Source organism: Strix uralensis, chromosome 5 (assembly GCF_047716275.1).
Source record: "Strix uralensis isolate ZFMK-TIS-50842 chromosome 5, bStrUra1, whole genome shotgun sequence".
NCBI lineage: Eukaryota > Metazoa > Chordata > Aves > Strigiformes > Strigidae > Strix > Strix uralensis.
This window is the reverse complement of record NC_133976.1, coordinates 34512977-34801334: the sequence shown is the minus strand read 5'-3', so window position 1 is coordinate 34801334 and position 288358 is coordinate 34512977. Positions and strand designations below refer to the sequence as shown.

The following is a 288358-nucleotide window of genomic DNA, read 5'->3' as shown; positions in this document are numbered from 1 at the left end:
TGTATAACTGAGCGTTCAGACTACACTGGGCAGTGCTATCAGTGGGATATATATTCTTAGAGTAAAAAACTTACCTTGTGACAAATACGCATGTGGGAGTTTATCGATGATAAGGCCAGATAGGGTTGTCTTGGCACAGTCAGACTAACTCGTGTAGGTTACACCCCCTTCCCTCATCGTCACTGTCTCCCATTACCGTGGTGGCTGATGCATCCCACACTGAAGCTAGTGTTCATTTTTACTGTACTTCCAGTGGAATAAGCAAGTGCTCCCTTTGCATGCTTTCAGAAAGGCTCTGTGAGGCTCTGTGTTTGTGGTAAGCAAAGTGCTTTCAGTGACTGCTGTTGTGCATCTCCTCTACCACTTGCAAGCACAGATTTTCCATTAAAAGTTGAAGAGAGAGGAAGAAAGAGGAATTCTGGAATCAACCGCACAATTAGAGAACTGAAGATTTAACGTCAAAATACTTCACAGCACTTTTAAGAATAATTTGGTTCTATCCTGTGGCCATGAAACAATCTTAAAATAACTTGTCAATAACTGTATCCTGCAGGGATAGAATAGGACTTTCCGGCTTTAATGAAAAACCTGGCAATCAAGCTTCATAAGCTTTACTTATAGCTGAAAGCATGAATATAAACGCACAAGAAAACACTTAGCAACAGTTTGATTCATGCTTGCAATTTTGATACTCAGATACAACCAACAGGTAGAGAGAAGCTTCAAACACCTTTGGCTCCTTCTCTTCCAGCAGAAAGGAAACAGCTTTCTGCTATTTCTGGATCAGACATTTTATATCCTATCTTTCCTGCTGGGGCTGGTCTTAATTTGCAACAGTCCCAGATCTAATCTTCAGTAACATCCCTGTTGCTGGCTTGTTCTGCCATTAGATGCTATGTCTGTATTTGCTTGTGGTCATGTAACTGGTGTACATCAGTAGATTCCGCAATTCATGGTGTGAGAGCGTTCTGTGACAGGCTTTAATGCTTGTGCAGCAGTTAGAGAAGAACATATTTCTGTATGTGTGTCTCAACTGCCCTTCCTCTCTGCTGCAAAATGAAAAGGTCTTGTCACCAGTCCTCCCTCTTTCTCCGCTCCATTGTGCCATGTTGCACCTCACCGTATTCCACCTGTACTCCAGGAGGGAATTATGCTGATAGGTGAATAAGGAGAGTCCTGGTCCTCCTGAAAGATGTGGAAGGAGGGGTTCTGCCATACGCTGGTTTGGAGCCCCAGGAGGAATACTGATGTGCTCTGTAAAGTCTCTTCATTGCACTTGAAAGAGAAATTGATCCTTTTTCACATATCTTCCATGCCTTGCAAAATGCAAGATAGAAAACCAATCTTAGTTACTACTATGAACCATTAAAAAATATGTATATCTAGAGTGTGAGAACTTCCTAACCTGAAGCTATGAGTTAGTTTTAAGCAGCTTCTTTTTTCTTCCCCTGTGTCATTTTTCTCTTTTATCTTCCACTGAAAGTAAGTTTATATGCGCCTTAAAATGTTAGTTGGATAAGACCAATATCATTCACCAGATAGAAACAGGAAAAGAAAAAGACAGATGTGTGAGGAAACTAGGACCACAGACCGAGTTACCCATCCTTTGCCATGTGTTTGACACCTACGGTGATTTTAAAGTGAGGAGATTGCTCTGTTTGTCTCTGTGACTTTGGCCTCCTCAGTGCAGGCTGCTGCATCGCCAGGAATGTGGATGCTTTCTGCTGCCCGGGATCCTGTTTTGTTACTGCTTCCTCCTTTGGCCACTTGCCAGAAAATCACCTTGGAAACCCAGGCACCAGTTTCCATGGTCACTTGGAGGAGCATATGTTTCCTTACATTGTATTGGCTATTAGGAAGAGGAAACCCACAAGCTTTTTTTGCGAGAGTAGGTTTGGTGGGATTGGACTCAAAGAGCTGCATCCCAACCTTATTTCCTCCATCAAACCCCCAGCAAAACCACCAGAGCTGCAGAGTGTAAACAAGGGCAGAATGTGGCTTTACGTGAATGTGCTCACAACTGAGCTGTGAAATGATGTCTTACAAACAACTTACCTCTGACTTATCACCAACCAAGAAAATCCTAATAGTGAGATAAACAGAAATAAAATGAAACCTTGTTCTCCCCCAAATGCAGGCACATAAAATTCCACGAGCAAGAAATAAAAGCCTTTGAAAGCACCCACATGATGGTTAAGGTGAAAATTAGCAGTAGCTGGTCAAACTAAAGGTATGACTGTGCCAGTATCCTATACCCAGAAATGAGCTGGGACTGGTTGTGAAAAAAAGTGCAAGAAATAGCACGAGCATTTTTCCTGACTCCCAGGTTCCTGAAATCAGCTAGTTGGGTTCAAGCACTGTAGGATCAAAGGCTAACCACGAAGATGAGGAACTTGTTAACTTCCTGTAAGGAAAACCAGAAATGTTCCTCAGGCTGGTGTGTGAAGACCTAAAGCTCCTCTCTGTTGTGAGCACATAGGCTGCAGCAGAAACATCCTCACATCAGGTATTGTAATCAGGCCAGGGGAAATACAGCAAATACAGAATGCTCTTCTGTGGCTTGAACTTTTCTAGGTAAAGGTTTTCACCATTCCCCTTCCATCTCAAAGCTAGTTTTCTTCTGAAAGGTGCTATACCCATCTAGTTCTTTATAGAAACAAGGTGCCTAATGACAGGGTCCAGGATGCTGACGAACTGGTAGATCACAAAGTGATCAAGGCCATACTGTGATCCTGCAGAGTACCAGAAGATCTATTTAACACTTTACAGCAGTTTTCCAGATCGCAATTTGAAGCCATGGTGATTGCTTTGTGAACAGTAACTCTGCTCGTTGCAATTGGAAATTAATGTTTCAAAGCAAGAAGTCTTCCTCCCTGTTTACAGATGTGACCATTCTCAAATGTGGGTCTGAGACACCGAATTGCTACAGCTTCTTCTTCTTCATTCTTACTTTTCTCAACCTTCCATTATGAAGGAAAACTATTAGGGAAACAGCAAATCCAAAGTCAAATACCACAAGAATAATTTCTGTTAAATTCAACATTTCAGTATGGGGATGTGAGTGGAGACACATCACTGCCAATGCACAGAAGGGTGTGAACAGATTTGAGCTTATTTTGCCCAAGCTATGAGCTGACTAGATGCCAGCCAGCCAGTCCAGAAGCTACATAAACATGGTAGCATGCCTGATGTGTTGCTATCTCTGTCTAAGCCAATATGCCCTTGCAACCCAAAATAGCCCTGCATATTATTTTCTACATTATATTGAAGTATGCAGAAACTAAATTATACGATTGCTGTGGCCCCTTCAAAAGCAGTTTAAATAGAATCAGTTCAGTAAATTCAGGTTGTTTGGGGCACATTTTGTCGACACTATATAGCCTGTTAAATCATGCTAACTCTTACAGCAACACATTTGTGGAAGCTACTGTTGAATGATCAGTTGGTTCCCCGTTATTTGATAACCCCTCAGAACACCTGGGATGCTTTTACTGTATTTGTATTGCCATCAGCAACTTTGATTCCCCTGAAAGCAGCTGATGGTTTTCAGTAGCCACAGCTCAAGTGAAGAGTTCACATCTTCACTGATCGATTTTGTGCGTACCCTGCAGAGTCATGGATAGAGTTACAGCCTTTTACTGCTAAAAAATGAGAAGAAAATCAACTCTGCCTATATCAACTTGCAAGTTCACTTCAGAAACATCTATCTGTACCTTCATTACCTACTTATTTGCAATTTCACCACCATGTTTTTGTACTGCATCAATTATGATGTTCAGTTTCTAAACAGGTACAGTAAATTTGCGGAAATACTGCAGCACAGCCTTCTTTTTATCATGGGTAGGCTGCAACGAGAATTGGACACTTCCCCACACCTCAAGACCCTCAGAGAGGTTGTGTTCACTTTTGTGATTTTTTGTTGGCCATACACTCCAATTGCCCTGTACATGAACTGTTCCAGCAAAGTCCAATATTAGGCGTGGCTCACTAAACTTTATTTGCTTATTTGCTAAGAGATTACCTTTTTTCTGATTATCCGTGCCTAAACTGCAAACATCAGCTTCTCTTAAGCTCCCTCCCTCATCTGGACAAGTCTAATATTAATTCTGTTAAAGTTAATTTCTGCTAAAATTGTTTTCAATAATCCATTATTTTCTGGTGCAGTTATTTAAGCAGGAGCAATTTAGCTTGTCTGTATGAATGTGGCATGGTAAACTACTTCATTTGTCACTCTTTCTAAAATAATGTTAAAAATAAACAACATGAAATAACTGCAATATTAATTGAGAAGAGTTTAGGAAATGGCAAAATTTCTGTCTACACATCCTTAGTGAGTTTATCCAGTGTATGTACTTTAGTTTACACTACATAAAGCAGCATCCTGGTACTTTTTTCCTGTAAGTCTTATGGGAAAAAAAGTAACAACAATAATAATAACAACATAATTACATATAATTATTATGTGAACAAAAAGGTCCATGTAATAACTATTGCTCTCAGGAATGGAGCCTAAGCTAGCTAAAATAAGATCATATTAGAGCCCTGCCATGGGAAGGCTTATGAATAAGTGCTTGTGACAGAGTCACTTCAGAGAAGGAATGTCAGCACAGAGCCCCTGGGAAAGTTAGTTGAACGCAGCCCTGCACACAGACCATGGTAAATGCAGGATAATGTGACTATAGCAAAACACCAAACAGTTTCTTTGAGCGCATCCCATATTCTGCCCAATGGGTGAAGCAAGGGTCCTGTGGTGAAAATAGTATTTTATAATGTAACTGCAGTTAGGGTCAAAATATAAATTGCAAAAGCCTTTTTGAACTTGGACATCCCTAACCTTACAACTTCCAAGTTTTTTCAACAGCAGCGTTTGTGCATGTGTAATACAAACCAGTTTATATTATCCATACAGTATTTACATCATTTACAACAGAGAAGGAGACTTCTATAAAATAATTTCCCTGATTGTTTCTGTGAGTGATGGATCTTTGCCAGTGAAATGCCACAGAATATATTGTATCCAGTTTTATTCTCAGCCACTAGATATAAATGTCTTGCTCCATGTTGGACTTGGTTGCATCTGCATGGTGATTTTTCTGCTTCCAAATGCGACTGGCAGCTCTTGCAAAGTCTCATTGAAAAATGCACCCATGCTGCAGCTCCCTGTGGATGCAGCGCTGTTAATTTCTCTTGCATTTCACAATGCATGTTTATGTTTTGATGGTTGATAAGACCTTTTTAACACAAGGTCACGCATTAGAGAAGGACATGGAATTTTAACCAGGCACACAGACCAGCAGTAGGCTGCCTTGGCAGTGACCTACCCTTTGCGTTTGCAGCAAGAAGTTCCTACCGAACACACACGCAGTCTCCAGACCATCTCAGCACAGATTAAATGGATTTTGATTTGTTTGTTGGGCTTGCTTTAAGACACAGGAGGTTGTACAAGCCAGAAAGCAAGCACGCCATTGCTCTAGTCTGGAGGGCTGTGAACAGCACTCCAATATTTCAGGTAGAAGATGAGGATTTTAAACCTTCCCACACAATTCCTGGGGAATGTGGGAATCCATCCATCTCTCTGTTAGCAGGGGTAGAGGAGTTGGGCAGCCCTTAGTGGGGCTCACCTCTACGCTGGTGTGAGGGAAATCTGATCCCTTTCCAGCCCTTCCATGCATGCCTCTCTGCTCAGGACCCTGGAGATCATCCTTCATAGGTTTGTGATGCTTCTTCCCTTGGAGATACACCTCTCCTTGTCCCACAAAGGGCCCTGAACATGCTTTTTCCCAGATGTTTCTGGGGATCATCCTCCTGGTGTGGCTTTCCAGGGATAATGAACAGTGATGCTCTGTGACATGCAAAAGACATCTGAGTGTGCAGGTGAGATGTAAGCGACATCAGACGGCACTGCTCTTTAAAATTACAGCCAGGCACACCTGGTTGTGAGCAGAGACTGATTCGCTGATGGGTTGGTTGATGGTGGAAGGAGTCCAGTGCAAGACAAGAGTCTTCTGTGGTCATGAGGGGAATAAACTTAGGTGCTGAGCTACCCCTAGCTATATGCCTGGAATTCCCACACTGGCTGCAATGTCTGCCTTGCAGTAACACAATACCGTATTTTGGTCTGGTTTTATATTTCTTTTTGTTGAAGAACATTTCTGACTCTATAGTCTGAACTTTCAACTTTGATATATCCAATTAGTGCAAGAAGTTTTCTCTAGGAATCTCAGACCTTTGTAAAGGTCAAATCTCAAAGTCAGAATTTCATTCTGAAAGATGGTTTCAGTGAGGGTTAGGGTGCATTAGGCTAGGGCTTGGACAAAATCTCCTTGTAGCTGTTGGTCATAACATCTGGTTTTCATTCAGAATAAAATGCAAGAAACAGTAAAGCTCCTTCATGGAATTAGATAGCTAAAACAAAAAGAGCTATTGCCAAGAACATAGCAGCATATATTGTAAGGATCCCAGATAAAAGAGAAGGTTTTCTTCGGGCTGAATACAAATGCAGAGGTGTGGGCACTGTTTGATGAAGCTAGATGTGAAGGCAAGCAGGAAAACTATCACAGGTTGACACAGAAACATGAGAAAAGCAAGGAGATAACCATAGCAAGTATTAGGCATGTGGTCTCATGAAAAATCTATAGCCAGAGACATCTTTCCATGAGAGCTCTGCAGAAAGGATTTTGAAATTGAGAATAAGGTGCTTGCCCTTTTTTGATAACTTCATTATTAGTCTTTGTATGTAAAAAGAACAAAAGTCAGAAAAAGATCTTACTTTAATATTAGTTCTTTTTCCTGAAGGAAACTTCCAGTAAGACTCCGAACACTGAATAGCAGTTCATATCCAAAAAGGAAAAGCATCTGTTAAGTGTTGGAAGCGTGAAAAAAGCAAAACAGTGAGAAATCTGTAACACACACATTTCCTTGACACAGGGTGCCCAGAGCAAGCACAAGATGGGATGGAGGTCCAGTGATTTGTGTTCGTCGTGGTGCCAAGGAGGAATGCGAAGTGAGGTGTAGCCCACACGGTCCCATTCTTTCACTTATCTCAAGGATTTTTGCAGCAGCCAGCCGGCCTTGCTTCTCATCCTCCCTCTTTTTCCCACAAAAAACAGCTGTACCCCTTGCACCAAGGAATGTACTGTGTCGTTACTCAAAAGATAATGGCTTGACTACAGTCCCACCCACTCACACATACGTACTAAGAAAAATACTACCCCAAGTTTGTGTCTAACTCGGAGGCATGATAATCCAACACCAAGTTGGAGGGACAGATCGATGGGTTTGTGCTCCTCACCCTCCCTCCAGAAGGGACGCCTTTTGGTAAGATTTGAGCCCTCGGCTGCACCAAGTGATTACCCGGGAACTAAGTGTGTGTGATTGCAATCCTTTTCCTTTTCTGTAGTGCTCTATAGCCAAACTGCAGTTTGTGCATTTATCGTAGGCAATCTCAAAGAATCTGTAGATGTTGCATGAAAATAAACCGTACTATTTGTGAACCTGACTGCTTCTCTTGAATGCAACCAGACCTACAGCATACAGGCTCTTCATGCATCCGGGTCAGACCTATAGTCACGGCAATAACTGTCATACCTACTAAGAGATAAGTCCAGGCACCCCTAGCCCCTCTAATCTCTGAGGACTGGCTAGAACACAAGGGGATTCATCTCTTGCCAAATTAATTCATCACCTTAATGCAATAACATCTCTCCTCAGAACTTTGCCACTGTTACAGCAGGCTCCGTCTGGGAGGGAGGTGTCCTGCCAGGCAGAGGGGAATTCAGATTGTAACCGTTTTAAAAAAAGTAAAAAAATTAAATTTTAACTGTTTAAAAAAATGTGAAACTCCTTCAATATACCATGCTATGAATAATTGATAGGACAGTAACAAGAGCAACAGATAAACATCATGATAGCCTCTGCTTGTTTTGTACCTCAAGTAGAAGGTCTCCATCCCTCCTCCCCTACTTTCACACCGAGCTAGGAAAGATCAAGCGGGAAGTGGTAGCACCTCTTCACAGAGATGTGCTGTGCCCAGCCAGCAGGAGTTGGGTGTCTCGCCCAGGTGTTCCTACATCGGTCAGCCTCAAGGAATCTCCATCTGTCCCTCACTGGGAAGAGTAATGCTGTTTCCAGACTAACTGGCTTCAAGTAGCACTTGGAGCCTTGAATGCCAGGAACAGAGTTTCTTTCTGGGCTCACAAGGAGCTATAGTGGGTCATGGAAGCAGTAGGGAAGGCCAGACACTAGGTTTGTGTTTGAGCATTAGATTCTCCTTCTTCGATGGGTGTCTTGCCTGTGCAGTAGCTTGGGCTTCCTTGAGGAAAGCCTCTTCCTACACAATCAGCAAAGCTTCCTCATAGCTTCCTCAGATGAGAAAAATCTTCCTTTTCTGTGAGGTCAAAGGGCCAGCACCCATGGACCATCATTTTGACTCAACCGGTCAAAGTTTAAAGAGACTCTATACACCACAATGTATAAAAAAAGGAAGGGGTGGTTGTAGCAGAAGGCCTTTGGGGGGTTGTGCAGACAAAATGAGTCACCAAGGGAAACTGTGTATTAAAGTGAAAGTAGGTAGGAAGCTCAAGCCTGGAAGCACAGACTGGCAGCAGCTCCTCTGAAGTTTGTTTGTGCATTCGTAGACTGAGCCTTGTGGGACTAGTTAGTTCTTTAGTGAATTTCCATTTCCTAGAGCTCATTGAAACTTTCTGTAGTTGCACTCATCCCTGAAAAGCCAAGCTAGGCTTAGTATTTAAAATGTATTTATCATTTTTGAAGTGTAAAACATGGGGAGAGGGTGCTGACACTAACAGCATACAGACAGAAAACAAAGAAAAATTATAATTTTCTAAACATATGCTTTCATTAAGAATGAATTACCAGATGGTCCTGGCTCCTTTAGTTATGGCCAGTGGTAGAACGGACTCACAAATTCAAGGGACAGCCACTATGTCTTGTGAATAGAACAGCTTAGTAGAGGAAATAAATCACAGAATCATCTAGGTTGGAAAAGACCTTGAAGATCATCCAGTCCAACCATTAACCTAACACTGACCGTTCCCAGCTACACCATATCCCTAAGCGCTATGTCAACCCGACTCTTAAACACCTCCAGGGATGGGGACTCCATCACCTCCCTGGGCAGCCCATTCCAATGCCTAAAAATCTGTTCTGTAAAGAAATGCTTCCTAATATCCAGTCTAAACCTTCCCTGGTGCAACTTGAGGCCATTCCCTCTTGTCCTATCACTTGTTACTTGGTTAAAGAGACTCATCCCCAGCTCTCTGCAACCTCCTTTCAGGTAGTTGTAGAGGGCGATGAGGTCTCCCCTCAGCCTCCTCCTCTCCAGACTAAACAACCCCAGTTCCCTCAGCCACTCCTCCTACGACATGTGCTCCAGACCCTTCACCAGCTTCATTGCCCTTCTCTGGACACGCTCGAGTAATTCAATGTCCTTTTTGTAGTGAGGGGCCCAAAACTGAACACAGTAATCGAGGCGCGGCCTCACCAGTGCCGAGTACAGGGGCAAGATCACTTCCCTGTCCCTGCTGGCCACGCTATTTCTGATACAAGCCAGGATGTCATTGGCCTTCTTGGCCACCTGGGCACACTGCTGGCTCCTGTTCAGCCGGCTGTCAATCAACACCCCCAGGTCCCTCTCTGACTGGCAGCTCTCCAGCCACTCCTCCCCAAGCCTGTAGCGCTGCTGGGGGTTGTTGTGGCCCAAGTGCAGCACCCGGCATTTGGCCTTATTGAAACTCATCCAGTTGGCCTTAGCCCATCGCTCCAGCCTGTCCAGGTCTCTCTGCAGAGCCTCCCTACCCTCGAGCAGATCAACACTCCCACCCAACTTAGTGTCGTCTGCAAATTTACTGAGGGTGCACTCGATCCCCTCGTCTAGATCATCAATAAAGATGTTAAACAGGAGTGGCCCAAAAACCGAGGACACCACTCGTGACCGGCCACCAACTGGATTTAACTCCGTTCACCACAACTCTTTGGGCCCGGCCATCCAGCCGGTTTTTTTATCCAGCAAAGCGTGTGCCCATCCAAGCCTCGAGCATCCAGTTTTGCCAGGAGAATGCTGTGGGAAACGGTGTCAGAGGCCTTACTGAAGTCAAGGTAGACAACATCCACAGCTTTTCCTTCATCCACTAAGCGGGTCGCCCTGTTGTAGAAGGAGATCAGGTTTGTCAAGCAGGACCTGCCTTTCATAAACCCATGCTGACTGGGCCTGATCATCTGGTTGTCCCGCATGTGTTGTATGATGGTACTCAGGATGAGCTGCTCCATCACCTTCCTGGGCACCGAAGTCAAGGTGACAGGCCTGTAATTTCCCGGATCATCCTTCTGACCCTTCTTATATATGGGCGTCACATTGGCCAATTTCCAATCTGTCGGGACCTCCCTGGTCAGCCAGGACTGCTGGTAAATGATGGAAAGCGGCTTGGCGAGCACCCCAGCCAGCTCCTTCAGCACCCTCGGGTGTATCCCATCTGGTCCCATAGACTTGTGTGTGTCTATGTGATGCAGTAGGTCACTGACTATCTCCTCCTGGATTGTGGGGGGGTCGTTCTCCCAGTCTCTGTCTTCTGGCTGAAGAGACTGGATTCCCTCAGTGCAACTAGGTTTGTTAGTAAAGACTGAGGCAAAGAAGGCATTAAGCACCTCAGCCTTTTCCTCATCACTCATTACCATGTTTTCTCCTGCATCTAGCAGGGGATGAAGGCTCTCCCTGGTCTTTCTTTTGCTGTTGACATACTTATAGAAATATTTCTTGTTATCTTTGTCTGCTGAAGCCAGATTAATTTCTAGCTGGGCTTTAGACCTCCTGATTTCCACCCTGCATAGCCTCACAGCATCTTTGTAATCATTGTGAGTGACTAGCCCCTTCTTCCAAAGGCTGTAAAGTCTCCTTTTCTAACTGAGTTGCAGCTAAAGCACAACTCATCACCAAAGCTGAGTTCAGCCAGGGTGGCCTTCTCTGCTGCTGGCTTCTCTTACAGCACCTGGGGACAGCCTGCTCCTGAGCCATTAACACTTCCTTCTTAAAGAGTGTCCAGCCTTCCTGGATGCCTATAACCTTCAGGACCATCTCCCAAGGGATTCTGTCAAGCAGGTGCCTAAACAAGTCAAAGTCAGCCCTTTAGAAGTCCAGGATGTCAGTTCTGCTGCCCCCTCTCCTGGCCTCTCTAAGAATAGAGAACTTTATTTCATGATCGCTGTACCCTAGTCGGCCTCCAATCGCCACATCATCCACCAGTCCTTCTCTGTTCACAAAGAGGAGATCCAGCAGGGCACCTTCTCTGGTCAGTTCTGTCACCAGCTACATCAGGAAGTTATCTCCCACACATTCCAGGAATCTCCGGGACTGGTCCCGCTCTGCTGTGTTGTATTTCCAGCAGATGTCTGGGAAGTTAAAGTCTCCCACAAGAACAAGGGCAAGTGATCATGAGATTTCTCCTAAGTGCCTATAGAAAATTTCATCCACCTCTCTGTCCTGGTTAGGTGGCCTATAATAGACTCCCACTACAACATCTGCCCTGTTGGCCTTCCCCCTGATTCTAACACAAAGACACTCCACCCTGTCTTCACTACACTTGTCCTCAAAGCAATCATAACAGTCCCTAACATACAGCGCCACCCCACCGCCTCTCCTTCCTTGTCTATCTCTTCTAAAGAGCTTGTAGCCATCACTTGGCGCACTCCAGTCATGGCAGACATCCCACCATGTTTCTGTGATAGCCACTACATCATAATTTTCCTGCTGCATCATGGCTTCAAGCTCCTCCTGTTTGTTACCCATGCTGTGTGCATTGGTATAGATGCACTTCAGCTGGGCTGATGTCCCCAGCACCTTTTTGCATTTAGAGGTCCTAAGTCCGGCCTGAGCTTTCACAGGTGTTACCGTGGTTACTGATCCATCAGTAGCCCTTGCATCTTTGTTGTGCTGCATGTCTCCATCCCTTGTCTCCACTGAGATGGCAGGGTGAGGGTCATCACTGGCACAATAGCCCATAAACTCTGGTAATCTACCCTGGGGCTTATGTCTGGGAGTTCCAGTTTTGTCCCCTTCCCCCTTCAAATCTAGTTTAAAGCTCTCTCAATGAGCCCAGCTACCTCCTGCTCCAAGATCCTTTTCTCCCTCTGGGACAGGTGCATCCCATCTGATGCCAAAAAAGTCTGGCGTCCTGTATACTAACCCATGATTGAAAAATCCAAAGTCCTGCCGGTAACACCAGTCTCGGAGCCACAAGTTCATCTGCTGAGTTCAACTGTAATCTTCTTCATCCATCCCTGCAACTGAAGGGATGGAGGAGAACACAGTTTGTGTCCCCGACCCTTTAATCACTTTCCCCAAGGCCCTGAAATCTCTCTTCATTGATTTTGGACTTCTCCTGGTAATATCATCGCTACCCACCTGAAAAAACAAGAGAGAGTAGTAGTCCTTGGGTCTCACTAGAATGGGGAGTTTTACTGTGAGGTCCTTTACCCGAGCCCCAGGGAGGCAGCAGACTTCCCTATGAAGTGGGTCCCATCTGCATATGGGGCCTTCGGTACCCCTCAGAATGGAGTCACCCACTACAATGACCTTTCTGGGGTTCTTTTTAGAATCGGTTCTAATACATCGTCTAGAGCAACCCAGCCTTGGTGGACCTTCACCTTCCTCCTTATTTGACTCATTCTCTTCATTCTTCTCTGCTTCATTCACAAGTTCCACGGCCCCATATCTTGTGAAGGGGCACCATGGAAGATGAGGGAGGTTGGGAGGGGATTTTCCTGCCTCCCTGAGCAGGGAATAAATGCTACCAGTACAAAAGAAAAAAAAGCTGCCCATTAGTTCCTAATAAAACTAGAAAATAGGTGATTGTTTTAAAGAAAATAGAGTGGTCCTTGAAATTTGGCTGCTCCTATTTACATTTTGAAATAGATAAGGCCATAAGGCAGAGTCAGTAAGCCAAACTGCTGGGATCTCTCTGGCTTTTGGGAAGGGTGTGGGAAGGCAGAACTATGGGCACAGGCAAACCAGGTCTTCTGGCTGCTTTTGGGAGGTCGGGGCCCTTCAGTCATGCCTGTCAGCACACAGGAACATTATGCAGCTGTCCCCATTTCCCGCTCACACATCATACACCTTCAGATGGTCTGTGTTCAGTGAAGGAGCCTACTGTCTACTTGATATTATGGATATTTGAATGTTTTAAGGGGCCTAGATGAATCGTATTGCTAATTAGAACTACAGTTGAGCCCTTTCTCCAGTCATACTGGGGCTGGCTTTTCATGGAAACATAGGTAATTTATTAACTAGTGTTCATTAGGATCTACAAAATGGTGTGTGCAATAATGGTACTGAGATGGGATGTGTGAAAATGGCATTTGTAAGCTGCTTCACCCCTGTAATGTCACTTACCACTGTCAGAAGCAAGCTGTGACTAGAAAGCCTCAGCAGATATTACTGCACTCTCTGGGGGATGCCATTAGGCATTTCAGCTGGAAGGAAAGGCCATTATGCTTCAGAACTCCTTTCCAGCTCCACAGAGGTTAATAATTCCCAATGGTTATTTAGTTGATCTTGATCTAAGGGTTACAAGACACCACTAGGCTAAAAACCTCTATCAAGATCACAGGACAAATCACTGATAGGCCAAGGAACAGCAATGGAAAGAATCCAGACTCACAGATGAGTAAAGACAAATATGTTTTATTTACAGAGTACTTGTGCCTGCCTGTAAAGAGGATCTTTATGGAAAAGGTTAGCTGAATAGTCCAGTACTGGAAGTTAGGTTCTCTAGAAAAAAGAAAACTTCTGATTAGCTTTGGATAAAATATATTTTTGATGTATAAATTTTTCCACAAATAACATTAAATAAATTATCAGAGACTGTGAGGGCAGTGTGTAGCTGTAGTACCAGCATTTTTCTATGGAGAAATTATTAGGGAAAGCTCTTCAACTGGTATGTACTGAGGTAGCTCCAGTGACTCCAATTGCATTAAGAGACTTACACCTGGCCGGTATGTATATCTCTGTAACCTAGAAATATACTTAAATTGCTACCAAAAGTAACTGGAAAAAAAAATCGTAATACAAATATAATGTTTTACTAATAAGATTAATAATACCAAATTGTTATGATCTTGTAAGAAAGAGGACATAGTTATTTCATCTGGGCACTTCTGAGTTTCCCAGTTTTGGTTTGAAAGAGTCACCACTAGCGTGGAGTGATTTCCAGTGCTGCATGTAGCAGTATGTGGCAGTCATGTTAGTGCAATTAAACACACATTCACTCATGCATGCCCAGTGTAGGCACTAATAGCCACTTAACTAAAGTCACTTTTAGCCATAATTTATATGCAGCCCGAGGGTAGCTCGTTAGCTCTCTCTCATTGCTATTTATATACCCACGAGCCTTGTCAAAGAGCTGGGGGTTGTTTATAGCTACCTTTGAAGCAGAAGGCAAGCCACTGGAGTGAAACCCAGAGCAAGCCAGTCGGCCTCCTGGTGGCAGCATGCTCTCATTTACCACCACAGCTAGAACCGTTCACTAGCCCTCCGCTGCGACGAGCAGAGAAGCGGCAGCAGTTATCGGGGGGGGGGGTGGGGGGGGGGGGGTGGGGGTGGGTGTTAGAGAGGAGAAGGAAAAGGAAAAAAAAAAAAAAAGAGAGAGAGAAAACAGTAAAAACAGAGAAAATCAGAAAAGAAAAAAAAAAAAAACCCAAAACCCCAAACCAAAACCCAAAAAAACCCAACAAAAAACAGGGAGAGAGAAGAACAAAGAGAAAACCAGAAAAAGAGGCTTGTTATACTAACAGGTTGGAGTTTGGAAGTGTTATTAAAGAGCAGGTTAGGTGACATTTCTCTAAGAAGATAAAACTGTATTTAATTATTGTTTTAAATCTTTGGCAGCCTTTAAACAATTAAAAAACATTAGCCATCTGTTGGCATTTTCATGTAAATTTGGCCACACACAATGTAAACAGGAAAATATTTTGTATGCTTTATGCAATATACGGATGTATTTCCCCTGTATGTAAGTTTCTTTAGTAAACAGGATTTGACTCATAACTTACACTGAATAAGAATGCTTTGGTATCTTTAACCATGCAGAGGATTAATACACATGAAAATACAAAAGTGCTGGTCAGATTTTGCCTCCCAGTTACTTATTTTGGTGCCTAGTAGATGATTTTTCAAAGGAAAGAAATGCCTTCACTTGCACAAATGAACTTGTAGTACTGAAAATTTAGGTTTGCCAACCCAGCATGGGGGGTAAAACATGGAACAGCAGTCCTGTTCACTACACAAGAATCTGAGAAACAGAGTTCTGGAAAACTGATCCCCACAATAGGTGGTGTTGGTGTCAGGGAGTCCTTTCTTGAAAGCAAACCCGCAACAAGGAGAAGCTGTCCTGGTGCAGTGTGCTCATAGAATTTCCATCCATTCCTCCTGCAGATCTTCATACAAAGAATTAAAACATAGTCAAAATTTAACAAAGAGAAAATAAAGAGTGAAATCCTGAACATTTTAGTCAACTTCGAATTTCTTTTTTTAGATTTACCTTCTTCCCTTTCCAACTTTAGCCCACCAAATCCACCCTGCCAAAGAGAAAAAGGTATTAACCCATGTTTTGCTTTTTGTTTTTTGGGGTTTTTTTAGTTACATTCTTTTTTTTTTTTTTTTTTTCAGCTGGGCCACTGTAAGTTTCGTTCAGTACAGCTGAGTAGGAGATGGAGGATATAGGAGAAGCTGTCAGGAATCCTATAGTAATTCCTTGAGTTTCATTCAATTAATGCCATTAGAAACCCATGTTCAGAGACAGGCATGTCCCATCTTGTCTTGCTAAAGCAAGGTCTGTCTGGACCTCTCGTCAGTGGAAAACCAGTAGTGAAGTTCTAGTTTGCCACATCTAGTTACTCTCAGTGCCTGGTAAGCTCCTTCCTCGACCCTGACATGCCCATTTCCCCTCTTCAGCAAAGAAATCCCAGGTGCAGACAGCAAAGCAGCAGGCTTCACCAGCTGGATCTCAATGCAGGTTGATTTCACAGAGAGGGAAGGAACCTCTAGCATGCAGAGCCACCAAGGTAAAGTAATAGTAAATGAACTCCTACAGGAACTTTCCTTTAGCAACAGATAAGGAAGCAGACTATGCAATAACTTAAGCAGAAGCAGTTGCCTTAATTCAGAGAAGAAATAGGGTCCCTACAGGACCTACTATGGGACCCCATTTCGCTGTGAAAGTAATTTCCCCAAGTTCTGTGTGCTGACGTAAAGTAACTGAAATCAAAGTGTTTGTATTTTACAGTCTTTTTCCTCTACTCTCAGCCACGTGAGGTGCGTTATCTCTGTTTTCACTGTGACAGACTGGTACTTCATCTGACTCACTAGACTGCAGATCCATTTGTAAATAAAAGGAATTCAGACAGGATGCAACCATTATGCAGGAGTGATTCAGATGTTTGATTTTGCCTACAAGGGAAATGATGTCTCACGGGCTATAAAAAAAAGGAAAGTTATTGGTGCTCACATGTCCTATGTTGTCTCTCAGAGTCCTGGCAAGACTTCCCCCTAACACAATACAAACCAGAGATGATATATTGATGTGATTCTGCTTCAAGTGTAGAAGTAAGAGACCCTTCTGTATTTAATTGGATGGGAAAATATTTGTTGTCACACATTTTGCACCTTCATGCTAGGAAGAGAAGATCCATTATTCCAATCATTCGAGTGTAAAGTTTCGAGGATTTGCCTCGGTTTGAGACTGGAGTATTTATTCTTCACTTTGTCATTGGTTTTAATTCTGTCTAAGCAAATAACTGTTAGTTTACAATTACTGGAGAGACAATCTAAGCCCAGGACACTGACTATTGAACAGGCAGGCTCTCCCCCCAGGTTACCTATACTCTTGGAAACATTTTGTGGGCAGAGCTCTTGCTACCATTGCTATACTGAAAAATGCCATTTCTTCATGATGAAAGAACAGACTCCAGATTTCCAGGAAAGGAATGATATTGCTGATTTCATTGTTAACATTAGAACTTTCAGCAGATGCAATTTTGGGGTCACACCTACTTGTACTCTTGACTGTTACGAGTTGAGTTTGAAGTAAGTTGAGTTAGCCTTAGCATACCTATTCTTCTCCACCTGGCAGATGCAGTCCAGGATTTTAGTGGCAGTTGGGTAAGAAACCTGGCCACAGCTCTGAATGGTTTTTTGACAGCTGACTTGTCTGTTGGCATTAGTGCAGCCAAAGCCTGTTACTGGAAATGCATTTACTGAGCTCTGTCGCTGCAAAGGAATGTAACAGGATAAGAGGTTATCACTGTATTTTTCTTCTGTCATCTTTGTCGGGAAGAAGATTGTATTATGTTTGCTGTCAGACTATTGCAAAATGGCATATGTTATTAATCTAAGTATATAAATATGGTAACATATACTAGACATGACATCATTCCTGAGTAAGGCTTCCTACAAAGGCAGAATTTTGTGGCAATGGCTTTTACATCCCATTTCGGTTCTCTCCATCACCAGAATTGAGATATATCACCTCTGATAAGATCTGTTCTGGACTCAGTGAACACTTTTAAGTGTAGCAGCACTTATAGTACATCTTTGACTGCCAAGAGTGAGAAAAAATTCAGGTAAAAGCTAAGTGATACATGAAATAATACATTATTGGAATGAATATTTACAATCTAAATACAAGAGACTTCAAGATCCAAGATATACAGCACTGCATGTTCCAGAGAGTTTGGTCCACTTGCTCAGAGTTTGCTAGATCGCTCTCATTTATTTGTAACAGTGTAAACCCAAGTAAACAATAGGGTTTTCTGATTTACAGTGAAGCAAGATGGAGCAACATCTGGATAAGTGACTATTTTATTAATAGTAGTAGTAGTATAAATGTTAAAATATAATTCAGAAGTTATACAGCTCCTGAGAGAGAAAAAGCATTATAAAAGCACATTCCTTACCTACAAATGGGACCTTCTGCTTCTGTTCTGCAAGAGACTCCAGGTGTGTTTATACTCATGCTCTTCAGAGCCCTGCATAATATAATAGATTTTCAAAATTACTAGTTCCTTTTCAAAACTTGCACAGACACATAGGTCAAGCCCTCATATCTAGGCAGAGATATAAACTAGAATAAAACTTACTATGTATAAACTTCAGATTCCTGTATTTTGCAAGGTTTATTATTTTTTTTGTTGTGTTTTTTTTAAATACACACTCACACATATATATACACATGTATATATGCACACGTTGTTCTTACTCCTTAGGAGGGATTTTTATTCCTCATAGAGAAGCTGGGAGACAGACAAAACAGTATCTGGAGTCACCTCTTCTGGAGTTCATGATTTTTATATTTTGAGTGCAAGTCTGCTGCATGCTAGACCGATGTCCAGTCGAGTCATGCCTCTGAGTATATATTGTACTTACTTATTGAGTTAGAAAACCTGGGACACATGGTTTTCTCTGGAAAACACCAATGTCTTCAGGCCAAATGCGAACAGTAAGAATCCATATACCATGCTAGCCTGAGGAGCCTCATGATTAAGTAAACTACATGGTATGAAATAGCAAACAAATGAAATTGGCTGGCCACAGTTCTAACTCACATGTTCCAAAGACTGTACAATCCGAAGATGTTATCTTTCTCCTTACCTAGTGCAACATCTACAGCACACTTCATGAGACATGTGGTCTGAGCCAGATTCTCAAAAATCAAAGCATAGCTCCCCATTCAATAACTGCATCTCAAACCTGTTACCTGAAATCACACCTGAAAAGTTATCTCGAAGACCTAAATGACGAGCAGCAAGCTTTCTAAGCTTAACCAGTGGAAAACACAAGATAGAAAAGCCTAACCCCCCTGCTTGCCTCTTTAGCTAAGGCACATTTAATATACTTGTATATACTCATATTTCAGTACTTCACATACCACTTGTTTGAGAACCGAGAGAGCAGCTTTCAAGTCTTCCTCTGAGTTTGTGTTACATAAATTCACGATTTAATGCACACAGTGTTTCCTTGGTGATTTCATCTACTGCTCAAAATAATTTGTAACTTCATAACATTTTATTTATACAATAATTACTTTGATTCTCATTAAGCTTGATTCATAACTGAATTGTATCATTGTAGTTAGTTTCCCTAAATTTAGAATAGTTTGGTTCAGATTTTAATTAACTTTGAATTGCTAGTTTCATAATTTTTCAATAAAAAGCTTAATCCTGCACAGTTGTTGTTTTCTTTCAAGGCTGAAACATATGTGTGAAGTAACCTCACATGATAAACTTGAAAGTTGCTTTGTTCTCCTGATCTGACAGTCTCTGGTCATTTTGCTCACATTGCGGCAGGGAAAAAGGCACCTACTGTCCTGGATCTCTGAGTATGGGCTCATTGACAGATGGAGGAAATTGGGTTTTTAAGTGCCTGCGTCAAATTCAAAATGGAATAGAGTCCTAAGTCATGGAAAATGTTTTGAAGATATTACTTTAATTTCACTAAGTGCTGATAAAATTTAAGCTCATAATTCACGCAAACATGCATACCCCTGCACTAGAGTTGATTTCCATCCAGCATGGTGGTCTAGCAAAGCCTCACCTTCTTGACTATGATTTTCGTGGCCTTGTTCTTGAGGTAACTTGGCAGAGGTGCTGCTACTGGAAAATGTCAGGTTCAGGCAGGTAGGGCTTCTTCATGCAAAACTTTGAGCTATACCAAAGTCTGGGACATTATATTAGAATACATGGGTTCAAAGAGCTTTCCTTCTCTACTCAACAGCACAGAGTTCAAAGTATTAAAACACAGAAAACCATTTTTTTCAAAATAATTTAAGAATAATGATTAATATTTAAAGGATTATGTTTTATGGTGTTTTAATGATTAAATGAAATGTTAAACCACTAACTTTCAAAAATGGAGGATAAGCACCAAATACTTCTGTGGGAGTAAAGTCAGTAATATTAACCCTCTTTGGGTGCCCCGACAATTACCTTGGTTGCCCATCTTTCTCTAGCAGCCACAAGAGAGAGGTCAGTGAAGCAATTTGTCTCTGCTTTTCATGGCCTTCTCTTCCATTGTATAGCGTGGCTTGCTCTGCAGGCCTGAGAGGTCTGGAAATGTGGGCAGGCTTATTAGAATAGAATAGAATAGAATAGAATAGAATAGAATAGAATAGAATAGAATAGAATAGAATAGAATAGAATAGAATAGAATAGAATAGAATAGAATAGAATAGAATATTTCAGTTGGAAGGGACCTACATGATCACCTAGTCCTACTGCCTGACCACTTCAGGGCTAACCAGAAGTTAAAGCATGTTATTAAGGGCATTGTCCAAAAGCCTCTTAAACACTGACAAGCTTGGGGCATTGACCACCTCTCTGGGAAGACTGTTCCAGTGTTTGACCACCCTCTCAGTAAAGAAATGCTTCCTCATGTCCAGTCTAAGCCGCCCCTGGTGCAGCTTTGAACCCCATTTCCTATCACTGGATACCAGGGGGAAGAGATCAGCACCTCCCTCTCCACTTCTTCTCCTCAGGAAGCTGTATAGAGAAAAGAAGTTGCCCTTCATCCTCCTTTTCTCCAAACTAGACAAGCTGCTCCTCATAGGACATGCCTTCCAGCCCTTTTACCAGCTTTGTTGCCCTCCTCTGGACACATTCAAGGACCTTCACATCCTTCTTAAATTGTGGGGCCCAGAATTGCACACAGCACCCAGGGTGAGGCAGCACCAATGCTGAATACAGTGGGATAATCACCAATTTTGCCCGGCTGGTTATGCTGTGTTTGATGCACCCCAGGATGCAGTTTGCCCTCTTGGCTGCCAGGGCACTCTGCTGGCTCATATGGAACCTCTGTCAACCAGCACCCCCAGATCCCTTTCTGCAGAGCTGCTCTCCAGCCACTCCTCTCCCATTAGTCATTGCCCAATGCTCCAATCTATCTAAATCCCTCTGCAAGGCCTCTTGTTCCACAAAAGAATCAACAGCACCTCCCAGTTTGGTATCATCAGCAAACTTGCTAATGGTACATTCAACTCCTGCATCCAGATCGTTGATAAAGATATTGAACAGAACTGGCCCTGAGAATTGAGCCCCGAGGAACACCACTCGTGACTGGTCACCAGTCAGAGATAGCCCCATTCACTATAACCATCTGAGCTCTGCCCTTCAGCCAGTTCTTCACCCAGTGCACTGTGAACCTGTTCATCCCACAGTTGGACAACCTGTCCAGAAGGATACTGTGAAGGGAAGTATCAAAAGCCTTACTAAAATCCAGAAAACCTACATCCACTGCCTTTCCTTCATCCACTAGGCAGGTGATCTTATCATAGAAGGATATCAAGTTAGTTGAACAAGACTTTCCCTTTGTGAACCCTTGTTGACTGCACCTCATGATGGCATTGTTCTTTAAATGCCTTTCAGTAGTACTCATTATAATCTTCTCTATAATTTTTCCAGGAACTGAGGTTAGACTAACAAGTAAAGTTGGCTTTAGAAACACGACTGCTGTGGGCTCAGTTTTAGTGCTGGACAGGGAGGTCTCCACTGGAGTCCCCCAGCGAGACAACCATGGCTTTGTGGTTTCTACTGCCACCTCCAGATGTTGGGCCTGCCCAGCTCAGCGTCTCCTGCCATCTCCCTGGACAACTCAGGGAAAGCTCAGCAGCGTGTGAGTTTCTACATAAAATCTCCCAGAAGAGGACCCATTCTCATTCAACCTATCAACCTTTAATTACTCTCAGAAGGAAAAAAAAATCTATGTTTTAGACAACCTGTTTGCAACTGTCTTATGGCAGAAAAAGAGATAATGCTGCTCCATTATTTTCATTTGCTCACCAAGAGAAGAGACCAGCCCTCCTGCCCTTCTGGAGTCCCCAGGCAGGTGGAGGCCATTCTTTGTTCCATCACCTGCAAGAACATACTGGTGAATGCCAGGTCAGAATGACATAAGGCATCTATATATGCGGAATTTTCTTTTTTTCAAAGCAAAAAAAATTTTTATTTTTGTCAAATTAAATATAATTACTAACTTTACCAATATTTGTTTTGCTTATTTTTCTGTTTTCCATTTCAAGCACCATATGTCTGTGTGGGGCCTTATTTCAAAGGGACAGTACACACTCCTCATAGAGTAGCTGCTGCTTGAAGTATATTTTTGGAAAGTATATGCTCTCAGTCAGTCATTAAAAGAGAAAGTAACCTCTGCCCAATGAAAAATCTTTTTTTAAAATGCCTTTTTGCCATTTTCAGAAAGCTCACCAAATCACTATTTATATCTACATTTTAATTCTTTCAACAGTACAAAGTGGAGACAATAAAAGCTCCTTATCTACAAATAAAGTTTAATATAGGGCTTTTTCAAATACAGTGTTAAGCAGTTGTGGGCTTACAAATGTATGTCTATGAAAAATAATTAATAATTATAAAAAATAATAATTATTAAGTAGACTGTTGAATTGCTGACCCCCGGTGTTCCTATAAATCTGCATTCTTTCTTTTGCTTTAATTAGCACATGCTACTTTATTGTTTTATATTAAAATAAATGTTAGAGTCACAAAGGCTCAGGCACTATATTGATTCATAACTTAGCATGAGTTATCATTTAGCTTCGTTAATCAGGTGAAACATTATTTGTACAAATAAACATTTCAGGGCTAAACTACAGCTGAGAAATCTCATTCACTTTCCAATAAAATTGTTGATCTGCCAGTACTGGAATCTCAGCCACTGAATGAACAAACTTCTTCTCATATGCAAATATTCTCTTACTATGATCTGATAGAGAGGTTTTCTTACATGTAGGTTTTTCAAGATCCAAGATTAACAAGCAGTTCTGATGAATACTATTGGCTAGATATGACATTTAACACACATTAATGTAATTAATCATTTAGGGCATGTAGGTATATTGTGGTGTTTATAATACAAGGATGCATTGCAAAGTTATTTCATACATGGGGGATTTTCAAAGTCCCGCATGATGACATTGATATAGTGCTACTACTCTGTTATAATCTTTGTATATTATTTAAGTGTAACAAATACTTCATTCATTGCCTGCCCTAAACTTTGCATTTGGTGACATTCTTGCTGCTGTGTTAATATCAGGTCTATTAAGCTGGACCTCATGGTCCATTACCCTTTCTTTAGGCCTGACCCCATGAAGTTTAAGGGTCTTGAGCACAGTGTGAAAAAGCAAAGGGTTTCACTCTCACCCAAGGAGCTCATTAGGACTTTATAGAAACACAAAAAATACTCACACAGTACCAACATTTGCACTGAGGGATACTCACCAGACAAACAGCCTGGTGTCAGGAGGTATTCATTGTTCTCTTTTTCCAGGCCTGCACACCAATTTAGCAGTCTAACTAAAGGGATCGTTCATTTGTAATCCCCCATTTCAGCCTTTGTAGCAGAGATTCATTTGCCAGCATCTTTTAACTTTGCTTCCTTGAAATTCCTGTTTCACTTAGGACAGTGTATTTGAAATGAACTGAAATACGCTGGGTAGGATTACACTTGCCAATTGCTATTGTGGGATTTGGAGGTTGTCTTTGTTTGCTGCCTCAAGGCAAGTAAACAGTCATTCACAGTACGTTTTTAAAAGACCTTTCAGCAAATCACTTATTGACCAAGGGCCAGGTTCTGCTCTGTTTACCTGCCTTGAATAATGCTCCTTTTCTCCTGGATTGCAGTTGGGTTTCTGAAGGAGTAAAGCACTAAAAAAGCTGCAGAAGGTTGTCAGAGTCTGACCCTAACCAAGATAAGACTAAAGAACTGCTCTTCTGCCATTAACAAAACAAGTTTGCTCTTCTTGGGCCGTAGTCCACCTGTCTACCTGTCTCTACAAAGTGTCAGCATCTTTGGTAAATATCCTGTGTGCCATTAGTGGACAATAACACAGTTCACTATGACTTTGGGTTCAGTATAAAATATCTCCCTATATAAAACACTGGATTGTTAAGGCTTTTGCAGCATTCAGCCTCTGAGCACAATGATGTAGGTAGTGTCTTGACCGTATTTTAAACTGTTTGGGGTTTTTTTATTTAAGACTCTGACATGAAAACCCGAAGTACTGATTTTTAAACCGTTTTTCTTTCTTTGAAAGCTGGTGCTCATTGCCTTGGGCAGTAACAGGCAGCTCACTGAGCAGCAGCCTCCAGTATCATTTTCAGAATTTCCACACTTTCTGTAGACAGTAACAACAGATTTGCAAAACAAAGGGACCCACTTTACATCAAACCCTAAGGGCTTTTAATTCTTCAGAGAACCAGGAAAATTGTATAGATAATTTTGTTTGGCAAAGATTCCTTTCAGTATTTCACAATAAGGTATCTTTCCATCAGGAGAAGCTATTTAGATTCCTGGCCATTTCCCACATTCACTGTGTGAGGTTTTGCTCCAAGAAAGGGTGACTGGCATTAAAATAACTACAGCTTTAGGTTTGGCCAGGTGTGGGAAGCTGAAGTAAAAAATTGTTGTCTGCACATAAATGGCATCTGGGTGGGGTATTCTTCTTATGCCCTTATGTTGATATACATTATGTTATGAAATCAGTGGAGAAACATATGGCAAGTATTTGTTATTCTGTTTTAATATATCAGCAACACAAAAGTAGCGCTGCATGACACCCGTATATCTTCACTATGAGTAAAACTAGTTTTGTTAGTCAATGTGGAAATTTTCCACTTTAAAAAGAGCTATGTGTAAGTCAATTTGGTGCTGTCAGTGGATGCAATGTAAAATAAATACAAAAAACCTCAGTCTGCTAAAGAAATATCATATCCCTTCTGACTCACCAGAATGGATTTGGGTCACTGGCGCAGTGCAGGAATGCTGTACATTTGCTGACAAACAAGTTCATAGTCAATTCTTGGTCAATGAACCCTGCCTGGCAAATCAGGTGTGATTTATTCACAACCACTGTCTAACATAAAAAAGCCTGTGCCCTGTGCCTGTTTGGGAGCCAAAACGAAGCAAAATCCTGGGATTTCTACAGCCAGTTTGGGTTTTTTTTAGCTTCTATGCTATCTCTGTATAGTTGCCTCAACTCATAGATTACAACTCTTGGGGTTCCTCATCTCCAGCCCTCAACTGTTTCATCTCAGCTTACCTTTAATTAAGCCAAAATAGTTAATATAGTTTTGAAAGGCATTACAAGGGAGAGGAAGAGGCCATTGGAAAATTCTGTGCCTCATTCAAGGGCAATTAAAAGAGTGAAGGGAGATGCTGAGAAGGGTGCAATTAGGTGAGGGGGTAGAAAAGCAAAAGAACCACTGGTCTTCTGGGTCACATGCAGTATAAATGGCGCATTTTGAAGATAACGCCACCTACAACTTCACAGTACCTTCAGCAAGTGGGAGAAGGCCAAAGAACAAAACATGAAACCAGTTAACATCAATTTCAACATAGTCTCAAACAGCAGCGTGTCCAAAACGACTCATCTGAGGAATCATACTGTCTTCATTGCAAAGTCACTGAGTTTATCTTAACAGCTTTTCACAGCTGATTAAATTTATCTGATACTGCTGATATTTGGGTTCAGGAAGATGCAGAGACACACATTCTATTTTGGCATCTCTACTTTGGGGATGCAGAGAAAGGGGGCATGGGGGGGCAGCGGCATTTAAACAAGCGCTGTCATTTCTGCAGTGAATGTCTGATTGTGGCCTATGATTTTGGCCTTTGGTCTCCAAATATATTTAATCTGAGACATGGTCAAGACACTGTAGACAAGAGAGGTCCTCAAGGTATCACATCAATAACCTGGGATTTTCACTTTGTTCTCTCAGAAGCAGAGCAAACAAACAAATGCAGAAACTGTTCTTTCAGCTGCTGTTGTTTTTAATTACAATGGAGAGGAAAAGTTAAGTCAGCAGTTAATTGAACTGAGTCCACTAAAAGTCATTGCTCTTTAACAGCAAAATTATATGGCTTGAAGGCTTGTTAGATAAATTGTAGCATAAAAATCACCAGTAGGTCATTGATGATTTTAATGTTTCCTGTATGGATTTATTGGCTTCTTAAACAGGCAGAGGCTGTGTGTAACATTATTCTTTCAACATTTTTCAGGATAATATTTTTGTATTTGATGAAATTGTTACTTGGAATAAGCTGCATCTTTACTCTGGGTTCTGTTGTGCTCACCAGAATTTCTCTCCCAGACACCTAGTGAAAAGTCCTTGGTGAGACTGGAGAAGCTAAAAACCAGAGTCTGCTGCACACCACCACAGGTGCAAGAAATAAAGCAATAATGTATTAGAGTCTTACCAATAGCATGGGACTCTCACTGCTGCATTTCAAAGGTCCGTGGTCTATCTGATAGTACTGCTCAACCTCAAAGTTTTCTTCAGTCTTACTTGAAATAGAAGCTGAGGTTTCTGAGTGCTATCAGTCAATGGTCATAATGTACCTACAGCTAAATAAAACTCATACCGATTTTTATATCTGCATAGACAGCTCTTTGCACAATGGAACATGAATAGCTGATCTCTAGACTTGCCAATTACATTACCACTAATAATGTAAAATAGTAAGTATATTAACAGTAATTAGGATAACTAACAGGACAACTAGAACAGGTGTAAAATAAATTGATGCTTTCCACTGTTACCTTTATAAAAAATAAACTGTATGTACAGCACCTATAAAGGATCATACATGAAATTCAGCAGAACCCCGTACAATGGTATGATCCCGTACAATGATATAAGAGTAGCAGGCCTTCTAAAGTGGTATCAAATGGCAAAAAAAATCATAAAGGCAGGTTTAACTAAGACCAAAGAAAAGGGTGATTGCATGAGATCTGAAAAGGAGAGATTTATTGTATGAGGTGCAAAGGTTGGGCAGAGGTCTAATAAGGGCAGATGACGCTAGAATACTACAAACGAGTCTTCAAGAAGAGTTATGAAAATAAAGTACAGTTATGGGTTTATTATCTAGGAAAAAACAGAGGTAACTGGACTTTGAATCAAAACAGAGTATCATTTTTGTAAGTTAGACACAACAGTATGAAAAAACTCAAGTTGTCAGCAGTTGATAAGGTATTGCATGTAAGTGTCAAAGAGAAGATCCTGTAGTGGTGATCAGCAATATTATATTTCAAGTAGCTTGAGAATAAAAAACGGTCCTCCCATCCCATTGAGGCTGGCATGAGGACAGTCAGAAAACCTCATAGCCATAAACCCTGCAAGTAATCTATTTCATGATCACTTCTGACCTTTTGAAATTGCATTCCCAACTAGAATAATAACTTGGGACATTATAATTTCCTACAAAGGGAAATTTCAGGTAAGTGTTGCCTCTGAAACATGTAGCTGATTTTACTGTTTCATTTTGATGAGTGATTACCAAGTGCTGATAGTAACAAAATACAAGTTTTCAGTTTTGTTAATGCGCTTCTAGACAAAAATGATTGTGGTATTTTCAAACAAGTGTTTTCCAACCAAAAACATTTTGTCAGCAAGTGTTTAACTAGCTGTAATGACTTTTAATAATGAAAAGTGAATGGTTCTTACATGGTACCATTGAGCTGTTATTCATTCTTTTGCAGAGTAAAAAAATGAGACATTTAAATTACTTGAGTGCATGGGGAAGAAAGAAGAGAAGTAATTATATACAAGGGAGTAGGTGCTATGCAAATACCTGGCTAGATTACAATCTACTTTGAGTAATTGATCACATCCTTTAAACTTCTACCCCAATGAGCTGAGAAAAGGGGTTAAATAGGGGTTACGGTGTGCAGTAATGTGCTTATAGATGGCTAATGCAGAATCAAAGTCTATGTACCTAGGACAGACAGGCTGACAAACAGTGACAGGTTAAATAACACATGGTAAACATGTCAGAGGGCCATTCCCTGGCAATTACATCTCTGCAACATTAGGATGTCTCCTAATGGGGGGATATCTCCCTGTTGACCCAGTGTCTCAGTTAACTGATCTTCTCCCAAACACATGCTACCTAGGTATGATTTGTATATTAAAAAAAAAAAGCCACAAAAAATTGTTTCAGCAATTATTTGGAAAGATAACTGGGAAACATATGAACAGATACGCACTAGTCAGAATGGATATATAAAGGGAAAATTGTGTTTAACTAACGTGATTAACTTTTTCATGGGAAAGTCAATGAAAACCGACAGGTGTGAAGCAGGAGACATCTGAAGTCGACTACAAAGAGGCTTTTTGATTTAGCATCACATAAAAGACTGATATGTAACATCATTAAATTCAGTATTGATGGTGACATTTTACACTGGGGAAAAATTGTTCCTTAAATGAAATAAGAGAGCTGTATTAAATGGATATAAATTGAGGGACGTCATAAGAATTGTAATTAGGTATAGCATTTTTTCCAGTAATATATAAACACTTCATAACAGATGTGTATTTGTGCAAAGCAGAAAAAAATTAAGGCTGAATTTTAGTGAAGAGAAAATGAATGGTTGAAAGTATTGAAAAAGGTAGATAATTTATAGTAATGAATCTTAGATCACATTTATTGTCAAAATTTATTCTTGCATTTCTGTGAAAATAATCAGAAAAAGGGTTTTAGAGTAATAACAGCAATTCAAATACATTGCTTGATACTTGTAAAAATTTGGGAAAGGAGATAGCTTCTTTGCTATTTGTTTGCTTGGAAAGCAACATGTAAATGAACATCTACAACTTGGTATGCTAATTTGGCCTCACATTAAAAGCAGACAAGTTAGAATGCAAAAGACACCAAGTGTAGGTAATGACAGAGTGTATCTCACATCTGAGGAGCTTCTAATCTACAGCAACAATAATTCTTTCCATGTTAGCCTGCAAGCAATGAAAAGAAGAAAAAGAGGATTTGTTATATGCAGTCCTGTATTTTTACCACAGCGCAGTTTTATGCATACAGCCTTGCACCCCATGATACTCTGAATCCCATCACTCTTAAAATATTTAAGGGATAACCTCAATCTTAAGTGAAAGCTTAACAGTATTAACACATGCTTGAAATAGTGTTCCATGTCAGGAAAAAGCCATCAGTACACCAAGACAATGAACCTTATTCTAATTTGAAAAGAAGAATTCCTAATATAGATAATGATCTTTTCACTAATTTTGACTTATGAGTTCTGTAAGTCAAATGCCCAAATTGGGTAAGACACAAAACAAAGGTGAGATAGAACTTTCATTTTTATATTTGACTTCATAAAACTTCTGTAACTCTATGGTTAGGACCAAAAATACTAATGTTGGTTCATACTGCTTATAAAATAGTTAATTTCCAAAGATGTGGGTACCTTCCTACTGATTATAATAATTCTAACTACAATTAGCTCCAACAGAAACCCTCAGAAATTTTAATCATATGGTTTCAGCCAGATCCTCCTCAGACATAACCTTCAAAGTAGAATTACAGGCCCCTGCATCTACGGCATTGACCCAACCAGACTTCTCACCAGCTTTTGGGCAACTACAAAACCTGTATTTTCAGCAGTTAAATGCTGCATGGCCTCTGAGTTCTCCCATGGCCCACGGGAGTCAGTCACCCCCCAAGGCAGAGGTCAGCACCCCAGTGTCCAGTCTATGCCTAAGCCTTCACTGAAGCTCACACATGGGTTTGGCTTTGCCAACATCTGTGGTTGGGCCCATTTTGTTCACAGAATCTGTGTGTGTATAATGGATGGAAAACCTTAAGATTAAATACAGCAGTTAGGGCCTCTTTTAGCCAAAATACATTCAGTGACAAAGATGATACCAATTTTTTATGCTTTAGCCAGGTGTACAGCTAGGCAGCCTTGGGTCAGCTGATGCAAAACCTAGAAGCAATCCTGCAGCAGAATGCAAGGACTCATCCCCAGGTCACAGAGTGGGTCTTTTCTTAATGCCCTCTCTCCTGCCCCACAGACGTCCTAGTCCTCACTGTGCTCAGCTTAGGTGCCATGGCCTGTGATACACAAAATAAAACCCCCAGTATATAGGTCTAAAAATGGGTATCTGCAAAAATAGGAGCTTATAATCTTTACCCAGAAGATGCCTAAATACAGAAGGACTTGAGGTTTTGTGGATACTAGTCTTACCCCAGTATAAGGGCCTGTAAGTAAGGGCTGTAGATGTTCCTCTGAAAGATCTAGGAATATTATTTCTTCATCACCTTCTCTCAACTCAGGCAACTCTCCCTCAAGATCCAATACACATTATAAAGCCTATTACATGGAAAATTCTCAGTCACAACATTATTAAAAATTGGTTTGATGTTGCAGAGTAGTTTACATGGAGCTGTTGTCAGGAACTTCGTTCCTGAATACCAGAATCAACTCATAGGATAATTCAGGCTGGAAAGATCTCAGGAGGTCTCTAGTCCAACCTCCTTCTCAAAGTAGGGTCACTTCTGAGCTCAGACAAGGTTGCTCAGGGCTTTATCCAGTTGGGTCTTGAAAACCTCCATGGACAGAGACTGCACAGCCTCTCTGGGCAGCCTCTCCCACTGACCGACTGTCCTCATGGGAAAACTTTTTTTTCCTTCTATCCAGTCTAAATCCCTTGTTTCAATTTACACCTATTGCCTCTTGTTCTATCTCCATGCTCTGCTGTGGAGAGCCTGACTCTGTCTTCTTGTTAATCTCCCCATAGGTAGTGGGAGGTTGTTGGTTGCCCCTGAAGCTGTGTCTGTTTCAGGATTAATAAATCCAGTTCCTCCAGTTTCTCCTCACTGGGCAAGTGCTCCAATCCCGGACCAGCTTGGAGGCCTCTGCTGAACTCACTCCAGTTTGTCAATCTCTTTCTTGCATTGGTGGGCTCAAAATTTGCTGCAGTATCTAGATGTGGACTAACAAGTGCTGAGAAATGGGGAACGATCCCTTCCCACAGTCCAAAGGCTGCACCCCTGTTCACACTGGAGGCAGGTGACTGTCCTTGCTGCCAGGGCACACAGCTGCCCACTGGCCCTCAGGGTGAGCCATTCCCGCAGACCTGCTCCCCAGCCTGGGCTGCTGCAGGGGTGCTGCCGTCCTGGGGACAGCAATTCGCATTTGTCCTTGCTGAATCTCACAAGGTCCCCTTAATTCTTGTAGTTCCCTAGCTTGTCCTTTTTGGGAAGGGGTGCAACATTTGCTTTTCTCCAGTTGTTAGGGACCTCTAAGTCTCTGGGACGTTTCAAAGATGACAGATAATACAGAATCATGTTTTATACATGAGGACATAGTTAAATACAATTTGCTCCTATTTGTTACAGGAAAAAAAAATGCTTTAGCAATGTTAGGGAAACATCATTTTTTTCAGAGACCTCAAATGCAGTGGGTGAAACCTCAAATGCAGTGGGTGAAATCTTAGCTCCCTGGAAGTCTCTGACAAAGTTTCTGTTGCATCCAGAGGGAAATGTAAAGGCATTTATAGTTCAGTCAGAACTTGGGTTTCCTTGCTCTGAAGCTGCTTTTGTCAAAGTAATGGAAAGTAACTTTTATTTTTTGAAATGTACCTGTGTTTGCTCTAAGCGTGACTCAAAGACCACTGTCAATGAAAAGACTATAATTTTTTAGTGTACATTAGATCAGATATTTAATATGAAAATTTCTGTAATTTCAGAATCAAACTAATCAAGGGAAAAATAAAAAATCTGCAGGGAGCTTCTAGCTGCTGTACAAAGTTAAGAGGATTAGCACTGCTGTACTGTGCTCTATAGATCTCTGCTATTTTGCATTATTTTAATTGCAAGAACAGAGGAAATTTTCAGAAGAGATTAAATTGATGCAACAGGTCATTTTTTCTAATTAATCTTAGGAAACTATACAGATTTCATTGCTGCAGGAACGCTTGGGCTAACCATATTTATTTTACTTTGTCCAAATCTAAAAGTTACTTTATTTGAAATTGTCTTTCTACCTGACAATCAAAGAAATCATGGGTTCCTGTAGGGATTAAGTCAGGAAGCAGTTTTTAACAACAACAAATTGAAACGTTTACACAAGGAAGTGCTGCTTTTATAAGTGATGGGAAACTTCAAATTTGATTACAAGCAACCTTTGGCTTCCTATCTGTTCAACAATAGGCCATGTTGTTAAGGGCAATTTCCATGCACAGCATGTGGGTCCCATTTTTCCATCCTTAGACATGGTTGTTTACTGTTCAGAACTGTTTATGCATTTTAATCAGGCTTATTCAGCGGCCCTTAATAAATCACCACTAAGTGAATGTACCAAAACAAGCACTATTATACAGGATTTGTTCCCCTTATGCAGTATTTGCCGCCCTCAGGTTCCACTGGATATAAAAATAAAGAGTAAATGGGTAACTGAGTCAAAAGAATAATTATAAGACATATGATTTTAATGCCTTTTGCTGAGCCGTTGCCTCCAGCAACTTCCGCTAGCTAGAGGAGCCTGCCTTTAAATTCAGCCTGGGCCAGAATGACTTAACAATTGGAACCTGCCTTCAGCTCATGGCACTGGGCAGGCTTTTTGATGGGGTGAAGCTGACAGCCCAGTTCCTGCCTGGCAGACGTTCACATGAGACAAGGCTGAAGTCATATAGATAACCACTTAAACATTCAGGTATCTTGGGCTCTGGAAACAACAGAGGAGAGCACTGTTGGTAAGAAATTGGTACACAGAAGTAAATACATCTTTCTGGTTATTCATATCGGGAATAACCAGAAAAACATTTTTTTTCTGTAGTCTGGTGAACAAAAAATTTCCAGAGAAATTTTAATAAATGCTAATGGTTGCTCTGATAACTCTAGTTCATAAATAGAAAAAATTTCCAGAAATGAAGTTATTTAATTTTCAGTAAAGGAGTATTTAATCTTGAAATATTTTTTCAATCCTGCTTTAATGGATTTTACTGGATTACTATCCCTTCCTGTGAAAAACAGGGGAATTTTATAGACCTATAGATCATGTGCAGGAAAGATGTGACACACATGGCATGGTGCCCCACACATGTCAAAGAGTTATGTCTGGGAAAAACAAAACACAACAACAAAAAAGGCTTGTACCATGTAGGGGAGAGTTCCCCAGAAACTACTACTGAAATGCAAAATAGCATTTTGGAGATTATTTAGCAGAATCCTTGCCTCAGTCTGTCAGTTTGCCTCACTAAAGCCACTAGGGGAAATTAGGGTGGGTAGATTTGAACCCTATTCTCTTTGCTTGCAGAAATCCTGCTTTCCTTTGGGCCAGTGTGCTCAGTCAGGCTGCCCAGTCCCCATGTTGCTCATAGCAATAAAAGCTTTGTCCGGCAGTCAGGAGCTGTGCAAGATTCCCCACCTACTCTCCTGCTGAACCATAATCCCTACTGCAGCTTCACAGACCTTTTCTTCTCACCCCCCACCCCTCAAATTGTTTGTGAAGCATTTATGTTTGTTTCCTAAGAAGCAGGATATTTGGAGGTTTTTCTTCAATCTGTTATTGTTTACCATGATAACGAAAGGTTCCTTTGTGAGCAGAAAAATTGCCACAACGTAGCAAAACTCTATAGTGAGATTTCCTTTGGGATATTATAAGGCCCAGTTCTCCAAAAGCCTAATATGAATAGTCATCTTGACTTTAGTGGTTGGTGCTCAGCTACCATGATCAGCATGGAATGTAACCTTTCAGCTAGCTGGATCAGGTAGGCTCGAACCTTTCAAGAATGCCACACTGAAATACTACTGTTTTCTTCAGTAACACCTTGGCTAGACCTACACAAAAGATGGTCCCTGAATTGTGCAAAGTGCTCAGTTACTAATATCAAACTGGCAATTGCACCATTCTTCCTTTGAAAATAGATTACAGTCATTCCACCTGCAGAAAGAGAAAGGATGTTGTCCTTGGATAAATGAATGGCTATATTCAACAACAATGTTTTATTTAATTGTTTGTTATTAAGCAAAACATGGCCAAAACTGTTTCTTGTGCACCAATTGCAAAGCATGTCCAGATTAGACCACATTGTCCTCATTGCTCTGAATTTAGATTTCTTTTTTGTTGTTGTGGTAACAGCCTTGCTTCTCTCAGTGAAAAAAATAAAATCTCCATGATGTTTTATGATGGTGTGCAGTGAAGAGAAACTGCCACAGGAAATCAGTCCAGTGCTTTCTATGCAGTGTTACCTGAGTGGGACTTTTGCTTGACTGACAGACCATGTAATTGTATTGTAAATGTTGCATTGAGACCTAGCTGTCAAGATTTTATTTCTTTCACAACTGCAGAAGCTATTTGTGTTTTTCTTTGCCTTGAAATTTCATTATACTACCTAACACTTCAGTTAGGAAGTGCCAGAGTCATCCAAGCCAGCCATTTGGGACCTAGACAAATTGTGAACCTTCACTCCTTGAGGGTAAAATACTTCTGAATGCAGTAAGCCACTTCATGTGCTCCCCTGCATTACGTTACAAAGTTTAAAATAAATTAATGATGTCAATATCTGGGCAAATAGTCTCTTTTTCATACACCCTCCCCATTTGATTTTCTGCTATTTTTTGGGAAACAATTACTTCTAATGTTTAAGGAACAATGTTTAAAAAAATAACTGAAGTTGTTCTTTTCAAAGGACGCATGAAGAGGGTATGCACCCTCTGATATGATGGTGACTGATACCTCTTTTAATAGCATTATCTGCATGTGTCTTATTGTAGGGCCCTTCTAGGTACAGTAAAGAAACTAGTACATTGATTGAAACATATGTAGGGCATAGAAAAAGACTATCCATCTGTCCCAGTTATTTTGAGACAGACTCACCCATGCTGGAGCAGTGCAGCAGCATGCTGTACCCTCTGACCTGAAGATGTTAAAGCTTTGGAAACTGTGGCAGCAGCCGTAAAATAGGAAATAGGGGGAAGATGGGCCATGGGAGAGAATGGACAGAGGAAGCCTCCTGGAAAGGGAGGTAAATAAAGAAAACTGTGAGCCTCTCACCTTCTTTAAACTACTTAAATCTATAAATTGTTAGAAGGACATTTAATAATTTAGTTTTTTGCTAAAAATACAGTCTGAAATTATGATCTGTGAGAGGATCACAGTGCTCTGACCATAGAAATAGCTGGTACTTTTGAGCACTACATGGATTTCAGCTGGTTAATCCACTATTGAAAAACATTCCTTAAAACAATTACACAAGTCTCTAACACCATCACTTTCCCAAGAGGACAAAGGTACACAACAGAAGTTGTGTGAAATACCCAAGACATTCAGAAAACACGTTGATCTGGTTTTTATATCACCAGATGCCTCAAGTATCAACACTGCTGTAAATCATACCAAGGTATAGAAGATGATGCTGGACAGACTATCGGATAAGATCTGTATTTCACATCAGCAAAGTTGTAAGTGTAATTTATTCTTAGGAATATAAGTCATCTTCTGAGAAATCACTGTATGTTTTATATACTGCCTTCTGAATCCTTTGTATCAGACCGGGAGCAGTAGATCTTGCTACTGTCTAATTAAATGTGAATTACAAGTTCCATTATATAAGCTCTCTTTCACATGCTCCACTTTATTCCCAATATGTCACAGAGGTGAAAAAAAATCCAAACTATGAAAATGAAATTTCCAAGTAAAATCCTGTAGGACCGAAGTTTTCCATGTGTGGTTTCTGCAGGGAGAAGCATAGTTTTAAAAGTCCATGTCACATCCATATAGATAGCTTTCAACATGTGTTGAAATCATGCACAAAAGTCAGGGTATATGCTGCAGTAAGATTTTGTTCACATCTGCAACATAACTTGACAGGGAATCAATTTCTTTTTACACTTCAACATTTCACTTCTGTGTATTTTTTTGCAACTTGCTGAGATCTAATGCCAAGCCAGATTTGACGGAAATGACTTCAGTCATTTGAAACTGAGCTCTTGAAGCTTTTTATGGAACTGGATTGAAAGAATGCTAATTCCATCTGTGTTTGTTCAGAATGATGGTGATTCCTAAGCATAGCAGAGTTTCCTGGTGAATGGTTAAGTTCAGTCGAGAGTGCTGTGAAATGCTTTAGCTAAATCTAGACTTCTCAAAAGCCTGACTAACCTGGCAAAGTTTATATTGCTTTCAAGGATGTCAGGACTGAAAAAAAAAAACCAGCAGGAGGTAGGAAGAGAAGTAAGTGTCAAGGCAAAGTGCCTCCTCAGAAATTAAAATGGCAACAACAGGGTGCCCCAAATCTTCTAATGTTGTGGGCTGGATGCCAGTTTTGCTCCTCCCTCATAAGGCAGCTGTGGCTTGCAAGGATTTGGGAGGCTTGCAAGTGGCTTGTGTGGGCAGCTACAGCGGAAGCCCATATCCAGTGCAAGCCCACCCAGGCTCTCCTTGAGGCTGTCCCTTGCTGCTGCAGGCAGAGCAAGACAGCAGAGTCGTTTCCTACTCTGTTTTCTGAATACTGCCTATGTCACCCAATGCACAGAAAGTATTTCCAAGCAAAATGGAGAACTGTGACAGGACCCCAGCCTGGCCAGAGTGCACAAATCTAATTTTCCTCTCCTTCCACACCCTGCTCTTTACTGGAAACAGATACCAAAGGCTTCCTCAAGCTGCCTGTGGGAGTCCCAGTCATAAAGAGGTGCAGATAACATCCTGAAAGTCTGCACAGTGCAATTCACTGCAATATGTTTTGGTGTAAGCCACACTTAAGAAGTCAGCTTATAACAGATTCATGCCTCACATCATGCAGGTGCCATACTTCTTATTTGAACTGTGTCCTAAGCTTCATGGTACACAAAGCAACAGGTGTAAGCCAGAATAGTCTGGGGATGGCACAAGAATATAGAAATAAAATTACAGTCAAAACTTAAATCTCTCCTGCAGAGCTGGAGCTTTGCTCCTAGTTTGCTGGGTACCTGTGCTACTTCTATCACTGCTGTTCTGTGGTTTCTCTGGGTTGGAGCTAACCAGGGTGGTTTGCACCCAGGTTAGCATAACCTGACAGTGAGTTGCTTTCTCTGGTCAGGACACCCAACCTCCCCATATATGATCATCACCAAAATGGCAAGGGAGCTATTTTTAAGTGGGGAGAGGAAATTTAGAGCAAAATCTGCCTAAAAGTCTACAGCAGCTCTGTAGTGATGACACTGCTCAGCCTGAGCTTGCCGAGCTTGGTATTATTTTGAAGAATGTACTTTTGCAGACTGTTGTCTACCATGCTTGGGTCAGACGAAACAGTGTGAGACACCTATGTCCAAGAGTGTGAAAAATGCATCTTACTTAGAAAATGGCAGATAATTATGTTACTAGAAGTTAATTTTTGATGCCTAAGTCCAGGGCATTTTTTGCCAGAGAACTTCAGGATCAGTCTCAAGAAGTGCATGTACACTCTGATATGATTCGTGTATTATTCCTTTGGCTAGAATATGTCACTCTGAAGCTTACAAGCAGAAAAGCAGAGAGCATGGCATTATTTTTGCTGGAAAAGCAAGGTTGGAAATAATTAATAACTGAGTTCAAATAGACATCTCTAAAGTGTCATACACAGAATCCAGTAAAATTATGACTGGGTAGAGCTGCCTTTATCACGCCTGAGCAAAGAGAGCATTAGAAAAGACCTGTATTCAATTACCTCATCTCTGTCTCCTGCAAGCATGCAACTGTTTCCATATCAAGATCCTCATTCTTGGCTATATGGAATAAAATGGCAGTAATACAGTTTGAGCATCTGAGGCTGCCAAAGAGGAACATTATTTGGAAGCATGGAGGCAGATGGGTCACATCACGTGAGGTCTTCAGACATGGCAAGTGTGCTGAAGTTTTTGCATATCTGATTTTAATAAAATGTAAAGAGTATTCAGACGACTAATTTCTCTTCTTAAATCACTTTTAGGCATTTTATCCATGCTGATTGGAGGTGCCTTTGGGAAAACCTGCAGTCAGGAACAGCACAGTGTGAATTTGTCCTGGGCTACGTAGGGCTTTCCCCCCTATTTACATGCTGCTTTTAAATTACAAGGCTTTTCATCTGCTACTGTCACAAGGTCTTGGAAAATACATCTTCTCCTGAGATACCTATGCTACTGGTTTCCAACACAGCCTATGCAGTAAAATAAAGGAGCCTCACCATTATCCTTTGGATACCTGGGAGTAATTTACTAGAGCGCAGAGCTAAACCTTAGCTGGTTAAACCTTAAGCAGCTGTCTTAGCCAGGTAGGTTCTCCTTGTCAAAAAGTGCTTGCAGAAAAATTACATCTGGCAAATAATGTAGATGCTGATTGAATCTGGGAGAGTGTAAAATAAGGAAATTAATAAAAGAATTGTTTCTGTTGCTTGGATTTTGTGGTTGACTGCTGCAGTTTGTGACTAGTCATGTATTTGGTGGCTTTAGAAGAAAGTAAGCAAAACGTCAAGAAGTTAGTGAGAAATTACTGTAAAGAAAGTTAAGAGGAACATCTGATGGCTAATATGCACACTTCCCCTTAAGCAATGGGTTTGTAAGAAAAGTTTGAACTAATGGCAGGATTCAGCATAATGTGAATTGCTAATGGAAGAAGCTGCAAGGGAGAGATCCCCCAGCTCAAGGATGGAAATACCATCTGAAAAAGGGCAGAGCTGATGCAGAGGAGGGATCATTAGGGAGACTTTGATTTAGTTGCACAGATCTTATGCTTGATATGTTAAATAAATTGTCTGTCTTGGCAGTAAGACTGTACCCAGGTTCTCCCAGTGGGAAAGGCATAACAGAGTGCTAAACATTTCATGTATGTTCCATTTTTTAAGCTCTGCAACCCAAGAAGTGTATCTTCATGTTTTCCAATCACCTGATGCAAGCCAAGATATCCAGTTAAGGCAAACTTTCTTCTTTAGTCTGGTTAATGTAAAAGTAAATTAATAAATTGGCAAAATACAAATACAGAGTAAGTATCTTCAAAGTTTTCAAAACCAAAGAAATGAGTTATTCACCATGTGAATACCATCTCTACTTATTGTATGTATCCAGGTAACACACATGCAGACTTTCCAGGTCCTTGGCTAAGGATCTGTTTGTCACACATTTCCAGGCTGCATTCACCAGAAAGGATTTGGGTTTAGGGATGCCACTTGTTTTTAGACTCAAATCAGTTCATACTCCAGATCTGAACGAGGAACTTACACTTTCTTGCACTGTTCTCTTCAGCTTTTGACAGGTAACATCTCTTTGGCCTGACTGCACCCAATTATCACATGCCCAGAGGATGAACAGAATTTGCTAGCTACTGCTCAGCAGGGCTATGGACATGTGTCCTACAGACGAAGTGCTCAGAGGCTGCCCTGGTTTAATGAGTTCATCCAGCTATTCTACTCTACCTCCCTTACTTAAGCTCACACAACCAGTTTTAGGTCTTCAGTGGGAAGCTCTTGAAAAATATTATTTTCTGTCTTATTTAAAACCTGGATGAGTTCTCTGATCTGGTGTACGGTGCTTTGTTGGTACAGCTATGAGCGCTGAGCCAGGGTATGAGTGAGAGGCCACTGATGGATGAAAATGGGAGAGAGTAAGGGAACTGCTTAAACACATATTACAATTAATGGGTTGAACCCTGAAACTACATATGAAACCTGACATGAATTGTTAACCCATCACGTGGCAACCGATCACTCTCTTCCATGGATCAGAGCAAACTGTCAAATGCTACGTGTCGTGCTTATATTTCACAGAAATGTGCAACTTCCTAATCATACTTTACTAATCTACACAGCTGAGATTTAACACAATAGTAGTCACGTTGGCATGAGAAATGGCTTTGGAGGAAAACAAACCCCAAGCCTGTCTTTGAAGGCTACTGTCATTGACAACCATCTTTTCCTTGGTGAATACCTTTTATTCATGCAGCACAGCTGGATGGACTAACTGCACTTTCCCAAGTGTTGAATTATGGTTTTCAGTGTCTCAGGTCCTTGGGAACTCTGTGAGAACTTGGTCAGTGAAAGGAAAGACAGAATAAATCCTTAAGTGTGAATAAATTTATGAGGGGTAATTGGAACGGCAGCTACTTGCAATGCTCAAAAGCAGGTGCCCTCCTGGCAAGACTTGCTTCTTTCCCTTAGAAACATGATAAATATATATTTCTGCATCATACTATTATAACAATGCATATTACCTTTAGATGTACTCTGGGATCCACCAGGCTAGATTCTGTCCTTTTCTATGGCAAGAGGCAACTCCAGTCTCAAAATGCTCACAGGTAAAATACTTGTATTAATATCTAGAGTTTACAAAGATGAAGGACTTCAGATCTGTAAATACAAGTGTGTGTTGGGCTTGTGTGTATGGCGGCGGTTTTTGGTAGTGGGGGAGGGGGCTATCATGATGGCCCCTGTGAGAAGCTTCTCAAAGCTCCCCTGGCTCCAAGTTGGACCCACCTCTGGCCAAGGCCGAGCCATTTAGCTATGGTGGCTGCACCTCTGTGATAACCTATTTAAGAAGGGGAACCTGGGAGGAGGAGTTGGAGTTGTGAGGAGGGGTTGAGGGAGACACCTGTGCAAACACCAAGGTCAGTGAAGAAAGGAGGAGGAGGGCAGGAGGTGCGCCAGGGCAGAGACTCCCCTGCAGTCTGTGGTGAGAGGGCAGGCTGTGTCCCTGCAGCTCACAGACGTCACTGGTGGAGTAGATGCCGACCTGCAGCCCATGGAGGACCCCACGCCAGAGCAGGTGGCTGTGTCTGAAGAAGGCTGGGACTCTGTGGGAAACCCTCATTGTTGTAGTTTGGCACTGGGAGGACTGTAACATGAGGGAGGGACCCACGCTAGAGCAGCACGGAAAGGCTGCTGCCCGTAAGAAGCACACTGGAAAAAGTTCGTGGAGGAGTCTCCTGTGAGAGGGACTCCATGCTGGAGCAGGGAAAGAATGCAAGGAGTCCTCTCCCTGAGGAGGAAGGAGCAGTGGGACTGACTGCCTCTGTCCGCCTCGCCCTGTGCTGCTGCTAGGTAGGAGGCAGAGAAATCTGGAGCAAAACTGAGTCTAGGAAGAAGGGAGGGGTGGGGGGAAAGTGTTTTTAAGATGTGGTAATGCTTCTCACTGTCCTACTCTGTTTAAGTGTTGGTGGTATTAGTGTTTGAATTAAATTGATGTTATTTTTCTTCCCCTAATGAGTCTGTCTTTTGCCCGTGACCATAATGGGTGGATAATCCCTCTCTGTCCTTATCACAATTCCCGAGCCTTTCGCTTTATTTGCTATTTCCCATACCTAAGGGGGAAGGGGAGAGTGAGCATCTGACTGGTGCTCAGTTGCCCTCTGGGCTCAAACCATGGACAAAGTGCTTAAGCTGTGGAAATCCTTTAAGCTGAGAACAGTTAGAGAATGGGAGCGTATCTGGGAAAAACTATCAGATACACTCGTCTTGGTCTTATTCTTCCTCATTCAGCCACTGCTGAAGACAGGTCAGACTACATGGGCCCCTGGTGTGAAACATTATCAACACTTAGGTTCCTGTTCACCACAGATAACATCATCTTGGTGCCAACCGAGCAAGTGACCAAACTCTGGCAGGACCGATCTACCCAAGGACGTGAAGGAAACCTTGGGACACCCAAGCACTTAATTCACATCTCCCAAGGTATTATTTAGTACCGCAGTAGTTAAACCATCCTTCCTGTTTGCTGTCCCGAGGACATGGATGATTCTACTTCTCCAGCTGGTGTTAGCTATGAACTACCCTGATGTCCAAGGGGTTATGTCCCTACTGCTGTACAAAAATAAGGGACACACTGGCTCCAGAGGATTTTGCAGGTATTATCCCTGAGATTAGACTGGTGAGCTGCTTTGAAATAAAAGTATTTCTCCGAAAAACAGAAAGATACTTTCAGGTCTTTGGGAACAGCATCCAATTTTAACTTTCTGCATGTGTATTTGAACTGGAAAAGGAGACATCTTTGCCACATTGCATGGTCTGTAAGAAAATAAATGAGAATACAGGCAAGGAAGTAGTAACGGACAGAGCTACCCCTGCCAAAGGATGTTTATGCTGACAGAAAGCATTGTCCCACATCTCACGGAAAACATGATTAACAGCGCTGTGCTGATCTTAATCAGATTTATTAAGACAAATGGTGAAAATCCAGCGAGTGTGTGTGTAGGGGTAACTAAGGGGGTAAAAAAAAAAAAGAAAAAGGCCAGATAAAAATGCCCAGAGGGAGTGAGCTAATGACTATCTTCCCATTACCTCATGGGATCATTAGGTCGACATGATCTCGCCGCGGCCAGCACCGGAGCCACCTCCCCGCCGGGACGGAGGCCAGAGGCCTTTCCCTTCCCCTCCACACAGGTGCAGCCCCGCGCCGGGAGGCGCGGGCCCGCCGCCATGTCGGGAGGCCGGGGGCGCCCGGGGCGCCCCCGGCCTCCCGACATGGCGGCGGGCGGGTAAAGCGGGACAGTCACCTCCGCGCCAGGACGCGGCCGGGGCCGCTCAGCTCCCCGCCCTACCCCCCTTCCCCCGGGGGTGGGGGCTGCTGGGCAAGGCGGCATTGTTGGCCGCGTCCATCACTCCCCGTCCCCGGCTGACATAATGAATGCGCTTGGACACACCTTCCAGCCCGGCGAAGAGGCGCGCCGCGTCTCCACGGACAGCCCCGCTGAGCTCTCCGCTCCGTTCCCCTCAGCCCTCGGGGAGGCGCCCCGCAAGCCCGCCCGGCCCCATAGCCCGGCGCCCCGTCCCAGCCCAGTGAGGGGCCGCGGCGGCCGGGCTGGGCTGGGTCGGGCCGGGCCGGGCGAGGGGGGGTAAACGCTATGCTGCCCAGCGCCCTGTACTGGGACCTGGTGGGCTCCTCGGCTCTCCTCAACCTGCCGGCGGCGCCGGGCTTCGGCAACCTGGGCAAAAGTTTCCTCATCGAGAACTTGCTGCGGGCCGGGGCGCCGCCGAGCCCTGCCCAGCTCCGTCCCCTCCCCGCCAGCCCCGTCCCCCTCAAGCTGTGCCCTGCGGCGGAACAAATCAGCCCCTCAGGGGGTCCCTACTCGACAAGATGGGCTTTTCAAGTGCTTAACCCCTCCGCGGCGGACGGCGGCCGCCTGCCAGCGCGGGCTCCGGCGGCAGAGAGAGGCGGCGTCTTCCCGCCGGCAGCCACAGGTGAGCGCCGGCCCCTTCCCGCGTCCCACCGCCGGCGAGGCGGCACAGAAGGGGCTTCGCGGGGGGACAGTGGCAGGGAGAGACGCGGCCGGTCCCCTCCCGGGGCCGCTCCGAGGAGCCCGGCGGCGGGACGCCGTGCCCCCTTCCCCGCGGCGGGGTGCTGCCGGTGAGGCTCCGGTGGAGGATCTCGCCCTGCCGCTGGCGATGGGAGCCCGAGGAGCGCGCGAGCGGCCGGCCGTGAGGGCAGCCGGGACGGCGGCTTTAAACTGCGCGGGCCGGCGCACCTGTGGGCGTCGTGAGTGCGGCAAAGCCCTGTGCTGGCAGGGACAAGTGCTTTTAACTGCCCTTAATCGCGGTGCTTTCAGCTCTGCTAGTTCTTCGCAGCCTGAAGGGACGGTAAAGGAGCTTCACCGCCAACAGGCGCTCGGGGAAGCTCAGAAATTCCTAGTTTTGGGAGAAAGACGAGCCGTCCCGTCGCCCTCGGTAGCGGTTGCAGCCCCTCCCCGAGTGCCTCGTCTTTGGGGGACAGCAAGGGGCAAAGGACCGGGCTCTTCCTACCAAAAGGAAACTTAATTCAAGCAAAGCAGGCAATTTCCTGGAAGTTTTGACAAAATCGGGGGGGGGGGGGGAGCTTTAAAGCTGTGTAAAAGGTCTGTAATTAGCCATTCGGTCCGGTGTTAAAGTAAAAGCCAGCGCTTTACTGGGTGGTGAGAGATGTGCACTTGTGCCGGTTTGACCAGTTCTCGGGCGACCCGGCCTGCCCACGGTGTTGCTGTCACGGGGGCTGGCTGCCACTTTCTGTCGAACAGGCCCGCAGGAAGCTGTATCGTCGGGTTGGAAACAAATAGTTCTACAAAACGGGTTTTGCATCTTGAATGTGCCGATTTTCATGTAAATATATTTTGCCTGGGCATTAACGTTTTAAAGGATTTTTGGGAATGTGCACTTCTGTCAGTCGTGGAACTGATTGAAGTTGAATTCAAGTTAATTCATAAAGTTCGGTATTAGAGTCACCATCTATACTGTATTTTATCTTTCTGTTATATCAATTTATTTCAGTCTTGTGTTTTCAGAATTTTTTTATACTAATTCAGTTTTAAATGTACTTAAAATGAAAATCAGACAGCAGAATCATATTTATTGAAATAAGGCTTTAAGGTGTGAAACCAAAAGGCTCATTTTAGAAACAGAATTAATAACAGTAGTTTTCAAGCATAATCTTGCCTCAGTTAAATCCTACAAACTGTTCTGCAAATTCCAAACCAGTTTTTGATCCTTTAACATGATGTACTTTAACGGTAGACAGGAGAGAGTCAAAGAAGTGTGCATTAACATTTCTGACTATTCCAGACCTCAGCTACTGTGTTATCTTAAGCATATCAGTTGTTTAAACATATTTATTTTAACCAACTATAGGCCAGGCCAGGAAACGGGACAAGTATCATCTTTCTGAAATTAGGTGCATATCCTTCCCCCCCTGAAAAAGTCCTAGAGAAAATGCTACATTATGTGTACAGAGCACATGTAAAAGGGGAGATAGCAGATGCCCCAGCACTCAACGCTATAGGTGAACTTTTTCTAAGTATTACGGAAGTTCCTGAATGCCGTGTTTTTCAAATGCTTGCTTCCAGGATTAGTTCTTTCTTTGTTTGGCCTACAGTGGTACTCGTGAATTTAGCAAAGTGTGGCCAGTCTGCCTAGTGATTTGGCGTCCGGTTCTATGTTTCTTCTGATCCCACAACTCCCAGGGATTTCAGAGGGAGCTTTGGGCAAAAGCACCAGGGTCTTATATTTGAGCACTGAGAAATACTAGGTTTTCTCATGCATTATGCACTCAGAAAAAAAAGTCTTCTGCGAATGTAACAACAAAGATGTATATATTCTGACAGGGATCTGTTGATTCTGATCAGATTTACATGTCTTAAAGTGATGAGGGTCCTTAGGTGTCTGAACTTTAATAAATGCAAATTAGATTGGGACTGTTCTGCTGAGCCAGATTTTGTGGTTTCTAAGGAGTCTCTTCTCTCTAGATGTACGCTGGGGGAACTGTTCAGACTGGACACTTGCATTTGTGAGTACAGCTGGGGTGGTCAAGCTGTGTGTTATGTTTCTTGTTTATGCAGTGATAGGGCAAAAGTGTTTTGTCAGAATAAGAATTTTAGCCTTCAGGGACTAGTGAAGGTATTTTAAAGAAGGAATTTGTACTAGGTAGGGTATTTTAATTTACTGATTTTTGTGAGTTTTCACTGATTTTGTAAGTTTTTTGAGGAATAAACTGTTTCCTATTTGGAGACCCCAAATCACATGACATTTTGGAAAATCTTGGTCTAAGTCTTTAATAAGACATGATAAAGCATGATAAAACATGATAAAGCAATAGTTTTTTTTAATCTTTCCGAACTAGCAAGTGGTTTATAGATCATGCAGGGATTAACAGTGCTTTAAAAAACTAGTTTGACATAATCCAGGGGTTTTAAAATTAAAAAAAAAAAAGCTATAGAAAAGAGAATTGAAAAAATATCAGAATTTTTGGAATCAGTAATCAGTATTGCTCATGTAGTCCCAAATTCTGGTGAGGTCACCAAAAGTTCTCAGAAAGGAAGGAATATAAAATCACACCAGGGACTGAACTGAGTAAGCTGACCCTTTTTACATTTCCAAAACCGACATGTATCCACAACACCTACCAAGGAAAGACATGAAGAAAGTACTCCATTTTAGGGTAACTTTTAACACATCATAAAAGTGCTAAAAAATTAAAATCCTGTATTCTTTCTGTAAACTGGGAAACTCTTATCCATGACGGCAAAGGAGACCGGGTGGGATGGCACTCTTGGTCTGTTCTGTCTGATCATGGTAGCTTTTCCCTTTGTAAGTCCTCAGCAGCAGAGTTTTACCAGCAAGTTTCCAGTCCCATAATTTATAGGTTTCAAAGGATTTAGTTAGACTATTTCAAGTGCTTATCTGCATGTGTATTTTGAGTTCTTCTCCAAAATTACCCTAAATGAAAAACTGAACAAGTACTTAGAGTCACATCCTAGATATATCAGCTAATGAGTGGGCTTGAAATAAATACCTTTATGTTGTCTGTAAAATATTAAAATAATCCCTTTTCATCATTACACCAGTTTTTAAAAGTTAAATGTAATCAAATTATACATTTTTAAAATTAATTTAGCTTATCTTGACTTAAGAGTACAACCGCATGAACAAGCAGTGTGTTACATAAAACTTAAGAAGGAAAAGCAGAAGGAGCATTATTGCTATATGATAAATACACTTCCCTTCTGCAATAGTATGCCAGTTTATACCAGCTTGAGATTCCCACAGGCTTTTTTGCACCTTACTCTGAAGCCCCAGTGCTGACGATGGAACACTGAACTGGGTGCACCACCTTCAGCAGGCGTGGTAAGCGCTGGGTTTCTGTTTCACTGAACTAACCTGTGCGTTATGGGCCTGATTCTTCTTTTTTAAGACCTTTTGCCTTGATAAAATAAATGCATAATGCTGTCTTCTGCTTTGTGAGAACTTTGCATACATTGTGTATTTGTAGCCCTGACTAGCTAAAGCAGTGCAGAATCTGGTTCTGCTTTTTAAACACTGGATGCCCAGACTGTGTTCTACCTGGCTAAAAACTTTAAAATGTGTTCTTGTAAAGCAGCATTTCCCAGTGAAACGTATTACAGCTATGCAGCTTATACTCGTGCTGCCACTTAAAGGATAAAGGAAACTACAGATAAAAGTTCTGAGCAAACTAATGGACTCTTAAGTGTGGAGGAAGCGCTCCATTTCTGCTCGCTAATCTGGGATTTGGTCCCTCCTTGTACTCCAGTCCTATCGTTATCTTTTGGATAAATTAGAAGACTTGTCAGTTTTCCTCAGTGTTTTCTGACATAGGAATATTATCTGGAGGATGCTGAGATTCAGTCTGTTGTAGCACAGGTGCTTTAAAGAAGTCCACATCTTTCCTCGTGACTTGATTTCCAAAAGTAATGACTGACACCAGGTCAGAGTGACCTGCTTGAGAAAAGTAAAGTTACTCTGCTACTGGAAATTGTTTTTTGAAAATCTCTGCTCTTCTCAGGTAATTTGCTCTGGAGAAGGATGACAGTAAGTGCTTTACAGTCTGAGTATGGTCATGAGTGGTATGACCATGAATATGGTCATATGTGGCAAGAATCTGGCTTTCTGCCTTAATCTTAGCATTTTGATAGATTAACAGAGAAGGGAAACTGAAAAGTGCAGTGAAACAGATAAACATAACAGTGAGATACTTCCACTGCAAAACTTGCTGAAAAATTGAGTTTAGGGGATTTTTGCCTAAAGCATCAGAATACAATAGAGCAGAGTAAAGTACAGTATGTATAATACAAAAGAAAGCAGTTAGAACAAGTATATCATAAACATAAATTGGACTTAAGAGTAATAACCATCCATTCTGTGATATAGATGTAGCTTTTCTTTCTGTAACATTTGAGTACTTTACATTTTAATGCGTTTATCATCACAATATGCCAGCGAGATAGGAGAGATTTCTACTGTGTGGAGGAGGAGCTGGAGCAAAAAGAAGTCAGGTGATTTGCCCAAGGTAATACAGAAAACCGGCAGCACTGCAGGGAAATAAAATCAAGCTTTCCTCTGCAGGCTAACTCTTTGGACCAGTGTCAGTTTTTCCCCCCTCAGGTGATCACAGCAATTCTATCCTGCAACACTCTTATTTGAATCGATATACCTTATTGCCCATTTTTAGTAAAACCTCTTGTGTTTCTTTATGACAACCAGGAGATACTTGAATTACTGAAATTAAGTGATTTTTTTCCTTCATTTTGGGCCCTCTCTTAGTGAATAAATGCTTATTAATTATTGATTTCGAACCCACTGGTAGCCAGTGTGTCCTCAAGCGACATGTAACACTAACTTTCAGTAAAATAAAAGGCAGGAAAGAGCCAAGTGTTTTATCTCAACTCCCTCTAGGCGTGCACTAGTCTATGGAAAGTGCTACCCTCACTGAGGCAACAAGCTGACTAACAAGTCTCAGGATTTTCCAGTTTTGCTGTGTTTTCTGGGGATAGAAAGTTTCTTTAGGGTGAGGAGATCTGTTTGGCATCTTTTCTTATGCTCTGATTGCCAGGAGCACTGAGACACTTTTGTTGTTTTAAAAGTTTGTCTTTGGAGGCAGAGAAGTTTCTGTAAGTATCAGAAATCACAGACTGTGTGCAGCATCTTTTCCTGCTTCCAGTTAACTTTGTGAGTCACTTAATAGAATCGGCTTGGGGTGCCCAGCATACCTTAAGAGTGGCTGCAAAATGGCTTTTAAAGGACAAATCTTTGTCCTCATTGTAAGGTTGCCAGAGCTAGACTAGTGCCAGCTACTCTCCAACCCAGCCACGAGTCTGGCAGTCTGGGCTCAGTGGGGAGTATGAGCATTGGCTGGACAGTGCTTTTGCCTCTGGCGACTCTTGCTGTGCCGTCTCTGAGAAAGGAAGAGGATCCTGAGTTTGGTCCTTAGTAAGATTTAAGCACTGGCAGAAGATCTCAGAGCGGCACTAGGAAGACCAGTGGTGGGGTTTGTAGAAAAGCAATTCACTGAGGGGAAACTATGGAATCAATCATGCTTACAGTTAGCAAGTTAACTTCTGTAAAATATATTTTGTACTGCAGAATGAGCTGGTCTTCTGAAATCTTGTAGTATATTCGTCATGTTTTTAGAAAATACATGAATGTGATAAAGATTAATCTCGTCAGGCAAGTCCTCTACTTGAGTGCAGATTTCAGGTTTCATTGTGCTGTGATTTTTTTTTTTTTTTTTTTGCATTAACAAATTCCCATGGATTTTGGAAGGCAAGTTCTCTGCCTCCATTGTCCATCAAAGGTGTTATGCATTCTTGTATAATGCAGCTCTGCAAAATAACTCCTACTCTGATTTTTCTAAATGGTACTTTTGTGGTCAGTCATGACCCGTAGCAGAATTGGGAAGGTAATTTTTTCAAAATGAAAACAAGTGTGGGTATATAAAGCAGTAGGAGACTGTTTCAGATGTCAGATATATAGACCCTGATCCTTATAAAGTTAGGAACCTAAATATTTTCAATAACCTGGGCTGTTTCTTTGAGGTGAGTATCATGTTGGAGAAGTGGCCTTTGCTTTTGCTGAAAAGCATATGAAAATTTCCCTTGCGAGGCTGCCTTTTTCTGAAGTTATAGCACATAATTCTCTTGAGGCATTTTGTATGTATGTTGAGAATTTTACCTCTTCCTGTTGGGCAATTAGATGTTGTTCATTAAGGTCCCCACCCCTGGAATCTTGTCACTATGTGAGTATCTTGAATTTTAACTTGAAAAAGTATTTCCTGGTACAAATGTAAAAAGACTTATGTGTTTAAAAAAAAAAAAATTCAAAAAATGTTATTTTTTCATTCTAACAATGTTGAGCTGATCTTGAGACTTTGTCTGGTTGGAGCTGGCAATAACACAACAAGACTGATCCAGGTAGGAAATCTTAGCTTATCAGTGCATACCACTGGAATATATGGTGCATTTTGGCCTATTGTAAGATTTTGAATTAGGTCTGCAACAATGAAAAACCAGTGAATTGTCCTCTTGCAGCATATGACCCTAACTTTGCCTTGCTTGAGGAAAAGATTTCTAAACTGGAATATGCTGAAAATCAAATAAAACAATTTTAGTGTATTTATGGCTGAATTTTAGAATTTAGCATTTCTTTATGGCTGTACAGATGATTGTATTGTTTTGACGTTACCTATGAAGGATAAGAGGAATGTCATAGTAATTCAGCTGTTTAATAAAAAATAGGTCTCTTGTATCATCTAGTTGTCTAAATACCTTGTCTAATCCATAGTCAGTACAGAGAGAAGCCTCCAGAGGATGACACAACTTATCTTCTTAGACGTCTATTTTAAGGTGATGAATCATTATATAGAGCTACTTATCTCTTCTCATTGACTGTGCAGGAGGCCCAGACAAGGAGCTTAGACAATGCACTGAACTTTTAGACAGAGAAGTGACAGTAATGCCCCTTTTGACAAGAACTGGTAAGCAGAAGGTGCTGAGGCACACTAGCATGTGGGCATCTTGAAGAACAAGGACAAAGCTGAAGACCAAGCTGGTAATCCACACCTTTCCAGATCCCCATCTTTCTTAATAGCAAGGCTGTGTACAAGGCATAGAGAGGGTGGAAGCCACTTTTACTGCTGGCACCAGGAGACTCATGGAGTCTTTGGCAAATGGTGTGGGATTTGGTTGTTGCTTTGGGTTGTCACAGAGGTGAAATCTGACCATATATTGTCACCAGCCTGAGGCACCCGTGTTTCCTCAGGCAGAGAAAAACAGGTACAGCAAATCATGCCCTAATAATAGAGTGTGTGAACAATGCCTCTGAAAATTGATGGTGATTCACATGATTTTAGCTAATCTGCAGCATGTCTCTGTCAGCCACTGCATCACTATAGATGTAAGGAAATGATGATCATCATGCTGTTAGCATATTTCAAGCCCATTTTGGTGTGACAACTATGCTAATTTTTGAACCCCACCGAGACCCACCATAAAAGTGCAAGCCCACTTCTCACATCCACCTTTTATGTAGGATTAAAAAATACATATTTAGAACTTCAAAACCCTTTCTGTGAATGCTTGCCAATATTTTAAAACTGATCTGTGTATGCTGCTTTGGTCTGCCCTTTTGGTTTGAGCATTCATGCGGTTGTGTTTTACCAGAATGAATGGGAAGTCAATAGACTGGGAGTGTAGGAAGGCCAGCTCTGAGAGATGCTGTACCACAGGCTCTTGCAGTAAGTTTTGCCAGGTCCATGTGGTGGTGACTGCCTTTGGTGGGATATAGCAGTGACTGTTGCTTCCTTCTCATGGCCAGGGGCTCCCCTTCAGCTGGCTGAAATGTTTTGGGGGTGCACAACTGCTGCTGGAACATTGCACTCTAAACACAGTAACTGCTGGGGACAGAGCCATGGTTTGTTGCGGGGCCCAGGGCCTGTGGTTCAGGAGCAGAAATGGTGCCATGTGGCTCAGCTGGACCACTAACCTGGCAGAGCTGCTGCTAGACTGTTTGCAGGGAGCTCTTCATGACATGCAACTTTTCTGCAGCTTTGCAAAAGCCTGCTTGAATCATTGCCAAGAATGGATGTAGCCAGGAAATTGCAGTTTACTTGTGGCAACTTCATGGTCACAAACTATCCAAGATTCTTGGATGAAATGGGATCATTTTACTGATAATACTTTTAATTTGCCTGCCAGGGCTGAAGCCTGGGCATCACTGTGGAAGGCAGTTCATGCGGATTTAGCAATACTTGGAGAATTAAAACGTTCATGCAGCTTGATGTCTGTCTGTTCCTTGTTAGATGGCTCTAGGCAGCGTTCTGAATCTTTCTTTGGAGGTGTTTCAGCTCTCTTCACAGATTTATACCACATTTTTATCAATTAGCTTTAAAAAAACCCCAACAAATTAACAGCATGTGCAGTGAAGGAGCCCTGTATGGCTAATACCAGAAGTTTAACATCAGTTCACTTTTCCTCAGTAGCCATTTTTCCTTCACCTCTTCCCCCTTTCCTGCTGGCTAATGGCCTACACTATTTCCTGAGTCATTTCACAGCACTAGCATTAGGAAAAGCAAACAGTGTCTTTAATAATAAGCCATTTTAAAATTACATATATGTTTTAACTGAATTGTACTTAGGAACCCTACCCTCAAAATGGTGGATAGTTAGAAGGAAAACTTCTGGTCTCACTGTTGACATGACTTTTTAGTATGGGAGGGCTTTTGAATTTAGAATATCTTCAGAGTTGGCAGTATATTTAAAAATATAGGTATCTGAACTAATCTCTGAGTTTTAGCACTAGATGAGCTTGAGGTCCATTTGCATGTTTAGTATCATTTTATTGTCTGTTTGTAAAATGCTTTTTATTCTCAAAGCTGAATGTAAATGAGCATTACTAAAATTTTGCATGCAGCGACAGTGTCAAAAGAATTTATCTTTTGTGAAAAAATAAAAATCATTTTTTTATTTAATTTTAGATATTTCATCCTTTTATATTTATGACCCAATACATTTTCTTTTAAAGCATATAGTACAATTTTTGGAGCGCCAGAAGGCACTTATACCATACTCTAATATTTCATTTTCATTTCATTTTCATGCATCTGTGAAGCTAAACCTGTAAAGTCTGACTTGTGTTCCACACAATCTCAGTTTTTATGAAATGGGAATGCAAAGCAGAAAAAGAATTAAGTATCCTGAATACAAATTATTAGGATTTGGCCCCTGGTTAATGTGTACTCCACGTGGCTGGAAGCAACAGCTAATTTTTGATTACTGTGTACTTCATTCTGGCTGATAAATACCGAACTAATATTCTGACATTTCAGCAATTTTCAGCCTTATGTGAACGGCAAACAATGTTTGCTTCAGATGGCTTGACCAACAAATATTGGTGGAGTGACCATGATATTTGTGAACAGAAAATAGAAGCATAGGCAATGCTTTCTGTATATTGTCCTCAGCACTGATAGGTATTGTGTCATTCCTACAGGTGCAATCACAATGTGAGTCTGAAATACAGTGTAAGTCTGAAATACATATACATTAAATATATCCTTTTTCTCTGAGCAATTTTCATTCTGTTAATGCAGTTTCATGCAGACAGTGGAAGCCATTTAATGCAGTGAACATTCTCTGTTGTTTCTGTCAAAGATAAAAAATATATTTGGATGTGTTAGGTTGAAGCATTAACATTTTTCTCTACATAGAGCTCCCAAGGTAGAGTTGACTATCCCTGTATTATGTCAGATTTTTTTACTGGTGTAACTCTGTGTAACTGGAACACATTGGTTTGAGTGCAACAGACATGACCTGGGGATGTGGTTTGGTATACTTAACGTAGAATTCGCTTGTGCATCAGTGTAGTTGGAGCACATTAAAGAAGTTTATAAATGACATACGCATTGGCTATAGGCGTAGGGAGACATAATGCCATCGTTCATTCCACAGGATCTAGAATAAATCAGTCTTGAGATGTGGTCTCAGGAACCACTTGGTTCAGAGCTATATGAGGATATCACCTGCATATTATTTCTTAAGCAAATGTTCTGCCTTAAAGGGATATGCACCATGCAGGCAGAAAAGACAGCAATTGGTCGAGAGAGTTAAATAAAATGCCAAAGAAAGCCAGAAGCATGATTTCCATCAACTTGAGCGGAATTAGTGCCAAGATCTCTACTGTTTGCATTATGGTGCTGTGCTAGAGCATTAAGTCATTGCCAGCAACATCCATGGAAATATGTGGCTTGTTTGGAGTTCCCTTAAGCAAAATGTCTCAAGTTTTGACCCTGATCCATCTCCTGACCTTTGTGCTGGCAGCTTGCTTGTTGAGAGATTTAGTGAATGGAGAAAACTTATCTTTTCCTATTCCTCTATCTTTATTTGCAGGAGCATGCTATCTGTCTGAAGCAATAGCTTATTCAATTCTGATTTACCCAAATATGTCCTGGCTGTATCACATATCATTATCAAAAAAGAGCAAGGAACTGTAGAGAGTTAGGAAACAATAACAGGGAATATCAAGGACAGGCCAACACGTCTGACAAAAATCACGTGGCATGAATAAGGTGCTGGAGCAATGATTAAAGGGAATAGGGCGTTATGCAGCCAAGGAATATTTAAAACACATGAAAAGGAAGGAAAAGAATTGAGTATGTCACTTTCTGTATACCAAGTTGTATTTTTAGCAGTGGAAAGTTTTACCTGATTGTGAGGGAAACTTGATAATGGCATGAGGAATATGGCTCCCAAGGAAGGGAGGAAAAGCTCTTCACCTGGGAGTTTGGAAACTGCAGCATATAAAACATTAGCAGCAAGTAAAAGATATTGTCAAGAACAAGTTCTCATGTTCAGGAGGATGGCTGAAATTATCTGGCATATCTTTACCTTCTTCATCTCCTGTGCTTCTTCAGTTAGTTAAATCCTTTCCAATTTATACACCCTACTAGTTGCATAGAAGCCCCTTGCGTATGTAAGAAAGGTAATACTTGGCTGCACATTCTTGACTGTTCTAAGCTCCTTAGGACACAGTTCCACATTTGATGGTCTTGTATGGAAGAGAAGCTTTAGAATACTACTGCCTGATGTAAATCATTCCTTTTTGTAAATGTTTTGCAAGCATACACCTCAAATGTAGGCAATTATTTCCTTTTGGAGTATATTTATATTTCATTAGAAACACCAGTGTCAATGAAAAGCTCTAGCAGTAAAATGCTTATCAACTTGTAATTACAGGTGAAATTTTCACTAAGGTTATATGAATTCAGATAAAAAATAGAGGTAAATATTTTAAAAATGTGTAGTTAGGCTTCTACAGCAGTAGGTTATTGCTTTGGAAGATCAGCAGATTTAACAGTCAGAAAACTTATTACGATGCCCTAATCGGAAACCTAATTTAGAGTGGTCTTTATTTTTAATTCCAGTTGAAAAACCTTTAAAAATTAACAACATGGCTTAGATACACTTATCTATTTATCTATCTTTCATCCTGTTCATTGATTTCTTTTTTTTTTAATCTAAGTATGCAGTTACTTTTTTTTTTTTTTTTTTTTAAATTAGGTTATTTCTAGAGATTTGGACAAACTACAGTACAGGGTCTAGAGCCATTAAACCAAAACAGCAAAGTGACATAAACATTTTGATGCTGATCGCATTTTACAAGCGTACATGCATGATGTATCTATTTTCAAAAGGAAAAAATATTCCAAGTTTCATAGCTGAGTGCAAGCAGAAATTAAGAGGTAATAAAGATTAATGGAAAAGCCCATGAGCTTTATAGAAAAAAATTAAGGGATTATTAGATGATGAAGACCTTTCTAAGATGTGGAAGCACTTTTTAGACATAACAGAGACTTTTGATTATTGATTCAAAGATTCTATAGAAATTTTATCAAATATCTAATTCTGTGGCTTAATTTTGCAATTTTTAATTGTATTAAGCAGACTCTTCTTCAGCAAGTGGTTTATTTAAATTTAGAGCACTTTCCCATCAAGAATGAGTTTACCGTCAGGATAGCAGAATCAGGCCCTGTAGTTAGTGCCTGTAGAGCTCAGCTGGATCATCTCATTGAATTTTATAGAATCCATTCATCAAAGTTTCTTATTTATTGAATACCTTATTGGTTCATACTAATGACAGCATTGGAGTACAAGTGGAAGAGATAGGATTCACTTTAAGATTCTGTTTTTCTATGATATCATGCTTACTAGAGTTATTTAAAATAACTTTTTCCAATGCATTATACTCATTATTTCAACAATATATTATTGAAACAACATGTTCAATCCCAATATTTAGGAGAAAACTCCCGTATTTATAGCAATTACAGAATTAAATTTCAAATCTGCAGAGTTTCATTCTTATGATAAATATATTGAGAGTTTTGCATATTATAGTTAAGCTACACATGTAAAATAACTTTGCTAAATTAAAGAGTAATTATCTGGTTTATCATTGTTTGCCTTAAAAATATCACCATCTTGAAAAAAGGAAAAAAACCTTTTGGGGCAGGACTTTACACACTGTCTTTTTGGAGGACTGTTGTTGTGAATATCACCTAAGCTCAATGGCTAATCAATTAGATCTATGCTTTCTTTGCAGCTCTTTCCAAACACTTTTTTCTCCGAGCCCCGCCATTCTACTCAGCATGCTGTGGTGGGTCCTGTCAGCACCCTGCATCCCCCACTGCTTTTCCAAGTAAGTTTTTATGCTTCATCAGTAATGCTTGAGTTATTCTGTAAACCAAAGCAGCAGGATTTAATGTGTTCTGGAAAACTAATTGGTGATGCAATGGCAGCAGCTAATTCCTTAGTAAAATCACAGCAATCCTATTCAGAGGGTTTCCAAAGATTTATCAAACTTAAGTACACTGAGCAATTGTGAGAGGTTTCTAATGGCATTGAGACACCCAGACAGAGCTAACCTAGGAAAGCTCCTTGTTTTCAGTTTGCTAGAAAAGATTCTTTAAAATCAGTAACTCTTTTAAAAATCTGTGTCAGTAAACACTTGCAAATCAGAAAAGAAAAGAGCTGAAAGATCTTAAAATGAATGCTGCATTTTAATGTCTGTTAGGGATAAATTATGATTCAGGAAGCCCTAGCATTATTTAAATAAAACAGTCATTCTTGTTGTAGCAGTCAAATGCATGCACATGTTTAATTTGTTTTTCTTTTTTGATTATAATGTGAAAACCTGAAGAAGTAAGTTGAAGAGAAGTTTGACGGGTATACACTATACGTTCAGGTTTAAGACCTGGAACACACTTCCATTTAATCCAAATCTGAATTTAACCTTGATTGGGAAGTTTGCGTGCCATAGTGTAAGAATGGACCTTCATGATTTTATGTGTTTATTGGCTCAGGAATACAAATGGAAGAAAGATTTCCTCGTCTTTCAAAACGGAGAAAAAGCACAAATTGTGTGTCAAGTCCAAATGAAAATTGGAGTTTATGCGTGCTCTAGCATATACTTTTTTATCAAAGTTGCATTCAAACCCTTCCTGACTACGTGCATGTGTTTTATGAATGTTTCAGAAGGGCAGTTGCTAAGTTGAATGATTCTTGACAAGTGAGGCAGCAAATGCTGGCAGTTTAATGAGCTGCAAGTTTCTGAGCACCTCTTTAGGGGGCTGACACTTTCCCACAGAGCGTTTTACATGGCCCCAGCTCTCCCACAATGGCTGACAGCACCATGACCAATCACCACTTTCACTTTACTCATCCACACGCGACCTCGCCACAATTTTTCACTGTGCAGATGAACTTTAGGAACCATTTCACGTTGAAAAGGCCTGGGCAAGGGTCACTTGCCCTTTTGTATGACCATAAAGCAATACTCTATGTGCCAGTCTTTTCTCCTGTCTCACATTCCAAGAGATTTTCTGGACACCATTTAAAGCACTTGACTGAAAAATAAAGCAGTGAATGAAACTGACTTTTATAGACTCGTTCTAGCTCATCTTCCCATATAACCCTGTCTACCTGAAAAGGGATTTAGTGGATGAGCTGAGTGTATACAGGGACTTGCTGAATACATAGGCCCATTATCAACTGTGGGGATTGTTTATTAACCAGGACTGATACACTACTATTTTGGAAGTGACCTATTAATTGTCCATTTAACTAGAATGTATTGAATTCAAATGAAAAAATGGAAACCATGACTAAAGCTTTTACTTGCTCCTTCAAGGTGGTCTCTGCCATGAAGGCAAATGGAGATTGTTCCACAGATTAAGAGGACATTTATCACTATATATTAGGATACAAAGGAAGGACTTAAAAAAACCTAAAGCAAAGCAAAAATCAAACCAGCAACATAGGAAATAGTTGGTAACAGATTCACATTTATGTCAGCAGAACACTAAACCTTTTGATGCGTGTTCAGAGCAAGAGGCTGCAAACTGACTTATTTCATTTTGATGGAATTGATGAAATGTATGAACAACTGTCTATCCGTCCATACTGAAAAATCCTTTAACCCAGAACCCAAAATTTAGTTTTTGTGTGAGCAGTTGGAATGCATTTTGGAATATGGGGTGTTAAAAACATTCTCTAGTCTAGTCAGCTGGGGGGTGAGTTTCAAATTTTTTGACCCAGTGGCTGTTTGTTAATGCTTGTGAGCATTCTGCTCATCATTAAATTTTTAGTTAATCTTCTAAAATGAGTCACATACTGTACCTTAGAGTGTGTAGATTGTTCACTATTAAGTCAGTCTAATACAGGTGTTAAGTTGTACCCTAACATACTGCCTGTACGGGAATTAATTGGCACCTCAGGGCTCCAGCAGGAGGTTGTTTCTTTGCTGATTGACTGTTAACAATCAGCCAGGCAAGACAAATTTTAAGGGGTCACATAATCTGACGTCCTCTGTCCTTGGCTGACAACTCCATTGTGGGATGCAGGCCAGGAGACAAGGACCAGCCCTGTTACGCCTCTTCGCTCGCTGGTGTCTCTTGTCCTGCAGTGGGGATGAGAGAAGGTACCAGCTCTTCTGCTGTCAGACTGTACCTTCCAGTAAACTTGAGAATGGCTGATGATTCATCAGAAACTCCTTGCAGACAACTTGGAAAAAGGTACCTAAATACACCAAATTTGAGCAAGAAGGAGAGAAAATATGCTTGAAGAAGGGCCAGTATTTGCCCACAGCTTCGTGGGCAGGATGGAAGCTTGGGGTGGAGTTTGTGAGGGGCCTATGCACTCCTCAGAGAAATAAGAACCTGGCTTGCCCTTTGCAGAAACCTCCATTGTGGCATTTTGACTTTTGTTCTGCCGATAATTTATTTTGGTTTGGATGGAGTCTGACTGTGTCTCACTATGTAATAAGTATTAGGACAGTAACCAGTAGGTTATGATTTTTGTATCCAATCTCAGATATAATTTTGAAAATTGAAATACATCCATATAAATTCAGACTTACTTATACTGTAACATTTTAAATCATCATAATTATGTCACAGGCTGTTATGAGGGACAAATAGAAAGATGGGTTCTTAAAAGTGTAGAAAAATTCAAGAAAGGCATGTCTAGCAGAATGCAGTGGTCCCTAAATTAGTTATGTTTCACAGGGACAGTGTATTTTAGGGAAGGATCATTGTACACTTGCTCAGTTTCTTCTGATATTCTTCCTCTACTGGTCACAGCTAGAGGCAGGATACAGTGGTAATGTATGTAATATCAAATCAGTCACACATGCACCACAAAAGTATTTAGTGAACTTTGCAAGACATGCACATATGCACTTCAGTTTCTCATCATTATACATACACAGTTCTACAATATCCTCTGTATATGTATGTTTGTTTCTCTGTGGGTGTTTAAAGATACACATGCCCATGTGTATATACGTATAATATACAGAAGTTCAAATGTGGTATAGCCCCAAGGAACAGTTTGTGGAAGCTGTATCTGGATTTAATTAGTACTTTCAAGAGCCTAATATCTATTGAACAAATGTATTTAATCCCCCCGGCCCCTGTTACAGCTGACTAGAATAGACACTTTTTAATGAAAAAATGTGCAATCTTCTAGAGAATCTTCTTTACATGGGGAGTTTGCCATTGGCTTCGATATGAAAATGAGCAGATCCTTAATAGAAATTGAACAGCAGCACACCTTTACAGCTGCTCAAACTATAAACTGGGATGGCAATCTTGGCCCATGTACATGGTAAGGTGGACAAGAGGAGGACAGCTTTAGAGTCTGAATTGTGCTTGATACAAACCAAAGCCACATTTGTGGCTGCCCTCCTACAGAAAGATCGTAGGTATCAGTGGCTATTGAGCCATGACACAGGTTTCTGAGTTCAAGTGCAGCTCTTTCCTGGCCTGCTTGCACCTGCCCCATGCAATTATCACATCCAGTGCTTGGTGACAGGCCCTATTCAACTGGCCTCTGGTATTGCTCCCTGGGTGAGCATTTGGGGAAGCTAGGAGTGCTGGAGGCATACCAAACCTCACCAGGGACTGCTCCCTGTACACCACCTCCTAGGGGAGAGTGATCATGGGAAAGCACTATGGCTTTAGGCTTTATTGGGTGTGAGGAAGGCAAGAGATTATCTGGATTTGGGGTTTCTGTGCTCTTTGTGAGGCCAATGAAGGGACAATGCGAACACTTCTACTTCTCCACTGCAGCTCTGTCCCCCAGCTTTGAGGCTGTTTTCCAGGGTTGGGTTCCCTCTAGGCATGATTCAAGGGGAATGTGATTGGACTCATTGAAAATTGCCCTCCCAAGACTTGCTACGAGATGTCAAAGGATTAGAAGCCAGGTTGAAAGGAGTAAGTCCAAGTACTCCTCAAATCCCCTAATAAAGAAATTGCTGTGGTTTCCAGAATAAGTAAGTGAATGGCCAGGGATTTTTCTGAGAAACAGTTCACTCTGAAAGCCTTTCATTAGTAAACAAAAGTAAAGAAAGCCTGTTTAGTTTCTTAGAATCAGTATTACAGACCACTTTTATCTGGTTCTACATTTCACACAAAGAGAAGATAACTCCTAGAAAACTTACTGCAGTTTACTCAGTGATGATGACAGTTAAAGGAAAGTGGAGAAGTTTCTCCCTGACTATATTTGAATTTTGTAGTAGCATGGGCCCTGTGTTAGTGTTCCTCTATGAACTCATCTGATTTACTTTTTACCATGTCAAGGAGAGACTCTTGATCACTGACAACACCTCTAGATCCAAGTGAGGATTTAGTCCTTAATGAACATGACTGAAGTATTACAACACACTTACAACACCAACAAATCAAAAGTGGCACAGTAGTCTGCTAGCATTATAATGAACAGCACTTAATATTTTTCTGGTATGTGTTAGATATTATGTGAAACTCTCATCCATTTCTACTAGGAGAGGAAAGTGTGCTGCCTCTTCTGACCCAGGAGTCTAACTCCAAAGCCCGGAGAGGTATATTAAGAAGAGCTGTCTTTTCCGAAGACCAGAGGAAAGCTTTGGAGAAAACATTTCAGAAGCAGAAGTATATTAGTAAAACAGACAGGAAGAAACTGGCCATTAACCTGGGTCTAAAGGAGTCGCAGGTAAGGAATGACAGAACATCTGTGACTTTCTGTCTTTTTGAGGAAAAAAATCTTTAAAATGGCTTTGAAGGAGGAAAATTGAACAGCACAGGGGCAGCCCTGAGCTTCTTCACTGAGCAAAGACCTCAGTATATCAATGGCAGTTTTAACCAACAAATGCTTGAAGAGCTTCCTGGTTTATTTCCTAAAGGTGTATATTCAAAAGTTGATTGCTCCATTTTCACACAAAGTGGGAGAAACACAACCTCTGCATTTCATTTCCAACTCCCATTTTGCTGTCTGACAGAGCTCCCTCGGGAGCTTTGGGGTAGGGAGCTATGCTCCATCTCACTGCCTGATAGGCAGTGATCCAGGCAGAAAACAGCAGAGCATAGAGCCCTCCTGCATTCCTCTGAGCACCATTTGCACTTGCAGATGAACAACTAGTGACAGTGCAATCAACAGCACCTGGTCTGAAACCGTTCTGCCCCAAGAGACAGGCAACCATCCCTACAGAAAGCTTAACTGCACAAGGAAAGAGATGCTCAGAGCTGAGAGAAACTGTAGAAGGAAAATTTTGCAGGGTGACCTTCTAAAATGCTCCCACTTTACTTAACAATTCACATTTCATGGCATTTTTCACCTGAGTCTGAGTTGGCCTACTGCAGGACTTCAGAGTTTAGCTGAGAGTCTAATAGCTCCAGTGAGCTGTTCTAACTGAACAAGCAGGTTAATGGTGGTGCTGAGTGGCAGTAGCCAGATCTCAGGGGCCTGACCTAGCTGCAGATAAAAACAAAGGAAAAATGCCTGGCTTGAAGAGCACAAAACCTGAAAGATACTGGAAAAAATGTTTGTGATGGCATGTAACAGCAGAAAATGAACATGGTAGCCACTGGCAGGTGGGATTCTGAAGGTGTCAGAGTAGATGCGGATCTCTGGAGTACAGCTGAAAGAGTGAGAGAGTGAAAGTACAATTTTATTTCTTTGCATGCAGCAAGAGTGAAAGTGCTTAAGATAGGTATGGCAGAAGCTGTCTCAGGGTCAGAAAAGCCTGGGTATGGTGATGGGAACTCTCATCAGCTTTATCTTTGGAGATTATCAGAACTTGATAAGGCCCTCAGCAATTTGGTCTAACTTTGCAATTGGCTCCACTTTGTGCAGGAGGTTAGATCTTGTGGTCTGTAGTGGTTCCTTGCAACCTGACTGACTCTGACTCCATCGCAAGCACGGCAACTATAAACAGAAAAAGAAGCAGAGTGTGGTTCTTTTCAGTGTGATGAACAGAGCTGTAATCTCTGCAGGATAAACTATTTCAATGAAAACGTGCAATTGCACTCACCAGTGTGCTGTGTAAAAATTTCCCAATATGCAGTCAAATTTCCAATACTACAGTTGTCTCCTTGAGTTTTTCTTCTGCGTTCTTGATATTCAAGAGAGTCTGGGGGGGTAGAAAATAATGGAATGACACATAGATATCAACTACCACTCCAGGAAAATAATTTCATTATAATGATAGACCAGATGATATCAATGTTTTGGGTTTTTTTTTCCTCACGAGAGGAAGAGCAGTTGCCATGAAGGTTACTTCAATTTTCTGACCAGTTGTGCTGGAGGAACAGCACCTGCCATCTAAGGCATTGATTCTCAAACCTTTGAAAGCATATCCCCTTTGTCTTCATGTTAAGTATCTGAATACTAGAATTAATGCAAATATTTAAGAGAAAATAGAACACAATCTGAATAATTTGATCCCCCCACCATTTCTTCTCTTTATGTAAAACCAGTTCCTAGATGTATATTTCCCCAAGCTTTTCCCAGCATTTCATAAATATCTTTGAACGCTCATGATCAAGCTTTGCAACTCGAAGTTTTTGAAAAATGGGGTTTGTCTCAAAAGCATATGGATTCTAGGCAATCCTGGAAAACTGTAGTCAGGCAGACAAAATGTCTTTAAATCCTCACTACTATGTCATATGTAATAACACATTTTTTGAAGTTGTGTGGCCAAGCTGTTTTTAGCTATGCTTGTGAATAGGACATAGTTCTTAGACCCTCTTTTAAATAGAAGGCTTCACATTGCCAGTAATACCTCACTTAGTTTTGTTAATGACAATGCTAATTTAGTCTGAGAATCCTTTTCTGTCTAGAAGGATGTTGCTATAGGAAATTGCTCTATCCCTAGCCACTGAGCTGTCCTTTTTTTCCATTCTAAGCCAAATAATCACCTGTTTGAGATGGTGAAAGTCAAGGAGAGTATTTGGCCCAGCTGTAGCAAATAGTGGTGGGAAAATCCTCAGATAATGTCAATTAGTCGGCTTTACTGGATCTACTACAACAATGAATAAGGAAGGAATATGAAACTAACGGGATGGAAAGAAAAAAAATCTTGTTAGGGCAAAGTTGTTTAAAGAAAAGAATGATAAACTTTCATTAACTTGCAAACAGGTGAAAATTTGGTTTCAGAATCGAAGGATGAAATGGCGAAACTCCAAAGAAAAAGAAGTGCTTTCGAACAGATGCCTCCAAGAAGAAGGTCTTCAGGAGAACTACCTCTCACGATCCACCATGAATTTTACCTCCCCATGCCCATCTGTGTGGGAAGTGTCTCAGGAGCAGGCAAGTCCAAGGTGGAGGGAGAATTCTCCAGGAAATTCTGAAAGACTGACTAGTACACAACCACCTCCAAGAGCAAATTCATCACAGAGTCCGCTGTATTTGTATCCTGACCAAGATACTGCAAATAAGGCAGTTACATCATCAGCCTAAGGAAATAGGGGCAGTTTGTAAATTGAGTGGAAAGCACAGGCTTCAAATGAGCAGTCTTCTAAGACTAACAGTATTTGGACGTTGTAAAGCTAACTAGTTTATGCCTCATAAATTTGCTAAAGTCTAACACCATTAAAATGACAAACAACTAATGATTTAAGAAGTATTCTTCAATACTCTCTTTTCTTGTGTCTTTTCCAGTCTTGTACTGACCTTAAAAGTGAAATAGGAACTGATGGTAAGTAAAATGGAGTGAAGAGCATGAAGCTGAAGTTGTGCTCTGATTTATACATCTGCACTGTGTGTGATATTCATTAAAAACACACTGATAGAGAATCACTTTTACCTCTCATTGCGGTCAGACCAATTAATTTCTTTTGTGCATGAGATAAGAATAACCGTGTTTCCCTCAAGACAGTAAGTTGCTTTGGGTTCTTTTTGAAATTCATTAAATGATGCAATATGTTCATATTAGACAAACATAAGCATTTTTAGTGTGTTTTCTCCGTCTGTCCTCACCTATGTCAGTATTCAGTTAGTTTTAAATAGTGTGGTCACAGGTCAGCTGATAACCTTGGTAAAGTATGCAATACTAAAAGACAACCAACCAACCCTATAAAATATTCTGTGTTTAAATCACTTTGATGTGAATGCGTACTGGGAAACGCAACTCACTAACTCCTGTATTTTCTCCTGTGGATGAGCCTTCCAGCATTCTTAACTCTGAATTTCAGTGGCTTTTGTCAGATTGTTAGTGCAATCTCATGTAATCTCTTCTGTATTTCAAAACTGTAACAGCAATATGCAGAATTGTAGCCCAAATGCACTAAGCAACAGAACTATAATTGGAAAAACTGCCACTACAGCCATCTCAGAGAAGTACTTAAGGAGATGGCGTACTGTGGTAGCCTTATTCCTGACTTATCCTATTTAAACTGGTGCCAATAAGTACACATTAGCATATGTCTGTATCAAAGACAGGACAGTATTCTGTGTAGTACAAGTAGCCTCAAATAATATTAAAACTGCTTTACTTAAAATTATTTGCTTGCTTCATCCACTTTAAGGAAATCTCTATGGATTTAAGTATCATTTTTTGTTTATTTGCAAGGCTTTGTATTCAAAATGGGATCAGAACTGTTTTTTCTTTATCATACATTTAAAAATGCATTTGCTGAGAAGAAAGACTAAAGGTATTTTGTTACAGGCAAAACCTTTTGGAGAACATTATGGTGTTATAGGGACTATTAAATTTCTGGCAGATTCATATATTTTATAGTCAAAAGAGACGATGATGATAACCTAGTCTGGCTTTGCTCATCATGCATGCCATGAATGTTTCTAATTATTCTTGCCTTGAGCTCCAAAGCTTTTTGAACTGCATTGTACATCTTTCCAAAAGCTGCACAATTGTTACTTAAAGTTTTACTTTTTGGTGGATGATCTACTATTCCCCTGGTTACATTGCATTACGCGGGACATGAAGTTTAGATACATTTGCAACTAAAAAACTCGAGATTGCAGTGATGAATCTCGTATCATAAACTTTGCTCATGATCAGGTGAGTTTTGTATCCCACCTTGTGCATATCCTGCCTCCTATGTCGTCAACTGTGCAGTCCTAGTCTTGCACTATATGTCATTCTTTGCATGTGATTTCCTATGCTTGTTTTAGAGAAAAAAGAAATTACAGAAAAATTAAGAAGTCATCTTTTCCTGTGGTTACAAACCCTCGTTAGCATGAGCTGCCTGGATACCTACCCTCAGAAGGCACTTGAACATATTTAGTATGCCATGTGTTATATGCTGTTCAGTAATGTGAGAAGTTTATTCCTATCCTTCAATTGATATCCCAGAACCAACTCATATTCTGCCTAAAACCTTTAGAGATGGACAGACAGATTGCATACACATGGGGATGAACTTACCATCCAATTGTCCTGTTGAAGTCATAGTCCTGCCCTGTTTGACTAACTTCTACTTGAAGGACCAGTAAGTGTTGGTGACCCAGATTCTTCTGAAATGGCATTTGCTAGTGTCTGCCTACAATGAAAGGCATGCAGGTATTTCCAGATTACCATCAAATGATCAAGTGGAGGTACATGTGCATGGGGGTATTCATAAGTGCTTCCTTTTTTGGAGGAAATTGGTGTATGGTGGGGGTGATTGGGGTTTTCCCATCTCACCTTTCAGGGAAGGAGAGTCTTCACAGCTGCTCATATTCTTTTACTGCAAGTCAATAGAGCATCCGTGTTAGAAGAAACACTTCTGGAGAGTAGATATGGGATTCAGAGTGCTCCCTGGGAAATTCTTGCAGTTGATGGTGTTGCAAGCACCGAATGTGAACTGCTGTCAAAACTCTGAGCTGATGTACTAAACAGAATACATCTGAAGGATGTCTCATTGAGGCAAAGATCAAGCAAGGCTCACAGCAGACTTGGTTTCACAGTTATAATGTTATATGTGTTTAAATTGAGCAAGTTCTGGTTTCACTGTAGCCTACTAAAACTTACACCATTTCACGGCCCTCCAAATCTCTTAACACCTCCTACCAGTACTCTTATTCCACAGCTTAGAATAAAGTTTCAGTGTGCCAGATAAAACATTATTTACTTGAAAATGCTGATCAAGCTTTCTTAAAAACCCTAAAAGTATACATGTGAATTTTGAATTATACCAAAACCAGTCTGATTCTATTAGTCAAAATGGATTTAGGCCCATGACACATACAACCTTCATTCCTCCCATTTTAAGCTATTTAAAGGAAAAGTTTCCCTTCCGTCTATACTGTGAAAACTCAGTAAATGAGGAACAGCACCCAGTATGAATACAAAAACATGATATATTTACAGTGCCAGTCTTTTCTGTGTGAAGGATCAAGTAGTAAGTATTCGTTTTCTTCAAATAATGTATGCACACTAGATATGAAAGAACAAAGAGAGCACAAATTATACGCAAAATCCCCAGCAGATGTTTGAAGTGCTTTGTGACAGGCACATTGCAGAGGTGTAATGCGTAGAATGCATCTGGTATTATGGAGTGACGTGAGAGATACTGATGGCACCTCAGAGTTAAAACCAGCAACATATTACTTTGACTTCAAAGATATGACCTAGTGGATGACCTTGCAGCATGGTTGTAGGGTATCTGAGGTATTTCCTATGTGTGGCATTTTGAGACTATAGTTCCAGGCTGTAGAGTATTATGAAGGACAGTCGTTAGGATCCTGGGGCTGGGGATTGTTCAGGTACCTCAAATTGTGAACTGCAGTTAAAAAACCGAATTCTTCAGAGGCCACAAACAAAGCAGATACTTATACTCGTTGGGCACCTCTCTGTTTAGTCTGGCAACTTATCAATGCTAGTGTAATACAGAATACAACAGGGAAAGGGAGAAAGGGCTGAGACTCAGTACTCGCTTTGTTACCTGAGCTGCAGACTCCCGTTCCCTCAGGCTGTGCTGCTTACACAGGGATCCTGCTCCCCAACCAAATAGCCTCGGGAACAGGGGAGGCTTTTCTCACCCCACCTATTGGAGATCCTCCAGATAGGTCTGAATGCAGACCTTGAAAGTCTATTCTTAAGGTCAGGCACTCAAATGAACTTCTCTGATACCTAACAAGAAGGTGCTGATTTCCTTTTCTAGGTCTGGCTCTTGGTCTTTTAAAAGGTATATCACACATGGTGCAGATTATGCCAGTCTACATCAGGCACAGCCACAGTCACGTTTTATTGCATGTAAACAACTGTGAGACTGTGAACATGAGAGGCCAGCCAGCTCCTTCATGGACCTCATATAACACTGCTAACAGCTGGATGTGCTGACCACACCTGTGTCAGCACTTGCACTTTGCTTGTACAGATTTATAGTATGAAACAATTTTCTAAAAGTTCTCTCATTTTTATTGCTTCTTTGCCAAACAGGAATTAGTAGTTATGATCTGCTGAGGAGAACAGGACTGCTTTAAGGCACAAAAACTAACTTCAGTGTCAGAACAATAGTACAATGGTCAAATGTCACTCCTCAGCTGCAGTAAAACATCAGATTTGTTTTATCCTTTGTGATTTACTAGTACTGGGTTTTAAATACCAGTTGCTATCACTGTAGCCACACAGCTCCTCTGACAATATATATTCTACAGTCAAAAGAGTGACATAAATTAAGAACATTAACATGCTTCGGCATCCTGTACCAACAAGACTGTTACTGATTTTCACAAACTAGAAGGAAAGACAAACCGATTTCAAGCAAGTTAGGTGTAAATTCTGTGTCTTAAGAAAGGACCTGAGAGCATTTAGGGTCCAATTAACTTGAGACTTGGCTTTGGACCACAGGGAGACCAGAAAGCCCCTTCAGAGAAAGGTTCACAGTGGACAGAATCGCCATTGACGTGGAAGTCTTTAATGACCATGCTTCTGAGTTATGTGCCTGATGACTGCTGCTGAGTCAGATAAACTGAGGTACGTAAACCTGGATCTGGGATCCTCTCCATGGGGGCTTGCACCTAAATTAATGCCCAGAAAATGGCAACTCCCACTCCTTGGTTTCCTCTAGGTACTGGCTGCAGTTCTAAACAGTGCAGCTGGGCATGGTGGACGGGGATGTCACAAGGCAACATCTCAACAGTGATCCTCCAGTACTCACCCAGACGCCCAGAAGTTTCACCTTTTATAAACATCCAACCCTTGAGGAATTCTTACGTTTTCCCAAGTAATTTTTTCTTTCCATGTCAACATTTGTTATACAAGGTAGCTGAATGTTAATGCATGTTGTTCAAAGAAGTGTTTCCGTTTGTTTCTGCTTTGCTATCATGGTTTTAGATAAGAGTTAAACTACAAGTGACATCTGTCACTTAATCTATCATGCAAACATCAGCACATGTCAGATTCAGTCTAAATTCAAGATACACTATCAAAACCATCTAGCACATTATGAAAGGAACAAAATGAATTTTCAGCCACTGAGAGCTTCTGTCATATCCTTCGTCATTCTGAAAAAATGGAAAAGTTATGATGAGGAAATCTCTGATGTACAAAAGCAACTTCTAATAACTGAAAAAATGAATTGTACTGTACAAATGTCTGGGGTTATCCTGCAAGTTTTCACAGAATAAGGTCTGAAGAACAGTAGAGATATTTTTAATTCTTAAATTTATTTGACTGACAAGGAAAGTTAACAGAAACAGGTTGTTCCACCAATGGAAATTACACCATGACTTACCTGTTTTCCTACACCATGTTTTCCACCTGACCCTTAGCTGCAACCCCTGGGGTGTCTTCCCAGCAGTGGAAGTTCCTAGTGGCCATTATGGTTGATTTCCGAGTCACCTTGCAACTCGCTCTGAGAGCCACCAAGCCCCCTGCCCACAGGGCCACAGCCACCACCCACCCGTGGGGCCGTGGCCACCTCCTGCCCACCAGGCCACGGCCACCATCTGTGGGGCCATGGCCACCTCCCGGCCAGGGGGACATGGAGAATCACACAGAATCACACAGAATCATCAAGGTTGGAAAAGACCTTGAAGATCATCCAGTCCAACCAGTAACCTAACATTGACAGTTCCCAACTACACCATATCCCTCAGCGCTATGTCAGCCCGACTCTTAAACACCTCCAGGGATGGGGACTCCACCACCTCCCTGGGCAGCCCATTCCAACACCTAACAACCTGTTCTGTAAAGAAATGCTTCCTAATATCCAGTCTAAACCTCCCCTGGCGCAATTTGAGGCCATTACCTCTTGTCCTATCACTTGTTACTTGGTTAAAGAGACTCATCCCCAGCTCTCTGCAACCTCCTTTCAGGCAGTTGTAGAGGGCGATGAGCAGTGGGAGATGACATGGCCATCTCCCGTACAGCCACGGCCGCCTCCCGCGGGGCCCCGCGGCGCCCCCCAGTGGCAGCGCGGAGCGCAGCGTGTCAGCCCCGGGGGGCGTGGCCGGGGGCGTGGCCGGGGGCGGTGCGGGACACTGCCGGTCTCGGAGGGCGGTTCCTGCCGTCAGCCGCGGCGGGGCCGGTAACGCGTCGGTGTGTGTCACTTCCCGGTGCCGATGCCGGGCAGTTGTTGCGGGTGTGCGATGCCGGGAGGTGGCGGAGTTACCCCCTCACTCCGTGACGGGCCCAGCGGCAGCAGCTCGGGGACAGCAGTAGTCCCTTGCTGGCGCAGGAGACACGCCGCGGCAGCGGGCTGCGGCCGCGCTGGGTGATGGGGAAATGCTGTCGCTGTTAACTGCTACATCAACTTCTGTGATTGCGGACAGGTGCCGGCAGGGAGGGCGGCCCTCTGTGGCTCTGCCTAGAGGAGACTGCCTTTATTCTCTTCGGAGCCGTGTTTTGTTTCCAGAATTTCTTCAAAATGTGCAGATGAATGCTGCTGTTTCGTTAAGTGTCCGTAGTGCCTTACTGCTTCAGGAATTGCAGCTAGTAACTTCTTCAGCGCAGGCACTATATAACCCGTCGCATTTCTACCGTACCTGGCACTACAGGGACCAGATGTGAATGGTGAGCACTCACAGCTTCTAGCTGAGAAAGCGCATCAGCTGGCTACTAGATAGTAGATATGTGAGGATATCAGCAGTTATGGAGATGTAACTGAAAAGTTTGTTCCTCTGTTCTGCATAAATGTTTTTTTGAAATGTCTTCCTGCTGAGTTTCTCTAGCCCCAATCCAATATCGTTATTAAATAATCATCAGCATTTTCCTCTCCATTCTTAGCAGCCCAAGCTCCAGCTACTGTCAACAACCATCAAAATCAGGGGAGGCCAAAAAAGAGCGTTCAGGGATGAAATAGTCAAGAATATTAAAAGTAAATCTATGTTGATTATAAATGCCTGTTCAAATGGCTCATTTAGGATCTGAATGCAAAGATGGTTTGTTTTATAAACGGCCATCAGCACTGCTAGAAATACGTGATTGCTACAAAATATCTGACAGCTTTCAGATTTTTATTTGCTATGGAGTTTGTCATCATTACTGTAAAACCCAAGCCCTGTGTCAGCATGTGTTATGGGAAAGAGATCTATTGTGACATCAGCCATGCTCAGCCCTCAGACTGAAATAGTATTTGGACCAGAATTCTGACTTATCTTTCATATAGAAACTTTTTCTTTAGGAGTTTCCCCTGAAATCACTAAAGCCATTACAGATACAAAAGAGCATTCAAAATGAATAAAAGTGCTAGGAACTAGATCTTATGGGCACATGTGAAGGCCCATAGAAATTAGTGAGAAGCATGATGTGAACATAAAAGTCTGCCATGGGCTCTGCCGTTACATGAACTGATCGACAGCAATACCACTCTTCAGTGTTAAGCAATATTCTGCAGGTATGTATGTATGTAGAAATGAGGGGAAACAATCTTTTTTATATAAAAATATACTTTATTGATAGTATATAGATGTATTTGTACCGAGGTTTAACAAACTGAATTTCACTTTCAACTATCTATATATCTAAACTGTGTGAATCAGCCATAATATCATCTGTCACGGTGTAACGTGCAAGGACATTCATTTGTCTACTGCTAACGTACTCCTTTTTATCTGGTGCGTTAACCCACATACCCACATGACGCTTTATTTAATATTTCATCTGCATAGGTCAACTGTGTCAAGTAGCTGCCAAAGAATTTTAAAACCACTTTCCTATTAAAATTACTGTAGATGCGATAATTTATAAGTTCTATTTTTTCATGTTTATAAACAATATGCTGAAGACTACTTGTCGAGAGATTACAACTCAACAACTATTTTCTGGCATAATCCTACATTTGAGAATTTTTAAGTAGCTTTGTACTTTATTGGAGTCTCTTCTGAAACAGTGAATAAAGTCAGAGTCACTCATCATGTTTGCTTCATTACTAATTGATAAGCCAGTGGCTTCAGATGATGCCATTCCATTTAATGAATTGCTGATGATCCCCATTGACTGCATCTGTATTGAAAACAGGAAAAGAAGTACAAATCCTAACTACATGTACAACAAATCTTTAAAATACTAGTGCAGAAGTTAATGGAGGCATCACTATGTTGGGCTGTTTGACTCCAGACCTTTCACATACTTATTGAACATATATGTAAAGCTCCTTACATAGAACAACATTGTTTTTTTATCATAACAGTATCGATACAACCACTAGACTAGCCTGAAATGATCTACTAGCAATGCAAGAATACTGGGGTATAACTCAGACTGAGTTTAAGTAGAGGAACCTCTGTTTGGTAATCGTTATTTCCTCTTGAAGTAATACAGCAAATCAGTCTTGAGATTTTTTAGCCATTTATTTTAATGAGTTTTGTGAAGGGAAGTTTCTAACATGAGCATTCACCAGTGCTGTTTAACCTGGTGAACTCTGCAGACTGTTATCACCTCTCCGAGTAGGAGCTTCACAACAGAGCCAAGCTTAGAATTAGCATCTTATGGCTGCAAAATATTTGAATGCATTTACATAGTTTGCTTATTTTTTAAAATTATATTTCTACCTTGTGGTATGCCCATAGTACATAGAGGTCAAAACTTCAAAGCTTTCCTTTTTAGTAATTCCTTCAAAGGTGTTTTAGAAAAATAAAATCAGGTGAATATACCAGAATTGTGTAGCTAGTTTAGAGTTTGATGGCTTGCTTCAGTCACAGAACAAAGCAAACACAGGTCAAGCTTTCAGGTTGAATACCTCTGAACTTTAAGGCCATTTTAGCCCAGAACCATGGCTGCACTTGGAAGATGGACTTTCCATTTGTAGCTCTGAGTCAACCTAATCAGGACTACATTTTAGAGCAGGGTACAATTCCTCCTGTTCTAGTAATGAGCTGCTTATAATTTTAAAACTTGTATTCCTCACCTGTGTTCATGAAGCTGAAAGGTGATCTACTAGTGTAAGATACTAGTTTATTAATAACTTTTTAGTGAAACTGACATCTTGGCAGTGTAGCCATTTCAGAGAAAGGACACACAGCCCTCATTTGTTTAGCCAAAACTCCAAATAAGTTTAGATACGAATGCACAAGAAATACAAAGATCAGGACTTCTAGCTAGCAATGAGAAGACAGAAATGGAAATAACAAAAAATTACATCCAATAATTTATATATCATCTGCCAGAATTTGGAATGGAGGTTTGAAATTGTTTTGTCACTGACATCTGACTTAAGCAATGCCACTGTTGTCTTGAAGAACTTATCCCAGCATAAAACTGTTGCCTTAGGAAGGAGCTCTTTGCAGCAGACAGCAGTGATACTTGAATTACTTAGACTGCAAATCCAAATAAAACTGAAACCAATAATTAAGTATTTGTCACGGTCTACCCACATCTCCTCTACTGCCCTAGAAAAGTCAAGTCATTCCTGGCTCATATATGAAGCTGTAAACGGCTCTAGTCTTTGTACTTGTGTCTTTCATATATTTCATATTAATAAAATACTGCTCTACACATATGGACATATCTAATGTCAATCTACTGTCATCTACATATCTGTCGATCCATAAATTAAGTCACATCCTCTGACTGAAAAATTCCTGTATCTGTAACGGAGTCCAGCATTGCTGGGTCAGAGCCTCAGTTGGCATTAAGGCTACAGCCCAAGTGAGAGCAGCCATTTCCGCCCCCCTCAAAGTCACTCATGCCACATGACTGGTATAAATAAAAGCTACACAGAAAATCTTGCCTTTTCTGTTACTTTCTCAACCCCAGTCTTCAGCTCATGTACCATATTGCTGATTTGCTTAGCTTTGCTAAGGCTGTCATCAGGTAGCTCTTGGTAGTGCTCAATATGCTGGTTAAAGTGGGAAAGTGGTTCTTTCCAGGCTTGCAACAGTTTCAGTATCAAGTGAGTTAGTTCTTCTCTCTTATAAATTAAAACAGTAAAGAATTTCTCTGTTAGTTTGCAGCAGGTCATATGAACACTGTTAGACAGTGTGACTGTGAAATCTCAGCGGGATTAAGATTTACATCTGCAATTCAGTAGTTTTCAAATATTCAGAATTTAAGGGCCATTCTGTCTCTGGTTATTTTCTTATATATAAGCACCACCCAAAAGTTGTATTTGTCTTGTTTTCTTAGACTCCTAAACTCTGCAATACCTAAAACTGCTAATACAGCATTAGCAAAATGGTGACGTTTCTGTCAAACTTACTTGCTACTGAAGAAGTTTTTAGGAACTCCTAGATGTCTCAAGAGCCCAAGAAGCCTCATCTAGACATCTCTGTTTGCTGGTATGGAAGTGCAGGTGTTTCCTCACACCGGCCATGGTCATAGCTGTGTCAGTTAGAGGTTTGCTGCAGGCACACTTCCCAGAAGGTGCCTGGTGGTCAGGGCCATTGCTTCTCTAACAGAAGCTCAGTGGCCATAAGACCTCTCTTGCAATATAAGTTCAGAAATAAGGTTGACTGGTTAAAGCTTTCTAAAGCAGGTAGGGTCTCATGTCTCATTGCCCTTCCAGGGGAGCTTCTAAATGTCTTGCGGGAAGCTCCTCACTCCATCACAACCATGTTAACATTCGTCTCTGTCTCCTAGAGGCAGAAGTTTCTCCCACTGCTGTATCCTCGACTTTACAGTCTGCTTTTTTTTTCTGTCTAAAGAAACTCTTCCTGCTCTTCTCTAAACTAATAACGATTTTTTTCTCCTTGCCATTACATCTGTCTAAAACAATTTGCTGTTCTTTTCCCCATGCCTACCTACCAATTCAGAGATAATGACTATTATTTCTTTCTCCCGATTGCTTTTTGTACTTTGCAGTGACACTGATTAATTTAACTTATCTGTCACATGCACAGTTTTCTAAGTTTCTGTTCTGCAGAGACTGCCACAACAAAATCAAAGGGATGTCTGCCTGTCAGTCATTTGGACAAAGTACTACTGCAATACCCTTATTATAACTATGATCTGAGTATATGTAACCATATACAGCTGTTAAAATACAACAAACTAGTGATTCATATGCAATACCTCTGTGATGTGTACCTGTTTGGGGTCAAAATTTATCAGCTTCTTCAATCCGAACTGCTGCTGAAGCACCGGAGGCATGAAAACCTCTCTGCCTATCTTCAGCCCGACCGGGGTGGGGGGCCACCGCAGGTTAGGGGGGAGAGAGTTGTGGGCATTTTTCCCCTTTCTTCAGAGGGGTAGAAAGGAGGCGCTGTGATCTGCGGAGACCCCTCCCAGCCCCCCAACCCCTCGGGGGCCCGCGGCAGCCCCCTCCCGCCCCGTCTCCGCCCGCCGCCGCCGTCCCCCCTTACCGGGATTTTTTGGGCGTATTCTTTGCCGTTGGGGGTCAGCATCCCCGACGTGTGGCACTTCCGAGCGGACTTCCCCAGCTCGTTGTCACGGGGCGGAAAGTGTTTTTCCTATGGGGGAGAAAAACCTAAAGAGGCACCGACAGCACCCCCCGCCCCGCGCCGCCGACAGCCGCTCCCAGGGCGGCGGAGCCAGCCCGGCGCTCACCAGCTCGGCGTAGAACGTCGTGGCGAGGCTGTGGATCCTGCCCGAGTGCCGGATCACCCGGTCGAAGAGATCAGCCACGGTCAGGAGGCGGCAGCCGGCGTCTCCCGGGGCGCAGACCAGCAGCCACAGCAGCGCCAGCGCCGCGGCGGCACCTGCGGAGAGCCCGGCGGCGTCGGGGGACGTCGAGGGGGCCGCCCGGCCCGGCCCGGCCCGGCCCGCTCCGCTCCCCGCCGCCCGCATCTGCTCGCCCCGCCGCCCGCACCTGCTCGCCCCGCCGCCCGGGCGAGGGCCATGGCCCCGCGGAGGCCGCTGCCCGGCAGGAACGGCTGCTATCGGCCGGCGCCGGCGTTGCCCCTGCGTCCCCTATATATGACGGGTGGGGACGTGCGTGGCGTGGGGGCATCTCCCGGTCATGCCGGGTCCCTCCCTGACGTGCGCAGCCCGCGGCCGCCGTGACCGAGCCGCCCGGAGCGGGGCTCCCGGCTCGGCGGGCGGGACCGAGCGTCCCTCGCACCGAGGGGACCAACTCCCCGCCCGGCAGCCCACAGGGCCCCGCAGAAATGGGTGTCCCGGGCTCTGTGGACGGAGCCCCCAGCGCCCGCCCGCCGTGGGGCCAGGGCCGTCCCGTGTCGGTGTCCCAGCCCCCCGCTCCGTGGGGGGGGGGGGGGGGGGCGGCTCCTGCGCCCCACAGAAGTGGCGTGGCCAGGTCTGTACCAGCAGGAGGGGGCAAGGGTGTGAGAGCGGCTCTTGTCAGTGATACCGGGGGGGCGGGTATACAAGGACGGCAATGGGCAACATGACAGGTAGGAGAGAAGCCCGGCCCCGGGACATTCGTCTCCTACCCATCTCTTCTAATCACACGGTTAAGATCAGATCTGCTTTCCCTGCTCCCTTGCAGGTGGTCAGAGGTAGGTAACACCACTGAAGGTGTGATAGCTGGTGACTGCACGCTTGGTGGTGCAAGTGTGCCTGAAGAAAGTTGCTGATGTCCCATATGGCTAAAAGGTTGAGGCAGTAACACAGCAAAGCACTCAGATCTGGATTCCCAAAGGTGTGCAAGTCTTACGGACTCGGTTGCTGCCCTCAGTTTCTGGGCGTGAGATCCTGAGCACCCCTGCAAGACATACAAGGAAAGTTGAGACGTTTGTCATGAGACTCATGACTGCTGACATGTCAAACTAGGAGCTGCTTCAAGCTGACCAACGAGGGAACCTGAGCACAGGGTCTTGTGGGAGACATTGGCCTGTCAGCCTTGCACAGCCTCTGGGTTCTCATTCTCTGGGTTAACAGCCTGGCCATGTTCATTATTTTGTCTTTTTATTATCTCAAAAAGAGTTCTCCATGTTGGTAAGAGTTCTGCCGCAACCTCATTCCCTCGGGTTGCACAGTCCCACAGTCTTACTCCTGCTTTATCCCATATCGGAACAGTGAATATAGTAACCGCAGCTGCTACCCAGTTTAAAATTCTCTTCAAGGCATGCAGATTAATATGCACCTTATATTTAGCTAACAGTCTTTCCATCAGTGCAAGCACTGACTTTTCTTCCGAGGGTATTGACCTACCCATCGCTTCCCCACAGCTCACCTTGCTCACACTGCAATGGTGATTGATGCCGGCTCCTGCTTCCTTTCAGCAGCTACTTAAGTTCTGTGGGGTTTGCCACCGGAGTGATCCAAGTTGATCACACTTATCGCCTCCTCACATGGGACACCATTTGTGGCAACTGGGGCACGGACTCTCGATGAAATCCAGAAAGAAAAAGAGAGTTTATCATTACAATGGTACATACTTATGCTCTCGGATGCTGTCGGTAAAGCTCTTACTTCGTAGTTAACAAATCAGTAATTAGACAGCTATCAACCTTTTCTCCTATCAGCATAAGACCACTCCAACACACGCTGTGCAGACCAATCACCTTCTTATTCACGCGCTATTCTCACGGCAGTAACTTCTCACAGTTCAGTACTTTTCCACAGTTCAGTGTTGCAGCTGTCCGTTGTTTTTCCCTGCCACCTTGGCACAATTCAGCAGTTTCTTATCTTTCTTCCAAGGCCTGTTTTTCATCAAAGACTAGCTATTTCTCAGAGGCTGTGCAAGGCTGACAGGCCAATGTCTCCCACAGGGTCTTACTGCTGTGTTTTCTGGGTTTTGGCACCCTACCCCTCTGAAATCCAATGGGAACAGCTCAGGGTCTGGTAGAGCTGGAATCAGACACCTTCTCTGCCTGTGGGTATTCAAGCAGAGGTTGGCCAAGGGACTGCTGTAATTGGTGGCTCTTGTGACATGGAGAATGAGTCAGCTCTGCTCTTCTTGCAGAATTTTTTCATTGCCAGGGGAGCAGCCTGCTTAGAAATGAGGATACAGCTGACATGAAATTGTCATCTTTCCTCTGTGATTACCCCAGCCACTATGTTAGAGTCATGTATTTGTTTTCTAGCCACTGAATCCCAATTTCCTTTATGGAAAATGGAAGGACTATACCTCCAACCAGAATGACGAAGAACATTCCTCTCCCCCACTTTTTAAAGACAGCTGGGTGACTAGGACCCCTTCTGGAGGTGGAAGACGTGAGTTTGACTAACTGTTGGCCAAGGAGGAATTGACCTTGGTCACCTATACTGTGTGTGAATGCTAAAAAATTGGTAGAAAACAAGTAAAGGCAGCTACTTCTCTAGCCAAATCTTAGAAGTAATTTTCATCTGCCAGTGCATTCTGCATGAAGTCAAGAGGAATTTCCAAAGGATTCACATTTTGAAAATAAGAACTCTCCAAGGAGTTAGGTGTCAGTTTCTAGGCTCTGAGTAGGTGTCTGCATGGCTATCCACTGAACTCCAAAGCCTGTCAAAGCTGACGCATTTTGGGACGTGCACAGATTCAAAATATTGAGAGGTGAAGACCTGTAGTGCTGAAAATGCCAGCAGAAGTCATTGCTAAGTAGGGCCTCCTGTTTGCATGCTTGTGCTCTCTGCCTGGGTTCCATTTTCCTTGTTCGCATGTTTAAGGATTTGGCTCTTTGTTAACAAGACAGATTTTTAAGTAGGAAAAAAGAGATTTTGATTTCCTTTTGCCCAAAGGAAGACTGAAAACATAGCACATGAGAAGGAATATTTAGATGTCTTTCTCACACAATCTACATTGCCTTCATTCATACAGATATCTCAAAGGAAGATTATTTCTCTCTGAGAGCTACCCACAAATCATATATCCTTCCAGGGAACTTGTCTTGCTATGTTGTGCACTGAGTTAGCTAGATTTGATTTAGTTAAGTGACTGCAATCTCCAAAAAAATTTACTTTTTTTCTTGACAGAGTTGGATCAATATAAGCAAATACTAGAGCTCTCACTACCGGAGTAGTCCACATGCTCCTCAGCCTCTACCAGCAATGCAGCTTAGCCAGCCCTTCAAACCAATACATGTCTGAACCCAATGGACCACACTCACTTTTCTAAAATTCCCCAAAGTCACTTCTAAAGGTCAATAGCGCAATGGGTCCATGAGACACTTTTTACCCATCATTTTTTTGAATTTCTAAAATTAGTTTTAAAAGCAATTCATTAACATGTGCTTAATGATCTGCACTATTCAGCAGAGGTTGTGCTCATTCTTTTACCTCTGCTTTATCTCTAATGAATAAAACAATGCAGGTAATTTCAGTGGTTAGAGCTGCTGAGCCAGTTCTTACTGAGGATCATACAGTAAGCCTTGGCAATAGCTCTGAGCTGTTTGGTAGCTGATAAAATACTTCTGGCTTGTGGTCCAACTGAAGACTTGTAATATTAGTATTATTTCTGATAACTATCAGAAAATGAGCAATCATGCATATGACAGGATCCGAAAAACATTGGTAGTGTGCATATGGGAAGCACGTGGATCAGTTACTCATTTTTATTGGCCAATAGCCATTTTCTTTTGGTTTTCATGTGTCTTGGAGAAATCCTGACATATGCAAATCTTATCCTAGAAAAGGTTCCTTAAAATGTTAAGACAATTTTTGAGTTTTGCAGGAGCTGTGAACTTGCACTGTGGAAAATGTAAATTACTTACACAGCAAAAAATGCAGTACAGCTTAGAGAAAAGAATCCACAGTAAATTATGAAGTTTTTTTTAAGGCTCCATTTTCTAAAATGAATTAAGTTTTCTTAATGAAAGATATATCAATATTTAAGAATTGTTTTTCCTGGCTCTTCACTGATATTTTAAGTTTGTAGATGACAACAAACTGGAAGAAGTCACTTCCACTTTAGAATTCAACATGATCTTGACAATAAGAGAAGTGGCCTGAAGAAAGCAGGGTACAGTTCAGTAAAGAAAATACGAAGTACTATGCTTAGACAGGAGCTTAGACTGTCCAAATCCAGAACAAGGCGGCAGTCAAACAGATGGGGATCATGGCTTGTATGAAATAACAAGCTGAACCTGAGTCAGTAGTATCTTACTGTTGTTTTGTGTTTATTTATTCATTTGTTTTGCAAGCTGGAGTATGTCTTTTGAAATGCTGTCTGTGTGACATGCAAAAGAGTTCTTCTGCCATACCTTGCATTTGTAAGACCTCCCCTAGAATACTGTGTTCAGTGTTGGACATCCCATTTCAAAAGAGGTAAGAGCCAGATGGAAAGAGCTCGGAGGATAAAAGCAGGAATGATCACAGGTGAAAAAAACCCCATGGCCTACGAGGAAAGACTGAAGGAAGCGGGTTTGTTTACTCTCTAGAAGGGAAAGACAAGGCAAGGATACAGTTTTCAGATGTGAAGAAGGTAGCAGCAAAGAGGAAGGGAATCAATTATTCACCACATTCATTATGGATACAAGATATAATGGGATTAAACTGCAGTAAGGGAGATTTAAATTAGACATTAGAAAGAACTTAATGGTTAGGAGAGTTAAGGACTGGAACAGATTGCTCAGGGACACCATGAAATCTCCATCATTATCTAACCTTTCTTATAAACTTTCAAACAGTTTTCAGACAGTCAGCAGTGGTGTTCATCCTGCTGTGGGCAGGAGGGTGAGTGGGCAACATCAGACCTCTTCCCCTTCTAGCCTGACAAAGTTTTATAGTGCAAGACCAACAGGAGTTCATTAGGTATTCAAAATCACTCCTAAATTTACATCATGAAGGAGGAAAAGCTGAAACAAAAGGTTTGTTTCAACCAAATACTGTCCATTATTGATTTGCCTTTTTCCTCTAACATAGCAACAGGCACATTTTACAGCTCAAGAAGGGACAAGTCACGCACTTTTGCTATGAAAGCTGATAATATGAGCTCTCAAATAAAACAATATGGACATGATGTAACCTGGATCTTAAAAGCGAAATGAAAAAAGAGCTGACTACCCACCTAAAGGAGTCAGCCATTTTCTGAAGGCTGGATCGCAGATCTATGGTTTTTCTTAGTTCTGAAAATAAAAAGGCATACTTCTTTTACCACTTCATGTAGAAGTGTTTGGCTTTTCTCTTGTCACTTCTAACTGCTTTTCTCTCTCTCCTCTCATGAAAAGAGCTGTGTCCAATTCAGTGTCTCCCACCGTGCATTCGTGTACTAATCACTGAACTTACTGGTTTTGTTTTGATTTGGAATGCTTTTGATTGTTGCAGCCTTGAAAATCCAAAGACATAGACAATACAAGGTAAGTAAGAACAGATAGTATTTTTCATTGGATCAATTGATATATCTGGAAAAAATAGAAACGAGTTTCCAGGCAAACATGAACTTTTTCAGAGTGAATCTGAGAAATTGTCTGTTTGCCCAACTATACATTTTTTAAAAATTGTTAGCAAACCTCATCTTGCTCTTGGCTGTGTATTTCTTGCCTTTATATCTTTCTTCTTCTCCTCCCTCTCACTCTCCACAGTATAAACATTCTTTAGTCCCCTCATCTTAAAACAACAGTCCTCGACTCCATTTGTCTCTCCTAGCAAAATCCTTCCCCACCCTCTATCTCTTTTAATAACTCTTTACTCACTGAGAAGTTGTTTACATTCATTAGATAGATTTCTCTCCCTTTTATACTCTTTTCAGTCATGCTCCTCTGTTTTGATCTTCACTGAATCTGCTTTTGTTTATATCTATAATAGCTTTTTATAATCAAAGCTCTCCATTGTTATCTCCTATAAAGCCTCCTGCTTTCCTTGTCTTCTCTTGGCTTCTACAACTATACCCTTTACTGTTTCTCCTGCTGCTTCTCTAATTTCTTACACAGAGAACCCTCCCTATATCTCCTCCAGTTTTATGTGAAGGCTTTAAAGGAGTCTGTCTCGCATTATATAATCTCATCAGCAAAAGCAAAAATTCAGCTACTGCTTCTTGCTGCCACTTGGAGGCCTGCCTTCCTGCTCCATATTGGTCTCCTTATGTCCAAACAGAAATTTCAGATTGCCTCTTCAACATGTGCTTTTGGGTGCTTGGCTTTCAGTTCAAACATAAAAGAGTTAAAGGAAACAACAACTCCTCTTTTTTTTTTTTTTTTCTTTCTTCTGTTGAAAACATTTTATTTTGATTCTCTGTGCACCTCAGAGAGCTTGAACTGGAGATGTGCGTGTGTTTGATATGTATGCTGGTGAGTTCTTGCCTCAGATCCATGGCATTTCAGACAAGGAGTTTGGCTGAAGATGGGCCTAGGCTGCTGCATCAGCTTTTTGCATTTGTCATGTTAATTTGGGGAAGATGGTTCAACGGAATAAAGTGTAGCACCCTCAGATCTCCTTCACAGTCCTGCCTTGTTCTCTTCTGCATTCTCTTGCTTATGCCCTTACTCTGTCCCAAGGAATAACGTCTTTAAAAAATCTGATTCTTTTGTCAGCACTCTGGAAAACCACGTATTGAAATAAGAACTTTTCCTGAGGAGAGCCAGGTCTTTATGGGACAAATTTATAAAGGGAAGGATCTTGTCATCCTTCATTTGCAAAGTACTAAAGAGAAATGGGTGTTCAGAGCATGCAATGCAATTCTCTTCCAGTCGTTCAGGATGGGATTTCTCTCATTCAATTTTAGTCATCTAGAGTTTAGAAACAGGCACCTTCTGAGGTTCATATGTAGATAGGTACCCATCACTAATCTCTGGTGGTGCCTGGATTTGTTTGTTGATTGTCAGGAGAGCTCAGGGTGATGAGTATAGACTAAGTTAGGGCAGAGCAATCTCATTTTCTGTCTGCAAATGTAGCCCAGGAGCTGGTGGAACATGTGCTTGACACATCAAGTGGAGCAGGAGTACTGCTTCTCCTGCTACTCCTCTTTTGGACAGCCTGTTACAGATGTTGCATGTTTGCCTCCTCTGGGACTACAAAGAATGTCTTTAGCAGCCAGGAAAACATCCTCCTTACTATTTGTGACAGTGATGGTAACACACAAGTAGAGAAACACATTTTTGAAATATCTGCTCTATTCCAACCCTCTGGAGAAGATTAGTTCCTTAGGTGATCTGCTGACTACTTGTCAGAATGAACTGCTGTGCTGTTTTAAGGAAGACATGTATGCACATAAAGATTAAGTAAAACTGAAGATAAAAACCCAGTTAGAAATCCAGGTACTTTAAGTTTTGGACCCCCTTTTACAAGAGGTAGAATCAATTGTGTAAGGATGGACTGGGGTCTATTTGGAGTGTCTGAGCAAAAAATTGCCATATTAAAGAGATATTACTGTAAATCAATGATTTCCACCATACTAAGCATCACACAAGTCAAATGGGAAAATCAATGTCTCCATGTTTTATTTATGAAATGATGTTTTATTTATGAAGTGATGTTTCTTTTGAATATTGTTTCAATTTATTTTTTAAGAGGAGAACTTTTCTATTCTCATCTCTGTTGACTTCAGTGGGATTGCTTATATGTGTGAATTTAGTTCCTCCTGATAGAAGATTTACTTAATATTATTGATTTGGAGGGACCGATCCAATCACAAGGAAAGGTAGGTTCTATAAAAACTTCAATCTTCACTGAAACTTAAAGGGTAATATGCCCTATAAGGTCTTGACTTCTAATTTTATATCCTTTTCTACACAAATTTTTGTTTGTGAAATTTAATTATTTCAAAGTTATGTATTTTATAATAGATTTTGTATATTTCAATTTTGCAACACTTGAATGTGGCCTGGAGAAACAAACTACTGAATTTGAACATGAAAGGTAGAATCTGTAATTAAAATATTGAATATGATTTAGACAATGAAACTAGGAGAAAATAAGCTCTGCACTCTGGGATGTACAATTCCATTGAAAAATGCACTTACTTGTAAAATATTTCTAAAATATAAAAATAAAATAATATAAAAATAGATTTTTAAAAAAAGGGATGATTGAATCCTACTATTTGAATATTTACGAATTATCTTATTGCCTAAAAAAGACAGAGAGAGATGAGGTATCATATTTTACCAGCTACAGATTTTGTGAAATGTTTCAATGGAACTTAATTTTCCTCTAAACTGCTATAAAAGAAGCTCGTCTTCTCAAAAGAAACTGCACTGTAACTATAAAGGTGCATCACTGTCCTTTCTACTCCTTATCCTGTCCATATAGGGTAGTCTGTATGGTACCTCTGATGTGCTATAACAATACTAAATATTTCAAGCTTAGCCATCTTTCTCCCTATGTCAGCAGGATCAGTAGTAGCATAATAAAGAGATGTGTTAAGTTTTAAAGGAGATGGACTTGGAGCAAACTTTTTTGAACATAAAGACGAAATTATACATTTAATGTTTGTAAGCATATCAAGCAAAAATGCATTCTTTAGCACATGATCAGAAATCATTTGGAGATACATTTCAGACAAACTCATTACCCCAGTTCTGAGAATTTTAAGGAAATAAAGATATCTCCATCACACACTGCAGGCAAACTCAAGATGATGCCCTAGTGCCCACTGAAATCTCTCATTGGCCTTGGCTGACTTTAATAAACACTGGGTTAGACCATCATGCTGATACAGCTCCACTAACTTTGATGAATTTGCTTTTGGTTCACACTGGTGTTACAGAGATGGGATTCAGGTCCTGAGTCTGTATTACTGATGAGCATGTACAGTTGAAAATGAACTGTAACTTCCAGGGTTAGTTCTGTAATACTCATCTGGAAAAAATACATGATATGTCCCCTGTTTAGGAAATCAAATTATTTAGAGCATTTAGTGACATAAGGAAGAGGACACTAGCATTACCCTATGCACATTTTTTTTCAGGACTGCTGATGCTTCATTTAAATTGTGACTTCCCATCTGCCACCATATTGAAATCATCATTGTAGAGAAGCATGTCAGAGGTACCAAAGGTCCAAGTTTTTTATGAGTGTAGTATGGACACAAGTTAACTGCAGTTCATTTAACATCTGGCTAATGTCAGGTGTTGCCAAGCTGTGTCTTCCCCACTGGCATAATAATATTTTACAGCATAGAGTAGCTGGCAAGATCTCATGCTTTGCTTTTTTATGGCAGAACTCATGGGCAAAATGACAGAAATACGAGTCCTCCATTTTGTCAAATACTTTGTAATTTCTGCTACATTCTTTCCATATTCTGAAATATTATTAAGAAATTTGTTATTATACAATGCTCCTTACTGCAGTTGAAAACACTAAGTATGCTATGGAATCTTCCTTTGCACTCCTCATGTATACAAGCATAACAGCCTTTAATGACATGACTGAAAGGTATTTTTTTCCCATAGTTTCTGCTTGGTTTAGTATACTGTATTCAGCTGAATAAGCAGCTACTGAATTTTGTTTTTCTCTTGTTCACTCTGTGTTCCCGTGCCTTATTTACTGCACACTGTTCAAACCCATTCTGAATACAGAATCATTTTCCTCCTGGATTCTCTTTATTGCTTTTGAATATCTGTCTGTTCACAAGCATTAACTGATTTATCATCCCAGCATATTCCTGAGGGGAGGGGATGCTATCATACCCCATTTTACAGATAAGCAAAGAGGCACAGTAAAATTATATACTCATTTGGAAAGTCAAATTGCAATGCAAAGGATATGAATAGTACTTGAGGAATAGCCTCACAGCAGATTATGAAAAACTTCATATATAAATACCGCTTTTACTGAATTCAGATATAAAAATCTTTTGTTTAGGGCCTAGCTCTGCTGTTCTCAAGATGCTTTTGTTCCCCCCTCCCATAGGGGAAAAAATATGTAGTTTCACCCAGCTCTGCTTGGTACCCTGAGGTCTGTTTTCAGACTTTTTTCTTTTAAGGTAAGAAATTGATAGCAGTGGTAAATTGTCATTAATTTGCGGGCAAAGGGTAAAGATATTTGCTGACACTAAGGTGATGCTAAGTAAGACCTGGGAACATTTTGTTCCATCTTAAGTTGTAAAGGGGCTGTGCTGTAGTCAGCTGCAGCTGATCTCCATTTCAGTCTTGTCTCTTTGGTGCTAAGATGTGGACACACTATAAGTATTCCCTTCACCAAATATGCCTAGTATCTGGGTATTTTCCCCAGGTCTCCCCTGCCTTCTTGTTGTGAGATAGATACCTGTTCAACCTTTTCCATCCTTTCTTCCTACCTCTTCTAGCAGTCTTTATCCTCAAATTTAGCTTCTAGTTATCCTGTCTGCCCCAGAACCCATGTTCATTAATCCCTAATCTTCATTTCCCTCCTTGCACCAGACTTTTTGCCCCATTCTATTTGCATTCTCACTAGTCAGGCCTGAAACTTGATAGGACATACCTGAAGCTTGGTAGGACAAATTCAGGTCCTGCTTTCCTCCCCCTCTGCTTCCCAGACTGCTCTACATGGGATTGGTCTATAGCCTCTCTATATTTGAATCAGGTAAATTCCTCTTCCAGGGTTTCAGGGCACAGCATGGAAGCAGAGGCAATGTAGGTGAGATGTTGCATACTTTGAATTCAAGTGTCATGGCCAAGATCTTTAATACTGTAGTTGTTTAGAGCTGCATCATCTCTGTGATGTAGGATGCTGAGTGGAGGTGGGATTACATGGGTTTGCAGCTAATACCAAGAAGGTTTTACTGCATGTAGGCATAGTATTTTCCTTTTCCAAAGGGTCACAATTTGACCGTATGAGGGTGGATTTTCGCAAGAATTAAAAATACCTATCCCAGATATGAACATGACTCCTGATACTATGTGTCCAATCTCTAATTTGAAAGAGGAGGGTGAAAGGAGAGTACTGGAATTTTAGAAAGCAAATGTTGCCTGATCTTTTTGGAACATAAACAAACCAACTTTTTTTTCCCCTTCCCTTTATTTGGAAACAGCCTCAATGATTCAGGCTGAAGTCTTTCAGAAAATCAATAAACCTTCAGCAGATCCTGAATTTTTGGTCATTTCAATCTAAAAAAGAAAGGCTTGGGTAATTATAAGGAATCAGGAACCAGGAAAGTACGCAACCTGCTTTGTGATAGGCACTGTTATCTGCCTGGATTACAATAAAAAATAACAGAAAAAGATGAGAAGTAATTTTTAATATGCAGTTCCCTAATCATCTTTGGAGGCTGTGTATCCAAGATGCTCTTCAGTCATGACACCTTCCCTGCTTTTCCTTTGTTTAAGGAATGGTGGTTGACGATTTTCTGCGCTGCTTCCATGAGTGGTGTTTTCTTATTTAGCTCCACTATGATGCCAGTATGTGGGCCAGTAAGCATGGGTGAAGTGGAAACAAGGGGCGGAAACTATTTCCTCTTTCCAGTTCTCCAGTTCTTTCATTCCAAGGAAGAATGCAAGCAAGCTAGCAGGCAACTGGCTCCATTATACCTGCAGAATGAAAATCAAGGTTAAAATTGACTTTTTTTCATTTTTCCTCAACACGAGAAGACTAGACAGGAGTTCATACCTCCTGTCACAGGAACAGTCTTTCTTATTTTCCCTGATAAATGTTTTTCCTGGATTTACACTACTGCTAAGATTCCCTGCCCTGAAGCTTACAGGACACCTGCGTACGACAGCTTATAGCTCATAGCTGTCCTGTACCTGACTTCTGCTGAACAAATTCCGTTCCCTTAACTCAAAGGCTTTTCTAGTCTCTGCTCACCACACCAGCAGTACTCAGGGGTTGGAGGAGGCAGAGAACCAGATCTCTTCCTCATAGGAAATACCAACAGTGTGCACTATCCCACTTAGAGGTTAGGAGATAGGTTTTGATTATTCACAGATGGAAGAAACACTGAGTGAAAAAGTGACTTATCCAAGGTGGTGCAAGGAGTTTTCCTGGTTAGGAACAAAACCCCTGCCTTTTGGTTCCTGTGCTGTATCTAACCTCAGGAATCCTTCCCTGAACAGACTGGGTGCTCCTTGCTGAGACAGGGCTGGTGCACATGCTTCTGACATTTATGTTCTGGGGTCTGTAGGAAGTTCCAAATTATACTCTTGTAACTTTTTAATAAACATTATATAAAGTGACAAATTATTCAGAATCAAAAAAGAAAAAATGTTCCCTCTTGTTCTCTTAATGTTGTTTTTCCAGAGGGTTTTTTTGTGTTTTCAAATCACTGACTTGTACTTCCATTTATATTCACATGCTTATGGGCTTTATTCTTCTGTCATTCCCTGACTGCAGCCACGTGACAGCATAATGATAGTGAGAAAGCCTGCAGGTTTTCTTACCAAACTGCTGCAAACCATTTAATAGATTAGAATAAGTGGCTAACCTTCCACTTTCTTATGTAAGATGATGAACATAGATTATTTATAGAGGCTGCTGTCTCTAAATTTATTTACTGTCACATGGAATGTGTGTCTGTCTTTCATATGTCTCTGTCAAAACTCCTTGGAAAAAAGTCAACCTACCTCCAAATGCTAAGAACTCACTGGTCCTGTTGTGTGTTGTAGTTGACAAGGATGAAAAATGACATACTTATAATAAAACAAATTGGAATGAGTAATTGTGTATATATATATATAATTATCATGCTCATATGTTTACAACTAACTCATGCCAAAGGAAATCATTAAATACCAAATTACTGTAATGTAAGTTAAAGCTTCATTTCAGTGTTTCTTAATAATCCTTTGTGTTCCCAGGACAGGAGTTATTTAAAATGGGTGGCCAGAATATCACCGAATCACACAGAATCGTCTAGGTTGGAAAAGACCTTGAAGATCATCCAGTCCAACCATTAACCTAACATTGACAGTTCCCAACTACACCATATCCCTCAGCGCTATGTCAACCCGACTCTTAAACACCTCCAGGGATGGGGACTCCACCACCTCCCTGGGCAGCCCATTCCAATGCCTAACAACCCGTTCTGTAAAGAAATGCTTCCTAATATCCAGTCTAAACCTTCCCTGGTGCAACTTGAGGCCATTCCCTCTTGTCCTATCGCTTGTTACTTGGTTAAAGAGACTCATCCCCAGCTCTCTGCAACCTCCTTTCAGGTAGCTGTAGAGGGTGATGAGGTCTCCCCTCAGCCTTCTCTTCTCCAAACTAAACAACCCCAGTTCCTTCAGCCACTCCTCATAAGACCTGTGCTCCAGACCCTTCACCAGCTTTGTTGCCCTTCTGTGGACATGCTCGAGTAATTCAATGTCCTTTTTGTAGTGAGGGGCCCAAAACTGAACACAGTAATTGAGGTGTGGCCTCACCAGTGCCGAGTACAGGGGCAAGATCACTTCCCTGTCCCTGCTGGCCACACTATTTCTGATACAAGCCAGGATGTCATTGGCCTTCTTGGCCACCTGGGCACACTGCTGGCTCATGTTCAGCTGGCTGTCAATCAACACCCCCAGGTCCCTCTCTGACTGGCAGCTCTCCAGCCACTCCTCCCCAAGCCTGTAGCACTGCTGGGGGTTGTTGTGGCCCAAGTGCAGCACCCGGCATTTGGACTTATTGAAACTCATGCACTTGGCCTTAGCCCATCGCTCCAGCCTGTCCAGATCTCTCTGCAGAGCCTCCCTACCCTTGAGCAGATCAACACTCCCACCCAGCTTGGTGTCATCTGCAAACTTACTGAGGGTGCACTCGATCCCCTCGTCTAGATCATCAATAAAGATGTTAAACAGGAGTGGCCCAAAAACCGAGGACACCACTCATGACCAGCCGCCAACTGGATTTAACTCTGTTCACCACAACTCTTTGGGCCCGGCCATCCAGCCAGTTTTTTATCCAGCGAAGCGTGTGCCCATCCAAGCCACAAGCAGCCAGTTTCACCAGGAGAATGCTGTGGGAAACGGTGTCAAAGGCCTTACTGAAGTCAAGGTAGACAACATCCACAGCCTTTCCCTCATCCAATAAGCAGGTTGCCCTGTCGTAGAAGGAGATCAGGTTTGTCAGGCAGGACCTGCCTTTCATAAACCCGTGTGAACTAGGCCTGATCCCCTGGTTGTCCATTATATGACTTTTAATGGCACTCGAGATGACCTGCTGCGTGACCTTCCCTGGCACCGAGGTCAGACTGACAGGTCTATAGTTTCCTGGATCCTCCTTTCTGCCTTTCTTGTAGATGGGTGTCACATTTGCCACCCTCCAGTCCATTGGGACTTCCAAAGGGGAGAAACAGTTATTGAAGGTAAAATATTATTTCCCCTGTGTATCTGCTGTAACTCACCTTTGTATGAAAGAAGTGCACAGAGGTGAAAATCCTCCTACCCTGGACCAAGCATAACCAGGCAAGAGTGCAAGATCCTTCCAGTCTGCTCTCCTCATCTTTGTGTATTTCTTAGAAAAGGAGTAATCATCTTTACTACACTCTGTGCTGGAACCATAGGATCTGTGCAACTGCAGGATTCTTCTGGACTGTGCTGTGGGGACCAATGTGTCACTTGCCAAGATCTCCACAGCTCTTGGGAGCAGCCCTTCCTGCTCCAGCCAAGCCCAGAACACAATGGGAGCAGGAGGCCAAGCATTGTTCTTACTTGTGCACTGGTCCTCATCTGGTGCTCATCATGCTCCATCAGCACTACAGCCCTGTGCATATTGGTGTGCCTGGTCCTGCTGGGAGCCAGTGTTATTTGAGTTTAAATCACAAGTAATGGGAAGAGGTCTTACCCAGAAAATGTTTCTGAAAATGCCTGGCGATATCCCTGATTTACATACCACAGCCCCTATTACCTCTTGGTCCATATCTACTGCCAGGGATGAGTTGTTCCAGCTGCCAGTAGGCACAGTAGAGACTGTCAGAAGAAAGAGGAATTGCAGCTTCAAGCAGTCTACAGCCAAGGACAACACTGACAAGTAGGAGACTTTTCCTTCTCCTGACTCCTCTCTGATATCCCTGACCACAAGACAGAATAGAAGGAAGAACCAACCATGTGAGCAGAGACAGTGTGACCAAGGAAAGGCCTCCTATGGAGTGTAATGATTTGTGTTTCTGATTAACTCCATGATGTTATAAGACTCCAGGCCTAACCAGTGTTGTGGTGTTGTGTGCTCTGTGGTCTGAAAACCCTGTTCAGTTGCATCTCTTTCTGAGGGGCTCATAAATCTGTCTAGGTGGATGGCTGTTCAGTAGCCTTAAGGCATATCTGTGTACACACAACTGTTTTTTTATGGGACGTCCAACATGGTAAAGCATATAGTGTTGAAAGAAGGAAAATGTTGGAAAAAATGTGATGGAATAAATTGGCTTGGGCTAAGAGAAAAATCTGGGAAGGAAGAAGTAAACAGTTAGTGTTACAAAAAACATAAGCCCAGCTGGAAGGAACTAATGAACTTGCCTGCATAAATGACTCTTAATAGCTTTTCCCTGCAATGACAAAGAAAAATGTGAAGCCTGGAAAAAATAGGACAAATAGGAAGGGAAGCAATTCTGAGGGCTAGTTACCCTGGTGAAGGAAGAAGATCCCAGGGAGGCCAAAACATTCAGCATTTCAAGCTCACTGCACAGACTGGTCTGTCACTCAGCAAGTGAGAAGAGTGAGTCAAGTTTTCCTCTGCTCTGAGATAGGCCAGAAATAGCTTTGTGTTCCCATCCCTTCTGATTTATGTTTGCCATTTAGTTGACAAGTAGATTGTTAATAGTGTTGATTTTTTTTTAATGTCTGCTGTAAAGATTTCTGTAGGAAGAAAAAAAAGAGAAGAAAAAACAAGACTATGCTTTTCTCAGCACTGTCCGATGGATGTGTCATGGGAGTTAAGTTGTTCTTAGGTATGCAGGTATTTTAGTTCCTGCTTTTACAAAAATGAGTGAACCATCACATGATCACATGGAAAAGTGTACGTGGCATTAAGAAATAACTTATAATTGTGCGTCACCAGCTATTAATGGTCTTTAAGAACTGACAATTCCTATCAGTGAAAAATTGTCCTAAACTTTGTAGTGGAACATGTGAACCCTGAAGGAACTGTTACAGGCAGACTCATTAGCAAACGCTCATTTCTTTAAACTACAAACAGAGTATGTTGACTATGAAACTCAATTGCCAAGAATGTATTTGGTTTAGAATAACTGAACCAAATACTGGGAGACATTTGCAGGGAAGTACGTTGTCACACCATCTTTCTTATTTAAATGGAGCCATTAATCATCATACTATAAACCCAAAGCTTAGCAAGAATGGTTCTGTTTTTTTTAAATGTGTATAGATTTTGAACTATAACTATTTCATCATTCTTCTCTCCTAATGCGTCATTAATATTTTCCTCTCTGTCTCCCACACTGTCAGGTCTACCATGTAAGTGTATGCAAACGTACAAGGCACTAAGTTTGAGATCAAGTAGCCATACTGGGTTATAGTAGCTATTTTCTTGAATAGTAATAGAGGTAAGGTTGAAATAATGTAATTAAAAAGGTGTGGTTGTCTGTTTCTTTTTCAGTGGCAGAGTATGTCTTCAGAAGGGAAAAACTGTCAAAGAAAACAAATATAAAGACATCAGCTCTGCAGAATATGAATATATATGTGTGACTATGAACGTATGCTAGTTGGACCAATCAGTCTGGCAGCTGCAGGATTACTCAAAGTTACACTTGAATACCTTTTGGAACTGAAGTCTGAAATCTTAAGGGTTAGATCCAGATAAGACCTTCTGCAGCTGTGGAGAATCCAGGCCCGGTACAGTGGTGTGAAGGACTGACAATAACAAGGAAGCTCTGCAGAACCACCTCTGATATTTTAGGAGATGGTAGCTGAAATTAAATACTCACAACCAAGATTTTCTTTTGTACTTGGGATTCTCATTCACATCCAGAGCTAATATAAAACTAACCTCAGGCAAGATTTTAAAGGAGCTCTTAATTTGAAGTAATGACTATTTATAATGCCAGTTGATATGACAACTAATATTAACTAGAATGAGGATTATTAAAGTCTACAGTGCTAGTGAGTAGGTTGATTTGCTATTTTCTCTGTAGTGTGCATTGCATATCCTTTAATAGGAGAGATCTGTGTTTTGGAGTCATATTGTTGCCTAAGTAGTCTGACATTTATCAGATGATTTTTCAAGGGGACAAAAACAGAACAACAAAGAGATGGGAAAGTCAGTGGGAGCTCTAGTCAGGGTCTTTGAAAATGTTCTCTATAATTGTTTTTTAGGTAATGTGTAACTATTGTCTGAGAAGTTCAGTCTATTGTTTAACAAGTTAATATTTTGTCTTTGCCAGTTAGTGAATATTTCACTCATACAATTCAAATCATTAAAACTGTGCTTCAAGCATGAACACATGTGGAACTAATTTTTGACTGGTGTCCTTATCATGTGGTAGATTTTCAATGATTAGGAGGCATCGAATGAGTCACTTCATAATGCAAGGCTAAATAAGGATAATCTTTACTAGGGTTTATTCTGTCTTGAAGGAAAGGTCTTTCTCCATTGCTCTGTAAATTCACCTTAATTTTGACCTGTGGCAGTAGCCTCTAGCTAGGCAATAGGGAATTTTAGTTTTATACTTAATTAAATTTTAGTCATCCTTTGATGTTGGATGCTGGCCTTACTGCTTTTGTTGTAATTTGTGGTATTTGTCAGTTACATGACAAAGTGAAGTTGATTTGAATTAAAGGCTATCAAAGGCCGCCAGACTCAAGTCAATTATAAGCAATAAATCCAAAGACAGTATAGCATTAGTGGTTTATCTTGTTGTAACTAGGTTTTTTTTTTTCCAGAAGCAAACATGCTCCTTATCTATTGCACATGGTATATGTTGCCTTTAATGTTAGTTAATGTTAGTTTTCTTCATACTTATTTGACACAGTGTCACTGACCTCTGTGCAGCTGTGTTTGCTTATAGCAGCAGATCTTCCAACTCTAACAGTTTGATACTTTTGCCTTGCAGATTAGAGTTTCTTTCTCTCTTCTGCAGATAAATTCTCTGTAACACTTCTGAAAAGAGACAATCAAGGAGATCAGTGAACTGAGCAGGGGAGGGTGTTGGGCAGCAGAAGCAGTACTTCCACAGAGCTATGGCTAGGCATTAGATAGCAGTTATGCACACCCCAGTCAGCCCTTGCCTCTGGGGGCAAAAAGTGGTGGCATAGCATTTTACACTCAATTTGAAGAGCTTAAGGAGGATCAAAGACCAGGATGTCAAGGCTGAAGGTGATGACAAAGTGTCTCTGATTAATCTGGCGTTAGTACTGAGCAGTTTAATGGATAGTGACACTAAAGCTGATGAAAGGCAGCATCAGAAAGAAAAATAACAAAGAGATGCAAAAAACTATAGTGGGAATGGGAAGGGAGGATGACAAAGTATAAGCAACCCTGAGGAACAGTGTGACTGTCTGCCCTGTGGCACCATTTAGCAAGCAGGATACCCTGACACAGGACAGGAGTACAGGCATCTCCTCAGCATGGTCTCTGGAAAGCGAATGGAGGGGACATGATTCGATGGAAACCCAAGGGGGAAAGATGAGGCCATTCAGTCAGTTTGTGAGGGTATTTGTGGACTGGGTTGGACGGAAGAGCACTAGAGAGAGAGAGCAAATGGAGAAGTGCAGGGCTGGCTCACTTATGAGCCGAGTGGGTCACTGAGGGTGACAGAATTACTAGAGATGGACGGATAATGTTTGTTTTGGCTTGTTGAAGTCAGTAGACCATCTGCTTTGATGAAAGTTGCACGACATTTTAATACAAATGTAATGCTAACTGAAATTACGTGGAATTCAACAGCTGAAAGCAAAATAATTTCTCAGTCCTTCTAGGAGGAATAAACGAAACCCAAATAAATGTGGCAGTTTCCTGATGCAAAGGAAAGAATAAGTCAGTATGATTTCCAAACATCCAAAGATTCATCTAGCTGAAGTAAAAAGCCATTCAAACATTGGGCCCGCAATTGAATGTAAACATGCCAAGCCTCTGTGGTATTTGGAGAAGATGTTTTAGTTTAATGTGTATATAGGTTCCCCTTTTTTTCCATGGAAATGTAAAAGGTATGGAGGTGAAGAGTTACTTCAAAATAAACACTTTTATTGTCAGAAGAGTTTAGCGTTTGTTCTATTAGGGAAAATACTAAAAATTATTTTTACAGTCATAAGGCAGTTACTGAAGAAAGTATTTTTCAGCTCCCTAAAAACTTCACAAAACTCCACACTTGCTTCCCTTATCAATTCCATAATCACTATCATTCAGTGGAAAATGTCAGGTTTGGGGGGGGAGCTTTTCTAGCAGTGTGTGAATAGGGAAAATAACCTGAAATACATTAAAACATTTGTAGACATTATTATTACAAGCTGTAAATTGTGTGAAAAATTTTTAGAGGAAAAAATTCTTAAACAGTTCAGTGCTCTTGTTTCTCTTCAGCCAAATGGCAGAAGAAACAGTGTTTTGACATCTAACTCTGCATTGTGGTCACAGGCAACAGTTGTGTTTGCAATCAAGGAGCTAAATATCAGCACTCTGCTTTTTATTCAGATATGAACGCAGAGGTCTTGGTGAGGGCTCTTCAGAGATGTGACCTACATGTCTAGCGTGTTACTGATAATACATTTTAAAGACAGAAAGGTAAAGGAGAAATTGAGATTCAAACCTAGCTATAGCAGTTAAAGCAAAATGGCTGATGGGAAAAGGGTCATGGCTTCAGGAGTTGCTTCACTGCAAATTTATGCCTGCTGCCTGTAAAGACATATGTAGATAGTTAACAGAGGATTGGTAAAAGTACAGTATATCCCAGAGTAAAGGAAAAAACCAACCTCCTGAACAAGCAAACCATTTTTCCTTTAATGTTGAAGCTTTTTTCTTTGCCAGGGTGAACACTAAAGAGTATGCATTTCATTCCTCTTTTCTCTCCTTCTTCCTCTAAAAATAAAAGAAAAGAAGACAGGTTATTTTTTCACTTGCAAAAAAACTCCAGAAAATTTGGAACAGATCTTTTTTTTTTTTTCTCTGTGAAGCTATATTTCCATTAAGACATTCAGTTTTATTTACTTTGGTCTGATAGTTGTCTTCCTGAATCGTGCAAAGTTTTAGGGATATACACAAATATTTGAAGGGCTGGAGTTCTACTCATTGTCTTTGATTTCCGTTGGACCGACTGGATATCAGAGCATGAGTCTGTTTTTTCTCTAGACGTGTTTTGTGATTAACAGGCTTTCTGGATTGCTGATCTTTTAATTCTGATCTACTCAAGGCTTTCATTAATACAGATGTACTTCTATCCATGATCATATGATATACCCTACATCTCCCAAGTCAATGGTTATAACTGTTGTATCACCAATTTTATCCTCTTGCCCAGTCTGTGGTAGTCTAGTCCTGCAATGTTACACTTAGTTTTTACATTTTCCCCATTTTCTACCTCTGTTTTCTTTCTTTTCTTTTTCCTTTTTTCCTTTTCATTATCAGGTACTGCAAGTATCTCTGCCTCTAGCACATGTTCATCAAACACGCCATCCTCTTTCATTAAATACCTGTAAGGGGAGCTAAGACTGATCTAAACAAATAACATATTGTGTAATGCTTTTTATCTGTTTGTGAGCAAGCTGGAATTAGATCTGACAGCAATTAAATGTTCTCAGATGTGTGTGAGACTCATGTGTGAGTTGAACCTGATCTGCTCTGCATATTTTGCCTCAGCCTTCAAAAATTGATTGTTACTGACTGTAATGGGCTGGGCCGTGCTCTCTGGTTGGAATGCTCAAAAAACCCATGATGTCTTCAGCTACTTGACTAATAGCCACTGAATATTTAAAGAAAATTTATGATCCTTTAAAACAAAAGATTCAACAATTTAAGGATTTTTTCCACATTATGCTTCAGAACTAATAGTCTGAAAACAAATAAGTGAATTTTGTTTTCTTTATCATTGGGACTGACTCTTGTTGAGAATATCTGCAGAATGATGACTACTTTATTGAAGCACTGATATGACACAGCAGTATATATGAGCTTTTTCTAGCCTGTTATGATTAGGTATGGGAACACATGCTAGGGGAGATCAGCAGGGATTTCCAGAGCCTGAATCTATTCATGAGAGGCATGGGAGTGCCTCTAAACTAAAGATTCACTTCCTAGTGCCAACGTAGGTTCAAGTGGTAGCTGTTGTAGCAGTATTTCTGAAACAGATTAAATACTTACTCAGCAAAACTAAAAATTCTTACTATCAGGAAATCTCTCAATATAAGTACTTTATAATAGTCAATTTTTCGTGGTTCTTCACATAATATTCCTTGCAAGCAACTCTATGAGATGTGCATTATGGAAATATCATGAAACTTAAGCATATCATCAACATAACCTACCTAAACCAATGCACATCTTCATCTGTGTGAGAGAAAGAGATGTGGAAATGCTGGGGCTAAGGTGTGAAGACAGGCTGGTGTCAGGATCATCATACAGAAAAAGATGCTGAGGAGTTTCTGGGCTGGTGTCGGGACAGGTGTCAGGTGTTGGACACATATGGGGTTGCTTATGGGGCTCTGAAAGCAATCAGGCTTTCTGAGGGTGCTGTGGATGCCAAAAGCACCTGAAGATATGAGGTGGGGACTGTTCAGGGTATGGTACCTCAAGCTACCGATATTGTCAAGAAGTTTGTGTGTTTCCACTGCTTAATGTATTGAAGATCTTTTATTGGTGGGTTTGACATCACAACTCAATGGAAGAAGCTCTTGCCAAAAAGGAACCACCTTCAGGCACTTGGGAAACCCTTAGTGAAAATGTGATGAAGAGTGGAGAGAATTACTATCTTCTACCCCTTTTTAAAAAAACCTCTAGCATAGGATAGTTATTCCTTAAATTAGCTCCTCTGTTTAATTTTTAAGGTTTTTTATTTCATTTCCTTCAGAAAGGGTACCCAACGACAATTTGGATTTTTCTGCCACACGATGGCACTGCAACCCTTTAGATAACAACGAAGGACGGTGCCAAACTACTCTTTCTAGACACAAACTTTCAGAACATCCTCACAAAACAACCCTTTGAAGACACTGTTTCCAACAGATTTTAGAGTTTAAGGAAAAAGGGCACAGTAGTTGTTTTAACTGTTATTATTTACTATTTTATGGCCAAAATAATTCACCCTGTGCCTGAACATGCACAACTGCTGTTAAATTATGGGGCACATAAAACTAGTTCTGTTAAATAGATTTGTACAGCAAATGGGGGATTTTGTGGTGATACACTTTATCCCAGATGGTTGCAATATATGGATGGCTTATTATAGTACATTTCTTTTGCGTGTACCTAAATGCAATCTCCTGCTGCCTGGAAGAAAGTTGGATCTCAGAATGTGCCTAAGTGCTTTGCGGTAACAAGATCCTAGACCACTTTCTAGCTTGACGTCTGGCACTTCCTTAGCTTCCCCAACCTCCCTGCCGCAGTGTAAAATTAACTGCAAGATCATTGTTTGGTTTTATTTTTTCTTTTGTCAATGGCCCAGAAGTTTCCATCTAGGTACCAGCTGGGATAAATTCTGTGAAGAAATGAAGAATCTCAGCTGAGAGAATCAATCAAAGGTGGCAAGGTAAGAAAATAAGATGAGCCAAGGACCACAGTTCACTCCTCCAAACACTGTAGTAATGCCTCCTTCACGGAGCTGTAGTAAGCTGTATGATTTGTAAAGATCCTTGAAGGAGTTTTATGTTCTTTTTACATACAGCCAAAGGCACTCAAAGATAATCTGAAAAAGTTAACTTAAAAACCTGCTTCATTGTTAAGTATTTAAACCACAATGCTTGCCATCAGTATATAATTAGCATATAATAAAGGCAGTTAAGGAGAAACATGTTTGTCTAATTAAGTATAATAACATATGCCAAAATGTCTCATTTTTGTTGTTGCATTGACTTGCAAAAGCTGCTTTAGGTAGGACATGGTTAAAATCTGGGTTTGGCAATTCTGCTTACTGCCATACTTCTGCATGACCTTGGAGTCAAGGAGATGCAGAGAAGAACAGGGAGAGTAGGTTTTTTCTCAGTGTCTCAGTCCTCATCTCTGAAAGCAGAATTACAATTCTTCCCTACTTTCTCATCTGGATATCCCACCTATTTTGAATATAAGTGATTTAATGCTTCTGTTTCTGTACATTTGCAAAAGTTGTTGTACTAAATTGTATCTGTGATACTGCTAACACTGTAATTAAATGTACTATCACTGTAAGAATTAAACTTAGGTGTGACTTGGCAATCCTGTGTTAGATAAGACATTTTCTCATGGATTTATCATACCAGTTCAGTGTTATGCACTGTCCTTATTTAGGTGCTTGCTAATAAGGAGATTTTTTATTCTCTCAGAATACTTCAACTCACCATTTTGCTCTAAAACCAGCACATTTCTCTGTCAGTATAAAGTTACAAACAGGCTTTTTATTTAGCTGAATTACTGTCAACAGTCAGGACAGGTGTAAGTGAGGTTAACAGGAGCTACGGTGACATGTGCATGAAGGACTATAGTCTACTACATGCTCTAAAATTGATAAAACAGTTCAGCTTTTGGGGAATTGCTTTCATAAAGTTTATCTTTGTTCATAAAAATAACGCACTGTTGATGCACGAGCGCCACAAGTTTTCTAGTTTAAACCTTTCCAGGCAAGCAGGCCACAAAGCTTCCTTTAGTGGCTGGCAAAAGCCAGATGCTGCAGTCTCTGCCCTGTGGCTGGCCTCCATCTCCTCGACATATACCCTATAGTTGCCCGGTGCAGCATTCACTGCTTCTGGATCCACTGTGGGCACATGCAGGTAAACCCCAGCTGCTGCCACAAGACTGATCCTGGCAGAGGAGGCAGACAGCAGTGACCTGTTAGTGGAAGAATAATCATAGGGTTCCTTCCCAGCTTTCCCCAGTCCACTGGTTTGCGCAAGGTTGGAGGTTGTGGGATGGATGAGTTGGTTCAGCTGTGCCTTCCTGGGAACCCCATGCCACAACAGGAGATGGACAGGACATGGGGCAGCCAAGCCTCAGGAGACACAGCGACCCAGTGCCACATCCAGAACAAGGTGTTTGCTCTGGAACAGCTGCTGGGGAGTATCCAAGGAGGGTCTGGAAGGAGGAGGGATGTGGGTGCTGGACATGCTGGGTTGGCTGGTTGGTAGGTTGCAGGCTGACCACCTCCACCTTAAGGAAATTGCCAAGTTGTGAATGCTTTGTAAATAGAAATTAAAAATTCTCAGGCTTACACCTAATAAATGATACCCCTTTTTTCTTAGCAGTAACCTTGTCCCCCCATTTTGCAGTGTATGAGGAAGAGCATAAATGCATGAGACCTAGTTGGAAAGAGCTGAGTTAGTGTCATGAACACCTACACTTGTTAATGAAGCATGAAATAAAACCATGTATTGTAGCAAAAGAGAATTAATATTGGCCATGAAACTTTCTGTTTTATAAATTGGAATAAGTGTACCCAGTGCAGTATATCACTTTTAATAGATTACTTTGCTTCAGTAATCTTAGACAACTGACTCTTCAGTATATCTGGGGCCTGTAGCACCATGTACCACTAAGCCTGCATGATTATAAAAGAACATTTTAACCAATTGTTACTATCAAGCTGAAATCTGTTTTGTTTGAAATTGTCCATATTGAGATTATAGCCTCTCAGTAAAATTATTTTAACAGTTTCGGCTAAAACAGCCCAGCCATTCACTGAGAATGAGATTGTTTTGCCCAGCAGCCTTGGGAAGGGGGCCAGAGACTGAGGAGGAAGAAAGGACGTGATGAAAAGTTTGGATGACTCTAATGTGGACTGAGACTGGGTATTACTTGTCAGGAAGAGAGAGACTGGAGAGAAATTGAAGGGAGGAAAGGACTCTTCTGGAAGGAGAATTAACACTAAGATAACAAACTTGATATGTGGAAATATAGATTTTCTATGAAAGAAAACATGATTGTACTGAATGGAGAGGAAAGAGACTGACAAAGAATCTCGAGAGCAAATTAGAAAGAGCTACAGAAATAGCAAAAACATTTGCACTTGTTAGTGAAGAGCTGGAGTAGAGATAGTCTGAGGATAAGGATAGGAAAGCAACTGCTCAGAATCAAGTTTGGAAGAAATGGTCAATGAAGGTCACATATCCCTCTGTGCTGGGAAGGGAACTCTAAGGTTAACAGCAAACATCTTCAGAATATGTGTATATGTCACTGGAAGTTTGTTACCAATTTTATAATATACAGACTTTTGTTGCACAATATTAATTTCTCTCTTTTTGTTTTTTAAAAAAATAATATTAATTTCCCTCCTTTTTAAAAAACCCCAAGAACATAATACCATAATCCAAAGGAGATGTTTCTCAGATTAGGGAACAAATTATTAATCAGGGAGGGAGAAATACATAAATGCAGATGAGGTCCAAACCCCTCTTGGGCAACAATACTCATTTCCATCTTGGCTTTTATTATCACAGCAGAACATCCCATGTATGCAAAGCGATCTTCAGAAAAGTCCCATGAGATGTGTGTAAATGGGGTAATCAGGATCCTCTTCCACAGATGAAGACTTTAAGCCTGAAAGTTTAAAGATGAAAGTACTCACTGGTTCTGAGAAATTTAGGAACAGAGAGCACAAGCTCTTCTCATAGCACTCAGTCTGGTAGTTTCCACTCCAGAATCTGCCTTATGTTTTGGTTGGGGCATCAAGAATTTCCCCAATGACCCCAATTTTTATCCAGCTCAGTTCACAAAACACAGTCCTGTCCCTACTAGAACTAGAAACATTGCTCTTTGGTGCACACACACATCATCATACCTGACAGAAAAGGAAAAATTTGGATCCAAGCTCCAAGATTCTGGCCCAAAGGTATGAGATTGTTCATGTTGTTTCCTCCCCTCATCTTCGTAGGTTTCCTCACTTGTGTTTTCCTCACTCTCTGCAGGTACTCTGACTTTTCTGTTCCTGAAGAATGCTACAGAACACTGCAAGATGGTGTTACTTGTGTTTTCTGAGACTCGTTACCCCTTTCTGACATTTCCATCTACAGGACTTGGATGCACAGAGCAGTGCATGCTGCATATGAACTGCCCACGGATGCTTCGCAGTACCTCACATCCCCTCAGCCAACCCAAAGTTCCTTGTCAGGCACTTGAATAAACATCCAGGCATCCCAAACAAATCTCTCCTCAGATTGCTCTGTGATTTTCCAAAAAATCCCCTCTGCATACACATTATATGCAGAGGATTGAGTCTAAGCAGGTGTAAAGAACTGTCATATTCAGAAACTTACTGAGCTTTGAAAATATCTGTTTACTGTGCATGAAAACACCCACAGAGAAGAGGATTGGATTTAAATAACGTGCATTTGTTTTCACTAATGACTTTTCTTCCCTTATGCTTCTACTAAATATTTACCAAGCAATAATGAAAAGTTCACCAGGGCCCAGACCACCCCCATGCATGTGATATGATGATTCTTATTAGTTACTGATATTTTGTCTTTACTAGCCTGCCCAGGCTGGAAGATGTGATGCCACCCTTCAAACATTGTCCTCTTTCAATAAGGTTCTGTGTCAGCAGAGCTATGCAGATTAAGAGGCTCCTGAAAAGCTCTTGTTCCGTTTTGTTTCTTGTCAATCTCTGCTTAAAAAACCCCCATGGTTCTTATAGCCCTAAACCTGCATTAAACAAAGTTATTATGACTGGAGGCTGAAAATTCACACTCAGCGACCTGAGTCAGGTTGTTATTGCTTCTCTCACCTGTGAGCACCTTCTGTGTTAGCAGATGAACTTTCTACCAGGAGCTTCTGGTACTATGATATAAACATGCAGAGACAGTGAGTAAATGTTTCTAAAATTGCAAGAGTGTTTTATTGTGCGGCCAGTCATAAAACGGCTTCAGCAGTTAATGGCTGTGTTTGCATCATTTGGACAGGTTTTGCAGGAAATTGATAATTCTTGCTTTAATTTTTCTTTGCATTGTTTCTGATTAGGTGCAGGAAGGTCATTAATTCAGCTTAGTCAATTAAATTCTGAGGAATTGCATCTTTCCTCCCTGAACCAGAGTAATTACATTGCTCCAGCACCGGCTGTGGTCGCCCCTGTTAATAAAAGCTTGGAAAATGCAGCCACAAAATCCTCGTTGATTATACAATACGTAGGAATCCAGGAATTTATACATACAGCTTTTTTTAAATAGGAGGGAGTTGTAAAGAAGAGGGTATTCACCAGCATAATGGAGAAACACATACTGACTTCTGCATTGCTTTTGCTGAAGTTTAAAAAACCAAGCAAAACCCAAATCAACAAGCCCTCCCCTTGCATCAGGGCAGCAGAAAAAACTAGGCTCATGGTTAACCATCAGAATGATTTAAGACAAAAGCCAAAAGCTGGAGAAAACACATCTGACCACTTCACTTTTCCTAGTCTGCACCACTTCATGGTTTCTTTTCTTCAGCTACCCTCTTCCACCATTTTCATTTGGGATACATTGGGAAAAGCATAAAAACCAAAATGACTGAAATGAGCACAAGTATAGAAAGAAAAGGCAGCTGCAAGAGGACAAATCAGTCAAAGTAAATACACCAGAAGGAAAAGAATTCAAACAGCATATTAGAAATTATGATATGAATTCAGCTGACATGTGATTTATCATTTGGGACATTTCACCATTGCAGCTGAGAATCCTTCACTGAATGAATTGTAAGTGTTTAGGTACAGTATCTGTTACCATTTCTATTGGAAAGGAGATCTTCTGAAAGTGGGTCTAGTTAGTTCACAGCTGACATTTTCAGTGGAATAAAAATAGCTGGTGTGGGGGAAGGGATCATGGAGAGTGACAAAAAGCAGGGACTCGTGGGTGTAAGCTTGAAGGACTGGTGAAGAAGCTGCTCTCTCTGCTGCAGCAACCTCCTTCCAAGGTGAACATATGCTGTGCAGCCCCCCAAAAAGCAAACAGTTTGTGGGAGGTGGTTTTTAAGTCAGATTAGAAGAAGCTTTAGCAAACCTTCCCCGTCAGCAATATGGTGCGTAACCTCCCTGTTGGTCGATGGCCCAAAAGGCTCCTCAGTGAATCACCACCCAGGGCTAAGAGAAGCTGAAGGCTCTGGCTGAGGCTTTAGCAGCTTGGGTTAGAGGTAAGTGGAGTCTCCAAATGACCGCTCTTTAAAATGCAGTGTGAATGTCCTTGAGTTTACTCAGGCTTCAGCTTTCTCACCTTCTTTGCTGAGCCTTGCTTCTACTGGTGCTCTGAGTAGCCAGGTTAATGTTGCCTTGGATTTAACTAAATGTCCTGCCATTTCATCTCTGACACACCATGGACATACCCTTTGCCAGCTATGATTTCTAAGAGGACTTCTTTAGGAAAGTTGAGCTTTTGGAGATTCATCAGTGTCTAGTAAGAGAAACCTAGTTTTACTTTATCTTCTCTGGGCTTCAGGGACTTTATCCTTTAGTTTGCCTGGAAAACTTTGGAGATTTCATGGTGAGAAAGACAGAGAAAATGGTTTCACAAAGGTAACTGGGCTGCAGAAGTGACTGTCCCGATCATGGGGCAAAACTGAACAGGGTAAGCTCTCATACAGGATCTTTTTGAACTATCACTTGTTAGCCAAACTCCAGAGAGAGAACAGAAGTTGATACTTAGAAATGGAACTTAGTACTATACTGCTCATTGACCTCAGTCTAAGGAAATACTATTTCTTAAGACAATTCAGTGTGCTTGATAAAAGCTCCATTTAAGACTTTAAAATGACTCTTTCAGAACAGGCCCATACATCTCTGGCAAGTACAGATGTGTCATTGCCTAAGGCAAAGCTGGTGGTAGAACTTGGATCAATTTTCTAACTTGCTTTATGCTGTGAAAAACTTGCTCTGCCTGGTGAAGAATTGGTACACGTCTAGGTCTGAGCTGGTCATCTAGACTTCCTTTATAGAGAGAAATGGGGTCTTCTGTGCTATTATTATCTCACCCTGAAGTCAACATCTAAAATGGGTCAGATGAATCAACACCCAGAAGTTTCTCCTTCAGATGAAGGATAAGCATGATAAGCTGAGATGGAAGCACTTGTATAGCAAATGTCTTAAGCGACGTGAAATGAATCTACCTATTCACCTTTATTTCCTGGGCTGTCCTGTAGAAGACTGAGAAGCTTTCTCAAGAAGAATTCAATCTCTACCTTACTTTGAATTTCTTTAGTTCTATTGGGCCATGTTTCCTGGACTGTCTGTCTGAGAACATCTGTTGTCAAAGCAGTAAGATCTTAATTCTCTAGAGTGCTCAAATCTCAGATATCTTGAATTATTTTCTGCAAGGAGCATGATACAGTTTATCTTGAACAATGCCTTGTTGAATTGTTAATGGTGGTCCATATTAACAAAAAACCATTCACTTCATCATCTCTTCTGCGACAAGAAAAGCACTGAAGAAAAATTGGGTGTTTTAGTCCATAGGAAGATAAAGCCACAATCAACCAAGTGCAGGCAGGAAGGTTGTGTTATGTCACAAAATCTTATGTCCTGAGATGAGGGACATATGTGATGTAGTAAGTCATGCTGATGGTAATGTGGTTTCAGCCTCTCTGAACTTTTCCTTCTCTCCATCCAGTAAATCCATACCGGCTTTACTTTCATCAGTGGGAAGTCAATCTGAATGAAAGCTGATATCAAAATACAGTGTCCTATTCATCAACTGCAATGGGGGAAATACTTCTTCTTTCAGGGAAGGAATAATGTCTGTCACCCACTTGTCTTTATACATAACATATTCACCCCACACTCATACAAATGAAGTGTCAGACTACCTGTTTCAACTTCCAAGATGTGCCACTGTGGCACCTATCACCCCATTGCATGCAGTGATTATAATCCAATTTGAAACATTATAAACTTCCACAAAAATACTAACTTTCCCCCCAGGTTTTTAATTAGTTCTGAGTCATTTTCCAAGGCACATACTTACTCCTTTTTCTCACAAGCAGCATTTCTATGACACAGAAGTCTAAGCAGGTAGAAAGCTGGCAAAAACAATGGGTAATTGCAGAGACACTTAGCTGTCAAACAGAAGATCTAAGATGCAAAACTCTGGACATTCAGTTGATACTGTGATGTGGTTTTCTTAATATTTTTAGAAACAAGTGTACAGCATGTAGAATATATACTAGAAGATGAAACAAAGCTCTGCCTTCCTGAAGAAAATAGAAATCATGCGGAATGTTAACTAAATTGTTCTTGCTTTCTTTTTTTTTCTTCTGCGAAGGAAAAAATAGCTTTTTTCCTGCTCTCCTAAAAATAAAAGATTGATGAAAACGATGCATGACATGCACATCAGGAAAATGCACCCTGACATTTTTGCACAGAATATGCGTTGCATGTTGACAGATTTTTGCTATAAAACTGACAGTTTTGGTGCAAGCTGTTCCTGCCATGACTATAGGGAATAGATAGCAAAAGGGAAAAATACAATTTACACTATGCACACTTGAACTGAACCTGACAGGTTACAAGGTGGCTCAGTTGTTCCATGTAAGGTTACCATAAGGTATCTAAAACTAATTCCCATGCCCTTTATAGAACAACATCCCTAAACACTGTACTTGTAATGTGGTGAACTGATTACAGGAAAATCACAGGTCTCTTTACAGATTTTCATATGTATTTTGAAAGTATTGGTGTGGATCACTGAATTGAAGCCTTTGTGAGATTCCATCTTTTCCCCCAAACATTCATAGTGCAAGACCAAATTTCCTTTAAAAATTTACATGAAACAAGACTGCTTATTTATGAAATGATTAACAAAGGTGACCATGCTGTGTCTGCATAGTTCTAAAGGCTTTCTACAAGAAATAAAAATGGTAGCAGTACTTGTAGCAAATTAAACATTTGGCTGCACAGAATGTATATCTATTAATTTTAAATGAGAGTACATCCAAAAAAAAATCTTTCTTGTAGTATAAAGGTTATCATCAAAGCTATAATATATTCAAATTCAATACAAAATGTCATTTTACTAATAAATTCCTTATGCTTTGAAATTTCAAAGAAGTGGAAAGATCTTTAAAAAGTAATGATTAAACATGCAAATGCAATCCTTGCAACCTTTTTTTTTTTAGAGAAATGTACCTTTTAGAAACCTATCTACAGAGAAATCTTACTTTTTTCTCATCTTATTTTTCTTCTCCGCCTCTTCTATTTTTAATCATGGATTGCTGTACAGTAAGCTGAACACCACACAGCTTCAGTCTTCCCTATTTAGATTAATCTAGAGAGAACATTAGATTTCTAATCTTGGGCAGTCTCACTTCCATTCTCCCATTGCTTGAAGGCTTACCTGCTGTCACCTCAAGCTAAATCCCTCTCATTTATTCACATAAACCATCAACTTCCATGCGACTGCCAAAATAAATATGACCAGCAGGATATGGCCCCATATTTATTTCAGTAACAGCTTTCTTCAGTGTAACTGCTACACAGAATGACAGTAGGGCTTTGCTCCTCACACCCACTAGTTTCTAGGAGAACAAGTTGATTTTTGTTTTCTGACAGTGTGAGCTATTTAGTAAAGTTGTAAAAAATGGGTAAATTAGGCATATTCTCCAAACCCAACTTAATTTTGAGGTAATTTTGTTTTCCTTGTCATTATGGTCTGCTGCTGTTCTGCTCAGTACCCCTTGAGGTTCTCTTTTTTTGACTTTTATATGCCTGCTCTAGGTTTGGCTTCTTTCTCATAACAGGCCATGTTTGGAAAGACACATGATTGATAGAACTAGTCTGAATAAGTACTGGGGGATCAAGGTTGAAATTTTAAAGCTCACCCAGAAGATGAAAGCATATGATCTTTCATATGAATAATAATAATAATAATCATCTTTCTTATTCAGAGAAGCTGATGCACATTGGCTAGTATCAGAGACTCATAAATCAGATGGAGCTCAGTTGTATCCTTTGGTGCTCATCCCACCTGAGTAGGGGAAATGAGTCCTAGAGTCACATAGAGGAAAGCTAGGATTAGAGTCATGAGATAATTTAAATGCCCCTGTAACAGGGATCATCAAGACCTCACCATTTGATGTCTTTTTATTGTAAATTAACATTACTCTGGACCCTGAACTGCATGTGTACTCTACTAAACTGGAGGTCCTCCTACACCTAGGTGGCCCAGCAGGCTCCTGTGACCAAGACATGTGATTGTGACTAGCAGCATTGAAAGAATGGCTGGCATTACACCTGGCCACCTTTCACTTTCCACTTTTAAAGACCCTAAGTCTAAATAGTAAAGGCAGCCACTGCCCAGGGCATGAGGGAAGGCTGAAACGGGGCAGGAAGGTGTTCTGGGTCAAGCAACAGCAGAGAGTCCTGACATTCTAGCTGGTTGCTTTGTTTAATCCTAGAGCAGTGGTTCTCTGGTTTCTTTAAACAGCCCATATGGGGTCTGCCACCTTCTCCATGCTGAAAGGGACAGGGCATAATCAATCTCCCTATCCTCTCTCTCCCTCCCATTCACACTTTACTGGAGCTGCTGTGCTAAGTCTTCCAGTAGTGATGCTGCCTCTCTGTACCTCCCTCTTAATCATCAGCAGAGCAACTGGACCCAGGCTGTGAGGCAGTGTCACAGCAGAGGAGGGAGGAGGTGGGGGTCACAGCGCAGCTGGTCCAGGGAGTGCAAGGAGAGACTTACACTGAACAAAATGCATCCCTGACTTTGGCATTTCCCTTATGCATCTGGTCAATATGCAGTGCTGCATCTTGCTAAAAAGGCAGAAGTAGGACTTGAAAAGCTGCTGCTGCTGCCTGTCCCCATTTCTATATTCAGTGTCAGGGTGTCTCACTGCTAGGGAAGACCCTTTGCCAAGGAAGCTGCTGCTAGCTCCATACAAGCAACAGCAGTGGGAATGCAAATTCTCTCCCAGTCTATCCCTCTCCCACAGGAGATGATACAATTTGGGGGCAGCTGAAACTTTAGATCTGCCATCTGCTTCCACAGAGCTGTAAGAAAGAGACTACTGCTGGTCAAAACCACAGATGACAGATCAGTACAAGATAGGAATATGCTGAGCAATCCAAAAGAAGACAAACTTCTCTCCTAAAACCAGAATGCGATAATGATTCTGGAGAAAGCAAGGCTGTGTAGTAAGCTGTTCAAAAATGATATTCTGAATGATACTGAAGTATGGGATAATTATGAGTTGAAGAGCTTGAAGTTCATTCCCCACTTTTCTGAGCTCAACCATTGCAGTAGTTTCATCTTGGCTACCTTCTCCAAGGGGACTAGAGATCCTCCATGGTTGCCTACCTCCCCCACAACATGTCACCCAGAGAGCAGAGTTATCGTGCCTCATAACCTAGAATCCAAAAGCATCTTCCATGTACTACTGATTTGTTGCAGAGCAATCTATCATGAATGCAAGCCAGGAGGAGGTAGGAAAAAGCAGGAGTGGAGGGGAGAGAAAGGATTGATGCTTATTGTCATGGAAACATTTCCCCACTGTATTGTTGGCCAGCACTTACGGATGTGGCTTACCAAACAGTGGAGCAGACATACAGAATCCATCAGCAGTGGCACATGTGACCTGGTGTGTGGTGGACAGGTCGTTTGCAGTTTTGCTGCCATTGCATAGCTACTTGTACATTGCAATCAATAAACTACTTGAGCCCAGTACTCCAAGACACTTGCAGTAACCTAGATACTCCGCTACTGATGAAGACAAATGTAGGATATCTGCAGACAGCAAAATCTGCTATGGGTCTGTTCTGCATTCTAATGGTTGATTCTAAGTAATGTGTTTTCTGACCTTGAGCTCTGCATTTAGTTTTGAAGAAGCTTGAGAATCAGTTTCAAATTATTGGAGGGATAGTTGTAATCTCCATTTTCTTCCAAGTGCATTGCTTTCAATTCCCATTTGTCCTTTCAGACACCTCCTATATTAAATGGTCACAGAAGATGAATAACAGTGGTGTGAATTCTTCAAAATCGCATTACATGTTATTCTGCTCCTTACTAATGTTCTGTGTTGTTTTATTTACGATAACCTTGTGAACAGTAAGATGAGATGGCATCCACATGGTCTCTACATCCATCTGAAAAACAATACAAGTGTATTATTAACATCCAAGGATAGGAAAAACAATAAAAAGCAGGACAAAGAACAGAATGAATATTTTCAAAATTAGGTCAGAAATTAAAGGAAGACTGTTACTGCTGTGTGTTTGGATGAGCTCTTTCTTAGTTGCCAAGGTTTTAAAGATCTATTTGTGTAATTCATTTAATTGTCAGAAGTTCACACGCTTCTCTTGTAACACCTACTGTATGCTAATGTGTCTTTTTCTAACGGATTTTATTCAGGGTTATTTAATACACACAAAAATGAACACTGCAAATTTTGCATTGCCTTTACTGGCTCCAAATACAGTGTATCACAGAGAGCTCTGAAATCAAGGGAGGAAAGGTTTTCCTTCTACTGTATATTTGCTTCATAGATTGGACTACTCTAGCATTTTCACTATTAGCATGACATGGTCCATGTTGCTTATTTGAAGTATTTTAACAGTATGGTAAACATTCCCTAGATAAGGAGCATATAGTAGTTGATTACACCATTTTCTGGATCATTACATCTGTAATAAAATATTTTTAAGTCTATTACATGTGAAACTGTGTTTTGTACGACTTTCCTGGCTGCTTGAGAAGACTTTCAGGTTATGAAATCTGCTTTACTTCACAGTTCCAGGTGGCAATGATATAGGACATTTGCAATTTTAATACAAGAATTGTGATTCTGCAGATCTGTTCTGTGCATGGGTTCCCCTTTCCTTTTCCACAGCACACACAGTTGTCTCTCCCTCCATTTAACATGGGATTGCCACCAAGTTCAGTGCTCAAAAACTGCAGCTCTGACTCTAAAAGTCTTGACATTGCTTACACAGGGATTTTTAAAAAAATTCATTTCAGGTATCTTCTCATTTACTTTTTTTGCTTCAGAGTGTTTAGGTGCATCCGAGTCATATTTTCAAGTTTTTATCTATGAACATGAGTAACGAATGCTTTTCTTTTTTATTTTTTTTTTCTTCAGTGAAAGCCGATAGTCTCATGCAATTGCTTGCTGCTAGCTGTGGCCTTCAGAAAAACAGCAAACATCCCAAGAGTCAAAGTGAAATATGAGTGCTGCTGAGATAGCCATCAAAACTTCTCTGCTTTTTAGGCTTTTTATGGGGGAACTGCATAATCATGAAGGGCAAGAAAAGGTGTTAGCAAGTCGTGCGGGGCTTTATGGTGGGAATAAGAGGTACAGGAACAGAAGCTTTCTGATGAACAGAAGGCACAGAGTAGAAAATATGTTTCTGTCAGAGCCATCTGTTGCGGATCTCCCCAGGCTCAGCTGTAGATACGGGTGGAGATCTCTGTAAGATGATGGAAGAATTATCTGTTGGTAGGAGTTTTTAACTTGTATATATAGATTGAAAAGTTTTGTTACCAGTAATTGTAAAGTCCTGGTGGTTTTGGACGAGACAATCTGCATGTTCTGCTATAGGGTTACTATATCAACCAGAGATGATCCTGCTTAAAACACAGATCCTTACAGAATTACAGAGGAACTGGCTGTCAAAAATCATCTTTGATCAGGTGATTATAAATCAGTTAAAACAGGTCTGTAACTAAGGTTTTGGATTCAGAATGGCAATTTTGTGTGTGTGAAATAAAGCTCAGTGGAGTGAGGAGCTCAAGAATTTTTATGTGAAGGAGGCTTGTAGTTAATTCAAGCTAGAAGTGTGTATTATTTAGGAATTTTCTTGTGTATTGAAGGCACAAGGGCAAAATGGTAGGAAAGGAAACTTGACCTGCCTGGGAAAAATAAGCACCCACAGAAAGTGTTTAAAAGTGAGCAGAAACCTGTCTCTAATAGAAAAGGATCTGACACTTAAGAGACCTGTCAAAGGTCAGAAAATGAAGAGATAAACCGAAAATGTACAAAAGCCTCACTGAGCTGCACCTAATGAAGAAAATTAAAATAAAAAGCAGGAGATACTGTATCCTCTGAAACAGAGAGAGACCAGAAAGTAAGAAGTATGGGAACTGCTGACTGACAGATAGAAATTAAAGGCTAATCCAGGTATGGCCCAACAGTGAATGAATCCCAGTCCCAGAATCTGGGAAGGGGATAGTGCTGGGATGTGAATGAGGATAGCGGGGTGATGGAAGTCATCCTTTCCCAAGGCAAAAGCAAACTGGAAGGCATATCTGCACAGTGTGTTGTGGTCAGGTGTGAAGCAGCTCTGCCGCTGCTGTGGCCTGGCTGGGTGGAAGCCAGCTCTGGAGCAGGCACTGCTGAGCTGCATCAGGGCAAAGCTGGCAGCAAGCTAACACGCTCTGCTGCCAAGGCTTATGACTGTGGAAAGCAAACATAGTTCTCATGCAGCCCTTCCACCCAGCACTAATTGGTGGCTTGAAAGGCCTCATCCAGTTTTGAGCCGTCTTTAGTAAAAACCTGAAGTAAGGCAGGCTTCATCGCCCACTCAGAAATGTGGGAAACTCGGTTCCAGTCTGGGCAAGCAGCAAGTGACACTTCCCCAATCCCAAACTGCGAGTTAGGCAGATGGCCTTAACCAAACAGAAATTTTATTGTAGGGTTTAAACATATTGAGAGGGGAAACCTGAGCAATCTGCCATGAGCAGGGCAAACACTTCAAATAATTTACTGGCAATAATCCTGACCACACCTTCTCCTTCACTGCTGTGATGAGTGAGGTGAGAAGTGTTTGCTGGCTGCTAGGCTGATACATAAAATGGGGTAGTGAGCGGCCTGGAGACCTGATGCTTCCCTGCTCTATAGAAACTGAGGCAGCTGCATGTATGTTAAAAACTCCACAAATCCTGAGCTGTCAGAGCCCTGCACATGTACATACATGTACATGAAAGGCAAACCAGTTGAATCCCTCTTCCAGCTGAGAAGCTGATGGATATGGGATCTAGTCCTTTTGAGCTGCTCCTGCTCATTTTTTGGTGGATGAGCATATCTGTTGTCATTGCTCAGCAGTCTTGCCCTCTCTGCTCTCTAAGTCCGTCCTCCAGCTGCAGTTTTACCCTGCTTCTGGCATGGCCTGGCCTTCAGCCCTCCCTTTCCCAAGAACCACCCCTCCATGCTCCAGCATTCCTTTGTTTTGGAAAAGCTGCAAGGACAGGCAGGATCTATATGAAGTCCTTGTGAGTACAGGGCGATTTTTCTCAACACTCTTTCCCTTCATTTAGAGTCTCTCAGGGTCTTTGAAAGAAATGCCTCCCCCAAATTTAGTGAAATAAACCACCACAAAACCAAAAGTAGGACTAGATGATGTCCCAAACATTACTTCTCTCTATCCTGACACTTCACCTGCTCCCTAGGAGATGCTGGCAGAGTGCTTGTCTTCTGTAGGCACCTCTTCTTCTGCCACCTCCAGGGAGAAACATGCTGCTTCATGGCATGAGCAAAAGGAAAAAAAAAAGAAGTGGAGGAGGGAGATATAGATAATCACAGCTCAGTTGGATTTTGTCCTATATGAAACCCAAAAAAGATTTTAGGGAATAAATAAGGATGAAAAAGCAAATAAGAAGTGGACTGAATCTATCTAGATTTAAGGAAAGTGTTGAGACAGGGTGTGCCTAACAGGAACTAATATTTGAGTAAGAGATGACAGAGGATTAATTCTGACATTGTAAAACAGAGGACGTTGCTGGATTACATGACTAGAGAGCAATAGTTACATTCCTTGTGAGGCAGCCTTGGGCCCAGTCTGGTTTGATGTTTTCCTTCGTGACCTTGGTGCAAGAACTAGACGTGTGCTTACAAAATCTGCAGATGACACAAAGCTGGTACGTACAGCTAATACAGACCAGAGGAAGACTTGATTATTATGCAGGAAAAATTAGATGACCTTGTGGAACAGCAGAATAGAAACAGCATGAAATTTAATAATCCAAAGTGCAAAATCATGCCCTTGAAGACTAATCACCAGAACTTTTGTTGTAGGAAAGGGGTTCGTGAACCGAAGAAAGGAGATGAACAAACTGATTGACCATAGGATGGCCATGAGCCCCTCTGTGCTATATGGCTGTGAAAACAGCTAATGATGCTCCAAAATGTACCTGGCGAGAATATGCAGCAGAATTGGAAAGGAATTAGTAGCAGGGTAAAATGTATTGGGCTCAGATGATCATATGCGTTTCTGCTCATCTGTGTTCAAAAGATACTTTAAACTGTAACAAATGCAGACAAAGGCAGGTATGTACAAGTAGGAAAGGTCAGATGGGGTAGCAGTGATTACCATTTCTGTGTCATGTGCCCTTTATTCTTCTCCCTCCCCCCAAGCTGTCATACAAGATTGCTGCTCTGTGTTTATGTTGTCTTTACTGAGTTATTCCCATTCCCTAAGGAATATTCCAGTCGCCTGAACAGTCCACTGATGTATAACTTCATTATGGATGAAGGGGAAATGTTTACCTTTCTTTCTTTCATCAGCAGTTGGCTATAGTAGGATATTAAGACAAGCATGTAGAGTTTTCTCGTAGTCCCAGGAAATCAGCCCACGTCTGTCAGCTGTATCCTCTTCACCTGCTTGAGGCTGAACTGACCCACAGGGCTGAGCAGGAGTGATGGAGATGCCAGCAGCGTCCACGCAATGACAGCTCGGTACCCAAGTGCTGCTCCATCCACACGCTTCTCTCTCCTGCAGCCCTATTGCTGAGGTGTCTCTTTACTGGACTTTGCTGAGCTAGGGCACATCTATCATGAAAGAATAGAGTTCTCTATTCTTAGAGAGGCCAAGAGAGGGGGCAGCAGAACTGACATCCTGGACTTCCAAAGGGCTGACTTTGACTTGTTTAGGCACCTGTTTGACAGAATCCCTTGGGAGATGGTCCTGAAGGTTATAGGGGTCCAGGAAGGCTGGACACTCTCTAAGAAGAAAGTCTTAATGACTCAGGAGCAGGCTGTCCCCAGGTGCTGTAAGAGAAGCCGGCGACAGAGAAGGCCACCCTGGCTGAACAGGGAGCTTTGGCTGCAACTCAGGGAGAAAAGGAGAGTTTACAGCCTTTGGAAGAAGGGGCTAGTCACTCACAGTGATTACAAAGATGCTGTGAGGCTATGCAGGGCGGAAATCAGGAGGTCTAAAGCCCAGCTAGAAATTAATCTGGCTTCAGCAGACAAAGATAACAAGAAATGTTTCTATAAGTACATCAACAGCAAAAGAAAGACCAGGGAGAGCCTCCATCCCCTGCTAGATGCAGGAGGAAACATGGTAACAAGCGACAAGGAAAAGGCTCAGGTGCTTAATGTCTTCTTTGCCTCAGTCTTTAATAACAAGACTAGTTACTGAGGGAATCAGCCTCTTCAGCCAGAAGACAGAGACTGGGAGAATGACCCCCCCACAATCCAGGAGGAGATAGTCAGTGACCTACTGCATCACATAGACACACACAAGTCTATGGGACTGGATGGGATACACCTGAGGGTGCTGAAGGAGCTGGCTGGGGTGCTCGCCAAGCCACTTTCCATCATTTACCAGCAGTCCTGGCTGACCGGGGAGGTCCCGACAGATTGGAAATCGGCCAAGGTGACAGCCATCTATAAGAAGGGTCGGAAGGACGATCCAGCAAATTACAGGCCTGTCAGCTTGACGTCAGTGCCAGGGAAGGTGATGGAGCAGATCATCCTGAGTACCATCATACAACACATGCGGGACAACCAGATAGAGGTCCAGTCAGCATGGGTTTATGAAAGGCAGGTCCTGCCTGACAAACCTGATCTCCTTCTATGAGAGTGTGACCTGTTTACTGGATGAGGGAAAGGCTGTGGATGTTGTCTACCTTGACTTCAGTAAGGCCTTTGACACCGTTTCCCACAGCATTCTCCTGGCAAAACTGGCTGCTTGTGGCTTGGATGGGCACACGCTTTGCTGGGTAAAAAACTGGCTGGATGGCCAGGCCCAAAGAGTTGTGGTGAACAGAGTTAAATCCAGTTGGCGGCTGGTCACGAGTGGTGTCCCCCAGGGCTCGGTTTTGGGGCCACTCTTGTTTAACATCTTTATTGATGATCTAGACGAGGGGATCGAGTGCACCCTCAGTAAGTTTGCAGATGACACCAAGCTGGGTGGGAGTGTTGATCTGCTCGAGGGTAGGGAGGCTCTGCAGAGAGATCTGGACAGGCTGGAGCGATGGGCTAAGGCCAACTGCATGAGTTTCAATAAGTCCAAATGCCGGGTGCTGCACTTGGGCCACAACAACCCCCAGCAGTGCTACAGGCTTGGGGAGGAGTGGCTGGAGAGCTGCCAGTCAGAGAGGGACCTGGGGGTGTTGATTGACAGCTGGCTGAATATGAGCCAACCGTGTGCCCAGGTGGCCAAGAAGGCCAATGGTATGCTGGCTTGTATCAGCAATAGCGTGGCCAGCAGGGACAGGGAAGTGATCTTACTTACCCCTGTACTTGGCATTGGTGAGGCCGCACCTCGATTACTGTGTTCAGTTTTGGGCCCCTCACTACAAAAAGGACATTGAATTACTCGAGCGTGTCCAAAGAAGGGCAACAAAGCTGGTGAAGGGTCTGGAGGACAGGTCTTATGAGGAGCGGCTGAGGGAACTGGGGTTGTTTCGTCTGGAGACCTCATCGCCCTCTACAGCTACCTGAAAGGAGGTTGCAGAGAGCTGGGGATGAATCTCTTTAACCAAGTAACAAGCAATAGGACAAGAGGGAATGGCCTCAAGTTGCACCAGGGAAGGTTTAGACTAGATATTAGGAAGTATTTCTTTACACAATGGGTTGTTAGGTGTTGGAATGGGCAGTGGTGGTCTCCCCATCCCTGGAGGTGTTTAAGAGTTGGGTTGACATAGCGCTGAGGGATATGGTGTAGTTGGGAACTGGCAGTGCTAGGTTAATGGTCGGACTAGGTGATCTTCAAGGTCTTTTCCAACCTAGATGATTCTGTGATTCTGTGATTCTGAGCTACTCCACATTTACATCAGTGCAAGGAAAAAAAGAGGCTTGAGCCTAGTGTGAGGATTTCAGTGCACTCCTGTCATTTTCCTCCTCTTCCTCCTGCCTTTCATGTTTTCTGGACCCATCTGGGGCCAGAAGGAGGAAAGGAGATGCTTTGGTGGATTGCCCAATGGGAGCTTTCAGCAAACCCCCTCCCATCAGCACTGTAATCTGTGAAAAATATCTTGCAATAAGGACAGGCTGTTCATTTTCCTCTGTGCACAGTTTGGCTCACCCCTTGTAAGCAGAGGCTATCTTTAGCATGTCGTCGGTCTTTTTTATGAAGAGATATAAAAGCTCCCGCAGCAGGAGTTCTCTGGCTCTGAGACTGGGTGAAGGAATGAGGCTGTGACAGACTGCTTAGCTGACCCCACCGTTCAGAGCCATCTGCTTGCCAAGATTTCTCAGCTATGAAGAGAGAGGCAGACACTGCCCTTCTCAGTGGTGGTGTGTCACCGTATGTATTGAGCACTACTCAAGAGATTAAGAAGGGTTCAAATAAAATGAAACCCAAACAGTTTAAATAGATGAACAGAAGGTACTTTGTACTATCTGCTATTTTAAAATAATCCCTCTAGTTGTAAAAAAGAAACAAAATGTAGTAGTTCTCCTCTCCCAAATGCAAATCAGCAAGGCTCTCCCATAATTCATTCAGACCCCATTAATGAGTATAAGCAGTTTAAGCCATTTGTTTTATGGCCATATCTCTGCAGTTTCTTATGCTGAACATCATTTCCTTTCCCGTTGCTAGCTTTGCAACAAGTCCCAAGAGTTATTTACAGACACCTTAGTTTTACCTAATTTAACAGCTTTGTGTTGTCAGCAGTTTTGCCATCTCACTGTATTCGCTCTCTTCCTGGTCATTAATAAATAGATGGGGCTGGAGAAAGAGTGGAATTAATCCTAGCAGTGATCCTCTAGTACAGTCCCTATGGCATCACACTCTTACCACCTTTTCATCCCAATCATCTGCCATTCATCCCCATCCTTTTCTCTCTCTTTAACCTGTAACAAAGACCTTATCTCCCACCCCAGGGTTACTGAGTTTCCTTAAAAGCCTCATGTGAATGATATTATCAAATGTCTTTGTAATGCATATCCCGTGATTCTCTTTTAGTCAATATTTTGCTAACTCTTTATAACATTTGAACAGGTCAGGAAAGCACAATTTATCCTCACTGATAAGTATATCAATTTATCTCTGTTGATCTGTGCTGACTTGCAATTTATTCATCCTGATTTTTTCTCCCTCTCCTCCATATCACCTGTAGGTGTTTTATAACAATTTTAAATGATTTTCTCAACCATTTTCCCTGTTAATGAATGAAGATTCTCTAGATTTCAGTTCTGAGGGTCAGTCGTAAGAGCTATTTTAAAGATTGCTATAATGTTGGCCATTTTCCAGTTAGGCAGCAGAGTGGCCGTTTTAATGATGAATTACATATCTTTAATGATAAGTTATGGTAGCCTGAAATTGTGCTTCATTCTTAGGATTTCCTCAGAATCTCTGATGAATTTCATTTGGTACCATGAATTATTGGAAGATATATTTCTGGAGTTGTTACACCACTGATATTTTTAATATCTTTTATCCAACAGGGCTTTCACATCATTACATGTAACTTCAGAGTAAAGATTCACCCCCAGCCCTTCTTTTCTGACACACAAATAAATCATTTACCTTCACTGCAATCTTTTTTCACCCTGTGCCTTCTTCCTTTACACTTAGCAGTCTAGTAAACCTATGTATAATAGTCAGCTTTCCATATGTGATTTACTTACATCACTTGTCATCATGCATTTTACTGTTTTTGTGTACTTTCTGAGCTTCATCTTACTGTATGAGTTGTATGTCGCCTGCCAAATCTTCCATTTTATTTGCATTGTTTTAACTGGGTATCTATTCCTGAAAGGTGCTCTGGGGATCAAAATCAATCCTTGAATTTTACCATTTAATTATCCTGTGCCTTCCCTTGTTTCTTGTTCTGAACTGTGGAGATCTCCTAAAGCACAGGTTATAAGCAGCTTCCACTCTAAAGTTATGAATCACATTTTTCAAAAATAATTATTTATCTGGAAGAAAAAGCCCTGTTTTAAATGCTGATATTTTATTTTTAAAATGCCAATATTTTCCTTACATTATTTAGCCTGAACATGATTCCATTCAGTCATACTTGTAATTCTATCACCTTCAAGGGAAATACTCATCTAAATAGGGATATTAAAATTATTCTCACTGTGATTATTGTACTTGGGACCTTACTTTCTGAACCAAACCCTATTGTTACTAAGCTAATGAGCTCCCTTACACATAGTATTTCTTCATGCTTGATAACTTTGATCCACGGGTATATGGTGTGTTTACAGCACTGGATTTGTTTTTCTAGGATCTAGAATTTTTGTGCTGTCAGTTTCTCCTACACACTCTGAGTTCCCCTCAATGCTTTAGGTGGCACACTTTTAACTTCTACCTTTATTCTCCTCTAAAAACCCTGATCATCATTGAACATCTTTTGCTATTCCCTTCTAATAAAAGTTACTTTTTCACAGTTGCTTCATTTCTTCCCAACTTAGTACTGGTTTCTCAACCACTAGTAACCCTCCCCTCCTTTATCTCTGTACCTTTCTGTAACTTACACACCTGTGATTAACATGCCTGGCTCCTGAATCCTCCTCCCCATCCAAGAAAAATATTGGAAGAAGATGTTATTTTAGGTGTTTAATTTATTTCTCAAGGTTACACCATTGTTAGAATTCAAAACTGAGAATGCAAGGAATTCCCAGCTTCTAAAATTGTTTTTCCATCAGTGGTTAAGTACTGAAGCTATTGACTGCCATCTGTCCCCACTAACAGTCTAATTCCCATAGCCAAGCAGGGATGTTAAAATAGAGGATCTCTATCTTTACATGTGCTTGAACAAGTAAGGAGTAAAACTGCAAGTGGTGTTCGTGAGAAATGTCTAGTGCTCAGACTTTTGAAAAACAGACCACTTAGATTAGGACTAATCAAGCATTTTATGGAGAAATAATTTTCTGCTAGAAATAACTCAAGAGTTGGGTGCTTGCTAGAAATAGAGATAAGCCAGGATGAAGCATATGTTGTAATCGGAAGAAGCAGGTACTTGAACCTGGTCCTCCTAGACCTACGTGCATTTTTGCTACTAAGGGGCCAAGGAGTGGGATCTAAAATATGTGTTAGAACTTGTCTATAGATGCTAATTTTAAAGAAAATATGGCCCCAAATATTTATCTTCCTTTTGTTTGTTCAAAAAAGGGAATAATGGAATTTATTTAGTATCATGTCCTGTGATGATTTAGCTATATTAACAGAGAATTTCAATTTTTTGTCTTAAAAAGCAATGCTAAAGCCATACAAATTTTAAAATGCATCATGTACATTTACACTCCTGAATTGCTGGTCAAATTTATTACCAAACTGTTGGTTCTAGCTTTTTGGAATTTTTAAATTTATTTATTACACCTGTAGGACTAACCCAGTGAAGCATGACCAAGGTGCAGCGTGCTTTTCTTCTTTCTGATGATGCAAGTCTGGTCTCCCTTCAGCTGCAGGAAGATTTGGTGAGACTGGCACTGGGCATGTTTAGTCTCTGCAGTGGAGCAGGCTTCAGAAATCCCCAGACTTTGTCATGCCAGAGTGCAGTACTGTTCAAACCTGCTTCCCTGGGTTCAAAAGCAATCCACCCTGTCCCAGTACTGCAGCATTGGAGCTAACAAGCCTTTTCAGCTCTCCCAGCAGAAGAGGCTGATATGGCTTAGGTGTCTGCACCAGTGTAGACAGGCTCCTCACCACCCAGGTTGTTGCCTTTCTTCTACATTTTTCTCTCTAGGCAGTAGAAATCCAAGGTCCTTTAAGAACTGGAGTTTGATGATGTGTTAATGCTACTACACAATGCTACGCTACTTAAAGGCCTTCTTAATTACGTGATAGACTGATAGAATCATTGAAGCTATTCCAGTTTGCCCCAAAAATACACCTTTGGGTATGAAAACTGTACAGACCAAGTTTGAAGAGACTATTATTTGCCAGGCAGTGTAAGAGATCCTGTGATACTTTCTCTTCAGATATTGCAGAAGTAATTAGACTGTACTAGGAACTGTTAAATTTGTACCTTTGAGGTCACAAGCATTTTTTGAAACTACTTTTTTTCCTCTCTCTAAAATGCAAGAGCCAAAATCTGGCTTTGCTCAGCTGAAAACTAAATGGATGTATGACAGGTATTAATATTCTGTTCCACTGCAGTCCCACTCATGACACACAAAACAGACTGGAGTTCTTTGAAATTATCTGTGCTGGATTTGGGGAATTTGTTGATATGGCAGCTTGTGCCCATGAGAAGAAAAGCAGAGCCCAGTCCTACAAGTGTTTGCTGTTCTTTCCGAGTGAGCGGGGTCTGGGGACGGGGTCTGGATTTGGTCCTGATCCAAAGTTGCCTGGAATCTCTCCACTGACCACCACAGCAAGCTGTAAATGTCATCCCCTAACATCTGTGTCAAACCTGTAAAACCCGCATGTTCTCTAAAATGGCATCTGCTTTTAATGAAAATAAAGGCTGGAGAGTTCATTGAGCTTCTTGTAGTCATTAACAAATTCTGCTGGCGAGTATGGATTTGTTCTGATTCCATTCTCAGCCACTGGAATTTGTTTTCCCTTGGTTTTCTACAGTAGGGAGTCTTCTACTATGAGAAATCCTCTCTCCATTTTCGTAACTGCAGATGGAATTACCATATTACATTAGACGGTGGAAGAAGAAAAAAATTGCACCCACCTTCTTTCAGGGGCTCATACTCCAGCCAGCATCTGTTTCCAGTGAGGGCTGTGTAGATTTTTTTTTTTTTATTACAAGAGTAAAACATACCAGATTAAAGTTTTTCCATGCCAGCTTTGTTATCATAAATATTTGTGATGGATATGCTGATCCGTTTTTTAACTGGGGATAATACTTTGGATGGCAAAATGATCAAAACACAAAGCACACTTAGGTCAAGGCAATTTAACTCCAGTCTTGACTAATTGTTATTGCAGTCTGGACTGACAGAACTGAGACAATTAAATCCTGATCATGAACTATCCTCTTCTTACTTCATATGGTTCTATGCGCCAAATACGCCAGCACTCCTAGTTGACATTTTCTGTGAAAAGACATTTTTAGGCATCATAATGTGTGAAGGCTGCCAGCAGGGCAGTCTATCACTTCTACCTTACATCAAAGGGATGTGCACCCTCTTGGAAGAAGAAAATAACGCTAGTATAAAAAACAAGGCTCTAGCAAGGAAGGTTAATGTGGGCACCTCGCAACTCTGAAGATACTGAGTTCAAATTTGGGAAAATGAGAGCACAGCCTACACTTCCAGCTTTTCTTCCTTGCCCTTGAATCAAACAAGAATATTTGGGAAAACCTCTGAAAAATACCTTCATCTCTACCTCTCATTAATGTAATTGCCTCCATTTATTTATCTTTCTGTGCTCAGAAGAACGTGGCTGTAACAACAACCTTGAAATTTCCAACGCTCTTGGTGCTGCTTCTCCATTGCCAACTGCACCAGCTGTGGAGCTGCAACCTCAGGTGTAAGATATGAAATACCCTCAAGGGAAGATGGCATAAAAACCCAGGAAGACATGAAACTTTGAGACGTAAAGTGTGTTCCTTAAATAGCTATAGCCTTTGTTTCACAGCTCTATTTTCCGATGGTAAGCAATTTTTGCAATTACAAGTGGGGCAATATCAAATCTGTATGAAACATTCATAACTGTAACTAAAATGGGTGACGTCTCTTCAGCTGATGAGTGCTTGAGAGGAACGCCTTTGATGCCAAACCTTTTTAACGGGGCTGGTACTGTCATGGTCGGGTGTGTAGCTTAGTCAGTTTGACAGGCTCTGCTGGGTCTTTGCCAAGTGCTGTATTTAAATCCCAAGTTCTTTGAGGCTTTCCTGGTCAGAAAGGCAGAGTGCATTTCTGAGAGAGGAAACCTGCAGCGTGCAGGGTGCTAATACACATACTAGCTCTCACCTAGGGGAAGCTGCAAGACTGATAAATTGTAAAGAAAAGATGAGCAAAGGAGAGGATGTGCATGCATGTTTGTGTGTGAGAAAGGGGGAAAGAGAGAATCTGTGAAAGAGAAAGCTGCTAAAGGGCAGAAAGCATGTGGAGAATCAGAAGACTATGCAAGGGGGTAACTGTGAGGAGGCTAATGAAGAAGCAAAAGTAAATCCTCCTGCTTTACAGGAAAAAATAGAGGTGTGTATGTGTTGGAGGCAGAGGGTGCCACAGGATAAGTTCCCAGATCTGGTCAGGAAGCTGGCAAGAAAAAACTATCTAATAAACACCTGAGGTTTATTCAAGATCAGCACCTGAGCTTTGTTCCTTGCTCTTGAAGCCATCATTTAGAAAACAAGTGAAAATTAGTTTGGTGTTCTCACCTTAGTCCCACATGGCATTTTACACATCACACCACAACTGTATGGTTTTTACACACGACTGTTTTCAGAGACAGAAAATCTGGATCATAATGATATGGTGCAGACAGAAGTCCACATTGAAGGGTATTAACAGAAACTGCAGCAGCATAATTTGCTGCATTTTCCCTGACTGTAACTAATAAAAGCCCTCATCCCCAGGAGTATCAAATTTACTCAAATTAAAAAGCTGCTTCTCTATGACAACAGACTATTCTTCTTGTTTCACTTCGAAAAGTATTATGGAACATCATGTTTTACAAATATTTTTCTGTATAAATGATGCGTTAAAGCACTATAATGTTGAGTAAACAACTATGTGTGCTTTGCAATATACGAAGACTTTTCTATACTCTCAGAAGAAAAGTTGCATCACTGTTTTGTAAGTAGGTCAGTGACAATTCCTTATGTATTTCTTAAATTCGCATGGACTCTCCAGGTTCCGAGACAGGAATACATGGGTAAAACTACTGTGAATAAAATATTAATGTTTTTCTTTAAAAATAAATAGACCCAGATAAGCTGCAGTAAGAGCTTTCCCAGTGCAGGATTGTCATCTGCCATATGCATGCTTTAAGAGCTTTACGTGGTTCAGTTTATTAGCATATAATTAATACGAGATTAATTAATATGAGATTCCCTTTGCAGTGAAATCATTCATGAATTTGGGGCTTGTAACACATCCCTTAACTCTTCATTTGGCATGAAAATTGTTGTGAATATTAGTCATTATTCAGAAGACCTAATTATTTTTTAGGGTCTAGTAGGGGTTTTGATGAGGTGGGAATGTCAATATCATGATACCTATTTAATCCAAAAATCTCACTGAAACACTGATGACCAGAAAACGGTTTGTAAGTCAGTTGTATTACAGAGCATTAAAGCTGTCTTACACAGTGTGCTCCTGCTAGTGTGACCAGAGCATGGCAGGCTCACCTGCCTGTCAGGCAGGGACATCACCGCCAGGTCCACTCCCCCTTCCAGGAGATTTGGTGGCCGAGTCCAAGGTCAGCTTCTCAGAAAGCCTTTTCATTTACACTTCGTCAAACTGTATGTGTTGTACTGGTGACATGTCCATTGCTGTGGAATTACAGGATGACATTTCATCCTAGAGGTTTCGTAAAGAGAAGGTTGTTTCTCTGTAGATGTGGTATGACCAGGTGGTATTCTAAAGAAAGTCACAGGAGAACTCCCATAGCCAGTGTAAATGATTACTCTTCTACAGATGTTTCCTTAAGTAATCCCACCTCTAGCATTTGTAGGGGTCAGAACTATCTTAGCTCGCAAAAAAAAAAAAAAAAAGATACCTCCGAGACATCTAGACTCTGGAGAGCCTTGAAAATAATTGCTGGGAGATGTAAAGGTTAATATCTGAAATGGGCTTCTTTAGACAGAGACCTTGCTTAATATAGAAAGCACTGGAATATTGTGCTTTCACAATGCATGATTATTATAGATATGTATATGTGGTACCATTTTCTTAGGTCTGTCACCCTTTGCCATGTGTGGAGTAGGTTATGGTAAGCCTCAGTATGAAGTGTACATAGATTTCTTGGCTAAAAGCCATGGTTTCCATCAAAGGGAAGAGCATTCCAGCCAGCTGAAGGCATAAAAAAAAATTTCTTTTAGGTATTTTCATAATATCCAGATTTAAGAAAGACTGTGAAACTGTATGTTTCTAGAATGATCAGAAAGTGATTCCATGAGTAGAAATATGCATTAGGTTTAGCCAACTATCTGAAAGATCAGATCATCAATATCATATTCCTTCTATCGGTAGAAATTCTCATTTTGCTGTTCGCTTACTTCTCAGTTAGCTGAATTATGTCAGTATTGACATCTCCCATAGCAGAAACACAGCTCTGTGTAACATGTATAATGTCAGCCCTGGGCTCCACATAGATAAGAGGGAATAGATAAAGCAGGTGAGATGGCATTTTGAGTGATTTTTCATGTATGTGACACGAAGATGAGTGGCCACTCCCTGGAGATCTATTGAGAGAGAAGTGGATTATCAAAGGCGTGGACTCCACCTGATTTACACGCTTACTCCACTCTGGCAGCCCCAGCTAATGGAAAATGTCAGCAGCTGCTGGCAGATGCAAAGAATTCAAGGCAGATGTTTGCCTCTTTTGGAAGGCAGGTGTTTGCCTTTTTTGGTTTGTTCACTTGTGTGCCTGACTCAACTGGTGGTGGGGCTCACCATGCACCATTATTGCTCTAGATTTTTAACCTCTTTCTTCTCAAATTAATTGATTCTGTTTCACTTATCTGTAACCAATGTGATTGAAATAGCCTGAAAACAATAACCGACGTGTGGCTGTTGTCCAGTAACTCCCCCAAGGAAACACATCATTCGTTAGACGGTGTTAGACACTCTGTCGGCCAGTGGATTTCATGAATTCAGAGCACAGTTCCATGTCACCAACAGGCTGGAGACAAAGCTTTGGGGCACAAGAGGTGCTAGGCTGATTGGGAAGGGAGTGGGATGTTACTATCTCCTATGCCTATGCAAGACATAAGATCGGGGACACTACATGACCAGTTACACAGCCGGTTCCAGGAGCAGGATTCCTGGTTTCCAGATCAGTTGCAATGGGAAGTGGCTGTAGAAGCACCTCTCACGGGGCTGTACTGGCTCCATTGCTGGGAGAAGTGGTCTGCAGCTCTTCCGAGGGTGACACAGGTGGTGGGGCACGCTGGAACTGTGTGCTAACACCTGCGCCGTGGATTTGGCTTGAGGGATGGATTGCATTTTCCCACTTTAATCTTTAAACACTCCTCTGTCCTTTTTTTCTTATAGGAAAGAAGGTGTCTGCTTTGTATGTTGCTTAGGATCTCAGCTGGTTAATCTGGCCTGGAAAAGAGATTTACCATGGTAGTCTTTAAAAAAAAAAAAGGACCCCCCCCCCCACTTCCTTTTAGCCTTTGGAATTCTTATTGGGAACAATTTGTAAAGATTACTTGTAAAGATTTTATTATTTGTAAAGATTGTGGAGGACGAATTTGGGGGAGGTCAACAAACAATACTGTAATCACCAGTTGACATTAAGGTTTTACTGACATACATGTGAAACTAGAAAAAAAAGTTAAAAACTCAATCCTTTATTCTGTGGAATTTGACAAACTGGCAACAAGACGTTCTGGCTGGCACACTGGGAGTCTATGAAAGGGAAGGGAAGAATAAGGCTATTCTTAGCCCCCTTTATAGCACACAAAGTAAGGCACGGAAATGTCACTTGCTGGGGGGGAGGAGGGTTTGTTAAGGAGCCGAGGACAGGACCGCTGGATAAAATCGTCCTTCATGACAAGGCAAACGGGAGCCTGCGGCTGACAGCCCAGCGCTGGCTCCGCACGCTCCCACCTCAGTCAACTACTGGGAAGGTCCCGGTTTCTTGCCCCCGCCCTGAATTATCTTTATTCGTGCTCAAAGGTCAGGCTGAGGTTTCGCCACAGCCCGGACAGCGTTACCTGGGCCCGGGGATTGAAGCGGTGACTTCAACCCGGGCGGATGGCAGCCCAGAGCAGAGGCCGCGCCGCCGGCAGCCGGGGGAGCGCCCCGAGGGCTCGCCGCAAGCGCCGCCCGGCCCCCCCCCCGCCGGCCTCGGGCAAGCTCCCCTCAAACTTCCCAGGGGCGGCCTGGGCCCGCCCGGAGCCCCCCCCCGACGGCGGGTGCCTCCCCGCGCCCGGCAATCCCCCGGCGGACGGGGCGGCGCCTCCCCCCGGCCCGGCCCTGCCCGGCCCGGCCCGGCCCGGCGGAGGCGGTGGGCGGCTCCTGCGGCCGCGGCATAAACCGGCGGCCCCTCCCGGCGGCTCCGCTGTCCGCTCTGGACGGCGGGGAGGAGAGGGGCGGTCCCGCGGGGGCCGGGCGGCGGCTGCGGCGGTTCTCCAGCCGAGGGGCCGCGCTGGTGGCGGCGGGGCGGGGAGCTGCGGGGCACGGGCGCTGCCGCCTCCGGCTGCCGCGGCCTCGCTCCCTCGCACGGCGGCGGCAGGCTCCGGCGGGCTCCCCCCATTGTCTGCCGCGGGCGGAGGGCTGCGCTGCCCGCCCGCCCCCCGCCCTCGCCTTTGTGTGCTCCGGCCGGCGGCGGGGCGGTGCGGCGCCCGCCGTGATGCGCGCTGCGGGGCGGCGGGGGGTCCGCTCCTCCCGGTGAGAGGCGGGGAGGGACCCAGCCTCTGCCCCGGAGGCTTTTCACCCGCAGCAGCCGGAGGAGGGGGACTATGGACTGAGCGCATCGGTGTACCATGGAGTCCGGCATCCGCTTGAGCTCGCTCTGCCTTCTCCTCTGCCTGGGGCCAGGTAGGCGGCTGCCGGACCCGCCGGGAGGGCGCCCGGGAGCGGGGCCGGGGAGCGCGGCGGCGGCGGTGCCCTGGTCCCCGGGCGGCCGCAGGTGCGGGAGCGGGGGAAGGCTCGGAAAGTTGCGGTGTCGGCGGGTGGGGTAACGGTACTTTCTGGGCCAGTTGCAGGCTTTGGCGTGGACCCCTCGCTGCGGATCGACGTGCTGTCCGAGCTGCAGCTGGGAGGCTCGGCGGACGGCGTGCGCCAGGTGCCAGGGCTGCACAACGGGAGCAAAGCCTTCCTCTTCCCAGGTACGGCCCTCCCATCCCGCCCGGCCCCGCTCAACTCTCGCCGTCGGGCCCCCGCGCCGCGCCCGGGGGGTTCGCCCGCCCCCCCACAGCGAGCGGCTGCCCGCTCCTGAGGCACCCGGGGTCCCTTCCCTGCCCTTGTTGCCCGCTTTTCTTCCACTCTCCTTCTCCCACCCCCGCTTTTTTTTTTTCCTCTCTTCCCCCCCCCCCCCCCCCTTTTTCCTTTGCCTGGTAGACGCTTAATTAAAGTACAGCGAGAACGGGGATGGCAGATGGCTTATTTTGTGAGTCGTGGGGTGCAGTGATGAATAATAGCACCACCCACTCTTCTGCTTTACTTGGGAAACGCTAAACATACCCCAGTTCCAGCTAAGGAAATGCTCACTGAAAGTTTCATGTGAATCGAGCAAAACACTGAAATGAAGTGCCCCGGAGGAGTGAGGCATGAGATGCTGAAAATAAGAATAACCTTTTTTACCATGGGAAAGTGGCCCTTGTGAGATTCTATGTCATACCGCTCGTTAGAAACAAAGAATGAGTTTTAGTCTCTTTTAGTGCTTGTGATTTTTTTTTTTTGTTGTTGTTCATATTGGGACTAGAAATAAACTAGTAGTCTTGTTAGATCTTTCAAACATACATTTAGGAGGTTTATTAAAAAATAATTAACCTTTCTTATATTGTAACTTACAAAGGACTGTAACTCTCAATGGCTAGTTGAATTTATTGGCATAGGTTGCATTACCTACACTTGTTTATTATCAGTGTATTTTTGAATTGAACTTTAATAATGTACTGATACATTAAATGAAGCTGGAGTCAAGAACGTTTTCAGGAGAAAACTCTAATTAAAAAAAAAGCCTAAAAATGGCCTTTAGAATCAAGTCTCTTATCTGAAGGATGATAAAATGCTCCTTAGAAATGTGACTAAACCAGAGCAAGGAATATGGCTCAACATCTGGTGAAGCAAGAGCAAATCTCTGCATTAGTCTGTAGTTCTGAAATAGGGTGACTTCTTTGCTGGCTGCTTGTGTTGTACCAGGAGTTTCAGCTCGGATGTGAAAACATTTCTACTGCAACAGGCAAGAGGCTGTTTCCCGTACAGAAGAGTTATAATTCAAGGGAGATAAGATCTGGAAAGGGAATTTCTTTTTCATGTTTGCATTAATGAGATAATTTATCAGAAGCTAATAGTTGCCAAAGGCTTTGCTGCTTTTTTTTTTAAGGTGATCTCTCTGGTGGTGTTCTTCCCCAGTACAGCCAGCGTGTGTCACTCTGGCCGCATGGGCATCTGCGTTCGAAACCCTGACACATGCCGGTTTTAAACATCCGTGATGGGCTTGTGGCTGCAGAGGGGTGTCTGCTTCGAATGGCAACACGTTTGTGTGGCTGTGGGGTTCGTGTACTAAAATAGCTGTCATTTTTAAGGTATGGCTCTGAGTTGAGGCCCTGTTGTGCTATAATGGGTTGGGGTGAGGGGGAAGTCAAAGCTCCCTTTGACTTCAGTGGTAACAGGATTAGAGGTTTGTAAGAATGAGACTACTTATTGTGTATTTTCCCAGTGTCAGGACAAAAAAATTTCTGGATTACTAAAGAATTTTTTTCAAGTAGTTTCCTCTTTCTTTGCAATTATGAGTGTACATAGTTCCTAAATGGGTTAGCAGTTTAGTCATAACAAAAGGAGATAGGAGCTTTAAATTTTCACATCAACCTTTTTATCTTGTTGAGAGGAGTCAGAGGGAATAACAAGGACAAAATCACTTGGGTCTAAATGGTGAAGTCACTCGGTATTCCTTGGGAAGTCTTCAGTGGCCTGCAGGGCTGGAGATATTTTTCCTGCTACTACATAAGATGACTGCTGATTTTGCCTATGGTGAATGGGGTCCTTACTGAGCAGACAGATTTTCAAACTTGCATTTAGAAGTAGAGAAATTTCCTTCCTTGATCAGACCACTGGGTCCACTTACTCGTTTTTGTTCTGCTCTTAATGCTCATACCATGGGAGAATTGCTGCAATGTATGCATTTGCCGTGTGTGAATTTCAAATACATATGCGTGCTGACTTTAAATTTGTTTTTTGCCTGTGTGTTTTTTCCTTATCCCAGCTAAAGCCTTAGTCATAGACCCAAATGATTTTGTGAAAAGGACACAAATGACTAAACGATCTGTGAACTTACTCCAGAAGCTTTAACTTGGGATCCTCTGCCTTTTGGTTTCTTCAGATAGTGAATCTTCTCTTGACCCATATACTAAAATGTCATAAATATGTATGTTGCCTTTTTTTGATAGACCACAGTCTCAATGGGTGTAAAGCCTTACATATGCTTAAAACATACAGAAAGCGTAAATGCTGTTCTTTATTTTAGAAAGAAGTTATGAAAGTGGCAGGTTGAACTGCCAACAGTAACAGATAATTAAGGTATATGATGGGAAAATTGTACATGCAGCTAAAGCAGAGTAGTATCTTTCCTTATGTTTCTAGGCAAAAAGTCAGTTTTGACTGCTTAATTAGATGTAGCTCAATTTTCAATACAAGGGTTTTAACATCTAATTGGCTGTTCTGACAAATTCTTCTTTGCGTAACTGATTTTTCAAAGGTACTTATATTTCTAGGCCATGTAACACAATAAGAAGTTACTCTATGGAGGTAGTTTTAGTCTGTTATAGTCCATTCAGGAACATTTAGATTCCTCCTTACACAGCTCCTGATTTAGAAATAACTATAGCCATTTGAAATTTGCAGTCACTTGGACTTTTTTTTTTTGTGTACCAATCTGCTCTGTCACTCTACAAATCTTACAGAAAGTATAAGATTTGGGAAAGAGAACTCTTCTCACTGACTGCAGCAAGATTAGATGCTGTGGTCTTGAATTCTAAAGCTTTTTAGGTGCCTGATGCTTCTTGGCTATAGTGGATGGTAGCACCTGAATGCTGCTGTAATCTGGCTCTAGTTAGCTGCAGGGACTTCTCTTTCTGGAAATGTGATTTGCAAAGTAATTGTAAAATGTTCCAGTGTAGCTTGTGGGAAGATACAATTATGAATAAGAAACAGGAGGAAGTCTTCCAAAATGTTAGTGTTGCTATATATGAACATCTGCCAGCACTTCCTAGCCAACAGCAGATATTATGTCAAAATATGTTGAGAGGAAGATTATTCCTCTTCTGGTCAGAGCAGCAGAACAGAAGTCAGAATATCTACACCACAAACTTCTCTCTGTTGGTGACTGTTTACATAAGTCAGTGAAATTTTCAATACTTTCACTTTCCCTTGGCACAACAGGGATGACACTAAAGGTAAAGCCCAATCATGTGGGTGGATTGAAGAGTAATTAATGTAATTGAAGGCTTTTGGAGAAATACCAGTTGTCATAATTCTTTTTTTTGTAAATATACTGCATTTGAGGAGATTGGTGGAGATGAAAGTCAATGTAGCCATTTTCCTATGCAGTTATGAAAATGGTATTGCTGCAACAGTTGCATATGTAACTGCAGGGAAATTTGAAAAGGCAAACAAAACCACAACCACAGAGGCTGGAGGATGCTGAGGGTTTTGGATGGATCAGACATATCTGACTTAACTCTGTGCTCAGGAGACTTAACATTAGGCACATGCAAGGTCCCAGTGAAGCCAGGTATTTCAACTTGCAATAGGAAATGGTGTTCTGAGATGTGAGAAACTAAATAAGGGCTGCAAGAGTAACTTGGTCTCCTCTGGCACTTCCCTAGGCAGTAACTTTTTGTCACCCTCACTACTCCCTTTAGACTCTGTATTATATATACATTTTTTATAGATATATTATTTTGAAAGTCTTTCTGGATCTTACTTGCTGTTGAGAGCAAATACTACGCATCAGATTATCTTTGTCCAAAGAGAGTATGTGTAGTAATGGAGACACCTTCCAACTGCCTCCAGCAGCAGTGGAGAGTGGTGGAAGATACACTGTAAATTAAGAGATTTAGAGGCACCAAAAATGAAAGCCAAGTGATATGTAAGGAAAGTATATGCCCATCAAAAGGTGTATATACTCCTCAAAAAGGAGGCTAAAGGGTGAACGGAAGAGTGCTGTCAAATGGTTACAAGCACAGGAACATGTATTTAAGGAAAAGATAAAAAGGGCATGGCAGTCACAAAAGTGTGGGAGCCTGTGTATCTGAATGCAGAACTTGGAACTTATTCAGAGGATAAGCTTTTTCTTTGCCAGTTAGGATATGTAACTCTTAATATGGTTATAAATAATATTTAGATACTTCTGATGAGGAGGGATAGTTCTAGAGGCATGATATGGTATATTCTGATGGGGAACAAGATGTGCTATAAAACACCAGAGAAATGATTTAGTCTGTCAGTGGGATGCATAAAAAGACTCAGCACTACTGTTCTTTGAATTGGGGCTTGCTGGCACAAACCGCTGGCAGAAAAAAAACCCCTAAAATAGGCCTGTTGGTGTAAATGATTTGTTACCTGTTGCTGCATGACTCGATCACTAGCTCATTATTTTAAAATGCTAGCAAGACAGTATTACTGTATATATGTAATAGATATCTTACATCTCTTTGGAAAGATCACTTTTTTTGGTCCATGACATCATGTCTGGATGTTACTAAATAAAGGAGCTAAAAATAAAGCTTTAAAACTAGATGCGAGTAAACTTTCTCTCATGGAAGTAGGATATACGTTGCCTATGCACTTCACACATGCTTTTTTCCTTGCCACCTGTCATTGAAACTATGGACAGATGCTTTCTCCAGGTTCCAGCTGAGCCTGCTGAAAATATTACTGTTCCCAGCTGCTTGTCGCTGCCTGGGAGCTAGAGGTTACCATCCCCACAACTTTTCCAAAGCAAGAGATCATATGAGTGTTCCCATGTCTGCTGATGGCAAAGTTGGCCAGCTTCGGAAGTGAACCTGGCTGACTGCAGTGACATAGATTAGAGAGACCCGTAAAATTCCCTTTCTCCAGCTGTACTCATCTCCCAGAGGAGTGGTTACAGACAGCTGGGGGAGAGGATGCTAATGTTGCCAACTGGCATGGCTGACTGCAGAGTAAATACCTATCTGCAGCTTTTTTTGTCCTCGAAGCAGGCTGGTTTCTCTCAGAATTACTGAGTCCTCAAAATGTGGGTCCTCTAGCATAGAGATTCCCAGAATTTTTCAAGGAGACAAAGAAAACACCTCACAATAATTGAGTTTAATTTCAGAAAGTGTTGGAGTATTTTTTCAGTTAGAAATGCCTAGTATAAGCAATTACTGTATGACGACACAGTAGCCAGAGAGATCTAGATTTTGGTGCATCTTGGACAACAGCCTACACTTTCCCCTCGCTGTTCCCATCCCCTTCCACCTCTGGCATGTTCCAAAGTCACTTTTGCAGCTGTGCAAACAGTAGCCATCGTGGTATGGCATTGCCAGGGTTGCAATTGATGCTGCTGGGGAGCTGGGCTGGATGTTGAAGGAGAGCCCCAAAGAGCTGGGCTGCTTCTGCTAGGGCCTGCAGAACAGGGACTGCTGCCCAAGAGGCATCCCCTTGCTCCAGAAAAGCTGAATATTCAGCATCTTCTTCCTCCTGTTAGCAGTGATGACAAGAGGAGGTGTTTGGGAAGCTTCTGCCGCTTGAAGAGCCTGCCCAAAAAAGGAGGAGGTAGTATGTGAGAATCCTGCATCCAGTTCCCATCCCAAACCATGCTGAGTTACCATGCATGGAGAACCATGCATGTGCTTACCCACTGCATAACCATACGCTTCTGAATAATCATGACTATACGTAGTAGTGGAGACTGTGTTGCTTGCTAACTACTGCCATGCTGACTTATCTGAAAAATAGAAGGGGAAAAAGTTATGGGAAGAAAAAAACTTAAATATTGCAGACTTGTGATTGATGCTTGTAATGGTATAGCAGAGGGTAGAACTGAGAAATGGAAAGTGAATGGGGACCTAATATATGGCCAATATGAAGGAAACTCAAGTTTCTAGAGAAGAAAACCTTGTAATCCCTATATATAGTCATTAGGGCATAGCTGAACACAAAATAATGTTAAGAAATGACAGAAAACTTGGCTTGTAGCATTTGTGGACTGTAACTGTCTTAATGCTGAAAGTTTCAAATAAATAGTGTTGCTCAGAGCATATAAAGCATCACGAAGGTGTAAGTGTAGAGCAAGAAGGTTAAGTATGGCTCTAAAAAAATATGTTGTTCATTGCAGGAAAAGGTATTTTACACAAAATTTTCTTTTTTTTTTCCTATAGCAGGCTTTTTGGGGGGAGGGAAAGGCAATAAGCAGAAATTAAATATTTCTTTCATAGCCTTTGGGTTTTTTTGGTGTTTTTTTTTTGTACTCACATCTCTTGCCATGTGTCTTGATATGGGCTTCTGTCACCTCTCAGTCTGTTAAATTCTTAGGAACATGGATTCTGGAAGAAGCTACAGTGTGCGGAGAGGAACGATACCTGCTTGCTGGTGTAGGCACCATACCTTACCTGCCCAGATCCCCTTGGGAGACAGTGCCAAGCAATATGACTTCCATGGCTTTGCCTGGGCTTGGTGGGACAGCTGAAGTCTCTAGCCTCTGCTACTTCAACCTTCGGAGTGAATTAGTACCTGCATTTGTTAATCAGTGAGAGTGTGACTCCATTTAGAGGAATGTCATATTTTACTGTGTTCTCGTGGGCTTGACCTGGTGCTTTTCACAGCCAGGTTGCATCTAATATCTGTGATAAATTGAAGTCCCCGGGGGTCTGCTTTCTATTGGGACAAAACTTATTTTTTTTAATGAGCATTTGGATATTCAGGTTAATTCAAATAACCATGTTCTGTTTATACATTTGGTTTTGCCCAGAACAATTCATACTGATTAATAATAGACAGAAATGCATTTGCTTGTTCCTACCTTTATAATGAGGCCTCCTCTAAAATATTGCAAGTACAAAACCCTTGCTGAGTCTGGTACTACCTCAGGGTTTAACCTGGTGTATTTGTTGGAAGGCTGAAGATGAGTACGATGAGCAGCTCTGGGGCATGTATGGAAGGAAAATACATGAAGATGGTGTCAGTGTGGTGATGTGGGCCAGAGCTCTGGTCGGTGCTGTGAGAAGGGGCAGGATGGTTGGAGGAGTGGAGGCCAAGGAGGCCTCTTTCCACGTTGATGTCCCTGTCAGGAACAGTCAAGCACAGACAGCTGCTCACCGGGCAGCCTGTCCTGGCAGCGTAGCAGGGGGCAGTGGTCTCAGCTGAAGTTAAAGATGGGATGTTGACAGCAGGACAGCATCTCTCCTGCATGCCAGAGAGTACCCGGCACCTGCAGCACATGTGCTCTGAGAGGGGGATAGTGACTCTTCGGGGTAGCTGTCGAGCACGTCTTTCCATATTGCTGGGGGAGGATTTCATTAGCAAGGGGTGGTGACGTGGGAAAACGAGGTCTTGCTACCCATATGTAATTGCTTTTGCTGTGACATAGTTCTGTAGTCATGAAGCGTGGCAGTGACTAGCTAGGTTAATGGTTTTTTATGGTTTCTCCCCCCACTGCAGCCTGGTTCATTCTCCAGTGAGGTTTCACGGAGGACAGCAGCATTTCCTATATATCGCTTCATCTAGATCAGTTGTAATGTCTGTTTTCTCCTACTGTTTGCTTATAAGATGTGGGAAGTAGGTTTCCTACTCTGCCCCCCCTTGCTTATGCTCTTCCAGTCTGTATCCTCCAGGGCATATAGGTGCTGGCTTGGAAAAATGACTCCAAAAATGCTTAACTTCACTGCTTCCACTGAGTCTTAAGGGAGGTACAGAGCTGAGCTCGTAAGTTATTTAAAACAAGTGGATAAGAGCTGCAGATTATATATAGCTGTCATGGGAAACTGTACTTCCATGTAGTGACTCTTCAGTTCCCTATATTTTGTCCCATTTGGTCGCATGCCAAGGTGTAGATCCACAGAGTGGCTGTATTCTCCTACTTGCACTGCTAAGGTACAGCTGAATACAGGCTGAAAAATGTTTTATTTTGTTTTTTCTTTTCTCTGTACATCTATTTTGGCTAAATTCCTCAATATTTTGTGTCTCCTTAAGAAATGCTAATTTTTCCATCTTGGCATTGTCCAAGAGATTTCTAGGAAAATCTGAGAAGAAATATGATAAGAAAGGGTACTTTAGTTTTTCATTTTTTTTTTTGTCCGGTCATGTTTTCCATGGTAAATACCCATTACAAATGTTCACTCAGATATTTCAGGTAGCTGTTACTGAACTTTTAAAACAAACTTGTAGCAAATATGTTATTTAAGTTATGGTCCCATTTAGGGAGTAATTTTTTCGTTTTTTTTCCTTTTCCTGGGTGGGAAAAAATGCTGTAGCCATTTTCAACATGGAAGAATTTTACAGCAAAAATTTCTCAATATTTGTTATGTTAAACAACATTTTGTTTGCTTTTTTGGTGCATACTTTCTTGGGAGTGTGTGAACCCGATGACTTCAGAGAGAAGTGAAAGCTTAGAAAACTGACTTTTGTGTTGAGCCATCGTGGGAGATGCCACTCACAACTCTCTGCTGTTGCAAGGTGCTAAAGCAATGGGCATGGTCTAAAAGGATGAGTAGACTAAAAGAGACTTCTGAAGACAGTGTTCAGAAGGCTTTTAGCAGATTAACATATTTGCAGCAGCAACAATATTGCTACGATAGACTGTAATGTTTCCAAAGGAGCCATTACAATCAATATTGCTAGCGATCCATAACCGAGAGCTCTCTTAGTGGAATTTGAGTGGCAATTTCCCTCTCTGAAAACATAGAGGGAGTACAATAAGAAAAAGACCTCCACCTGTAGAGTTGTTCTCTCTGTTAGACAGAGTAATGTTTATATGGTTTCCCCAGCATAAATGCTTATTTAAGTATAATTAGATGGTGGTAATAGCCATACTGTTTATCCTGTCAAGGGAAGAAGGCATGTACCAGCCTTGACTCCATGGCTGAAAGTCTACCAGTCTCTAAAAACAGCTGTGTAATGATCTGGAGGGTTCCGAAGGAGCTTTTGTGGTTTTGAGGTCAGTCTGTGTTTTTATAACTTGCTAAGCATGCATTTGCATATTGGGCCATGGCTGTTCCAAAGGCACTCTTAAGATCTCCTGTAACATTGGCTAATATCCCTTGAACTTGAAACAGTCCCCAGATTTGCTCAGCACCCATTCAAGGAGTGGGGTAAGCTTGAGGAAAACCTTGTGTACCCTATTCAGTTGTGCTCTTTTTGAGAATCTCTGCATAGATGGATAGCATCTGAGGCATAAGGAAAGCATATTGTAGTAAGCGATCTGGGAACTTGAATTTTTTTAAAATGAGATTGCATCTGTTTTACTGCATTCACTCTGGGTTTCTCCATTTCAGAAAAATATCAATGAATTGCAGGGCGTGAAGAGAACAGCAAACCTGATTATATAGTAAAAAGGACTGGCTTACTAAGAAAGCTTTTGAAAGAACTTGAGTATGTACAGCTTGTCCAAGCAATGACAAAAGCATCGTATGATAAGTGTCTAGCATTAGAAGATTCTTAGAGGTTTAAAATGAAGGAATTATTTAGTATTCAAAAAGCTAGAGGTAAGAGTAATGTAATGATATTATAAATGGAGAGGATTTAAGATAAAAGGAGGCTTTCACAGTGAACTAGTTGAGATTGTGGAATAGCTACTGAAAGGAAGTGGTGGAAATCTTCAGACTTTTGATACTGTAGAAGATAGCATGAAATAAAAAAATCAAGAAAATATTAGCTATCTTGTAGTAATTGTGTGACATTCAGTCACACAAGGAGGGGGTGGATGACCCTGCAAGTGTTTTCTGTACTCTGGAAATCTGGGGGGTTGGTGGAATTGTTCTAGTAGAAGGAGAGATTTTCAGAGACACAAAGGGATGTCAAACACCTAATACTAATTAAAATCAAACTGGTGCCTTTAAATTCTCCCTGAAACTGTTCTTTGGTGCACTTAAGTATTATTTTAATGGTACTCAGTTAAAAGAAGCCTACAAGGGCAAGGAAATCAGGGTTTGGAAGCATTTCTAATTTTACCTCATCCAAGCTTATAAATTGTGCATGTGTTTAAAACCTGTAGCTGATTCACCAGGGCTAGCGGGCACATTCATAGAAGCATGGACTCCATTAATACCTGATTTAAAAGAAAATTTTTTTGCAGGAGTGTCTGAACTCATCCTGCTCAGTTTTCTTGACCTCTGGCACTGGTAGTTTGAGTCCCCCATGTACTTTCTGTCTGTCTGCCCCACTCATAGGTGAGCTGTGTGTATGGTATGCCTTGGTATCTCTACTCTTTGATGTTCCCAATTTAAAATCCTTCTAACCTTTCCTTTTCCTGGCATCAAAACAGATATCAGGTGAGTAGAGATTTTTTTGGAAAATGCCAGTATGGCTGGTGGCTTGGGTGTCCCTCTTCTCCCCTCAGGTATGGTCCTTCTGCCACTTCCCCTTTATTCCTGCTGGTAGCTGAATTCTCTTCATGGTTCAGTTTCCTGCCTTCTCCTTCCATCTGCTGCTGTTTGCTCAGCCTGCACCCGGAGCCCTGTGGCTAGCAACAGAGTTGTGGGATGTACCTGGCATGCTTCAGGTGCAATTTTTTTCCAGTGGTGGCCTTCCTCGCCCTGCCTTGCTGAGCTGTTTTTGCTGTTGGAATGAAGGTTTGGGTTTTCTGGAGCTCTCTAAGTTGGTCACTGTTGACCATTCTCTTGAGTCAGAAGTTAATCTTTCATGCAGACCACATCATTGTGGTCGTCTGGGAAATTAGGATGGATCTCATATTAATGCTTTCTTAAGCTCACCATTGTGTTGTATGAAAATAAATCAGCTTTAATACTTAGAAGTTTGGTAAGCTGAAAGCAATTAATCGTAATGTGGGTAAAAAAAATTATACCCCGGAAAGCCAGAGTTGAAGGAAAACTAGAATGAGAGATCCAAACCACTGCAAAGAGGAGAAGCAGATTCTTAATGGGGAAAAAAGCTAAACCTTCCAGGGTATCCACAAATGATTTGGGTTGGGTTAGGTGATAGGAGGTCCCTTCCATCCTAAATGATTCTGTGAAACACTGGCGGTGGGTGGTAGGTCCTCTGAAGCAGCATACTGGTCACAGGGAAAGGAGGTTTTGAGAGAAAATGACTGAGCAGAGACCGTGAGTAGGTCTTACTGACACTTCCACAGTGAGAACCAAGTGAGGGAGAGATGTGGTGTGTTGCTCAGAGGATGTAGGAGTTTCTACACTCAGCATGATTGTAACCCACAGGTGCACTGGTGGGTGCTGGTCTTCTACAGTCAGTCATCATATGACCCAATTACCCACTGGAATTTGATATATTTGAGAAGCCTGAATTGTGTCCTATCTTTAGGAGGCGGGTAGTTCAATTAATTCAATTTGATCTACACCTAGCATAATCTGCTTGTGCAGTTTATTATTGCCATTAAGCTTGTACTTCATTGTTTTTAATTGATTGGGCTTTGTTTACCTTTGGTAGCACGGATTTTCATTTGGAAAAGGCTGACAACACTGCTTCCTCCTCCTGTCCTCCCTCTTGGCGTGACTTGCTTAACTTTTAAAATCCTGACCATGCTATACAACTAGGGACTGGAAATAAATTCAGTCTTTTAGCAGTTCTCATGTGTGTCATGCCCTTATTACAGTACCAGTAGGGCTGGAAGGTGATGCATTATTTTTCTTGTGCTCTTCATTCTGTATCCCAGTGTTAACAGTATTTCTTTGTGTGATATTTTTGTTTGTTGTTAGGTCAGTTTGACACAAAGTGCTTATATGACAGTATGCAGCCAAGCATAACTAGGTGCATATGCCACAGATGGCAGCAGCAAGGAAAACAAGACAGGCTTGATTTTCTCTATAGGTTTCAAGGTGTCTCAAAGCAGGTTCTAGAAAACTGCTTTGTGCCTAAAGGGGTGTGTGTGTATATAAATATACACACATATATATTTATAAAGCTATAGTAGCTGCAACCTTTTAAATGTAGCTGGAACCTGTCTTGAAATAAAGCAGACAGAAATCCCACACAGTGGTACCTCTGTGTCCTTGTTCAAACATAATAGGTTTTATAGTGATATTTGCCATGAAAAACCTAAACAACATCATCATAAGTAGCAGTACTTGCTACTACCTACGAGGGAGCGCATACAAAGTGTCTTCGGAATTTAAAGTGGAATTGAGAATTGTGTTGGAATATAGACTAGGGAAAACTGGTAATCCAAAAAGCTGTTGCATCGTATAATTGATAACCTGGAACCTATAAATCACCAGAAACTGTTACAATAATAAATACCTGGGGCAAAGCATACTTCTTAATTTCCTAGGAGTGGAATTTCTGTAACAAGAACAGAAGTCATCTTTTATCTTTGTCACTTTTTTATTATGTAATAGGTCCCCACTGAGTAGCACCCTCTCTCCTGGTGATACTATCTAGCATGATGATATAGTTACAGTGAAAGGGGTAGTAGTTCTTGTGAGCAAGGAACAGTGGTTTTCTGTATCATGTATGCCTTTAAAAATTCTTGATAATTCTTTTTGTAAGGTGCTTCTCTCTGCGTTGATGTGCACGTTCCTTATATTCCTTTCAGAAATGTTCAGGAGGGCGCATTCACATTTTCGTCAGCAGTTTGGTGGGAGTTGTTTTAGTAATGATCTAGTGTGGTAGGATCTGTATTGTTTGTTAAGCAAATCAGCTACTTCAGCCTCCTGTGCTAAGAATACAGACTTCTAATCTGGAGCCCTACACATTTAAAGTTCAGGCTTTCCTACAATTGGGTTTCTTATCCTTTCATTTGTAAAAGGTTTGAAAAATTGTCAGAATTATGCTAGTGTAGATACAGTGACTAGAACCTTTACTGCATTTATTTACCTCATGTTTACTTTTTGCTTAGTGAGTCTAAAAGTCATGAAACCCTTGTTCATGGACCCTAATATTTTTGGAAGAGCGTACCTGACTTGTTGCAGTGCAACCAGGCTGCTTTACCTTACAGTAAATGGTTCCCACTAGTAATCCTGGTGCAAATTCCTTCTTTGCTAAAGGGACCACAGCCAAAGGGAGGATGAGAGATGTCTCAGTGTTTTAGCATTGTGCTCTGGCAAATTAAGCCTGAGGTTGACAGCCATGATACCTAGTCCTGATGCTCAAATGGATGTTTATAGTGGTGTAAATCTGCCGCTTGTTCTTTCTGCATCTATTTCCCTGTGTTGTACAGATCTAACCAAGCAAAGGTGTTATCTGTGGCTGTTTGTATTGTGCTGCTGACAGAGGCACACCACCATTGAAAGGATGTTTCCATGATCTGCAATCCAGGTGGGGAATCATGCCGAGCAGCTGCACCATTCATTTGAGAGCTTCACTGAAGCAATTGGATTCTACTTGTGTAGTAGGTGGCTGGGCTGGAAGGAAAGATCAGCTTTCCCCATTCCACACAGGTCTAGTTATTAACTTGGTCTAGTTAAGTACGTGTGCTCCACAAAGAATGACTTCATAGCCCCAATCTCAAGATTATCTCAGGGGCTTGGCCATCTTTTGAAAGAGCTTGATTGTATTTTAGTGGCTAGCACCTGAACAATTGTTTTGTAGGCTCATAGGGTGCAAAGGAGACTGTTTCAGCAAGGGAAGTCAGTAGTTGGGCTGTGGGAAGGTAAGCTGAGCATTAGAGAGATTCAGCTTGCTGTGACTTTCCTTGGTTTCTAGAAGCAGCCAGTACATAAGCTCAGAAGCTTAACCCAGCCACTAGTATAATCACTCTCAAAATAGCATTGTATCATCTCTTTTGCAGAATGCTTCTAGACAGATTTCAGTGGTATTATTGTCAATTTACAGTGAATGAATAATGTATTACAGCTGTAGTTTGCCCCAGACAGTCTTGGATTTGCAAACTCTTTTCTAAAGAGTCATCTAAGTCAGTGGCAGGAGCTGGCAGAAATGGTTAAGGGCTTGCTGCTGCTCAACTATCTCATTCTATCATATTGGGTAGAAGGGTTTTCTGCTATTAAATATGGTCTATTTTAACTTTATTTCCATAGTTGACAATCTTTAATGTTCCTTTAGCTTAAAAAAAATTAAAAAAGCAAACAAGCTTAACAAACCAAGCAAAAATCCCCTGGGGACTTTGACCATGGAGAAGAAAACATTACAAAGCACTTTGAATGAAATCATGGTTACTTATGCAAATGCATAAACTACTGATTACGCAAGCAAGCTAGGTCCTTAATAATGGTTTGGTCATTTCAGATCAGAAACGTTGCAGCTGTATTCAAGCGTATGTGTCCAGGCTCTCAGTACCTTTTTCCCCTATTTTCCCACTGTGGATTTGTGTTCTCAGCTGTGCCAAAATGACTTTAAACACACAAGTATGTAGCTTGTAAGTGAGCCAGAGTTTTGGCCAGAAGTGATATGATTAACACTTCTTGAGGATGTAAGTGTGAACAGTCAATATAATTAGGGGAAAAATGTGTGTGTTTGGAGACAGGTCCTTCTTCTAGTCTCCTGTGTCAGTCAGTTGTGACTTGTAGGATTTTGCAATGGTTTGAGCTGGAGAAAAGCTCTTGCTGGATGACACACCAAAGGTGTACTTGACATTCAGAATGGGGAAAGCTACAAAGCAAAGGCAATTGGAACCTCCCCAAATGCTGCAAGAACAAACTGACATTTTCCCCCTTTTTATTTGATTTAATGATTTGGCTTCAAGTCAGTTTTTGTTTTGATTGTTTAGTTTCAGCTGAAGTGTGTTTTGCCCTCCTCCTCTTCTCCTTCACATCCATTGCAGTTCTTTCTGCATGTATCCTTGTTGAGCTGTTTCTTTAATGGGAAAAAAGGGAAGCATACAGAATTAGAATCATAGAATCATCTAGGTTGGAAAAGACCTTGAAGATCACCTAGTCCAACCATTAACCTAACACTGACTGTTCCCCACTACACCATATCCCTAAGCGCTGTGTCAACCCGACTCTTAAACACCTCCAGGGATGGGGAGACCACCACTGCCCTGGGCAGCACATTCTAATGCCTGACAACCCGTTCTGTAAAGAAATGCTTCCTAATATCTAGTCTAAACCTTCCCTGGTGCAACTTGAGGCCATTCCCTCTTGTCCTATTGCTTTTTACTTGGTTAAAGAGACTCATCCCCAGCTCTCTGCAACCTCCTTTCAGGTAGCTGTAGAGGGCGATGAGGTCTCCCCTCAGCTTCTCTTCTCCAGACTAAACAATCCCAGTTCCATCAGCTGCTCCTCATAAGACTTGTGCTTCAGACCCTTCACCAGCTTCATTGCCTTTCTTTGGACATGCTCGAGTAATTCAATGTCCTTTTTGTAGTGAGGGGCCCAAAACTGAACACAGTAATTGAGGTGTGGCCTCACCAGTGCCAAGTACAGGGGTAAGTAAGATCACTTCCCTGTCCCTGCTGGCCACGCTATTGCTGATACAAGCCAGGATGCCATTGGCCTTCTTGGCCACCTGGGCACACTGCTGGCTCATGTTCAGCCAGCTGTCAATCAACACCCCCAGGTCCCTCTCTGACTGGCAGCTCTCCAGCCACTCCTCCCCAAGCCTGTAGCACTGCTGGGGGTTGTTGTGGCCCAGGTGCAGCACCCGGCATTTGGCCTTATTGAAGCTCATCCAGTTGTCCTGAGCCCATCGCTCCAGCCTGTCCAGATCTCTCTGCAGAGCCTCCCTACCCTCGAGCAGATCAACACTCCCACCCAACTTGGTGTCATCTGCAAACTTACTGAGGGTGCACTCGATCCCCTCGTCTAGATCATCAATAAAGATGTTAAACAGGAGTGGCCCCAAAACCGAGCCCTGGGGGACACCACTCGTGACCAGCTGCCAACTGGATTTAACACTGTTCACCACAACTCTTTGGGCCCGGCCATCCAGCCAGTTTTTTACCCAGCAAAGCGTGTGCCCATCCAAGCCACAAGCAGCCAGTTTCACCAGGAGAATGCTGTGGGAAATGGTGTCAAAGGCCTTACTGAAGTCAAGGTAGACAACATCCACAGCTTTTCCCTCATCCAATAAGCAGGTTGCCCTGTTGTAGAAGGAGATCAGGTTTGTCAGGCAGGACCTGCCTTTCATAAACCCATGCTGACTGGGCCTGATCATCTGGTCCTGCATGTGTTGTATGATGGTACTCAGGATGATCTGCTCCATCACCTTCCCGGGCACCGACGTCAAGCTGACAGGCCTGTAATTTGCTGGATCGTCCTTCCGACCCTTCTTATAGATGGCTGTCACCTTGGCCGATTTCCAATCTGTCGGGACCTCCCTGGTCAGCCAGGACTGCTGGTAAATGATGGAAAGTGGCTTGGTGAGCACCCCAGCCAGCTCCTTCAGCACCCTCAGGTGTATCCCATCCAGTCCCATAGACTTGTGTGTGTCTATGTGATGCAGTAGGTCACTGACTATCTCCTCCTGGATTGTGGGGGGGTCGTTCTCCCAGTCTCTGTCTTCTGGCTGAAGAGGCTGATTCCCTCAGTAACTAGTCTTGTTATTAAAGACTGAGGCAAAGAAGACATTAAGCACCTGAGCCTTTTCCTCGTTGCTTGTTGCCATGTTTCCTCCTGCATCTAGCAGGGGATGGAGGCTCTCCCTGGTCTTTCTTTTGCTGTTGATGTACTTATAGAAACATTTCTTGTTATCTTTGACTGCTGAAGCCAGATTAATTTCTAGCTGGGCTTTAGACCTCCTGATTTCTGCCCCGCATAGCCTCACAGCATCTTTGTAATCATTGTGAGTGACTAGCCCCTTCTTCCAAAGTCCGTAAACTCTCCTTTTCTCCCTGAGTTGCAGCCAAAGCTCCCTGTTCAGCCAGGCTGGCCTTCTCTGTCGCCGGCTTCTCTTACAGCACCTGGGGACAGCCTGCTCCTGAGTCATTAAGACTTTCTTCTTAGAGAGTGCCCAGCCTTCCTGGACCCCTATACCCTTCAGGATCGTCTCCCAAGGGATTCTGTCAAACAGGTGCCTAAACAAGTCAAAGTCAGCCCTTTGGAAGTCCAGGATGTCAGTTCTGCTGCCCCCTCTCTTGGCCTCTCTAAGAATAGAGAACTCTATTATTTCATGATCACTGTGCCCTAGTCGGCCTCCGACCACCACATCATCCACCAGTCCTCCTCTCTTCACAAAGAAGAGGTCCAGTAGGGCACCTTCTCTGGTTGGTTCACTCACCATCTGCATCAGGAAGTTATCTCCCACACATTCCAGGAATGTCTGGGACTGGTCCCGCTCTGCTGTGTTGTATTTCCAGTAGATGTCTGGGAAGTTAGTCTCCCACAAGAACAAGGGCAAGCAATTGTGAGATTTCTCTTAAAGTGCCTATAGAATATTTCATCCACCTCTCTGTCCTGGTTGGCTGGCCACCAGTGACTCCCAGTATGACATCTCCCCTGTTGGCCTTCCACCTGATTCTAATGCAAAGACACTCCACGCTGTCTTCACTACACTTGTACTCAAAGCAATCATAACAGTCCCTAACATACAGCGCCACCCCACCACCTCTCCTTCCTTGTCTATCCCTTCTAAAGAGCTTGTAGCCATCACTTGACACACCCCAGTCATGGGAGACATCCCACCATGTTTCTGTGATAGTCACTACAGCATAATTTTCCTGTTTCATCATGGCTTCAAGCTCCTCCTGTTTGTTACCCATGCTGTGTGCATTGGTATAGATGCACTTCAGCTGGGCTGATGTCCCCAGCACCTTTTTGCATTTAGAGGTCCTAAATCTGGCCTGAGCTTTCACAGGTGTTACCGTGGTTACTGATCCATCAGTAGCCCTTGCATCTTTGTTGTGCTTCATGAATTGGTGGCCACTGTGTGGTGCTGTCTAAACTACAAGGGCAGTTCATGGGGGTATCCCCCCTAAACAGTCTGTAGGGTATCCTATGGTCCTGATCATTCAACTTGGGAGATTTACTGGTGTCCTTGCTCTCAAAATTCATGAGTGTTTTTTTGTTTTTTTTTTTTTCTGGTGAGACCACTTTGTACCCAGTTTATGAGGAGCACTTGGGTACATAAAGGTCTAGATGTACCCTCTTGGATCTTGATAGACAATTAGATCGTAGTCCTGGTGTTCATCCAGACTTGGGAACTGGGCAATGCTCCTGCATCCTGCAGGTCACACACACCATTTGGAAATGGCCCCGGTGGGAGTCTTACAGGGTCAGTGTTTACCCTATATCTTGTAGTCTTTTAAACTTTAGGTGGAACTGCAGCACCTTCCCCCCAGACTCCTGCAGACATCCTTCCTACAGCCTTCGAGAAACCAAGTCAGGCTCATGTGGGTTTGGAAGACTGTAGCTGTTCTTGTTTTGCTATTCTCTCTGAAACAATTGGGAATCTATGAGGAGGGAATGAACAAATGTATACCAAAAGCAGCTCAAAACATTTTATCAACCAGTATCTTATGTGTCAGTTCAAATAAAGAGTCAGGTGTATGCAAAAAAGCAGCAAACCAATCAACCTTCCCAATGAAGTATCTAAAGCATAACACATCTAGCAGGGTTTTGGTCTAATAAAGATTGTTTTACTTCTATCTTCAGGTTTCACTACAGGAATGCAACTCCTGAATTTGAATGCACCGTGCTCTGCTTAAAAACCCGCTGCACCCTTTCAAGCTTGCAAAGATTCTGCTTTTGGATTGGCTTTGAATGCTGTCATGTTTGCTGGAAGCAGCTTAGCCCACGTTGGTTACTTAAACAAAAGAACAATATAAAGTAAACAGTTTCAGTTATTGTTGCCCTTTATAGGCTCTGTGAAATCCCTAGTTAAGAAAAAGATCAGCCAAAAATTTTAATATGGGGAAGTGACACCATGTGCCTATATGCTTGTGACACTGATGCAGACTACTGTAGAAAAATGAAACAAAATTGAACTAGCCCTTTTATATTTTCCAGACTCTTCAGCCTGCAGCCCTTCTCCTTTTTCTCACAAACCACTATAATTTAATTTGGAAAGTTCAGCAAACCTACAGTCAGATGCAGAATTGATTTATAGATGCTGCTATTAAAAGCTGATTATGTGCGCATGAAACAAACTGTGGAGCTCAATTAATTACAATGCCTCCTTCAAAGACTCTTCTGCAAGAGTTTGTTTTATAATTCATTTCATACTGTCTGTTTAGCTTTAGATGCACTTCAGAAACTCAAGAGCACATCCTTTCTTAAGACAAGTTATCCAATAACTGCTTGTTTTTATTATGGACTGGAAAACATCTGTAATGAATGGCTTGTCCTAAACTGTATTTGCATGTAGTCTTTCCACTGTATGATTTAGTATGCTGCTGGTGCTCTGTATGGAAAATTTCTTTATTACCTCCAGTAATTTGTTCATGGTTGCTTCCACCACCTTTTTTGGGGGGGGTGGGTGGGTTAGTTAAAGCTGGATCGGTTACCTGATATGGTTCCTGTCACGTCCTGCTCAGATGAGGGAGACAAGTGACTCAGATTCACAAATCGCCAGTGGAGCAGACAACTGTGAGACAAGTCTCAAAGTCCAAACATTTAATAACTACCCACAATGTACTAATTGAACACACGATAATTGGCTAAGTATATAGCAAGCTGTGGCAAGCAATACAATATGCCTTGCATTTCTTAATGGAAAAAGGAAAAGAGGGAGATAGAGGGAATAGGGGAATACAGATCACCGGTCTGGGTTTCTGCGTTGATCCCGCCAGCGAGGGTTCCAGGAGGCATCCGTCTTCTTTGCTTCACTGCCCTCTCCAGGGCCCCCCCCTTTCTTTCCCCCCCCCTTGATTTATACAAACTTTCCTTGGGTCCATCCACTAGGTCGACCCACATACCTACGTATCCCATGTATGGGGAGGGGTAAGGTGTTTCATGGGATGATGTAATTAGCATGATCATGTTAGTCTTCGTTAACATATTGAGGGGTGTTAACTTTAATATGCATTTCGGTGATAATGAAGCAAAGGTCATTCACTGGACAGATGGCCCTTGAAATTTGGCCAGGTGCACCAGAGCAGAGCCGTCCTGTCTCCACAGGGCTCCCTCCTCCAGCTGCATACTGTGTTATTCCGGCAGCCTGATCAGCTTCGACCTCCACACTATCCACCCTGTGACTAATAGTTTCGTCTTGCGAGTGTTTGAGGCATTCCTTAGATCAGCCTCAACTTTCACTTTTTTAGGCTGTTTTTCTTAGTTTCTTGCAAGCCTGGTTTTTTGTCTCTCACAGTTCCTCATGTTTGCATGAATGCAGTTGTCACCGTAGAGATGAGAAGAAATTAAAAGCTGGTGGCAGAGCAAAAGGTAGAACTGCCTTTCTGCAGTATCTGTTTAGGCTGGTGGAAGTGCCTTTGGCCCCGTTGAGTGAGTCCTGTTGAAAGTTAGACTTACTGTCTTGGTTATAGTGCAGTAATTACCATCTCATGAGCATGACTGAAATGACAATGTCTGCACTTGACACCTCCAGGAAACACTTGTGTGGCTTTGGTGTTTGCTGCAAAGCTGTGACTGCAGATTATCTCTGAGAGGGGAAAATGTGTCCTAGTTGTGAGGGCTGTTGCAAGCACAGGGTAGAGGCAGTGACTAAGTTTGTCCTCTGAAGAGCTGAGTTCCTACAGGTCTTATGGTTATTGGTTTTCTTCACTAGGTTTTCAGATTGCTTTTCAATGCTAGATCTTGAGAGACTTGGTTTTCTGCACCTGTGGCCAGCTGATCCCCTCATAACTAGATGTTGCAGCTGAAGGTTCACCACCACCTACTGTTTATCTGTGTCCTTGTAAATTGTTATCATTGCAACCATGGTACAAGTTAATTCTGACTTCCTCCAGCCTCCTTCACCCAGTCTGTTCTGTTGTTTTCAGTACTTTTGCTAACTTGCATGTCTCAAACCAGCCACATGTGTTACCACATGAGCATTATTATTTCTTCACAACACCAAGTTGTGTGGGAGTGTTGATCTGCTTGAGAGTAGGAAGGCTCTACAGGGGCATCTGGACAGGCTGGATCATTGGGCCTTGTTGAATCTCATACAATTGACCTCAGCCCAGTGCCAGGTCCTGCACTTGGGTCACAACAGCCCCATGCAATGCTACAGACTTGGGGAAGGGTGGCTGAAAGCTGCTCGGAGGAAAAGGACCTGGGGGTGTTTGTCGAGAGCCAGCTGAATATTAGCCAGCAGTGTGCCCAAGAAGGCCAACAGCATCCTGACTTGTATCAGAAATAGTGTGGCCAGCAGGACTAGGGAAGTGATTGTCCCCCTGTACTTGGCACTGGTGAGGCTGCAGCTCGAATACTGTGTTCAGTTTTGGGCCCCTCACTACAAGAAAGACATTGAGGTGCTGGACTGTGTCCAAAGGGCAACAAAGCTGGTGAAGGATCTAGAGAACAAGTCTTATGAGGAGCAGCTGAGGGAATGGGTGGTGTTTAGCCTGGAGAAAAGGAGGCTCAGAGGAGACCTTGTTGCTCTCTACAACTACCTGAAAGGAGGTTGTAGTGAGGTGGGTGTTGGCCTCTTCTCCTGCATAACAAGCAATAGAATGAGAGGAGATGGCCTCAAGTTGTGCCAAGGGGAGGTCTAGATTGGGTATGAGGAAAAATTTCTTCCCTGAAAGGGTTATCAAGCATTGGAACAGGCTGCCCAGGGAAGTGGTTGAGTCACCATCGCTGGAGGTATTTAAAAGATGTGTAGATGTGGTGCTTAGGGACATGGTTTAGTGGTGGACTTGGCAGTGTTAGGTTAATGGTTGGACTCAATGATAAAGGTCTTTTCCAGCCTAAATGATTCTATGATTCTGTGATTCTAAGGGCATTTCCGTGCTATAACCTTTGACTTGAACAAGGAGTGCAACATGCTTTGAGTTTGGATTTTTGTTTCTTTCATTGTCACTTTGAACTTCATTCTTCTATAATTTAAAGACAGAGTGTTGACAGTATGGGTTTGTGAGGTGTCATGGTGTGATTAAACCAAACATATGCAGTATTCTAGGAAAGTAAACCCAATGTATAGGTATCATGGCTAGAGACAAGTTTCTCATTCAAACTAATAGTTCTCCTTATTTTTACACTCTAATATCAAAAGATTTATGCCTTTGGTTTTGTGTATTAGAAATGTTCACAGTATGGGATTTTTATGTAACTGTTGAGAAACCACAAATTATTATCTGAGATATACCAGTTTGATTTTCTAAGTTATTATGGAAGAAGTCCAGTTCCAGTAAAGTATTTTCCTTGGGTCTTAAAATGATTACTAGAAGCCAAATGTCAAGAACAAGCCTGAATCAGTATTTATTGAGCACAGCTGGTGATCTGTCAAGCAACTACTGCTAGTGTTCAAAGGCAATTGGAATGAGGGATTTGCACTGTTGTGTTAGTGTAAAAAGAATGGATCTAATGGATCAAGGACCTTTCAGAGGTCTTAAAGAAATCCACCTGGTGCTTGCCCTGAGCAAAGGGTGCTGTCCTTCATCAGAGTAGTAATAATTTAAAAGGCTCTGTAGCTGTTTGGTACAGCAAGTATGAACCGACCGGTTTGCAATACCGAAACTGAATGGCCATGTTTTGGCAGTTTTATATTCTAGCAATTAATGTGACGATAATATATAGGCTTCCAGCATGATCTAATCTGGTCTTGATACTTTTGTCTGTATTCGAGAGGATAGTCCAAGGCCATGATGAATGATTATAAGGTTTTATAGATAAAAGTATGGAAAACTCTCATCCAGCCTAGTGATCCGGTAATGATTCACACAGGTGACATGACTAGACCTCAAAAAGGATTGCTCTCTTTCAGGCGTGGAGGCAGTTCTGTGTTTCCCCCACCTGTCAGCACAGCAATGAGAATGGGGAGGGGGGGAGCTCTGGAGAGCTCTGTGCAACATTGAGGGTTTGTTTCCTTGCTAAAGCACAGGCCATCTGAAGCACAGTGTTTGCATCCCAATAGCTCCAGTTAGAATAAAAGTGCACGTAGGAGGGGGAGATAATTATTTATATGTGATTGGAACTGACCTTGTATAATGGTAGGGATGTTTTGCATATACTTTCTTTCATTGGTTGCTAATGAGATTATCATAGGAATTTGATAGAAGTTAATATTTCTTTCTAATTGAAAAGTTGTGGACTTTATTTTTGTTAAGCGTAGTCTCCGTGGTCTGTTTTCCACTTTCAGCATAGAGCTGTTATGATTTCCACTTGGAGGGTGTGATAGCAGTTAAAACGAGGAACGATGTAGAGGGATAAACTGGAGGGTAATGGGGAGAGAGAGGCACCCCAGCATCTTCCAGGGTTTGGAGCTGTGCAGGGAAAATCTGGATTCTTGGAAGAAGGTAGTTGTTCTGCATTTCTCATCTTCCTTCTTACTACCATTTCATTGTCTTGAGGGAAACCTGAAAGAAGTGCGTTGGAGTTAATGGGAGCAGAACAAGAACAGCCAGGAAATTTTCTGCAATTCTGCTATTTCCCACAATTCTGACATGATTTTCTCTTTTTTGTCTTGCTTGACTTCTTTCCCCTCCAACCCTCTTCCATTCTCCTATCTTCCCATTGAATTCACATTGATATGTATACCTCCTACCTTTTCCTGCTGCCCTATTAAACCATAAATATTGTGTGTCCAACTCCATGGAAATTGATGCTGTCTGTTCAGTACCTTAATGCCTCTATAGATTTCTGTGCACTCACTCTCTAAATCAGAGTGAGACTGGAGTGACCAGACACAGAAGCTGTTGGATGAAGGACCTATGCAGCTTCTTCACTATCATGTTCACATGGGTGTGTACTTTATCAGCCCTGTACAGGGCTGGGAGCTGAGAGATGATGATGTGGAAATCATCCTCATAGCCCTTTTTCTCCACCCTTCCCTTTCCGCTTAGCAACTCCTGCAATGTTTCAGGTGAGAGGGAATCTCAGTGAATTAATGTGGCTGAAAAAGCATAGGGTGTTCATGGTGTATACCCTATAGGCTTGGTTTCTATAATCTCATAATCTACTGAAATCAAAGTGAACTATCTCTTCCAAGAAAGTTTTAAAGAAGTATAAAAGGTTGTTGGAGGGACAAGAGTATTGTTACAAAGTAGTAAAAATTATTAATATGCAAGCAACATGACTTCCTCCATTCTGGTGGTCTCCACTTGCTCTGGGTTTTGTTGTCCTACTTGTATTCAGTTTAAGTTGCACTGCTCATCCTGACTGAGGCTTCTGAGGCTGCAAGCCCTTCAGGCAGGGAAGTTTTCCCCCTCAGGGCAGGCACTCTTTTGACTACGCAAGTATAGTTTGATGATACCTCCTTAGATCTGCTGTCATTAATCAAAATGAGATTTCAGTGTAAACACTTTTCAGTGCAAACTTGTAATGTGTTTGTGGGCTCAAAACCACACTCTGTAAATGCTCTGATGATAATGAACCTGCAGTAGAAAAGGATGTTGGCTGGGCTTTCTAAGATGAGAAACCTGGCTCCCCCCACTGCAAACAGGGTTGGAGGACATGCTTTGCGTCTTGGAATCGGACTCTATAGGCTTCTGAGTGGGTTCCACATCTGTATTTTCCTGTGTTCTTCTGTATCTTGGTAGGAAAGTTGCTGCTGAGGACTGCAGTGCTTGAAGATGCTGTGATCGTGATTACAGAATATGTTCCTTGTGTGTCCTTCCTCTGCTCTGTCTCTTGGGAGTAGATTGTTTATATTGCTAGAAGTTGTTAATGCAGTTAAAACTATCTTCCAGCATGCAAACCTATGTCATTCCACTCTGTTAGTGTCCCTTGGCTAAAAATGAACACTTTGATGTAATTGTATTTGAGTTGCTTTATGATTTATTAACAATTCCATTAAAATACCATGAATGTCTGCTACAGTGAGGGAGTTATGCAATCCACAGTAGAAAAGACGTGATGTTTCACAAAAGAAAGCTTTGAATTATCTTTTCTTTCTATTTTTTTCCCCTAATTTTTTGTCTTTTGGATTCTCCTTTGTAAAAAATGAATCAGATTCAGCCTGGTGTGACACTCTGCAGGAGCTTGGTTAGGACTTCGGGGTTGTACAGGTTATTGTATTTCTTAAACACATATGAAAAAATATTGCTGGTCCATAAACCGCAATAAACTGTTTGCTGTTAATAAAGAGTAGCAACTTCATAGGTACAGCTTAAAGAATAAACCTGTTTTTAAGTACATCAGTGTAAGCTTACTTGAGAGCTCAGGTCCAGTGCTGTCAAAAGAAAGTCACAGTTTCTATTGCAGTTAGCTCTGGGCTGCTGCTGTTGCTGTCCCTGAATTAGTGTCCCTGAGCTAGAGCAGGATGGTCAAATTGCAATGACAAGAAGCTTGTGAATTGATTTAGTTCTTACACAGTGGATTATGCATGCTAATGAATTAATTTTGTGCATTAAAAATATATATTAATTATTTGCTAGTATAACTTATATGGAAAACCTTGGGAATTGTTTTTCTCACATTTGACATCTTATTTTGTAAATTATCTCTCTAGAGGGCTTAAGGTTGGGCCTTTTTATTTTCTACGCATGTTCCGTGCAAATTCAGCAGAAACATTGCTTCAGTCTTGGTTGTGTGGGGGTTTTTAAAAGCAAAATCTTTGTGTGTGTGTGCAGTTACTCCAACAAATGTTCATGGCATCCTGTGCAAGAAGCAGCAGCAATATACTGCACAACTGGAGTATATAGTGATTAATTAGTTACAATATATTTTGAAAGATGGTGAGTTTTTAAGTTAATTTTTTAACTATTACTTAAAGCTGAGTAAATTGTCCTTAAAGAGATGCTGCTCTTCAGGGTTTTTTTTTAATTGTTTGTTTTGTTTTATTTTAAATTAATTGTGCATAGCTATCAAGCATAACATTTTTGTAGAAGTCATTAAAAAGTTGCTCAGGTTGTGCTTCACAGCTTAGGCTCACATCCCCTGTTGTCACTCTGAGCTTTACTGCTAGTGAGTCCATATTTTGGATGAGATATTGAAGGTACCATCTGGCCATCCATGGAGAAAGTAGAAGAGTTATGACCTTGCCTGAAAAGCAAACCAAACCCCCCCCATCCAAAATAGAATGGGTGTCCTAGAAAATGTGTTCTCTTTCATTGAAACGGCTCCTATTGCATGTAAAAGCTGATGTTTGAAATACTTTGGACCCTGCTTTTGCCTGTCTGTTCAGTTGTGCTACTCAGGAGTAGCTTGTTATTCTGTAAGCTCTTTGAGTTGAGGATGTAAAGTAAAATAAGATTTTATACTGAGTAGTTTTTCTGTGAATTTTTTTTTTTTTTTTTTTTTTAGATACTACAAGAAGTGTCAAGGCATCTCCAGAAACAGCTGAAATCTTTTTTCAGAAGTTAAGAAATAAATATGAATTCACAATCCTGGTGACCTTAAAACAAGCCCATTTGAATTCAGGGGTTATTCTCTCTATTCATCATTTAGATCACAGGTAAGTACTGCTACCTGCTAGTTAATGAAAGTGGATGTATTTATGCAGTCAAAAATTGAACATAAATTAGGGCAAAATTGTTGTGTAGCAGGTCATTTCACAGAATCATCTAGGTTGGAAAAGACCTTGAAGATCATCCAGTCCAACCATTAACCTCACACTGACAGTTCCCAACTACACTATATCCCTAAGCGCTATGTCAACCTGACTCTTAAACACCTCCAGGGATGGGGACTCCACCACTGCTCTGGGCAGCCCATTCCAATGCCTAACAACCCCTTCTGTGAAGAAATGCTTCCTAATATCCAGTCTAAACCTTCCCTGGCACAACTTGAGGCCATTCCCTCTTGTCCTATCACTTGTTACTTGGTTAAAGAGACTCATCCCCAGCTCTCTGCAACCTCCTTTCAGGTAGTTGTAGAGGGCGATGAGGTCTCCCCTCAGCCTCTTCTTCTCTAGACTAAACACCCCCAGTTCCCTCAGCTGCTCCTCATAAGACATGCAAATATTTATAGTGTTTGGGTATGTGTATTGTGCAGATTCATAAAAATTCACAAGTCCAAATCAGCCAAGGGAGAGTGGAACAGCTGTTACTCTTTAAATGTCCCTTGCCACCAAGGGCGTGAGAAGCCGGTTCTCTCTTGTTCATAACTGTAAGGACCAGATGCTCAGCTGGTGTAAAACTGTCACGTCAATATAGCTACACTGATTCACAAAGCCTGGCCCTGTACATCCACCTCTTCACCAGTTGGTTTTTAACACTGCAAACAGTTTAAAAAAAAGCAAAAAAATCCTACATTTATGGTCTTACACCTCCCATGAATGGCAGAGCACTTTATTCAAAATGTTGTCAGCCGTAAAAAAACTAAAGTGAATGACATGGATCATTTAAGGATAAGATAATGACCTTTAATAGATAACGACTGCTAGAGAAATAAGATATTCTTTATATATCTGTCTGAGTAATAGATATTAAAGATAACCACCATATGATTCTGTGACAGAGTAAAAAGGAGTTTTAAAATGTGCACTTTCTAAGCTGTCATTAGCACAAGCAACAGATGATCTCTGCTTTAGGTTCATAGTCCTTTTTTTTTCCTGTGTACAATCCCAAAATTCTTTCTTGATGGTCTCCCTAGAAAATAGAAAAAAAAAAAGGTAAAGCAGATGTTCAAGCAAAGCAGAATGTCTGTTTCTTTTACACGAGCGTGCACCTTTTCATTAGCAGGCATGGCAACAATTATTTTGTGCTGGAAGATGCTCCAATTCTACTTTCATTCTATTTCCCAGAGGCCCCATCTTCTGCACGTATTTAAGAGAAAAAAAAATAAACCAAAACACAAATCAAGCAAGTAGAGGAATTAAAAAAGGGAAAACATTCCCAAGGATCATTATGCCAAGTTTATAAAAGCATCTTTAAATGTTGCAAGAGGGTGGTTGAATGCCTCCTGGATGATGTTTACAGATGTTGTATCATAGAAAAGCCAAGGGGCTTCTCTATTAATTGTTACCTGCTTCTCATCTGCAGAAGTGAGCAATTTGCAAGGGACAGAACTGGGCAGCTGTGATTATTGAGTTTCGAACTCAGATGGTACCACCATATGTGCAAATAATCACAGATGGAAAAGTTTATTCTGTCTCAAACGAGAGAGTAGGTCTGCAGAGCCAGCTGTGCCCTGACAAAGCTTGTTTCTACATTTGTAGGAAGAACATGGATTGGTTGGGCTACTGATAGGGCTAATGCAACAATATTTGAAATTTCAAAATTGTAGATGAAACCTTCATGTGCCAAAATAGCTGCAGAGGTGGGCAGAGAGGTCACCAATGTAAAACTCTCAGACTCTGGAAAAGAGAATAGCCATAGCCTTTCCGAAAGGAGGCAATGTTTGCTAGAAAACCTTTCCTGGCCTCAGGAATGGCATGAAGAAAGAGACATGTCATAGAAGGTAGAAAAAATATGTAGTGTATAATTGAGGAAAACTCAGCAAACATTAACTTGGAGAGTGGCCAGCTGGGAGAAAACACTGCCACTTAGTGAACATAAAGAATGATAAATGTACAAAAAATAATGTGCAGTGAACTTTCATTGACGGGTTACAGAAGAATTTGAGATATTGTTTGGGAAAATAATTAATTCTTGAAGTGAGTAAAGCTGGGCAAGTAGACCTGCCATTGGTCTTATGTGAATAAGAATGCATTAAATTGATTCTATTCAGCCAGAGCAAAGACAAGGAAATGTTAGAGCAGTGCCTGATGTCCAGGTCACGTGGCCGTACAAACATAATGCTGCTTCTCATCTCATTTGAATCTGATTCATCCATGTCATCTCCTATGCCTATATAAAATAGGGTTGTAAAAGGGTGACAGACAGGACTCTGAAAATCCTGTTATTTTATATTATATTTTTAGGGATGGGTGATCAGATTTTTAACAATAGATTGATAACATTTATACTTTTTCAAGAAATTTGTCTCATACCTTAAATATTTGCAGGTTTTATTGTTACATTTTCACTGTCTTCTGTTTATTTGCATATCAGAGTCTAAACTGTCTTAACTGCAATGGAAAGCATTTGTCAAGGTTTCTAGCTGAAATCAAGGCCTGCATTATGTGTATTTTAACTGTGGATGCATAATTTAGTGGCAATGCTGAGTGTTTTTGAGACCCTTTTTCTCTTAGCTGTGGAAATTTTTAGTACTCCTAATGTTATAATGTTAGAGGTGTGAAAAATGAAGATAATACCCAATTCACGCCTTGCTGAAAAAAAACCAGCACCGTTTTAGCCAATGTGACCTCTTTATTTTACTATGGTCTCTTAAATGATACCTAATGTTTAGAATTTTTCTATAGGGATTTATGCTTTATGTTTGTTTTTGGGGTGTCCCTGTAAGCCTTCTAGGTTGTTTAGGCAAGTAGAGTCACTCATCAGATCAGCTTTGGATGAAGCAGCTAAAGAACAATCTATTTATGAATATTTCACTGCTTTTGTTGGGAGAGTATTATGTAATCTATTTAAAAAGAAACTTGAAGAATTTGTTTTAAAACTGTTAGGCCTAATCTGATCCCCTTACAGTCAGGGAAAATCTTTGCTACCTTTAGCAGGTGTAAAATCAGTCTCAACAATAGTATGGCCAGGAAGAACTTGTGGCTATTAACTTAGATGTGCTCTTAAGCTTTTAATAAACACATTCTGGTCTGTTCTGTGCTAGGATGTACAGAAAGATGTCTGTGTGCCATGGTAGTGCTTGTTCAATTTAATTGTGCTAAAATGAGGGCTGACCTAGGTGTGGATAATTCTGGAATTTGGCTAGCATCTCCTGAATGTCCTATAGTATCTCTTACGGTTTTCATTTTCTTTTATGATCAATGATAAAGACAAGAGAATGTAGAAGTTAAAAGGAAGCATTTGGATGGGTTACATTAAATCACTACTTCTTCAGTGCTGGATTTCTGTCTCTCTGACCTTGCCACTTCTGACGAGGGACTTGTCTGTAACAGTCCTTTAGTTCTTAAACAACTTCTTGTGAACTGTGTGTCACAGCATTCATCATAGTTGGTAAGAGAAGTAGCAACGCCAGACCTGACTCCACTCCTTTGCACCAGCTTTAGCCTTGTACAGCTCTGATGTCAGAAAAGTTGCACTAGTGTTGAACTGCTGCCTTGTGGGATAGAATCACACCTTGTTAATTTAGAAAAGTCAGTACTAGCTCTTACATTTCTGCAGTAAGGATTGGAATGGTAGTGAGGAAGGCTGGAGGTGGCAGTGACTGAGGAATATAATCAGTTATCACACAAGTTAACTTATCATATGTTTGATTTTACAGAGTTTTCATAACAACTAATGGTTCTAGTGTAAAAGAATTTCTAGGGTACAAGAAAATCAAAAAGTTTGTTTAAAAAGTGGAAAAAGTTATGTTCATTTGCTCAGTGGCTTGGGAAGTATTTTATGCATTTTTAAAACAAATCAGAGTAAAAACTCATCCTTTCTTTGCATGGGTCTAGGGACTTTGGTGCAAATATGCTAATTTACAATTGAGGACGTTTTCTAAATACTGGTTACTTTATAATTTTCTTTAAGACTAGATACTTAAAATAGTTTACATGATTCAGAGTTTACTGATTCAGTCTGTGTTTAGTTTTATGAGGGGTTTTTTGTTCTTTTTCTGCTGGTTCCCTTTTGAGGAACATCAAAAATTAATACTTGCACTGAGATACAGTCATGTAACTACTTAAGGCTTTGAGTCTTTAAGAAGTTGACAGGACTGCTCTCCCAAAGTTTCCCCTCTAAAGTCATGTGGTGAATACTGTCCCCAGGCTATCAGATAGATGCAGAAGTTGTCCATGTAGATCTGAGGCTTGGGCATTTGGTGAGGCTGGGCTGTTGCTGTCACCACAGAAAGTAGCTCCTGAAAGGATTTTCTGCAGATATAGTAATCTTTTTCTACTCTTTTAATTGCTTTTACTTTTCTTTTCCTAGTTATCAAAGTTGCCTTTGCCTTTTATAGTGATTATGCTTTTCTCTAGTTTTTAATATATTTAAATCTTTTAAAACTGATCTTAAAATGGAAGAATCTGAAGGATACCTGTAACTATCCTTTTCTAATTTGCACATACTCTTCCACAGAGAGTGCTTTTTTCCCCACTGACTAGAGCAGCCAGGGAGCGCAGGCAGTGGTAGTTTTGGTTACAGCTTGGAAGTGATACCTTCAAGAAAACTCTTGTGGTGTCAGCGGTTCGAAATTACAGATCAGTAATGGTTCAGATGAGTTTCACGCAGGTGAATGCATATTTCTGGGCATATTTATGTATGGCATATATCTGGAAAATATATGAGAACATCACCTTGACCACCTAGAGCGCCCTGCCTAAAATGTACTGTACTTTACAATAACAAGGTAAATATTTGGAATAGTGTTCAATGAAGTGACACCTGAAGTCTGAGTGGAAGCACTGTTAAACACTGATTGCTGTGTGCTTGCTCTCAGCCTTTAGTTTAAGCTGCATTTTCCTCCTCATTTCACTTCTGAATTTGTCTCACCTTCTTCTTGATGGAAGAATCAGCAGAGAGATGATTTTATTCTGCGATGGGGTTGTAATATATGTTTGGTCTCACTATTCCATCATATATTTTCATTTAATTGGCAACAGTGGAGAGATGTAATAAAGCTTTTTCCTTCCGTCATGGTTAGATGGCTTTATGCAACTAATGTTATATTTGTATCTCTTGAGATACTGTGTGTTAGGGCCCTTAAAGAATTGTAGTTTAACCATGCTTTCCTCCCAGTTAATGCTTTTTATGTCCTGAAACAGAGCAGCAAAATCAATAGAATATTATGGACAGACATTCCCTACACTTAATTGTGTATCTCTAATAATTTATTCAGTTTCTGCCTTACTTAGCATTTGTTTTCACAGCTGCTGGTGTCCTGTGATTATCTGCTGTCAAATGGGTTGTACTGTACGCAGTTTCAGACCTCTTTCAGTATCTAAGAGGAAATTATCTGTGACAATTTCTCTCTTACTGATTTAGGCTTACAAGGAGGTAAGTTGCCAGAGGTGAACTCCTGGTGAATGAATTTTGTTCTATCATTTGACCATTGTATTAAAATAGAGGTGGAACTGCATGTTCCCTGCTTTTGATGTATGAGTGTCAGTATTTTTGGACTGCAGCATGGTCTCATCTCCGACACCACAAAATCTGCTGGAAACACATTATGCTGTGAAAAACTTTCAATATTTACCACTTAAGCCAATACTGTAGAGTTATGTTGATTTTGTTTGAGGGGTGCTCTTCCCCTCCCCATCAATAACTCGCAGAGCAGATGTTAGGTAAGAATAACATTGGATTAATTTTCAAACGTTAAAGATGTACGTGGTTGTTCCCTGTGCCAAAAGAAGTAGTAGCTTATTTTTAAACCACTCCGTGTTGTTTTTTGCTGGAGGAGTAGAGGTTTGTGATGTTCTGTATTTTGGTTTTTTGGTTGTAAATCTTTGTTGATGTTTCTTACTGGTCTGACAATAGTTATGAACCCTCTAAATTTGTTCGTAACAATCAATTGCTTTTGGATTGGCTTCCTCTAGCAACTTAAAACTCCTCTGTTGTTAGCCGCCTTTTTTTTTTTGATGCAGTTTGTATGTTTCATCAAAAGTGTCAAAAAAAGTATTTTCTTTCATTCATTCACCACTTTTCTAGTGTGTGAGAAGATTCTGTGGGACAAAGGATTCTCCATGTAGACACTGACAGCTTGGCTGGGCTCTTTCCTCTATCCCAAAAGAGAGAAAAGTTCCCTGTTTCTGTTGGTTTGGAAGATTAACTACTATTCCCGAGTGTGTGGCTAGATGGAAATATTTGTAAAGCAGTAGTTTTGTGTTACACTCAGTTTAAAGTCTTCGTAATGTTGGGAACGACCAGTTTCTTTAAGTGTTGGTTATAAGGGATGCTATTAAATTGATTGATGCCTTGTCACTATTGCCTGGGTTTTTTTGCTTTGGTTTAGTTTATGCTTCATGACGAAAAAAAAAGAAAAAAGTTCCAATAGGATGTAAATTCTTGTAATGCACCCACCTTAAAAACACGTTTCTGTAACTTTTGTTAAATCAAGTGAGGCCAGCCTGTCTGCTGATGTAAACCATAGCAGTGCCAACTAATCCAGGGTGATTTGGTCAAGAACGTGTTACAAAATGCTCATATGAGCCCGGATCCTGTAATTTGAGTTGAGACTAGTGACAGACCTGCTTGAGTATGAGACAAAAGATTTGTCCCTGCCTATAACACTGTAAACCACCACTGAAACAGCTGAAATGTGAGTTTTGACAGATACGGTTATTCTTCTACTGTTATTTGAAGGGGCTTCTATTAACAAATAAATAACAAAGAAAGCTGTATTCTGTCAGGGTAGGAAACAGGAGAAGTTAGGCTGAAACTGGCTTTTGCTTTTATGAATATATATATATTGGAAAGTTGTTTACTGTATTTGCAGTCCTTTTGCTCTCCGTGGAGAACCTTTGTCAAGAAAGGGAGTGAAAGGGATGGTTTATGCCATTTGTTTTTACAGTGTTTGATCTGAAAAAGTTCTTCACTCCTTGATTTTTAGTAGAGGAAGAAGCTTCAGGAAGGCAAGATTGATATTAATGGGGCTGTGTGATAGAACAAAATGGAAATAAATATATTGATAAATAGGGTTATTGAGAGAGATGGGAGGAATGAGAACAATTGCTCAAAGGCAGTAATTGTGTTTCAAAAAGTATTTCCTAGTTTGGGAATTTGATTTCATATTCACAGCTTGAACAGGGATGGCATGGACAATGTGCAATAATACCAGGTTTGAATTTTTCCAAGACCAAGCTACGACCTTTTGGGAGAATAGGTCTTCTTGGAGTGCTTCAAGGAGCTTGGTGGGAACTCAGCTCCTGCTTCATAGCTCCTGCTGAGCTCCAGCAAGCACTGCGGGAAGGCTGACTGGGAGCCTCGCCTTGCCATCAGCAGTAACATTAGAGGGTCCAGCATATCTTGCTCCTGTGATGACCAGGGGCTCTTGGATCATAGCACTAAACTCAGCAGAAGTTATGCAGGCTCTGCAGGTGGGGAAGGCAAGATTTTGCCTTCCTGATTTAGGTGCATAGTTGAGCTCAAATTTTGGGAGGTGAGCGGAGAGATCTCTCAGGTGAGAGGCAAATTCTTGCCTTCAAAGCCAGCGGAGGGTTCCAGATCACTGAAATCAGATGAGGGGCTACAAGATGTTGATAGAAACAATATCTTATTGACGTACATTTTTGTCTCACATGCTTTGTTAGTTTGTATCGGGTACAGACATTGAAGGGGACAGAGATGAAAAGGATTTGAACAGCCTCACTTACGTTTGTTTCGTAGCCTCCTCCTCCTCCACATTAGGGCATTGCAACCTTACTCTCCTAGCTGCTACCTTGTGCTGTGATTTCTTTCTGGCTGGAGAGAAGCTGCAATGCTGTGCAGTAGCTTGTAGTTTGTGCAGGTGAATGTGTGTGAATGGTGTCTCTCTGCCTTTCCAGTCATCTGTCACCTGGCTGTTCTGTGAACATCCCAACGTGGGAGGTGTTCCTCAGTGCATGTCCCAGCATGGGCCTCCATCTCCTGTGCACATCAGGAATACACTTTCTTCCCCCCCCATCTGTCCTCCATAGCTGTCCAGTACGATGAGCAGTGTCATGCTGGAATAAAGCTGAAGTGGTTGACCTTTTTAGTGGTGGAGGAAAATAAACAGCAGAAAAGATGTAAATGCCAGAATGTTCAGTAGCTTGCTGGCTGGGGTGCTTCAGAGGCATTTTCTTTGCCCCATTAATCTCTGCTCTGCCTGATTTGGAGCAGGGACTTGAACTTGGTTCTTTTCCATCTGAGAAAAGTGTCCTGAGGAGTGCCATTCTCTTCCCCCCCCCCCCCCCCCCGCCTCAATGCAGTAAAACAGCTTTGTTGGCAGTGCCTGGACAGGGCTATGCTAGTAAATGAAAGAGTGCCCAGGCCCAGGCTGCAACACTGGCTTACTGTTGTCCATTCTGCATAATTGTTAGCATCTTTCTTGGCGTGCTTTTGTCTCCTGCAATTAGCACTCTTGCAGGTGATGTCAGGGCACTGTTTGTGGGGTAGCATTGGCCAGGACCTGTTCCCAACAGGTAGTGTGGAAAAAAACCACCCATTTCAGGGAAAAAGTGGGAGAGAGCACCCATATGGGTTTGAGTTGTAGTGGAACACCACTGTTAATATTTGTCTTCAGGGCCAGGGAATGGGCATTGCTGGCTGTATTGATTAGTATAGGTATAGGACTTGAGATCAACTTACTGAATTTAGGTTGTTCTTGTACCTGACTTACTCTTTTTGGTTGATGAATCCTATGTAATGGAAGAGCCTCATCAGGTCGACCTGAGAGACTGGTTTTACTGTCCCATTGTTTGTGCACTCTGTATTGATATGGGAAATACCCTCTTCTGATTTTGACCTCTCTTCACTTGGGATCTCTGCTTTCAACTAGGTAATAACTGCAGCATTAAAGACTATTTGAGAAAGTCTATCTGAGAGTCTTAGATTTGCTCTCTCTTTCATTTTAAATAGCATTTAATCCTGGACCCCAAAAGCCTTTCTGTGAGAATGTGTGTTTCTGTCAAAAGATTTGATTTTAGTGAATGGATCAGCATTTTCGAACAAAAATAACCTACGTCAGAAAATTCTTGTCTGGCTCTAAAACTTTATTCAGCAGAAGAAAGGGACAGAAACTGAACTGGTGGCTTTCCTGCCCACTGTGCATTAAGTGCTACCAATTTACCCAGAAGAGTAAAGACCATTTTTTTTAAATTTATCACTCCCTTTATTTAGCATAAAACTGCCATTCATCTCTTGCCTAGGCAGAGCTCTAGATAGTCAGGGAAAAGCCAATAAGGCCAAGCAGTAGTGTAAGTGAGAGGTGGGGACTAGGTTTTTACAGGTAGAGTGCAGTTGCTACTTGGCATTTAGAATCCATCTGGGGATATTTTGATGCCATATTGTTCTAGAGGATGCACCAAGCAGTAAAAACTCCTAGTTAATGTTTCAGAACAATTCAAGTGTTACTTCCAAATAGAAGAATAAGACTCGCACTCCTGACTGCCCAGTCATCATACCGTGGAAAATAGCAAATAACGCATTGCTGAATGTGGTGGGTATGCAGCATGAATTGCTTTTACATCTTCATAATCTACACCCAGCAGAATTGCTTACTGCTATTGTAGTCATCGTTTGCAATGAATAGGGTCTACTGATTAGGATCTCTTTTTTTTGTATTTTATGTAATTATACCTAACAAAAAAGCAGAACTTTTGTATCAAAAATCTTCAGATAAAGATTTTTATATATAATGGAGATAAGGATTCTAATTTATTTAAGTACATATCCTCTTTAATTTTATTGCTTTTCCTTTTCTTCTTAGTGCAGATCAAAGTCATGCAAAACTGTTTTAACAGTATATCTGTAAATGTGCGTAGTAAAGTTTTAAAAAAACCCCAAACTACAATAAATTCATAAGCAGCAGACATGTTATCTTGCCTTTAACTTTGTCTACATGTTGTAAAATGACGTCGGTTTTTATTAGTTGCCTGGAGTAAGAGTGGGCAGCTACAGTATGCATTTGCTGTGTGAGCAGGGATGCCAAATGAGTGAGAGAGCCATGAAAGGCTTTGGCATTGCTAGCACTGGCCATTAGCTGGAAGGGCCATACCTCCCTCTCCTCAAAGACTGCTGTTGCATCCACCAGGACCACCTGGTGTTTCACCTCCTAAATCTCCAGCTTTTTGCTGTACATCCTGACTTCTACTTCCACAGTCTTCCCCGCGCTGGTCTGTTGTGGCCTGAAGAGCAGGTCCTATGCAGGTTCGTGCAGGCCACGTGCCCTTTGCTGGGACAGTTGGTAGCTGCTCCGCAGCTGAGCAGATCTGCTGACTCTCAGCTCTTACCCAGCAGTTACAATAGATCAGAGCTGGGCAGCAGAGAAGACGTCAAAACCATCGCTGTTTTCTGTCTCAAATTCCTCTGGGGCATTTGAGACAAATTTCTTCCTCGTATGAAGATAGGCTCAGCCTTAGTACATAAGGAATCGCTGTCTGGCTGGTTTCCAAGCAGAGCAGCTGATCTTACAGTGGCCCTGGCTGTTGCCTTTGCAATGATTGTGCACGCACAAAGTGATCTACAGAAATGTAAAAACCTTTTTTTTCAGGTTAGCATTTTCTTTTCTGTATGTCAAATATAGTAAACCTAAGCACGTATCATCTCCCTGTGAAGTTAAATCCATTTGACCCAAAGCATGTGTGTTTTTTGGGGGGCTAAAATGAAGTAGGCTCCTATTGATTAAACAACCACAGAGATCATGGATGTTAGTAAAGGGGAAGTAGGTTCTGCTGTTGTACTGTATTTCTCATTGCAGTTTATTGTTCACTCCAAGAGCTGTTTGCCTTTTGCAGCACAGATGAGCACCTTGGAGCTGTTGGGAGAAGCAGCAGTGATGTTAGTAATAGGACATCTTTGACTGCTGCTCTCCTTGTGATGGGTGGGCTGGACTGGTGTGGACAAGAAACCAGTGATTCTGCTGATGAGGTCCCCGTGAAACTTTTCCGTAATGAGATTCTTGGTTGATGACTGCAGTATGATGCAGTTAGGGACTAAGTCCTAATTTAGGAACCAAGGTCACCATCTTTTCTCTCTCAAAAGATTAGTAATCCCAAGTGTACAGAGAAGTGTAGAGTATTTTTGTCGCTACAAATCAATTTTTAAAATCCAGGTGTGTTTGTTAATGCCTAGCTTACTTTCTCAAAGACTCTTCCAAACCTTTGGAAACCTCTGGGACAGCCTCATAGACAGCTCAAGAAGCCACACTGTGGTCAGACTTTGCATCTCCACCCTTACCAGTTTGTCAGTGCTGAGGCTTGTCCGATCTTCTGAAACTCCCGAGACTGAGCCAGAGCCATTTAAGTCCAGACAGTTAACCAAACCTAGAAAAGTGGAATAGCAAGCACAGTATATTGTAAAAAATGAAGTGAAAATTACTCACTTTCACTTCCCTGTGTTTGTGTCATGGTGTTAGTTCAAGCTGAAGGCAGTACTGTTCCAGCTGTCATTCCACTTGCTTTTCTAATTACATTTTGCTACTGCCTCTATAGATTATTAGTAAACCATAAATTATTCTCCTAATAATTCTCCTAATGGCTATTATTTTCTTTTTCATTTTGATACACGTTTTCTCTAACAATCATCAAACCTTTAGAAGGTAGATATATTTGTTAGTTTACCAAATGGAAGAACAAAAGAGATTGCCTGTGGATCTCAAAACTGTGTTAATCACAGTTAAAACAAAATCCCAAGTGTCCACAATTTTTGCACAGCTTTGTGTAGGAAGATTTCCTTGCTTATTGCAGCGTCATTGAATGTCTGCATCCTCTCTCAGCAGTTCTTAATTCCTGAAATTTTTACAGTGATGTCTTCTTTTTATTGGGAAATCCATGTTTTGTTCTCAGAGTTTTCATTATCTCACCTGCATAAGGGGCAACATGAGTGTTCATTTTATACCTTCTGTACTGACTGTATGTCTACTGGTGTAGTCTGTTCCCTGCCTGCCTGCATTTCTGTGTGCTGGCATCAGTTCTGCCCTTGGCTTGGAAGAGAATTAGGAGCTAACTGTTGGTTCTACCAGGAGATAATGTTTCAACATATCCATGCCTTTTTTTTTTTTTTTTTTCGAGATTGTATCTGCAACTGTGTGTAGACACTTAGAAGTTGCTAGAGGAGTCCAGTTCCATAATGTTCCCGCTCTCTGTTAGGTTGAGAGTGACCTTATTTTTATCCTTGAAGCTTGAGTTATGGAGGAGGTTATTATGTTGACCGATGTCCTGCCACTATTGCCCAATTTTTTTCCAGCCAGGCCTTCAATTAGTTTACACTTCTTGCCAATGCAAAAATTATTTTTGGGCCATGAGGAGGTATATTATCTCAGATTATAAAATTTATTGCTGACTCTAGTTAACTGCTTAATACAGAGGAGGAAGAAGAAATTGCCCTTTCCTAGTTTTGCAAAAGGATAGTTGTTTCTGTGCTGTTACTAGGCATTGTTCCACTGTGAACCACCCTAAAGGAAGGAGAGATGTTCAGTGAGCCCAACCTCCTCCTAGGGATATTGATTGTACAAGATGGTTTTGATTTGGTCTCATCTTCACTCTTGAAAACTGCAATCATTGTCTTGTCTGTTCTTTAATATAGATAGCCTGTTAAAGTAAACAACATCACGTTAAAACACATGTGCACTCAGATGACAAACCACTGTCATGCCTGATTGCAAAGGTAGCAGCAAAAGTAGACAAAAATGAATTGCCCATTCTCCCAGATGTTGTGCATCTCACCACATACTATGTTGTTTTCCTTGCTCTTTAGTTGTATGTTGCATATGATTACCAGAGAATCTGCGTTTCTGTTTTTCTTTCCTGTTTTGAAAGCGTTTTAGGGTGGGACTTTAAAATGCAAAACTTAGAAGACAAATGGTTTGCCAAACTTGTTCCCAGAAGAGGTCTGATATGCAAGAAATAGGCCTGTCTAAGTACCACGTTTGGTTATGGGTTGCTTTTTAAATTGATGTGCTGGAATTTCACCAGCAAAGCTTGTGTTTGCAGTCTGCAAATCTGGTGTATCGTGCAGATTTCTTCACACAGCTGCAATGCCGTTTTTTTAATCATGTATATACATATATGTGTATACAATACATATGTGTATATATGTGCACACACCGCAAATACTGATACCTATTTAACATTGCAAATATGTACATATATTCCAAAGAGTTAGCACTTCTTGATTTTGTATTTCTTTGGAGAAAATTGACTATGAAAAATGAAAGGAAACGTTAACAGTACATCTGAAAGCAAACGAAGCAGTCTTCAGTCTCACTGCTTGCTTACTTCCCTGTTTGGTAATGGCTAATGATGTGCCTATCGCAAAACTTGGTGTTGTCTTTTGTGCATTCACGCCTTCAGAGTATCCTTACTGTGCTTTCAGGATATGAGGTAATTATTCGTAATAGGGTAATTATATTTCCAATCAGATCATGTTATGGAAAATAGTGTTGCTAGAAGAAAAAAACATTTGGGATCTTGTGTACTTACATGAAAATTGGAAGCTACTATTACATGTTCTTGAGAAGAAGGATGCAGTGCAAATCTGAAAAGTGTCTGTTTTCATCTTTGTATCTCCTTGTTCATCTTTCCTTCTCTTTTAGATAGCTCCTGCATGGTAATGAAAAGTTGTGTTATGTAAAATGTTGCTGCACTGATAAGAATAGTTCATGACATGATGATGCATTTATGGTACAGGTACCTGGAGCTGGAAAGCAGCGGTCATCGAAACGAAATCAGGTTGCATTATCGTTCAGGCAGTCATCGCTCCCACACAGAAGTATTCCCATACATTTTGGCAGACAATAAATGGCACAGGCTTTCCTTAGCAATCAGTGCCTCTCACTTGATTTTGCATGTGGACTGCAATAAGTAAGTAAAGAGTCTTGTTTTATAAGAAGTTGTCACATTTGGAACATTCCATCTCTGAATAAATGAAATTATAACAACTTGGGACTATATTTTTCCCTTCCTTTTCAGAATTTATGAAAGAGTTGTGGAGAAGCCCTTCATGGACTTACCTTTGGGTACAACCTTTTGGCTGGGACAGAGGAATAATGCACATGGTTATTTTAAGGTATGCATTCCCTGAAAGGAAAAGAGCAAACTTAAATAGAAACGATTAAGGGATTGGAGCATCTTTCATGTGAGGAGCTGGGATTTCTCAGCCTAGAGAAGAGAAGGCTCAGGGGGATCTCATCAATGTGTATAAATACCTGAAAGGGGGCGGGCAGGAGGAGGATGAAGTTGAAGGATCCAGACTCTTCTTAGTAGTGCCCACTGATAGGCCAAGAAGCAATGAGCAAAAGCTGAAACACCTGAAATTCCATCTGAACATAAGAAAACAGTTCTGTTGTGAGGTTGGTCAGAGCAAGACTACTATGGAGATACTCAAAAGCCATTTGGACACAGTCCTGGGCACCCTGCTGTGGCTGATCCTGCTTAAGCAGGGGAGTTGGAGTAGATGGTCTCAGGAGGTGTCTCCCAACATCAACCAGTCTGTGCTTCTCTAATCATAACACAGTTCTTTGGGCTGTGGTGTGTTGTGTATCAGTATATCTGATGCGGTGAGCTGTGTTTCCATCAAACTGGACTTCACTAAATAAAGTTGCAGAGCCAGATGCATAGGGCTCAGTGTCACCAAATGACAGAGCCAACAGCACCCAAAGACAGGGGAAGGTAAATGACTGCAACAGAATTCCAGGAAATAAGCGGTCAGATTATTGTCTGGTTCATAGCTAGATGCATTTTTTGTGTGTCAGAACACTGCAGCCTAGAGAACCCCAATTTCATTGCCTCTGTAGGATTTAGATTTCATCACAATATTTTCTTGGCTCAGAACTGAATGAGATGACTAGCATCAGTGAAGAGAAGACTTTGGCCCTCAGATGAAGAGTGTTTGTACATTCTCTTTGCTTATTGCATACATGCTTATTCCTTTAGCGTGTATGTATAGCAAGCACCTGGTGTACAGCAAGACTGAAGAAGTGAATGCCATGTTGAACTGGAGTGTAAATTTTGATTCCTCCGAGTCCAACAGGTAGCACTTATTGGTCACAGCTGCTATCTGTGGTTTGGCCTCAGTCTTCTCTGGAGCTGCTTTAACAAATGATGGCATCCCTGTGGATGCCTTCCACACTTCGCTCCCATTTTCCTCCCAGTAGGCATCTCTCTACTTGGGCTGCAAAATAGAGTTGATGATGTTGATCACAGACCCAATCAGTTTTTAAAATATGGCCTGCTAAATCTTTTTTTTTTTTTTCAGCATAAACCACTTTCACTATGGTTTTCACAGCAAGTTCTGTGCTTTTATGCTAAAATCAGTTTTTGGGTGTTGAAATACTGTTGGCTATACTTAGATGATAATTTATATCCTTGTAGTGTATGAAGTACAGAGGTCCAGTGGGGCACTCAGATTTGAAAACTGAAGCATGACTTTGTTTTTATATTTCAATTCAATATGTGTTCCCTTTTCCTGCAAAAGACTAAGAGGATGTCTGCTAAACAAGCTGCAAAATTATATTTCTGGGTTAAATAAACAGTTGACTCCAAGAATATCAGAAAATATTAATGCATTGCTTAAACTGATATCTGATACGCTTCATTTATTCTACATACTTATAATTAATACTTTTTTTAATATTCCTTTTCTTTTTTTTGTGCCTTCTCAGTTTTTGTCTTGATTATATTCTTTTTGCCAACTCATAGTCACTGCTCATTAGCCGTAGAATAAATACTCCAGTAGTGGACTGTATTTGGTTTTGTTTCTTTCTTTTCAAGAAAGATAAAATAAAACAAAATCCCTGGAGAATTTTGCCTCAGTTACAAATATAAACCAGCTTAACAGAAATACAGAAATGGATAGCTTTTAAAAGAACATCGATATAGCCAAAATATACTTTGCCAGTGTAATATAGTACCAATAGTCAAACTGCATCTGAAAATGTGCCACTGTTGTACAGGAGATTCATCAGTTTAGAAGATGAGGACTTTCAATGCTTAGTGTTTTGGAGAGCCTATATTTTTAGACACTCACTGTGGGACAACTACTGATCTGATCTTGAGAGGTCCAGGTGCTTAGATCCTCCTAAAAATCAGGCTGCTTTGAGTGGATTAAATCGATTGTTCAGAAGGGTCAAGATACTCAAAATCATTAGTAACTCCAAAAAGATTTTATTTGGCTGTATTTGATTTTGAACCTGATATTGCTGCACTAAACCAATGTGCATCCCAGTGTCATATTCACACTGGGATATATTTGTACCAGTTTCACTTTAAGATCTGAAGTCTGAGAGAGCAATTCTGGTTACCTGATTTCTGGTACCATGTAACTTCTCTCAGTACCTAGCACCCAGCATTGTGTTAATTTGAACCACCATGTTCTTTAGGAGCCTGTGCATAGCCTCTCATGTACTGTCAGGAGGTTCTGATTTGGGAGCCCAGGTGGGCTAGGTGTCACAGCTCCCTGTTGTTACTCAGGGAGAATGAGAAGGAACCTGAATTCCTGGCGAGTGGCAGAGTCCAGCTCACATCATAGCTGATGTATGATGAATAAAGCTCCTTAAATAGTTGGAGGAGCTTTACTGTTGGTTAATAGCTAAATTATTTGGATACTTGCCTGTGTGTTCAGTGAAGAGTGTTTTAAACTTGAATGGGTTGGACCCTGCCATTCCTCCTTTTCATGAAAATGCCATAACTTGGGTTGACATAAGTTTCAACTTGATGACACTGAGGAAGGAAAGGAAGAGAAATTAATGCAGTGAGCTTTTTGGTGTGCTCTTCAAAGAGGCCTTTGCTCCAGACTTCCTGAACATGTGCTGTGGGAAGTCCTGAAGTGGAGCTCTGTCTCAGGCACACCAGTTTTTTTCACTGTTAGCTAATCACCGCAGCTCCTTGTGCAGTGTGGGGGAGGGTCCAGTTGTCCTAGATTGTAGCTTTGTTGTTAAGGGAGGAAGGTAGGCATGGTACTTAAGTACCCTCTTAGTTGCTCTCCAGTGACACCTACTCTTCTCTGTAGGTCACTTAGGTTGCTAAGTCACCCTGAGTCATTCACTTGAGGTTAGAATTCTGGTTCTTTGACTTTGCAACGTCTTTATTGAATGTTCTGTGTATGTGGATGAAATGTGGACTTCAGCATTTAGTTTGCATCGTGTTCTTAGTGTTGTGAAACACACTCTTTATAAGCACACTGAAGCACATTGTAATTATTTTGCTTTTCCTCCAAAGAAGGGGTTTTGGAAATGCAGGGAGCGAGTTATGGATGAGACATCTGGAGTGAATATGATAGGATGGCTCAGTTCGAAATTGCTATTTGGCCTTTGCTTTTGGAGAGCAGCAAAGTGGCTACTAATTGTATCTTAATGACTAAGGATGCATGTAAATTCTGCCTGCAAGCATGGGATCTATTCTTCTGGGTGAAACCAGCCCTTTTCAGATGGCATAGTTGAATTTCATGCTAAACTTCCCCTAAGTTCTTGCCAACATGCAACTCTGCAGCTGTGTAACAGACGTGTAGCTTCTCGGCATTCTGCATGCTTTATAGAAAGATCCCTGTTGAAATCATGAAGGGTTTGCATGAATGTGTTTTTCCTTACTCAAGTTTCTTTAATCTTCACTTCTATTTGACAGTTACAGCTTAGTAAAAAATTTGCATTTTATTTAAAAGAATGTTTCAAAGTGACTGAAACTGCAGCTGTTTTTCAAAGTACTTTTAAAGGTCATTTTCAAGCTTTTCTGCAATGGCTAACTAAAAATAACAATTCAAAACAGCCAAACCCTTGCCACATAATTACATCTTGACATTTAATCTTATGTCTTTAAAAATGATTCAGTAGGTCTGTATTTGTACATCTATCTATTTTACTTTCTGTTTTTTCTTCTATCACTGCACTGGGTCTAGGCAAGAAGCTGTGTATTCATAACTATTGTTTTTATCAGGCAGTTTTTCTGCGTGGGCTTTAATGTTTTACATGGTGAATGGAAAACATAATTTTGACAGGTAAAAATAATGTATCCTTTTTTTTCTCTCCGCTTACACATAGGGCATAATGCAAGATGTGCAATTACTTGTCATGCCTCAAGGATTTATTTCTCAATGCCCAGATCTTAATCGCAGTAAGTCTATTAATTCTTATACCGTAAAATGAAAGGTGTGCTTTGTGCCTACTTTCTCTCCTACAAACCTTCTTAAAACCTTGAGTTTCAGTGTATTGGTGGTCAACTCTGACATGATTGAACCTGTTGTGAATACACTTTTTTAATTAATATGCGTATTTTGTTATTCTAGCATGTCCAACTTGTAATGACTTCCATGGACTTGTGCAGAAAATTATGGAACTGCAAGACATTCTAGCCAAAACATCAGCTAAGGTAATGTTTGCTAGGAGTCATGGCATGGGAGAAATGAGGGCTCTAAGGCTTTAACTGCTGTCTTTTTGGATTATTTGTGCATATGTGGGAATGTGCATGTGCGTGTGTGCAGAACGTCCCTGCATGGCATGTTTATGATTGTATTTACATATCTGTGCCTAGTGTCTATACAAATTCCCAGTTCAGAGAGCTTTATTGTGTTTTAATATTTTTATAGAATCCTATCTTTTAATAGTGATCAGAATCCAAATCCCTGAGCAAGGAAAGGGCTTATAAATATTCAAGCTCAATCTATTAGACTAACAAGTCAGTAAACCTAGAATGAAATAGGTTACTGTGCTTATAGTGCTTATTGCAGCAAGACTTATTGGTCCAAGACTTTTCTAGACCTGAACTTCCAAAGGTGTGTTCAGACAAAATTTATGCAGGACAAGGAATTAAGAATCCAAAGCAGCATTTTCTTCTTTTTTTTTCCCTAGAATATCACACCAAAAGCATTAATGTCTGCTGGTCAACATAGACTAGTCTTCTGTTTTAAAATGTCAGTTCTTTAAATGTCTGCAGGAATGCTGTTACCTGGCTGATTTGATACATAAATGTTAAAAATGCCTTGGCTGAAGTGGAGAAACAATTGCTAACATGTTGCTTTTGAGCTTTACCTCCAATTTTGCCTCTCTACTCAGATTCAGGTCTTTCACACATAACCTAATGTCTGCAAGTAGTTTATGTAGAGCAAGATTCTTAGTTCACACATACAAACAGCAGGGGCCATACCCATCTTGATCTACTCGCTTTGTTTCATGATGTCCCTGATGCTAGAGAAGGATGAAATACATTGTATCTTGCTTCTTAATTTCCATCTCTGATGGTTTAATCATGTTGTATTTGACAATAATTGTTTTATTATCTCTGACTGCATTTTCCTACATGTATTCTCTCACCTACATGCTTGACGATAAGGGGGACAGTTTCAAATATGTTTATACTAATGTGGAAACCACTTACAAATTCAAAACTTTTTTTGTGAACTGTAAAAACAGTTGTCCCAAGCCGAGCAGAGGATGAACAAGTTGGATCAGTGCTACTGTGAAAGGACCTGCACAATAAAAGGCACGACTTACAGAGAGTTTGAATCTTGGACAGATGGCTGTAAGAACTGCACTTGCATGGTATGGCTACAGGTTGAGTGGAGACTCAGGAACTCTAGTGTTTCCTCTGATTACAGTTTTACTGAGGCAAATAATGAGAAGACTTCCAGGTGTATGCTAGGTAGTAACAACAAAGTGCTAGAAAACATGTTCTAAGTCTAAGGAATAGTATTCTTGAATACATTTTTCTATTGTTTCAGCAGGGCCAGCGTGTGTGGCTCTCCTGTATTTCATGTCACCATATGCAGATGTTATGCAATATACTTAGCTATCATGTTATTTCCATGCCCTGAGTTGCAAATGGTTTCTCTGGATAATTAATTCCCTGCTTTTTGTCGCTATAAACACAGCCTTTTTCTTAGCAAATGATTTAATAGATCCCCTGTGTCTGATTCCCTTTGGTTGCCTTTGGTTACATCTCAAGAAGTAAGAAAGAGTAAAATGTCAGGGTCATATGCATGCTCTGTTATATCACAAATGAAAAAGATTTGTTAGGTGGATAGAAGATTCCCAAAGGTATCACAACTCTAGAAGTGATTGCAAGTATCCTTTCAGGTACCAAACAATGGCATCTTTGTTATTGTCCATTCATGTAAAACTCATTAATTCCATTTGAACTCATTAAATGCCTAATCCGAAGGCCATTAGAAATTGGTGAAAGGACTGTTGTTGTCTGTACTACACCTTAGATTGATTTGCTGCTATCTATAATTTGCTAAATAGTTCTCCTTAAACTTGGTATGATTTTGATCTTTATATTTCTGGAGGGATATTAATTTTGCTTTTAGTGTTTTGTGGTTGACGAGAAGAAGACTTAGTCCGTAGTATCAAATCCGACTGATAGCTATTTAAAATTATATGAATTTAGCGTTAAATGCATTATGTAATTTTGTCTCAGATTTTTCTTGCAGCTATTATATTATTACCTTTTAGAAATGTATTGTCTCATCTAAAAATCGAAAGGCAGAGTATTGTTCTGTGAGGTTGTTATTTCACACTAATCTGTCAATTTGCTGCTGATTGGCAGAATGTTTTACTTCCAAATAGATTTGCCTCTCAAAAAAAAAAAGCAATCATTATCATCTCAAAAGAACACATCATACATGTCTAAAAGATTGTATGCATGATATTCTAAAGGTATAGTTTATCTTCTTGTAGTTATTAAAAGATCCATGTTCAAATGTCTTTTTGGATGTTGTCAGAGAGTTTATTGCATTTAAAAATAGATTTTTAAGTTCCTGTGTTTGAGAACATCTCTGCTCTTGGTAAATATAACTACCAATTAAGGACTTTTTATTCTTCTAGAACGGTACTGTGCAGTGTGAGGCTTTGATTTGCCCCCTCTCTGACTGCCCGCTTAACTCTGCCCTGGCATATGTGGATGGCAAGTGCTGCAAAGAGTGTCAATGTAAGTTTTACTGTGGTGCTTCCTTCTAATGAATATTTTGAAATCTGTAAAGAAAATGAACCTTTCTGTAAACACGTCAGTGAAAGTGGGCAGGGAATGAAATGTTTGGATTGAGGAATCGGGGTATTTAGACTTCTCTGAAATATTTTAGGGAATTGATAACCAGAAGGTTTTAATTTTTCAGGTGCAGGTATTTTCTTTTAATTACATTTATTTTATGCTTATTTGTTTTATTTTAGTTATGTTTATTTTGGTTATGTTTCTTATCAATGTTTAAAAAGAAAAAAAGTTATTTAAAAAACTTTCTGCAGACTTTCATAGTCTATCTTTTAGACCAAACTGCTAGAAATTCAAGAACGATTGCCTGGTGTTTGTTTTGACCAGTGTTTCTAACACCTCTATTGCAATAATGTACTTTCAACCTTATGTTGTAGTGCTTGAAATGGAGGTTCAGATTTATGATTCTTCTTCTGTAATTAAGGGAAGAGAAAACTCATACTAGACCCAAGAGACCAGCAAAACCCAGACACCTAGAAATGTTCTTTCACAAAAGGTCAGACAGAATTATACAGGAAACTGGATAGAGGTAATTTAATATTATGGTTTAAGATAGGTGAATGCCTTTTGGGTTTATAGCATATTGGTTTTGTTGCACATAGGGCCAGAGAAGGGGAATTTTAGGTTAATCACTATCTAGATGGACTATATATGTTGATTACAGATGTGTATCACATATGTGATGGTTACTTATTTTAGGCTACAGTGGAATCCATTCTTAAAATTGAGCATGAGATGCACACACTTATTTTGTAAATGCTGAGATTTTTCTGTGTGGTTTTATCGCTCTTCTACTGCTGTATAAAACTTATTACAGAGTATAGAGAAATATATAACTGGTTAAAAAGACATGTTGTAAGATAAAATTCAGAAAAACGTTTTGTACTCCATTGATCTTGCTCCCACAGGAGTTTATTAATATTTAATTGTGTTAGAAGTTACACAAACCATCCCATTTTATGAAACCTTATTAACTTACTCAAGTAGATTAATTCTAATTGAGAGGAAATGAGAATTCAAATGCTTTTTTTTTTTTTTAACCAGCTACACAGAATTTCCATGCATATTAGATGTCTCAGGGAACTGTTAATTCAAGGATGTGAGATGTGTGGACTTCAAGCATCTGTTTGAATCTTTGACCATGTTGGCAGAGTTTGAAAACCTGATCCTGTGAAGTATGTTTTTGTAATGTACCGCCGAATTGAGTTGGCAATTCTCCATCCAGATGTTAATGGGGAAGCACCCATATCGTATGACCTCTTACGAAGTTGTTTTTATTGGGAGTCTTGACAAAGGTCAAGAAATGTGAGTTAGTATATGGACACTGACCTTGTCATACAACATTGCTACTTCTCCTTCCAATTAAGATACAGTTCTGGTACAGCACACTGTGAAGTTTACTCTAATACTGCCTTTTTGATATTCTTAATATTATCAAAAGCCTTTTAGCTTCCAGTGTTGTTACTTTGATGTTTATAACTTACATGCACACATATAACTTTCTTGACAAACTACTAGAAAAATTACTAGATCAAAAAATATAAATAAAAATTGCATTTGAAAAATTATTCCTAATTTCATCTAGGTTATTTAAAGTTCATTTAAAAAAAAATAAATCAAGCAACCTTTAAAGTGGCCAAATCCCTGGAATCAAAGGACGGAGACTGTAAATTGGAGTCCCATTGACAAGATATTTAAAGTCCAGTTGAAGAGTGTAAAGAGTGGAGGTTAAAGGCAATGGAGACTGCAGGACCCTCACTTATTCTCCAGGCCAGTTTGGTGGAAATACTGAGTTGTTACTGACTTCATATATATATGTGTGTCAGCTGTATCCTGTCTTCTTGGTGTCTTCAGCTCAAGGTCTGAATTGATTGAGGTCAGTGCGCTCAGTGACAAGTTCTTGCTTGATGGGTCAAAGCTGAGTTCCTTCATTTGGATAGGTTCTTAGAATAACTTATTTGTTTTCAGTTCTTAGAACAGTATCAGGGGATGTAGCATCTGACTAGATTATGTAGAACGAACACAGATGGCTTATAATTGGGAAAACAGCTAATTAGGGTGTGTTGTTCAAGGAATAACTATTCTTAGTACTGGACAGTCATAAATGCTGAAAAAAAGTAATGCCTAATACACTGTTCTTTAGCTGTGTTTAGTATTTGTTTCAAGACAGAACATGTATGGATATAAATGCTGAGAAAAAGTGGTGCCTAATAAACTGTTCTTTAGTTATGTTTAGTATTTGTTTCAAGACAGAACATGTATGGATATCTGTTTCCTTCCTGGTATTTGTGGTACTTCGTGCCAGATGATGGGTTGTTTCTGCTAAACTGTCATGTGACTAGAACTGCCCAGGCAGTGGTAGCTGTGGCAGCCTTGTTCCTGTGTCTCACCCAGGGCTGAGTGCTTCCCGCCAGACTTCTCTCATTCTTCAGCAGATGTTTGAACAAAAACACCAGAAATGAGAAGAGTGAAGTCTGATTTAATGACAGCTGGCATAGAAGAGTAAAAGTGTACAGCACTTAAGGCTTTTACAGTGACCAGCAAGCAGGCTTCCCAGGTTTTTGGTTTTGTTTGTTTGCTTTCCCCCCTTGAGTGATTGAGGATGGATTCATTCTGTATTTAGGCACGTAGAATTTGGGAATATAAGCAGAAGTGGCCTCATTTACAGTCATAAATAAAATAGGGCAGACATAGTCCTGTGGCCCTGGGGCTAGGTGGCACTTGTGGCTCACATCTACATGGCTAAACTGTCTTCCCCTTCCCCCCCAACAGAGTATCTGCATCCAGATGGCTGATGGACTGGGCTCTGATCAGTGCTGTCTCCCCAGTCATGCTTGGCATTGCTTCAGAGCATGTTGGCTGGTACAGGCCAAAATGGTGCCATGACATGTGCTAATGCTCAAACTGCATGGAGAATTACAGACTGTAATCAAGTATTTTCAAGCCTGTTGTCATTTACTGTTTCATTTACCTCTTGTGTTTCATTTACTAGTGATGGACATCACCAGTTAGGCTCTCTTAATAGCCAGTGAAAGAGACTGGCACCTCCAGAGGGCACTTGATGCTGAGAAGGGGCTGGAAGGGACGGGATGAATTGCCTTCTGGAGGCAGACTTTTTTTTCCATGGACTGTATAGGGAGCCCAGGTGATTAGATTAGATTAGATTAGATACTGAACTTTTAGACAGCTAAAGCTGTGAAGTTAATCTTTCCATCAGTTACTGTATTGAATATCAGGTGTGTCAGATAGGAATGGAAAGTGCTGCATTTTTAAGCCTGGTTCTGACATTAAGCAGTTATGCTAAGAGACTTGTGGGAGCCTACCACACTGCCAAGCCCTAGGAATTGAACTTCAGCCCAGTCCAGCATTTACATATTGGACAGTGCAGCTTTGTTGTATCTCATTTGATGTCATTTTCAACACTTCAGAAATTTCAGCAGAACTGACTCTTCATGTTTTTCTTAAATGTTTAGTTCTGGGAAGAACACTTAGTAAGGAATGTTGTAGGTTTTTTTTATTTTTAAACCAATATTGCTTTGACTTTGGTTCTTCTTGTGAGCCAAAAGTAAAAAAACCAACCACCCAAACCCTGACCTTCTACCCTAACTCTGTACCTTTGTTTGAGGACATTCAGATAACTTGTTCTGTTTTGTCGTGTGTGAAGGTCAATGCTGCTAGCGTAAGGAATGGCAGTGCATGCAAATTATAATTGTGTTTTCTATTAGCCGTAATGGGGGTAAAAGAAGCAGTGATCTTCCAAGGCATTGCAGACAAGCTATTCAACGCAAAATTCAGTCCAGCTACCAAAGCATACATCTTAAATCAGTGGGAGCTTCCTATGGAGAATTGTTTGGATCTGGAAAGCAGGGACTGCTTGCTTTTCTATTACCAATGCAATTTTAAACCTATCTGAGAAGGTGTGTGCAAAAGATCATTAAATTCTTTTCTCCTCTGCAGAGACAAATATATTGTGTGATGATAGGCACTGATAGGAATTGGAGAGAGATTAAGCTCCCCTACTAACCCTATGCTTTAGAGCGTGGACTTAAGATGAACAAGGACGAGTTCATTTATCTTAAGTGAATTGTGGAAGGATTGCCAATGTCTTAGTAGCTGAGACAATTGGTACTTGGTCAGCAAATCTTTTTATGTTAACATTTTTATTAGTTGGTGTATTAACACTAAGGCATCACTTCCAAAAGCTATGTGATACATGTATTTTTTTTTTTTAAATGGAGCCAGTGTATTTTTAACAAAGTAGCTGATTTTCAGTTTTTTTAAGGCCAGAAGAGATATTTGTACCAGTATCTGGCACAGTAATAATTCCCATCGCCAAAGACTGATCTCCAGGAAGAAATTGCTGTCTTCTCATCACTGTACTCCTCCTCCTAGTGACACTGCAGATACGTATAGACCTAATCCCAAACTGTTTAAATCTATCCCAACAGATTTCAGTGGAGGTTAACATCTGAGCCATTATGTTCAAATCCACAGGCTGTGGGTTTTTTTCTGAAACAGGACATTTGATGGGTTTCTGGTGCATTGTAGTCAAATCCACATTCTAACACAAGTATTTTAAAGAATATATGAGAAGTGTGGGGCTGTACTGGATCAGCTCACACTTGTGTTGCTAGCAGTTGTGGAGAGAGAGTGTGTAAAGGGGTTATATAACTTGGAAAGGATTTTTGAAAAAAATAAAATGAAACGTAGCTCATAACATGCATGGGTTTCTGATGCAGTGATCTGTCTTGCTAGTTTACAGAAACTTTTCATTTTATAATAAAAATTAAGGGGATTTCCCCTCTTGCTCTTCATGATGCACTGATTTTTTCCCCAAAGCTACACACTGTTCTGAAAGCTCCAGCACTTGTAGCCTACTGACACAGTGTCCTGGTTTTGGCTGGGGTAGTTAATTTTTCTTCTTAGTAGCTAGAATAGTGCTGTGTTTTGGATTCAGTATGGGCTTTGGTATGAGAAGAATGCCATACTGAATGTATGCCATACAAAACACTGATGTTTTCAGTTTTTGTAGAGAGATCAAGGACTTTCCAGCTCCCCATGTCCTGCCCGTGTGCAGGTGTACAAGAAGCTGGGAGGGAGCAGAGCCAGAGCACTGGTCCCAAACTGGCCAGTGAAGTATTTCATATCATGTAGCGTCATGCTCAGTATATAAAGTAGGGTTGGCCGAGAAGGAGGGGATTCTCTCTTGCTTCTGGGATTGCGGTTTCGGGATCTTGTGGGGTTTTTTTGGGATTGCTAGCTGGGCATCAGTTGGTGAGTGGTGAGCAGTTGCATAGTGCATTACCTGTTTGTACTTTCTGTTATTGTTTTGTTTTATTTCAGTTATTAAATTGTTTTTGTCTCAACCTATGAGTATGCTTACCTGTACCCCTCCAATTCCCTCCTTCATTCCCCAGGAGGGGGAGCAAGCGGCTGCGTGGTGTTTGGTTGCTGGCCAGGTTTAAACCACGACACAGAGAGAAGGAGCTGTAAAAGCCCATCTGCTTCTCATTTGCACAGCAGTTGACCATCAGCAAGAGTGCAAAATTTTTATCTAGAAACTTAGGGAATGTTGATTAAGCTTCCTCTGAAATTCATCATTTATCCAGGTGGATTGAAGCATTATGGACTTAAGCCTGTGCTGCTCTCTAATTTAATCTTTTCACAGAATTGTCACCTTTTTTTCAGGCCCAAGGAGTGGCACTGTCTTGGCTTAGGTGAAGTCCATCAGTGGCAGGGTGGCACGCCAGCCCCTGCCTTGTTTGCCCAAGTGTTGGAGGAGCTCCTCCTGCATTCAGTGTGGCACAGAGAAGAGGCTGCAACTCAGAGAAGTGATTGAATGACAGGATTAGTGAGCGCTGACTGAACAGGCCATCTTATCCCTGCAGTAAATCAGAAGAAGGGGCAGTCTGGAAACCAAACTGCAGCTCCAGCAGGGACATGGCATAGGTCTGAAGGCGGCGGGGCAGCCAGCAGGCTTAGGGTGGCAGAGCAGGCATTGGCACTGGAGGAAGAAGAGGCAGGTTTTAGCAGCAAGCAATGATTAGTCATTTATCATAGCTTTTAAAAAAAATGCACACTTCAGAATATAAAGAAGAAGCAACATTCTGGCTAACGCAAAAGATTAGTTGCTTTTTGATTATAAATATTTATATGTGGCTTTTTAAAGATACAAGTGCAAATAGAGCATAAATTCTGTTATTTTGAGATTTTTTTCAATACAAAAAATCAGATAAATTAGCCTACTTCAGAATAGTACTAAAAGATACCTGGAATATAGCCAGTACTGGATTATTTCCTAGAGCCGTGTTATTTATTACAACCTCCTGTAGTCAGCATGCAAAACTTCTGAATGTTATTAAGCATTTAGCAGAGTAGTGTCTGTTCAGCCTCTGCTTTCTGGATTTTCTATGCTGAAATGATTCACATCAACCTTATTTCTCAGACTTTTGAATCACAAACAATGATAGTATCACATTGTAATGACAGATAAAAAGCATTTTATATACACTTGTACTACTGAGATGAATTACGCTGTACTTTACTGCCTGTTTATACCATCTTATTACTTCAGCAACTCTGTGTCTTCAAAAGGAAGGCAGTATTTATATTCATTTAGAAATAGGACACAAATAATTTTTCTAAAGAAGTATTTTTGAAGGGAGAAAAATGTATCCTTGAACTCAAGTAGGTCAATAAAATCAGTGGAGCTATTCTAGATTTGCAGAGCTATAGCGGAAAAGTGTAACTGATGCATGTATCATTTATGACTCCAGCATAGCTCCTACAGTCGCGGTCTCAGTCTCACAGAAAGGTTGCAGGGCCACCTAGAGCAGGTTGCCCAGGACTTGAATATCTACACAGATGGAGACTCCACAACCTCTCTGGGAAACCTATGCCAATGCTTGGTCACCCTCACAATAAAAAAGTGCTTTATTGTGTCCAAATAGATTTTCATGTGTTTTAATTTGTGCCCATTGCCTCTTTCTCTGTCATAGGGCACCACTGAGAGCAGTCTGCCTCCCTCTTCTTCATTCCCTTCCATCAGGCATTTGCACACATTGGGAAGATCTCCTTAGAGACTTCTCCAAGAAGCATAACATCTCAGGAAGCTGAGCTCTGAGACACTCTAAGAATGTTTTGGGGCCTTTCCTGTGCTGAACTCAAAGCCAGCTGAAGGCAGTGGAAAGACTCCCCTTGGCTTTGGTAGGCAGGGCCAACCTCACCCTTGGCCCTAGCTGCTCAGTCTCTGCTATATTTTCCATGGTAAAGCTTTAGAAATTTTTCAAACTACTCTTACACCATAGCAATATATTTGGTTGACATCTGTCATATCCAATGGCAGAATTGTCAGGGGCTTTTCGGTGCAGAGCCTTGTAGTCTTGAGTGACCTTTGTTCTTTGTAAGCTGGGCAGTGTACCTCCATCAGAAGGGAAATGCTGAGTCTTTTCACTCGCAGTTCCCTTCTGAGCTGGAAACTCACCCCTCGTGTCTGTTGTTTTGTGTAAATTAAAATACAGCTTACAGGAATTGGACTTCTCGGAATATTTTGCTCCTACATTTCCTTTCCTTCTTCCCTATGTCCTCTGAATTTCATTGTTGCATGTTAGCAGAGGAGGACTGGGGGAGTTGGTGTGCTGTGCTGCAGTCAGACTTTTCATGCATCAAAGTGCGGTTCCCTCCTAGGTGAGTGGCTTTTTAGCTATTCTGGACCACCTGCATTGTGGAACGCCACTGGAAGACTCTAGATCTGGAGGCAATGTATCAGTGAGGAGAATTCCAGTTAATGGTAAAGTCATCTAGTTTTAGTCTTACTGTGTGCCTGAGGAATGAATTATAAAATAACATATGCTTAATAAGAAAATCCTGATTCATTAAACTACATTACGCTGCATGTATAGCAGTCTGCACTAAAGAAGAAATTGGAAACATAATATTGGTAATTTTATTGATACAGGATTAAAAACATTTTTTACATGGGAAATTTTGCTGTAGGCCGTGCTCTGCTCTCCCCTGCTCTTCTTATAACCTATTTTGTTGAGGCTGTCTGGGAAAAGAACCTGTACTTTTCCATTCCTTTTTCATTATGTTCTTACCAGGGACTTCACAAAATATAGAATACCTGCAACATTATTTTATTTTCTTTCCAGTGCAAATAAAACATTAACATGTGTTAGGAATATTTTGGCTTTCAGACATCTGGGATTGGACAGATTGGCAGTGTTTCAGTCTCTAATAAGTTACCATCCTGACTTTAGTAATGCTGATTTCACCAGAATCTGCTTTGTCAGGTGGTAATGAAATAATAATAATAATTGTAATCTGTTCTATTTATAATTACAAAAATCACCTAGAATATGTGGGTGCTCACATGGCTATGCATTGATTTCAATATTTTGCTCATATCACTGATGTGCTAATATCACTCTGCATCTGCATCATTGGATTGTGAGGTTTTTTTTCTTTTTGTTTAGGTTTTTTTGGGGGTTTGGTGTTTTGGTTTTGTTTTCTTTTTTTCAGTCCCATATCCAGGAGCATATTGCCAAATCATCAGCTTGTAGCTGATGTTCTAGTTTTTTCCTGGAGCTTTTTCTCTATAGATTTTGCAAATTTCTGATGTACCTGTAACAATGATCTTTAATGGGCATGTGTTCTGAAAAGAGCGGAATTTGGCTTTAGGTAAAAGCACCAAAACAGCAGGTTTTGGACAAGGTCGCAGAGAAGTAACAAGCTGGAGGCAGAGAACACTTCATGAAGCTGAATAGAGATACCAAAACTTAACCAACCAAACAAGAGATTCATGGCTTGTTGAGACCTGTACGGTTTTCCAAAGACCAGTTTGCAACTGACATATCTTATTCATAAGGATTGCCACATTGACAAGGGTCATCTGGGTGGAAAGTAGGCCTAGGGGAGACACTGCTAGGAATGCAAAAGAAGGCACACGTACAGTTTTCTGACAGTGCCTGTGTCATGTGAAATGGAAAAACTGGAAGGCTGTGAAGGCTTAAAACTCAATAAATAAAATACTGAAAAAACCCTATCACAAAACCGTCAATAATGTGATCTTACTTCTGATCCCCACCCCTAAGGAAGGGATGGTAAAATATGAGTGAAGTTGATTCAGTGAGATTAATAATGATATATACTATTATCCTTTATTTGTCTTTTTGTAAAGGTAATGATTTAAACCAGTGGCTTTCAGTCTTTTGGACTGCAGAAGTTTGAAATTTTTCAGTGTAAACATGTAGTGAATAAACCCTTCTACTGCTTGGTTTACTTCTCTTAGCCATCACTTGCAGATACCTGAAGTGTGATTTATAGACCTTCAGGCTGTTATTGATCACTGTTTCTACATCTGTCAGCTCATAAAATATATTTGGCTTCAAATAGCGGCCACTTTGTCCCATGTGAGACACAACTTTAAAATTGAAATCTCAACAGATGTGGTGTAACAGTCCTTTCTTACACTTTCCTCATCAGTTCCCTTCAAAACAATCGTTGCAGTCCTCTTTATTTGAAGAGTTCCTGCTATTTTTCTTCAGTGTACCAGACACAGGACTGTAGCTATGGTGATTCCTATGTTTTTGTATCATAGTTCTGCCTCTTTGCCAATATAGAGAGTGTTTTTACTGATTTTTGCCTTTTTTGGGGGTTTTACTTGGTACCAGTTTCCACTAAGAAGAAAGCTCTGTCCATTTGTTTGGGAGTGTAGTTGACTATCCTAAGCCTTTTTGTACAGAGTAGCTGACTAGTATTTTTTTCCTTCTACTTGTTGAAATTATTTCTGTAACTTTCTGCTTGTAACTGAAAATTCTGGTATTCCCCTTCTTGGTCATGGAAAAAGTTTATGGAAATTTTTTCAAGTATAATTTTGACTGGTTTCCCAGATTTCATATTTTTAATTGGTGTCACTTGGTGAAAATCCCTTAAAATTATTTGACATCTAGATTTTTTTTTCCTAACATGAATAAAATTTGAAGATATTGTTAGGTTTGCTGTTTTGCATTGTCATAAGCTATTATGGTGAAGAACGTTTTTTTTTTTTACCTTGCTCATTTCTGGTGTCCAGTATATACTTATATATAGTAGTATTGGAATGGTATTACAGTGACATTATTGTTTCATGTAGTAAATTGAGACAGAAAACACCTGGTTTCAATTATCAGAGTTTTTTGGTTTTTTTTTTTAATCTTAGTCCTGAAGGCAAAGCAAGAAAATATGTTTAAATCATCTGGAAAATAGGTACATACTTGTTTTTTCTAGTGAGCGAGTGCTTCAAGTACTTCGAAGGTAGGGAAGATGAACAGGTGTGATTCTCCCTATATCAAGGGAGATGTAAATTCAGGTATTATTTCCTTAAGATGTCTCTTTAGGTTATATTCATATTCACCAAAGTGCAGCATCCTAAGTAAATTTTACAAGCTTGTAAAGAGGGAGTTTGTTTCGTAGATGTTTTCATCATGCTGTATCCAGAAGCTTTGTAGATCCTCAGGGCACCTAAATGAGAAATCAAATCTGAGTATAGTATAGAAGAGTTAACAATCTTGCATACGGTTGTTGTGAAGTTCTCAGACAGGCTTTCTTAGTAGTAGTAGCATACAACTTTAGAATGCTTAAATCTTGTCCATGGTCTTCTGTGGCTCTGTATGTGTAGAGTTGGTAGTATGGTGTAAGCACCTAACCACAAATTTTTAATTTCACTAATTTTGCAGTATTTTATTACAGAGTTGCTATGAAGAAATGTGGAAATAAATGAACACATTTTAAAAATAGAAAATTAAAATAGATCTACAAATAAATAAAGGAATTGCATCCTCATTTTTATGCATCAGTTCAACCATCTTGATTCACACATTTACACATTTGCTTCTGTTTCCAGTATGACATCTTGAACCCCATGAAAACTCAATTGAAGTACCGGGTTGATTGTTACAGTGTGAGCAAGCAGATTAAAAATCCTCACCTTGGCTTTTGCTGTACTCTGAAAGCTAGTCTATGTGTACGTTGCAACAGTCTTTCATCATCTGGGAAGCTATTTACCAGTAGTGTTTAAAGCAAGTCCCAGTCATTCTTTCTTGCTGACAATTGATCATAGACAGCAAGAGCCTTGTCCTTTCTTTCCTATAAAATTCCATGCTTTGAAGTCTAACCTCTTCTAAATGTATGTGGACAGATGTCAACATCTGTTAAATAAAATCCTGAGATAGTTGTTGAAATGTTTTGTGGAACAGAAGAAACTCTCTCCCTTGGAGAATGATAGCCCTTGCATATTTTTCCTCAAATTGTGAAGGTCATATTGCAAAACAAATGGGATGCTGCCTTTTAGAGTGCAGTTCTTAGCAGACCATGGTTGACTTGCAAGTAGGGAGATGCAGTGAGCAAATTTATTTAAAGAGCTGTGCTTGTTGTTGCTATTAATTACTTGTATTAAGGTGGGTTTAAAACCCTGCTGTTATGAAGACACATTGGTCTAGTTATTGCATACACAAAAGACAGTCCTCTGTTCTTGAGGATTGACAATTTAGAGTGTAAAAGAAGAGATAAGACACTGCATATAGAGCCAGAGATGTGGGGAGAGTAAGGGAAGACTAAAATAAATGAGTCCTTGTCCTGTCAGTCTTCTCTCTCAGGTGTGACTGTGTGCTTCTGGCTACGTGTTCATGAGTGCTGACTTGGAGCTGTTGGCCCTGTGGGCTGTGTCTTGGTTTCATATTGAAGATTGTGTCCTGCAGGAAATGGATGTATTGAGTTACAGATATTTATTCAAGATTTAAGGGAAAAACTTTTCTTTAGTCTTTCTCCCAAGATATTTTACTCCCATTGTTTTATCTCTTAGAACAGTAGAATTTAGAGGGAGGGGGAAGGATAAGCTAATTTAACTTTTTGATGTAATTCAATATTGTAATAAGGTTATCTTATGTCTTCAAAGCGCATTGCTAGCATTGTGGTTATTTGCTTCTCGCATTTCGTGTGGAAATACTGAAGAATTCACCATGTATTGAGGTGATGTGATCAGAGGTAATGGGAGGTGAATTAATTTTCTCATTCCTGATAGAGTTTCCTCTAACAAAACCAGGTTATTCCAAAGGAAAGATAGTACTTGTTCTTGCCAGGAAGACACCCCAAATTTCTTATCTGTCAAATTTGATCATAAGTCCACTGTTCCTTTATAATTCTACTAAATATCCATGCTAGATCTCTGCAGCTAATGAAAACAAGGTCTTTGCTAATAATATACTGATAACAAATTGAAGAATTTATCAATGCAAACGGCTATTTTTGTCTTGTGTTTTCGAGAGTTTGAAAAAAGAAAAACACTGAGAATGGGTTTCATAAAATTCATTAAGTATTTTGTTTAATGCTATTTAACCCATTCCAGTAATTTCTGAGATTCTTGGTAATGAAATTAATTACAGTTAAATTAAATTACACTTTTCTGTGCCATTGAAATTGCAGAATTATACTTTGCCTTATGCAGGTTTGATGCTAATAGGCGATAATTAAAGATGAAGGGGTTTTTTAACTGTACTTTCTGATTCTTTTTCCATATAAAGGTGGTGGTAGACAAAGAAAAAAGAAAAAAGTGAGTTGACTGACGTACCAGTAAGATGGAAGTATTGCAGCTCTCCTAGAGAGCAACGTGTGGTACAGCCCCATATAGGCAAACACACCTGGTTGCACAAGCATGCAAAGTCCGAGACTAATGCCTGGAAAGGTCCCCCTGAAGACAATAGGAGCTTTAACATAGATAGGTAGATAGGACTTTTTTTTTTTTTTTTTTTTTTAAATCAATAACTCTGAGGCTTTCTTTCATTGATGTAGTTCCCAAACAAAAAAGGAATAGTCACATTAACAGTTGCTATGAACTCCAGTTTACTGTTTTTCTGTGACTGGGTTGGAGCATCAGCGGATGCACTCTGGAGAAATTAGCTACGACAAAGCAGAATCTGTGAACATCTGCTCCAGCTACTTTTACATTTTTAATTATTTCAAATCCTGAACTGACTTTAGACATAGACATGAAGTATTGCGTTGTTTGGGAATGCACAATGGATAGTGGTACCTTCTAGCAGCCTTCAGAAATGGGCATGATGTTAGATGTACATAGATTTCTATTTAAAGTTGTCTTTTGAAAATTTCCAGCACTATTGGTAGCACCTGATTTTTTTTAGATTAGTTTTTGGTTAAATGCTATCTGATAATGAATGTTGAGAGTGAGTATATAACAAATTTGGAAAGCCAATTTGCATAACTGACTTTAATCAAAATTTCCAAAAATGTGTTTACATGCTGTCTGTGTTAAAAACCTTTTGCTGAGCTAATGCTAAGGACTAAGCTTAAGAACGTTAAGTAGAGTTCTCTGGAGTGTTTGTGATTATGCCAACTAATCCTGTCATTCTGGCTGAAGTGAGGGAGGAAGATGATGGGTCTCCAAAGAGGGATGGGAGGATGGGCAGTTCCCTTATGTGGGAGCAAAAATGGGTGGAGGAGGAGTTGGAAGCGTGAAACCCTGTTCAGTTCCTGTATAGACTTAGATGCAGTTGCTTTGAAAGAACTGAGGTCTGACGAGAGCAATAGATGTGGTGCTTCATCTGTGCACTAATCCACTCCCAGGAACGTCTAAACACATTAAAATGACCTGTGCCGTAATGAAAATAAGGCATATGTGATTGTTACTATAGCATCCAAGTTAATGAGGGGTTGCCATTTGTAGGGGAAGTGAAAGTGCTTGGATTTGGGAGGAAAATAAATACAGTAAAATGGAGCTACATGATGCCGGGTCACAAGAAGTCGTTCCTTCACCATGGAGGCTTGTGCAGCAAAGTCACAGTGCAGAATTTCTAGCTAAAGTGTCTGTGGAAATTGTTCTGGGCTAAGGAAAGTCTGGTTGAGAATGGGAGCATCAGCAGGGTCCTTGATAGACACTCAGATATGGGTGTAGTCTGTGGGTGCTTAAGTAACATGGTAAATTTTTGGAGCAGAAGCTATTTGGATCCTCTATGGCTTGGGAGCATGGAAATATTGTTCCCAAGTTATTTTCACCCAAATAAATGCCAACTTTACTATTTTTGCAGTGAACTGAGTAGTTTTGCTTTTTGAATCGAATGTTTTTTAATGCTGTCAAATGAAATACTGTCAAAATCTTGGAAGGCGCTGCCCTTCAGAGGTACTTGCCTTTCACTGAATATGCTCACACGATCTGTGTCCACAAGGCTGCAGAAAGCATCTATCTCACTAGTCATGTGGAATAATTATGCATAATTGGTGTACACTATTTTTTCATGGCAAATCTGGGCAAAAATACGGGTAGTATCCCAAAATGCTTTATTTCTCCTCCCTGTGCTGTTTGAAGTCTCTGTGGAGTGGTTACCCTGTGTAAGGGCTGTTGCAGGAGTAGGTGTCCTCCCTTGTCATGCCCACGGGTGGTCTTAGCTTACGACATAGCAATGGAGAACACAACCTGCTTTAATGGAGAACACAACCTGCTTTTTATATAGTAAATTAATGCTGATGAGTGATAACTGTTTACCTCTCATAGATCTAAAATAGTGACTCAAAAGTGTGCAGGTCTTTAGCAGTTCTTCATTACTTTCAGAAATTCCCAACACTCAGTCCTAATCAGTTAATCAGATTTCATCTTGCATATGGATCTCTGTGACTTGAGGCTTTCTGATGAATGTATGTGCAAGTTTAAGCATGTCAAAAAGTATAAGGTGTTTTAGGGAGGTGTCGTATTTTTCTACACTGCACCGTTTTTCTCTTAACAAAGTTTTCAGAAAAGCACCTTTTACAGTTAGCCCAGCAGTCCAGCTGAGAGAAGGTGGAACTGAAACAGAAATTTCCCTGTCGTTAGTAGCTGTCAGCATTTGATAAAATATCTATTTGTACCTTTACTAAGATACAACTATGTCACTACTGTTCCGAATACTTTACATAAGGAGTCCATCAGATAATGTCTAATCCCACTTTCATGAAGATTAAGTGGTCATGTAATGTTTGCATTGGAGTTCTTTTGGTCTTGCAGACTGTTGTGCTATTTATAAACCTTTAATATAATTGTAATACAGTGGTCTGTAATTAATATTAACCTTAGTTGCTTTTCTTCTCTTGACACCCTCTAAGGTTTTTGTCTTGGCATTTGGTTTTATTGTTTGACATTTTGCTGTGAAAGTTTTGGATGGCCAACATAATTAATTCCAGATAAAATGGATGGGCATTTTGATCACATTAGTCATGCCCGTTTTCAAAATCCTATGTTTAGAGTCCAGAATATTCCAGTTCTGTTTGACAAGCAGAACATGGTCCGTTGCTCTAAAGTCAAAGTTGTGCATGTCTTTCAGTAGAAATATTTTGGCTGCCATATTTAACCAAGCTAAAGTTGCAGTGTGGGTAGCAATAATGCCATTTTTTAAGAGAAGCTGACATCAAACACATTGTCCAGATGCATCTTTGCTTAACTGGAGACAGCCACATGCTCACTTTGTGCTATTTTATGTCCATTGGCTTTGATCGGTTGCGAACTATTTCCCAGACTCCTTGTCCTGCAGCCTACTTTAAAACTTTTACTTAATCTGTCAGGTCTATTTGCCTCAACTGAACTGCTATCAACAGAGTTTTTAGACACATTTTGATGTGCTTTTTCAGTGTTCAGATTGCTTTTTTAGTCTTTAAGGATGCCTCAAGGAGCCCTCATTCTAGGGCTCAGATGAATTCCACAGAAGACTTCTCAGCAAGAACACATGGGATAGATGAATTATGTCATTTCCCCATAGTAGTTGATGGAAATATAGGACACATGAGAGGTAGGTGAAAGAATTTAGAATTTTAGATTGACTCCTTGCCAATGTGATTAAACAACCCGTTAGTGTTGTTGGAGGTGGCTTACACTGCAGATGCTGTTAAATGATTATAAAAGTACTGTAGAATGACAACTTCGTGTTTTCAGTGTAATAGAGACATTTAGCATTTCTGGCTAACAAGAAATAAGATACAAACAGTAATTGATTCCTTATCATTAGGAATTTTCAAATCAGATTTTGTTTTTTCAGCTGAGAAAGCAGAAGCATATATATGCAGCTTTTCAACAGTGATTGACTGGAAAAATTAGCAATATATTTTCCAGCTTGGAGTCTGGAATAATTTTGAATTGTTGAGGGAGACGGCATGAAATGAAGCAAGTCTCCAGTCTCACTGGCTGCAGTAGCAGAGGAACGTGTGTTCTCCAGAAAATGAGCAAAGAAGAAATAATGCCCAAACCCCTGCAAAGATAAATGAGAAAGGGGTGAGAGCAATGCCTAATAATGGTGTGACAATCGAGGGGACTTCATGAAAGGTGACCATTATCTCTGTGTGTATTTCTAAGGATAAAGCCACACAGAGGTTTTGCACTATGTAAGCTTGCAAAGTAGGATTAATGGGATTTACACAATGCCTAAGCCTTCATCTCTGAACAGTGGAAAATATAATCAAGGAGATTCCAAGGAGGAAGTTGGAAAATTAAATAAACGGGACTGGGTTTTTTTGTATGCCAGTTTTTGGTGGGTTTTTTTCCTCCCACAAACCAGCATATGTCAACAAAGAATGCAGTGACATAATTACTGGATTTAAATTGTTATATTTATAATTGCTGACAAATTTCAAAAATTTCAAGTCACATCTGCCACTCATAGGGCAATTATGAATACAAGAAAATGAAATGGTTTGAGGAATTCACCAAGATTCTAAACTTTCTGCTTTCTCTTGGTGATGTCTGAATAAAAATCAGCTTAGATACCACAGGGAAGTGTACATGCATTTCTCAGATGAAGGCATACACGATCAAGATAGCAAAGGTGACAAATACAGAAGTGAGAAAATGTACTAAATGACATCCTGTGAACTCAGTGAACAGAAGGCAGGAGTTAGCTGGGTCATGGATTTTGCATGGACATTTTAGGAATTGCAGAAGGAAAGTGCCATTTGGAGGGCAGTGGGAAGAAGAAAGGGTTGTGAAAGAGAAGTGATGGTTTGACAAACTGTTGATAATTCACTGAGCGAACACAACAGCCCGTGGACTCCCAAAAGATTCCTTTTGCTGGGTGAATGTGGAGAAGATGCCATGTTTTCACAGTGTGTTAAATGGTGCTACAGGGAATAGTTTTATTATCACTACACCTGTGTAAATTAGTAGTGGATATGTAAGCTGACCTTATATTTTTTAGACTCTGTATTTTGCTAATAATAGACTCTGTAATATAATGGTAATAGTTGATCACCTTTTGTATACAAATATATCAAGAGTATTCAAATTGCCTAGTAGGTTTTGTAGACTTCCTGTTTCATCTTAGGAAACTGTGTTTTGAATAGTATACGTTGTTTTAGGTACTGGGGGGATGTGGAAGTTTGATGGCAAGAGGAAATGGTTGATGTAATCAGCTATAGATGAAATCCTACATAGGCAATAACTATCAAGTTTTGGAACAACTAATCATCAGGTAATTTCTTGACTGTGACTCAGTCTGTTGAATGAAAGGATTTAGGAAGATGAAAGATGATATGTTTCCCCAGAGAGATACCAATCACAAACTAATCACAGTATCCCGGGAAGCATCTAGCCAAGCAGAAATTAAATCTTCGCCGGACTTTCCAATTACACAGTTCTAGTCCAGATGTTCATGTTGTTGAAATATCTTTATTTCTGAAGGAGAATAAAGACGTGGAAGACCACCATCATGGGATGTATACTAGCTGTGACAGTTGCTGTCAGGAGGAAGGAGAAACCTTCTGTTCCACGCTGACTGGGACGTGGGTCCTGCTGTCATAGGAGGAAAGTGGGGCAGAAGAAAGTTAGTACTTTTGTCTTTCTAGAAATCTTTCCAACTGTGCTCAATGCTCACCTAACCAGACGAGAAGCCTTCAGGCAGCTTGATAAAAATCTGCCCTTTGCTGTCTAGCAAGATGCCTCCTCTGTGGGCAGTGGAAGAAGTCAGGCTGGCAGAGAACAGGAAAGAGACAGAAGCATTTATGGGAGTACTGGAGAAGGAAAGACAGTGTGCACTGGTAAACTTAGATCATCACTAAACCCACTGGTATCTGTTGTTAAATAAATGTGGAGCCAGTGGTACTGGTGTAGGTGAAGTGCCCATGTGCTTTTTGTAAGCTCGTTTGGCTAGATTAGCATAGGTGAGAAGATAAAAAACAAGTGATAGTGCTCTGAATTAGAGCTTCAGAGTGTACCTTAGTTCTTGCTGCTTTTTAATGGAAGGAACTGCCCAAATATGGTGGAATCCTTCATGTTTTAGAGAACACTAGTAGGAAAGAAATAATCCAGGTAGTGTTGATTTTGATGACTTTAAGAAGAAATCTTCATTTTGAACATGGTCAGTGAGAGCAGCAGTCCAGAAGAAGGTATGCTTGGACTTGTGTTCAGATTATTCAGGTTAACAGGTTTTTAATTTAGTTTCAATTTAGTTTTTCAGTTGGGCTTTTATTGTTGGGTTTTCTCTCTTTTCTTAAACATAGTTTGGTCACTCTGTATAGGCAGGTCCCTGATACTTGGGGGCTTTATAACCTTGCTGACAAAGCCAGAGCAAAACCCAGTAGTTGAAAATGTTTATTTAGGGGAATTCAATGAAAGAAATGTAATTTTCTTAGCCGCATGATGGCCAGGTTGTGGAGGTGGCGATGTGAGCACTGCTTGAAATTTCTGGGACCCACACAAGCAGGTGGCTTGAAACACACACTCCGCTGCTGCTTTCTAGCCTTTGAGAAACAATCTTTGAGTGTATGAAGGTATATGGGAAAGGGGCAAGGGCTGTCTGGGCAGAGCCATCTCTCACAGCCCCAAAATTTATAAGTTCTTTTTCCCAAGGCTTGATGGAGAAGATTTCATTTTCTTGCTGAAAGCAAGTGTTTGCAATACTACATCACTGCATTACAATGATTTCATATGCCAAGACTTCTGAAGGCTGTTGGAATCAAGAAATAATTTAATGATTTCATGCTAGGCTGGATGTGTTCTTTTGATGGTTTTCTGTGTATATTATTTTCTAAGTTTCTCTGAAGAATCAGAGGTTTGTTGCCATTGATAAGGAGACTGGATTCAGTGGACTATGAGGTAGTATGGATACTTTTTTTTAAGATAGTTGGGTGGTCTTACTCATATGTTAAGAGTATTTTGACTTCAGGAGAGTGCTTTCTTCCAAGACAGAATGACAGTGATTTTGATGTCTTTTGCCTTTCTTCTGAACAGGCAGTTGTCTGCCTGTTGGAGACATGAGGGTGTGTCCATTGCCATTGTGTGGTCCTCAGGCACCGTTATAGTTTGTTTTTTTGTGTCACATGTAGTTGTTCTTAGACATTTGAAAAGTGTGGGGCAAGGGAAACGGCTTAATATATGAATATTTCAGTTTAGTGTCATGGCCTGCAATACACAGGAGATGATATATATGACTGGATGATTGCCTCGTCCTGTCTGAATTCACGATCTGCTAGTCCCTATTAAAGATTTATAAAGATTTTTTTCACATGCTTCCTTCTAAAAGAGCTTATTTTTTGGGGGAAAGAGGCACTATATTGAGCTTTTCTGACTCTTTTTGACCTTCCTTTGTGAATGTTGTACAAACTTTCTCCTTCTGTTAGCCCTAGGACTCTCGCCTGGACTTTCTCCTGTGGCTCTTTTCTGTACTTTCTTTATTATGTCTGACTGCAAACTCTGCCATTCATGGGATTTGGAATGTTGCAGTGTGTTCTAATATTACTTCTTGAAAGTGCTGTGCAGGCTTGTATCACACAAGATACTTTATATTTTGTAAGATATAACTCATATTTTGGAATTTGAAAAAACCTTTTTTGTTGCTATGCCCACCACATCTTTTTCAACATCAGTTCCAAGAATTGACTTTTTACATGGTGACACAATAATAATAAGTTTGTAAAATCAAGGAGCTGCAAGTTTAAAAAAAAACAAGTAAAGGAGAATCGAAGTAACAGCAGTAATGGTGATTAATATAGGTCACGCAGCAAAAAGTCTTGTACTTTAAACAGAATAGATAAATCTCTCTGTGATTGATTTACATCTCCAAATCAATGATTATCAAATTAGACCTCTTAACATGTAATCTAGAACTTGAAAGTGGTAACCCACTCCTATTATTTCATGATTATGCTTACCTGATGAGCCTTGACTGTGTCCTAAGCAACAGAGACAGACATCTGATTTTCTATACCTAGCAGTTACATTACTTAACCTTTATACTTTGCATAACGTAATTGCAGTAATGGACCCATTTAAAAAAAAGACAGCATGCTGTGAAGATATTTTATGTAACCTTTAAATACTGGATAGGAACTTTAGTGAGCAATCCAGTATGAGCTGTGTCAGCAAGCTGCTGTAAACCCAGTACTGCCAGGGCATAAGATTGGCAACAGGCCAGGTCATGGTATAAGAAACACCGATCCTATGGGGGTCATTCTATCATTTGATCATTGGAGACTTGATCCTACTTCTGTTGGGGAAAAAAAACAAGACAAGACAGTCCTGTACAATAAAATCCATATGCTCTAATATACTTCAGCAGTAATGATAAATAACTGGAATAATCAAGATACAAATACTTAACGTTTAAATAATTGTGTGGGATGATGAAACATCAAAAGGGCTGTGATAACAAATAAATATGTGGCTTCAGTGATCACGCTTCATCATGCAATCTCTTCAAGAAACTGTTTATCTATTAATGTCGCTCACACTACTCTCACAGCTCCATTTTCCTTTTCGCTCCTGAGCTGTGTTGCAGGCGGTCATACATTCCTTGGCGTGACCTGAGACACATCTCTTCTGCCCTCTCAGTAGCTATGTGTACTCCATATTGCTTCAACATCCTTCACCTTCTACTTAAGTGTGCTTTTCTGGTTCTTTTGTGTTTTTTTTTTCTTTCCTCTGATCTTTTTTTCTTGTGATATCCAGAGTCTTATAGGTGGGTTTAGAATATTCTTGCAGCTGATTCAATCTTTTCACTTTGAAATGCAGTTATCTTTTAGAAAATGTGTCAGTTCTATAAGCAGAGCACTAACACTTTTTTTCAAAATCATCGGGTTTTTAAATTTTTTCTTATTTTCTCTTGAAGCGGTGTGCATATTTGAAGGCAGAACCTACTTTGAAGGACAAAGAGAAACTGTGTATTCAAGCTCAGGGGATTGTGTTCTGTTTGAGTGCAAGGTAAGAATTCTGTTGATGGAAGAAAATTCTTGCATGTTAGAAATATCAAAGTCCTGCTGAAAGAAACTGTTTAAATAAGAGACAGGACTACCTTAGGAAGCGGCAACAGAAAAGGCATCTAAGGCGTCCTGTGTTTGTCTTACTGAGTTTCACATCAAATTTTGCAAATAAATTTACTTTGCATAGCTGCAAGATTTGATTACACAGCTTGATAGTCAAGCTGCATTCTTTCCTCCTTAGGTATCGTCTCCATCATCAGTAATAAAAAAACAGCAGACTATGTTTCCATTGACACATGTGCAGTATTATTGTTCAAAATTATGTGCTCAGGTACAAGAGATGCATGAACATGATGGGTACATAATTCGGAATTCAGGATAATTCTTAGAGGAAATGCTAGATGAAAAAGAAGGAAAAGAGCTGGCACACCAGCTGTCTGGTATTTCTAGTGATGGAAATGGGATAGGGTCATTGTTTTATTTGTAAGCAGAACATGCCTGATGCTGAGTCAGTCTTGTCCTGCTGCATGAACAGAGTTGTTCTTCAGGGCACAAAGGCACTTTAAGGGAAAAATATACCCCAGGGATGGCTGCGGGTTCAGAATTACAAACTGCTGCAGTGGGTCCCATGTTGTCTCTCTGGGGGAGGGATGGGGAGGAATTCCCTCTGGTTAGAGCTGCATGCTGTGGGGTGGAGCTGAAAACCCGGGTGCGCATTTCTAGGGCAGAGAAAGAAAGGGGAGTAACTCCTCTGGCCACGCTGCAGCTATTTATTGGACCAGTTTCTGGAAATCTCAAAACATCTTCATACAGGGGTGAAAAAGTGTGTTTTACAAGGTAGAACTGGGACCATTATCTTACTGCTGTTGATTTCTAATCTTAATTCCTGGAGTAGGTGCTTTGAAACCCTTTTGAGAAAGGAAAGGAGAAGCTGACTAGAAATAATTTTGGATTCACTTGTACACTTTTCAGGACTGGGAGCTCGTGTTTTCAACATGACACCTGGAACGTGAATTCTGTGATTAGTCAATGGATATAATTAACAACCATCAAAAGTTATGTGATGTTGCCTCATGTATCTTGCAGCTGGCTAGTGCAATACTGTATGAACAAAATGCCTCTGTTCGCTGTGCTAGTCTGTATTTCAGTGATACTTGTGTGCTGGTGGGTTGCCTGACTGTCCTGGTAGAAATATTAAGCAGCAACTTTGGCTGATTCAAATGCTGCTTTTTCAAGGACCGAAGTACGTACAGTTTCTGCTGAACAGACTTGTGAATGATAATTCAGAGAAAAAAATCCACATACTCTGTTGGTCAGTTAGGAAGTCATAGGTGGGCACTATTTTATTACTACCAGGCTTCTCATAAAAGGATGTAACTAGTGACTCCAGCTCAAGAGAGACTTAATAGGAATGGCACAAGTAATGATTTCATGCTTAAAGGCTTGTAATAATGTTATCAAGCCAATGTAGGGAGTTCCTTCTTTTTGTCTGCATATAATTCTAAGTATATTTTTTGTTTCGTTTGGCTGCTGCAGTTGTGCCTGCTGTAGGGACTCATTTTTCTGTTTGAATATTGTAAAGCAAGTGAATGAAAAATTGTCTTCCAAATTACAATTTGTAAAAAGAATTAAAAGGAACCCAGACTACTCTAATTGATATTATTTCTATCAAAGGGGTTTTTTTCTTTATATTTTGGTGAGATTACTGGGTTTTGCTTGTTCTGGCATATAGCACATCTGTGGCTGGTTTGTTTGTGTTATCAGGTTAGGGTTGGTTTCTGTCAGGATTGTTTAAGGTAAGGTTTAAGCAGCAATTTTGATATTGGCCATTGTGTTCATGTTTCATCTTTATATTTCATGTTTAAAGAGGATTTAAAATGAAATGCTAGACCCATAATAATAATAATACATGCAATGGCATATGCGTGATTTTAAGCACTTTTCCTGCATGCAGAATACAGGGACCTGAGTTCAGTGTGCTTACATTTTAACCAGATTGCTGATTTTAGGGCAGATGCCTCTGAGGAACATGTTGTTTGCTTTGTTTTCTGTCTGCCATATCATGACTAGAGCACTGCAAGACACATTAATTAGGGCCCAAGGGAGCCAAAAGGTGGTACATTTGCAGTAGCTGGATTGCTAAGGTAGGCATTTCGTGTGGTCGTACTGCAGTGATTGCATGTGACCTGCACTAAGTGCCTGAAGATATTCAGATACCATCTTGGTATTGGACATTTCCAGACACCTGATCCAAACTTAGCTGAGAAACCTTCTCTTTCCTTATAAGGAATCAATGCCAGTTTCCTGCAGTGTTACTACCACAGCGTTGAGCTTAGAGATGTTCAGGTTTGATTTTACTGGCTGTATAAATGACAAGCTGCTTTAGAGTATTCATTGTGAGTACCCTTGATTCTGGAATCTGCTGCCTCAGTTTTTGAGATATAATCGTTGCTCTTTCAGGCATAATTTTAAGAGAAACTCCTGAGGCAAGTTGCTTGACAGGCACTAAGATAAGAGAGGAATGAGAGCTGTTGCCTCACTTCTGCTTGCTTGGAGAGGTTTGAGTATAGGGGAGTTCCTGATGCTTTTATTGTGCTAGTTGTCCTTTCAAATGATTTTTGAAGGTACCTGGAGTTTGGTGGTTTTTTGTTTTTACATCAGTTCCATTGTTTTTACATTAGAATGCTAAAACTCTGCTAAAGTTGCATTTATCTTTATTTCTCATCTCACAATATTAATCAATTGCCTCAATTTAACAGGATCACAAAATGCAGCGTATTCCAAAAGACAGTTGTACATCTTTGAACTGCCCAGAATCTCAACAGATCCCCTTATCTCACAGTTGCTGCAAAATCTGTAAAGGTAAGGTAATAGCAGGATGTGTATATGCTGGGTGTAATTATCCATTCTTATAGATAGTATAGACTTTTTTTCTGATCGTTTTGAATAGGACACTCCTACACATGGTAAACACTGTAGATCTTGAGAAGCTGAATAGATAACATCTGCATTGTGACATCTGAAAACTGTAAAATGTCTAATAGTGTACATTTTTGAAACATGTTTATGTGTTTCATTCTAGCCAAAAATGGGTGAAAAGTCAAAGAAATCATATACATACTTAGTGATATTCTACACTTCACCCACTCCAGTGTCGAAACAAAATGAGATTGGAGAAATGTCCATGTTCACCAGCATCTTTCTGAGATGCTTTGAGATGTCTCTTTCAGAGAACTTGGTGCTATATAGTTGTTCAAAGACTGGAGTGACTCGTTTACCTGTTGGGTTTATAGTCTGCATCTAGAAGCAGAAGCTTTGGGGAATATTTCTGTATGCTGCGTACCGTTGTGTGTTACACCCAGTCTGATCCTCACCAAAGGAGAGAGGTGCAGGAAGTGCTTTGTGTCTTGAGCCCATTCTTTTGATCTGGACTAATACTGTTATCTTCAAAGCTATGAGCAATTGCATCTTCAAGTGGCTACGTCTGTTTCTTCTATAGCTAAATAGGATACATTGATACCTGGCATGAAAGAAGATGTTAGACTCTTGGGCTGATTTTAGGTATACTTCTGTGTGCAAACACAAAGGATATGATTAATGACATCAAGCTGAGAGATAAGAAAGTATAAGAAAAGAACTTAAGAGAAGCTGATAGGTCTTGAAGTCTGTCACAGTAAAAAAGGATTTTTTAAATGATAATTTTCTATAGAATCTTCAGTGGCTTAGAGAAAAGAATTCTTTGTTTCTTGTACCTGGTATAGCTAGAAAATTGTAACGTATGTCAGATGAGTGCTTTCTGAACATTTTCAATCCTTCCTGAACCAGGCTACCTTGGCCTCTCATGAGCTATGGAGCTTATTCTTTAAACAGGAAGTTGCTGTATGCCATTATTCAGCAGCATGTATTTTGTTTATTAATACAGCTGATACTAAGTGTTGAGAATCTTTAGAATAACGAAAAATCAGTAAAAAAACCCCACCCTTTCTGGATGACATGTACGTTCTTAGTTATTTAATGCCTGATAGAAACCAATCCAGGCCAAGAAATCCAAAAATAAGACTTTTGCTTTGTCATTAACTCAGGCTTTAATGAGGAAGACAAAAAAGGCAGAGAGTAGATGTCACCATGGACAGAGGTTGCTCTTGACACATACATTTCTGCTGTCATCAATGAGCATTGAAGATCATCTCATGCTAGTAAAAGCGTAGAGCTTTTTGCTTCTTAATGTCCTATGTTAGATAACAGCACTGTGGTAGCTACGGTGAATTATAATATTTAAGTAACATTACCTAAGCGTATCTCTAGGTTACAGGGAGACAATGCACAGCAGGAAGGAAAGAGAGAAAGGAGAACATCAGCCTCTCGTATCACAGTAGGTCTGTGATGTTTGCATCATGACCATGTCACTGGGTCTCAGTACTAAAACATTCTGTTTCTCTTGTTTTGCTTGTTTGTGTTGCTTCACACTGTTCATGAGCTGCCCAAGTGCAAAACACCTCGTTGACCTTGACCTCCAAGCAGACTCTGCCGTTGTCTTTCTCGAAGTGCTCATTTAACTTGGCTTCTATGAAGTTAAGGGTAGAAGCTCTTTCATAGCAAAATATGAAGCAGAAACCAAGTGGAGTGATAAAAATAATAAACTTTACTGCCCACAAATAGTTATTATTTTGTAAGAGGCCTGTGTTGCAGCCTGATTCCAGCTTGCATTCTGGAGCTGTTGCTATTACATCAGTCCTGGTCCCCTGAGCCTGACCCACATTCCCCAGTTCTCCTGTGGGAGGTTTTGAGAGAAGAAAATAGTTGCTGGAAAACAACAGTGAAGTACTGCTGCTTGATCAATTCTAATGCTTCAGTTAAAGACGAAAACTTTAAACAAATGAAATTCTTGAGAAAACAATGAAGGAGACAAGCTCCACACCTTTATAGACAGACATGGAAATTGTGGAAGCTTCAAGTCAGTTACTACAACCAGCTTGAATTCAGCATAATAACGGATGTTTTAATGGTGTTCAGCAACATAGCAGCATTAGATTACATGAGAGCAAACAGAAGGAATTTAAAAAAAACTACTGAGTTGAAAGGTTCAATCTAAATTTTCCAGCCTGGAAAAGAACTTGAGAATCTTAAAAATTTGTAATTAAGGTGCAATGAAAACAGTCACGCTCAGGAAAAAAGGAAGGGAAAAATAGGTAAATAGGAAATAGGGATGCCTAAAAGCTGAGATTTTAAAAAAAAAGTTCTCTGAAGTGGAAAGGATGATGCAATTGGGGAAGAGTATTCCGTCAGTGGAGCTTGAAGAGATAAGGGGGAAGAGAAAAGCAAAACAAGTCAATGTTAATCAAAGACTTTTGGTTAAATGTGAAAGGATTTTATAAATACACCTGGGAACGAAAAGTGCTAGGAAAAAAAGTAATACCAGTAGTAAATGAGCTACTGAGTGTATAAGCTATTGAGCTCTTTTATAAATGTCCAAGCAAAAAAAAAAAAAAAAGGAAATGAAGAAAAATATAAAATTGAGAAGTGTCCTGTAAAAGTACTTAACAATGGCAAGGAGACAGTAAGGGGATTTAAGCAAGCCTCCTATCTAGCCGCCTTAGATCAATGCCATAACCTGAAATTCAATCAAAGACCTAAAGACAGTCTGTTCTTGTGGCCTTTACTACTCCTTTCATCAATTTCATGCTTGGTACAATTTATTTTTCAATATCTCACGGACAATCGAAATGTATTCTTTGACCTAACTGAGGTATAGATAGGACTGTCTTTGACAGGGATGTTGTATAATCCCTGGATTCTTTTTAACCCTCAATCATATTTGCGTCTGTACAGGCCATGACTTTTGCACTGAAGGACATAATTGTATGGAGCATTCTGTCTGCCGAAACCTAGATGACAGAGCTGTCTGTAGCTGCCGAGATGGCTTCCGAGCCCTTCGAGAGGACAATGCCTACTGTGAAGGTAATACCTTGTATAGATGCTTAGCTCCACTGCTTAAATTACTGTGGGATGAATGTATTGATTCATGGGTTGTCGAAGGGATAGGCCTATTAAATGCAATGCATTAGATATGCAGCATATTAATCAACTAAAATAATTATCTCTCCAGTTAAGTCCTTTAAAAAAAATCAAAAATCTGGTCAGTGTTGAAGTGGCAAGTTAGTATGGCTGAGTTCTTCAATTAGAAACATGCTTCCATAGGAAAGTTTTCCTTTTTTTTCATGGTATTCAGATATTCAGGCTACCTAAAAGTCAACCATTTGAATAGCATATTAGTAAAACTGCCTGTTCCCATTCTCTCTCCCCAGGAAATAAGTAAATGCTATAGACTAGATATTAGTATTGTTAATCATGCTGACTAATGATTTATTATTTGAGCTGCTCTTTTGGTATCAGGGAGCAACAAGTTACTTAATTGGAAGAGAAGCCTCTGTAATTTGTGCCTTCACAATCTAGCGTAATCCTGTGAAAAACCCCCATCTTGACTCTAGCAGTGAGAGCCAAAGTCCTCTGCACAATCTCTTAGATTTTGTTCTAAATGTTGCTCTTCCTCTTGAAAACAGTGATTCTGCAAACACATAATATTCGTGTACTATCAGGCCATTCTTACAATAAAGCTTAAGTGTTGGCAGCAGGATGGCCTTTGACTAATAAGCAGTTTAGTTCAGATTTAGCCAGCTAAATTGAAAGTCAAGCATCTGTGAGTAGAGTCTAAGGTACTCTACAGTCCCGCCTAATACCTGGATTGTTCTCTGGCGATGCACAACTAAATGGGATGAATCAAGGGCTTTTAAGACTGTTGCTTTGGCTGAACTCTGCAAAAGTTAATGCCTACCGCTTACTTGAGTTAGTAGCTGCATTAACATCAGTGAGGATACTCATCTATAGATGTAGATTTGAGAATTTGTGGCTGTTTTCAGGAAAGGAGCATATAATTAATTCGGCTTTGCATACCTCTGCTTAATGTTTATGGTAAGCCTTCTGACGGAAACCTGTTTTGAGAAGTAGAACTAAAAATCGTGCAGAAACATGTCCCAGCTGGCATCTGACATCAGGACCTGCTATATAGCTTGTTCTGTGCTGCAGCATCAGCCGCTTTTTATCCCATAGTCCCTGGAGACTATGCCAAGGCATAGGCTGCAGATCTGCATTTCTGGGAACTCATCAGCCATTTCCTATTTGAGGGGGTCACTAGAGCAATGGAGAAATCAGGTGCTTTAAGAAGGTTTTTTTTCTGCGACTCTGTTGTTACTCTGCTGAATGAAAGCAGAAAAACAAGTTACACTTTCTTAGTGATCTCCACATCACTCAAATTAAGAGTCCGTTGCTATGTGTGGAACTTGCCAGGCATGTCATAAGTGAAAAACAAAAGAAGCTTTTTGATCAGCATTGGCGATGAAATGTTTAGATGAGGACACGGTAGATTATCATATGTGAGACTGATGTATTCATATTATAAATGGATTTACCGGTTTATGCAGTACCTGAATTCAGTATGATGATTTTCTGAGCTCGATTACTTCTATCTGGGCAAATTACGTTGTTTCTGGGTGGTAATTATCAATCTGCTTAAGCGCTTTCAAAAAACTTGCGTAAGTGAATAAAAGGTTGGAACACATTATTTACATAACAATAATAATTTTACATGTTACTATGTTTGGATGCATTAAATTATCTCTTAAAAATGTGTATGATTTAGCGCCTGGTCCAGGAGCATTTGCTCACATTGAAGATAGCGGGAGTAAGTTCCATTAGGAGGATGTGCCCACATGAGCAAAGCTCTTGAGATTGGGTCCCTGCCAGATAAGGCTCTTCCAGCCACAGGCAATATTAATTCAGCAGGCAAAACAGCCTAGCTTTGCTGCTGGTTAGGTACCATAGCTGCACTGTAGGCTCCACACTTGAACTATGCATACTTAGTACATGGGTCCAGACCTGGCCTTGGCTGGCTGTCCCTGACTGAGTGTGCAGGTCATATGCTAGAAGGAGGGGAAATAAGTTTACGCATGGAAACTTTAGGATTGTTTTTGTGGAAGAGGAGGGGCAGGGGACTGAAATACCCATGTTTCTTCAGAGTTGGACTTTTAGTAGTATATCCCTTTTTCTAGCCCAAATGCCTCATTGAGTGCTGAGTTTTTTATTTCTGGAAAGAGACTCTTGCCTTAATATTAAACAATGTAATAGCAGAGGGCACAATAGCAATAGTATAACACCAAGTCTTTTCAGAGTGCTGTTCTTCATCTTGAAAGGCTGAAATGGTCCCAACCTCCCTTTCTCAGCACATACCGTTTCTTCACTGTGCCATTATTATGGCTTTAATTACGAGCAATGTCAAGTGTAGAAATGTCTAGTTAACACAAAACCTTTCAGAGAATGCTTTTTGTATTGGCTGGAGCTCATGGGTATGATAGTTGTTTCTACGTTTGCACTTCACAAAGTTCAAATATACTGCAAAATTGGATGTCATTGATTCTGTGTTAGAGCCAAACCACTAAATACAATCCTGATTTGTGCCTTAGCACTGTCAAAATTCAAAGAATAAGCAGAAGTAATGATGCCCCCCTTGGCAGAACTTCTCCTTAAGGTAGAAGAAAAATAAAAATATTCAAAACTGGTTTCAGTGTAGGTCTAGAAAAGTTGCATAAATTTCGTCTGAATAATGGAAGAGTTTGGCTTCTGTCCTAGAAAGAACTGATGCTTTTCCAAAGCTGTGTGATGTCTCTAGATACTGTTATGGTGGATACCTTTCTGTTTTATAATAATAATATTTGTTAATATTTATGTCACATTTACCTTTCCCTTGGAGGACTGTTTAAAGCAATGCTTAGAGTTGGGATTTCTTCATTTACACGCTGTAAGCTTTATTCCAAGTACTCTGTAATCTATATTCTGCTTCAGGTTATTATGCAGTTTGAGATACCTTATGGGCAGGTTGGGTATGGATTATGCTGTGCTGCCCAGGTGAAGGTGCTTTTGATTATAGTATCCTTGGTGTTTAGCCCACCTAACATCAACATTTTACAAAACCAGATGTTCTCATGAAGTGTAATTAGTTTTTCCCAAAGCAACACCTGCAGTGCTCTCAGACTGATGATAGCCCTCCGGGATATATTTAAAATAGTGTTCAATGCCCACTACATTTGTGGAGGTGGAGTTATGCTGATAAAGTTTTTAAGGATAAAATTTGTGACTCTTGGCTATCAAGATACTCTGATGCCTATAGAGGAGTGAAATATACCCATATTTCAAATAAGATGGGTTTGCAAATAGTCTGCTGGTGGCAGCGTTAGGTGCTCTTCTCGGATCCTTGAACGTAAGCCATTTTCATGCACCATGTCTGCACTTTTGGCGGTCCTCAAAAGATGTGCTTGGGGAGGAGGTGTTAGTTCCACCCTTTGGAAACTGCAGTTGGAAGGATTGCCTGAATCTGATTTTCTGATTTAATAATACCGCCTAACTATCTCTGTGCAAAATCTGATTTCACTTCAGAAGTCTTGCCAAGGATTGCTGATTAGAGAGGAGAGTCAAGAAAGAAGACAGGAGAATGTACTAATCTTTTGTAAGCACCAGGACTGAACAAGATCAGAAAAAAACAGGTTATTTGCTTCTTTATCAAGAGGATTTTGCTTGATGCAGAGGCTGTTTTACATCATGTACTGATTTTGGCCGTGATGGAGTTAATTTTCTTTGTAGCAGCCTGTATGGTGCTGTGTTTTAGATTTGTGACTAGAACAGTGTTGATAACACAGGGATGTTTTAGCTATTGCTGAACAGTGCTTGCACAGTGTGAAGGCCATCTCTGTTTCTCACCTATCCTGCAGTGAGTAGGCTGGGGACGGGCAAGTGATTGGGAGGGGACACAGCTGGGACAGCTGAGCCCAACTCACCAAAGGGATATTTCAGACCATACAATGTTTTCCTTATCAGTAAAAATGGGGGTACTCTTTCTAAGGTGGCTGTTGCTTGAAGACTGGTTGGGCATCAGTCTGCTGGTAAGAGCTGGAGAGTGATTGTCTTTGAATCACTTTTTCTCCCCCTTTTCTCCCTTCACTTATCAAACAGTCATTATCTCACCCCATGAGTTTTTTTCTTACTTTCTCTCTTTTGATTCTCTCCCCTATCATACTGGAGAGGGGAGCAAGCAAGCAGCTGGTAGGTGCTGAATTGCTGACCAGGGTCAACCCTCCACACATCACAAATTTACCTTATGGGTATGTGGACCATAATGTTTTATTTTCTGATATTTGGGAATTTAGTTGTACTAGTTGCACAGTACACAACCTAGCTGACTTAACAGTTTTGGATCATTTAATATTATTTAACAAATTTTTGTGAAACCGTTTTCCATTTTTATTCTAATTTATCCTTCTTCCTCAGTAACTCTCCTAGTTCTCTGCTGTTGCCATGTTTGTCCCAGTTTCAAGTGTAGCAGCTGAAATGAGACCAAAGACTGAGTGATTTTATCTACATTTGAGAATTGAATCAGCTTTACTGATGATTGTCCTTTGATGGGAGAAGGTCTTCAGTTTAGAAATCTGCTTTTGAATAAGCTGTCTTGATCTGTGTCATTGTCAGTGGAGGGAAGTAAGCAGTCTTATAAGATGAATTGTCTCTTTCCAGAGTACATGTCTGAAGCACGTCGGAAGCACCACTTGGTTGGACCTCATCAGGTTTACCTTAGCTCAAAGTTGTATGTTCTCATTCTGCTGTGAAAGATTTACTAATTTATCCCTGTGTTTGGGTGAAATTACTAATGCATTATTCAACCTTCTTCCCCAACAACAAAAACATTACATTTCTTCACTTACCTAATAGTACAATCTGTTGTTAATCTTACTGTTAATCTTGTTGTTTTTAACTACCGGATTACAAAAATCAAGTATATATTCAGAAGGAGCCTGATTTCTACAGGTTGCAGTGAAGACTTATCTTACAAAAGATAAAAATTAATAATAAAATTTCAGTAGAATACATGTTGCATCATATTGGCCAAGTACAGTAATCAAGAACATATTTTTTCTTTAAGTGTAATATTGGGAAGAGTGAAAGTAAGATAGAGATCTCTGTAATGGAGATAAACCCCAGAGTTTTAAAATACATTCTGGGTCATTAATAACCAGTACTGTTTGCTAGCTTTGCTGTCTTCATGGTATGCATCATACATTTTGGGTGAGAGTCCTACTCAGGAGCTCTGCAGTACTGTCAGTTCTGTGAAATTGTGAAGGTTACCCAAGCTTCTCTCTTCATACATAAACTGTTTTCTGTAAGTGAAATGAAGCAATAGTGTCACTTATACCTAAGAAACAAAGATTTCCATCTCCATCAGCTGGCAGTGTTTGAGTCATTACCTTGTCATTTTGAGTTGGGTTGGAAAACTAATCAAGCAGAAGGATAAACTTTTGCTCTAGGAGGGCAGAATGTTATTTGGAAATCTCTATTAAAAAGTAATTAAACATTATTAATATTAAAATTAAACATTAATATTCAACAGTATTAATAAATTATCAATTATTTATTCTCAGCAAAGGCAGTAAGAGTCATCTTATTTCCATCATTATGTTACTGAGAAACCTAAATATGAAGAATTATCAGGCCAGTTCTAATGTATCAATGTGTCAGAGTGAGCCAAATCCTTCTTGTCTGCCATGACTCTTATTCAGGAAGATAATAAAGCATATTCCTAACTTAAAGTGTACAAGTAGCATCCCTGACACCAGTTCATAAAGTGTGGTGCATACTGGGGTACAGATAGTCCCACCACCTGTAGCAGTGGTATAGTTTGTACATGTACAAATTGCAGGATGTGATTCAGTGTTATTTGATTTTAATTACTTTTACAGGAAGTATGTTCAGACTGATTCTATCATCCACCCATGGCCGGGACTGAGTGATGTTACTACGATAAAAAACCAGCTGAAACTATTCATAAAAGGGAGTCTCTTGGAAACTCTTTCAAACTCCTCTGTGCTACCAGTGCCTGTTAAGGAGATGCTTTATTGTACTGAGAGCAGCCCTTTCCATCACCAATAAAAGCATATGTTGCATTTTGGTTTTAAATGAGAAATTAAGGTGAAACTTTTCATACAAATTGGTTAAATCTGCAACCTCAAAGCAAAAGAGAAAAGAAACTAAAGCCTTAATTTCATTCTTGTTTTCTTTTCTCTCCAATTTTCACTAGTAGCTGGGAAGTGACTACTGAAAGAATTAAATGCTGTCACTGTGCTGAAAAGTAACCACAGCCAGTTGGTTGGTTTTATTTCGTAACTTTCAAAACCTCAGGCGGAAGGTGTGACAGGTCTTAAGGATATGTGGAGGCTGTATCCCCAAGAGCTGTAACAAAGACACAGAAATGCTCAGCATTAGAGTGCAGAGCAATAGCAGCCACAGTGAGTATATCTGTTGTGGTACTTTAACTAGTGTGGCATCATTTGAGGGACAGCTGATATTGTCACATATTTCTGTAGAACAGGCAGTAATCTACTGGATAGCTTGTGGGAATATGCTACGTCCTTTAGACCTTACGCAAACTCCAAATACAGTCTAACCCAACCACAGGGACCTTACTACAGCTTACAGGTACTGTCCTGTTACGTGTGTATCTGTCTTCTGACAAGGAATTTTAAAATACGCACATGCAGTACAATCTGTGCCGGCTCTTCCTGGGAAGAATCTGATATATTTTTGTAGTTTCTGTATAAAAATATTAATGCTCCTTATTCCCCTTTTAAAATAGGGGAAAACAAAAACACTAACAGTGGCAAGTATTTCTAAATTCTTGACATTCACTGTTCAAAATGACGAGAAGGTGCCATACTTTAAAAAAAGAAAGAAAAAGATGATTTTGCAATTCAAATTTAAAGACCTATTTCTAACCGAATGCAGTGCTGAAGGAGGATGGATCATGAACTGGACTCTCAGTGTAAGCTGTTCTGATTTTTGGAATTCACTAATTAATCATATACAACATCCTTTTTATTCTCAGTATGCAGCTACATCAGACTAGTTGTTTGGCGCCTAAGGAAAGGCCCCGTGGGATGCTTTCATGTCTGACAGATAACCATATATAATTACTTGTTTTATCATGTATACACTACCATATGAATTAATTATAAGATATTAAATAGTAAGAAGATGCAGTTTGCCAAGTAAAACATTATGTGATGGCAGGCAATATTTGTTTTCAAAAATTTCCTGTGCGATATATATATATATATATTTAAAACTACATAATATATGTGGAGTCCAGTGATGTTTTCATGAGACTGAGATGAAGATTTCATTTTCTTCTAAGAGTCTCACTTGCACAGGTAGCTGTTGAACAGTATCTCCTACTGCATGTTTAACAAGGACAGTTTTATCTCAACAGTCTATCTCCCAAAAACTGGGGAAAGTTGAAATAGAAACAACTCTTTGTACTGTTAAAAATGATATTTTTGAAATGCTTAATGTTGTATAGTGTCTTTTGAAAGATATATAGAGCTTCTGTCAAGGAATGTAGACCTTGAGTGACTTTCCTTTTATTTTAAGAGTATTTTCTGTCCTAATAGCCCCCTCTTAGGTTGCAGGAGATGGACAGAGAAATCATGAACTTAAGCAAAGATCAGAGATTTAAAATAATGTGAAGGGAAAAGCACCAAGATGTGTACAATGTGTGTATATGTAACTGATGCAGTTTAGTTATGGGCCAGGAAAGAACATACCTTATGTGAAGATCCAATAATTAGAATTTATTTTTAGTCTAATTGATGCTTTAGCAGTCTAGTCAAGATATAACAACTGCTTATTAGTTCAATTACAACAGTGCTAACATTTATAATCCAACTCACCCAGTTTCTCTTAAGGTCCATTAATAATTCAATAAAAATCAATAGACATAAGTAGCTGCCCATTTCTTCTTTACCCTCCCTATGCATTGCTACAGGGAGTTGTTAGTGGCCCAGGTTCTTTGCTGGGAGCAGCATGGTGGGGATGGTGGAAGGTTATTTTGTTTTTTCTCCTTGGTCTTTGTGTATGCTTGAGGTTATTTTTGTCTTTTAACTCAATACATGGGGTATGTTGTTGTAGCTGGTTCACGAGGTTAGTTATATTTTGATTCCTTAGGTTTTAGTGCTTTTCTCTTTTGGGGGAGGAGAGACACATAACTGCAGAAAGGTAGACAAAAATAAAAATAATAAAAAAACCCAAGAACAAAAATCCCTGTTTCAGAGGTAGATCATATACACGTGACCACTTGGTAATTTTGCTGTTGGGGCTAGGCCTTTTAGTGGCTGTTGGTAACACAGAAGGCATAGGGCTATATATATCTAAGGAGAAGAAAATTCAGAGATTGTAGAGGGTATGAGTGATGACAACTATGATGGTGCAGTCAGCTGGAATAAGTAACATGGGAGATTGTGATAAAATACACAATTTTGATTGAAGTTGATGTTAACATCCTTTGTGGAATATGTCAGTTGGAAAAACTGCTGCACTGGATTTGGTAGAGGAAAGCAAAACAAAATTGCAGTGATTGGTTTGTGACTGACTGGAGAAACTGTAATAGTTAAACTATAGGCTTCTCTGGTGATGGAGAACCTGGAAGTAGTAGTGGGAGGAGAAGGAGCAAGGGCTGTGCCAGAGCCCCAAGACACTTCATCCTCAGCGAGTGAGGAAGGGTATATGCAAGAAGGTTGTGGAAACCCAAGTACATGAGATACTGAAACCAGGTTGTAGCTGAAAGTGAAGGGAGCTTGGAGATAATATGAGCTCAGAAATATGGTCAGGAAAGCGGAAGAGACCCTATTTAAGAGCATTTTTATTGGAGCAATGGGCTGGGAAGTTTTAATGTACTGAACACTTGAGCAGTTGGGAAGGAAGAATTTGACGATGAGTTAGTGTGTTTGGTGGTGAAAGGAAAAAAGCCAATACTTTCACAGATGTGTAAGCTGGTGTAAGCTTGCTTCAAAGTTATGGTCTGTCCTTTATTAAGGAGGAGGAGCTGGTGAGGGGATGGGTTGAAGACAGGAGGAGAGACAAGGTGAGCAAGATCTGGAGACAGGACCAAACTTATGTAGAAGGTGGGTGAGGGAGGAAAACAGCAGAGAAGCTTGATGTCAGAGGTAGAAGGTGCAAAAAGAAGAGCTATTGTTGGTGGGGGGAATTCAAAGAGAAAGAAGAAAGGACAGAACCTTTTTTCCTTTGTGACCTTGTCCAAGATGCAGGACAGGTTGTGTTGGTTTTAAATCCACGTTTACCTTTTTCAGTGGTATTTGTTCCTGTGATCGATCACTGTTCATTCTCCTCTTTCATAGTCCCTTAATTGGTGAGTAACATCTGCTGATCTTGTGATGCCCTTTTTCTAGGTCAGGCACCAGATGAGAAAGTCTCAACCTTTCCCAGCTTATCTCTTTCTGTATGAGTCAGTTCAGTAGTGATAAAAATAAGGGCCTGAAGGCCCTTTATGGTGACTGTCATTACTGGCATTCATCCTTGGGATTCTCGGCGGAGAGGCCCAAGATTCACAGGAATGGTGGGTAAATGATGCCCTTGCTCTTAGCAGTGGAGCCCTTGGTTCAGGATGGAGGTTTGCTGATGAAGTTGTGTGGGAGAGGTGAAAAAGCATTACCCTCTTCAGCAGGTAAATGTGGGGCTTCATATTTATGGGCTGTGAAGACAGATCCTTTCATTAACACAAAAAAATGTGGTTTTTTGTTTGTTTTGTTTTTAATTTGTAGGTCTAATCTAATCTGGTTTTGTGTTCAGGGTAGTTTTTGATGCACTTCTGAAATAAATGTTTATAAATCTTTTTATGTTCCTGTTTGCTCTCTTTCTAGGTACTTAATATTATTTGTTGCAAAAAACCTGCAAAAGCATCTCCCTGCCCACTATATGCCTCTGTAAGTGTGACCAGGGGATCACTGTTGCCATTGAGTTTTAAAGGAAATGGCTGGAGGCAGGACACTATCCATAAAGGATCCTCAGTTCTGGAAATAGCCTCTTCTCTTTACATCCCGGATTTACTGACTTAGTACCAGACTCATTTGTTCTGGCAGGCTTTTGTGGTGGATAAAGGCAGTGATGAATAGTGAGGCCTAAGGAGAGACTTTGTTTGTTAGCGCGAGTCTTTGGTCAACAATGATTTATAGATTGCAGGTCAAATTCTCTTCTTATTAATGGAATTGTAAAACACAACTGGGAGTTTCACTCTGGGGAAGCAAACTCATTAGGGTGTAGGAGGAAGGGATACAGGGAAACTTTTCTTGGGTTATATATTTTGCATAAATTTTGTTTGAGTGCTTGGGGAGATAAAGAAAAGCGGGGTTTTTTTTGGTTTTGATGTTTTTGCAAGTATAAATAAATCATTGAAGTGCAGATTCCAAACACTTTTGCACTAACCAATTTTCCCAGAGATGCCTCTTTTATCTGTTCCATTGGGAATAGAGCAGGTTGATGATCTCCATGACTACATTGTTGTCAGTATATCACAGCTGGTGTCTCAGTATCACATCACAGGCTTAAAGCACACAAGTCTTTATTGTTGTGTGTGTAGAGCCATTGGAGTGGTGCATTCATCCTATTGAACTGGCTTCAGCATCTTACTGGCTAAACAGTAAGACATTAATGTGCATTAATATGCTAACTAGGCTTTTTGGCAAGGGGAAATTAAGATAAATGTTGTAGGCTTTCTTATATATTGAAATGCATCAGGTTTTCTGTTGTACTTAGTGCATTTGTATCTGAAGGTGAATAAAATGCTACACCCATGTTTCGACCAGCAAGCAAGATGAAAAGGCTTTTATTTTGGTAGCTTTGAAAAAGAACAGATGTTGGGCTCTTTCCCTGCCCCAGTTTAGTCTTCCTTGGTCTGTAATACCTTAATCTAATGTATACGAAGCTTGCATATGGAGTGCTATAAAGGGGGAATGGTCGCATGTTTTTAGTGTGGTCAGTCTCTGTGTGACTAGTTGTCATTTTTCCCTTTTTGTATTAATTATCTTTTACATCCAGTGGTGATGTAATTTAGTGCTAAAGTTGCAAACTGTTTCTAAAAGCAGCTTATTACCAGGCTGTGCACCCATGGTGTAGAGCAACAGAGTTTTGACACTTGATTAGGGTCTTTAGGTGCCAGCGTAATACAATAATGTGATAGTAGCAGTAATAATAACTTTTATTTCCTTTGCATTCCGTATAGGTTTTCTAGAGAGCTGGGTGGGAAAGAGTTTTGTTTTTCAGTGAGCGTTTAAAAAATGTGGATAATATCTTTGCAAATCAGTTTGAAAAAAAATAATCAGATTTGTTCAAATGAAACATTTCAAAGTTAACCTGAGCAGTTGTGGGTTGGGGTTGTTTTTTTTTTTTTTTTTTTGTCACAATTGAATAAGCAAGGTTTTGAAATAAAGGCAATTATAAATAAAACACTTTGCAAAGCCTCAATATGTGGCATGTTGGCAAAATGAAAGCTTTTCTTTAGAACACTTCTAAATTAGAAGGTTTGAATCAAAGTAGCTCTGGCTTTAAGTTTTTCACTGCAAAATGAAAAACATTAGTATGTTGGGTCTCCTGTGGCTATTTACCTGCCAAAGCAATCATTAATATAGTTTTCAGAAAGTTCTATTTAATGCTTTTGAGGCTTTGGATCTTTAAGTAGAATTTTCTGAGGGTGCCAAAGCTGGCTCCTAGGCAGTCTGTTGACGCCAAGAACATTACTCGAAGATTGATGTTGTTACTTAAATACAAATCAACACTATTAATTTAATACGGAGTTGTGAACTGGAATTATGAAAGACACAAGTTGCATCATTTGTGGTAGTAGCTGGGGCATATGTTGTAACTGTTAGCTGGTTTTGTGAACTGCACATTTAAGTTTCTGCAGAACATCTGTACATCAGATCTGTGCCATTTTCCGCTTTCTGTGCTAAACCAGCTGCCTCTGTGGTAGTCTTGTGATAGCTTCACTTCTTTTTTTGCTTTCTCAGATGACTTTCACAAAATGTGTTTTGAGCCTTAGTATGCTTACTGTGCTCACTGTAAATACACATTTATTTGTGTATGTGTGTATGTGCATGAAAATTACAAAATTAGCTTTTCTAAACCAACACCCTAATAGAGCTTACAGGGAAAGGCAGGGAAGGAAACCAGCTGAAGTATATTGGCTGTGAAACTCTTAGGAACTGAATTTGTGCAAAACAGGCTGGGCTCACCACCCTGAGCATTTGCAGTGGACAGCTTCATGGTTTGTAGCCAACCGCCCCCAGCTTCTCCAGCAGAATCCAGAACAGTTGCACTGAACAGAGAAACTGGGGAAAACAGAAGTTTTTTTCAAAACTGAATGAAATTAGGAAATGACTACAGAATTGCTAATATTCAGTGTCGCATTGTTTTGTTCTGGAAGGCGAGTTTTCTTCTGGGAATGTAAAAGGGAAAAAAAAAAAAGACAGGCAATGAGTGCAGTTGGTAAGTAGCTATTGATTTAAAGACACTGGGAAGAGAGGAAGTCTTGGGAGGTAAGTATACAACCTAAACAGGAGTACAGAAGTTAACGCTAGTGATATTTAGCATCACAGCATTAAGAAGTCAACCCTGATTTGAGTTTATATATCCAGTCTATTGTTTTGAACTATCATCAGACTCTGGAACACGACACTGATTTCCATCCAGATTTTATTTTCATACTCCGAAAGGTGTAAACATCATTAAAAACAGAGAGGAAATCAAAAGTGATGAGCAGGGAAAAAACCAAGCCAACGATCCACCTTTTTGTTTTTTAACATACTTTTGTAGCAAGGTTCAGTGGCACATTGGATGACAATATAACTAGATGTACAGAGCATCTCAGTAATGCTGTCTTTATCATTAGTATTACAGGAACAGTGTGCTACTAAGCACTTCCAAATTAATATAGCTTTTCTTTTCTGTGGCATAATAATAGTGTGCAGAGGTTTTTTTGTTACTTGTGGTGCTTTTTCTGTCTTACCATTGAAGTATAACCTGCTACAAGATGTATGTCTAATTTTGCAGCCCAAGGGAGTACCAAAACCAATCAGGTTTTGAAGTCCATGCTTACACTGATTTATGTCTGGAATTTGCTCTAAGACTTTATACTGCAGGAGGTATTGCACCCCAGCAAGTATTTTATCAAGTTGCAATTTTTTCTGTCAGAGCAGGTCTTTATATAAATCAGATTTTCAGGTTCCTTTCAGATATGATGTGTGTATATGTATCTATATACATATATATGTAGATATGCATAGATATAGATATATGTGTTTATATATATTAAAATTACTGATTGGCTACTTTATATTTATAAGAGAAACTTACAATAAGTTTGGTGTCTTTTCAGATCTTACCATGTTCCTTACAGTTTCTTCCCAAACAACAATGCCTGTTAGATCAAAGGCATATAGTATGCATATAGTAATGTGTTTGTATACTGATGACCGCAGTGACTGCATACGTACAATGATGGATGAAATTGCAGTGCTGAGGCAGTTGATCTGCTGTTTGGGACACCAGTTATTTTTTTTTATTATTATTTAAGTCATAGGAATAACATCATAGGCACTTCAAAAGGAAAGATGTAAGCCAATGTAATCTTCTTTGTAACTCCACTAACAGCTGTTCACAGAAAGCTCATGCTGCTTCTCTTGTTTGAACACTTAAAGCAGCTTTTTTAAAGGAGAAAGCCAAAAAAATTTTCCAAAACGCATTGTTGTTCAAGTAACTTTTTAGTCTAACTACTGATGAGAGTGAATAGTGGTGTATCGAGAGACTGCAAAGAACCAGCTGAATTTGACTTGTGTTCCTTTTTGCTTTATTCACAGATATTGATGAGTGTGCTGAAGGACGGCATTACTGTCGTGAGAATACCATGTGTGTAAATACACCAGGATCCTTTATGTGCATCTGCAAAACAGGATATATACGCATTGATGATTATTCATGTACAGGTAAGAGCTGTATATTTGTGAAAGGGGATAACAGGACGATGGTATTTAGGAGCACCTGGTATGATTCTTCTAAAGTTAATCTTCGTTAGAGTCACAGAATGTTTACGTGAAATGTTAAACAGAATAAACACCAAAATAGTTGCAAGAATACAGTGCAGAAAAGCCGATGCATTTTACAGATTATGGGTATGTTGTATCGATTGCCTGAAATTGTAAGGCAGTCTGGGTTGTCTCATAGGTCTGCTTGGTTTTTGGGAGCTGATCAAAAAGGTGAAGGGAGGAGGCGGAAGGAAAAAATAAGAGAGCAAAAATAGTGCTATGGGTTATTTTTGGTTTCCATATGGCAAACCAGTACAACGTCACTTGGAGTATAATGACTCTTTTGCAGACTTTTGATGGAGTTAAATTTGCTGCATATTAGAAGTGACTGTTTCCTCACTTTGAATTCTCCTGCATCAGGGAGGTTCCTCAACTGAATCCTGAGTTCAGAGGGCAGGAGCTCTGCCTGCCTTGAGCCACTGACAACAACGGTTTTATCTCTATATCTTCCATTTTGCTCTACTGCCAGTGGATGCTCTAGAGGAGGAGTTGGGTTCATACTGACTTTCTGTCTTCTAGTCATCTTTTATTGTAAGGTACTTCAGGGTTATGGAATGAAAACTGAACATTTAAAACAGCCTTCCGTGTCAGAGCCAGACTGACTGTAAGTGTTCCTGGGAGGGATGTATTTTTTCCTACTAGACAGATACGTCAAATAGGATTCAAAGATGTGGCAAATTCTCTCAGTGAAGAAAAACATGTGTAAACAAAATAGTACCACTATTTTGTGTGCACAGGGGAATGCATTAGCCTTCTATAAGAGGATATATTTGTTCAGTAAAACTTGGAGTTCATGTTATCTAACAGTAAGGCTGGCTATAAATGGATGAGAGTATTCAGAATGTGGAGATAGCACTGAGAAGTTAACTTCTAAATTTATTTAATTCTGTCCGTTATGTCTTGGCATTTTTGAGCATCAATGATATGTCTTGGTACAGAAACAGCATCTTCACAAACTGCCATAATTTGCTTGCCCAAACATGCACAGCACTCAGGGACATGGATTTGAAACCACACATTTGTGGCTTTTGTGCATACTGTCTTACCTGTACTTGACATTCCTCTCACATACACTGGCAAGTACTATTTTACTGCAGTAAGCCAGTTCTTGAAGCACCAAGTTATAGGCTGCTTGCAGCAGGTCCTTTCTGAAGCAACCAGTATGTTTCTGATCACTCTCTCATGTTTCCCACACTCTCAGCTGAGTAAAGCAATTGTTTCACTACCTACCAAGTGTGAATGTTGGGATTATTTTAGGATTGGCTTTATCTAAATCACTGTGATACTTTTTCTGCTTTGCTTCCCTTAACTTGCTGTTCTGATTGAACTCTGCAAATGGTAATTCAGTGCCTATAAATGTAATAAAGGTATTTCTCGGCACTCCACACAGTGCATTCCTTCTATTTGCTGAAATGTACTGTTGTGAAATTCAGTGTAGTTCAAGAGCTCTGGACAGTCAAACTGGTGTAAAACTTGCTGGAAATCCATTACAGATCTCAAATTCCAAACTGAGTTTGACAACACATTTGTAAATAGTATTTTCCTGTGAAATCAGCTTGATGGGTGACAAAATGAATGATTTCTTTTCCACCTTCTCTTGGTCAAGCTGGGAAAAGTTAATGGAAAAGGAAGTGAAGTAGGTGAAATAGTTTTGTAAGATTTCAAGTCTTAAGACTCGCTAGGCCAGATGAACTGTAAGTCATGCAGTGACTTTCTGTATGTCTGAGTGATGCCACTCGCTATTATTTGGGACCTGGAGTTTTTCTGAAGTTAAAATTATAGTGAATTTTGGATACTGAGAGGCAACCACAAGGATGCAGTGTCTGTTGGGTGGTAGAGTTTCCATGAATGGCAACATAACATAATTTAGTGTATATGTCACAAAACAGTTGCATTTTTGTTCTGGTTCCACAACTAATGTGAGCACCTCCAGTGGAGGCACTGGTCAGTTACTGAAGTGTGTAGACTTATGAGACTCTTGCATGACGTTTCCATCAAACAACTAGTGAGTGAAAGGTTAATTATGTTGTAAAAATTGACAGAAACACAAGATACATTCAAAATCATGTGCTTTGATCAGTAAATGGAATTTCGTGTTAGTTTTAGTCTATATGAGTGACATTGAGAACATTTACATTATAGTACTGTATTAAAACAGGTGGCAAACGTATATATTTGTACACGAGACTGCCCCTCAGCGTATTATTTGCTCTTTGCTGGTTTTGCCATCTATTAAAGCTCCTGATTTTGGAGACTTTTGTGTCTACCTGTTTGCCTGGAAATAAATCTAAGAGGTGAAGTGAACACAAGCAGGGAGGGCATGTTGCTGTGGCTTTAACATGGAGTCTATGGAAGTTTTGAGCTACTAGATAGCTTAGTATTGTCTCTCCTGAAGAAGCGTGCTCTGTTCAGAGAACCAGCAAAAGCTCGGTGTAGTAGAAATACTGACTGTGTTTCGAGGACATTGCTGAAAGATGTGTATGTTAATAAATCAGTGCAAAATAACAGTGGGAAGGAGTTCATGATGCTAATGATAGTACTTTGCCATCCTGCAGACAGACCAAGAGGTTTAGTCTAGGCTGTTATGCTTGGGTATAGCTGACTTTTCATAAGCATGATTTTCTCTCACAGCATACTGCAATATTTTAAAGCAAGTAGGTTACAATGGAACTCATTATACTTCCCTTTATTGTCTTTTTTTGGCTTGTTTGTTTGTTTTTAATTTAAGTGGTGCCTTAATGACATTCAGCTAAACAAATGATATCTAGGACTTGAGAAGGAAAAGTATTTTCCAAATATGTTTTGTTTAGAGAATCAAGGCAGTGAAGTGTGTTAGGGAGCTCAACCTGTCTCAGCCAATCTTGCATTTGATCTATTTAAGTCCACCAATTTAATCTGCCTTTTATGATTGTAGAAAGCAGCAAGTAGAAATCTTTGTGCATTGAGAATCGAGATACCACCTTGTCCATGCCCAGCACACCTCACTGTGTATTATGAGCTCATGGCTCATTCACTGCAGCTGGGATTTATTTTGGTTAAGCTCAATTTTCTTGTCATGATGGTGCTAGTTCTTGAAGTCAAGGACATAAACCAAGCCTTTTTATCTGGCAGAAAAGCAGGACAGTAGGAGAAAACCAATCATGATAGACCAAAGAGACAGAACTCTGCAAATTAAAGATATTTTTGAAAGGTTTTGTGAAGAGTACCCTGTTTAACTTGGCATATCTGTGAAAGTAAGGCTGTGCACTGTCCTTAACAGAATTTTCAGGGTTTTCCATTTTTTTTTTTTGGATCTAATAATTAGATTTATTGTAGAAGCTGCACAGAATAGTTGATGTATTCCATAGTCTGTACAAAAACCTGATGTTTATGTCTGGCAAAAATGAAAAGTGGGAAAGATGTCTGTAAAAAGAATGGTATTTTAGAACCAATTCAAACACTGATACGCAAAATATGTTTACATTCATGCCATTGAATAGTCTCTGTTTTATGTAATTCATGTGCAAAGAGGGTATTGTAGGACATAACTTCTGCATTGCTCTTTTCTATTTTCCCTGAGATAGCTGGATGCATCAGCTTTTATAGCATCAGTTCTCCTCTACTGCAGAAGGGTATTATAAAGATGCCTCTTGCCAACTACTCACGAGAGCCAGGCTGTGGAAGCCTCATACAGACATCCTTTGTGTGCAAAGGCAATCCTGAGTATTTTAGGGGCACCTTGGTACTGCAAGCTTACTACAAAAACTACCAAAGGCTTCAGGACTTACGTTGGTGTGATTGTATGGTATGCAATTCTGTTCAAACCTCTCAGTACTCGTGTACAGAGAGTCCGATGCACTTTGTTTTTTGCCAGTGTTTGTGACTAAATTTAGTCATTTAATCCTCTTTTGCCTTTTGAAGAATTTAAAATTCTTGGCAAGTCTCTATTTGCCTCATTGACAATCCCGTGTTTAACTCGCTGGCTGAAATATCAATGAAACTGAAAAGGAGTCAGATTTTTAAACCAGTTCAGGAATAACAAGATAGGACAAACAATCGACAGCTGATCCCATGTGTTACTAAATGTTAAATTTTAAAAATATATCTCAGGTTGCATTGTTCTTGTAATGCTGTATAATTGAATCCAATTATGGAACTGTAGCTTTGCATAAAATAGCTGATTAGTGTAAGCTGGACCAGAAGCTGGTAGCACATTCTTGGGAATGTTGCTAAGCAGGAGGAAGATGTTCTGTAGCATGGCTACATATGTCATATACAATATGTCATTGTTTGCACAGGATAGCTGAAGCACAGGAAGGAGATGTTGAAAAATTATACCTGAACGTTGATTAGGCAGGTTATGATGTGAGTGATGTCCACGCAACTTGCTGGCAGACTAACGTAAAATGCCTTATTGTTCCATTCTTTGCACACATATATAATTTAGCAGTCATTGATCAAAATAGAAAAGAGACATAAAATCAGTGACATTGAAAGGTTTTTCTCCTGCATGAGACATTTGAAAAGAAATCTGTGCTATCTACCTCTGTCAGAGTCCTGGGCACAAAAGACTGATTTAGACAGCATATAGCTGCTTCCAGAACAGCTCCAGTCTCTTTCTTCCTGGCATGTTTATTGCAAGTTTTACAATAGATCTGAATTACATTTTGATTTTCACAACAAAGGATGTAATGAAGACATCAATTTCAGATTTGTTATTTGTATTCATCTTAGAAGCAAGATTCACAGGGTTAGATTGAGTTAGTCGCAACCATATTTACACAGAAATCTGTTGTTCGTGACTGATTTTATGTTCAGAAATCAATCATAGCTATGAGAAGGGGAGAGATGAGTCCTAAGCTGCACCCATATGCCAAATGGGTGCACAAACTGCAAATTAAAGGCATAAAAAATATGCCCTGGGGTACCATGTTTCCCCTACACTGGTATTGTCTCATTCCCCTTCCACTTTGCTTCACAGAACCTGAAATGTAATGGTGTTGCGCTGGGGGAAGGAAGGCAGAAAATGGCATGAGTCTCTTCTGGGGTAGTTTTATATGTTGTAGCAGTATGTTGCACCATCACTGTTAGATATGATTAAATCTGAACGCCTTATTATTTTTCTGGAATAGTAACACACCCTTACTATACCTGGGATTAAAAAATACATGGACTGTTTTCTTGGTTGGAAAACATAAAGTTTTCCTTCTAGGAACAAGGATGCAGCCAGTGTCACCTTCAATCTTTCGGGCTGCTGTGTAATCTGCAGCTGGTAGCTGTGCTCTGAACAGCACAATACATATTCTTTCCTGCACCATTCGTTATTATTTTTTTTTAAATGGAAAAGGGAGAATTTAGTAAAGGAGAGATGAGAGCTCTCTCTTTTTCATGCTTGGTTCTAACACTGAGGAGTTCTGACTAGCCACAGTGGATGATTAATCAAGTTTAGTCTGAACAGATGCCTTTAGTTTCCTGCACTGGGACCACTCGCTTATCTACGTAACCCATCAAAAATGGAACAGAAGAAAGAAGACACTGTGAGATTTAGTGCTTCCTCCCTAGATTGTTATTAAGGCAGAGGAAGATGCATGCCATGATCTGGAGAAGCCATGGATTTTCTGAGCCCCAGATGATGTTTAAAGATCTGTTTCTGTGCAGTCTCATGGGCCACCTTCTCTTGTTTTGCATTCCAGTCAGCATAAAAGGGAGAAGTGACATGGAAGTGCTAGTGGTGTGCTCAGCCTCTCTTGTGGGTGGGAGTCCACAAGGTGATGCGGGGAAGGTAACACAGCTGATGTTACCCTCCCAGAGAACTCCTCCCTGGGAGCTGTTTCATGTTTCACACTTAGTGCTACTGGAGAGGGAGGTGTTGGGGCTCTCCATGGGTACCCTAGGATGGTGTCTTGAGTTGATTCTCCCTGTATGTGTGCTCTGGGTAAGATGATAAACGACCGAATGTAAGATGGACATATTAAGTATGGACTGTGTTAGTATGTAAACCAGACTCTGAATGAATGTTTGTACACGCTGTCACCTATGGGGTTTAGTAAATTATCTATTACATGTTTCTTTTTTTATTTTTTCTTTATTTTTTTGTTTTGAGGGAGAAGTGAGTAATCTACAACTTTGTACCCTGACACCAGTGAGGTTTTACAATTGTGCTGTACTTAGCAGGAAATACATGTGAACTCTTAACTGATTAATTATTAAAAGCATATCAGGCACGTTGCAAATCGTGGCCTACTTCTTCCAAGCCCAGTGGTCTGGCCACGTGAGCTGCAATGTCCGCTCCCGCAGCAGTGTTGAGCTGTGTGGGACCACTCCCGCGTGCGGAGTTAGGCACTCACGTACATGTTTTAAATGCATGCCAACCTTGTAACTTTTTTTCATAACCGTTTTGCTAAATCCATTACAGACAATTTTGTCTTTCCTCTTCATTTTCACTTAAGCCAAGTCATGATGATTTTTTGCTGCTGCTTATTTTCAGAAAGAAGTAGCTTAGAAGCCAAAGGAGATGGCAAAATAGGTGGAGATTCTATGTCTGTGAGGCTGTTATTGTGCATTCCAGCCTGGTACTGTCACATTCATACTCCTGGGTTTGTTTTCCAACTTCTAAATAAAATTGTGAAGGATTTTTATATAACATAACATGACTGTGGTGGGAACATCTGCAGGGTTTGTTCTTCAGAGACTAAATAAATGGAAGGGATACGAAGTAGTTCTTTAGAAATAAAAGGACTGAGCAGAATAGATAAATGGCTTTGGTCTTTGGGCTTTTTGACTTGGTCATATGGACGGCCTACTCAAAGCAATGAAAGATGGGTTGAACTCCTTGAGCTTTAACTAGGTTTATCCAGCAGGACCTTGCTAGGCCTCCCTCCTCCTCCACCCCAGCCTAAGTCTCAGAGATTTTTCTAACATTTTTCTGAAAATGGTGTCAATGCATTCAGCAGCATTTAATTTTTTTCTGCAATAGCCTCTCACACTAAACTGAAGTCTAATAATTGTTTCCACACAAATTACCCAGAAATGTGGAGGTAGCAAGTTGAGTGACACCTGAAATGTTAATTCTTTGGAATACTGGCAGCTCTGCATATTTTTCAAATCAAATTAAATCACAAATCTGTTGCAAATTGGAAGGAATTCCAAGACCAACATTAAAATAATTAAGGGGCTGGGGAGATTGACTGGACATGTGGGTTAAAGATTTAAAGAGAAAATGACACATTTATCTGCATAATGATGATGAATGTGCAAAAAGTAGGAATTATTATAACGATAATACTAATTAATAATTACTTGGGTGGGTTCGATAGTAAAGGGGAAAATTTAGGGGAAAGGCCTGAATCACTTCAGGCCAGTACTTTTTGACATTAGTTTTTCATGTCTGACCCATATTCTTTGCTCTTTAATGATACTGTGAGATCACTGAAACAAATCCACCTCAACATAATGCATAGAAGACCGATTGTCATGTTTAGCCCATTCAGCACTCATGCCTCTGATACTCTCTCACCTATCTTTGTGCTTTTTTTCCCATGCAGCCATTCATGTTTTCTCACTTTGGTTTCCCAACAGGCCACTTCATTATGATTTATTTTACAATTGCTTTGCCCACAGCAGTCAAACTGGTGTCCTTCCTAAGCCCTCCTGTTTGGTTCCATTCTTGTGGATAGCTGGTTCCATTCTTGTGGATAACCAAACAAACTACACATCTGCTTAAATTTCAGCTAATGTCACTGAAGATGTCCCCACTTAAGAAAGATACCTGTTGGTTTGGTATATTGCTAAACTTTGATACATGGTGGGGATTTTGAGTGTGTGTTTATGTGTGTGTGTATGAAGAAGGATTTTAAAGAAACATCTCTGAAATGCTTCCATATCCATGCTGGTGCTGGGTCAGGAGATGACAGGCTAATGATGTTCTCCAGAGAATGGTAGACTCTTTTCTTTTAGAATTGCCAAACCTCCTCCACATTCTGAACATGAAGTGTTAAAAGTATAGTTATAGTCCTCAGTAAAAAATAAAGTTACCTTTAGAGGCTTCTTTCTCTTTTCTCCCCATCTTTGGAAGCCTCAGTATTAGTTGTGATAAGAAAATCTGCTTTATATGTGCCAGTGCCCAGTTTTCACTATCGTATCAGCCGGGAAATAAACTCACATCTGTGTTTTTTGGTATGGTCTATAGCCAAAGGTTGGGTCTTGCCTCCTTTTCCTTCATTAATGCTTTGTTTACAGTGTAAGTCTTCTGAGGATGCTTACGAAGAAACAGAGGCAGCATTTTTGCAATGCTAATGCAGCCCATCCTTATCCTTCAAGCACAGATGCCCCCACTATGAGAATCACCAGTCTGGTATCTGGATGGACTTGAAATGCCATGCGATTTTGTTGAAATCATATCTCATATACTGTTTATGATTCATATCTCCAGATTATCAGGGGTTTTGCTGGCTGCCCAGTTGTTACCCTTTGCTTCTTGTAAGATACAGATATTTTTGAGGGGGGGATACACTCCTGTCACATATTTTATTTATTAACATAGTACTCTGACACACTTTGGATGAATGATTCCTCTTGGCATCTAGAAACTCAAGTTCATAAAAGTGCATCTGCCTGTGGGCTTCTGTGCAGATTTCACTGGTTTATTTCTGACTTGTAAATCCATCAATTGTTTGGGACATCAACAGTCTGAGAAGTCTCTTTTTCCTATACTGTGCAGCAGAAGGGACATTTAATGGCAGGGATACTTGAGAAAAAGTTTTGCTGAGTTGCTTGTGAGGATGTGAAGGTAAAATCCATCTTTAATCCCTAGGGCATAGGCCAGGTAAAATTCCAGACTTTCAATACATCCTTTCAAATATTCGGGAAAAGTTCATTGATAGGTTCTGATGCGGGGCGGGAAATGGGTTTGCACCAGTGTACATTGGTAGGATTCCAGCTAGCCGTGAATTGTGGGTATTTTGCAGTATCATGTATTACTAGTTATTTTTGTTCCAACTGTACATTTCAGCTCCCACAAATGAGTTCCGAAAACTGAAAGGGAATGCCTCTCCTTATTTAAAATTAAGAATAAAATCTAGTTTACGTGTGAGGAATGTGGGCTGTGTTTTAGCACCTGCACTAACCTCTTTAAGAGTGGTATAGTTGCCTGAGTTTTCATGGAGGAAAGCTACTGTAAGGCTGATGTAATCCAGAGTTGAATGAAATCGTCCAACTTCTGTGTTTAAAGCTGCATGCTTGTCCTCAGTTTAATTAACGGTATACAATTGGCCTGCTTTTTCAGACACACAGGAGCATCCACAAGTCATCCTGAAGATTATAAGAGCTGATAGTGCTTGGTACAATGGTAAATGAGACCACATTTTAGTAAAAGACTAAATATGGCCACAAGATACAACTTTATTCAGCACCGCTATATACCGTTTACCCTTCACTGCTGCAAAGAAGTTAAAAAAAAAAAGTCTGTGACCTCAGATTTGTCATATGCTTATAGTATACCAGCTTTGTTACTTGAAAATATAGTAATGTGAGACATGATGACAATAAAAAAGCTAATTTCTTCCCGTTTATTTCCCTTGACTTATTTTGATGAATTTAGCAACATTTCAAGTTTTCCCCAAGTTCTGCAGCTTGTTCAACAGCTGAGCTCGTTGACTCTGCTTCAATAAAGACAGAATAATCGTGCAGGATGGTGCAAGGGACAGAGCAATAAACAAGCACACTGACAGGGGCTCGTTGCGACATCACTGGAGTGACATACCATGGCTTGAATAGGGAAATGTTTTAGTCAGCAAACCACCAGAGAAAACATTCAGTTCTGGATTTGTAATGATGTGGGCAAGGTGAACCATGTGTCTTTTCCGTCTCTGATTTTGGTGAACCCCTCTCAGTTATATTAACAGTAACGTGCATGCACATGCATTATCACACAGTGTAATCCAAACTCCACTGAGGCGATGGTGTCCAGCTATACTGACAGGGTTGCTGTTAGTAATAAACGCTCTAGAAGTCAGCTTGTATGCACAGAGCATTTTAAACTCAAAACCCGTTTGATTCTGATTTCCATTACTTGGCCCAGTTTCCATTCTGCTTTATAGTATGTCAGCCTACATGAAGCTCTCAATCCTCTTTCGTAAATTCTCTTCAGTATCCACTTTCTAGCTGTAAGATAATTCACAAAGCTAATAAAGGAATGATCATTCAAACTGAGCTTGTTGCTATGCGACCGCATTGCTAAGATAACAACGCAAGTCATTTTTATCTATCTGCTGTATCCTATACAGTGGAACTCATTTATGCTTTATTTGAATTGAATGGGGTTATTGTTGACAACTTAGTTTTGAGGCAGTTTCAACTTGGAATGAGACCTTTTTTTTTATTTCCTAGAGGATACTTTTTAGGTCCCGTTTCCTCCTTGGTTACTGACCCAGTTCATAACAACTGTTCACCTGGATATGCAATTATAGCAAGATTGATTTCTCAGCTGATCAAAATCCAACACATTTTTAAAGGGTCCTTGACAGAATATGATTTGAGTTGTTAAAGAGGGAATGTATTCCCTTGACACAAACATGAATGTATGATCTTCAGTATTGGATGCTTAATTCTTTTGCAGAAATCATTCTTTTACCAAGTGTATATGTATCTGGTATATGTGTGTATATGTGTATCTATATATCTATATCTATGAATACATTACAGACCTGGATTCCCTATTGGCCTTAGGCCTGAGGATGGTAAAAGGTATTATATCAAAAGCAAGTCTCTAACTATTTTGCATTTCTGCAGTTTCTGTGTACTGTTTAAAATCTGTTTTTCTGCAGAAGCAGATAACAGAATTGGTTATTTTGTTTTACAAGGAATATATTTTTCATTCTTAGTGCGATGAGGAATTTTTCAATATATAAAAGGAGGTACAGTTACCAACTTGAGAATATACTCAGTTTGAAACAATAGCTCAGAAGAGAGTGAGATTTTTCTTTCATGTAAAAATTCTGAAATTACAATACTTTCACTTTCAAAGATTAGCATTCCTTCATATTTATCTTACAGTATTACGACAGACATCCAGTGTACCTCCTATTTCTCAGTGTTCTGAAACCCTCTGCAGCTTTCAAGCATGGAGCATCCCTTCACAGCTTCTACAATGCAGTTATGTGCTGCGTCAGTACAATATGATTGGAAATTAGAGATGTGGGGGTAAAGCAAAATTAACTGAATATGTTGTAAAGGTAGACAATCTAACAAACCATACCTCACTGAATGAATTATTCATTTCCATAGCTAATTACATTGACTCTTCATGTTAGAATTTTACACAGGAGGTGGAACTCAGTCTGCAATTAGGACACCCCAATGTAGATGTCTTCATCTAAGCTCACACTGTAATCAACAGAGGTCAAGGATTCAGCTGGACCCAACTTGGTTGTCTATTTACAGGTTCTAGGCAGTCGTCATCGTGGAATTAGCAGATCCGACACAAGACCTATGTTGTAGATCTTGCACTTTTTGAGTTCTGCTGGATGGAAGTGGAGTAAGTTACCTCTTTCCACAGGTTTGAGCAACTGAATCCCATGTTAGGTATTTATTTTACACTTACGGAGTTTTGCAGGTTACACTGACCGAAACGGGAATTTAGATATCTATAGCAAGATCTGGTTGCCTAGTTATAGGTCTAGTGCCTTTTTAGATTCTGTGGTGTGTCCTGCTTGCTCTCCAACTGCTGTTACAGGCTTCCTGTAGAGCCTTGTGTTACAGCCTTTGCTGATGTCTTGGATATCCGTGAGGTGTCAGGCCAGATGTGACTTGTTAGTTAGGTATATGTTTATGCAGTGGAATCTTGCCCAGCAATGCACACATAGACACCTGAATTTAGATACCTAATCTGGAGCTGAATTGCACCCAGAATTACCAGAAACCAAACAGCTGCAGTTTTTCTTTAGAAGAGTTTAAGTACAAAGGACTGTAGAGTACATGGGGTATTGTCTGGTTGAAACTTCATCTGTTCATCCCAATACTGGATGGTAGTTGTGGACTGTGGGAATTAGGATGATGGTAGCAAGAGGATAGCTGGTATTAATTAACTGCAACGTGACATCCTTTCACAGCTGGACCTCCCCTGGACCATCCTTCTGTGGATGATCACAGACTGTAAAAGATAGACTGCAAAGATCAGGAAACACAGTGGTTAGCCTTGAGAACAGTTTCTTTGAAGTTGTAAGGATCTTTCTGGCTCAGGAAATGGGAATCTGCTGCTGTCTAATTGAGTGAGCCAGAAGTGAAGGAAGTTGGATAGCTCACATGTATCATGTCTGAGCCAGCTGGTGATTGCCCCATGCCAGGAGAGCATAGCCTGTTTTCCAAGGGACTCCAGCCAAGGTCAATGAGAGACTGGAGCTACTGTATGAAGCAAGACAGTTTTTAAAAAAGGAATAGTGGAGTTATTTAAGGTTATGTGGTCATGCAATATTGAAGTCAGCAGTTTTCTACACATTCACAGTAAAATCAAGGTGACTATGGCCATGATATAAATTAGCAAGATTTTAAGGGTAGTGAATACAGCTGGCAGTATATGGATATAATGTCTGTCTGTCGTCATCTACTGTTGGAAAACATTTCCAATCTTAAGGTAACACAGTTGTAAGAAAAGGCAGATGGTAAGAAAGATAACTGTCTGTCAAGACTCATAAGAGGAGACATAACATTTTTAAATTTTGTCCAGGGCTTCAAAAGCCTTTTAATATTATAGCTGCAAGTTTTTCCTTTGAATGAATATCGAAGTTTCCCATTTAGACAGATAGGCATCCCTGAATTACTTCTGTTCAGACAATCTGTGAGCATGGAAACTTTTAATTCTGTATAATTTGATTCCCACTGCATGCCAAATGGCATGTCCGGTAATCATTGACTCCTGAAACAACTTAGAAGTGTCCTTTGTTTCTCATGAAATGTTTATAAGAGATAAACCTGCTTTATGTTAAATGGCAGACTGTTGCCTTAACTCATGTTTTATACTGTCAGTTATTATAATTTAGTATTTGTCATCTTAACTGACAAATCCTTCCTGGGTTTGTCTATGCGATAAATCTTTATCAATATTACTCCCCTTTGTCAGTCTTTTGGACTGATGATTATTGATTTACAAAACCATATGTACTTCACTGCATCAAACTGCTTCTTCAAATAAGAAATTCATTTCTACAGCCAGAATGATTTAGAAGTGGCCTTTTGGCTTACAACCCTCTCTTCCAACCCTGTGCTTGAGTAGTGGCCTTACTTGTGGTACAGACCCCTCAACCACAGAAGGAGTTGCATCCTTGCTAGTCCTTCTTTGCACATAGATTATGCTGAAATCTACCCTGAAATGCATTGGTGCGCAAAGTAAACATATTGAGCTTATCCACTTCACTGACTCATCTGGTGTTTGTGTTCCTATGTGTAATCCCAAAGAAAGGCTTGTATTTTTAGTTCTGCATGTAACTTCTGATTCATGCTGAAATGTGCTGACGATTCTGCAACCAGGCTGTGTCTGGTCCTGCATGAATGCGTAGCGTGGAAGCTAAACTCATACTTTTTCTGCCCTTCTAATTTTGTCTAAAACTAGTTTCAGTTCCCAAATTTGCTCTGTCTGTGTTTGCCAGCTCATCTAAATGAATAAAGAAGACAGAGTGGCAGGACCTCTTGACAGCAGTCAGAAAGAGCGGGCCAACAAGAAGGAACAAATACCACCTACTGAGAAAATATTGGAACCCATCCTTAGGATTTTGTTCTACTGATGCCCCAAGGAGGACTGGCCAAGTCATCATCATTAATTTGAAAAGTCACATTCATACGAAGGGCAGCATTGCTGTCCATGTTGTGCTCCTGTACAACATAATCCTAAGGTTCTTGGGTGTAATTTCACTTTTCTTAGTGAAGTTACATATTGTGAGAGTGTTTCTGAAAGTACTGTGTCTATAAAAGATACTTGATATTTTTACTGAGGACATTCTCAATATACAGAACTGTTCTGTCTTGTCTTTTTTTTTTTTTTTTTTTTTTAAGAACACACTAGTGGTTTTGAGGCATCTTCAAGACTGAACTAGAAAACTGAAAACAGAAATTATTTCAGAAATGGTAATCAATTTACTTTCTTCAAGTCAGTCCCATTTACAATTTATGTAGTCAGATGTGCAAAAATTGAGGCCCTCCCCATCAAATAACAAAAAACTGAAAATCTCGATGTTTCTCTTGAGAACCAAGAGCTCTGTCAACAACCTTAGCAATAAATTAAGAGGCTGCTCTACCTAAATGGTTTGTAGGAGTTTTTCTAGGAGTATTTTTTCTTTCTGACAAGCGTCCGAATCATCTTAAAAAGACTGTAGCTGTTTCCTACTGTTGTTAAATGCTGCAATCTTTTCACATAATCTTAAGTATATTCTTAGGAGAAATGGTACAAGGAGTTGTATCTATTTTATATTTTAAAAGTAAACGATATTTCAGGGAAACACTTGCAGTCAGCTAGCTTGATTAGTCTGTAACTCACATTGCTCTAAATCAAAAGTCACAGTTGTCTTCTGTAGGTGTTCTTTAAAATTGTCACAAGAAGGCAATGAGAATTAAGTAACTTGATGTTTTATCACTTAATTTTTTTACCTCATGTTTTGGTTTGGGAATGAGCATTTTGTGAAAATGTCAATGTACTTATTTATTTGCATTTTATTCCTTCATTTGATTTATCTGTTTCAGTGTGTTTCCCTTCCAATATTTTAATAAAATAAATGTGCATTTGATTTAAATGGGGAACAGAATTTCATTGTGAATACTTATTTCCTAATGCAAAATAATATTAGAGTGGTAGACTGTTTAATCAAGCAATAAAAGATGAATTTATACTATCCCAAATATCTGTCTTGGCAGATATTGGAACTAATTTGTAAATACTTCCTAAGTTAATGTCCAAGTCACATGGAAATGGAGATTTGGACTGGAGTGACAAAGATAAGCAGCTCTGAGTCACACAGATCAATCACCAGGGAGAATATATTGTCAGCAACAGTAATTACAGCAGGTAATTGTGTCGTTTACCCTGTTACAGACCAGTAAATGTGATGAGTTTGGAACATACCAGCTGTCACACAGTGTTAACTTTGATGTTCAGGGTTTAGAAACCTGTAGTAGAATCTTCTAATGACAGTCACACTGTTCAAAGCAGGCATAAATGACCAATTCTTTTCAAGATAAGAGGCTTGATATCTGGATAAGAGAGTGTCCATGAAGAGTAATCTCTTTTAATTTTTTCCCATGTTTTTAACAAGTTTGGAGTGTGCACATGCTTGGTGAGAAGAATTTATTACCTTGTTCCTAGCCTTCAGAAGGTGGAAATGGATGTAGAATTCAGCTTAACTTCTGTCTACATCATTTTAATGTCTGGGATGTAAATAGAGACTGTGGTTGGTGCTCACCTGAACAGATATTCCAATCTGCTTTGAATACCCTGTGTTTATTCACTTAGTACACCTTCCATGGAGTGGGCTTCATCTTAGTTTGAAGTCCTCCATCTCAGCATCTCAACTTAAATAGTGCTTAGGGATATGGTGTAGTTGAGAACTGTCAGTGTTAGGTTAATGGTTGGACTAGATGATCTTCAAGGTCTTTTCCAACCTTGATGATTCTGTGATTCTGTGATTCTGAAGTAGAATTACAATGGTGAAGTCATCCTGGAATGACAGTAGTATTAGGAAAATGGAATATCTGGTCAAGGCTTGCTTTTTTCTTAACTCTGTAGTTTGATTCTAAATTCATATTTTGAGTATTTGAGACCTGAACAATACTGAAGACTTAATGTTATCCGTGGTTCTGCTTATTAGAGCAATTCATGGTGTTCTTAAATAAGACAGCGAATTTCATGGCAGAATTTTTCAGATGTGTAAAGTTTGCTAAGATGGGCTTATGGAAATATTTATCAGTATAAAATGCACATAATTATCCATATATGTAAGCACAGAAATAATTATTTGAAGGTTTGATTTGCCCTAGCAGTTGGACTGTGGCAACAAAAGCATAGTGTGAGCTAGAAAATCTACCTGTGAAACAAGTAACTTAGCCAGGGTCAAGTTTCGTACCATTGCAGGGTGGGAAAGGAAAGATGAAAGCTAGTTTCACTGCATCTCCATTACTATGCTGTGCTGTTTTGTGTTAGAAGCAGTGCAGACAACTCCGCAGGTTATCTCGTGGCATCGAGGACTATGTCTAAACTGCAGAAGCCAGGAGCACTTCCTGGCTTCCAAGGCTATGTGTGTGTGTTAGCTCTTCCCTGACACTATGCTGTGGTGCGAACGGGCTGTACCATTCTCCCCAAGTGCTTTGTTTCCAGGGCAGGCAGCTTAGGTGCAGTGTTTGTGAAGGATACGTTTGCTGTGCTGTTTTGGTGTGCCTCCATAAACTATCAGGGAGGATGCACCCTAGGGAAAATTTGGAGCATCACTAGAGATGGTATCAAGGCTGACCTAAGGACAAAGCATCAATATTGTTCTGCTTTACCATCACGGAAGTGTATTTTGGTCCCCATTTTCAAGTAGAGAGCCCTGTTCAGAATCAGGTGAGCAACACTGAAGGAAGGACTTCTTGCTCCATAGAGCTCAAGCATTACAGTTGTCTTATCAAAAATAGTACTGTCCTACTTGATAGCCAGTAAGTCATCTGAGTGCCTGTGTCGCAGTACTGCCAGGGAAATAGGAGGAACCATCTCATGCATTAAGAAATCTCCCTGCTGCATAAGAGGACAGAAAACCCATTTGTTTCCTAATATTTATGATTAGGTAAGTTGCTCCAGACTCCTGCAGACAAGACCAAGATCAAAGCAACAGCAGCATTTCATCCATCACTGTGGTGTCTCTTGTTTTCACCTGCCAAGCAGTGTCCTTGATAATGGTGCTGTATGTTGTAACTGTGATGTCCCAGGACGCCCTGGAATGAGTTGGCAAACCCTGGTCATGATGCTTTCCCAAAAAAATAGTAGAGAGGCACCAGCTGTCTCTAGAGAGCTTTGAGTACGTCTGTGTTTAATCAAACCAACTTTGGCCAGTAGTTGATTGCTGAGACATCTTTCTGCTTTCCCATTGTATATCTGTCCTTCTGTTAACTCTGTGCTGAAAAAGTGTTGCTCAGAGGTGTTTTTGTGTAGCCCTCTGGTTATGTAGATGGTCTGTAAGTTGTTACTAGTGAAATACGAGAACACGCAGCAAATTAAGAGCCTCAGCAGCAGTTAGAGAGCCACCTTCCTGCTTTCTTTGTATGACAGAAGTATGTGTAGGATGGAGGCCAAATATTCAACATGTATCTGTTGCTGGTGGCAGACTTGTATAACATGGAGCCTTTTAGTAAGGAAACAGTAAATTAAAAGGGCTGACATTAGGAGAAGTAGTAAAATAAACATTTTTCACTTGGCTCAGGAAATGAGAGTAGCATAGTTACAACTCTAGTCTGGCAATTCTACTAGCAGTAAAGTAGGGAGCACTACTATAGATGTAGAATTTGCTATCATTGCCACTTTTGACAACATAATAGAAGATTTTGAAAGCACGAGTTTATAGTAAGTGCCTATGAGATTTCATGCACAATGCAAGTTGAAATTTAAAAAGATTTACCTAGGAACAAATAATGCATCTGGCAAGATTAAAAAAAAAAAAAAGATGAATTTATGGAGAAAGTCTACGTGATGAAATACCTTTTAAAAGATAGAAACCTTGTTTTAAAATGTCAATGGTAAAAGAGACAAGATACTAAGAGATCAGTTTGTATTAAGGCAAGAAAGAAGTGGGTGACAAGGTCACAGACCTTATGTCTAGACTGAAATCTCTTAAGGTGGGATTTTCAAAATCATTTTGCATTTGCATTACAGTCCTGCCATTGAAATCAGTGGGAGTTACAGATTTTCCTTTAGGGGAAACAGTTAGGTCTGTGTTAAGTGCTTTAGAAAATCCTTCCCTTAAACTTTTCTGTTCAAGAAGGAATATAGAAAATGGCAGACATGAAGGGAAGTGGGGATAAATTGAAGCTTTTTTAACTTTAGCTGTCATACTAAATATTCTTCAATATATTTCCTCTTCCTAACTGGTTTAAAAGTGTAAAAATTTGCAGGATGTTAGATGAAGTAACAGTGATTAAAATGACAATAGAAGCCTCCACGAGATGAGTGTGAGTATTTTACAAAAATGTCTTGTTTCATGAAATCAGAAATCACAATTAAAACACCTTTTGAAGATGATGAAACTTAGGTAGGTTTAAGAAAGTTTAAATCATTTGCTGAAGAGCTGTGAAGGAAGATGGAGGGATTAATGGTAGGCCTGCCTTGAAATACGTATTTTACCCATCAACTTGTTTGTTGTCATGGAGACTGAGAATATCTTTGTCTTCCCTGAGTTCCAGGAGATCTTGGCACAGACTTCTTGGTGTGCAGGTACCACAGGAAGTGTGGACCGGTCAACATTCAAATCGAGTGTTCGGCTTTTCAAGCTGAGGAGAGTGTACCCTGCCATAAAATCCATTATTAGAGCTACAGAATTTGGAATTACTAGTGGACAATTCAAAGGGACTTACAGCTAAGAATTATGTATCCCTTTAATCTAGGAGGAAAACCCAGATCAGGAATAACCCAAAAATAAAGAAAAGAGATTTTGTGCAAAGAAGAAAGTCTTAAAGTAAAAGGGTAGCAAAAAAAAGTGTATGTCTCTGGCTTTGGTCTGTGACATGGTTTTCTTTAGATGGAAGTCTGTTGTGAAATAAAATGTAAAATTGAAAATCTTCTTAGAACAAACTTTTGATAATCTAGTGTTTACTAGGATTACAATGTCCCATATTTTTGGAAGTTATATTTGCATATAAATATGCAGTATTTCTCTAGGAATTTTTGGTCCCAGGTTCTTTCTTGTGCTCTCCACATTGGTAAAGAACAGTGCACACATTAAAAGTTTTGGTTCTCTGTGAGAGAAAATAACTTCACAATTGGAAATAGGTGTTTTAGGGATGGATTTCATCATCACATTCATTGTCAGGATTTGTCTTGTAAAACAAATTATATCGGTTCCAAAAGTCCAACTCAGTCCATGCCTGTCTAGAGTCTCGTCAGAGCTACAGCCACCTCAGGGCTTTCTCCAAAGCCCTCCTAGCCTTACAGGCAGATGCAAGGAGAGTGAGTGCTTGTTCCTTCTCTTGATCAAGGGTTTTTTCAGCTGCTTTTAATCCTGCATCAATAATTGCCAGTAATATAGATTTTCTGTTATATCTTCTTAGTAGTATAACTAAGATGCAGTCTTGGAGCTTTCTTATAATGGGTATGAAAAGGAACACTGGATTTTGGCCATATCCCCAAGTGGATTTTCTCCCTAAGGTTTTGTTACAGTTTTGTTGTTTTTCCATTTGTATCATATTAACACCAAATAAAGAATAAATAAATAAGCTAATAGATAAAAAAGAGAAGTAAACATCTGGAAGAGAAGATGATAGCAACTGTTCTCCCTGAAGAACAGCAATGGACTAAGTAACTACAGACAGAAACAGCATTTCAGAAAGCAGGATGGTCTCTGAACAGACGAAAATAGAACATGCAGATGCCAGAGCTATTTTTATCATCAACATAATTAAGAGAAAAAAGTAGGAAAATTCTGGACATAGATCTACAGAAATTGTTTATGGCTGCACTGAAGAAAGAATTAGAAAATGAAGACCAAGAGCAGCATGTATACATGGGAATGGATGAAGGTGAAAATCAATCAAGTAGCAGGATTAGCAGTGAATGGACTATTCTAGGGAGACCTGGCTTTTCATATCCCCAGCTTTGAACTGAGGACAGCTGCTGGTGGTCATTAATTAGTGATTAATGACTTAAGTGTTAACTAAGGGTAAACTGTGTGATGGTAACTCTGTGAGTAATTAAAGCATGGGTTCCATTTTGCATTTGAATTAAGGAATATCTATTGAAAAATTAATTGGGATATACATGAATTGGGGAATATCAATCCACAAATTAAACATAAATATATGGAAAACATAGAATCATAGAACTGTTTAGGTTGGAAAAGACCTTTAAGATCATTGAGTCCAACCATTAACCTAGCACTGCCAAGTCCACCACTAAACCATGCCCCTAAGCACCACATCTCACATCTACACATCTTTTAAATATCTCCAGGGATGGTGACTCCACCACTTTCCTGGGCAGCCTGTTCCAATGCTTGATAACCCTTTCAAGGAAGAAATTTTTCCTAATACCCAGTCTAAACCTCCTCTGGCACAACTTGAGTCTGTTTCCTCTTGTCCTATTGCTTTTTACTTGGAAGAAGAGACTGACACCCACCTCACTACAACCTACTTTCAGGTAGTTGTAGAGAGCAATAAGGTCTCCCCTGAGCCTCCTTTTCTCCAGGCTAAACAACCCCAGTTCCCTCAGCTGCTCCTCACAAGACTTGTTCTCTAGACCCTTCACCAGCTTTGTTGCCCTTCTTTGGACATGCTCCAGCAAATAACATAAGTCAATAAATTTACAGCATTCGCTCTTTGAAAATAGTGTGCATATAATGAGACTTTAAGTAACCCTGCCAATTAGAGTTTAAACTAGTTAATATGAAGTCTTAAAGAAATTAACCATCTGTCACTTCCCAAATGATCTTAATGGAATAAGTCTTCCAAACTACCCATATAATTGCTACTAATTTTTGTCTTGTACATGAACAATATGGGGTAAAAAAAGCTTGTAATTAAGATAAACTGTAAGTGGGCATTTAAGTATGTCAGCTATTGATAATTTAAGTAATTCTTATCTGTTGTCACTGCCACATCAGATGGCCAGCTGGTCACCACGGTTCTATAGATCTATACCAAATCAATGGGAGGGAGACAGGAGGGTGAAAGTAATTTGAGTTCAAGAATGCAGAGTCATCGAAAGGAGAAAATACCTAATATATTTTAATTTAATCCTGGTCCACAAGTTTCTCACTCAGAAATTAATATCTGTTGCATTGTGTTACAAGATTACAATTGAAGGGGTGTGTTTTATTTACATTTTTGTGAACTTTTATGCATTCCTGTGCCTCAAGTGTGATCTCAGCTCTTATCTTCCAGTGTTGGTAATGGATAGTTGAGGAAAATTGTTAGCATAATATTCTTTACCCATAAGTAAGTGATGCAACCCAGTCATCATTCCTTTTTGCTGTTAGATTGGATTCTGTTTGTTATTTGTTTTTTTCTTAGACATTTGCAGAATTTGGATGTGCAAGGCAAATATTGGGAAGGCTTGCAGTATGCAAGTAGGAAATGTACGGACTTCTGTTTATTTTTGATCATGAAATACACAGTAGGAAGGATAGGGACTGATGTTGCATAGTGTTAGGACGATGAGGGGGAGGCAGGTGACAGACCTTGTGGACAACATGTTAAATTTTACTAAGTTCTGCAAGAATCTCTGCACAGATAATAAACTTGACAAAACAGATCCCCATCTGTCATTACATTGACATACATCACAGGGTATAGTGGGTCCTGATCAGTTTATACCATCAGTCTCTCTAGGATGCACTACTTCACCCTAGATTACTCACCCTAGAGTAACAGCATTTTTGTCAAGCAAATCATATGGAATATTCTAGAATAGTATTTCAAAATGAACCAAAGTAAGATTAAGTACATCACCCTTACTGTATGTGCATATATATATATGTACGTATGTGTATATATATTTGTGTGTATTTAATCTATTTGCTGCACATCCAAATATGCATAAGTGAATTAATTGCACTGTTACATAATTTTTTGCATCTCTAAGTCATCTGTGTCAAAAGAACTATTTGAGCACTTACTGTTACTGTTGTTATTACCACGGAGCAATAGCAAATTTTGAAGTTAAAAATTATTTTCTATCTAGAAAGACCTTAATCCAGAGATAGTCGAGTCAATATAAATACTATATTTAAAACTTGTTTCCCAGAACAGAGATTTTATGAATTTTAACACGGTTGAGCATAGAGTCCTGAACAATGCAAAATGGAATTTAGATATATTAGGTAATAAAGCTTTAGAAGTAATCATTGAAACCTGTGCATTTATGCAAATTCAGGTTTGTTAATCATTAAAATCTCTTTGCAAAAGTAATTTTTATTTCTTTGTCTCTGTAATGCTATTGTACCTGGCCTGTCCCCATCTTCATTATGGTGTGCAGTGAAATAAGTATAAAACTTTTGATAAATGTCTGTCACATGATTTCTAAAGATGCTTGAAATAAATGTCTTCAGCATTGCTTCTTGCAGCATCAGAAATATATTTGGGCAGTACTGACATTTGTGAATATGCAAATAATGTTTCTATACTGTTTTTTGAACTTAAAAACCATGTTAATGGTTCTCTTTAAATGATTCTTTTATAAATTGCTTTTTTGCTTCTTTGTAATGCACGGTTCTGTCTGCTTCTACAGTTCCTGGTTTGATATTTAAGATTGCTGAACTCAGTCTCTGCAATGTGTTCCTTATTTAAGGTGGATTTCCAAGTGTTTGATTAAAAAAAGAAACCTAAGTGATAAGCATGAATTAATGAAGAATTACCAACAGAGCACCACCCTTTTTATTACAAATAAATACTTCTATCTTTAATAAAGCTGGACAGTCTACCTTGTTATTAATAGAGGATTCTGGAAGAAGCTGTTTCTGGTGGTCTCTGTAAGTTGGTGTGGATAGTGTGCCATGTGCTGGAAGAGTGAATGTAGTAAGATGCTTTATGTACAGCATTTTTTTGGGTGTAGTTTAACCATTTGTAATCAGTCCATAAAAGAGCCAGTCCTGAAGTATAGGCTGACTGCTCTGTTAAGTGCCACTGTAAGAAGGAATATAAAGAAGTACTATATTTAAATGGTTTTAGTTGTGTTATTGAAGCTAAGATCAGAAAATCTAGACGAATTGTAAAACATCCCGATTCTTTTTTTGTTGATTTTTTCCATTCCTATTGTTTTAAAATCTCTGCTTCTTTAACTGAATCAAAATTTCCTCTTACTCTCTCATTTTCGTCCTAAAAAATGACATGTAAACTTCAGTCCAAGAATCATTTATCAGACCTGTGAATATCTCATGAGTCACTAATATTTGATTTAAATAAAAATAGACCTGAAGTTTGAGCAGATAACCACAGAAATAGAAGTGCTGGCTGTTTTGATGCAGTTTGGGTTATGTGCTGGACCCTCTTCCTGAAATGTTAGCAAGCGTCCTCCATGAACTTTCCTGCAGGATAAGAAACACTGAAGTTTCTTACGTAGGTTAAGAAACCAGGCATATTATCTTTGAATCCAAGCCCCATTACTTAGCTGATGGAAGTTTAATCTTACTGATACTGTACATTTTAAGAAAAATCTGAAAGACTCAGTAGATTTTCTTAGCCCAGAGAGTAAATGTTAGGAAGGCACACTCAAATGTGACAGTCATCTTTTTATATGAAGGACATACATCTGTGCAAATGGTCTTCAAGGCCCCAGTACTGCAAGGTGTTAGAAATATGGTTAATACCTTGTTGTAGCAGAATACCAAGTTTGCTTGGCATAGAGGCCACAGCACTTGCCCTGCCTGTGGGTGCCTTGGTGGGCTTTCAGAGCTGCTCCAGCCACGTGCGTGGAGCCATTCCTTTTATTGTGACAGTCTGTGATCACCTGCTTTCCTCTAATATACTCTTACCCTAACAAAGAGCTCCTGTACATGCCAGGGATGCTTTTGCATTCCTAAGGCATAGGGTGGATGGCTACACTTCCTCGTTGAGGATGATGCTTAATTTGTTAAATTCAGTTATTTGAGCTGACTTTACCGGTGCGATGTATTGTTGCACAGACCTCCTGAGATACCAAGATAATGGCTTTGCAAGATATTTTGGCCTGTGGAATGCATAATGTTTCACACATTTCCATAGTTATTTTCCTGTTGTATGTTATATAGAACCTTTAAAAATGAGAAAATAATTTATATTTAATATTTAAATAGCATACCATATTTAAATAATATCATAATATTAACACGAACTAAGAAAGCCATGCTATTGTTACAGTACAAATAACACTTTTTACCTAATTTACATGGTCATTATTTTTCTTTTATTTAATGAACTGATTTAGCATAAATAGTGTTTCAGCCAGCATAAGAGATTTCACTATGTTGGGAGGTCAGAGTCAAATATTGTAACTGGATTTTAGAAGGGCTGGATCATTTGGTGTACAATAAAAATTCTAGTTATTCATACTGAGAGCAAAGTAATTACATCTCGTGCTTCAGGGCAGAGGCCTGCAGCCCATGTTCTGCTGTATCCAGTGAGGGACCCAGCTCAGTAAATGCTGGTGCCTCAGGGCTGAGGGTTGAGGAGAGCATTGTTGGTGATGTGAGAGACACATAAGTCCTTGTTTAGAAGAGGGATATTAGATTAATGGTATTAAAAAACAAATAACAACAACAAACCCACAAAAAAAAAATTAAACCTGTGTAGTGTTTAAAACTGATTAGTTATGTTGCAGTGAATTTTTTTCCCCTTTTAAACACCAGGTACTTGCCATTACTTGAGGACGGTTTACATCTACTGATGGATTAGAGATGTACCATTCTGCCAGTTTTATACTCCTACAGTTTATGGCCAGTATTGAAATAGCAAGTTGAACGTATCCATAGTAGTTTGCAAATGTTAAGAAATTAATTTTCCTGACAACTTTGTGGGGTATGTGCAGACTTCAGCTCTTTATTTATAAAGGGGAAGATTCAGAGCAGTATGACATACCCAAAACTGGGGAAGAAAGAGCATTCAATTCCAGATTTAAGGTTTGTGTCAGATAGCCAGAACTGGCATAAGCTGCACTAATAAATTTTGCTAAAACCTGCACAGAATGATGGTGAAAAGCTCACGTGCAGGTTAGTCCATGTGTGCTGATTGAAATTAGGTGCCTTCATGTTCCTCAAACAGTCGGTTTTCCTGAAATTAAAATTTCAGGGGTCTGAAATTATTTATGGATAGATGAATACTGTTGATTTAAAGAAAATGCAAGGAATATTTCCAGAAGACAGAAACATTACATTTTGATGCCTGCAGACTAAGGTATTGCATTTTGAAAACGCAAAGCTTTTCACATAGCATTTTGAAATGACACTTTAGAGCATTTTATTTTGAAATTGCATTTTCTATTTATTAAAAATCACAAACTAAACCATTAAAATGTTCAGTAACCTAAACATTTATACAATACTTTTTTGTTTCGGATTAAACAGTGCATTGCAAGTTAACACAAAATCATATTGTCCAGACTTTTCATTTATTCCCAAAAGGAGTATTTCCCAGTTTGTCTAAGTCAAGTCACCAGACTGGGGAGTCTCATCCATTGCACTCCAGTGCTAGGAAGTGCCATGCCAAAAGTCCCTTGAACAGGAGGCAGACCTTTCTTTTTGGATTATTTGTTTCATCTGTATAAAGTGCTGCGTACACACTGAAGGGCTGCGTTTTGAAGTCCTGCCTTCTGCTAACTGTATCTTTTGCAGTTTGGAGCATGTGTCTCACACCATTAGTCATCTTTGTGAAGGAAACCCTATGAATCCCTCATAAGATAAACCTGCATGAATAAATTATACAGTAGAACTAGCATATGGATTTTCAGTATGCTAGCCAGCTTTTTGTCAAATGTTTATGAGAACACTGTAGCCTACATAGAAAGTGTAATGATTGTGGCTCCCTGTTAATGAAAGTGGAATTATGCTGCAGCACAGTTATCACATACTAGTATGTGCTAAAAATATATACCCTGACCATCCCATGGTTACATGTTCACATAGCCCTATTGTCAGTAACTACTATTGTGTTTATCTCTTTTTAACGTGGAAACGTATATAAAGCTTTTATTTTGTTGTGTTTTAAAAACTCAGGGCCATCTCATTCTTGTTTCCCTTTTCAGAGCATGACGAATGTATAACGAACCAGCACAACTGTGATGAAAATGCGCTCTGTTTCAACACCGTGGGTGGGCACAACTGTGTCTGCAAGCCGGGTTACACAGGAAATGGTACCATCTGCAAAGGTAAAGCTCTGAAAACCCTGGGGTTTGGCAGTCTTTGGACTGGGTGAGATGCTTTGTCATAGTTGATGCAAATCTGGTCACGTGCCTTGAAGAAGACACGTGAAATGCTAGGCTAGGCATCTAGGTCCTACACCTATAAGAAGATTTTCATAGGCAGATATACACTGACTTTGCAGAGTTCACAGTAATTTGAGAATGATGTATACATAGATAGCATGCTCTAAAATTTGTAGTAGTTATGTTTCATTTTTGTGTCAAGTTAGCAGTTTCTATACATGCTACACCATTCAAGGAAGCCCACAGTTACTAACAAAGTTACAGATGTGAAAATGTTGCCAGATCTACATTGTTCATGGTCAATCACTTGTTATTTTGCTTGAATTAACTGAAAGTTGTTTGTTATGCTGTGTCTTTTTATTGTAAATGAGAAGAGCAGTAGATATGCATGTACAAAACCTTTGCTGCACGTGAAGTGATGCCTTATTTTTTAACATTCTTATTCACTAGTAAATATTAGGTTACACTTCTCATCTTAGAAAGATGCTTTCCCAGAGATACAATGCTACTTTTTTTCCCGTTGCATTTCACATCAGAGGAGATGATACTTGGTACTTGGGCCCAAATTCTTGGAACTCCTCAGGCTCTGAGCATAGGATTTAGAGGATACTTGAAAATAAAAGTAGTGTAGCTCTAGGGGAACTGGCTCAGACAGGAGAAGTGGTCCAGCTGCAGCAATAGCATACCCAGCATTCCTTGAAATTGTGTCTCAGTCCTCTTGACCTGTTAGATGTCAGGATCTAAGGGGCTGGAGTTAACATTGGGAATATATCATAGATACAGAATCACAGAATCATCTAGGTTGGAAAAGACCTTGAAGATCACCTAGTCCAACCATTAACCTAACACTGACAGCTCCCAACTACACCGTGTCCCTAAGTGCTATGTCAACGTGACTCTTAAACATCTCCAGGGATGGGGACTCCACCACTGCCCTGGGCAGCCCATTCCAACACCTGTCTGGGGGTTGTTGTGGCCAAAGTGCAGAACCCAGCATTTGGCCTTATTGAAACTCATACAGTTGGCCTGAGCCCATCGCTTCAGCCTGTCCAGATCTCTCTACAGAGCCTCCCTACCCTCGAGCGGATCAACACTCCCACCCAACTTGGTATCATATGCAAACCTACTGAGGGTGCACTTGATCCCCTTGTCTACATCATCAATAAAGATGTTAAACAGGAGTGGCCCCAAAACCGAGCCCTGGGGGACACCACTCGTGACCAGCCGCCAACTGGATTTAACTCCGTTCACCACAACTCTTTGGGCCCGGCCATCCAGCCAGTTTTTTACCCAGCAAAGCGTGTGTCCATCCAAGCCTCAAGCATCCAGTTTTGCCAGGAGAATGCTGTGGGAAACGTTGTCAAAGGCCTTACTGAAGTCAAGGTAGACAACATCCACAGCCTTTCCCTTATCCAATAAGCGAGTCGCCCTGTTGTAGAAGATCAGATTTGTCAGGCAGGACCTGCCTTTCATAAACCCATGCTGACTGGGTCTGATCATCTGATTGTCCTGCATGTGTTGTATGATGGTACTCTGGATGAGCTGCTCCATCAGCTTCCCGGGCACCGACGTCAAGCTGACAGGGATCATCCTTCCGACCCTTCTTATAGATGGGCATCACGTTGGCCAATTTCCAATCTGTCAGGACCTCCCTGGTCAGCCAGGACTGCTGGTAAATGATGGAAAGTGGCTTGGTGAGCACCCCAGCCAGCTCCTTCAGCACCCTTGGGTGTATCCCATCCAGTCCCATAGAGTTGTGTGTGTCTCTGTGATGCAGTAAGTCACTGACTATCTCCTCCTGGATTGTGGGGGGCGTCGTTCTCCCAGTCCTCTGTCTTCTAGCTGTAGAGGCTGATTCCCTCAGTAACTAGTCTTGTTATTAAAGACTGAGGCAAAGAAGAATTAAGCACCTGAGCCTTTTCCTTGTCGCTTGTTACCATGTTTCCTCCTGCGTCTAGCAGGAGATTGAGGCTCTCCCTGGTCTTTCTTTTGCTGCTCACATACTTACAGAAACATTTCTTGTTATCTTTGTCTGCTGAAGTCAGATTAATTTCTAGCTGGGCTTTAGACCTCCTGATTTCCACCCTGCATAGCCTCACAGCATCTTTGTAATCACTGTGAGTGACTAGCCCCTTCTTCCAAAGGCCGTAAACTTTCCTTTTCTCCCTGAGTTGCAGCCAAAGCTCCCTGTTTAGCCAGGCTGGCCTTCTCTGTCGCTGGCTTCTCTTACAGCACCTGGGGACAGCCTGCTCCTGTGCCATTAAGACTTTCTTCTTAAAGAGTGTCCAGCCTTCCTGGACCCCTATAACCTTCAGGACCATCTCCCAAGGGATCCTGTCAAGCAGGTGCCTAAACAAGTCAAAGTCAGCCCTTTGGAAGTCCAGGATGTCAGTTCTGCTGCCCCCTCTCCTGGCCTCTATTAAGAATAGAGGACTCTATTATTTCATGATCACTGTGCCCTAGTCAGCCTCCGACTGCCACATCATCCACCAGTCCTTCTCTGTTCACAAAGAGGAGATCCAGCAGGGCACCTTCTCTGGTCGGTTCACTCACCAGTTGTGTCAGGAAGTTGTCTCCCACACATTCCAGGAATCTCCGGGACTGGTCCCGCTCTGCTGTGTTGTATTTCCAGCAGATAAATGTCTGAGAAGTTAAAGTCTCCCACAAGAACAAGGGCAAGCGATCGTGAGATTTCTCCTAAGTTTCTATAGGATATTTCATCCACCTCTCTGTCCTGGTTGGGTGGCCTATAATAGACTCCCACTATGACATCTCCCCTGTTGGCCTTCCCCCTGATTCTAACGCAAAGACACTCCACCCTGTCTTCACTATACTTGTGCTATACCTTCTATACTATACCTTCTGCTGCTGTGTATTATCACGGCTAAGCAACCCAGAATTTCTTTAATTGCTAAGCCTGGTTAAGACCTTAGCACTGGTTATTCCTTCACCTGAGTCACAGGACGATTTTTCTAAATATTCCTAACATGAACGAGCTAAAACACAGCAGCCTAGTCCATTTCCAGTCATACGCATGGGTAGAGGGAGAGATGTCAGCAAATATACCCTTTTATGTTCGACTTCCTCCTCTGGGGAATGGGAAAGAAGTCTTAACCTGAGGAGGTTCAAACCCAGAGCTGCTCTTCTCAGAAGAGAGCTCTGTCTGCACAGCTCACTCCTGTGCTGTGCTTGGGAGTATTCCCCAATCCTTCTGCTGGAGGTGGGTCAGCTTAAAAAAAGGTAATTGAGATTTCTTTGGGTCAAAGGGAAGGTGCATAACCCTAGAGCACTGCATTCAGCTCTTCTGTTCACTGAATAAGAGCTCTGACTGCAGATCTGATACTTCAGAGGCCGCCTGGCCCCACTGTGAAAGAAAAGTACATCACTCCCTCCCTCCCTTTTCAATACTGAAAAGACAGTATGCAGGAGAAGGCTCTGAGCCTGTGTATCCCAGTCTGAGAAATGTATTTCTCTGCAACCCTGGCTTGGATGCCACCGTCCTTGAGAGAGAACTGGATGCACCTCTTGTCCCAGTGCCTTCGGCAGCTTTTCTTGCACTGTGCTGCCAGCTGTGCTCCTGTGCACCGTGTCATCCTGCACTGGGAACCTTAGATGTCTCAGTGCTGGGGGTCTCATGCCACAAGGCTGGTGTCTGGAATCTGAGAGCTGAAAAGCTCAAATCAATAACACTCACGTTCTCTCTCAGATGAGCCTTAAGACCTCATCAGTGGTGCTGTTACACAGAGCAGCTGCAAACCAAAGCCTGGCATCTCTGGTGGCTGGTTACAAGTGCAGGGCTAGACAAGTGCCCCGGAGCAACTCTTTATGTTGGTGATAACTTCCATCTGTCTAGTTTCACTTACAGTTTCTTGTGACCAGAGCATTTCTGATTCCATATTGCGGATGCAAATCAGAGCAATTAATAGCTGCTGTGTTTTCTACCAGAGCTGGTTACATTTCTGTGTCCGCAGAAGGGACTCTTTAAAGCATACACATATTCACAACTGTACTTGGAGAATGCTGCACCAAAATATGCCAGCATAGCTTCTTGGATTGCAGCGTGCCAAAGAACGAATCCAGGGATTCAAACTGTAAATGCTAAAAGTTTTTAAGTTCTTCAGAATCCCTTGAGACAAAATTGCTATTTTTATTGTTTTGATCTAACTGCTTAATCAGGAAATAAGGTAGCCAGACAATTTAGTGTTCAGTTGTGTCTGTTATGCCCAGGCCTTTATTTGGGCAGCAGAGAAGACCAGCACTGCCCTAGGAAGTTTATTCCTAGGGAAGATGCTGCCTTTCACTGCTTCCCAGTGCATGTGAAGGAGTACATATGTGAGCTGTTGTCTTCAGATGATTTACTCTAATCTTCTGTAGCTTGTCAGCCCATCTGGCCAGTGAGGCAGGGGGGCCATAAACCATCTCTTCGTGACCTCTGTCCTTAGGAGAAGCCAGTCTCTGCACTCAGTGCCGCAGGGACTGCGTTTCATGTCAGCCTGCCAGCAGCCCGTGGCCACCTGTGTGGTTGCTGAATGTAGTTCTGTTACCCATATATTGTGATTTTGCATTTTGCAGCATTTTGCAAAGATGGATGTAGGAACGGAGGAGCCTGTATTGCTTCCAACGTGTGTGCCTGCCCACAAGGCTTCACTGGGCCCAGCTGTGAAACTGGTAAGATTATAACTTGATTTACGATGAAGGTAATCCAAGGAAGATATCTGAGGTATCCAAGAATAAAGGATTATTTAAGTGTGTACCCTGAAAGAGAAAGCTGCTACTAAAAAGTTACTCACTTTTCTTATATGCCTCCCAAGAGAATATATTACAGCAGTTCTAATTAGAAGCACATGGAGTGCAAAAATGAGAACATGAATTAAGACATCTTGGGTTTTGATGTTTCATAATTAATAAGATTATTATAGACTCGCTTTTCACCTCAAATGGCCTTTGGTATCTCCTATAAATTGGAGATAATCTGACATCTATAAATAAATTCCAATAATTGATTACTTCTGTGCTGTAAATGTGTTACAGGTTCAGTAGCCCACCTTTCCTTGCAACCTTATTTGAAGACTTCTGATTAATTCAGCTTTCTTTACTTTATTTCAGTCTTCCTACCTATGGCTTTTACCTCCTTTCACAGGCATTCCATTCTCTTCATGCTACCCCTGAGGATGGCAGTACCACAAAGCCTTGTTTTAGAACTTTATTTTTTAGGTCTTGGATCTAGTCAAATTATATTGCCCAGTAGAGTATGCAGAACGTTAATATTTAACATCTCACATACCTGTAAATAATTTCTCAAAGTTCAAATGAATAGTTTCAGCACCTTTATTTATTGCTGCAGAATTTTTAAATGCATTCTATAACCGTACATGCCTCCAGGAGGTAACGGGAGAAAGCTCGCTTAGATTAATTGGCTTCAGTATGCCTAATAAAAGGGCAGTCTGCCACCTATGATTGACTATCGTTGCTGTTCTATATTGCCTTCAATAAATCTTCCAAACAGAGGAAAGGAGGTCATTTGAGCAAGTATTGCTTTCATCTGACTTGTAAACATGTCCAGTTTAATGAAAAACACAGACTGATCTGAATTCTGTATTATCTGGTCCATTTGAGAGGGGAGAAATGTGATTGTTTTCATTCTTCTGTGTTTGCGTGGTTATTACCACAGTGCACAAGAGGGATGCTGTGTGAAAAGCAGTATCCTGATTGTTCATCTACTTCTAAAAAAATGTCAAAAGAGCAAGTTTTCAAGTATTCCTCACTGTTTTACAGACTGCAAATAACATGGTAGAGGATACCAAGGTCTCTTTAATGTAACACTGTTGTATTTTTGCTTGGAACAAATTGTGTGCTAAGATAATGTTCAAGTACTAAAACAGTTACTTTGTTTTAGTAATATCTATCATATATGCTCCTTGCAGCATTCTGATGTTATCAACTAAATATAACATGTATTGTTTCAAGGCCCACATTCATCTTTTCCAGCTTTGTAGTCCTATCTGAAGTGTGTAGTCTAGAAGCATATTCGCTTTAGTCTCCATGTATAGTCAGTATTAATAGCCGCTATCAGAGAGAGTTCTTACTGGCTTTTCTGAATTGCCCCTTCAAGTCCTGCCTCTGCTTCCTTCTTTAGAGGAGAACCCAGGAACACTCTGTTCCCAATTCAGAAAGTTCAGACATTTTAAACTAACAAATTAGCTTAAGTACATTCAGCCCCAAATGTCCTTTGAAAGCAGCCAGACTGCTGGCCTTACTGCCCATCCTTGCTGCCCTTCAGGAAATATACGGGAGGGCAGACAGAGACTTGGACCAGATCAGATGCCTTTCTGAATATCCGATCTCAATATTTAACATAAGCTTAGTATGGTAGTGACCTGATATCTCATAGCTAGTGATATTGTTCTTATGATTTGAAGCCAGTTTTCCAGGCCCAAACCAGTTTCATAGGTCAGCTTTGCAAGGAGAAGCCCCTCTGTCCTGGTGGACCTCCACTGGACATCATACCATTTCTTACTGTTGAAATAAGTAATGCTAGAGATCAGCCACAGGGGTACAAGTCTGGTAACCTCATTTGGATATTAATGTGCAAGAGTAGGATTGTAATCTACTTTCACATGGCTTTGAAACATAGTCTGAAATACCGTCAGATTGGCAAATGGAAGAGCTGTTCTGCCGGTAAAGAGCATAAGCTGGTTCATTCTGAGACTGCATTGTCAGAAAAATGGTGCTGCATGCAGCCATAAAAGAAAACCTGAGTTTCAGACAGTACATATTCAATCCCAGTGAATGCAAGAGTTTCCTGAAGGTATTTCTTGTTAGGCTTGAAGTGATTCAGGACATTCATACTACAGATAATTTATGCTGGAAGTGTACCTTTTTGAACAGTCACTCTATCTACAGAGGTGATGTAATCTTTTCTAGGCAGACATCTTTAGTTACAATCACACACAAGGAAGGAGGAAGATTGATGTAAAGATGCCAAATCTATTTTTAAATCACATGTTACTTATTTCTGTTTATGCTACATATAGTTAAAAAAAGCTTATTGAAGAATCTTGGCATTTTTAAATTAAAATGAAACATACAGTTGTATAGAAATTGTCAGCAGCTGCTGAACCTATGAATTAATTAACAGGAGATTGAATCCAAACCCCGGTAATAATCTAGAAAATAGAATCACCAGTTCTTACTGTTTTGTTCTGTAAAAGGTGGTTTAATAGTTCTATTTAAATAATTTCTCAGAATCATACAAAGGATGAGGTTGGAAGGGACTTATGGAGATCATCTTGCCTAATCCCCCTGATCAAAGCAGGGTCAAATAGAACTGGTTTCTCAGGACTGTGCCCAGTTGGATTTGCAGTGTTTTCAGGGTTGGAGACTCCACAAGCTCTCTGGGCAATCAGTTCCAGTGTTCAATCACCCTCACAGTAAAAAAAATTTCTTTTAATTACATTCAAATGCAATTTTCCACACCCCTAGTCCCTTTCCTGGGCATGACTGAGAAGTGTCTGGCTTCCCCCAACACCGTCAGGTAGTTATACACATTGATAAGATCCCCCTCAGCCTTTTTATTTCCAGGCTGAACATCTCGGCTCTACCAGCCTCTCCTCATATGACAGATGCTCTGGTCCCTTGATCATCTTCACAGCACTGCGCTGGATTTACTCCATCTCTCTCTTATACTGGGAAGCCCAGCACTGGTCCCAGAACCCCAGATGTGATTTCAACAGCGTGAAATAGAGGAGAAGGATCACCTCCCTTGACCTGCTGGCAATGTTCTTCCTAACGTAGCCCTGGAGGCTGTTGGCCTTCTTTGCTGCAAGGGCACATTGCTGGCTCATGTTCAGCTTGGTGTCCACCAAGATCTCTAGATCCTTTCCTGCAAAGCTGCTTTCCCACTGGCTGGTCCCTAACCTGTACTGGTGCATGAGTTGTTCTTTAAAAGCTGTAGGACTTGGCATTTCCCTCTGAACTTGAGGAAATTCCCATTGGCCCATTTCTCCAGCCTGTTGAGGTTCCTCTGAATGACAACACAACTACCTGGTGTAGCAATCCCTCCTCCAAATTTTGTATCATCTGCAAACATGCTGAGGGTGCACTCTGCCTTATTGTCCAGGTGTTAAACAGTACTGGCCCAGTGTCCAGAATTTACCCAGGCATACACCGCTAAGTGTCTAGCCTCCAACTGGACATTGTATGGCTGATCACAGTCCTCTGAGCCCAGCTGTTCATTAAGTTTTCAATTCACACCACTGTGCATTTATTTAGCCTGCACTTTTTAGCTTGTCTCAGGATGTTACGAGCCCATGAACAAAAGCCTTACTAAGTCAGGATAAACAACATCCACTGCTCTCCTCCTGTTCACCAACATAGTTATCTTGTTTTAGAAGGCTCTCAGGCTGGTCAGGCATGATTTCCTCTTCATAAATCAGTGCTGACTATTCCAAATCACCTTCTTGTCCTTAATATGTTTGGAAGTGGTATTCAGGAGGATACTATCAATTTCCCAGGGATGGAGGTGAGGCTGACTGATCTGTAGTTCCCTGGATCCTTGCCCTTCTGAAAGATAGGAGAGACATTTGCTTTCTTCCAGTTCTCAGGAGCTTCTCTCAGTCATCATGACCTTTCAAAGATAATTGAGGTTGGCTTCACAATGACATCAGCCAGCTCCCTCAGCTCTCCTGGGTGCATCCCATCAAGTTTGATTGACCTGTGTTTTTTCCAATTTATTTAGATATTGATCCTCCTCCAGCAAGGGTAAATTTTTCTTGCTCCAAACTTTCCCACTAGTCTTGGCGACCTGGGACTCCTGAAGGCAAATCTTACGAGTAAAGACCAAGATGAAGAAGGCATTGAGTACCTCACTGTTTTCCATGTCCTTTCCTGCACACTTGATCAGTGTTGCTGTATTCCTCCCAAAGCCTGAGAGGGATGATGCTGTCCATGCTTAAGTCCTGCCAATGGAGTCAGGCTCATGCTGTAGAACAAGCCATTGACCAAGAATAAGAATAAACCGGAGCGGAAATAGCTGGGATTGTTGGTGTCCAGAGCATCCCCCTAAATTTTTGATGAGGCTGTCTACTGTGTGGCAAAGACCTTCGACTGTTTCCTTGGTTGGTTGGGGAGATGTGCTGTTCCACGTGATGGGACTAACAGCTCCTTCAATCCTTTCAATGGAGCAGGAAGGAATGGAAACAGTGACTGATAGGGCACTGCTGAGTAGGCAGCAGACAGTCTGCTACTGATGGGAGAGGTCAGAAGTCTTCTGATAAAATTATCCTGAAATTGAAACACGGTTTCAGGGCAAACCCGTTCAGACAGAACTCAAAGTGGCTTTCCTGGTTCTGGTGGATAAGCGCTAGAAACTTGCATGCGTTTATGGGCACAGCTTTAACTCTTTTCACCTGTCAGCTGCCATGGAAAGGCTATGTCAGCTTCCTAAAGAAAATGCAGCTTTTGCAGAGAAAGCAAAGCCCTGTGTAATTAAGTGTGTAATGTCTTTCATAAAATTTTTTGCTTCCAAATGGGTGCTTCTGGGCTGGCAGTAGGAGACGCAAAAACATAAGGAGAATCAGCTGCTATTGCTAGTCAGGTATTTCCATGAGGTATTCACTATGGAGTGCCTTGCAGTTAACAGAGCTATTGCAGCATTTTAGAATGATCTGTTGGAAGCCTTTTAGGTTAATGATGGCCCATGCCCTGTGGAAATGGATCAGTGGAATGAGGAAGCAGATCTAAGAATCACATGCAGATATATCAACCTTCAGCACCTTTTTTAAAAAATTGGTAATAGGACATAAAAATGACACATGAGAGAATCCCTATTTCTCTTTCCAAAGGATGTAGATTGAGGCATTATTAATGTTGGGGGTGCATTTGTTGGCTTAGGGAGGTGGGGTTTATGTGTTAAAAGATTTTCAAGTCTTACAAGGCACAGGAGTAGTTAACCCAGTAGAGCAGCCTCCTGCAATGTAGAGAGCTGAGACTATCAAGACAATCTAAATATATTTGTGCCTGTAAAACTTTTTAAAAATACCTGACTTAAAACTGTCTTTTTTGCAAAATTATGAATCCTTCAATGAGTATTTTTAAATGCTATCTTAAATTGTATTTGAAAAGTGTTTTATTTTAGAATCCAGCACAAGATGACTTTGTTAGATCTCCTTGATGATACTGTAACTCCCCTTTAATTTGATGACAGAGCTTGAAGAGTGGGTTTGTTCTCCTGCTATATATGCATATCTGCTAGTGCATGTATACAAGATTACTGCATTTTTGCTGCTTGTCAGCTTCTTTTTTGATTTCCCACACTCATTTTGTGCTTTGAGTATTCCCCTGGACCGCTTTTAATTATGCATGAGATCAAATAGCAGAGTTTTGCTACTAGTAGTGTTTTGATGTAGTTCTTGTTAACAGGTTGGCTGGAAGTATATGGCTTTTTTATGGATGATTGGCTGTAACTTGCATTTCCTGATACTGAATTTCCTTTGATATCATGGGAATCATGTCCACCTGTTATTAAACAATCTGTGGCAAACTGCTGAAAATAACTGACACACAAAGCTGTTACTTTTGAAAGGAACTGCTGAAAAGAACTTTAGCTTACAGATTCTACGTTAATTCAGCCATACATTAGTACTAAGAGTTGGCTTAATTAAATGTGTAACTGAATTTATGAAAAAAATGGTGAACATCAGGTATGTGAGATCACCCTCTCTTATCTGATCTCTTATCAGGAATAGCCAAATCCAAGGAAAATATACTATTTGGCTCTCCTCTGTATTTTTTTCACCTTTTTTTTTTCCACATGTGGGAAGCTCAAACAAAAATAGCGTAAGTGTTGCGAGTAGTTCATGGAGAACGAAAAAAATTTGATGTCGCTAAAACACATTTTTGCAACTTTGAGCTTAAATTTTGTAGTTCAAAATACTGAAATACAACTCAGACAAGTGATTTGGTAAATAATTGTTATAGACCAGATCTCTTTAGAGTATTGTGCCACTTTCTATATAAGCTAAATAATTAACATGTGTGACTGTTGCTCTTTTCAGCAAATCCAAATTAATTTGTTCATGTGCACTGACCATAATAATAGCAGGCTTCAGAGTATTGTAGACTACTATTATTCCTGTTCCAAAGGAAGCTTGTGAAAATCTTTTAATTCTGATACCCCAGTTATTAGGAAAATAATTTTACTGGTATTGGAATAGAAAGCTTTGTCAAAGTAACCAGAAAGCTTGTTAACTTTGCTGATTTTACAAAATTTAAGTATTTTAGTACTTTTAGCATCACAAGAGAACTGCTTCCATTTAAGCCCTCGATCCCTTGTGTTCAGCTAAAACAACCACAATCAGCTTGTGGCCAGGTAGGCTCTGGAGCTAAAGCTGTGACACAAATGGCATTTGAAGCCCATAGACACTGAACCAATTCTGTAAGAACTGGAATTACTTTAGGCAGAATTGTTAAAAATTCTTGGCTCCAGTCTAATGAAAATTCTGTAAGCTATGAAAGTATCACAGTCAAAACTTTCCCAACAACTCAGGAATCTGCCGTTTGCTCAGTTTTAGTTTTACAGTGAAGATTTAAATTACTGAGAGTTGGTTTGGGACTTACAACAGTAATACTAAAAGGCTCAAATTTGTGGTACAAGTATGCAAGGTCCTGCACAAACCTAGAGTTAGAGGAGTGCCCTTCAAGAGTTCGTAATCTAGCCTCGGGAAGCTGGTTGTGTGCTGAGATAAATGAGTAATATAACACACAAACTCCTTAGGCAGAGAGCAGATTAGGGTTAGTAATTTTATATTCTGAAATCCTTAAGGGGTTTCTGGGCCTTTTAGTGAAGGTGAAACTAAAAGAAGGGAGTAAGAGAAAAGTGGAGCAAACATGAAGGCAACATAGGTATGGACTGTCCAGAGTAATAGCTGTAGGAAGAAGGGATGACTCCCACAGGTCATTAGTTTTCACAGCCTACCTGGCTTGCTTGGATCCTGGTGTCCTGAGAATTCAGGCTCCCATTTTTGGGGAGCGTCCCAAGTTTGAGACTTAGAAAATACTTTCAGCAGGAGATGTTTTAATTACATTAAAGGGCTGACTTCACAGAAATAAGAAAATGTTGAGAGCCTGGATAAAATTTTTACAAACAAATACTACTTGAGCATGATTTGCAGTGTAAAACATTTTAATAGATCCCAGTGTGCAGTAGGAATTCATCATATTCTGAAAGACAGGTCTTTCGGAGTCACTCGAGTCTGGCATTTCAACATTAGTAATTTCAAAAGTTTGTAGGCTATTCAAAACTTTTCCCTTGGTGCAAGCAAAAAAAAAATCGCCCAGAACAAAACCCAGAGAAGCTAAATTGTGGCTTGCAAGCAGTTGAGATGTGGCTTACATGCTGGGCTGCATGCTGCTATAGCCCTGCAGCAGTGCTGAGGCTGTGGTGTCAGGTCCCTGGGTAACCCAGAGCCCCAGCTGTGGGAGGAGGTGAGTGAGGAGAGATGCTGGAGTTGACATGCTCAGCTCATCACTGGACTTAGCTGCCCTAGCCTTGGGGAACCACAGTCATTTCTCCTCCTTGAGTCCTTCCAAGTGCTCTCCATTTACTTGGCAATTCTCCTGGCTTCCTGCCCTATGGAAATTTGCATATGAGGCATGTTGGGTTCATACGTTTGGCCTTTCCAGCCATAGCTCAAACGTAGGTGGAGACGCAGAGTTCTCAATATCGTGTTTAAACTGGTTTAACTTAAACTTTTAACAGTAAATATCTAATTCTACTTTCGATTCTCAGGAGCTGAATCTCTGAAATGAAAACACTTCTGAATTACTGCATGCACCTGCATTTAATTAATATTTTCTGTGGTTTCCATTTCAGCAGAAAGAGACAGGACCCAGCTGCTAAAAATAATGTAATGATTTTGCTGAGTATGCTGAAACATCTTTATAACTTGCAGCTTTGCTGTATGAAGTCACTACTCAGCTTGCAGAAGCTGAGTAATGAGTGTTGTGTGTTACAGTCTTGACCTTCTCAAAGATGGCTCTTTTGCATGTCACTTACTGATTTCAGAGGCAAGACCAGTGCTGTTTAAGCTAGCCTTAGTTTATTGAGGTAATGCATATAACTAGTGTGTTTAGTGACGCCACATCTTGCTCTGTATTACTCCATTTTAAATGCTGTCTTACTGTAGGAAAAGCAGATAGTAGAATCATGGGCAAACTTATGGGAAGCATCCCACAACGTCAACTTCTATGTCTTCTTTAAACGTAAAAGCTAGTTCGACTTAAAAAGATGTCACCATGATAATTTTTCAATAAATTGATACAGAACCCTAATAATGAATTTTGAAATACATTATTTCTGTTTTGCAGTCCTATCACTGAATTACAATTATGCAATGTGAAACAAGCTTCTTCATATAGAATTTTTTTGGTGACTTGAGAAGTTAGCAGGAAATTACTATATAAGTTACTTCCTTACAAAGCCATACCAGAATGTCAGTCATCTGATTGACAACATTTCTGCTCTTCTTGTGGTTGCAAAATTTTTTAATGTTTTCAGAATATAAGGTGACTTTAGAGATTTGAACAAGCACTAGTAAGGAGTAGATTAAAATCGACACAGTAATTTGCATGGTCAACTTAATGTAATTTCCCTGTTGCCCAGAGTGGAAGCTATTAAATTTTACCTTCTGAGCTACTGTAGGCAAGTATTCCCGAAGAGCAATGATTCAAATACTGAACTGTGCCCGAGTGAACCATCTAATCCAGGACCTTGGTGGTGTCCCCAAGTCCTTTCAGTATTTGGAAAGTGTATCCATTCTTTTTCTTTTGGCTTGCCTCAATTTCAAATCAATTAATTTTTGAATTCTAGGAATTTAGACCTCTGCACTACTTACATGTTTCTGCATTGTTTTGTTTGGTTAATATAGTTTTCTGATGAACTACTTAGGACACAATATATTGTATCTGCTTCCGACTGGTGATTAATAGGGAGAAATACCCTCAGTAATAGAGGGTGACTGTTCCAGGCAGGCAGGTCTAATTTGTACTGTCAAATCTGAAATTCCTAGAAAGTCTCTGAAAAATCTTGTTTGGCTGTTCTAGAGCAGAGACTGCAAAGTAGCTTTTGGTTCCTATATTTTTGTTCCTGCACTCCTGTTGATATGCTTTACGTAAAATCATGAGGTTAGGAGCCATCATCTTCACAGCTTCTGTTCTGGTCAAGAGCTTTGTTCATATGATACATCTGGTGAAATAGAGGCAGAAAATAAAGCAAGCAAATTACGGCCTTGATATTTATGCATTTTCAGCTCCCCAAGACTGAGCAGGGCAAGGGGGGGATTTTTTGTGGACCTCGCAGCTTGAAGCTGTGTGGGTATTACTGAAAAGCTGCTGAAAGTCCTGAAAAAGTACTGAAAGTCCTGTAGAATTCTGCTGATGAAATAGTTTATTTTCCTTAGTTATGGTCTTATGTAGTCAGCCAAAGATATTTTGTTAAAAGTATAGTTTATGTATTTTATTAGTATAGTTTATATATTTTATTAAAAGTATATATTTTTCAACCATCTTCCAGTAATACAAAATTAGTAATTATTTTGCCTTTATTTTTTGACATTCTCCTCATCTGTCTTGGTTTCTAGACAAACCTCATAAAAATAACTCTTTTCCTAACTGATCTCCTTCTCATGCTTTCATTTCATCAAAATTGGGCCTTGTATTCGACTGGTACAAATTGATATAGTTCTTGTGGCATACACAGCTATGTGCTTTTAATGAGCTGCCTTTGCATATGATACAGTTTCTCTTGTTTATTTCTATTAAGGAGCAAGAATAACAAGTTGTAATGAGTCATTCTGAAATGTCCATTTGTGCTGATGCAAAAATGTCTCTGCCACTGATGGTCAAGACCATTTTGGTATCTCTGACCAACCCTAAGGAAAACAAGGACCACGAACCATGCTGTTGCAATGCTCACTCTTTCATGCATTTCTGAAGTCAGGCCTTGGGTAAGCAGGAATCCTATTAAGTTAGAGTCTAGCTGAAGGAACTATAACATGCAATGTGTTCATAGCTTTATTCATAAATCATCTGCCTCCCCCACAACTAGTTAGTATTCTAGGTGAATACCTGCCCAGTCCAACATGCATAAAAATAAAACAAGTTGCTACTAATGCGTGTACCTTTGGAAGTAATAGGCGTACCATGGTTTGAAAAAGTCAAGATAGGGTTGATTTCAAAAGAGGACATGCAGAATGAGCTCAAGTGTGATGCGTATTTCTAAGCTATTTAAATGAGTTCATGAAAAATATGTTGACTTTGCCTAAGTCTAAAGTCATTGCAAAACAGTTGATGTATTACATCTTAAGGAACACTGAGCACTAAAGAGGCAAATACTGCAATCTCCACTTTTTTAATTGGGCTTCAGTTGCTCTTATGAACGTAGGCAGACAGACGAGAGCAACACTGGCAGAAGCTAAGTAGAGGCAAAGATTTTAACTCTCTCCTGATTGTACCCCTCTTTTAACTGGCCTCTCCTTTAATGCTGCAGTCCTGTGGAGGCAAGGGAGAGAGCACTGTGTGGAATGCATGATACTGTAGCAGCTTTGCTCCCAGAGATTGTAGGTGGCAAAGGACATGTCCCTCACTCCATCTAAAACAAATATGCTCAAACGAAAAGGTGAAGGTTGAAGGAAGAAGACAATTCATCCAGACACAAGATGAAAGCTCATGAAAGATTACATTTTGTGGGAGGAACAACCCAGATTTGATGGGGATCTTAATCAGTTGGGAAAGCGATGAACTACAAACCCTGTGTAGAATCTGAGCAATAATCTGGTAGGAACTGGGTTACAAATGCAGGTTGTCCAGGCTGCCCTCACATCTGTGGTGGGTTGACCCTGGCTGGATGCCAGGTGCCCAGCAAAGCCACTCTGTTACTTCCCTCAGTTGGATGGGGAAGAGAAAATATAACAAAAGTCTCATGGGTTGAGATAAGGACAGGGAGAGATCACTCACCAATTATCATGGGTAAACCAGACTTGACTTGGGGAAATCAGTTTAATTTATTACCAATCAAATCAGAGTAGCATAATGAGAAATAAAACCAAATCTTAAAAACACCTTCCCCCCACCCCTCCCTTCTTTCTGGACTCAACTTCACTCCTGATTTTCTCTACCTTCTCCTGCCCTGAGTGGCTCAGGGGGATGTGGAATGGGGGTTGCAGTCAGTTCATCACACAGTCTCTTCTGCTTCTTCTTCCTGCTCCAGTGTGGGGTCCCTCCCATGGGAGACAGTTCTCCATGAATTTCTCCAACATGAGTCCTTCCCAGGGGTTGCAGTTCTTCATGACTGTTCCAGCGTGGGGTCCCTCCCACAGGGTGCAGTCCTTCAGGCACAGACTGCCCCAGCGTGGGTCCCCCACGGGGTCACAAGTCCTGTCAGCAAACCTGCTCCAGCGTGGGCTACTCTCTCCATGGGGCCACAGGTCCTGCCAGGAGCCTGCTCCAGTGTGCGCTTCTCATGGGGTCACAGCCTCCTTCAGGCATCCCCCTGCTCTGGCGTGGGGTCCTCCATGGGCTGCAGGTGGAGATCTGCTCCACCATGGGCCTCCATGGGCTGCAGGGCACAGCTGCCTCACCATGGGCTGCACCACGGGCTGCAGGGGAATCTCTGCTCTGGTGCCTGGAGCACCAACTCGCCCTCCTTCTTCACTGACCTTGGTGTTTGCAGAGTCATTTGTCTCACATATTCTCATTCCTCTCTCTGGCTGCAGTTGCTGCTGCGCAGCTCCCCGCCCCCCCCCCCCCCCCCCCCCCCGGCCTTCTTAAATATGTTATCCCAAAGGTGCTACTGCTGTTGCCGATGGCCTTGGCCAGCAGCAGGTCCATCTCGGAGCCAGCTGGCATGGGCTCTATTGGACATGGGGGAAGCTTCTAGCAGCTTCTCACAAAAGTCACTCCTGTAGTGCTCCCCCACACCAAAACTTTGCCATGCAAACCCAATACAACACCTCTGTCCCCTTTGTCTTGTCTGAGATTTCTCCATTCATTTGTATAAAGGGTGTAAAGTTGTTAATGTTTATTTGTCCTTCCCCAGCCCAAAAGAATTTGGAAGATCCTTTTCAGAGAGAACAAGAAACTCTAGCACAGAGTTTCTGCTGAAACTTCTCCAAGAACATCTGCATAAGGTTTTTTTTTTCCCAGGAAAAAAAATAATGAATTTGAAGGATTGTAGTCATAAATAAGCTTAGGAAACTTGGGCATGTGATATTTACAGTCCAAGAATAACTTTAGATTCAGAAAGGACTGTTGCTGAGAAGAGAAATAATACTGCATATTCCACAACACCAATAAAAATCTAGCAAAGAATTAATGATTGTAATTTGAATTGTGATTGTAATTAATAATTCCAGCAAACTTCAGCTAACCATGTAAAAGCCAGTAAAAGCCAAGTCTTCGTATTTACTATTACAAGGAAGTTCAAACCAGAGAAAGAAAACATGATTGGCAGTCTCAGAAACTGCAGTAGAGATGTGTTCAGCTAACCCCTGGAGAACGAGCCTTTCCTGCAAGGAATGCTCTACTTTAACAATGCTCCAAGTGCTGATTCAGGCTACAGAAAAATAAACATATGCAACCACCAGATGGGTTACAAACATGGCATATATGATATGGATAAGCTGTAAGTGAGATTCTGAAATTCAGTATGCTAGTGTACAAAATAGCTTCCTGCTCTTCCCTTTCTCCAAATATTTTCCCTGAACACATATAATAATATGAAGTTAATTACATGTGCTGGTGTTATATCCAACCAGTCCTTCAAATATCCATAAAAATTAAAGATCCTTAGAGTGCAGCAGAACTGTACAGGAGACTATTATATTTTTACAAAAAGCAACATTCATGTTCTGCATCATGAGATCTGTTTGAAACAAATAATATAAGACTTAAACTGCTATCAGTGAGTGTCCTTGTGACTTCTACGATCTGTCTGTGCTACCAAATAAAGCAGGCGGGGGAGAAAGGGCAAGGGAGCATCCATCTCTACAGCTCAGTGCTCTTCCTTTCACCTCTCCCCAAAATATGTTGGCCTCTGTAGTTCTGTTTCTCAGTGTGTTACTGTTTCCCAAACCATGTCTTGACATTGTCACATGTGGTATTTACCAAATCAGAACTGTTACTTAAACTTTTTCACCTAGAGTTGTTTAAGTACAAAAAAAATGAGAGCTGGTAGAATTACTTTCTCCCCATTTTACAGGTGTGGAATTCAACACTTGGGGAAAGTTGAGTAGGTGACAAGGTTTGCATAAGAAGGCAGTGGCAAAAGTCCAGATAAGGAATAGGTTATCTCATTTCTGCTCTCTTTGCTCATCTGTTCAAATACATCAGTAGCTGAGAGAAGCCATGATGGGGTTTATATCATATTTTTTCTGAGTGGAAAGTGCAGCCAATTCATAAAACCTAAGAAAATACTTTTCCTTTGACTTTCAAAAAGGGCATATTCTAAAATGGCTAGCTCATTAAATTGCAGAAAAATGTTTAAAAGTTGTCTATGAAAGTAAACAAATGAGATCTGCAGCAAGCCAAAAGGAAAGCTGGGGTTCTGCAGATGAGATGCTTTTTGCTTGGCTGCAGTGTCTGGAAGGGAGGTGACCTTAATCCACATTATCATCTGAATTTTTCTCGTATATGAAAAAGAAGCTCAAAAATGAGCAGTGAGACAAGGGCTGGTGACTTTAGAAGCTTGGAATGTTTTACTTTGCTTTACTTTTTCACTTGTATTTATTCACAAAGTAAATCTTTGGCAGAAATTAAGCAAAAAATGCCCATATTGAGTTTGGTGAGCATTCTGTATTTAGGCATGAACCCTACTTACCTCATTCTTTCTGTTTTGTAGCTTAAGATGCTTTGCTGCTTCACCCTTCTGTGTCTTTTTCTCCGTTCATTTTCCTTGCCTGAGACAGTTTCTTGGGTGCATATTATTACTTCTCTCAGTGTCCTTGTCAATTTTAAATAACAAAAAGATTTTTTTCTTTGCTGAAGAGCCACATACTAGTACTTATCTTTTTCTCTTTATATTTTCTTTAGCTTGTTGCAACACTACAAACCTATATGTAGCAGCTTAAAAAAAAAAAAGAGAAACCAGGGAAGAGAGAGGGCTACAAAAGAGCTTTGAGAAGACAGGATTTTTTTGGTTTTTGTTAAAAACATCAAAATTCATCCACTATAGCTATTATTTGCTATGGGAAAGAACCTTTTTTACTAAATATGAAAACTAAAATTTCAATTAGGTTCTTAAAATACAGTGGGCTATAAATAGAATGTGAATAGTGCAGCTGGGCAGCATTATAATAGAATTTCCTTCTGTTATATAAGGGACATAGGGATGACCTTCATCACTCAGTGTAAGCTCTTTTATGAATTACGAGCCGTTCAACTATTAGTGGAATTAAAATCTATAATACTGCCAATCATTGCCCCATATCCCTATGGAGCCCTTCCTCTTGCTGTCAACATGAGGGAATCTGCAGTCTCTGCAGATATATGCCAATGATATGTTTACAGCCCAACCAAAAGAATAGTGTGGTTTTCTTCCTTTTCTGTGCTTCAGCAATTTTGTACAATCTCTACATGACTTTACACTTCAGGAGCAGAAATGTAAATTAATGGTCACTGGTCTGTGGACTGAGAGTCATGGTAACAAGCCACTGGTAAGAAAACGTGGGTAAGAACATTTTAAACTTAAGCACATGTATAATATATGTGATACCCTGATCAAAGGGTAGAAGACCACAGCAGAAGACCAAGTTCAAATCAGGGTGTCAGATCAATTCCTAGCCAAAACTTTGTCTGAGTTGCGTTGTGGGTTCTTTTGTTTGTTTTCCTTAAATAGCCTCTGAACTAAAGACTTGGAAATTTACTGTAATTCATATCAGAGCTGATCTGAAACAACTTTTTGCAAAGCTGAACCCAAACTAAGCTGAGAATCTGCTGGTTGCATCGTTGGTTCATATATGTAAAGTCATAACTCATGACTTGACTCCTCACTTGAGGAAACTCAAGATCTTTGGTCAATACACTGTGCAAGTAAAGCCTTCCTTCCCACCTGTTAGAAAAGAGATAACAGCTGGCGAAACTAGCTCTTCTCTTTTCAGACAAATTAGTTCTCTTGTTTAGGACTTGGCTACTCTTACCCAACAACTGACACCTTTAGTGAGTAGCACTAGTGTGTTAATCCTATTTTGACATGTGCAAATGGAGCTATGTAACTTTCAAACACTGGTAGGTATCTAAAATGGGTTTATTAGTGTATTTCAAGGTATAAAAGTGCTTTTGCTATCTTGCAGAAAACAATTACTTTTCTTTTTCAAGGTAGGGCTAACAAGGAAACAGAAGCATGTGTTACAGTTAAGATGAGGTGCTGTACTGAGAATGATGGACAGAGTGAAAGCAAAACCACGTCTTTGTCAACGACTAGACATAGAGGCCAAATACCTCTCAATTAGTCTTTCTAATGGAGATTGGCACAATCAGTTTCACAGAATCTTGTTGAAAAATATATTATCTTTTTTTTTACACTATTCATGGTTCATCATGGCTAATTAGGTGTTTTGAATTATCATCTTCAATTGTTACAAATATCACATCCTTTGATGATATTGGGTGTGTAATGAGAGACTGTCATAGTTTCAGTTATCGGTGCGGTCTGTGATTGATCAATTGTTGACAACAAAGAATTGTTAACAGGGCTGCATGGAGAAGCAGTCAGTGGAAAATTCCCTTTCATAACATTTCTATCTAATTTTGGAGCACCGCCACTGCCACACATGAAATAACAACACGATTGAATTTCTTTTTGCTGGCATTTAGCAGGACCTATGGGGGTGTGCAGAAATCAATGGGGGATCAGGAGTCTGGAAAATTACATACTTGAAGAATTAATGAAGTATAATTCCATATTACATCCTCAATCACATTTTGCTTCCTTTTCATTAATGGAACTAAATTAGTTTTCCATGGACAAGGTACTTTAAAAAATGCAATCATGCTCTTGCTAGGATTTAAAAAAAAAAAAAAAAAGGAGACCAGTTTTAACAACAGTTATTTTTTCATGCAACATGACAGTTTGAAATTTTTAGTGAAGAGCATCTCTGTAGCACTGACTCAACCTGTTGAAGCAATTTTTAACATGACATTTATAGCACCAGCTCCAGTTTCCTGCCCTTTGAGCTGGGGTATGATTTTAAAGTGACTCAGCCAGAATTTCTGCTAGATCTAGGAGGTGTAGAGATTGAAACAGTAACTCCAAATGCATTCAAAATGCATTTTTTCCAACATAGGCCTAATTCATTATCCAGGGGAGCAGGGAGAGGAAAGGCCATGATCTTCACTCTTCTCTGAAGGCTGTATCTGAAATAGCTGATGTTTCTAATGCTGTGTAGATGAAGTCCTTTTGCTCATGGAACTGTGTTATGCTAGGATAAAATTGTGGGTGACTCTTCTGTTTGGTCTGCCCCACAGGCCAGCTGTAATCTGGCCCTTCATGACTTAAACTTGCAACTGAACGAGATACTGGGATGTGAATACAGTTAAAATCAAGAATATTCTGTGGTTTAATGGAGACTTAGATATGAGAACCCATACAGTGGAAAAGCATGTCCTAGTACTCACGAAGTGATATCGTATCTTTGAAGAGTTACTGGAAGCTGAACAAATCAGAGATTGTAAACAAAATCAGACTCTAGGACTTTTATTGACCAAGGAAGAAAGTTCCTTTGGGAATCAGCAGCAGTGTTGAGAAAAAAGATGCTGATCAGACTTTACAAAACAGATTTAAAAGGCATTCCAAACAAATTTTGTTTTCTGTCATAACTTTTATCTTCCTGGATTATTTCAGCAGTCTCAGCTTCTGTATTCTTGGGGATTTTTTATTCCTTTGTATGATACTTACATGCATCTGGTATATGGGAACGTAGTGGAATGGAAATCCCAAAAGCTGATACTTTGTTTTAACAAGATAGCTCCAGTATATTGAACTAGTTTCAGGCTCTTACATTTCTCCACTGGGACCTGTTTTTTGAGATCTGAAATCAAAGGTCTGATTGAACAGCAGGGTCTTCTCAAGTATCATCATATTAGAAATCTGCTGTCACATGTAACCAACACAAACACTTTTCTTGAATGCGAGAGATGGGACTCTAGAACTTGCAGTAGAGATAATGAACCCTTTTCAAAACTACTCCAGAAAATTGAGTTTTGACAGCAGATATGTTAATGCAGTACAGTGAACTTCCGTTTTGTTCTACTGAATGAGGCCTTTTCCCCCTTGCATATGTATTTACTAAAATCAGATAACCCAGACATCATCATAATCCTACTGGGCATTCTGTTATCTGAGCATAAGTCTGAATAGCTGGGACATGGTCTTTTATATCCAAGCCAGACATAATATCCTTGAAAATGTACTGACATGTGCAAAGACATATCAGAGTCTGACCCATATGTATCCATGAAAAAAAGCATTGAAGATTTATCTTTTTAAACATAGTCCCCTAAACCATTTCTTTCTGTTCCTGAAATTAATTTTCTTTCAGTGTTTGCTCTTTATTTATAATGTATATGGGGCTGGGATGTGTGTGGCTCTGGAGGTTAGCATTAGGCTGGAAAGGCTGTTGCCTTTGAAATGAGAGCTTAAATATAGCCTAATTCAGTAGTAGTGACTGAACGTTATGGAAGTTGCTGGCTTCTCATTATCTTTATAAATATATCTGGTGATAATAACACAATTAGCACTAGGACAGGTTATTGCAATTGGGCAGTCTTAGCTGAGTGCCATGTAGTATACTGTCCCAGAAAAACTTTCAGGATGGAAATAACTAAATTCCAAGTATTCACAGCTGCCAATCTGTGGTGTTCCCTTCTTGACAGGAGAGGGCTACTGGGGCTTTGGCTTGTATTGACCTGGATAAAGCAGTTTATAAAGAAGGGCTTTTTGGAGTAAAGTGTACTCTGTGTCTCTGTAACTTTGTGCATGATAGTGGCATACAGGCTTTTCTGAGAGGAGGATTTGATGATTAATATTTCAGTCTTGAAATGAGTAATGTAAAATGGAAGAAAACCTCCCTGCCCCCCACACCATGGTTCTTTGTTGAGTGCAGCTTGACCACATTAGAGAGCTTGGTCCTATTACTGGATGAAAGAGCACTGCTATCTTTCAAATTGACAATTTTATACCTCTTTCAATCTTCAAAAGCTCTTATTATACAGAAATTCTCTAATAATATTCATCAGACAGCTAGCTTTCCTTTTTTCTTACTGTACCAGTGGATAATTTGCTAATGATCTTATTTTACTCTTCAAGGAGCAGAGTTTTCTCAGTCTCCCCAAGAGCAAGGGGTATAATAGCTAAAACTATTGTCACAGTTCAGGAAATGAGTGATTCTGAGGTATAAAGAAGTTGATTTGGAAGAGCGAGGATTTTTCATGTCAAGGGAGCTAGGTGTATACAGTACTTACTTTCAAAATGCCTGTGACTGTGTGGCTACTTTATTAGTGGGGCTTCAGTTAGCAAAAAAAAAAGTTTTTTTCCATTTGGAAAATGGGTAACAAAATATGGAAATAGTCTGACTAATTTCAGTTTAAGAAAAATGCATAGGAGAAAACCTGAATATTTGAAAACCAAATTATGTGCAACATAAGTGTGTAATAATCAGTTATTGTGTTGTCCTGGTTTCCCCTGTTTTGTGGCAATAGGGTGTGTACAGTACTGCCATGAGCACGTCCATGAATTACATAGGGTAGAGAGAGTCCCCGTGTTCCTGGTGTTTTGTGGGCTCACCAGTCTCACAGGTGTTTATGCGTTCTGCAGCCACAGTGTTTCAAGAGCCAAAATCACAAATCTTCTGCCATGCAAATGCCTTAGGATGGAAGCACACCCAGAGCAGGCAGTGCTGAAGTGCTACGGTACAGTGGTGTAGCTGTTCTCCAGCTTAGGGTGAAGGTTACTTCCAGCGACTGTCTCAGTATTGCTTTCTGTTCCAGACCTGGCTGCTCGTATCAGTGGGTTGGCAGATTTGTATGTACGATTGTGCTCTTTTTTTGAAAAGGAAAAACATACAAAATGCCACCTCTGTGATAGTCAATGGGATTTCTGCCATAAATTGGAGCAGGGCCAGTATGAGACCGTTTGCTGTGGTCCATCACACGTATGCGACTCTTATTTTATTTCCTGGATGTGGATCCTTTCTTTTTTTTTCTTTTTCTTTTTTTTTTTTTTCCTTCTCCCCCCACTTTGCCACAACTTCTTATAGCCAGTTAAAGAGTGGAACTTGCATATTCAGGATAAGATGTCTGTTTAGTCTATTTGCTTAAAAATGTCATCACCTGCTATTGAAAAATCCATATCTCTCCTTTCCTTGTACTTAAACATTTGTTTAATTTTTTTCATAAGTGAAAATATAAAGCCTTTCAGTAACTTCCTTCTATAGAGTAATATTTCATTTTTCATGCCTTTCTAGTACAGCATCAAACAAGACTTCATTAGTGCTGTTAATGTTCCATATAGCCCACTGATATACCATAGCCACTGGCCAAGCAAAACTTCAATCAGTTTTTCTTCTCTTGTCAGCTCACACCTCTGACTGAGCAACTGCAAGATGATTCATCAGAGAAGGTTTCACCATAGGACAGAGAAAAATTATTTCTGGCTGCTTTTCCCATACTAAGATAATTTCAGTTGTAGATATTTTCCAGCACTTCCTGAGCCATGCTATGCCCATTTGAAAATAGAAGTCCTTTTATCCAAACGTCAAGAAATTTTTCCATAAAATCAGTGCTTTGGCTCCACAAGACACATTTCTGCTGTGTTTTCTTGTTTAACAGAGTTGCAACAGTTGTATTTTGTCCCATTACAGAGCAAGTCTCTACTAAAATCAGTGAACAGCATTAGCTGGGAGATTCAGAACAAAATTCTGTGCTTAAGGAATATCTATTTTGAAACCCACTGGCACATGCTGTAAAATGTTGTTTGCCTAAAAAGTTAGTGGTGAGGAGAATTGTTTTGGTTTTTTTTAGTTTGCTGCAAAATAGTGTAAGAAGTAATGGGTTATTCAGCATTGATGCAGCAGTGGTCCCAATGCAAGGGTTTCAGGCAAGAAAATCTGTCAAGAATAAGACGTTTCTTAAAGACCAGCAGCGTGCTTCCATCCATGCTTGTTATGATAGGCTTTCTTACATAACTCCACTCAACTTTGTGTGCAGCCGTAACAAAACCAGAAGAATGTATTTCTTTGTTTATTGGCATCTGTAAAAGCATTTCATGCTAAGTAATATTTCTTGTGATATAGGTTTGTCAGCTAGTTTGCAAATAAATACAGAAAAGCTGCTTTTGTTGTCAGTTTACCAATGCTGATGTGACATTCAAGGCTTGTTTTTCCTGAATAATCAGTAAGTGAGTTCATCAGAATGCATTCATCCTGTGCCTGCAATACTGCACTTATAATTATAAGACTTACAGATTCAGAAATAAATTGTTCTGAAGAGGGGAACACAGGCTTTCTTTAATTCATATCTGTTACTTTGACCTAAATAACACTTTTCTTCACCTCATCACCAATAAATACATTCCACTTTCCCAGAGAAGAAATATATGCCATCCAGTGTCTTAATGCACATTATTAAGTAGCCAGTATGAAGATTCATATTGAGTCTGAACAACAGCTCTTCTCTTTCAGCCTCTGAGTTTACATGCTTCGTTGATTGTCTGGGACCTGTAGCTTTGGCCAACCCCAAGCAGTTGTTTTGTACTGACCAGACGATCCCAAGCACTTAGCACGGTCACTTAGATTCTGTTCTGCCAGGCATGCTTTCTCCCAGGCAGCATATTCCCCAGTGGTAAGGGAACTTCTAGATTGTAGACCTTTCTTCTTTCCTTTTTCATAAGTAATCTGCGGGTATGTGAGCGAACAGCAGTAGATAAGGCACAGACTGCAAACCAACCTTTTCTCACTACAGCAACATAATTTTCATTGATCTTCCTCTGATCTCTCAAACACCTCTGAGGTCCCACTGGCTCCTGGCTGCTCACAAGAAAAAGTCAAGAGTTTATACTGATTTAGAGAGAGATACACTAAACAGCAGAAGATTGTAAAGTTTTGGCATTGCTCAGTCCTGCAGCAGGGCTACTTAGATGATTATCCTGGAATTCATAGTGGAGTTGAAAATTCTGTGTTTTAAACCAATAGAGACTTGTGGCTTAATTTGTGCTACACAAAATGGCAAAATACATGCTTGGTGCAGTATTCCAGCAGTACTGGTAATTTGCATCATCATAAATACTGGTAATGTACACCAGGCATGCCTGGTTAGAGAGACTGTTGATAGAAAATCAGACTGAGATGTAATAATGAAAATTTCTAATGAAATTTCATCAAGTATCTGTAAAGCTTTTAAAAACCAATCTATTCATGATATGGTTGTATGGTTATTCCAAAGAGATTCCAAAGATGTTATTTGGCATGTAAATAAAATACCCAGAGCACATCCCACCTACTCCCTGGCATTTATAAGAAAAATGCAACTCAAAAACAAATGTGGGGGACTGAGCGATATCTTATAGTATATGTAGGTGTCCCCTACGTTCTTAATAATTTTCTTACCTTCAAATGTGGAACAAAGTGTTTTCGATGGATAAGGAAGCCTTGGTTTTATTAAAGTTTGTGTTTGAATAGATTTCATAAGAGACTAGAGTGAGTATATCTTTATGCACACATTAGTATTCTCAGAAAATAGGTTTGTTACCTTACTGCAGCTCACAATTGATTTTCTGAACTAGTTTACACTTTCTCCTATGAAAATAACAGATGACATAAATGGGAGCTAACAGGGCCTATGGGCAGAATTTTGACATATTTTACATATGTCTCAGTGGTCACATCACACCTGTACTTCATATCTGCATTCTGGAGGATATTAGGTCAACCGCTGAGGTACTTTTAAGAGTTTGAGTCTTAATTTGTTATTTTAGTTCTTAGTTTTAAAGATTCAACCTTTTAAAGAAAGGTTGAATCCCTACTTTGGCCAGAATGGCCAGTACATTGAGGGTTTATTCATTATTCAAACTCATGGTGGGGAGATTTAGAGCTTTTTGTTTCTGAAGGCAGTTTGTACATGTTGTGTCTCCCCCTGTGCCAGTTCCATAGTCACCCCTCAGTCAGCTTGCTGGTCAAGTAGGTATGCTACCTCTGGTATAAAACACAGTGATAATGAGAGGAATCTGATAAGGAAGGACACATTTTTATCCCTGTTTGACTCCATACTCCTGGTATTCCCTAACTGTTAACAACACTCATACTCTTGGACCTATTCTTTAATATGGCTTACTGCGTAACTGAAGGCACTGAAAGTGAACATGTCACAAAGTTCTCTGCATCTCTGCTAAGTTCATGGGTTCAGGTGTCTGCAGGACGTGCTTTGGTGGATTTTGGATCTAGCAAGTGCATCCAGAAATCCATTCTATGGTGAGTTGTTACTGTAAAGTTTAGTCAGTTGATCTTTTAAGAAACACACATCCCAAAGGAATTATCAAGAGGCAGAGAATGTGTTGTATTTCTTCTTCAGGGTCTAAGCATTTGTTTGGAATCCAGCTGTTCTCTTTGATGGTGAGAAAGGAGACTGCTGCCAGTTGTGTTGAGAGTCAGAGGCACTGGTGTAAGTCAGTAGGAACTCCACAAGATAGGGAAGCCCTGTTAACCTAAAATCGGTGTCACCAAGAACATAAGCAAGGACCAGAGTGAGTAATGTTTTGATATGCCCCTAGAAGCAATCTTTGTTTATCAGTCAGCCTGCACTACTCAAAGGGTTAACATCTTATTATTTGAACTGGGATCCAATTCCTTTCTTCACACTGTGGGCAACTTACACAGATGTCAGATTACCTATCATGTATTGTGACAAAATGAGTTGCTAATATGTAAACAGTAAATTGGGATTAGCATAACCTCCACTGTTGGCAGGGCCAACACTGTTAGCCACATCCTTCTATGGAAATGATTCAAAACCTTTCTGCAAATGATTCTGGAAATTCCAGTGCCAGTAATGAAAATACTTCTGCGAAACTCGAATACCAGAGACACTGTTTTTCCGTCAGATTAATACAGCAGTTTCCGCTGTGTGAATTTTCTCCTTCTTTTTTGTTGTTCTCACTAAACAGACATTGATGAATGCTCAGATGGTTTTGTTCAGTGCGACAGCCGTGCTAATTGCATTAACCTGCCTGGTTGGTACCACTGTGAATGCAGAGATGGCTACCATGACAATGGGATGTTTTCACCAAGTGGAGAATCCTGTGAAGGTCAGTATCTAAAAAAGGTGGGGTAGTGTTATGACTTGCACTGCAAAATGTCTAGTATCTCTGACTGTACTGGTCCAGTATTGTCTTGGACACTGTATCAATGAAAGTTAAACCTTGACCAAAAGCAATTGTAAACAAAAGGCAAAATAATATAAAGTATGAGTATTCCTAACGTATGGGTGGAGCATTAGTGGCCACTTCTATGATTCGTTACGACAATATGTGAAGTCAGGCATGGTGCTTAAAATGCAGTTTCTCTGGCCCTATATCTGTTTCTGTGTGTGGCCCTTGCATAAATGATTTCCCGTGAGCTGATAGCATGCACTGTAATCTGTCACTCCACAGTAACCTGTTTATATGTCAGATTCTTTATATGTAGAAATGGGCCTCAATCCAGACCTCAGTTCCTCCACTTCATTCCTTGTACACTGAAATATTCTGTGATGAAAATATTTCCCATTGCAAAGAATGATTATGAAGCCCTGACACCCTTACCCACAGCTGGGTTAATACTGTGGTGCTTCTCCTGTGCATAGGCTAACTGCTTGTAGAAGGTTTCAGTTTGAAGAACAGCCTTACAAAATAGGAAACTCAGTGGGTTTAGGGCTGGGGAAAGGTGCAGAGGACAAGAGAGTGACAGAGGGGACAAGGAGATGGGAAGCTTTTCTTTGTTTATGAATGATGTTAGAGGGAACAGCAGGTTAGTAAGAGCACAGTTATTTTCAGATGCAGATCTCTTAGTATGGAATGTTATTCAGCTCTTAAGATATTGCATGCTGTTGCTCTTAAATAAGAGAACAAACCGGTCTGTTTTGCCATGGACTACTCAGGGCAAAATTAGGAGTCTTTCTCCCTTCTGTCTCTGCGTGCTGAAATATTCAGTGCTCAGACAGTGTAAGCTTTCCTACCTTGCTGTTTAAACTCACACTGGTGAGCTGCATTGGTCCCAAAGGGAAGCAATTGAATTAATTTCACTAAGGCAGACACACAGACAGTTCTCCAGGAGCAAGAATGACCTTTTCGGTATCCCCATCATCAGTACTTTAGTTCAACACATTTTCGCCACAGCTGAAAGCCTGTATTCCCAGGAGGAATGAGTGATTTGAGTCAGCCACTGCTTTCATAAGTCAAGCTTTCTTTGTCAAGAACTAACTAAATGTCAGTGTTAGCTGGCCAGGTGTTAGGACAAGAAGATGCAAAGAAGAAGTTGTGATCCCTCTGATTATAATGTTGTCCTTCTGTCATTTGCAGCACAGGTAATACTTTAGACAGGCATTTATGGAAATACTCTCAATATCCCAAGTTTTATCTTCAATGTCAGTATAACATTTGTCTCGTGGGTTGAAGATAGTGGTTTGCCACATGCTATCTCAAGAGATAGAGGTGATACAAAGTGACGCTGTTAAGATGTGTGCAAACAAGCAACAATTAAGCAGCAATTTCTAAACAAGTGAAAAGCAAAGGAAAAAGAAATATGAGCATTGCTACATGTATGCAGAGGTGGCAATTATTAGAATGTTTTGACCTTTTCCACAAAGCACCAGCAGCTCTTTATTAAACATACACAGAGGATAACAAGTAATTAGAATTAAATCACAGATGCCAGGAAACTTATCTTCATTGCTGATAACCCCAGTCACTAACAGGGGAACATTTTCAGTTTGATTGATTGCAGCTCCAAATTTTGGAATGCATAGCAAATTGAGATGGGAAGGAAGGTTAGATATTTTATTAGTCTTACTACATCATTTTTTATTGGATTAAAGCCTGTGACATTGTGTCTCAGACAGAAAATAAAACCCAGAAAGGTATGAAGAGACAGCCTAAAATCCATTGCATTATGGAAAGTTGAACTTCCAGTAGCAGAGCACAGTAGCACAAAAGCAATTGGCTTCTCTGCTGTCATACCTTTCCACTGTGGTTTTAAAGACATAAGAAAATGGATTTCTTTTGCCACTTTTTCAGTATCCCTTAGTTAGATGTAATTAGATTGAGCTGTTGGTGAATAATCTTTTAGATACTCACTGTAATGGGGGAGCAGCTTCCAGGCTATACTAATCTCAGATTTCAAATCTTAGTTCTTCACTTCTCACCTTCATCTGTATGAGATTCTTGCTGTATTCAGGACCAGCGTCCTCTGAAGCTTTCTGGCTTGTGCAAGTGCTACAGCTTACAGAGCTGTAGAAGGAACAGTGCAGAATTCCACAGAAGAGAAACTGGCCCTGCCTTATTTCTTGGTGGAACAAAGAATTTAAACCTCATGCGAATTAGGAAACGTTCTTTAAGGGCTAGTCCGTTTTGCTTTCTAAGAGGACTACTTCAAAGTATTGTTTTATAGAGAGAGCATACTAGACTTGTCTTTGGCTCATCTTTTGTAAGTTTTAGTTGCTTTCAAGAAAGTTCCCTCTTTCAGTGGAGAAAACCTTTAAAATCCAAGGAAGTGTGGGTTAAATCTTTTCTTTCTTGATTGTTCTATATGGTCTGCCTCAAATCTGGGTCTGTTTGTGTCCCCTGGACACGTGCTGATAGTACTACAGAGAACACTTCCGTGATCAGTGTTAGTCAGTTCCTTGTTTTCTTCAGCAAAGCCTTCAATTCTAAAAATTCAGGTGGAAACACCTCTGTTAAGATCACAGAGGTGCAGAAGCATTTCCTTAAAAACCTTATTTTAACAGAATACCAAAACTGCATCTACCCCTTTTGCAAAAAATGGTCCCATTAGGATGTTGTACTAAGTATTCCTAGCTAGAGGTGGGCTCCTTGGTATCTTTAGACTTTGTTAGTGATTGGTAATAAAATAATAGTTGCTGAATTGCCTGTTTTACACATATATTGACCTTGGCTACTGCTGCTTCTTCGGCATGACAGAGAATATTGAGTATTTTGACTAATGTACTTGAACACAGAAATTCATAATCCCATTTTATTGTACCTACAGGCAATGGAAGATCTAGAGATTCTTTTGCTATTAGTTTTGCTACACATTATACTGCTGGGTAGACCTGTGGCCTCTGTAACAATTACTGAGAATAATGATGGGAAATGCAGCTGTAGGGCTTCAACCTCTTACCAGCACTTGCTGCTTTTCCCTTGGAAATAGAATTATTATATGCATCATCATATTTCCAGAAAAGTAATGAAAGACCAGCTCCTTAGTCTTTGAGAACTGCATGGCTTTGGGAAGTCTTAAATTTTATATATATGTAAATACAGCATTCAGCATGGTATATTACTTGGTACCTTCCTCTTTGTCCCCCTACAGCTTTTCTTTATAGTTTCTTTACACAGTCTTATTGGTGCTCTGAAGGATGTCTCTCATGTACCATTTCAGAGAGATAGAGAGATAGGCTAAGATAGTAGATTTTGCAGTCTCAAGCTTCATTGCGTTAAAAAACTGGAAACACTGAGGGTAAAATCCTAAAATAAGAATGTTCAGACCCAGTTAATACTTGGTCTGCAGTTCTGTGTAAGATCCTGATTCCTTTGAATTTGTCCCCTGCAATGTTTAAAAGCTTCCAAAATCAGTTGAAGAGAGAGGCTGTATTGGTCTGTACCAGAATAGTGCAGGTTATACCTCATCAGTTGTTGGACATTTTGCATACCTCCACATCCAAAGAATAGCTCACCTAATTAATATGGTCCCTTAGGATTTACCAAGAGTATCTGGCAGGTACCAGCTGTTGTTGATACAGAGTATGAGCTCAACATACCTTCACTCTCAGCAGGTACCATATTCTTTAAATGAGACATGCAAATGGAAGGATTGGTAAGCATCAGTCTGGAATGCCCAGTTCAAACAGGATCTTTTTTGGTTGTGAAGGTTTATCTGTATGTGAACTCAAAGTTTAAGATTTCTGTTTTGAAATGTCTTGTTATATTTTTCCTCTGACATCCTGCTTCCAGAAGTAGAATTGCTTCCCTCTCTGTGTGATAGAGCAGGCTGCCTGACAACACAGAGGACTGGATTTCTACTTGAACAGTATTTTCCACAATCCAAGATAATGAGGGATGGAGGCATATTACAAGCCTCCACAGCCCTAATGAATGAACAAAGTCCAAAATGGTCACTTCTGCATCCATGTCTCCGGATCTGGAAGGCAGAGGAATTGCTGGCTGTCAGGATGTCTGAATTTATCTCACAGTACATCCTGTATTTTAACTAGTACATGAAATTTCTCGTAGTTGAAGAACTGCTGTCAGTTTGGAGTCCTACACTTAGGTCTTTATACAGTGCTGGTAATGTTTAACAGAAGCTTTGTTATTGATAGCACTTAAGGAGACAGGAAATAAAGAATCACTACTCTTCAGCAGGAAATCTTACTAGCACTCAAAAAGCTCCATCGAAATCCTTTTGCCTTTATTCATGATCATAAAAGGTCAACAACTAAAGTGACTTTTTTTCCATCCATCCCAAACAGAGATATAGTCATTAAGGCTTCATTATTGAGTTTGGGAACCCATCTTAAGCATCACCAAACAGAAGGCAGATATAGAGACACATTAGTATTTAAATATTCTGGAGTGTGGGCAGAGTACGAAATTGGCAGAGTTTCTCATCTTTTATAAAAGGACTAATAAAACAGAAACTCAACCACTACATTTTATAAGACAATAATTTGAACACATTTACTGTATCAGGAAACAATGTTTCTGTGAAGCTGGTGTTACCAGCATCTGAAGCCTCAGCTCTTCATCTTCCACATCTGCTAAGCACTCTGACAGCTGGCTTGCATGAAGTCGCGAATAAATTATTCACAATTCACTTGCTCTTTGAAGAATGATTACATCAGCCAATAGATTTACTTAGGACAAAGAAGAACAGAAACCAGACTCTGCTCAGAAGAGCTTGGGCTCCCTATCAATGCTAACCTTCCTCTTCTGCCTTAAGCAAAAGTACTCAGGTGCCTGATGCTGTCACCTTGCTGAGCTAATGCTACTCCTCAGAGCTAAGGTAACTAAGAAACTTCAGTTGCTTCAGAGCAAAGGAACTGTCCACCCTCCCAACCCATCTCTTCAGCAGCGTATTTCTCAGCGATACAAATGTTCATCTTTTCTTTACGTAGATGACACTTCTAACTGATATCAGAATGATTCTGGTTGGAAATCATGTCTGAGGGAGACCTTTTTGGGCATTATCTGAATGTCATGCTTGTAAGTCTGGATAGCTCATCAGAGAAGGGAAAGTTGCAACTTTCCATCAGCTATATCAGAATGGTCTCTGAGCCCTTTGTCACTTCCTAGCAAGGTGTACACATGTGTTTTCTTCTAACTGTACCTTGTTCATGTTCCTTGTGAGTTTATTGCGAGCTTTCTCATCTGTCATTATCAATATTGTATTTGTGGGTTTTTGTCCAAAATATTATTGAGCTGTCATTTTTTTAGAGCTATCCACAGTAGCTCTAAGGTCTCTTTCCAGAATAGATCTAAAAGACTGATTTGATTTTTGAATGGGTATTTCCCCATGCACCTTATCATTGAATCTCATCTCACATATTATTGTTTACTCAGTCAATAGCATGAAATACTTCTATATTTCACTGTCAATTTTTTGGTTTTAATACTTCCTTTCAACAGTCTTTTTCATCTCACTGTTCATCCATTTCCCCAGGTGATTAAGTATATTGGGCAGCACACATTCTGGCACAGATTCTTGGGGACTTCCCAGTGACAAGTCTTCATTGTGACAACCTGACCGTTTGTTGCTGCCTTTTATTACTTACTAATTAACCTGCTATTAATCTGTGAGTCAATGACCTCTTTTATTCCATGGCACGTAGTTCCTTTAAGAGCATGTATCATGCAAGGGAGCTCATGCAGTTTTTGAATGAAAGTATTACAGCATATGAAATGTATCCCCCCCTTTAAAGTCTTTTTAATTAGCATAGTATACATTTACTCTGAATCTATAATATAGTATCTTTAAACAATCTTCTTTCTATCTGAAGACATGTTATCCTTTTGGTTGCTAGTTCTAATTCATCTTTAAAACTTCATTTTAACATAATTCCCTCTTTGAAACTAAGCACTACTACAGAGATTTTTTGCAGCCTTTTAAATTCCTTTAAGGATATTAAACTCTCATACATTGTGGTTACTGATGGTCACCAATACAGAGTAGTTACTCAGTTGACACATTTTGAATCCCAGCCTGCACACTGCTCAGGGCCAAGTCAAATGATGCTTTGTCCCTTTGGGATTCTTTGACTATCTGTTGCAAGAACAGTCAGTAAATCTGTTAAATACAGCCTTGGTCACAACCTGGTGGTGTAACTGAAATTCCCATTTTTATGGAGTTTTCTGCCTTTGCAGTGTCTCAAATATTATAAATGAAGTTTAGTCATTCCAGGTACTGTCATCATTTTGTATGACTTTAGTCCAGTATTTTTCCTGGGTAGGCATGAAATTTCTTGTGATACAATTAACTCCTAGCTTTCTGTAACATGTGTCACTACTTCTTCAACCACGGTACTCCTTTGTCATTGCAACATTAAGTTGTACCCAGGGATGATGATAAGAAAAGGAAAATCCTTAAAAGTGTGCCATATCAAAGTTGCTGTAATTATTAGTGTATGTTAGATAAATAAGAAGTGATCCTCAATTTAGCACTAGATAAGTAGTTAAATTTTGTTTCTGTTTTTTCTGAGGCAAACCTCCAAGTCTTTTGAGACTTAATGTTCTAATGTTATAACATTAATGCTGCTTGATTCCTAAGCAGTGTGTTGTAAATAGCCTAAAGTGAATTATTTGTTGTTTGTTTTGAAAACACCAATATGAGAGCGATAACAACATGCCTCTATGGCTGGATATACTGGAAATATGCAACCTGTAATCTTCTCCCTTTTTCAGACACAAATGATGCAGGGGCCAGTGTACCCTCTACATATGGTTATAGAAATGGAGAGCTAGTTATGGCTGTAAAGAAAATGTCAGTAACATAATTCACCATCCATTATAAATCCAAAGTAAAAAAGCCGAACAAAGTATTGCTTGGTATGGATGATTTGTGTGCAAGTTCTTTGCAGATAATGCCTGAAGTTGGATATGGATGAATAATGTAGATGAGAATTTCATGCTTTGACCAGTGATATTTAGATTTCCCTATCCAGAACATTTATTTGCATGAATGAAACAACTGAAAAAACCAAGGTTGGGATTTTTCATAAGTTCTCAATGTTGGAAAAGCTCAGCTCAATACCAGAGTCAATGATGAAACCTCACTTATTTTCAGTAATGGTGCACTAACTGTTACCGTGTTGAAAAACAAACCCTAGAAGCCTTTTTCTTGTGGGAAAATTGTGAAATACACTTGTACATAAGTGCCAAAGGCAGACTTAGTGTTTATAGGGTCACCGTTTGTTTAAAGGAAACTGTTCTTATTTGCATGACAGCTGAACTTTGTCCAAGTATCTCATTAAATATGGCTGCGCTCAGTTAAGTGGCCAGGTTGCTGAGAGGTGGTATTATTCATTTATGACACTAGCTGTGTGAAAGCTTTATACAAAAGAATGTTTAAAACAAATGAACACAAGTGGTGGAGATAATTTATTAAAAATTACTTCAATGATAAAAAGAATCCTGTGATTAATCTGAATCATTATATTTAAACAGAATTTGTGTTTGTCCTCTTTATTGCATAACTTAAAACCGGTTAGACTGAGTATATGGAGATCTTAATTTTAAATTGCCTTAAACCATTCCTGTTACCTACTCATCTAAAAACCTTCAAGGCTGGAAACTGGACAGCCTCTGCAGGGCTGTCTGCTCTGTTAATTATGTATCCTTCCTGTCAGGTGGGTTTCCCTGTCTGATGTGCCTGTGACGTTACAGCTGTTCAGGTCCATGCAAACAGCCACACTGAATTAGGTTCATGATCCCAGTTATCTTCTGCCCCATTGCAACAGTGTCTGACTTCAGATGCTTCAGAAGATAATGAGGTAGAAGATGTGGAGATCTGAGATGATTCACCTGTTCTGGATTATCTGATATGTAAATAAAGGCACCATAGACCCTAATGCATGAAATGTAATCTCGCTTCCAAAATCCGTTAGCATTGCAAATTGAATATTCTTGCTAGCTTTATACACTTTCGGCTGTGCATTTTTTTTCAACGTTCTGTGGCAGTGAGTGTCATAGTTTGTTTATGCATTGTAGGAAAAGTTATTTCCTTTTATCAGGCTTAAATTTGTTGTCTTTCAGTTTCACTGACTGTCCCATCTTGTGTGTTAGGCAATATGGAGAACAAAAGCTCTCAACATGTCTCCTCTGGAGTATTCTTTTTTTTTTTTTTTTTGTTATATCCCTTCTTGCTGATGTTCTTTTAGAGATGAACAATCCATTTCTTTTCAGTTCTTCTCAAATGACATTTTCCTTATCCTTACCATAAGCCTTAGTAATTTTGCAATACTTTTTTTTTTTTTTTGAGATGGTGCCACTGTTGTTGCGCACAGTATTTGAAGGAAACCCACAATGCTGCTTGTTTATACAATGGAATTCTATTAATTTCCCTGCTGTTTTTCATCCCAATTCATATTCATGTTAACAACTAGTTTACTTTTTTTGAATGGCAGCCACGCTTGGAAATGAAATGATAATTGAGTTATTTTGCTTTAAACTGAATGTGCTTGAGGTTTAGTTTCCCTTATTGAACCCAAAGCTGAGTGTTTTATTAAATTTTTATGCTGATGGTGAAAGATACATGCATGACCATATTGCTTATTTTGTCTTATACTGATCTGTTGAACAGTTAAATATCACAACACTACTTTTTAATGAACTCCAGTTAAGAGCTTGGGCCAGACAATTGTGAAATTGTATTTAGAGTTGAACTCAGTGTGTAGATATTTACAATCGCCATAGAACTAGTCTTCACTCTTCTAGTGTTTTCCACGTTTTATCACATATTGCTGTTTACTTCATGCCTTTTCAAAGCTTTTTTTCCCAGATAACTGTTCTCCATGTGGACAGCTGAAAAAGCTGAATAAAGGCTATTCAAGTAGAAGGCAGTGTGTGCTCCTAGTTTGCCGTTGCAAAATAATTGTGTGTACCTTGGTGAAGCAGGCCTTTAAAGATACTCTTGAATTGTTTGAGGTATGATTGTTATGAAGTCATTTACCTTTATCCACTGGAGACATTAATATTTTTTCTTTATTTTCTATGCTAGACACAAGGTCTATGGTTGTCACTGCAACTTGAATAACTAAAATACTCTAGTTTGCACACCCTAATAAATGATGCAACTTAAAGCATGGTGTGCTTGCTTAAATGAGTTTACAGGTCAGACGTCACCTTTCACATTAACTTCTCAGCAAGTGAACTCAAATGAGCACATTTAAGAGCCAGCAAACATTTTCAAAACAAGATTCTGCAGCTTTTCTTGTTTCACTGAACATGTCTCATGAATGGTTGCCACAAACTAATGCTCTTTAGGGAGCTGAGAATTATTTTTGTTCTTGTTTCCTGTGATTTCTTCATTCTAATTACTTTTATAGCATTCACTTAGAAAGATGTACAAGAAAACTCAAAATAACATGTTTTAAAAGTTGATGTGACTTTAAAAATATTTTTTGTTTGAACTTGTAAGTTATTTCTCCCTGTTCTGCTGAAGTGCAAATTAATTTTCAGCTGAAGGCTGTAATGGCCAAGAATCATTTATATTGACTGCCACAAGAACATTTTTGTTAATTGAATGTGGTCTAAGAGCATTACATGGCATGTTTTTGCAGACATTGATGAATGTGGAACTGGAAGGCATAGCTGTGCCAATGACACTGTTTGCTTTAACTTGGATGGTGGGTATGACTGTCGATGTCCCCATGGCAAGAACTGCACAGGAGACTGTATCCATGAAAACAAAATCAAGCACAACGGTCAGATTTGGGTGCTGGAGAATGACAGATGCTCTGTCTGCTCGTGCCAGGTCAGTAGAAGTAGCTGCTTCTGCAAGATTGTGGTAGGGATGAAGAGAAAAGCATCGTGATTCAAGTGAAATTCCCATTTTAACTGCCTTCTCAGGTGTGCGTGCGGTGCTACAGAAAAATGGAATTACATATTATATAGGGTTTTTGGGGAGAGTTTCTCTCTCCAAATTGTGTGAGCAGAACTTCTGTGGTATCTTTATTATATGATACTGGGAGAAGGATGATAGTACTGTTTTGCTAGCAGAGATACCACCTGTGTTTTCTGGGTGGGAGTAACAGCATTTTCATGCTAAGAAACTGTCTGTCTAGACATATATTGGGGTTGGTGACTGACACCAGTGTCTCTAGCAGATGGCTATAAATAGAAGTGTGTTCTGTATCTGCAGAGTAATTCATCTTAACTTTCTCAAATGTTTAATGTGGGAAGCTGGATCCCAAGCTAAATACTGATGGAGATTGAAGGCCCAATACACTACTGACAAAGCCCTGAGCACTTCAGCAGCTCAAGTTTAATGGGCATGAATTTAATTTCAGATTACCTATCATCTTCCTAATGTGAATAATTACAGAAGAGAGGGATTGATCTGGAAGTTTAAAGCAAGACTTGACTAGCATCCATATGAGAATGACATAAACTTAGTGCAATCCATTAAAATTTGACCCTTGGGAAAGACACCCTTGGGTTTCATCAGCTTAGGTGAGAGCTGTCTGAAGGTTCGTTGTATGAAGGACGTATATAAGACAGCAGGGGAACTTTTTGGTAGTTACTCAGTGTTTATGGTTTCTGCCTCTGTTTGAATTGTATTTTGAAGAAGATGTTGTATAGTGGAAAAGCTTGTGAGCTGCTAGTGGCTTAGAATCATGCCAAAAAAATAAATTTTGGTACAAGTACTGCTGGAGTTGGTCACATTTCTGCCATTGCTCTATGCCTGTCTTTCAATAACAGAGTGGATATGTGATGTGCCGGCGAATGGTCTGTGACTGTGAAAATCCCACCGTTGACCTGTTTTGCTGTCCTGAATGTGACCCAAGGCTCAGCAGTCAATGTTTGCATCAGAGCGGCGAGCTTTCCTACAGCAGTGGTGACTCCTGGATACAGAACTGTCAGCAGTGTCGCTGTTTGGTAAGGCTCCTGATTACAGCAGCAGAGACAGGAGGGGAAAAGGATATGAGATATTCTGATCTGTGAATAGTTAATTTTCATGCATTAGCATCCATTTAATTTCCTCTGGAGTGTGTGTATAATTGAAATCTGGTTTTCATGGGTATTTGTCAGTATTGTCAAGTTCCAGTCAAAAATGCATTTTGACACAATAGACATAATAGAAATTATTTAATCATGAATATAGTTTTAGCAAAGAGTGGAGGCCATTTGGATATGGCACCTACACAGCAACACTCATGTGTTCACTCATTCAAAGACCGATGAAGCTGTATAAGGAAATTCTAAATATGTATTTGTTATCCCAGTTGATAATTTCAAAGATGCTGATAGACTAAAATTTGTTTATTCATTCAGGCATTCCAAGTAACAGAAAATATAATAAGACTTGATGCATTGTTCAAAATAGTGAAATGAGATCGGAAAAAAAAAATCTGTTAAAGCTTATGACCTTCTTCCTAGGCATGTCTTTCAGAGTCTGAGAAAAAACTATTCTGCATAATGCCACTCAGGAAGTTTCTGTGACAGAAAAAATCCCAAGATAAAAACAATTAACTTTTATCACAGGTTATCTCCAAATGTAAAGTCTAGTCCATCTAGCAGCTTTCCCTTGTCAGAGTATCATGAATAACAGCCAGAAACCAATTTCTGTAGACACTGTGCTTTCAGTGTTACTGCTGCTAAAATCCAGTGAAATAGATTCCCAGGTATTTCATTAAATGTCTTAAAACCAAACCAAAACAACCTGTAGTTTGGGATCTCAATAGATGTCAGTTTTTCAAGATGCTACTTTTGTAACTAAAGCCTGGTTTCTTTCAGTTGTCAGGGATTTTTCTGGGTGACAGCATACTTTCTACTCCTTGTACTGTCCATCACTACAAAAAATAAATTGAAATATCAGGATCAGTGACTGGTTTTAAGATTGTTTTCATTATTATCTCATGTGATTCAAAAAGACAAAAATTGACCCAGATGAGAATTTTGTAAAAGATTAACTTCACAATACTTTCTGCAACAAGAGGAGTAAATTTTCAGCTGTGGAAAATCCTTGGGAATTTTTTTTCAGCTTTTGCTTTGGAGATGTTGAAATCATTCTCAAAGCCTTAGATAGAGTTTTTGTGAATAAACTTCTTTTCTAGGGCCAAATGCTATTCTCTTTGCCTTCCTTAAATCCAGACTACTCAGTCTGTACTCAAATGAGCTGAAGAAGTTGAAGGTCAGAGATGGACTTGCTCCATAAGAAATATGTATTAATGACTTCCGTGAAGTCTTTTCTTTGACTGATAGATCTGAAACTTTGGCCCTTGTCCAGAGTTGAAGGGAAGCTGACCCCAGCTTCTAGTAACTGGCACAAATAATTAGACATCTTTAGATTTGTGTACAGGCATACAGTAACTTCCCCTAAGAACGTTCTAGGCCAACACAAGTCTCTCTTTTAACCTTTTCATACCCTGACTGTACTGAACCTATCATGCAGAAAGTGTGATTGAGTTTGGAAGTTCAGGTATTCTGATTGTAACATCTAAATGGAGGGTGAATGGGTGGAGGTCCTCTCACTGAAAATGTGCTGGTGTTCCCTGCTGCACTGGGCTGCTGGTGGCTTGATACCTTTAGTCCACCTAGTGCATTTGTAACTGTGGCAAAGATAAACTTTAGCCCATCCAGAGCTAATCTGGGAACTTTGTATGGTGAACCAACAGTACAAATAGAAGTAAGAACTAGGTGAAACCAGAGATTATGAAGCATTTTGCAGTACATCCCTGTTATGGCTTGTGTCACTTGCAGAAGTAGGACCTCACACGGATATGTCCATAGTCTGTATTGCATGACATTTATGGAGAATTTTCAGCTGCAGCTTGATGCAGAGTGTGTTGAAATAAGTTAAATCTAATACACTTCCTGAATAGCAAGTAGAAAAAGCATGCAACTTGCTGTGTCTCCCACAGGCAGTGAATATCAGTGTTCTCTCCCCTGACATCTGAATAGGACCAGATGGATAAAACTAGCCAGCTAAGAAACATACTGCTGAGTCAGAAGAATGGGTAATGGAAGAAAATAAGAGCTAATAATCTTCTCTTGTTCTTGTCATATTTGTAAACAGCAAGGCGAAGTTGACTGCTGGCCCTTGCCATGCCCAGAGGTGGATTGTGAATTCAGCATCCTTCCCGAGAATGAGTGCTGTCCACGCTGTGTCACTGACCCTTGCCAAGCAGACACTGTTCGCAATGACATCACTAAAACCTGTCTGGATGAAACCAATGTTGTTCGCTTCACTGGATCTTCTTGGATTAAGCACGGCACAGAGTGCACCCTCTGCCAGTGCAAGGTAAAGAGCATAAAAATTAAGCTGAGATGCTTCTTTCCCAGCTTGTTCTGTGGCATATAAATATTAATGCACTGAGTCCGGTCAGTGGATAGTTGGTGTCTACACTTGTTCTAAAGCTGCGAAGGTAACAGTAAAAGTGTCCAGCTTAGTTAACTTCATTCTTGCATGTGCTAGAAGGATGGTTTAATGTGCTAGCAGGGCAGAATCAGGACAACAGCCCTTGCTGCAGTGTGCTGTGAGCATGGTAGCAGGCTTCGCTTTTCCACCAGGATAGCTCAATTGAAGTTTGATCACGTTTTTTTCTATATAGCTCCATGCTATCTTGGAAACATATGCAGTATTGAATAGGTATGTACAACTAGACATCACTCAAGAAATTTGTTCTGTGTGATACTATGGTTTTATCAGAACTGATTGAATTGCTTTTTGAGAATAATAATTGTTTTGAAAATTAAAGGACTAGTTACATGGTTACATAGCTTTCTTGCTTTAAATTTAATAGTAGAATCAATACAGTGTTTAGGACAATTAATATTTTTTGTAGTTAAAGGAATTAATTGTCTGAGGATAAAATCTAATGGCTATGGGCTTATGTGAATTCTGGCATCTCTTTTTAAAGATGCAGAAGAAAAGGAGATTAAAATAAGTTTTTCCATTCAAAATAAGCCTGTATGGGGAATTGTATTTTCTATCATCCAGTACTGAAATGATAAAGAGTGTTTCTGCAGTAGCCAGGGAGAGAGCAGGATTCATCCAGAGATCTTTAATTATTACTGAAATTCACAGTTGATTTTGATCTTTATCCTATGTCCTTCTCAAGGAAGATACTTCCCGAACTCTAGTACATGGTACAATTAGCTACTTTGAAAAGGTGCTTATAAAAAATAGTCTAACTTCAACACCTCCTTCTGGGAGACATGGGGAGTAGCAGATCATGTAGCAGAAGCTGTCAAGAACCACCTTCTTCCTCCACTTTGCCTGACGCAATACTGTGTGCAACAGCAGTTGCTGCTATCGAGGCATAGTTCTTTTACAAGGGAAGTGATATGTGCCGTGTAAGCGTAGGCACTTGTCTTGATGTCAAAATAGGTTGGTGATTAGAAGAAAATGGTGTGACCTGACAGAGTGGATAATGGTTAGAAAGTCAGCTGCTGCCCAAAGGATGTTGAAACAGGCTTACATGCAGAAACCTGTACTTCTGGGGTCCATAGCTGGTGGCATACAGCAATTCCAATGCTAGAAGTTACTTTCTGCTTGGGCAAGTTGCTGAGGTTTGTGTGCCTCACCTTGCCAGTCCGTAAAACAAATAGTTATGTGTGATTCTTCTCTAAAGCACTTTTGAGATTCAGTGATGGGAAATGTGTTCTTATTGTTGTACTGCTAATCAATGGCAATGAAGAAGCTATGCATCAGTTCTCCTGATGGCCACCAGTGTGCTGCTCCCATCTGCCCTTTTCTCTTAAGCAAAGTTTGAACCTTAAGTGTCAACTAATTTGTATTCAGTATAAACACATACACAGACTAATAAAATCCATTGCTGCATTGTGAACTTATGTAAGATTAAAACAGATACTCTGCCAAACCCCATAGATTTAATATGGCTCAGGTGTGAATCTGTGTAACAGTGAAGAGGTGCCACTTTGTCCCTCAGCAAGCCAAATCTTACTCAATTCTCTTTATAGAGCTGTTATCTGTTTGAAATACACTATCTGTTCATATTGACAGCATTCTAATATTGTAGTTCTTCATGCAAGCAGTCTGCTCCCTCCCAATCAGGTTAATGCTGTGCCCAATTTGTATAGTTCTCCGCCTCATTTGTCCTGTGTCACCCCACTCTTTTCTTGCAGAACATCACATGGAAGGTCAAAGCTCCAGTCTAAGCAAGCTATAGTAAAATAGGTTTACACAAATCCTTTAAGAATTCAGAAACCTAGGCATCAGCTAAAGCTGACTTAGCCACAAAACCATTTCACATCACAAGAAGGTGGACAGTAGGATTATCTAACCCCCTGTAACAGGAGGAGTGAAAGAAAATGTTTGAATGATTCAGACCTTGGTCTTTAATCAGTCCTGACAGTTTAGCCAACTGAATGTATTTGGAGTAATTTATAAATAATACACATCTTTTATTTGCACTGTAAGAATCAGACTTAAGAAGTAGTAGAGATGCAGAAAACAATTTCTACAGTACTTTAATGATGTCCATAGGCAATCTGTTCCCTTAATTGATGATATTCTCAGAAGAATGTCTGGACTATCAGGAAGAACTTTATGGATTAATGTTTGCTGGTGTGTTTGCCAGGATGTATTAACTTGAAGCATTCAGGGCTAAATAAAACCCAGAGTCCCTTCTGCCTGATATGAATAAAACTCCCAAGTGTCCTGTCTTGTTCAACAGCTTTGTGTACTTGAGCAGATGCCTGATACCTTTGTATCAGGGGCTTTTCTTCCACTGATCCCAACTTCTTTGAGTTTGACTGTTGTAGCTTTGGGATACAGACTACAGCAAACCAAGCAATTAGTGGAATTGTAATAGCCTGTTCCCTTTGACAAGGGAAGGAGATGATGACAATGTCATGAATCTGATCAAAATCTGTACATGTCTTGTATTTTACAAATCTGTACGTTCAGATCTGATGGGTGTTTGCAAATGGCTGAGCTTGTTAAATTTACTTGGTTTGTACAAAATGCTAATTGTTTCAATTCTCCTTTCTGTTTTTCCTTCCTTTAGAATGGCCACGTCTGTTGCTCAGTGGACCCACAGTGCCTTCAGGAACTGTGACACCAACAGCCATCTCCCACAAGCAGTTTCTGGTTAAAGAATTTTCCTTCACAAAAAAGACCTTTAGACCAAAAATTGTTCAAATTTAAAACTAAAATTAGATTGGTTTTGTCCATCTGAAGTGCAGGTATAGGATGAACTCAGTTATCTGAATCAGAGTGAAATTTATGGGACACAAGACAAGCTCAGATGTGTAAACCTTCGTATGAGGTTAAGCCCAAATCTTCTGGCTCTTTGTCTGTCTGACATCATTATGCAGAATATTTAGGTTAGTGTAAAGTGACACATTGTAATGCTGTACATAACGATGTCAAGATCCAAAATCAGCTAGGACCTCTTACAGGGTCTTCCGAAGCTTTGAAAGTCCCAACACTTGACCAGATGCAGAGATTTTTACCTAATCATATTTGGAACTGCAAAAATGCGTTTGATTGCTCACTGCAGAATTTAGCAGATATTTGAGTAAAAGGATGAAGACTTCAGGAATAAAGAACCTAGCAGCTAAGATGTGATATGTACAGTATGTGCGCTGAAAAAAAAAGATAGAAGTTATTGTAAAAAAAAAAAAAAAAAACCCAAAAAGAAAAACCGTGATGCACAGGCATGGCTTCTTAATGTTTTCTGATGGGAAAAGTCATCAATATTTCCTTGTTTTACTGCACTTACTATTATTTCTTGATTGAATTTGTTCAGTATAAGCTCGTTATTGTGCAAATTTAAATAAATATTTCTCTTACCTTAAGTTTCTGTTTATGCCATCTTTCCTTTTCAAGGATGTCATTTTCATGTGTGTTGTTACTGTTTCTTCTTCACCAGCATGCCAGGCAGCTGGGCAATACAGGTGGAGTATTGTCTGTCTAGCTCCTCTACCATATGGGAGCTTCTGCCCATCACAGCCATATGCCTATCATGTCTTATCTTTGTTTTTCTTCTGGGAACACATAAATAACTTCATACATCTGAGTCATTACAGCTGACTGAACAGAGAATTTATGTGCCTAAAGATCAGACCCTATGTGCCAGCAGGATGTTGTCACTCGGAGTGGGTACGGACCATTTGTGTGTGACTTGCATTCATTCAGGTTGACAGGGGGTCTTCTCCAGATTCCTTCTCTCTCCAGTGCCCTGGATTGGTTTGTCTTTCTATAAGCTCCACAGCTGGTTTTGTTCTTTGTGTTAAGTATCTTAATGCATGGGTATCACTTCAGTATGCAAACCCTGTTTTCACTACTGTAGTGTTGGGACAATAAATAAAAGAGGCTACATGACCAAAGCTGTTATTCTGGAAGAGAAATAAAGAATAAAGCAGTGCTTGCAAATTATGGGCTGAAAAGGCTGAATTTCTAAGGAATGCATCATGAAGAGTGGAGGCAAAACAGGAGAGGAGGAAACTGCCCGAGATGACAGCATCCTTTAAAATCTGCTTTAGTAGTCATGTTCTTTTCAAAGTGCCTTGCTGCTCTTCACCATCTCTCTTACCAGTTCAGTAGATTGTTGTGCAACCTGGATAGGCTAAACTTCCATTAATATTACCCCTGTGTATTTTTAAGTTATAAGGAAGTCCATGTATATGTTTTTTACAAAACAGAATTATTTTCCTGCAAACAGATGCTACTTCACAGTGTTTCACGTAGAGCAGGAGATCAAAGGAATGCCATGCAACTGCATGTATCTGGTAGGTATTCCCTTGAGCCCTAGTGTCTGCTGAGTATGGCATGTTTATGGAGTAGGGAATGCAAGACATGCCAGGCCACTGAAAGCCAATAATACAAACAAAACCAAGAAACTAAAAATCTGAAGAAAATGCAAAATGCCCCAAACTGATAGTCTACACTAGACCATTAAAGCTATGAAGATTTTCTGACCAAATAAAACTTTTTCCTCACCTAGTCCATAAATAACAGGTACTCAAGGGTTTTACTGCTTTGTCCAGTTCCTGGCAAGCTGCAATCAAAAGTTTTTAAAGAAGAGTGTTAGCTCCTTGAAAAAGAAGCTGCTTTCTCTA

At 40.4% G+C, this 288358-nt stretch overlaps 3 protein-coding genes across 6 annotated transcripts; 2 read left to right on the top strand and 1 right to left on the bottom strand.

Annotated features, from left to right (window-relative positions):
• Window positions 1-42306: 42306 nt before the first annotated feature.
• DBX2 (developing brain homeobox 2) lies at window positions 42307-64840 on the top strand. 2 transcript variants are annotated; one of them, XM_074869360.1, is made up of 4 exons: window positions 42307-42972; window positions 55645-55740; window positions 60385-60572; window positions 63015-64840. In XM_074869360.1, exons 1-4 carry the CDS (start codon window positions 42636-42638, stop codon window positions 63315-63317), a joined length of 924 nt encoding a protein of 307 aa, XP_074725461.1. In that variant the 5' UTR covers window positions 42307-42635; the 3' UTR covers window positions 63318-64840. The 2 variants fall into 2 exon arrangements, with proteins under 2 accessions (XP_074725461.1, XP_074725460.1); XM_074869359.1 differs by having other exon boundaries at window positions 62997-64840.
• Window positions 64841-71052: 6212 nt separating this feature from the next.
• Window positions 71053-75041, bottom strand: LOC141943704 (prolactin-like). Its single transcript, XM_074869358.1, has 5 exons — window positions 75011-75041; window positions 74749-74900; window positions 74544-74651; window positions 72974-73153; window positions 71053-71247 (listed from the first exon to the last, which is right to left on the bottom strand). The coding sequence occupies exons 1-5, from the start codon at window positions 75039-75041 to the stop codon at window positions 71053-71055; spliced, it is 666 nt and encodes a 221-aa protein (XP_074725459.1).
• A 51208-nt stretch (window positions 75042-126249) lies between these two features.
• Window positions 126250-287095, top strand: NELL2 (neural EGFL like 2). 3 transcript variants are annotated; one of them, XM_074870406.1, is made up of 20 exons: window positions 126250-126708; window positions 126876-126998; window positions 153222-153372; window positions 167224-167397; window positions 167506-167602; window positions 171567-171639; window positions 171812-171894; window positions 172935-173063; window positions 174348-174450; window positions 195618-195709; window positions 198468-198570; window positions 201538-201666; window positions 215508-215633; window positions 241642-241764; window positions 246394-246489; window positions 270026-270166; window positions 279889-280082; window positions 281030-281206; window positions 283347-283571; window positions 286303-287095. In XM_074870406.1, exons 1-20 carry the CDS (start codon window positions 126654-126656, stop codon window positions 286351-286353), a joined length of 2445 nt encoding a protein of 814 aa, XP_074726507.1. In that variant the 5' UTR covers window positions 126250-126653; the 3' UTR covers window positions 286354-287095. The 3 variants fall into 3 exon arrangements, with proteins under 3 accessions (XP_074726507.1, XP_074726506.1, XP_074726508.1); XM_074870405.1 differs by having other exon boundaries at window positions 126870-126998; XM_074870407.1 differs by lacking the exon at window positions 172935-173063 and having other exon boundaries at window positions 126870-126998.
• Window positions 287096-288358: the final 1263 nt, after the last annotated feature.

What these genes read in the sequence shown, in the direction of transcription:
- NELL2 (XM_074870405.1), top strand. Translation starts at nt 126,654, where the DNA reads ATGGAGTCCGGCATCCGCTTGAGCTCGCTCTGCCTTCTCCTCTGCCTG. An exon ending in TTGCATGTGGACTGCAATAA is followed by an intron (nt 167,398 to 167,505) that starts GTAAGTAAAGAG and finishes CTTCCTTTTCAG; the next exon opens with AATTTATGAAAGAGTTGTGG. An exon ending in ATGCACATGGTTATTTTAAG is followed by an intron (nt 167,603 to 171,566) that starts GTATGCATTCCC and finishes GCTTACACATAG; the next exon opens with GGCATAATGCAAGATGTGCA.
- LOC141943704 (XM_074869358.1), bottom strand. Translation starts at nt 75,041, where the DNA reads ATGGCCCTCGCCCGGGCGGCGGGGCGAGCAG. An exon ending in CCGGGCGGCGGGGCGAGCAG is followed by an intron (nt 74,901 to 75,010) that starts GTGCGGGCGGCG and finishes GGCTCTCCGCAG; the next exon opens with GTGCCGCCGCGGCGCTGGCG. An exon ending in AATACGCCCAAAAAATCCCG is followed by an intron (nt 73,154 to 74,543) that starts GTAAGGGGGGAC and finishes TTAATTTATAAG; the next exon opens with AGAGAAGAACTAACTCACTT.
- DBX2 (XM_074869359.1), top strand. Translation starts at nt 42,636, where the DNA reads ATGCTGCCCAGCGCCCTGTACTGGGACCTGGTGGGCTCCTCGGCTCTC. An exon ending in CTTCCCGCCGGCAGCCACAG is followed by an intron (nt 42,973 to 55,644) that starts GTGAGCGCCGGC and finishes CTTTCTTTGCAG; the next exon opens with CTCTTTCCAAACACTTTTTT. An exon ending in TGGGTCTAAAGGAGTCGCAG is followed by an intron (nt 60,573 to 62,996) that starts GTAAGGAATGAC and finishes ACTTGCAAACAG; the next exon opens with GTGAAAATTTGGTTTCAGAA.